The following is a 265,684-nucleotide window of genomic DNA, read 5'->3' as shown; positions in this document are numbered from 1 at the left end:
AGCGTGTGCTAACCTGAATATGAGCAGCATTGTCGTAACTCTCCTGCTCCCCGATGAGTCACCAAACCCTCTGAAACAAGGTAATTAGAAACAGGTTAAAATAATTGGCCCTATGGCCTTTCATGCCTCATCTGCGTGGGAATGCTTGCTTTTCAGCTCACAAAAATGGGAAGCGCACCGCAAATGAGTAAACACAGAAACAGTCGGAGAGCTGGCACTATTGTAGGGAAAGCTGACTCCTCTACTTTAGGAGATCTTAATGTTCCTTCAACACTTTCATTGCGTTCTGTGTCAAACATTTAATTGAGAGAAGCCCTTCCAAGTCTTTCTGAGGGCCAAGCTTCTGTTGCTGGTAATTGATGACCTTTCCCACACGCTCCACTGAAAACATCTCGACGCTCATTAAGATGCTTGAGCTCTGGATGTTGTTTCAAACTGCGACGGGCGTGAGTACCGTCTGGCGTGTGATAGACGGCGCTGACCACTGAATGTTGACCTTTGACCACAGATAAAGAGAAGTTGAACGAAGAGGTCAAAGGTTTAATAGGTCAGGGAGGTCTGACAAATCATGTCAACAAATTTCCATTGTCAAAGAAAGCCTGATTAGCCAGTTTCTGGGCTTGTTTCTTAAAAGGCAGCATTAATAAAAACATTCTTTGTTTAAAAATAAAAAATGCTCTTCGGCCTGGCATGCCTGTCTACCTGTGTGGTCCACATCACAGAGTTTGGATTTAGAGGTTGGTGTTTCTGTTTTTGTTAACACTTCAAAATGCAGGAATTTCAAAATAATTCATGGGGAGAAGAGAAAAAAGTTCATGAGTTTCCTGGATAAAAGGCAAAGAGAAAGAGCTGTTGTTTGCGCGTAGAGGGAAGCATCACGAATACAGCAGAAAACTGATTTCTAGATTTTTTTATTTATTTAGAACTGTATTTTCTGTCTGCTTCTAAATACTATTACAAAGTCTTTAATAATTGTATTGAATTAATAGTAGTTTGATTAAAGATGGAAAAATCTTCTGAAGTTGTAAAAAAGTATCAGTTTAAAAACTTTTAACCCTTTGCTGTTGTGTATTTTACTATTGAACAGAGCTAAGAGGAAAAACATGAAAATATATTCACACCTTTGACAAACTATCATAAATAAAATAAAAATGTCATTGCATTTCATAGTTGCAATTTTAGAAGGTATTGTGTTAGTGAGAAGTAAATACACACTCATTTAATTCATTTGGAATATTATTGAAATGTTAATTTATTTATTAGTTGCTAATGTTAATAGACAGTTGACTATAGCCTATGTGTAAGATTGTGACCCTTTTTGGATGGGAGAGCATAAAGAATAAATTCAAACTTGTGCATTTGGTTTTAAATTGTATGGTTATTATCCATTTGCCTTTATATAATATGATACAAGATTGATAGGTGGTAGGAAACAAATTATAAAGTTATTCAAAGTTTCCTGCTTCAGGAATTCCCTGCCAAAAGACAGCAGGATATAACAGACTTTAGCTTCAGGGTTGATGGTTGTATATCAGGTGGGACTCACAATTTTCCTGCCTTGGGGGTTTTATAGATATTTCCCACCTGAGATAACATAACGTCCCTCATTGCAGATGCTGCTCATAAGGAAGTTCAAGCTTCTTTCCACTTAAAAATTATGGTTTCCAAGCTTGTTGGATGGCAGTTACAAAGTAATGGAAATAATTGGCAATCACACATTCTAAATAAATAAATATTACTAAAGAAAGCTTTAAACAGAAACTTATATTTGTCATAACAGGAAAACAAATTACTCCCTTTGCTGATGTGTTCTGTAACTCTACTGTAGAGCAGATTAATCTTTTGCTCTTGGTTTCATCTGTCATCCTGTTAGTTGGATTTTTGTTTGATGTTTCCAAATGTTTTTGATGTTTCCATGTTTGCACTGCATACTCCAGATCCTGGTTCCCAAAAGAGGGTAATGGTTTCATGGTTCTGTTCCTTTGTTTTGATGTGGAGCTCTATGCTGCAATTACTTCACTCTGCTTCTCTTGTACATCCGGTTCTTGTAATAACAAGACCGTTTGTTGATTTCACTGCTCTTCATGGCTTTTTTATTTGTTCTGTGTCTGTGCTTTTCTCTGTCTTATCTGGATCTGCTTTTTGTTTTGTTAAATGTTCCTGACTTCCTGTTTGCTGTTGGGCGCTTACATGCTCTAAATGCAAATGCCAGAGAATGAAAAATTATGCTTTTTTAGTCATATCATCTTAAAGAACATAGCTCTTTATGCCCTGAAATGTAAGAAGTATGCAAATATCATTTGGATGGAATATTTTGACTTTTATATATTGCATTGATTAGTCTCACACATCTCTTGTGTCAACTTTTCTATGTTGACGCAAATTTCCAGTTTCCAGATCAACTTAGACTTTATTTAGTCAAAGGACATAAAAATTTAAAAATGTGCTTCAGGTTTTGACAGCAGATTTATTTTAAAAAAGTCACTGAGTTCTGGGTCAAGTTTCATTTAATGAACAGGAAGAAAATCTCATTCTCTCTAGGAACTGACATGCAAGCCACTGACCAGAGGTGATTAAGGGAAAATTTACACACGTTTTATTAATTTTTGTATGTCTAAATTAAATCTAGAACATTTTTATTTTCACTTCATAGGTAACATTAAATCACTCAGTAATATTTTTTGCTTGGTAATGTGCGCATCCCCAAAAACACAAACCGATGCATAAAATAAAGGTGACCACATTATCTTGGGTTCATGCTGCCTACAAGAAATTTACTCAGTATTCTACTCAGCCTTAACTTAACTTAAGATTTTCTTTATCTGCTGAAAATCTGTATCATGTAGAAAAACTTCAACATGCCTATCAGTTTTTACATGATATTTCTTAGGAATGGCAAAACTTACCAGTGTGCATTTATGTGTGTGGGCGTGCAGGGGTGGTTGTGCGCGCGCGTGTGTGTGTGTGTGTCTCCATATAACATGCTCCTGCTGTTAAACGCTGGCTGTGACTGTAGGGCAGAACTGATGCCTCTCTTGGGACTATGAGGTGCTACCTCTGTGCCAAACTGGGTCGGTTCTGTTCCACATAATAAGAGCACAACTTTTCACTGCAGCTATAAATTCTCTCAGCAACATATTTTAAAAATGAACGATTAGCTGGTGGAGGGCTTTGTGTCTGCAGCTGTAAATTTCACTTGTAGATGAACACAGTTTAATCTTTTTTAAAGCAAGCTGTGCCTTGGTAACACATTTTGTCACGTTACAACCACCTGCATATACTTTAAAATATTTTATGGTAAATGTAGTAGACCAGCACAAAGTAGAGCATGAATGTGAAGTGGGAAAAATAATACATGGTTACAAATGAAAAATGTATAAATATAAATAAAAGGTGTAGTGCAAATAACTGCCACCTTATTCTGATACCACTAAATAAAATCTAGTGTGACCAATTGTATTCAGAAGTCACCTAATTAGTAAATAGCAGTAAAATAAATGGACTGAACTTATATAGCACTTTTCCAGTCATTTTTGACAACTCAAAGCACTAGAGTCACATTCACCCAGTCGCACTCACAAACTGATACGCAGATCGGTAGGCAATTTGAGGTTAAGTGCCTTGCCCAGAGGCACATCGACATGTGGCAGGAGGAATCGAACCGGTCACAAGACGACTACTCTACCATAGAGCCACAGTCGCCTCCACTCTGAAAAGTGGACTCTGAAAGCAGAGCATTTAATCAGCATGAAGTTCAGCTGTGCTATAAAGACCTCAGATGTTTGTTACAGAAAATTTGTGAACAAACATAATGAAGAGGTTTTCAACATCTCAAACAGTTCAATCTCGCCTCCAAATATTGATGTCATCTACCTTGACAAGCCAAGTAAAAATACAATCTAAGAGGCTCATGGTAACTCTGGAGGAGCAAGAGAGATCCACAGTTTGTCACTTATTTCACACTTCACATTTATTCCAGGCTTCTAATGGATACGGGAAAAGAGAAATTGTCGAGAGAAAGACATTGAAAGTCCCATTCAAACTTTTCCAGAATACCTTCTTCCTGACCGTGAGGTGCTCTGGTTGGACAAGATTGAAGGTTATCTTTTTGGTGAAAAACTATATGAATGGCATAAAACAAACATAATAGAACATGACAGAGGCAGCATTATGCTGAGGGGACACGTTTCTTTGCACTGACTTCTACTCACAAAGTACGTAGAGAGAGACAAAAAATATGGTGAGGCAAAGACGTCAGCAACACTTAAATTACTGAGAACCCAACCAATAAATGTTGGTTTTATGGCTTATTGGTCGTTTTGTAATCAACCTTATGAAGGCCAAAAGAACTAAAAAAAACTGTTTCAAAACAATATTGTGTAATGACCCTGGTAAAAGTATTCATCATGAACACAGAAAGTGGTCAGTTAAAAAGATGGCAATCCTTGAAGTAAAGCTATTACAGACTGAGAAAGACTGGAGATGGACCAAAGGTTCAACATACAGCAGGGTTACCACTCTAAACACACAGCCAGGAGTACAACAGACTAACTGGAATCAATTATTTTTGTTAGAATGGTCCAGTCACAGTCTGAACTTGAATCAATTTTAGAATGTGTGGCAGTATTTAAAAAGAGAAAAAGAGCAGTAATGGCACTCTCTCACTCTGCAAAGCTGGTTCAGACTTGCAACATCAATTGGTTCTGCAAAGTTTACACTCATGGGGGTAAATAGACTAGCATGCCATACTTTCAGTTTTCTTTTGGATAATTACATGGCAGATTTTCAATGGTTTATTAGTAGAGTATCACACAAGTACTTTTTTCATCTACTTGCCACCTCTACATCTTTCAAACAAACTAAAACTCTGAATTTGCTCCCTCTGTCCCTGCATAATAGACTTCTCTTACTATTTTAAATCTCCTCATCAGTCATTCCTCCTTTCTCTCCCCCATCTCTCTCTTCCAAACTGTATCAAAACACAAGAACAATCTAGTTGTAGGACTCAGGCAGACACGTCTGCAGAAAATCCAGTCTTAACAGTGTTATCAGTGTCTGCAGATGGCTGGCACACCGACACAGGAAACCAGTGTGTGTCCAGAATGGGAAACCTGGGATGTAAATTCAGAATATGTATTTTAAAATCTTTTTTGATCTTTAAAAGAAAAAATAGTTTCTACTTGTTTCTCTTTTAGTTTTTAGATAATTACTTTGAATATATTGCTTCACTGTGAAAGTCTCGTGTAAATCCTAAATGAAGTAAATTCAAGTGTGTGTTATCTTTTTCCATCTGTATTTTGCATGATGGTTTTGTTGTTTGCTGCACTGTTGCTGTTTTGTCAGGACCTGCTGTCTTTGTCACTTCCCAGCAGAGACAACAATGACCTGACTGTCAATGACCTGACCTGATGTGGCTTCGGAGCATGAGTCTCCCGCTGTCAGTAGTCATGGTTCTCAAACTGTGGTACATGTAACACTAGTGCTACTCAGGCCCTTTAGTGGTATTTATAAGTTAAAAACTCACCTTACATGTTTCTATTAGATTGGATTATATTATAGATTGGCTCTAGAGATGTGACAAATTTCCAATCTCTCTTTTTGTACAGGTCTTACCTTCTGATTTTGATTTTGGCCAATTCCAATATCTTTAAGAAATATCAATATCATCAAAGTATTTTTGGCAAATATTTTTTCATAGTATATATATTAAATCTGTAAACATATAAAGTTTTTTGTTTCTTCCATATACTTCAGTAAGCTGTGACTAAAGAAATGCAAAAGTCTTTGTGAACAGCATTAGATTTGATCAACCTCTATGTTGACTTAATTTTTTTATTCTTCTTATATCTTTAGGGTTTGTGATCCTGAGTAGAGGAGGATTATATCAAGAGAAATTTGTAACTAAACCGGAAAGCGTAGAGAAGAATCACACTCAGCAAAACCTGTTTAGCCCCAAATTCAAAAGAAAAATTGATGACCATATGAGCCTCAAGCGAAGCAGCTGCTTTCATTTTAATTGAGATAAAAATTTGTTAGGGAAATGAGAAAACGGCTTTTTATCAGCCTTTCCTTTCCTTCAACAGCACACCCTTTCTCTGACAGCGCAAATTTACTTTCTCCTCTATCAGGGGCCACATTGCACCACACACATACGTTTAAACCAGGATAGGCAGGCCATGATAAAGGCCTGGTAGATGACAGTTGAACAGTCTGCTGTTCCTTTTCCTGGAATATGGAGAGCTGTGAACACAGCAGCGTGAGGCCAGATCATGTATCTGCACAGGGCATCGCAGCAGCTCCTGTCACCATGCTGTGAGTTATTACTCCGAGGTTTTCCTCTCGACGTAGTCACAGACATACTGGCTGTCAATCAGATGAGATCACAAAGTTACATATGCTAATTATGAGCCCAAATGCCATGTTAATTTTGGGTTGATTTATACAAAGCGTTTCTTTTACCAGGGTGGAATGACAATACCACAAACAACTTCTAACATTTTTTTTTTTAAAGTTTGGATTTATTTTGCAAAGGGTTAGGCAAAATGGCCCAGCAATCAAATTTCCAATTGTTTCATCTTCATTTCTCCCTTTCTTTTCTTAGAATGAAAATACAGAATTATTTTTCAAAAACTTGCTTTTAATTCAGATGTCTCTTTCGGAAGTTGATCTGAATTCCAAATCCAAACAAACACAAGTTGTAAAACAAGATAGTGGGCCCTGAGCGAGCTGACATCACACTAAATTACAGAAGCCCAAATAATGCAACAGCAGAAAAAAATAATCCCCATTTTTCAGAAGTTAAATCCTCATAAACATAAAATTTGATTAATAGATATATTGAATTTATCCCCCAGCTTTGATTTCACATAGGCTCTAAATTATAAATGCCACCCGTCCTTTTTTTTCTTTTAAATCATTGCAACAATATGTCATATTTTAACTACTTTAAAATGCATACATAAAAGTCAAAACTCAACATGGCCTACATAGCGACTATTAGTGTACGAAAACATCCGACTGCAACTGTAACAACTGTAACATCAGAGTTACTTTAACTGTAATTTCTTATCGTGTGAAACCTCTCAGAGACGTACACCTGTCTTTACTCCTCAAGAAAAGGCATAAAACAGAACCAGACACCTGAGGAGGTGACGCCTCGCCATCAGGTGTGTCTAGTGACGTTTTCTGTGTCTGTGACTGGGCCCCACCACCATGCAGGTTTAGTCATAAGTATTCCAAGACAACATTGCTCACATCATATTGAAATAAACAATCAGTCACAAAAGAAATCAGCAGATGAATCCTCTGTCTACCATTCTCTTTTACATACACTGCGGTCTGTAATTATTCTGACTCATCCTTTCTCTCTAAAATGTAACACCTGCGACTTCAGTACGACATTACAAATCTGCATGTTCACACTCGTCGGCAAGCCTGTCTTGGTTTGTTTACTTGTCAACATATATGACGAGAAAATGCCCCTACCATGAAAATGCAATCAACAAAAATGCTAAATGTAAACAGATCAATGATAATTTTCAGAAAAACCTTCCTGTAAACACAGAATAAAGATATAAATTCAAAAGAAAAAAAAAATCTGATAAAAGACTATTTTTACTGGAAGTCGAGCCACGGGGCATCTGGCAAGTCACAGTCTGTTTATCATTTTTCTTAACCAAAATGCTGCTAGTAATCATTTCTTTAATTAATCTTGCAACACATTCAAGGTTTCTGTTATCACAGCGTGGTTGTGTACGTGACATGACTGCAGATGGGGTCCCGCTCACACAAAGACATACAGTTTAGACAAGTATAAGTAACCCAGCATGTGGAAATTCCCGAGAAAGAGTTCCTCACTAATTACTAAGGATGTGCTCAATATATCAAATACTAAACCTTTCACAGCAACTAAGCTACACTATTTCTCTCATTCAGTAACATTCTCTTATTTGAAAGTATGTTAATTTAAATTAGCTTAAACAAAGCTTATAGCTTTTTTAAGCTTTTCTTCTGAATTGTCAATATACCGGTATGTAGCCTAAAGACATAATATATTTGACAATTGCCATTTGTGTACTGTAACAGTTCAATGCTAACATGGAAGGTTTAATCTTCTCTAACTCCTTTTATGGTAGATTGAGTGTCTTGAATGTGACCCCTTGACTGACATGGCAACCCAAAATAATCCAAATAAAAGTGAAAATCAAAACCACAAGAGTGCTGACCATCCAGATTACAGGGTAGTTAACTCAGTAAAGTTTTGGTCATTTTGATTAAAACGTTTTAACACTTAAAAATCGATATAAATAAGTCAAAGCAGAGTCGCTCCAGACAGAGTGTCCTGTAGACAGATCTTTTGTTTAGGTACATAAGATATTACGTTTCCTTGCTGTCAGCAGTTTGTAACTTTAAATTCTCCACATCAGACCTTTCCTGTGCAAATGTCAAAGGTCAGCATGCCAAAGAGGTGTCAGGCTGTTCCTCAAAGACATGAAGGTCGACTTCAGCATGTATGAGCAGATGTTTCTTTGAATGTTCGCGGAATAAAATGAACAGTTCACTTTTATGGGTTGCTTTCTTCCCAGAAGGTCAGTTGAAATTTAAGAAGTTGATAAGTAGCTGCCGTACTAGAAAGCTACCACAAATTTTTATTATGTTTCTCTGTTAAACTGTGAAGCCTTCAGGATAGGATGTAAGTGTGAAGAGTGTGGTCGGTCTAATTAAGTAACTGCCTCTTGATGATTAACGTGAAACCGTAGGCTGGGAGGATACATGCAAGTTACACAGTCTGAACTCCCTCCTGACACTGTGACTCCCTTCCAGCTTATGATTACTCTTCTTCTCCTCCTAACTCCCATTCTGACGCCATGTTATTTATTGCTCCATGAAGGCACCTTTGCTGGAAAACCCCATTTAAGGAACAGGATTCCACATGCATCTGTAAAACACCGCTATCACTTTTTTTTGTTAATTGCACACCTCCCCTGCATGCATTTTTTTAAAATAGCCATAAAACTGATACCATATACACATTTTTAACAACCTATTTCAAGCCTCCTCTGAACCTTTATAGAAATCCGCCTTCCTATATGTGCAAATCATTACATTTCTACATGATGTTTGGTTGTTATCTCTCCCTGTAGATTCTTTCTTAGCAGCTATTTTTGTATGCACCTCATAAAACAGTCAAATACACTTGGAAATACTTAATCTCCCAAGTGGTTCTAAAACATCTATATCAAGTACCCACTAAGCAAATATAAATGTTTCAAAGCAGCACCATTTTAACATTTTAAAAACTGTAATACTGCTCGACTTTAACTTACAGCTTGTTGTGTTTTTTTCAAAAGCATGAAAAGGTGAGAAAAAAAATACAATTCTTATTCATTAACTCTGTGCATTAAGTGTTCCCATATAAGTCAAAAAGGGGCATGTTCCCAGGTGAAAATATAGCCAGGAAGTTTGCTAAAGTCAAATTTGCATCTAAGAAACTCAGAGAATTCTCCTTAACATGACCTTAAAATCCAATATGGCTGCCACATGTTTAAAATGTATTGCCGGCAGAGTTAGTGTGCATTTCATTCATTCTCAAACACACAGTGTGGTGGAACTTTTGTTAGTGAACATGTGTCAAATTTAGACTGCACAAAAGAAACATGACTCAATTTGAACCACATGTACATAATTCTTGGTTTTCAGAAAATGTGTTTTTTTAAGTTCCTTGAGCTTGTACAAAAATTTACTCCTTATTAAACAGGCTCCTTGTGTATGGAATGACTTCCAGAACAAACTTGTATTGACTTAATTACTGTAAGATATTAGCTTTAACCAGCAGTTTACTTAAAGTTTTTATTGAAGCTTTCTGTCTTGAGTACCATATTTGTTTTCGATTATGTCACTGTGTTTGTATTTTAGCTTCGTGTATTTGCGCATACAATTCTTTTTAACACTGATCTCAATGAGAACTCTCCAGTAGATATTGTGTCTTAATGGGACATTCATAGTTAAATAAAAAAAGGAAAGTAAGCAGGTTTGAGAACCTTAGATGACTCAGGACAATTTGTGATTAAATTTATCCAGAGAATGAAAGGAAACAGAAGATTTAGACTTTCTATGTGCGCACATAGAAAGTGTGTGGGTGACTATGCACATGTGTGGAGTTCAGTGGGTTCTGTCTGTGTGAGGTAAATCACTCTTAGGGGAGGAATCTTGCTGCCCCGCACCTACACACCACACCACAGTCTGGCTGACTAAAACTCAGACCGTGGCATGGGCCCGATGGTCTCCACACATCTTTGCTTCCTGTGTTTTCTTTCAGACTAAATCTCATTGTTCCTCCCAAACGTGAGCATTGGCTGTACCTTGCATCCCAGAATGGTGAACGCCCAGTCCTGAGAAAGGGAGTAAAGGAAGCACAGACCAGAAGAAGTCAGGGAATGCTCATAAAGAGTGGGAAAAAACGAGAGCTGAGTGAAAGAGCTGGCCTCTGATTCTGTGACTCGTTGCACTCGCCAACCCAAAACCCACAAGGAATGAGATCGGAGGCAAAAGGGAGGAAGGGATAGAGAGGAAGGGGTAGAGGGGCTTATGAAACAGGCTATGGATGCAGGGAGTCTTTAATAAGCAGAAAGCTTGGGTTTCTGTGGTGTCTGTTATGGCTCCAGTTGTCTAGGAGGAGAACTGAACAACACTTTGTTTACACAAAGGAACGGAGACGTAATGGCTTTGCAGCTTATAGCATCTGTAATGACAGCTTGGCTCAGTGGTCAGTTGAATCTTTGCTTTCACAGAGATGAGCTGACCTTCTGCTTCCAAAGGTCGCCATGCAGTGAATCTCAAAAGTATTCACAGCCTTTAATTTATTTTACTTATTGTCACAGTATAACCACTATGTATTCATGCATTTTGATAGAAATGTATGGGTTACATTAGGGGTCTGCAACTTGCACTTCTGGAGCCACAAGTGACATGTTAGACAGTGGCTCTTAATAATTTTGGCAAAACATGATGAAGAACAAACTAATATTTTTGAATATAACTATAGTAGCAAATGTAGTTTCTATGGAATAACTACATTGAATTTCTACAACAGAATGGCACTAACCAATACTTTATGTAGGTTTAGTTCTCTTGTCATTACATTATTAGCTATTTGCTTTTTTGCATAATTTTTCACAAATATCAATAGCACATAAGAGAATTATGTATTTTTCTTTATCCTAAAATCAAGAAATAGAAATAAAATAGTGGTTCTTTAAAAGTAAACAACAAATTTCCTACAGAAGATATTCATCAAAAGCTACCATTTTACCTAAAGTCATGTAAGATTTGTGACTGAACTTTTATGTATTTGGACTGAGGTCAAAAATGGCTGTTTGGATTGTAAATGTTGCAGAGTCCGACGTTACGTAGTGCCTCCTTATGAAGTGGAAGGAAAATGATATGTGGTTTTAAATTTCTTCACAACTAAATGTCTAAACTAAGCGTTGTGTGTATCAATAGAGAAGCTGAGTGTGATTTAAACTAAGAATGAAGACAGCTACTCTGTGGCTTTCAGGTTGTTTATTTTATTTTATTCTCTGCATCTGCAAATCTGGTAGTCATGCTGAGAGCAAGGTGGTTCCATAAAGTACTGACTCAGAGACACTGAATACATATATATCAAGACTTCAAATTTATATTTGTGAACAGTGCACTTTTTTGGTCTACTACATAAAACCCCACCAAAATAATATGATTATATGGCTAGAAGGTGTGAAAACAAAAAATATTTTAACAGGTTATTGTGAGTGTTGACAAACCTAAGACCTGTTGCAGACATTTTTTTTTAACATATTCAAGAAAAAAATTAAGATTTCAAATAACTCCTCAGATACATGGCTTTGAAGTATTACACAACTAAAGACAAAATTCTAGGGAAGTAACTGTCTCTACAGCAAGAATGCAGGAAGTGTTTTGTTTTTTCCAATAAAGAATTTATTAGCAGGTTGCATGATGTCACTTTAAGACTTGTCTGTCAACCAGCAGTTACCAACAGACGATAATTTGAGGTAGCAGAAATAAATTTTGATGAGAGTGCTGATAAGGTAAACCAGAGATCATGGTAGAAAATGTACAGCACCATTGCTCTGTGTTATGTCTGTGTATGAGACAGTCAAAGGTCATTCGTGAGTTGTGTGACTCCCTAAACATTCAGCCTTGAAAATGTGCTGATCCATGCAGGAAAGGAGAAGTAATTCTGAGGGAGTTAAAGCTGAATATAAAACTGTAGCATTTCAGAACAGCTTCTGCCTGGACCGCTGTACTTTAACACGGTCTCTGTTGTGTGTGCACAGTCTGAGAGACATCCGTGTTAAACATGTCGCAGCAGATGAAAAGTCTTGTGGCACTTTGACAGATGGTGGAATGGAAAAAGGAACGATCATAAAAAGCGTAGCAATCTTTGAGCTCCACTTTATGTTTACACAAAGCCTGATGCATCGAGTTCTTCATCAAAATGGATGGGTTTTGCTCTGAGCGAGCAGATGTGTGCTACATCAGCGTCGTTAAACACAAAAGCCACCCAGATGAATGTGTCATTAAAAAAAATCCCCTGATGCCAATTACCTTCTGCTCATTCTATGATGTGGAGAAACACCACTCCAGATTCGAGATCTATGCAGAATTTACGATTTGTAGTTGAGTTTACTGCACAGGGAGCAGTTAGCTGTAGAGATCAGAACCACAGAGACCATAACCACAGGAGAAAACAAGTGTTTAAGTATGCACAGATGATAAGAAGGACTTGTAAATCACACATTGGCTGATGCTGGAGAGGCATTCACTCTGGGACAAAAATATTTAATCAAACTTTCTGAAATTAGAGTTGTCGTATTTGTTTGCATTTATGTCTATATGCCAGAGTTTGCAAGAATGTTACTAACTTTTAAGCTGTTCTGAGAAGCCTTTATGTTTAACTGTTTAAGCATGTAAAGTACTGAAAATTGAAGAAGTGTTTTGCTCCAATGACTATGATTCCACAGTCCAACTGTGTGAATACTTACTAAAATAAAATAGTAAGATTATTTTAGACAATCAAATTACTATGGAAGGTCAAAAGGGCAAAAACCCAATAAATATAAATATTAAAAGCAATATTTGAATTAAATATTACTTATTATACATAGGTAAATGTTTACTTGTTAAAAACTTTTATGCATGTTAAATGAAAAAAAAAGTTATTTATTTGCCATAATCATATTTCGGATGGGGGATTGTCCACAGTTAAGTTGTGTGAGTTAATCATTCATATTTAAATGTTTAATACACCAAACTGACAGTTTTTTAATTAAATAACATTTGTAATATAGGAAATACATTTTAAAAAATGATTTCAATATTTAACAATTATGTATTTCACACATTTTTGAGACATTTCCAGAAATATTTATTTATTGTATTCATTTATAATTCTTCTATACATGATCAAATATGAATATTTATCTAATGTCTCATTTGATCTTTATCCTTTTGGAAGTTCAACAGGATCAAGAAGACACAATTTCCTATGAAGTTGTATGTTCTTAACAATAATGGTCTCCATTTTTCCAATAAAACTAGAAAATGAAGCACTTCTGCACAAATTAGTTACTTTAGCTTTTCAAACACTCTTTGTCAGGGGATTTCTTATTATAATCCTATATTATAGTATAGGATTATATATTATAGTATATGATTATTATGTGTCTGTTACACACCGGTTGTGAAACCTACTCAACACTGTAAAATCAAAGCCAGAGAGAAGAAAGTGATAATGAACAATCCAAGAAATTCTGTAGCAATGATTCATGGTAGTTTTTTAATCCTGTAATGTCAAATGTATCATTTCGGGTGCAATTATTTCTAAGGTATTAATTGCATTAAGTTCTTTCTCTCATTATAAAATGTCAAAAACTGGGGGTTGCTTTTGATTATACACACCTACAAAGTGAATATGTGTAAGTTGTTAGCATTTTTTGAAAGGTTGTTCTTTTCCACTTTCCTCAGCAGTGCAAAAATGTTTCCATGCATGCAGTCTCTAGACAGGCTTAGGAGTAAATGTTATGACTTCCTCAGTATGTTGGACTGAAGACTCGCCCAGGATATGGTTTCGAGTTTAACAGTCAGATCATAAATTAGTTGAAAAAGTCCTGCTCCATTCAAATTGCCAAGTCATAATCTCTTCCTACGCCTTCAACACCTGAGCCCATTATTTGTTATGTAGAAGTATTTTTCAAGTTAAACAAGTGAGATGGTTGGCATAACAAGACAATATGTTGAAGTGTCAGTCACTGGTAAACTATAGGAGCCAAGCTCTTTGTGTGCATAAATAAGCTTTCTGATAAGACCAACCAGCTTTCACCCACACAGTTGTGGCTTTATCTATCATCACTGCCAGTAAAACACTTGATGTGTCCTTTGATGTCACTGAATGCATCTGTTGGTTTGACATGATCTTGGGCAATTATTTTCTGTTTCAGTGTCATTTGCACTGTACATCAGTGCAATTAATGTAAATCTGGTGTAAATTACATCAGTAACAGAACAAATGTTAGTTGAATAAAAAGAAAATTACAGTTGAAACGAAGTCTTCATCTGCAGTTTGGCACGAGCCACACAGCAAACATGTAAAAGAAGATGCTCTGGTAGATGAGACCAAGATTAAGCTGTTCAGCATACATGAAAGTCGATATATGTAGTGAACTAATACTGCACAAGTCTTTGGACACACCATCCACACTGTGAGAGGTCAGTTAACCATACAGTCAGGATCTTGGATTGTAGGAGAAAGCAGGAGTACCTGGAGAGAACTCATGCATGCACTGGGAGAACATGCAAACTCCATTCTAAAGACCCTTGACTGGGATGTGAATCCAGGACCAATTGCTGCAAGGCAACAGTCCTAGCTGGTCCAACATACAGAACAATCCTAGTAGAAAAACCACAGGAGGCTGCAAGTTTTGAGACTGGGACTGAGGATCATGCATATGAATAACATAAACATGATAGATACAACATTCCAACTCCAGACCTAAATCTAATTTAAAAAGCTGAAGTGCTTTGCATACAGTCTAATTGAGCTTGAGATATTTTGCAAAGAAAATAGTGAAAAGTCTCTACATGTAGAAAGCTGTCAGACATACCCCCGAATGTTTGCAACAATGATTATGACAAAATATGGTTCTAAAAATGATTGGCTTTGGTGGGATGAATACAGATACATACAACACTGACAAAATAGCAAAAAGTTGTAAAGGACTCAAAGTTTTCAAAGGGACTCCATGTAATGTTTTCTAAATGCCTTGATTTTGATTATAAGTTAAGCAAATCAGAAATAAAATAAACTAGAAGCTTCAGAGCAGCTTTTAGGATCTCTTCTTTGCAATCAAGTAATTGCCTTATGAAGAAAAACATTCAGACAGATGCTGACATGAGAAACTAAACACGTGAATGAGCATCTTCATCCTGGCCGGGGCAGCTGGAAGCAAGAAAACTTGAGTCATGAGAAAAGACGTTTTGAAAGCTTGATCCTACATGAATAACCTAAAGACAGCAGCGACGGCAGCAAGTTTCCCTTGAGAGCGCAGCTGTCTGGCTCGGAAAGCAGTTACTGGCAGCACCATCTGAGACAATAATTTATGTTATTAATCACAGGCCAGTTGCTATGAACAAGAAACAAGCAAACCTCGTTCAAGTGTCACAAACAAGGAAGCACAAAAATCCATTAAGTAATAAATCCTGGGGCGGGAATTTGCATTTGATTTTGTCTTAGTCACCCATAACCATTTGAATCATGTCACCACAAATATGAGTTAATCAGCAGCAGAGAACCCTTTTTTTCCCAGAATCAAAACATTATCCCTGCGGTGTTATCATTTGGATGCCTTGGAATGGACATGATCACTCAGGAGGATTTGGCAAAAACAGACATGCTCTGATTTAACGAGCGAGTGGGCTCATTTTGGATCTTTAAAATCACCAGGAACAATTATCATCATTTCTTGTGACAGAAACCTCACTATATCCCATCTGCTGCTTCCTCTGCTGTTGTTATGAGGCCTCTTTTTTTTTTTTTTTTGTCTTGGCGCTGTAAAAAAAAACCCCAAAAAAACATCTGGAGCCAGTCACATCACCAAGGGCTTGTGGGTCCAGATCCTAATGGAACATGTGAGTGTGTTTTAAAATCCGGCTCAAGCAGCTGCTGTTGGCTCAATTACATATTTGGCTAGAGAGCAGCATCACGCCGGCTTTCCACACATTCTAACTTAAATGAGTAAATTGATGTTAATGTGGCACTTAAGAGAACCAGAGAATGAATATGGAGATGTGAGGGTCAGATTGTGGGTGAGGCGCTGGTAGAAGAACGAGCTAAATGTAAAGAATGAAAATAAGCTCAGTTAGAAGGATATAAGGTGACTGAAACTGCTGCTGAACTTTGTTTCCTGACAATCGTTTTGCCGGCTCTATTTCTCCTCATTGCGCCAAGCAGGGAGTTACTTGAGCATTCCCATCCTTTTCAGGTTCCTGTAGAAACTTGCACGGTCACTTGTTGTGTAGTGCATATTTTTAAAGATGCATGGTAAAAATTTTGCATCTGTGGCATGGTAGCTCTTGAGCAAGAACTGAAACAAACAAGTATTCCCAGTTGGACCAATAAATAAACTGCCTTTCAATGCAGTCTTCTTTGCTGATCAGTCATCCGAGCCGTGACAAGACTAACAGTAACAGATAAGACTAAATGAAATAAAATCAACTGCATTCATGACTATTTTTTGCAAGTTTTTTTTTTTGTTTGTTTTTACCATTAGCAAAGTGCAAAAACATTTTTCGGAAATAGAATAATGTGATGCTGTGGGAGCGAGAACTTGGCATGAAATTGTCAGCTGTTCAGGAAGAAATGAGCCTTTGGCCAGTAGCCCTCAAGAGAGACTTTATCGGAGCTCTTTGTGCTGCTCTTATTCCAAAATACTATTAACACAGAAGACTTTATCAGAGGAAACAAATGCTGCAACAGCTGGGTAAATGTCCAACTGTGTGTTGTCTTGGTTTATTGTTTTATTAATGACCACTTATACAAAATATACTTTGACTAAATGCTTAAAATACAATTTTCTTCTGTTTTGGCATCCGACCAATGTAGAACAACACTGTGGTTAGAGTTCTTTTACAAGATCAAATATGCAGAAAAATTCCACATTTCTAATTAGATCACAGATTAATTAACTGAACCATATTTCAGAGACAAACATGTAAAATATATATTGTGTCAACAATTTGTATTATTTTTATAGACAAAGTTGTCTCCATCTATTCCATACGTCAATATCCAATGTCTTACTTATTTATGCAGGGTAGTAAAGGAGCCTGGATGAATTTTGAATTTCGGATCTTCTTGAACTGATTCCAACTGTGCCACCATGAGCCCAACTGCAATCCCTGTTCCTGGAAAAAAGCTGTAAATCTTTGCACCTCCTTTGTAACTATCAGTGTCTTGGCTGCTCCTTTAATCAATGTTCTTCTTGCTCACCCGGTCATTTCTTGGTAGGTGTATTGAGTTGTGCCATTCTCCTTCTAGTATCAGATGATTCACTGAACAGTGCAAAGTTCAGGATATTGTTTGATAATAAATAATAATAATACAGTTTATTTATAATGGACTTTACATTTACAAAATCCCAAAGTGCTACAATCAATAAAACAATTAATTCAAGTTTATTAACATGTTTAATGTTAGTTACTAACATTAAATATGTTTATTAACTAATCTTATTTCTTGTTATAACCTGAGCCAGAGTAGATATTGAATAGGAGGGGTCCCAGGTTTGAACCTTGGGGTGCCCCACATGTGACTTGTGTCCGCTATGGTGACCAATTGATACAAAGAAATCCCTGTTCTTTAGGTACGATTCAAAACAAATTAGTATTGAACCAGATAATGCTATACCCATCTCTCCAGTCGCTTCAATAATATGTCATGGGCAACAGTGTGAAATGCTGGGCTGAACAGAACCAACCCTGTGGTTCTTCCGCAGCCTATGTTTATGTTTCTGTCATTGAAAACTTTGACGAGGGCAGTGTCAGTAAAGTGGTTTGCACAGAAACCGACTGAAAGACGTCAAAGCAGCTGTATGTCTTAAGGAAAGTTGTGGGTAGGATATCCAGACAGCAGGAGGAGGAGCTTATAAGTTTTCATGGTTGAGTTGTTGAAATTCAGCCACTTCCTCTGCATTTGTTATGGATGGGCATAGCATTGTTACTGGATTTGGTAAGGGTGTGCAGATTAATCCTCTGATCTTTTGAATTTTCTTGGCAATTTCTTTGCGGGCCCTGCTAGAGTGGAGTTCAGATACTACAGTTGCAGGAGCGACAACAAGTCAACTGTGGTAAATAAACTCAAACATTGATAATGCTTTTGTTTTTGACATCCGCAAAGAATGTTTCCCTTGAGTGTGTTAGTGTTGAGTTATAGCTTCGCAGTCTTTTGTTTGTAGATTTCATAGCAAATGTGAGTTTTGCGCCTTTTATGTTCAACCCTTTGATTTAGGCTTATCCCACACCGAACTAGTGGAGCAGTTCTCCACAGAGACTTCTTCCTTCCAGACACGATCTTCACTTTCACAGGGGCAATGGAATCAATTATGTCTGAAATTTTAGAATAGAAATTATGTACCAGCTCATCTACTGAGTCACAGCAGAGAAGTACGACAAGACAAGCAGAGAAGTAAGAGTAGGTTTGATTAAAAGTTTCTTTTGTCTTGCCTGTAAAAAAACGTTTTGTAACAACATCTGTTTTGGTAAGTGAGTCAACAGAGATTGCACTTTCAAAGCTAACAGAGAAATGATCAGACAGGGCAACATCAAATACAGAGACCTGGGAAATAATTTCATGTGTACTGGTTAATATAAAACAGCAACAAACAACAACCATAAAATACAGCTTAGAGCAGGACACACTAGTTAAAAGGAAATCATTAAAAACAATGAGTAAAAAGAAAGGTGTTTAGGCCTCTTTAGAGGCATGTCACACTCCGTGGAGCCCTCAGGTGAAGAGGCAGGGTATTCCACAGCACAAGAAAAAGCACGGTCACCTATAGTGCAGGTGCGAATCCTGGGAATGCAAAGATGGTTTGTATTTGAGGAACGGAGAGCAAGTGACGGATATTGAAGAGTGAGGAGATTTGTGCAGACAGTGAAAAGTGAGCAGGGAGATTTTGGTATTTATCCCAGCAGAAACAGGTAACCAGTGAAGTGAACAAAGAACAGCTGTGGTGTGTTCACATTTAGTCAACGTCATCAGGATTCTGGCATCGTCATTCTGAACATCTTGTCTTTCACAGGAATTTTGACGAGGAGAGCATTGCAGTAATCAAGTTTGATAATAAAACTTCATCCCTGACCTTCCTTTTGGGTTTGAGACTGGAGAAGCCACAAGTGACCAGGTGAAAGATGCTGAGAGAGTAATTATTTCAAATATCTATGTTTCTTCTTACATCGAATAATCCAGTCCCTGCATCCTTTTGAAACCGCTGTGAGACCTTTGTTTTTCTTTTCAGTCTATTCATTGCCGAATTTACTTTATTTTGGTTCAGAAAAGTTTATGATAGTATGGAAAGTACAAAAACTGTCATTCTGTACATTTTCAAGAAGCAAACCTACATTCTTTAGGTCAGAAACGTTGAGATCACAGCAACAAATCTATTGTTTCCAGCCTGGGCTGGATTGGCCTGTTTTTTCATACCATCCTGTCAAGTATATTGATGATGTTTGTGCAAAAAGTACATCATGTTCTTTAGATTCTGTTTTATTCTTTGTTTCCCATTTAGGTTTAATTCCCTTCATTTCTCGATGTGCCTCACTTGTTTTACATGGTCAATTTATTCTAGCTTTGTTTTTTTCTTTGTTCTTGTCCTGAATTTGGTTCCTACTTGCTGTTTTATTCGTTGGAATCAGAAGGTTATTCTGCAGACTTTGTGGGAAGAACATTCTTGCCTTTAAAACACAGAGTTCTGGTGTTGATGCTGGCATGATCAATCGTGAGTGAGCTGAGTGAAGTGGTTTGTGCAAAAACAAAAAAATAAAAAATTTGCCAAAGGAAGAAAGGATAAGAGGGCAGGGTGGGGGTCACTGAGAAAACAGAGCAGAAGTGGGGAGGAACAGCAGAAAAGTAAACTATGGGCAAGTTGAAAACCTTTTGTTAGAGACTCCTCTGAACAGACTTTTTGAAGCAAATACAGAGCTAAAATATGATGATTCAACAAAGTTGTGTTAGTCCTGTAGACAATTACTGTGGACAAAACATAGAGAGGATGAAAGGGCACTTCATCCCTTCATCCCAAGGGTTTCAAATCTTCAACCACACTTTAATGTCAGGCAGCCAAAACTTGAAGAAGTGTAAAAAGCACTTCTAAAAAGTTGAGTTCATTTATGAATGGAAAGTTGCTTTGTTTACCAGTCTGGACCTTTGAGGCACCAGTTGCCATCAAGAGTTTGGGATAAATGTGTCTTTTACATCGCTGTGGAGAAATCTTAGAGCACTCTTATTTGCACTATTGTTTTAGTTCAGCCACATTGGAGGATCAAATTTCTTCAAGAATTTTAAGTCGAGACTTTGACCAGCCTTCATTTTGATTCTGTATGAGCCATGCAGATTTGGACTTGCTTGTGGGCTTTGGATCATGATCCTTTTGCATAACCCAGATAACAAGAGACTCTTCAACAATTTTTGATAACAGAATTTATGGTTCAATTCATTACCGCAAGGTATCAGATGACATTTTCTCCAATTGCTTGGAGATCCTTAAGATGTTTTTTGGCAAAAGTGAAGTGTGTTCTTTTTGATCAGCAATTTTCACCTTGGAAATCTTCCATGGATTTGATGTCTCTTACTTACTGTTGAAGTCACGAATACAGAGCTTTACTCATGCAAGTCAGGCTTGCAGTGAAGAAGTAGTTCAGGGTTCTTTAGTAAATAGACTGGTCACTGTCTCATGTTTCTACATTTCTGGATAATGACTCTTACTGTGTTTCATTGACATCCCAAAGCCTAATAATGACTCTGTAACAATTTCTAGACTGATAGATGTCAATGGCTTTGTTGCTCATTGAGGCATGATTTGTCGCTTTTTGAGATCTTTTGACCTGATTCAACAGACAAGGCAGTAATCAGACCTGGGAGTGACTGTGGAAATTGTACCAAGAAAAGAGGTCAATGATATTTTCACTGAGGGCGTTGGTTGGATAGAATTTGTCCCTTAATAAATCACAATCAGTAGAAAATGACATTTTCTATTCACTCATCTTTTAGTTATCTTTATCTGATATTTAGATTTACTTACTGTTGTCAAACAATTAAGTGTAAAGAACAGTGGCAGCTGGAGTTGAGATTGAGAATAACTGAGGTGGAGTGGCAGCAGGCAACAAGGCTTATTCATGATTCATCAATATGTATCAGACATGGTTTAATACAATTTAAGGTGGTTCATAGACTTCATTTGTCAAATAGTAAACTCGCAAAGTTGTTTCCAGGATTGAATGAAGCGTGCCCAAGATGTAAAAGCGAGAAAGGCACTCTTGGTCATATGTTTTGGGAATGCCAAAAACTGCAGACCTTCTGGAGAACTATCTTTAAGACCCTGTCGAAATCTTGGAATATTAATATTCCGCCGAATCCTCTTTCTGCAATATTTGGGGTTGTTCCTCGGACATGTTGTGTGTCCACCCGACAAGCTTCAGCTGTAGCCTTTTCCACATTGGTTGCTCGTCGACTCATACTTCTATCATGGAAAAAAGAGGCACCCCCCTCCTATAAACAATGGGTTAAGGACTTGCTTTCAAATCTCAAAGTTGAACAGCAGAGATATGCTGGGCAGGGCTCTGTGGACAAATTTTACAAAGTATGGCGACCATTCTTGTGTCACATTGAGGGACGTCCAGCCAATCAGTCAACCCAGCATGAAACTAACTAAGTCAACCTTCCCTTTTTTTTTTTTTTTTTTTTTAACGGATGTGTGGATGTGAATGTTTGGGTTGTTAATCTACTTTGTTGAAAACCAATAAAAATATTCAATTAAACAATTAAGTGTAACAAAGATACAGCAAAGAAGAAATCTGTACTCAGAGAAGTACTGTTTCTTGGCACCAGTACTCAAAGAATTTTTTTTTCTTACTTGGGATAAAATCTTGATGATTTATGAACAATGCTCTGCTCTCTTGTCTAAACAAACCAGAATGAAAGCTGCCAATGGGATTTTCCTGGATTTTAAAGACAGACTTTGCCCTGTTTTTGAATATTTCCAATTGTTCAAAGATTTGTTTAATTTAGCATCAGTCATTTTCAATTATGCTTTATTTTTCATTGAACTACTTCATCAGCTTTTGTTTACATATACTTCCCATTCAAATCCCCCAGCCCCCTGAAATGCTCCACTAATCCTACTTCTGGCCGAGGTCAGATGAAGGTTTCCACATGACAAGTCCCAGAGGGAATGTCAAAAGACACCCAGAAGGAAACTTATAAAATCCGTCTCCACTGGCTGGTTGTTTTTTTTGTGTGTGTGTGTGTGTGGGTGGGCGTGTGTGGGTGCGTGTGCGGGCGTGTGCTTAGGGGTGTGTGGGCGTGTGCTCGTGTGGGCGTGTGTGTGTCTGTGCCACATATCAAAAATACATCTGCATATAAAATTCCATTTATATACAAACTTTTAGCACAAGATGCCTCACAAAATACAGGCTATGCACAAAGTCTGCCGCGCTGCCCAGCAGTAAAAAGGTTTACAGGAGTGAGTGGAGACACCAGCTGCCCCTTTTGCGAGGACTAAACGGTTAGACGTAAGCTGGCCGTTGGGGAGTCCCTGGCGACTCATTCAGAGTCAGTGCGCTACCAAGTTGCTCGTATAATTGTGCTTCCGTAAACAGCGATCACTGGGAAAACTAAAATACCCTCTCTCCTGAAAATCACTCAAACAAAACACCAAAATAAGATATGGAGCTGAAACGTCTGAGTGGTCCCCTGGCCTCTGCAGTCCCACGGTGCTGATTGGTATGGACACACAACTACATGGATGCTAATTTTGGGAAGTCCCCTTGTTTGGTTCCCAACATGTCCTTTCAAATACTCTACAGCAACCTTTGATTTGGTGAAACTGGTTTTCCTCAGTTGGATAAAATCACAAAAACATGCTCGAAATGCATGTCTCGGCATGCCACTTAAGATGCAACGCAGTGGTGATATTTGAAAATGTTTTATCTCGTTGGTCTTTTCTCTGTAATTTGGACTGATATATTTGATATTTCAGTGGAATAACACTGAAGCTTTGTACAGACCTGCCAACAATCCCGTGGGAACCAAGTGATGTCAGGATTACTTGTATCAAGTTAGCCTACGGAATACCACCTGAATTAAAAGCCCTTTGTTGATGTACAGTGCCTTAAGAAGTGTTCATACACACTCGCCTTTTCCACTTTATTGTCACAATGCACCTATAAAGCATAAGCTATGCATTTTATTGGGATTTTATGTGACTGGCTAAGTAGTGAACAATTGTAAAGTGAAAGGAAAAAGATACAAGCAAGGTAATACTATATGGAGTCACCTTTGGATCCAGTTGCAGCTGCAAGTCTCTTAGGCATGTCTATCAACTTTCCAGATATGAAACATAATTTATTATGGCTTTCTTTCAGCAATGCCCTTCTTCTTGCCACTTTTCCCTAAAGGTCACATTTGTGGACTGCATTTGTGGACTAAATAGCTGGTTCTGCTGCTAAGAGACTCTCACACCTGAGCTTCTGATCCTCCTTGCCTGGCCTGTCAGATCAGGTTGTCAGCTATAACTCACTATGGTTTGAAGTTGTGCCATCCTCTTTCCAATTTTTGAATGATCGGTTGAGCAATGCTCGATTAGATATTGATTTATAACCAAATCCTGTTTTGAAATTCTACACATCTTTTTCCCTCATGTGTCTATTGTGTTCTTTTTTCCTTATAACACTGATTGTTCACTAATGTTCAAACTTTTGAGGCCTTCACATTACAGCTGGTTTTATCCTGAGATTAAATAACTCTCAATTGGACACAGTTTGTCTGATTTCACTGAACATTAGAGTAAACGGGGCTGAATACAAATGGAAGTCACAATTTTCAAACTCTTATTTTTAAATTAAAAGATAGACACGTATCATGATCCATAACATAAACTCTAATAAAGTTTGTCTTTGTAACAACTCAAAATAGGAAATATGGGGCTGTGAATAGTTTTGCAGGGGAACATTTCAATGAAACTCTAGTTCAAACCCCCAACCTTTGGACTTCTCAAGAAATTAACCACACAGTAAATTTGTCCCATAAGTGGCCATCGGTTGAAATAAAATGAAATCTCTTTACTCAGAACTCAAGAATTTGGAGGATTCATTTAAGGGGGGAAAAATGAAGAAAACCACAAAAACAGAACAGTTAGACAGGGAGTTTTGTTACTTCAGAGACTTTTTCTGTATTTCTGTTTCTACCGAATCAAATTCTCCAATAGTTTTTCCAAAATGGGTGGAGTCAAGCATGGCTTCGGAGGAATTTACCCACTTCCCCCCTGGGCATTCAGATGTATGCACATGCCTTTGCGTGAACAATAAGTGCGCAGGCTGGGGTAATCATCCCACAGCTCCTATTGGCTCAAAGCAAAAAAGAAAACATCAAGATTCATCAAGAACCATTTCAAATCGATTAAAATTCCACTTGCTTTCTCTTTTTACCAATTCCCAAAGAGGCCAGCTGGTTTGTATCTGTGTACAGTCCACCAATAAACTCAGGATACCCACTTCACTAAAGCCTGGACTGAACTTACACTTCAGCACAATGAAACAGAATCCAGCTGCTGCCGTGCGTGAGACCTGACATCTAATTGCTAGCAATGGAACAAACAGCCTAAAGATATGGTTTCTCTGAAAGAGGGGGTGAAATAGAGTGACTGACACATACAATTGGATTCACTGTAACCAAGGAAGACATTAAGGTTTCTGCTCTTAAATTTCTCCAAACCGCACATAATTGTTTACAGAGGCTGAATGACATCAGAGAGCTGATTTTGCTAATGAGCTAGCTAAAGGAGAAACCAGACTACCAGAGATCATGCATGCAGCCTTTTACACCCAATTATTATGTTTCTGTTCTATTCTGCTTCGTTTTGTTTTATTATAATGGCTCCATCAGAAATGATCTCAGTCTGTGCCGGAGTTGTCTCTGCAGACCTCACTTTGCATGCAAGGCGTCCTCAGATGTCATCGACATTTAAAAAAAAAAAAAAGTGATCGCTTTGATACATTTAAACATCTCACAGTGAAACTGGACAAGACAGTTTCACTAGAAAATAAAGTAAAACAATCTATCTTTAATAATACTTTTCAGATGGCTGAATGTCAAATGTAGTTACACCAGATGTAGGACATATGTTTGACTTGCATTCTGATGCTTTGATTCTGGAAAACATATGAGCAGCAATGCATTGAAGTCACTTTGCCATGTACTTGTGTTCTTTACAAGCCTCCTTAAATAGAAACAGAGCTGTACATGAAGATCAATCTATTCAATAAATCCAGCATACTGGAGGATATCATGTCAAGAGATCCTATTTGTCGTTTTAAACAAAAATTATCACACCACAATGCAATAATTCAATGTTCCAAACGTGTGTCAGTTTGTTTTGTTTTAGAAAACCATCCCAGCTTGAGTTGGTTTGGGAAGTCATTTTTGGGAAATATTTTTGTTTCCCTATAAAGTTTCTCGACATTTTTTGCACTTATTTGTCAGAATGAGAATATTTTACTAAGTTCCTGTTTAAAGGTAGTTAAAAACTGTTATCATTGAGTTAAAGTTCCCAGACAATAATCAGAGTTTCCAGCTATATGAAGCCTTTCCACGTGTTGCTGCAAACTGCTTGGAGAAAGGAGTTTGCTACGTTTTTCCTGAACTTGTCTATCTGTAAATTATCTGGGTGCAAGGCCATGGTGCAGAGAATAAAGAAGCACCAGCAAAAAAGTTGCACTTTTTAAAACCACAGCTGAAAACACAAGCAACATATATGCTAAGAAACCAATAGCAGGTTTGCTACTTAAGCAGTCGGCCTGACTGATTAACATTATCCTCATTTTTCTCTATAAAAAGCAAAGGCATGGCTTGTTTGTTCTGTACAATGTGCACTTGAAAACGACAGCTAAATTTGCTCTTTATTTTTGCTTAAGTTGATTAAAAATTGTTGATGTGCTAATCAGCATGTTTTGCCTCCAGCACCAACCTAAGTCATTTAAGAATATGCAAAACTGAGGTCCTATTTGACACGTCATTACACTCATTAAAAACAATACCACACATTTGCCCTAAAACTTTGACTTTAAAGTGTAGCAAAATAACACCTTGCAATTTTTTATAACTCACTCAACCAATTATATTCCAGATGCTGAATCCATTCATGTATTTTCTCCCATTTCTTGATACTATCAAACATCTGGCCCTAAGAGGATTTTCTGAAGGTCTCCTTCAGTACATTGCTCCAACATGGGGCAATGGTAGCTTTAAGAAAGCTAACATGATGTTCTGACAAGCCTCCTGTAGTGATGACTCAAACCTATCATTTGTTAAAAAAAATGTTTGTTAAAAAAAAAAATTATCTGACTTGACACTAAAACTACAGTCTTGCATAAAATCCTGCTATTTATCTGTTAGCCAGTTAGCTTTAGCATCAGCCTGTTTCCGTTCTGTTTTGATATGAGTCATTCATAACTAACATTTTCTGCTTCTTGGACGGGACTTCCTTAAAAAAATACGTTTTTAATTTCAATTAAACTTTCCTGGTTCCTGTGTGGACTAGCTTTACAGAATATTTTCATTTGTTTAGAATGTGTTTGGAACGTCAAAACAGGAGTTTTCTAATCCTACAGTACTGTAAGCACTGTCTTCACTAGTCTATTTGTAAAAAGCGATTTTTGCTATCACACTATGTTTACGTATTTTATTTCCAACATTTTCAAATAGTTTAATCACTTTAAAGCAGTAGGAGAACCTTTGAGTTAAGCATAACTTAAAAGAAATAATTCAATATCGTTGTTTTTTGCTCAGGCGGGTACCTGGCATCGTCAGACTAATATTTTCACTGGGATCAGAGTACAGATGGGCACAGTTGTGCTCTGCTTTTGTGTCCTGTTATGATAGGGATTTGCTTCAGCATGTGCAAACCCTTGAGTTAGAATTTGAAAAGTTATCTGAAAAGCCATTTTTATGCCTTCTTAAGCTGTCTCAGATTTCATGTGCCTATGTAAAAGTTATTTTTATAAAGTGAGCTCACTGGCAACAGCACATCAATAACATGGCAAAAGTTTATTTTCTTATTGACTTTTGTTTGAAGAAAAGAGGAAGGAGAGATTTGTGGACTTCCTGATCTGTACAGCACTTTGGTGCAGTTTTATACTGCTTTTAAAGGTAATAATAGAGATAATCATTCAATCTTCACAGCTCAGATCTATAAGAAATCTGCCCATTTGTTCTCTCTTGGTGAAAACCTCCTGATCCAATTCCTTAAGACTAAATTTGGCATTGACATTGATAAAGGAAGAAAAGCTCTTTATTTATTGAATTTCTCACAAATGTCCAGATTGTTATTGCTATATAGTTGTTGCATATTTATAAGAAGTACTGCTGACTAGAATCCTGTCAGCTGACTGTCTCAGCCATCCCTCCGTCTCTTTATTCTGAGATGTGGAAGTTGAGTCTTGCACATTAGTTTGATGCAGTAAATATTAACCACATAATGAAGTTATAAATTTGCCACATAGCTGAGACTGACATATGCATGCATTAATACAAACAGTTATGTATTCACTAGGGACTCAAGTGTTATATTTGATGAAGGTAATTTTGATACTAACTGGCACAACTCCATGTCATCCTCTGACCTCAGATCTCACTGCAAGTTTCTGAATTTCTAAGCGCAGAGAGCAGAGTAAGTCCCAAAAATAACAAACAAATAGGGATCCTCGGGAACTTCTCTGTCTTAATGTCAAAGGGCGGGAAAACCTTTGATCTTAGGCATAAATCCCAAAACATAATTTGCTATAACTATAATGCAATTTGTAGCACTACTTAATGTAGTTAAGGGACTAGATGGCATATAACGCCACAAGACTAGGTTCATCTACTGGAGCTGTTGTCAGTAATCAATAAAACAATACAAAAGAATAACTGCTTTCAATATTATGCATTTTAAAGAAAAAAAAAATTAAATGAACACCACAAAACACAAACATACATGGAAACCAAAAAAATAAATAAATAAATACAATATATATACACAGTACTGCAGTAGGTCTTCTATATAGATGTGCACAAAGAGTCCCAACTTTCCCCACTGGTCAGCACATTGTCTGACTGACACACATTTAAAAGTCCATGTTTTAATTGTCCAGTTATTTGAGATGAAAAAATGTCCAAGAGCAATTTGTTTCCACCAGAGAAGGGATGAATAATGGATTGTGTGTCCAGGTAGTGAGATGGAGGGGGAAATGTTATGGACCATCAGACTCCTACCAGACCAGTATGGAGTAAATTTCAGGTTCTCCTGGCTCCAGCTAGTTGTCACAAGCTCGCCATCCTTTAACCCTACAAAGGGATCACCTGGCCTGTATTGAAATAAACAGGACCAGTAAATTACCAGCCTGCTAGTTAACTAGACTTGTTTCAGTTATTATATACAGAAATAAATGCAATTATATCCACAATCTAATCTTTCAGACAAATTAAAGATATCAGCATTCATCTCATTATCTTAAACACATATTGAATTTAAGAAGCTACAATTGATGATCAAACAATTAGCATTGGCTACCACCATCAACATGCCAACCAAACAAACATTTGTGTTCACTACTCACCAATTCCATATATAGTTCAGTGCATGACAACTTCATGGCTCCAAGCTCACTGGATGTTCACATCTACATAATTTTTTATATTGTGAGTTTTAAAAGTGCATAATAAACAAAGAGATAAACTAATTGTTTGGAAGAACAAACCTGTGGCTCCTTTGTTTCCAGCTCTCCCCCTCACACCACTCAAGATGCAGTGATTGGCTGAATGCACTGTGTGACTGACTGTCACTCTAACCAATGGAGCACCAAAGGCGGGATAAGGGCAGTTTTTACCCTGGGTTACAAATTCATGCACCCAGAATAAGGTCTCATCTGTAAAAACTGAACCCCACACAATGCTGCAGCATGTCTCCCTGGTGGTGCAACCGACTTAATTGCAAAAATAGATTGACAAGAGGCATTAGGAGTTGAGTTTAGTCAGTAACTCCAGTACTGATTGTTTAAAATCTTGCGGTTTGAAATGTTGGTTAGTCATATTTAACATAAAATAATAACAATAATAATAAAAAAACAATATTATAATGAAGACAATTAACCTGTTGCAGTATCTTAGTTGTAGCTGGCAGGACTGCTTGCAAAAACTGGAACAAGGTTTTAGATTATTAAATCACTATTATTGCCACATATTTGGTTTTAGATTATTAAATCACTATTATTGCCACATATTTCTCGCATAAACATTTATGGCAGTTTCTAATTTCAACTCTAATCTAAGAATGTCACAATCCAGGGTGTCAATAATTTAGTTTTTTCAGAGTCCCCTACGCCATCCCTACTTTATTTACTTGTCTCCTAAATTCCCTTTCTGTAAAATTGCACCAATGCAAATGTAGAAGAAAGGTTGCTGTTATTAACCTTAGGTGACAAGTGTTTTGGCACTGTTGCAATCCAAACAAGACTGTACAACCTCATTTTTCTGGCTCAGTTAAAGCGGAATCAACATTTTAGTCTTTCTCTGCAAAGGACAAAATACTTTTCACACAGTGTCTAACTCGGTCATCTGTTTTATCTGACATGGCATATCTGCTACAAATCTTAGCTTCATGAAACTGACAACAATAATTGGAAAATGTCATCCAACACTTGTTGCTCACATTCTCGTTTTGATTTGGTTTAGAAAGATTTGAAGGGCTTGTGTTAAATCTGACCTCTAACATTTCAAAACTGAGAGAATGTGGGAAAAACTCAAATTCTAGTGACACTAGGCTTTTTGTCTGCCTGACTGACTGAGTTAGTGCTACGCCCAGGTTTCGTATGATTGCTCTACAAACTTTTGATTGAATACAAAGAAATAGAGCATGTAAAACTGAAAATGACAAAGATACGTTGTCATGTCTGAGCTTGTTTTGGGCCTTTCTTGATGCTTATCAGTGGCTCTACATTTCAACAAATTATTCTGGGAAGCAGAGGGAGGGCATATCCTACAGATCTGACTTTAGCTTGTATTGTTACCTTTCTCAGTCTCTCCCTTCTCTTTCTTTCTCAGTTGTCAAAGTTAAATTTCATTAAAGGTGCAGGTGTAAAAAGAACTGAAATTATTGCAGCATAAACAACACGGTGAACATTTCACATGAAATTTAATGGCTTTATATTTGTGCTCGTAATGTCGTTGTTTGCCATCGGGGTTTTGCGGAAAATCCATGAGATCAGAGTTTATGTGCTTACATGTGATTAAAAGAATCTGTATGGACAAGTTTGTATTCAGTTTTATAACTCCTCTGCATTTAAGGTGTAACTTTGAAATCTGTTTGGAAAGTTTTGGTCAACTCAAAAGCAGATCGTCTTTAAATAATAGTAAACTCTAATAATGTGGCCTCAAAGTTACCAGTGATTTAATTGTTGACATGCTTTACTTTTTTTTTTTTTTTGCTAAACTACAACACGTTTTACTTTCTCCACTCTTTTCTTTTTAACATATTCAACTTTTTGATTCATTGATGTAGTAAAATGGAATCATTTCAGTTTTTTACCATAAAATAAAATGTGTAGATTCTAGTATCTCTTCCCAAATGTACAAAGAATTTAACAAGTCCTGGTTCCAGTTCCAGTGTTAGACCAGTTTAGATGCCAGAACTTTTATAACTCGTAAACATAAAAAAAACCTGCCAGTTTAGTTTTCTACATTCAGAGAGCCAACATGGAGCCATGTCAATGAGTCGATTAAAATTCCTCTTCCAGACTTTGTTATACATCTTGAATTTTTGTAAATAGTTCCACCTCAGAAAAACAATTTATCTGCCAAAGTCACAAAATATGTCTTGCTATGGACAAAATAGATAACATATCCCATAAAATCCCGAGTCAGATTTTCAAATGCTGTTTCAAACAACGGATTTTGTTTGGGAACGTTCTCTGCAAGGATAACCAGTATTTTTGTTTTCTGATCAAAGCTTAGATCATTTATGTTACACAACCATTTTGGCCTCAGCATTTGACAGTGCTTATAAAGATGGATGCAAACTCAGTTTTATAAATACATCTATTAGAATAGCTCTTAGTGCATTAACCTACATTCACAAGATCATGTAGAATAAAGTACGCTGCCAGAAGGTAAGTTTTAATCATGGCTCTCACAACAGTCTAGAGAGTTACTTTCCCACCTTTGTCTCCATGAACAGCAGTCCTCTGGGTGGTGTTTTTGCTGGAGCAAAGAGAAAGAACTGATGCTAAACAAGCACTGACCCAAGCTTAGCACTTGAACCACTTTGGTGGAAAAATAACAATACAAAAGAGATGGTTTGTTACTGACTCCAATTTGTTAAAATTGAAAATGCTGAGAAATTATCTTAGTATGACATCAATCAGTGTTAAATTTGCATTGCTATTGAATAAAGAACAAAACTACTGTTAGTTTTGTGTTGGCTTCTCTGTATTTCTGCTGAACTTGTTAAGCCTGGTGATCCACAGGGCTTCAGATGGAATTTGCTATGTAAGGGGCTCAGCTTTGATGGTTCTGTGGCAGAGGAATGATGGGAGTTCAAGACAAACAACCACAGTCAGGTAAGTTCTCATCAGCAGCTCTAATGTCTTTTCTTTACTTGCTCATATAATAGAAAACTAAAGAATTAATTTTCTCTGAACTGAATAATCTATTTTTAATAACCTAATTTGTTATAAAAACCAAATGTTCCAGTTGAAAAAATCCACCAGTACTTTAAGTTTGAGCTTTCTGTTCAGGTCAAACTTCCACTGGATGAATTAAATATTTAACTTTGGGTTTGGCAGTCTCATCAAAGTTGTTATTCTTTCTCCCAGAGATATGCAAGTGTGTGTATACGTGTGTGGGTGTGTGTATTCTTGTGTAAAAGTGTGAGAATATGCAAAGTCTAGCTGACAAAAGCTGTAACAGATGCACATTAGCCCTCGGCAGGCAGACCTCATTGGGTGTCAAGAGTTACTTCTGGCTCTGCAGGAATGAACACATCATCTGGATGGTTGTGTGATATGGTTACAGCCCCGTGGAGCCGAGAGGGGTGTCAGTGTCACACTTTAAACCCGGAATGTTCTCAAACCTGGATCTCATTAGGCCATGCCAATCCTGAACACATCCAGACGGCAGACACAGACCCCCTAATGGATCGGCACACACAGAGAAAAATATTCCATCAACGATCAAGTAAAACAGCCATGGAGTTGAAAATAGAAACCGCTGAATAAATGTTGGATATGGGCTCAAGTGTCTGCTTTCAGAGGAAAAAAAGAGATTCCAATGAAAACAGATATAAATGCTTGCATGTAGGTCTTAACACACACTGAAGTAATCTCTGACTTCTCTTTTCTCCAAGGAGCTATCTAGTCTTATCACTCTAATTGGAGAAATAGGTGGCCATTTCCTGGGCTTCATGACTCATTGCTCTCCTCTGCATCTTTGAGAACACATCCAGCTGTTTCACAAAGCAAGACCAGATCACGCGTAGCCACTTTCCAGAATCGACTCCGGCTCACTCTCTTCTTTGAACTCATTCCCAAACTCATCCATCCTTCTGAGGCCAATACAATCTTGAAGCAAAGAAAAGCAGCTCTTTATGAATTACCCTATCTTGACCACCAAACCACTGCACGTTGGCTGGAAAACCCAAATAAACAATACGCTGATGAGTGGGACTGTCTGTCTTAGGTCATGCAAAGAAACTGTCAAGTAATTGGAGGAAATATTCCGGTGTGTATGAGAAGGTCTGAAGAGAGACATTTAAAAGGCGCCACCAGAGTAGGAGGATTGAGAAGATTTTTTTTTTTAATGCTTATGGCAACCCGCTCCATACAACACTGAACTAATAAACTGCACTGTGACATCATCTTTAATCCATGTACTGATGTATAATTATCTTAATTATTCCAGACATCGTGGCTGCTGTTCATATGCTGATGTAAAACGTTTAAGTTTGAACAACTCATGTCCCAGCTACTCGATTTCGGTTTGTGTTCCTCACTTTTACATACATTGAACAGAAAGACATTGAATGCTGCATTTGTATTGGCTAACTTAAAGAAATAATTTTAGAATTAGTCACATGGGATTGCGCTCACTGGGTCATGTTTGAGGTTGTTTCTTGTGACCCAAATCTTATAGTCACATTTAAGCTGCAAAGTAATGTTGAAGCAGACCTATTGTAAAATTTAAAATCTAATGACGACTTCAGCCAGGGATTTCTCTGGAAGACGAGGGAATATGATTAGTGTGACTCAGGAGAGATTTCTGAGGATGTAAGATAGTTAGAGTATTATTTGTAATACATAGATTAATGGCACAAGGGGGTTGGGTCCTGAAATGGCTAAATCAGATGTTGAACAGCCAGGTGCCGAGGCGTTTAAGTCCCTAGTCTCTGTCAGGAGACAGTTCTGTCATAATCTCTCAAAGGCAAGCCGCTTTCCTGTGGTTCATTCATAAATCACTAGTAAAGCTGGTGATATCCTGCTCAAACACGAGCCTTCAGAAATCAAACTGGTTGACCCACCCTTGCCACCTCAGTACTTTCACTAAGCACAAAAGCACATTGAAGTGGTGTCTTGATCCTGCCTGGAAGTGTTGTGTTACTCCTTGGCTGGTTAAGAGATCTCCTGGTGATGTTTGTAGACGAGGGGATGCAGTCACAGGTAACAGTTAATTGATTTGCCATGTTTTTCCTTTGCACACAAGCTGATCTCCAGATTTGGGAGCCAGAGCAGATAGGAAGGAGAACACAGGTAAGCTGACTGCGCTGATATAAATGAATGTAGATCTCCAGGTCACTGTAGAAGTGGTCTGAACCAGGAAGAGGCTTAAGGATTTTGAATTTGAACGACATTTGAGTTTAGCTACAGGCACAGTAAGGAGCAAGGTATTGCTATACTTCTAAGTGTTCATCTAGGAGGAGTCTTCCTGTTCGTCATATACTCCGAAAGCAACAACAGGATTATTTACACGTAAGCATGAAGACCTGCAGAAACAGCCGCACCCACGGCTGTTTCTGGAGGAGATCATAGATTGCAAAAGTAAAAAAAACGTTCCAATCAGGAAACATGTCAACACATTACAAGCCCACAGGTCAGACAAGATAAGAGTGAAGCTGGTCCATTGTGTTCACTGTTCACACCATATGCAAAAGAAAAAAAGAAAATATCACAAACCACTGACAAAAGAACATGTACAAATGACAATAAGACAACAGTTAACAAGTACACCTGAAGAAGATGGGAATATTGTGAAAAGGTCTATTCTTTTCTTGTTCCTCATTGTAAAAAGTATAACTTGTACATTACATAGATCTATTACACATAGAGTGAAATCTTCCATGCCTTTTATTTCTTGAGATTTTGATGAAAATCTCAGAAAGTTTTCGTCAATATTAATTTGCTTACAGATGCTCATTAAAGCTTGTATATACTTCTATCTGGGTCCCCTGTGAGAGGAAGTACAGATAATTTTAGTGTTAACTACACTACTTGGCTCCAAAGTGTTACTTTCAGTCACATTTTTACTTCTTTCATTGAACCAATTACTTCCTTTAAAATCTAATGAGTTATTAGACTCTGCCGCTGTTTCTGTCTGGCAAGCTCTGTTCACACTGTGTGCAACAACCTCACAAAGATGGAGATGTGTACGACCAGCTGAAGTGGTGAGAAGTTGAACACACCCGCTTCCTGACAGGGCTAACACCACAATCTGTGTCAAAGTATGCTGTTCGTCAAGACAATGGTGGTGATTATAAGCTGAACTTTATTCTAACTTTTTTAGACACAGTTAAACCACTGCCATCCACTCACCAATAAACAGTTTTCACCACAGTCTCACAGGCGGTAACAATCTGCTGGCTTGTAAATTGTTTACAGCACTCAAAAGAGAACAAGAAGAAGTTAAGATTTGAGTGGGTTCTATTTATTTACCTAAAAAAATCAATGTAATCTAAACCTTGATGTCCCTGAGAGATAAATGATTGAATTAAGAAGAAAAATTGTTGGCCACACACTCTTTTGCTTTAAAACAGTGTTTGCAGATAAAAGTGGACAGGCATGGGAAGGCAGGTAGATCGATTTTGTGAGAGTGATCATGCATACAGGAGGATCTAAGGTGGATTTTGTAAGATTAGAGCTTCTGTAAATTAAAGTAGGTTTTCCAGGTTAGTCGTTTTAAAGTGGTGAAAACTAGAAAGTGATTTTATGAACCTACAGATTATCAAAAAGAAGCTCAAAGAGTTTTCGAGACATAGAACTGAGACAGTATGCATCTAAGAGGCTTGCTTACTGGATCCAAAAATGCAGCTGGGAGAGTTTCTGTTCCTCTTGTCCTCTAAAAGTAAATATGTGAAGAGATGATGATCTGCATCTTGAGCAACCTCTCCCGAGGAGGCAATCAGCTTCACAAGAATTATAGACACAAAACGTCAGATAGTCACACCATGATCATAGGGAATATCCATATCTTTTCTGATTATCTTTTAACCTACAGTTTCCTACACAGAATTAGTGTTCAGGATAGATCAACACATATTAGTTTTTACTTTTGACATCTTTGTTTAGGACTGTCCAGAAACATAGCTGTAAGCTACAGTCTCAAGAGTGCAGCCTGCAGCTGTTCAGCATTTATGCAAGTACAAAGAAGAGGATGAGATGCAATTAAAAGCTGAGAGGAATGTTTTCTTATCATCACAGACATGGTCTGGATGTTCTGATTTGAGGACCTTATCGGGGGAGTAAGTCTGAGGACTGACTGGTGATAGATTGCAGGGGGTCCACAGTGATCTGGTCTCAGAGAAAAGTTTGGAGAACTTGGCAAACAAAGACCCCTTAGATGATATTTCAAAGCTCTGTGTTTATGTATCTCCCTCTTAGGTGTTCAAATCTCTAATGAATGTCTGACAGGCTGAAGCTGTGACATCTGGAGTATTTTAAACTGTGACTGCGCTGAGGGGAAGTACTGGTCTGGTTCAAGAGAGAGCCAAAACAAATCCTTAAAAAGTAAAGACAACAAAATAATGCCAGAACGTATATGTTCTCTTTTTAATTAGGAAGTTTGATTGGGAAGTTTTCAGTAGTTTTATAATGGATGCCTACTTTTGAGAGACATGTCTAGACCAAGCAGATCTTAATAATTCATAGATTTTTGTAGGTTAAATAGGTCACATGTACAGCTGGAACAGTTTGGCAAGGAGTATCACTACCTTGTTAGAATCACACAAGAACAGGGATTTTGGACCCCAAAATAAACTTGGGGTCACATATAGTGTGTCACAAATAGCCCAACAAGGTCAGCATTACATCTGCGTCCAGGAGGAACCAGCTAAGCTGAAAGCAGATATAGTATTACAGCAGAGTGTGTGTGTGGCCATAAACATATTCTACTTGGAGACCTACGTTTTCCATCTTCAGGGTTGACCTACATCGACTTGCGAAAGTATTTACACTCAGAATTCTTTTACATTAGACCCATAAGCTGCAGCTTTACATTGAAACTTGCACATAAACTAACATGTCATCTTGAAAAAATGCTCTGCACAGAAATAACATGATGGTGGCAACATCATGCTGTATCATGCTTTTCTTCCTCAAGAGGGAAGCTGATTAGTTAAATTCAGAGGAATACTTACTCGAGACAGTAATGGAGTTCAGACTGGAGTCGAGGTTCACTTTCCAATACTAAAAATGCAGCCAAGGCTAAAACTTAATTGTTTATATCGAAGAATCTATTTCAGAATCTTTTACAAGACTTCGGAATAGCTAACACTCTTCAACCAATCTGACTTTGAACTATTTTTCATAGAAAAATGGACTGTCATGTGTAAATCAGAGACATACCCCAACTGCTTTTATTGCAGGGAAAGGTGGTTGGATAAACTGTTGATTTATAGTGTTTAAATACAAATACACACCACATTTTTTATTTCTAAAATGTTTTGAAAACCATTTTTCCTTTTAATCCACTTTACAACTAAGCCCAACTTCTCATAAAATCCAGGTAAAATATATTGAGGTTTGTGATTGTGATTCTAAGAAATGTGATAAAGGTCACGGCGCATAAACACTTTTGCAAGGACCATTACAAAGATGAGTCAGAAAGCTGAAAATAATCTGCAGTCTAAGAGGGGGGGAAACGGAAAGTTAGAAGAGGAAAAGAAGATTCCAACACAAAATTGGCCACAAATGATCAAAGATCAAAAAGGACATCATTTCAAACAGGAAGGTCATTTCATTCTTGAAATGACTTTCCTGTTCATGCTGCCTTAGTCTCCCTCAGAGAAGTCTGAGGGATTTCTCAGACTTCTGTTTCTTCACTTCAGACTCGGATGTGAGGCCACTGCTTTTGTCACAACAGGATATTAGTGTCTAATGACTATTTTTAAGAATCTCCTCCTACATGCACTGTTTCACATCCGGGAATGTACGTAGGTGGAAAACATACATAAATGGCGCAGGGGACGCCATGGACAAGTCGCCAGTTATGGTGGAAGTACGTTTAAAAAGTTTGTCTGTAATGGAAAAATAAGCATTCAGTATTGAAGAAGTTACGTTAGAAGTTACGGTTCCTCCCGAGCCGGCTCCGATCAGATTCATCTCCATTTCCCCCATTTAACTATTTTTTGGAACCATCTCAGGAGTGATACAAGCCAAACTTAACCAGGTATCACGCACGGCAATTTGATTGGCAGCAGGTTGCATTCACTGACTGGCCCATGGATTTGAATCAACAACAACATCTCAACTACTATTTTCAATCCGCGATGAGATCGCAGATTTGGTGAATTTCATGTTCAAACCTTGAATTCAGAACCTTTTTATCAGTTGAAGCACATTCAACATTAACTGGACAGGGAAATAAACAAATATACAGAAAAAAAAAAAAACGGGCTCTCCAAGGTTACAAAAGCAAAATAGCATAATCAGAGTGCCAACCAGCTCCTGAGTGCTCATGAAGTTCCTGCCTATCTTTGTGCCCATATAGTAAGGAACAAACTGTCAACGGAGAAACACGCAGCTTGGCAAGAACTGAACCAGGGATTAGTGAGACTTGACAATGGACAAGTGGCTTCTGACCTGTTCACAAGGGGTAGATAACTTTGAGAGAATGTGATTTAATCAAGGCACAATGTATGCTCAGAGCAGCAAAGAGAAAGTTGCTAAGCTATCAGCTGAATTTGTGTGGTGGGCTTCCAGAGTGTTTTAAATTTATGTTTTTTGAGTGTTGTGTGACTTTGTGGGTGTGTTCGGAACACTTTAAGAAGACTATCAAGTGCTTAAAGTACATGAGAATCTGATGTAGAGAGTTTATAGCAGCAAGCAATGAAGCTCAGGACTCAGAAAAACTGCTTCAACTATCGTTGTTAAAAGGTTGTCCATTTCCCCAGTCCATCACAGGGCAACACAGGCACAGAATGTGTTCTGCATATTTTTTAAATACTCGTCTGCATTAAGTTTTCTGCTGATGTATTTATGGACTGTAGTGTCAGTAACTGTCAAAGCTGTCCACATATTTTATCAGCCCAGAAAGCAGCCACTTGACTCTGTCATGATGCTGGCTGTGGTGAAAAGCATGGGAGATATTGAAATTCAGAGAAGGTGTGACCATAATACAAAACAATGAAAATCCTTTGTTTAGGTACAGTTCAGCCTCAAAGAAGACAGATGATCCCTCCATTGAAACTAGGTAAAATCCTAACAAACCAGTTCAGGAGAAGGAAACCACTGTTTTAATAAGGCATTGCTGCGGTGTAATGTGTCAGAAAAGCATCCGGATTTCAGAACAGGATTCCCATCTGAGAAAACACTCAGTGCAAGAAACGTTGTTTAAGTCACAGCTGTTTCACATTTATGTATTTATATACAGGATCATGTTGAATGATGAGGGCAGCATGTGTATCCTAAGGAATCTGAGTTTAGAAATCTGAAGCAAGTTACAAAAAAAAACGTTTTTGGCTTCTCCAGCATTACTGTCACCCCTCACCTGCTTTACTTTGTCCTGATGAATCTTGTTCAGAGCTGACAGGCAAAGTTTCACAGGTGAACCAAGGAGGCGTGTCAAAACATGCCAAAATCTTGCTGACGGGTTGTGGGAATTTGGATTTCAAAATGGCCATGTAATTGTTTCCAACAAAGTTATGTGTTTCTTATATAAGCTCGTATGCAATAAATGTAAAAAGGAGGAAGAAAATGTTGCTTTTAACGGAGAGGGTTGCTGAGTCGCCTTTGTTTTTAAACTTGTTCTTCCAGCTTTAATACAAATCTGTTCCTTTTAGAAAATACTGGAAAAAATACATACTTGATTATGTTTTATCCAAGTATAAACAGCTGTCAGTTTTATCTCTGATTTTAGATCTTCATTTGGACAGATCTTCATCTGTGCTATTTAATAAGCATGGTTTAGACAAAGACTATCAAAGGCTGTGTGGGACCCTAAAATGAATTTGATTCGTGGAAGCCTTCCCATTAACATCAAGCACCATTCGTCAACAAATATTCCATTGATATCAACCATGTTCAGACATTTATTGTAGATATTACGGAACCATTGATAAAGTTCACAAGGCAAAGCAATATGTATCATTCTCAGAGTTTAAAGTGCTTTAACTGAAGGAACAGAGATAAGGTGTATCACTTGTACACAAAAAAACATTTGAAAACCTGACTTGTGCAACAATTTCATTCTATAGGTTCTGGAGCCGCTCGGTTCTCTTTCAGCCTACTCTGGATTTAAAATGAGGGAAGCTTTCATTTCTTCTGCTAGGATGGGCTCTTATCTCGAGAGGAAGTCTCACTTGATATGAAGATGTCTGCAAGTCAGTGTTGCCCTTAATCCTCTGTTCCTGTTTGGCAGCAGGTGAGTAATATCTTTTCAGCTTTCACATCGTGTATATAGGTCACACACCTACAAGTTCTGCATTGAAAAGTCCAGAAAAATAAATGGCATCAAAATCTAAGGAAGCAAAAGCTGCTTGTGAAGTGCAGTATAGTGCAACACTGAGTGAGAGCTAGTTTGAGAGAACGTAAGGGGGAGAGACTGTTTGCGTTAAGACCAACCCCCAGAGCCGTTGCATGTTTCAACTGAGGACTTCACTCCCTCTGCCTTGTCAGTTTGACGGTGACTAACTTGCCGCACATGTTTGGATTCTCTTGAGTGAAATTATCAGATGAATGGTAGGATAACCTCAGCACGACATTGCTTCCCAGGTAATATTTACTGCAAAGCTTTTCAGTTGGATTAAATGTTAAAGACTTTATCATCAAAAACCTTTACTTTAGATATTCTTGTTAATGATGCATATTGTTTATAGAATGAGTAAAGTAGAAGGAAACTATGGCTATCCTGAGCATAAGTTTTGGTATGAGCATAAAGAAATGTATTGTAATACTTTTGCATGTGAAGGCAACATCTATTTCACTAGAGCAAGGTAATACCAAGGCAAAGTTGGGTCAATTAAAACATGAATACTACATTTTAGTTATACTATAACGCAAAAGGTCAAAAACCATCATTATATATTTTAAGTGCTATAAAGGATTTAGGGACACATTCACTTTTTATAATTATTTTAGGTACACAAACAAAATATTTAATGATTAAATGTTTAAATGTTAATCGATTGGTGGAAATCTAGTCTCTGTTTTCTTGGATTTTTTTACAATCAATGGCAATTTTACAGCATTTTTACAGCACACTGCATGCTAAAGTAGTCAGATTGAAAAATAGGATATGAACTTTTAATAAAAACCAAGAGAAATGCAACCATTGTTACAAATGACAATTAAACTCCTTTTAAATGAAGTTGAAATAGTTTTAGAAATCTTTTGATTCTCTTAAAAGCCTATTTTTGTGTCATACTTTTGTTACTCTGCAACACCAGAACCAGCTGCAAATGTTATAGATTACATGTTGAAGTGGTTGCTGTCTAACAATTTTACTGGGACACACAAACCTCAACCATAACTGAAATGATTATAGCAATAGTTGTACATCATCTTTTTATCTTTTAATATGAAAATATACCTTATTAATCCAAACAGAGTGCATATCTCATCTGCTTATGAATTAATATGCAATGTAATTTAATGTTTTGCTCAGGGTGACATATTTACATGTTCCTCTTTTTTTTCAAAATGCATGTATCTTTGACTCAGCTTTGTAAACTTTTATGAGTTAATGATTTAGTGCCGCTACATTGAATTTTTTTTTATGTTTCCATAGTAATTGGAGCCTACAGCCAACCAGAGCTCAAGAGCACCGTCTGCTGGCGATAAAGAAAACATCTGCATCATTTTCATCACACTTCTCCATTTACTGAAGGCTCTTCCTTAATTTGATGTTTCCTGCTCTTGCTGTCAGTTGCAAGTTAACGAAATGACTTCATAATCCCAGCTGCAGGAAGAGAAGGTAAAAAGCAGCATTCCGCATGGGTGCGTCATCTTCTGACCCTGCAGGGACTAACCCCTCCACAACCATGGCCTCCACCTCCTCACCTTCCTCTTCTGCCAGCTACTTTGAGTTCTTCTGGGATTACCACAATAAGTCTGTCATTTGTAAGCATTACAACTACACTGGCAAGCTCAAGAATCGTGAGGATCTGAAACCTGAGAGCATTGTATTCCTGGTGGTGTGTCTCCTCATCATCCTGGAGAATGCAGTGGTGCTCATTGCCATTTGGAAGAACAAGAAGTTCCACCTGCCCATGTATTACCTGCTGGGAAACTTGACTCTGTCAGACCTGCTGGCGGGTGTCACCTACATGGCCAACATCCTGATGTCAGGACACAATACTTTGAAACTGACACCATTGTTATGGTTCCTCAGAGAAGGAGGGGTCTTCATCACTCTGGCTGCGTCCATCATTAGCCTGCTGGCCATTGCAATTGAACGTCACGTCACTATGGTGACAATGCGTCCATACCACGGTGCAAAACGGGGTCGGATGATTGCACTGATTGGTGGAAGTTGGGCCCTGTCAGCATTTCTGGGGGTTCTCCCTATTTTGGGATGGAACTGCATAAACAGATTGGACCAATGTTCAACAGTGCTCCCACTTTATGCCAAAAGCTACATCCTTTTTAGTGTGTCTGTGTTCAGCACGGTGCTTTTGTCCATTGTGGTCCTCTATGCTCGGGTTTTCCGCATTGTCCGCACCAACACGAGGCGGCAGCGGCTGAGCCTGAAATCCAGCATGAGAAACAGCCTCGCCAGGGTGACGCAGAAGTACATCGCCCTCCTCAAGACTGTCACTATTGTGGTGGGGGTCTTCATTGCTTGTTGGCTGCCCCTCTTCATCCTCCTTCTCTTGGACTTTTTCTGCCCCACGGGCCAGTGCCCGATGCTCAAAAAGGCAGACTACTTCTTGGGAGTAGCCATCCTCAATTCGTTCCTCAACCCAATCATCTATACTTTGACCAGCAAGGACATGAGGAGAGCCATTCTGAGGCTACTCTGTCAGTCGTGTCTGATGACCAAAGATGGACAGGTCAAGAAAATTGGGATGCCATTTATAGAGTGCAGTTTCAGTAAAACTGAGGTACCTTCTCAAAAACTGGACCATGGACTGGATACAACCATTTCCTCGGGGAATGCAGTAACCTCTCCATCCACGATTAAATCTCTTTATCCTAAACTTTTTAAGTCATAAAGATTGAAACTTTTATATGCAGAGTCCAAAAGACTGTGAAAGAACCTTGCAGTGCACAAAAAAAATATTCCAATAATGGAAAGAGAGGTCTGTGGGATAAACCTGAAAACTGAATAGTTGGAATGAACTACAAATGGAGGCACAAAAAAAAAGACATTAAGACTTTACCCTCCAAGCAGAGTTTAGCTTAAAAGACTGAAAAGACATTTCCTTCTGTCTAAGCAATGTTAAAGTGTGGTTGAAGGTGGTTTGAGTAAATTAAATTAACTAACTTTATAAACCATGTTGAATATGTCCATGGATATAGTTCTTGGAGTTTTGCATCTCCTCTTTCACTAGTAAAAATGGGTTTGGTCAAATTGATAGCCTACACATACCAAAGATTATAAAACTGGTATTATTTTCTGTATTTGAATTCTTAAGGACTTTTTAAGACAGCACTTGCAGTCTATGATGCCTGCTTTTGCTGATGCTTGGGTTTCCGCTGGTTCGGAAACTCAAGGCGCTTCAATTTTGTTCAGATATGATTCTTTTGCAAACACTTGCCTGTCTGTAAAGAGTTAAGCGATGTCTGACAGATACCAGGAAAGAGGTATCTCACTTCTCAGTGACACAACCACAGAATGCAGTGGAGAACATTGTGGTCTTATTGAGGGAGGAGAGGTGCAAACCAAACCCCCCACACAACATTTTGAAATGACTGAGTGCTAAAGTTTGACAAGAAATAGTTGGTCTTTGGGTAGGTGTCCTATTCTTGTAAAATGTCACCCAGTCACCCGCAGTTCAACTGCTATACCGAAAGAAAAAGATAAATGAACATGACACAATGTCAATACATCTGTGCTTTGACTAATGTGCACTTGTAAAATTGTTATTGCTTTTTTCTGTTGCAACATGCTGACAGTTTAACGATGACTGAACCTGAATCAGCTGGCTGGTGAGTGAGCACATCATGATCTGTAAATGTTTTTTTTTTAATCGGGTGCGTCAGAACTTTATTTGACAATATGTGTGCTCGTTTAATTACTTAGGGTGTGGATGTATTCACTCTCAGATCCCTTATTTTACTGTTCACCTGGAACATTTCTGCTTCTAATGTGAGGTACGCATTTTTAGAATAAAACCAGGCTGAGAACCACTTTTGTAGCTTGAATGATTAATGTTGTTTTTTATACTGAGATCTGTGTGGTGGACTTTCTGGGTTTCAGAACACGTTTTTGTAACATCTGTACTATAAATTATACCTTTTTTTGTAACAGCCTAAATCCAACATAACCTTTCTTTTCATAAAAGAAATCATAATAAAAAAATACATTCTAAGTGATTCCAAAGAGTTTGTGATTTATTTTCATTTTCTGTAACAGATCTAAATGAGGCTGGGTGTATTTTGTCTCGAGCGACTGAAGTTGTAAGTACCACAGGAAGTCAGCCCCCCGACTCACATCTGTTAATGACATTGGGCAGCACACATCAAGGTCTGCTGGTCTCAGACTGGCTTGAACACAATTCAACACTCCTCTTATGAAACAATGAACACCACACCCTTTGTTATTCTGCTTTTTCTTGAAAAAAACATAGGTGAAATTTATTATCACCATACATTGATGTAAGTAATGTCCACATTACTGTGAAGAAGAAAACGCTCTAGTAGAAATTCCTTCAAGAATGGATCTCTAACAAACCGCTTAAGACCTTCACAGAACAGCACTTTTTATACAAAGGGGTGAGCTTTCTTTACAGATCCCTTTACAGATGATTTTTGAGGGCAGATGGTTGCAAGGATTTTATTTAGGGGTAAGAAATTGAAGATTTGTTGTAGATTTGCAAAATGTAGGTGATGAGTTCCTGTTGCAGTCTATATTACTATAGATGAAGAAGTCTCTAAGTGAAGACACAGTGTTGTTGTGTGATAAAGAGGATGCTCAGGGTTGTCTGTGATGATCTTCATTTTATGAAGACTCTTTCTTTGCACACTAATCTCCAGATGGTCCACAACATCCACTTTGTTTGCCAAAAAATTCACATTGCCTTTTGTGATCAGAGAGATGGTTTGAATGTCCTCCTACTCTTTATCCTCTAATGAATCCAAATGAATTCAACCCTTCCCCAGACTGTAAAACTACAAAAGTAGCTTTACTCTCACATCAAAATTATGCCCTACTTTTTGTTTGTTTACGACATTGAAGTTTGTGGATGTAACATGACATGGCATACTGCAGAAGCTATCATTTCATGTTCAATGTGAACAAAATGAAAGAAATGATTATACAAACAGGTAGATGGCAGTAAAGCTGCATTTCTTGTTTAAGTCTACCAAGGAGAGTGGAATTTCTGCTGTCCTCAGTAGAGTTTGCAGCAACAGAGCCAGTGAATTGAAAATATGAACAAGCTCATAATGAAGGCTGGTTCTGTTCTGGGGTCTGCACTGCAGCCTCGGGAGATGATTGTGCAAAAAAGGCTTCTTTATGAAATTACGATCATAATGGACAACCCCTAAAATCCTTTTCACAATACAGCTACAGGGTGTTTGCTGGAAGAGATGACTTGTTCATATTTCTAGAATATCCTTTCTGTTAAAAGAGTTAACTTATCACAATCTGTAACGACTCTGAAGAAACTTATTTAGTACATTAAATTTCCCTGTGCTTTTAAATCCAACTGAGCTCAACAGAATTAAGCTACATTAAGGCATACATAGATTTGCAAGACCCCGCAGTTTTTCCCTTGTGTTGTGACCTAAAGACACTGTTGTCTAGAAACTTGGCTCTGTTACAATAAACCACCATTTTTTATATATGATTTGCACCGGTGCAGATGTCCTCCCAGATGTTGACTGTATCCACTAGAAACGTATCTGCTGCTGATAGAGGTCACACAGTCAGGACTTCCTTCCTGCTGTTGAAATCATACAATAAATTGCGTTGGACGGTAAAAGCTGTAGGTCATTTGTCAGCGCTGACAAGGGACACATGCTTAGTTCACTGAGACATCTAACGTGACACAACTCATGTTAGAGCAGCTGCTCGTTGGACCTATAAACTCTAAATGTTAAGCTTTGGCGCCACCTATTGCTTGAGAAGGAAATGTTGCTCCACGACACCTTATTGACCTGAACTAGATAATATATATTTTGAAAGAGGGACAAACTGATGCGTCAGCACCAGCCTGGGGCAAGCTGATTTCACTGTGTGGGAGCTGTTCTTAAACATATTTACTGTGACGAAAAACACTTGAGAGGCACGTTTCTTACAATTCTTACATAACAGAAGCAGTGTGGGTTATGAGATTAGTTATTTATTTAAAATATTGTTTAGCTGGGTTACTGATGCAATTAATATCTTGTTAGAACTGCAGTGTTTGCTTTGCTATAAATTTGCTGTAAAAATTTGTTTTTCAATGATAGTTTTCTTGAATCAAGCAATAACTGTGTGTTTTCTGCGACTGGATGGGATTTCATCCACTCCCAAATCTCTGTACTGCGGAGTTTACTTTACATTGAACAGTAAAGTTGAATGGGCTGCATGTTTTGGCACTGAATATAGTTCTGGCTTGTTTTTCCGTCATTCTGAGAATTCCTTCACAATAAAAGCCCCCGGGGTCGCGACGCCCTCGCTCTCCTTTACACGTCAACGGAGGCAGTCCTCGCGCGCTGGGGGAAGCTTTTATTATGAAGGCCCACGGGAGGCTCGGCACAATGCTTAGTCACGGTGAGTTACAGCTTCCCCACCCCTCCTCCTTCCTATGTAGCCACAGATCGGTACCATGATGGAGGAATTGAGCCAGACTACGTGAGTTTCCTTTCTTTTTTTTTCCCAGAAATATATCGTCTCAGTGACAGTTAATACTTTCATGGACTGCTTTGATAAACGAGCAAGTGGTTCGTAGCAGAAATAGTTTGAGGCATGGTTTTGTTAGCATGTTTGTGCGGCTGTTGTCGCCTTACAACCTTCTATCATTAGGGTCCTGCTGTCAGCTCTATTTCCCATTTTCTTGAATTTATTGTCCGTGATGTCGCGTTTTATCGCGACACTGCTGTCCCTTATAAACTCCCAGACGACTGTGTCGCGCCTGTTTCGGGTTTTCCACGCCAGCTCCCTGTGATATTTGGATGAAAACAAGCCAGGAGATGGTGACCTTTTTCAGTGCCAGGAGCGAAGCGGGGGTGAACGGCGATTTGTGTGAAGGAGGGCAGGTAGATGGCGCGGAAATCTAATTCCGTTCGGGCTTATGTAAGGACTAGCCCCACTTCTGGGTCATGTTTTGGTACATCCAGTTCTACTGTTGGCTCGGGGAGAACTTCACGGTGAGTCACTGAGCGGGGACGCTCTTCTGTGGGTTATACAATGCTCAGTCGTGTGCGTTTGTTTCTCTTTCGACTCGTCACTATAAGCTAAAGAGAAACCCAGGTGATGGGTCGTTTCCTGCTGAAATGCAAACATTTGATTCAGCTCTGCAGGGGCAACGGGGTCAAAGTTGAAACTCATGATCATCACACATTTAGTTCTGGACTTTGACTCGGTCATTCCTACGGAACAAAATGCTTTAATCTAGTCTCCCAGAGTGTAACAGGGTTGTTTTGTGTTTAGTTTCATCCATCTTCCGATCAGCTCTGACCAACTTCCTGGTTCCTGCTGATGTAAATAAACCCCACAGCATGATGCTGCCAGCACCAGCGTGATTCAGCATTTCGCAGCTCAAACGCTGAAGTGCTTTTATGGCTAGTTCACAGCTCCTCTGGGTCACTGATGTTGCCTCCTGCTGTCAACTCTGTTTACATTGTGTTGGAGCAGAACTTTATTTATGCAGATTTGTTAAGCCTGTCACAATAACTAATTTTGCTAGACAAAAAATTGTCCCAGAAGTTATCTGGTCAAGTTAATGATATTGCTGCTTTGAGTCAAGTAACATAATAAAACAAATACTCACTCTTACAGATAATTTTTACACTGGAACTGGAAGACATTTTAAATATCTAAAGTAAATAAAGAAAACATCTGAAATTCTATATAAAGTGGATTCTGAAGCCTCTGTAAACAAAATTGGCCTTTAAAATAGTTGGGACCAGTTCACCAGGTTGAAGCATTTTGTTGTTCAGTCTCTCATAGGAAGAGACACACGAGAAAAACAATTGCTTATTGCGATAGGCTTAATAGTGATCCAAATTTCTTACGTGTTAAAGTTGGAGATTGATTTGTTCATAAAGCCTGTCTGGAACTGCAAATAGAGACTTTGCATATTAAACATCAAAGACTCTGCTTGCTTTGCTCTAATTGGGTTCTGATAAGACTAATTTTCTCTAATAAAACTGAGGCAAAATATTTGTAGTCCTTCCTCAAAGCTTGTACTTTTCCCTTGTGAAACTATTAGTAAAGTATGAGAGATTGTCAGCAGATCCAGGGTCGTGCACCAGAAGCCTATTTGTCATTCAGAAATTTTTGTGCCTTGCACAGAGGAAGACAGAGCGAGGCAGCAGGAGTTGAGCAATATGTTCTGCTCTGAAAATGTTTTACTCAGAACTTTGCAGGGGGAAAAGCACTGAGGTAAATCTGAATCACAACACGCTTCATATTACAGCGGTCTAAGTGGCTGACTAACTTATGACAGGCTCTGCGTTGACCTTGCGCACGTCATTAATTGTTGACAGCAGAAGCTGCTCAGAGAAAACAAGCTGATCTGTGATAAGTGCATAGGCATGCAGCTTATGGGTGCTTGTATGCAACATAGCCGTGTTGTATAACTGAACTCACTGCCTCATTGTTGCTTTGATTCTTCCTTTTCAGCGATCACCAGACTGTTACTGTTAGTTCACTGTTGCATGCAGGTCATGTCCTGAAAGGAAGAAGTTAGAATCACAGTGGTATGAGGCAATGATTCACAGCTCAAACCCTTACCTGTTAACTTCCACGAGTTTCATTTTTCATTCACTTTTAAAGCTGATTTCACCCAACATTTTGGAATCCAACCAATCAGCAGGGTTATGCAGTGTAAAACCACTACCATAGGTCATGGTTGAATTGTTATAATGTGTGAATTAAACTTTGTTGGGGTTGTTAAACGTGCTTTCAGACATCGTTGTGGTTGTGCTTTTGTGTGAAACGTTCCTTCTGTTCCAGCCCCAGACAGACAGGTCACAGGACAGAGTAAAAACCAAGTCATGCTGGCCGGCTGGACTCAAGCCAAGTTTATCCCGAGCAGGACTCCCCTCTTCCTCCTTATACTCTGTTTGCAGTCATGGCCCTGATTATCACAGCTAGATGGTTTTGTTTCCAATTAATGTTTTTCATTTTTTATTGTTGTGTTGGTGCTTGAGTCTGTGGGTGAATCCAGTTATTTAAAAACTTTGTGATTGTTTTAGAACAGACTTGTTAATTATAAATTAAGGTCCGTGTTTACACAAAGTTTGTCACAGAAATATCTTCCTAAACCTTTGATCTTTCCTGATCTTGTCATGTTTAGTTTACTGACATTTTATGTCATCGACACAAAGTAGGTAAAAATATGTCACGCACAGTCAGATTGAATAGTAAATTGCTATGAACATAAATTTTCAAGTCTTTTCATTCATTATAAAGTGAACTTAGGTCTACAGTTTTATAACTTAGCCATACGACAAAGCCCCTCAGAGAACAGCTGGATTTAAATTGATATTATCAATTAGTTGACCTCTAAAGGCAACTGTTTCTTTTCATTTTATTTGGGGGTGTCAAAGTTAACGAGGCTGGATATGAAAGCATGCCACACTTGTCCAATTTTTCCATATGAATGAATTAGAAAGCCTCCACTCATCAGTTTAAATCTCGTCTTCTTCTCTTCTCAGTTGAATTCCAGAGTTGGGCAACTCCAAGGAAAGCGCCTCAGGCAAAGCAGCTGTCCCCACTCGGGTCCAAGGGACACCAAGTGACGCGTGTAACACATTTGGCATCTGACCCATTTGTTGCTGTTCAGGGTCAACAACCTTCTAACTGCCTAATCTCACTATCTGCCTCGTCTTCTCTCAGCCAAATGTTAATATCTTGTTTTTTTAATTTTTCCCTTTGAAAGTGGGCCGCCACCTCCTTTTTTTTTGCCTTTAAGGAATGACTAAGAAGTTTATAATGAGTTCTGTGAAAAGTGGAATGAAAAGCATCAGTGCAGCCAAAACTAACAGTTAAGCTGAACAGGATCACTCTGAGTCATAGTACCAAGTTATCTGCAACGTCACCAGAAGAATTAATTTGAAAAACTTTTACCATGTCGGAGCTCTGTATAACTCCATATCTAGCACTGAAGAAAAACTTGGATCCAAATATCGTGATGCCTTAATGAACAATTGAAAGATTTTTCTCTGGAAAAAAGAAAATCAGGCAAATCTGGTCCCGTTTTCTGTCGTCACCGTCTCGCCCCCTGCCTTTAAATCCTTTCTTTATTTTACCCGTGTCTGCATGAGGTGCAGGGATGCCGCATCACGTCGACCGCAGTTCATGAGAGAGAGGTTTACGGTGGAGCAGAGTGGGAAGATAGGAAATGACAGAGTGCCTGACAGAATGCAAGGCGCTGGTGACTCCATCCACGCGCAACGGTCACCGCGTCTTCAGCTACACGTTGGAGAGCCACACCTCAGCCGCCTTCGCCATCATGAACGAGCTGCGCCTGGAGAAGCAGCTGTGCGACGTCACCCTGCGCGTGCGCTACAAGGACCTGGAGGCAGTGGACTTCGTGGCTCACAAGGTGGTGCTGGCCTCGTCGTCGCCCGTCTTCCGCGCCATGTTCACCAACGGCCTGAAGGAGTGCGGCATGGAGCTGGTTCCCATTGAAGGGATCCATCCCAGAGTAAGCCAGTTTAATAGCACTGCTCTCTGTTTTAGTATTAACCGGTCACATTTACAGGAACAACATAGAGGTTTTATGATAAATGCTGTGGTAAAAGCACATCAACTATCCCACTTATTTGGTTTGACTCTGAGGTTTTAACATGTGAATTGTCTCTCTTGATTGATTTACAGATAACATCAGATGGTAATACTGTGTGCCACATGGCTGTTATTCTATAGAAAGAATGTAGGTCTGATCAGATGTGGTAAACACAGAAGCTAAAAAGTCAGCTTTTGCTTCACCTAGAAGTATGCTTAGTTAGCATTGCATCAGTCTTATCTGAATGAGTCAGAAAACCACTTTAACTTTTCCTCATTTTGTCACATAAGGTCCACAAACCTCAGTGTACTTTGTCAGTGTTTCCCAACCCTGGTCCTCAAGGCACACTGCTCTTTATGTTTTAGGTATTTCCTTGCTTCAGTCCAGCTCATTTCAATTAATGACTGATTAACAGACGTTTGTTGAACTGCAATCAGTTGAATCAGGCACATTAAAGCAGGGATACCTTGAGGACCAGGGTTAGGAAACACTACTTTATGTGATAGACCAATACACAGTAGTAAATAGTTTTGAGCAAAATGATTTCATTGTTTTTGACAATTAAAAATGCAGAGTGCACTTGAATTCAGCCATCATACATCAATCCTTTGGAGAACCACCTTTCACTACAGTAGCAGGTTTTTGGGGTATGTCTGTGCCAGTTTTGCACCTCTGTAGATGGAAATATTTGCCTGTTCTTCTGTGGAAAACATCTGTTAACAGATCAGTGTTTGCTCTGTTACTTGGTCTTCACAAGGCTGTTTAAATCCAGAACAGCTGGATTTTTACTAAGACTAAATTACTCTATTTACCACCCAGAAGACTTCTAAAAGAAATAGGTTACTCTTGATTTTATTTACGGGTATCTGATTACTGTGGGTTGCTTTATGCACTTTTTAACACTTTTATTTGTAAAAATATAAAACTAGGGCTGATACTTTAACTTATTAATTTGGAAAATTACATACACAAGTTGTAATGCAATTAATGGCTTTTTTTATTTATTTATTTTTACATACAGAGGCTGCAGACAGAACTTTTGTATCCACGTTTCTAGTCGCCCTTAAATCTAACAAGCAGCGTCCGCAAACACAAAACTTATTTTCTGGGCCAAAAACAAATTCATTTTTGCTTCAAAAACAATCTAATAGGACACTGGAAAAGACTACTGTTGTGCTAAAATTAACTGGCCTACCACGGAAGCTATTCAAGCCTGAAATACAATCTCAATGCAAAACTTGTTGCAAGCACTGACGTCCCCAACGCTAATGTCAATTTCCGCATTTCAAAAGAAATATATCTTCAGAGAAATTGCTGGAAAGCTGCATGGTCATAACAGCATTTTTACCCATTAACCTAAACAACAGATTTAAAAGCAATAAATATCTTTGTTGTTGAACTTGTATATCTATTTATTCAATAAATAAAACTTTTTTTAATTGACAACATTGCTTATTTTGTTGAACACATAGGTTTCTATTAGAATGTTATTACAATTAATTATTTACAGACCCTGCAATTAACTCTGAACTTTTAATCAACTCCCACCACAAATAAAAACATGTATCAATTTTCTTCTAAATCACATTTCCACACTGCTTGTGTTGGGCTGTCACAAAAAGAATCCAAATAAAAATATTGGAAGTTTGTGTTTGCAGAGTTCAGCGGGTGAGAATAGTTTGTCGAGGCACTGTACTATGCTATGGTGGCTCACATACAAACAAGGGCACCGTGTGTGACTCATCAAAGCTAATCTCTGTTCCCCTTTGGCAGAAATGAAAGGATTTAAGCAGCTTTATTTTTCATTTTTTTCTTCTTTGACCCTAACCCTCCCCCACTCCCCGCTTAGGTTATGGACCGATTGATTGAGTTTGCCTACACTGCCAGCATCTCTGTGGGGGAGAAGTGCGTCATCCATGTGATGAACGGCGCCGTCATGTATCAGATAGACAGTGTGGTCAAGGCTTGCTGCGACTTCCTCGTCCAGCAGCTCGACCCCAGCAACGCCATCGGCATCGCCAGCTTTGCTGAGCAGATCGGTTGCACGGAGCTCCACCAGAAGGCCAGAGAATACATCTACATGAACTTCAGCCAGGTACGGCCAGAAGAGGAATATTTCAGAAACAAAACCAAGGAGATTCCCTTTCAGAACTGAAACATAGATGAAATGAAGAAGTGTTGAAGTTAACGTTGAATACCCCTACTTAGGATAAGTTTTGTACTGAAACGGTGGAAGTGCTGTGTGGTAAACAAGTTCATACAGCTTTAGTTTGTCAATAGTTTCTGTTTGAGTGCCTGCACACCTGCATGTTCTGAAAATGCAGCGAGTCATGATTTTTCCTAACAGGGTTTACTTGAGGTTGGAGCACTACTTACTGCAAAAGATGGGTTTATGCTTAAAAATAAAGGAAATAAGAGTGCAGTTTAGGGTGCGTTTACACCAGACCTGTTGACTCTGTTTTAATCGAATTCTAGTTAATTTTCCTAGAAAGTTCAATTTGTTTGTAGAGGTGTGAATGCACAATTGAACTGTGACGCAGACCTAAAAAAGCTAACTCTGGTCCACCTACAAACGAAAGCCTAAGTACAATTTAAGTGAACTCTGATTAGGTTCGAATGCTTATGTGGATTGAAGACCGCTCCAAAAGCAGAAAGCAAACTGTAGCGCACAGCATTTTAGGCAAATAGAACAAAAACGAGAGTTTTAAAACTAGAGGGTGAAATGACTCATGGTCTTTTACCAAAGAGAAATTCTACAACTGCTAAAATCTTCTAATACTCCTTTGTTGTTTACATTTTGTGAAGAAGGAAGTTGGGTCAGTTTCTTGTTCAGAAGTTTTTGTGTCGTTTTCTTCAGTGGTTCTTGGCGCAGCGCCACCACAGGCGAGGGTGTTTTGTTTCGGGTTCGTTAAACATGGGTCCCACTCGAAACAAGTCTATCAGACTATCAGGTGTGAAAACACTCTTGGTGTTTGTTCAGAGAGATGGAGCTCATGTTTCAGTGATATCTGCATTGCTTTGTGTCTGATTTGCCAAAGGCAATGGGAGTGTCATTAAAGAATACTTCATCAAGTCTTAATATGTCAGTACTTAAATTACAAAGGCATTCCTACAAGCACTGGTATGATGTATGACAAAAAAATGTATCTCCACTTCCTCTCCCAGGTTGCAACCCAGGAGGAGTTTTTCAACTTGTCCCAGTGCCAGCTGGTCAACCTCATCAGCCGCGATGAGCTCAACGTGCGCTGCGAGTCCGAGGTCTTCCAGGCGTGCGTAGCCTGGGTGCGCTACGACCATGAGAACCGCCGACCGTACGTCCAGGCCTTACTCCAGGCTGTCCGCTGCCATTCCCTCACTCCCAACTTCCTGCAGGCGCAGCTCCAGTCTTTGGACTGGGACCCTCAGTGTAAAGACTACTTGGCTCAAATCTTCCAGGACCTCACACTCCACAAACCTACCAAAGCCGTTCCTTGCCGAACTCCCAAGGTACCGCAGCTCATCTACACCGCAGGGGGATATTTCCGCCAGTCTCTCAGCTACCTGGAGGCCTACAACCCCTGTACAGGCGCCTGGCTGAGACTGGCTGACCTGCAGGTTCCCCGCAGTGGGCTGGCGTCCTGCGTCATCAGTGGACTCTTCTACGCCGTTGGCGGCAGAAACAATGCACCTGACGGGAACATGGACTCCAACACGTTGGACTGCTACAACCCTATGAACAACTGTTGGCACCCGTGTGCACCAATGAGCGTTTCAAGAAACCGAATTGGGGTCGGCGTCATCGATGGCATGATTTATGCGGTTGGCGGTTCACATGGGTGCATCCATCACAACAGCGTGGAAAGGTGAGTAACTGAGCTTGGCCGATTGAAGTTGATACCAACAGGTGCAATTTGTTTTACAAGTGTGTTTTGATGTGAAGCTTTTTGGCCCAATGGGATTTGTTGTCATTATGTTTGAGTTTCTGTGGTTTGCCTCTGCCCAGAAGCTGATATTTATAGCACGGACTTAAGTTTTTTTTATGTAGTCCGCATGCTAACCTTAAGTAAAAGAAACTTCCTGGAATTTATCTGGTGATGTTTCACTTCCTGTAATCTTTTTTTTTTTATTTGCTCAGGGCTATTTATATGTCTTACTTCTGCAACACCGAATAGTGTTGCTGTGGATTTTCTTTAATGCAGTATTTTGCAAGTTGACACATTATTTAAAAAGAAAAAGAAAAGAAAAAAGAGTAATGTTGTTTTTCTCGATTTCTTCGCTTGAGGCAAAACACCTGCACTGAGATTACCAGAGCCAGAAAAACCCAGCTACAATCCTGTTCTGCAGACATTACTCCAACCTTTTGATAAAAAAACCTTTCAAAATTACCCAACTGAACATTTTCACATTACAGATTACAGCTACACACTCATGTTTATTTATGGGAATTTTATATGACAGAACAGCATAAAGTATCATCTAATAAACAACAAAACAAAACGTACCTCGCTGCTTTCACTGGGGAACACTAAGTGTTGATTTCGTCATGCTACTCAGCTTGACAGTTCAAGTCGTTGATTGACATGAGATTCTACCAGCTTTTAAAGGGCCCGCCCTCATTAATTACGGCAGCCCAAGAGGTACAACAAAAAAAACCCCCAAAACATTACAAAATGCAAATACCATCAAACAAAACAAAACAACAAAAATACTAATCAAAACAGACAAACATCCATAAACAATCTGTGTCTTACTTAATTTAGAAAATTCTTAATTTACTTTAAATAGTCTATCCGTTACAATATATTTTCCATTAAATAATTCTAGCTGCTGGAAAGACATATTGTTGTGATATTTCTCAACAAGGATTTATTGAAAACATTGCTTTTTGGCTGTTCCCTTTGACACTGCAATAACTAAGTTGTTTCTTAATACATTTACCACCTCTTCACCTCTGGAAACTTTAAAGTTTCATTAAACAACAAGTACCACTGAATGTGTTACAGGAGTAGAGTTCCAGAACGTATGGTACTAAAACTATCCGATAACCATGATTGTAGTTTAGTCAGTTCTTCACAATATCAAATAATAAATTTACTAAAATATACGTCTAAGCAAGACAATGTAAACACAGAGCCAGAGCTGCAATGGAATAGTTTACATCAAAGTATATAGGTTTTGTCATTTACAAAAAGTGTTCATATATGTTTTGCTGGTCTGTCACATAAAATCCCAACAAAAAAAAAAATAGTCTGTGGTTGTAACTTGATTCAGTATGAAAAAATTCATGTGCATGACTAGATCTACAAGGCACTTTTGTTCCTAAATTTATTTCTGCTTCCTCTCATGAACAATAGTTCAGTTTGTGAATGGTACATTATGACCGAAACAGAAATCAAACATTTAACTTTGTCTCACTGTAGGTGTCTGTTGTACGTATTTTAGCTGGAATGTGACCCAAAAGCAGCCACGAACATGTGGTACAATCTTTAATTTCAAATATACGTAGCTGCGTTTAAGGATGAAATAGATCCAAACTCTGGCACTAATCCAGACATAATTCACAGAGAAAGCCAGTATCGCTTTGAAAGAGGAACATGCCCAGCCTGTTTTAATTGTTAGGTAGTGACATTTGTGGAACAAACATGTGACTTATTGCAGCAAACTGCTGATGTTGGGGGAAAGAAGTCTGTGCCAAAGAAGGTACACATTCTGATTCATCTTCATTCTTTAGATTAAATTGTTAGGAGGAAAGAATAATTATGTCTTAGAGTTTTGAGCTAATTTCTGAGAATGAGCAGAAAACTATATAAAAACAGCACTGGAATTTCAATAGTTTACTGAAATAAAGTATCTTCACTTTTTGTGACTTCTCACAAAAGTCTCAGTGCACAAACAGTCTCCTTGAATTACAACGGCAACATCAAACACAATCATGTGTCCCCAGGTATGATCCAGAGCGGGACCAGTGGCAGCTGGTAGCCCCAATGTTAACGCGGCGTATTGGTGTGGGTGTTGCTGTGATCAACCGACTGCTTTACGCTGTCGGGGGTTTCGACGGCGCCAACCGGCTCAGCTCCTGTGAGTGCTACTACCCAGAGAAGGACGAGTGGAGGACCATGGCCCCCATGAACACTGTCCGGTCTGGAGCTGGTAAGGAAGGGAGGAGGAGGGAAAAACTGCTTTGTAATGATAAACTCTGTGAACTGAGAGTGTGGAAAGTTATTCAACTGGTTGCGCAATTTTCCCCACTTTGTTTTTAAAGTCTAGAAACATCTGCCTGTCCAGCACCTTTGGTCTATGCTGACATGAACAGTGGGGTGTTTGATTCAGACCAGAATGAGGCTGGTGATGCAGGACATTAAACTTTTCTGTCAGACTAAGTTCCTTCTAAAAATGTATTTTTAGTCTTGAAGTCAGTCCAGTTCAGTGTCACCTCGGCTTTGTGCTCTGCTTAGAGCAGTGGAAACTGGCTGTGTCCATTCCTACAGGGTCGGGCATCACTTCTGAGTAACATGAAGAATTCACAAGTAATCTACTGAACTTATACACTTATCTTTAGAAAACAGATTTAACATGCAGTATGTTGAGATATTTACCTTTCACATAAAAGTGAAGTATAAACGATACTATTTGGCTGTTTCTATTTTTAGATAATCTAATTTAAACTGATAAGAAACTATCTTTGTCTTTTTTCTTTTAGGTGTGTGTGCGCTGGGTAATCAAATTTTTGTGATGGGTGGATACGACGGCACCAACCAGCTGAACACAGTGGAGCGCTACGACGTGGAAACGGATACGTGGAGCTCTGCCGCCTCCATGAGGCACAGGCGCAGTGCGCTGGGAGTCACTGCTTTACATGGCCGTATTTATGTGTTAGGTGAGTTGAGGCGTGACCAAAGATTAATATTAGCCTGGAGCATATTATAGAAATAACATTGTAGATAAGAAGCAATAATTATTATTATTTTTAAAGTTTTGTTTACGTGGACTGTGAGTCCTTAAAACGTGAGCAAAACTTTATCAGAATCATCAAAAAAGTTGTTGGATATTACAATATAGCCTTGAGAAAGTAGTGCATAACTGTGAAGTAGAAGCAAAAAAAATAAATACTCTTATAATCTGAAGAGAGGTGGGTATACTTGTATATTAATTTTACCGAACCAATCTTCCAAAATCAAGGACGCACCAGATTACAGTTAATATGGTTCGTCCTTAAATTTGGAGTAAAGGGGGAAGAATAAGGATGTATGCCACAGCTAAAGTCACAATAAAATAGATTAAACTTGTGGTTGTTAGGTGAAAACATTGGAGAAGGTAAAAAAAGACTATGTTTTGGTCTATAGTATTAAACACTAGAGTCTTAAATCAGTTTGTAATAAACTCAAACTAAAACACCAACATCATCTTTACAGGAGGCTACGATGGCAACACTTTCCTAGACAGTGTGGAGAGCTATGACCCAGAGACAGACAGCTGGTCGGAGGTCACCCACATGACATCAGGGCGGAGCGGCGTGGGTGTGGCCGTTACCATGGAGCCGTGCCAAAAGGGTCTGTCTCGGAGTCAGATGACTGAGAGCTTCGAAGGCTCGATCGTCCAGTCCGTCAGCTCCGATTTTAGCCAGTGTGGACCGTTTAGCTAAGGCACATGAATGTTTGAAGGCACATGCCCTCATACGTCGTTGAGCCGCCCTGATGTTTAGCTCTGCTCTGTATAAAGTAAGGGTAGACGTGTGCAGAACACCACATCCTGCCTCATTGACTTTAGGTGTTTAAAGATGAATCAACACAAGTCGTATCTTATTGCCCGTGCGCTGCTGATTCTCTTTTGTAAGGTGGAAATTAGCAGCACTGAGCACAAGACCCCTTAGTGCATCTGTTCTACAGCCAACAGGCCATGTTCAACCAGAAAAGGGCTGCAAGTTGAAATGTATTTTATCGGCTCAAACACTCATCAGGTCATTTTTAAATTGATTGAATCTGATGGTGAAACTACAATAGGACTAAAAGTAGCAGGCAGTAGTATTTAAAGTGCCATTACAGTGCCTGGGGGGGGCTTTATTATTACTATTGTCAGTATAACGTTTTCTTGGAGAGGAGCATACCTCTAACATGAAGTTCATGCATGACAATGGGCCTCATGCAAGAATGTTTTAAAGCTTTTCACAAAACATTTATGACTTTTTTTATTCCCAATATTTGATTAAGAAGTTGGCTTTTTCCAGGTTGAAATGCAAAATCTGCATCGAGTGTAGCGGAAACATTTGGATCAGATGATGTAACAAAGCAAACGGTAACTTCTAGTGGTTTTAGTCTGCTGTAAATGGTAGACAATTTTGTTTACTAGCTTCCCTGCTGGTAAAGATGTGTAAAATGTCTAAATAAATTCATGTTTTATTATAGCAGCACATTAAAGATGTTCTAAAAACACAAAATCTGCATAAAGTACAAAAAACACGTTAAGAATGTAATTTACACTGCAGAAAATCCCTGCAAAAATAAGTGTTGTTAAAGAATTTGTTTTAATCATTCTATTTTTAGGTTGATCTTAGTTTATAAAAACTTGTAATTATTAATCAATATCTTCCTATTTCTTTGAGCTGTAATAGGGGCCCAAGTGTTTTAGTCAATACCAGTATAAGAATCCCCATATGTTTTGCCACCATGCCCAGTGAGCAGAGTGGTAAAGAAAGTAAAAAAAACAAAAACAAAGCTCATTGTTGGAAAACTGCAGCAAAGAATTGCGTATTAGGATCAGCGTAAGATTCCAGAAGTGGTGACGACAACCCAAATGGTTGGTTTGCCAAGAAAAGGTTTTTTTCTGCCCTACCATCATAAACATAAATGTAGAGTTTTCCTAACTACTGGAGCTGTGTGTTTGGGTCAAAACCGTTCAGTAACAAACACTCCTAAAACAATGATGATTAAGTTCAATTTCTTCTAAAATCGTTCAGTCTTTAGATTATGCCATTGGAATAAAAGATGAATTTATTCAAAAGCTTTTCACACATTTCTAATATTGATACCCCCAAAGTTTCCCTGTCTTTGTCTGCACAGTGGGAGTGTGCTGTGAACACCAGCTGTTCCTTAGTCATTAAACTTGGTTAATAAAAACAAGAAACGGCGTCACCATAGGGACAGTTCAACATCACCAATATGATACTCAATTTTTCTTTGCTGTCAGTTCAAACAGGAATCAAACATCAGCGCCTTAATAAAAGTGGGACAGTTGGATTAGACTGTTTGTATTGTATCTGGGAATACATCAACAGGCTACTAAACACTGTAAGTTACACTTATCTTGTTGCAACAACGACCTTCAGGGGAAACCAGAATCCCGGCACTCACATGACTGTTACTTTGACACCTGCCTCCTGCTTGCGCACCTTTTACGGCCTAAATCACACATCAGCAGCACTTTTGCTTTTCCGCTCAAGGCCCTGCAACAACTGCTTTGAAATGATCATGAACTAAACTGATGCAATCCATGGATGCTGTTCCAGTCCTGGTTATGAGCCTCTCCACTGAGTGGGCATTTTCTGCGTGTGATGGCTAAAATGTGTAATGTAACCAGCTGGAGCTGTAATTGACACTATCCACAACCTAAAATGACTTTAATTCTATAATATTTTTCCATGGAGTTGGTAGATTGTATAGTTTGTCTTCCTTTTATGTAACTGTAAATTTTCAGCTAATATCAACCTGGTGAATCTCACTCAGGAGAAGTTCTTGCATGGAGCCCATTGTCTCAGTTTGATGCTGGTTCAGAAAAATCAGGGCTGTAAAGAAACTGTACAGCAGCAAATGAGGCCTTTTCTCTGTCGAGCCACTGGCAGGGTGATAAAATGTGAAATTTCAGAGAGGACTCGGGAATGATTGTTACGTAAACCGTGATTTGATTAAAAAGCAAGTCCTGACTTTGATTTGGAAAAACAGAAAGAAAAAAAAAAAACGTAGCATTTTGAAGCCTGGATTCAAACATTTTGCTGAATGTGTTTTTATATGTTGAAACCAGAAACACTAACCACTGACAGGACTGAAAATCCTCCTCTGCAGACATCAGAAACAGTAGCGCCTATGTTTGAGCACTGCTGTGGACCTGTTGTATACTAATGACAAGGACTTGCTCCAAGAAGCGTATTTGTAACAGCCATCTAAGCTACGGACATTTTTTTTAGAAATGTTTTGTACATTGAAAATCTGAATCGCTGTGTACAGAATTCCAGAGTTGATGTTTTTATTTATTTGTTCGGATCCTATTCTTTGATTTTTTGCTTGCTTTTCAACTGACATCAGCTTTGTATTAAATCAGACTCTTGCTGTAGTATTTTGAATAACTAGCATGTATTGTAACTCAGTGGCGATGTCTGTTAGTGCTAAGTTTGGGTGTTTAAAAAAAATCTTCACATTGAAAGGGACTGCTTTCTGTTGTCCACTCAGTGGTTTGAAATTAGAATATTCATCTGCTTTGTAAGTTTCTTTTTCTGCAAAAGCACCCATAAATATATTTCTTGTACTGCTGTGCTCTTTATTGGTCTTTTTTTCCTGGTGCTTGAGACCACTTATACCACATAATATAAAGCTAATTATTTAAGACGTTGACCAAAAATTACTCCAGAAACGTTTGTAATGTATATGCTCTTAAATTTTTTTGTTCACGTTTTACAATTCAGAACCAAAGAACACAATGTTTTGATCCAGTTCTTGTCAGATGTTTTTAGCTCCACTCTTCACAGCTGCATTTAGCTGATTAATTTCACTTTTAGTAATTTGATTGAGGCATTATTTTTCTAGGCTGGATTTTTTTTTTTTTTTTTTTAACTAGAAGTAGGTACAGATGTTTGAATTGTTATCTAATTCACACATGGTCCAAATTATACATACCAAGCCCACCACATCAATCACATGTTTTGTAGCTTTTAACAAGGTACTGATATACTATCTTATATAAATTCTGGATTTATATCTTGCTGGATCTGTACCAATCTTTTGCAGAACTAGCAAATTTGGTTCATTTTTTAGCATCCATTCATAATGGAAACTCTACTGTAAATAGGTGCTGATTCCAGGATTGTGACCTCAGAAAACCATATCTAAGAACAAGTTGTTCAGTTTTGACACCACACTGTAACAAATTGCTGTATAAAAACGGCCAAAATTGAACAGTATCATACTGTTTCTATTGAAAACGGTACTGCACCGTGAAAAACAATGCATTCTGGGCAATTATTACTGTTTTTAATAAAATACTGTAATATACTGTGAGTAGCATTGCATTTTGGGAATGATGTTAGATTCAACAGCAAGGAGGCTCTCTTTAAACAGAATGCTACCGTATTTCTCAAGAAGGCACGTCGTTGTGACATGTGGAAGCAACCTCTAGAATTTTCTTTACAAGGACTATCCATTTGAATCCTGCATTTTATGAGCCAATCCGGTAAGTTGGAGCATAATTTCTTTGTCAGATGATGTTGTCATACAGTTGTCATTTTTAAGCAGACTGTAGCTATTTGAAAGTTAGCTTAGTTAATCTGTCATGCTGTAATAAGGAAGCTAGCATAACATTATTTGATATATCTTGTAGATAAGAAGGTAAATAATTAAAGTAATCCGTTTTCATTGTTACTTAGTTATTTTTTGATGATTCATATTTACAAATATTGACATGTTTGGAAGCTCTTTTTCTTTCTTTTGTGCAATTTGACTTGAATTGCTATGATTAGCTGCTAAAGTGAAATTGGTGAATGGATATCAACTGGGAATTTGGAGTTTCACAAAGTTGACTTGGCAGAAAACTGTTTAAATGTTATGCTGGTGTCTCTTTATTGTATTTAACTCTTAACATTCAAAAGTTTGTCTTCACTTACATCCCCAAAGTGTACCTTTTGTGTGTATTTTGCAGAAAGTGTAGTCTGTTGAAGCAGCAGAAAATATTTCACAAACATTTTCAGTACCTTCCATAAAGTTGATGTTAAACCAGAACAACTGTAAAGTGTGTGACAGGCAAAGTGATTTTTGTCATTGTTGATAATCCTGTGTTTTAATTTGACAGCTATTTTTTATTACCTGTTTTTAATTTGATTTTACATTGTTGGATTTTATCTAAAAATGTTTCCATGCTACATCTGTGCCAATGATTGTGCCACTTTCGAGCGACTTTCTCTCAGGATGAAGACGCTGAGGTGGCACTTCATGTTGTCCAGCTACTGATGGCCCATTTCAAAGAGAGCACAGATGGCCTCATCCTTTCCACAGATGTTAGTTTTGTTAATTTATTTTCATAATATTTATTCTGATATATTTCACTGAATTGTTGACATCTGAATTCATCCTGAGGAACTAATGTTCTTACTGAAATTTCTTTGTTCTTTACAGTCATCGGCCACAGTGACTGATGTTGAGAAGACCTTCAACCTGCCTTTAACACCACGCCTGATACTACTCTGTGAGTACACTGTTAACTGACATGGACTGCAAAGTTTCAGTGACTATATTTATTTTTCAGTCCTTGAATTATAATAGAACCAGACATGACAGAAAATAGGTCACCATACCTCAAAGAATTTTCTGAAAAAATGTGTTCTGCAGCCCAAAGTGAGTATTTAGTGTAACCAGTGTACAATTGTCTACAAAACACACAAAAAAGCTTCTGGTTGATTATTTTGGGTTTTTTGGGGGGTCAAGCATCTATTACAATTCCATTCAAAAAGCCAAAGATCAAAGAATTTGACAGATGGAAAAATTACAATTTTGTTTAAAATTAATTTCATAGAAAAATAGAAAAAAAAAAATAATCAAGAGAAGTTGATCACAAAACAGCTGTCAAAGATAACCTACAAATTTGTATCTAGTTTTCCCAAGAGTTCACGATAAGCTGAGTGGCAACAGAGATCACTTACGGTTAGGTCAATATCAACTTTGCCTGTAGAAACTTCTTTTTTTTAAAGATTTAGCTCATATGTTCTTAGGTTGTCAGTAGAAATCTTAAGAAAGATGACCTAACTGGAGAATGAATAAAGATGGCCATAACTTTGCAAAGAAAAACAAAACTCATTGTGGCTTAAGATTTTCACGACAATACGATACAATAACATGCAGATGAGACAAGGTTTTGATTTATTTGTATTGCATGAAACACAATATCTTTAAATGAATGTTTTAGAAATAATGGTAAAGGTAATTTGTAGAAGTCACGATACTTGTTATAATTTTTTTAATTTTATTTTTCAGGTGGAAAAGACCATGTGACTGCTGGGCACTGGATGATCAGTCTTGAGAGCCATATTGTATGTGAGGGCATTCAACCAACCTTTGTGACAGGGCTTGCTGCACTGTTTTCAATGTACTACATCTTTAATCTACAATATCAAGAAGAGGCTGCATGTACACTTGAATTCATCCAGAGGTAAGGTTTGTGTCCGCCTGTCCGTCCCCCCCTTTTCCCACCTAGCACACCTTAAACCCTGACTCCTTAAGCATCATATACTAATCTGAAATTACTGCATTTTCAGGCGCTTTCTTGATATCAACCCTGAAAGAGGGACCAAGGCCAGCTGTGGCAAGATCGTCTCCAAGAGGACAGGAAAAACTGTTCAAAAGAAGTCGGTCACTGTCAACCCCCGTGTTTCAACTCTGCTAAAAAACCTCATGGACTTTGAGTGGAATTTCATATAGTGAGAAGGTTAGTGAGAACTTTCTAACCAGGCTATAGATATTGTTGCCCCTCTGCGCAAAAACAAACAAACAAACAAACAAAAAACTATACAGGCATGAAGGCAACTTATCCCTGAACAGGAGTGTTGTTGAGAGATTTTTTTTGGTTTAAAGGTCAGCATAATCTTAGACATCTCTTTTAATTTATAGCATAAATTTTGTTAAGGCTCCCACTTTCTGTTCTTCAGATGTAATTTGTAATTTTGACTGTACAGGCACAATGTTTAACTTATCTTGACAGTATGTTGTCAAATATTGTTTCATTGTTTTATCATTTGAAGTTGGAGCTCTGATTTTGCCCTAAAGGAAATTCAAGTATAAATGTTTCATTTAAATTTTTATGAAACTAAAATTTGCTACTTTTTTCTATGCTTTAGATTGAAAGTTAAATGTTTCATTTGTTTTATGTTGCATCATATTGTTCCTCACTTCCACTAAAAGTAGTATTTTGTATTAAAAAAGTAGTGTGCTGAGTTGTACAATGCATTATTTTATAATTTCTTTCATTCTTATTTTATTTCAGACTAATCAAAAGGCCACAACTCATGCTTTATTCAAAAACTCTTTAAATCAGTTATTAAGAAATTTATTTTACAAAATAGATGGTGATTTTCTTACTGTTTTTCCAGAATACGACTTACTTTGGACAGTTTACCCTCAACATTCTTGTAGAAAAGGTTTAGGTTTAAGGCACACATACGTTGTCGTTTCAAAACCTTCTTCTTTATTATGTGGCCCACTAAAGACTGTATATGAGTCAATGTTTGAGTTGGTTCTTTTTTTTTCCCAAATAAATGTTGGTTGACATGATGGAACTTACATTTTCTAAGTGTTTTTTTATGTTTCTATTTTGTATTGGAAATTTACAGTAGTAAGCTGTATGTGAATTCAACAGTAATGATACCATAGAAAAACTGTAATATACTGGCAACACAGCTGCCAGTAGTCTACTGTAAATCTGATAAAAACAGCAATGTGCTGTAATCAAAAGATTTCTTTTGTGACGGTAATATACTGTAAAGTTGATTACAGTAAGGGTACTGTATTTTTACAGTAAAATGCTGGCAACCCTGCTGCCAGCATTTTACTGTAAAAATACAGGGCAATTTGTTACAGTGCAGTTTGCCAAGGTCTCCTAGAATGGCTGAACTGTCATCCTCAGTGAAAAAGATAATTGGTTATTATGTTAAGAAATAACCAAGGTTTCACATCACCAAAATTAACACCTTCCACACATAGATAAACCAAGTCTCTTTTTAATTCAGTGAGACACAAAATTAGCTATTTCAACAAAAAGTATGTTTGGGGGTGTCAATTGTGTCTTTATAACACTGACCGAGTTGTCAAACAGGATGGTGGCAGCATTTTTCTTTGGGGTTTTGTTTCCAGATGTACTAGTGTTTTGCACAGAGGAGGCCTACCTCCAAATTCTTTAACGCCATCTCAAGTGGGAAGGTAGAAGGCTGAAATGATGACCGCTTTGGTTGGGCCAACAGGACACGGTGAAAAACTGACTTTGGAATCCATAAAACAGACTAGCATGTCCATTTGTCCATCCTGAACATTGGACAATGCGTAATAGCTTCTGGGGAAATCAATATATTGAAATGAACTAACTCTAACCAGTCTGACCATAAGGGAAATCTAGAATCCAACCACAAAAGTACCATTAACTTGTTGGTGGTTACAGAAATGTGGTGAAATAAATTTAACCAAATATTATGGGCCTTTGAGGCTTACAGAAAATCTGAACTGGATATTCTTTTATTTAACAAAAAAAATTCAGTGTTAAAAGTAACTTTCAAACACCGAACTGTTATGTATTTCACTTCTTTACAATCAGCACTACAAAACTAGATTGTATTATACCTCAAGGCATCCTTAAAGCCATAGAAACCTCTGGGACTGAGGCTTTGTGATTGTGTGCTCTTGAATAACAGACACAGTGGGAAGATATTTGGTGTGGGAAGTTTCTGCTTAATATGACAACGTTGACTGGATTATATGTGTAATGATCCAGGAAGTTTTCCAAGAAACTGTTAATGGTATAGTACAACAAACACTAAAGGGAAGGAAACTTTTTTTTTAACTTATTTATGTTGGATGGTTAAAATGCTTAAGTGAATTGATGTTTGCAATGCCAAATGTACATTTACGTCCAATGAAAACATCATCTAGAATGATGACTCCTAAACCCCTTTCTAACCTCAAAGTAGGACATGAGTTTGAAGCAGCAGGAGACACTAGAGGGGGCCAACGCTCTTTGAAACAGAGCCAAATATTTCATTTTTAAGAGCCACCAGTTTAAACGTAGTTACAGATATAGACTACTAATGTTGTAAAATAGGTGTTTTTCTTCTATTTAATGTGACTTAGTCAATGTTCACTGGAACACAGTGTACTGTAAAATCGACCACCCATAGAGAGCTAGAAAAAAAGCTTCCTGCCCAAATCTGGCAGGTGGAAACTGTAGACCATTATTACATAATCCAAAAGGAAGCATCCCACACTCTGTGCATTCACAAGAGTCTTAGGCTGTAATCTCACCAAATACAGGAGCCCGGAGCAATGCATCCCTGTAGAAGTAGCAACTCAAAGGAAATGTTGGTATGAATTATTTGCAAGGTAAATATATACAAATGACAGGCAATGAAGAGGAAGAGCTTGAAACAGAAGCAAGAGCTGTTCATGCTGTGTTCAGTGTAACAAGGATCTGGGAATTGTACTACCAACCAACCTTGATTCAAATTCAAACCGTAGAGGAATTTATTAAGTTCAAAGTGATTGTGTTACCTTGGCAATATGTGTATTTATTTTATTTTTTTACTTCACAACACTTTGGCTGCATATTGCTTACTGCAGCTATCATTATGTTTTATGAGAAAGGAAGCCCTTCACCATAAAAGGGCTGCCTTTAAAGTCAGGACTGATAAAAACGTCAGACTTTAGCTCTTGGAATCTGACTCATAATTCCATCATCAATGAAACAACAAACTGAAACAGTCCAAGCAAATATGTGGATATGATAGTACTGTGAACATTTTAAATTAACTGAGGTGTTACTGGTTATTAAAAGCTGAAGAAACTAGCATGCTTTACAGATCACAACGTGTATTTCAAAGAGTATTTGTTGTAGACAGAAATGTTCATGTGATGGGTACAGGAATGTCTGGAGAAAAAGATATTAAGACGAAGGTTGGAAGGTCAGGAATGAACCTGAACTAAGTCAGTGGATGTGGCAGAAAAATAAAGGTTTATGTTGCCTTGTCTACGCTCAAAAGTTTCAGCTGTGTTTTAAAGAATCTGTTCTGACTGTAGAGTAGTCCATGGGGTTGAACAGTTACAACTAAGCTATTGATATTTTCAGTCACACTTACACCAAAGAAAACTAAAAAAAACACATATAACCAATTTTAAAATGTGTTTAACAGTGTAGGAAGTGTGTAGCGATTCAAATTGAGATTAATCAACACGTTTTAGATTTTAATTAGAGCTGGTTCTGATCATTAAACACAGCAAAGTAAAACCTTACTGTTGACTGATTAGATACGAATTCAATCTCCGCATTGAATTGGATTTTAACATTAACTTTATTATATTTCGCTTTAAAAAAAATAAGACCATTTTTCCCATTATACAAATTTACGTCTTTTTAAACACAACACTAAAAAAGTGATGGGAAGGAAGAGTGGGCTTTCAGGAGACTGAAAACAGGGAATCACAAGCTGTAGCTAGTGAGAAGTCACGTGCATCAAGCAAAACTGGCCTGGAGGAAACAAAAAGTCTGTTTCCGGTCTAGATTTTATCTTTCAGGTGTGTTGATGTGGGAGTTTGAGCGAACTGGAGTTTACTTTGAAAGTCTGAACGGAAATCTCCTGTCACTTGTCCCTCACTTCACACCGGTGCGCTCCCTTGAGGTGATGAAAAAATAAAAAACCAAGTGCTCCAACTATCCCCGGACAAAAACAGATACTCTCCGGACGCAGGTAAGGCGGACTCACTTGGCTGAGTCACCGTTCGCTTTTACTTTACTTTGTGAGCCCATAACGCGAAACTAATGTGAAAACTTTAGAAACAACGCAGCTAAGGTTATGAGCGCCCGTTAATCTTTGCAAAACTTAGACCTTTAGGGTAAATTGCTCATCGAACGGGTTATTCAGCAGATCTCAGATTAATTGGATTGGATAAAATGTACTGTCATAGGTGCATTATCTTTATTTAAAATCACTGGGGACTTGTAAACACATTTAAACCAAATTCCTCATGACATGTTTAACTGTTTCCTGTGTGAGGGCTGTTTCTTCTTGTCTGACTAGCTTTTCCACTTTGTCAACATTCGTTCAGTCCTTATAAGTAAGGGGTGTGTTGTGGCGTGGAGGTAGGCAGGGCATTTATTGTCACCCCTATAAACGTTCAGATCCCAGCACTATGAGATAGGAGAATGCATGTTTCAATAGGTTGCAGCATTTATTTATGATCTGTCATTTTATGTCAACTAAATTGAGTGCTACTGTTAAATATTTATCACCCATTCCCAGCTCTGTGTGTGGCAATATTTACATCTACATACTGTATGTAAACAGCACTAGAAAAAAAAAAAAGAAATTCTGTTGTGTTTTTTTTGGTTTTGGTGTGCCAAGCCTAAGATTATCACTGGCCCCCTTTGAAAAACTTTCTAGCAGCACCCCTGGTCCCTACTTTATTTATTCAAAGGCGCAGACACTTAGCCTTTAGTTTTAACACAAATTTTTCTCTGCCATATCTCTTTGCAAAACTTTGAAACTGGCTTGGCAGATGGTGTCAATTTAAAGCCATGTTGACCTCCACTGTTCTTCCATCACCAGAGCGCAGCAGCATGATCCCAGTGGGTGAATTCAAAAGCCTCGGGATTGAGCAGAACTCCCAGTTCCGGGTGCTGAAACCATGGTGGGACGTTCTGTCAGAGTACCTGTGCATTGCAATGCTCATGATTGGTGTCTTTGGCTGCACCCTGCAGGTGAGGTATCTGCCAGCATGAAAGATATTTTACTGCATGTTACCTAATTTCTACAACTTAATATCTTGGGGAGGTTAATTATTAGCTTCTTTTGGCATGTTGTGGCACCCCGGAATGACGTATCAGAATGTTAAATTCCCCACACACCCTTCTCTCTGTCTCAGTGCAAAGCATAAAAGTATGTGCAGTTTCTCACCTCCAAGCCATTTGAAAACACACCAAGTATAATTTAGTAACTCTGCTCTAAGACAGACTATGTCACAGTACCACTAAAAACCTCAGAAAAATCCAGCCTTTACTTGTAGTGCATTTATTCAGTGGGAGGGAATAAAACAAAATCATGTTAAGACAAAATTGCTTGTGGCACAATTGCCACCCCAAACGAACCTTTCGAACAGTGCGGGGTTGCCAGGAAAAAAAATCTATCTTACCATTACACTCTTCTGGGATCTTAACTGGAACCATGTGCTTTGGTCAGATGATAGAAAGTATGGTGGAGGTTCTATGATGCCGTGGGCCTGTTACTCCTCTGAAGACCCTGGGAAGATTGCTAAAGAGACAATTTTTTTATACAGTGACTTAATTTATGTTACATATGTTTATTTAATTGCCCTAATTTTGTAGAAATCAGTTTTAATGTGGACATTATAAAGATTTTTTTGTAAAAAAAAAAAAAGAAAAAAAAGCCAGGATTGATCTTGATTGATTTTTAAAAGCAATAAAATTGTTAAAACATCCAGGGGTGGGGGTGATTGTTTTTTCTATGTACTATAGGTGTATGTTGATCAAAAGATAACAGGTAAAACTCCTACAGAAACAGGGCCTCATGAATATTTATACAGTATACAGATGTTTGCAGGTTTACTGCAGTTAAAAGAGAGGAAATGCAGAAAACCAGAATTCCAACACTTAAACTGTGAAAATGTGGTTTATTTCACATATTTAATAATTTGGGGATCTTATCAGAATGCATTGCCACACATTATTTATTTTAGTCTTTATGCTTTTGTTTCTAGCTAAGTTACAGAACATTTTCTATTTAATTTCCACAGCTAACCCAGGACAAGATCGCATGTCTGCCCAGCCATATCAAGAATGAGGCAGTAGACTGCAACTACATCATTGACTACAGCAGTAACAACAGTGACAGCCCCATCGTCACGGAGTTGTTCGGTCGCAAGAATAACCTGGACATTCACCAATACTTGTTTGTTAACCAATATTGCTATGAGAGGTTTGTGCACTGGTATGCAAAGTACTTCCCATACCTTGTGGTGATCCACTCTATGATCTTCATGGTAGCAAGCAGCTTCTGGTTCAAATTCCCTGGGACATCTTCTAAAATTGACCTTTTTGTCAACATTCTGAGGAAGTGCTTTGACTCACCCTGGACCACGAGGGCCCTGAGTGAAGTTTCAGAGGAAAGAGGAGAGGAGAAGCTGGTCAGTTTGAGGAAGAACACCGTGTCAAAGGATTTCAAAGACCACAGAGCAGATGAGGAGGAGAATATAGGACTTCTTCGCTCCACCTCGGTCATATCTAATTCAGAAAAAAAAGTCCAGGAACCCCAGCCTACTCCTTCTGTGTTGGACAAAAAGGAGGGAGAGCAGGCCAAAGCTCTCTTTGAAAAGGTGAAGAAGTTTCGAACCCATGTAGAGGAGGCAGACATCTTGTACCTTATGTATGTGCTACAAACATCTCTCAAAGTCTTCAAGTTCCTTATTATCATTGTTTACACTGCAGTGCTGGTACAAAATATTGAAGTAATTGTGCGCTGTGATGTCCCTCCTGATCTGACTGGTTTTCATATATATTGCTGTAACCACATCAAAGCCCATCTTTTCTCCAAGCTTGCTTACTGCTACATCTGCTTCATAGGAGTGTATGGACTTATGTGCATCTACACCTTATATTGGGTGTTCCACCGACCTTTGAAGGAGTACTCCTTTGAGCACGTCAGACTGGAAACAGGTGTCAATGACATACCGGATGTAAAGAACGACTTTGCTTTCTTGCTTCATCTAGTGGACCAGTATGATGCTCTGCATCCTAAAAGGTTTGCAGTCTTTCTTTCTGAGGTAAGCGAGAGCCACCTCCATCAACTCAACCTGAACCACGAGTGGACCAACAAAAAGCTGCGCGCCCACCTTTCTAAGAACTCAAAAGATAAGTTGGAAATCTGTCTTACAGGACTACCAGGCCTTCCAGACACTGTCTTTGAAATCACAGAAATTGAATCACTCAAACTGGAGCAAGTTAAAAATGTCACAATTCCAGCTGGCTTGGCAAAGCTGGATTCTTTGCAGGAGTTATCTTTGATCTACTGTCCAGCTAAGCTGCAACTGCTTGCCCTGAACCATCTTAAAGAACACTTAAAGGTTCTACGTCTTACTTTTGAAAGTTCAGAGGAGATCCCTATGTGGATGTATACCCTCCATTGTCTGGAGGAGTTATATCTGACTGGTCCTTTAACTAATGAGGTGTCGAAAACTGGCAACTTGGAATCTCTGCGAGATCTCAGCACTTTGAAACTCCTTAGTCTACGATCCAACCTACGAAAGATACCACCCAGTGTTGGTGACCTAGCGTCACAGTTGAAGGCATTGTGCATCCACAATGAAGGGGTCAAGCTCCAGGCATTTAGCACACTGAAGAAGTTAACCAACTTAGCTTCATTAGAGCTATCAGGCTGTGACCTGGAGCGCATCCCAAGCGCTGTTTTCAGCCTGAACAATCTACAGGAGCTAGACCTGAAGGAAAATAAGCTTTGCACTGTGGAAGAGATCCTGAGTCTGCAGCATTGTCGGCGTTTGGTGACGCTCCGTCTGTGGCACAATAAAATCACTTACATTCCTGATCACATCACTAAGCTGCACACACTGGAGACGTTGGACATAAGCTTTAACAAGCTGAAAAAGCTTCCGTCTCGGCTGTTCTACTGCACCCGGCTAAGGCACCTCGACATCTCCCACAATCAGATCACATCCATTCCTTCAGAAGTGAACATACTACCGGGTCTTCAGTTCTTTTCTGCTGCCTTCAACTCTCTAGAGTCTCTGCCAGAGGAGCTCTTCTCCTGTAAACGAATGAAAACTCTGGTTCTGAGTAACAACCGCCTTTCGTATCTTAGCCCCAAAGTGGGCAACCTGGCCCAGCTTGTGCGACTGGATATTAAGGGAAATCAGTTGGACTCTCTGCCTTTGGAGATAGGAGAGTGTCCTCTTCTGAGATGCACTGGACTGATAGTAGAGGACAGCCTGTTTGACTTGCTGCCATCAGACTTACAAAAGAAGCTGAGTCAAGGCTGAGACTGAAAGCTGAGGATAGTGGCAAACTAAGAAAATCATGGTGGCCAGTTGTGTTCTGGCTTGCATTGAGGAAAGTGTTTTAATTGTGGACAAACATATGTAATACATATGTGTTTTAGACAAACAAAGTGTCTTCTTTTATTAAAATATCTTTTTACAGAGCTTGTTTCTTGTTTGTTTTTTACTTTTTTTGGATGTTTGGGGGGTGGGGGTGGGGGGCTGGTCCGGCTCAAACTATAGTTCTCGAAAGGTTTCCCCTTAATGCTAGCACAAAATAAAGACTATGTTGTAGACAGACCTATGTTGTTTCTGACTGAGGAGGTTTGTGCTGTATCCTGTAGAACAGGTTTTTACTGCCCAGAGAGGAGTCCTTCACTGTGTTGAGTCATGTTGCCTCCGTTTAGGCGATATAGAGAAAAAGGGAGACCTTTGAGACAAACACCAATACACTTAAGTTTTAATTTAATTGAGTATTATTTATTTAATTGTAGGTAAGTATCGTTGCATTAGAAGTACAACTGAAAGACTATTCTGTTACTAATCTGAAGATCATAATATTAAAAGGTTAAATACAAAGATTTTTTATTGTATTCTTTCTCCATTTATTTATCCATGATTTTCCCTCTGAGTGTATTGAAGGTTTAAACTCAGCAACCCAAAAATTTTTTCTGTTTCTGCTTTGTACCTTCAAGTCTATTCATGTTCTGGCTTGCAGAGCATGACTGAAAAACAGGATCCTAGCAGTGAAATGAACAGAAATACCTCTTCTGTAAAATGTAACACTGACCCACCCTCATAGTATTATATTATAGATTGTTATTTGGGTGTAACTGAGGAGTTTGAACAACAGTAGCTGCACAGTATGTGCCAAATGCCACCATACCAAGTAAATCATTACCCTGTGTCTTTTCTCTTGTAGTTAAGGGGGTGATGAAGAGTGTCACCAGTATTAGACAGAAGGTTGTGTAAACATTTTAAGCAGTTTTAGATTAAAAAGCTATTTCCATGTCTCACAGGGAACTGTTCATTCCATAATTCACAAAATAAATATTCCATAACTGCAAACTTACAAACGCATGAGCAGTCACTTAAACTGATAGGTCTAGAAAGGTGATTTAAAGCTAGGAATACAGCACAATTTTCCCCCCCTGATTTTATCAACTGGTCAGATGAGACAACAACGCTTTAGTCTACATGCAAGACTGTCAGAAAACCAAAACTGCCCATCACCCTAAATACTCCGTTCCCACAGTAAAACATGACGGTGGCAGCATCATGCTGTGGGGATGCTGTTCTTCTGTGGCATTGACCAAACTGGTCAGATCTGAGGGGGGGGAATGGATGAAGCTAAAAACAGCAGAATGCTGGGAAAAAATGTGTTAGAGACTGAAGCACAGTTTTTAGATTCATTTTCCACAGAGGTCTCAGCATGAAGGTCTGATAAGTGGTTTTGATAGTCATGCTTATGACATGCAGATTCTTGTAACCCTTCTGATGATCTAGAAGCAGGATTTCTGTAATAATCTTAATTTCCTTTACAAAAAAATAAGAAAATGTACCTCTGGTGTTAATTGGTAAAACAACTTTATCAGACTCTTTTTGGGTTTAAAATAAACTGGACAGATTTTTTATCACACTCACTTGACATAAACTCCATGTAAATGTTCCTTTTGTCCCTATTTTGTAACTATCTTGTAAGTATAGATGTTAACTTTTCACCGTTACCTGCAGAACATGCCAACAACAACTTGACTGGAAGTATTTGCACACACAGCACACCCACATTCAACCCAATTGAGCAACTGAGCTCTACCTAGTGTCTGATTGAGTGTCTCAATCTGACTCTTATACTGATCAAGTTAAGTTTATTTGTATTACACATTTTAGTAGCAAAGCAGTTCAAAGGGCTTCACATGATAAAAACAAAAAGAAGAAATAGCAACCAATTAATAAACAAGCAATAAACATTGCATTTTGTCAAATGCCACCATCAAAGTCATTAAGAATAATCATCAAATATACAAACATATTGATCACTGTTCCAGTTATGAATCAAATGCAATTCTAAACAGCTGGAGTTTTAGATTTGATCTAAAGGAGCTCATTGTTTCAGCTGTTTTATGGCACATAAAAATTGAATGCTGCTTCTCAATGATTGGGTGCATTTCTACCACTCAGAAATATTACAATTTTAGCTGGTCCAGTTATAAACTTCAAATTAAAATATAATTCATACTTTAAAAAAATTGACAAGTACTAATCAGAAGTTGAAGAATTAGAAATGCCTTTATACCTCTTGAGTTTGATTTATTCTACCAGGCAAGCATTTTAATTTGGATTTTTAAGCAATAGACCAATACAAAATAGTACAAAACTGAGGTGATGCAAACCTGAAAATTGTGGTGTACATTTGGATTCCATTCTCTTGAGTCAATGCATTGTAGTTACCTTTCACTGCAGTTACAGCTGCAGGTCTGAATACTTTTGGAAGGCGCTGTAAGTGACCTGTGAATACGCACTTCAACACAAAGAACCAGCAGCACAGTAACTGAACTGTATCTGCTCTCTCTTCTGGTGAAGTTGGCTGGAGGAGGAGCACAGGCAAACAAAATAGCCATTGTGCTGCGAGAGCCCTGAGCACAAACAGGAGCAAACTGTGCCTCGGTTACCTACAGTCTGTAACAAAAACAGGACTCGCATTCAGTTTTAGCTTCAGAGCAGTTAGCTTTGTGACCTTTAACAGGGTTTTCTGGGTCTGTGCATTCCATTGTGGAATTTTCAGCTTTATCATTGATGGATTATCTTGAGGAAGTGTTAAAACACAAAAAAAATATTTAGAAAGAAAAACAATATGGATCAAAACCTCTGTTTATCAGCGTTTTAAAAATGAAAATCAAGTGAATACTACTCACATATGCTGGAAAGATGCTAAAAACTGGTCATCTGCGTTGTTTTTTTTTTTTAATTCCCTATTTAAAAATAAATTCATAGAAAAGTATTTTTACCAACAGGAGAGAGTTCAAAAAAGATTAAATTTAAAAAAAGACAATGAGAGACAATAAGACTTAAAGTTCATAACTTTATTTTGTGCTTTCTCAAAGTGAATAATCTCACTTTTGTCTTAAAAGTATTTATATAAATAACATTTCAACAAATCACATCAAATGTTGCTATTTACAAAGTCACAGGAATATTAATTCCTCTTCCAACAATAAATAAGAGTAAATTCAAAGTTCATCTAATTAAGAGAAACACAACTATGCAAAGCAATCAGGGTGCACCATTTCATTTTTGTAAATTAAAAAAAAACAAAAACATACATGTGTAGAAACTGTTACAATTCATACACACAATGGAAATAATGTAAAACAAATCACATAACACTGGAGGACAACTATCTACAAATGTGCACTCCCAATTAACAGGGAAAGAATGTAAATATAAGGTGCCTAAACTGCACTGTGCAAAAGGTGTCTACAGTATATAGCCACCAATTCACTGAAAAGAAACTCAAAAGACATCACCTCCCATCACATTTTAATGTTCATCTCCAAAACCTAATTCAGGTATTCAAGTAACCAGGAACAAAGCAAAAAAAAAAAAAAAGAAGTAAGTTTTTTTTTACCATTCTTACTAACTGTGAATGTGAGCAAAAAGTGAGTTCATCATATCCAGCTCACCCAGAGATCGGGCAACGTCTATTGCTGTTTGACCACTGACGTTGGCATGTTTCAGGTCGGATCGTGGAGCCAAGAACTCCACGATATCCCGGTGGCCTTCTCGTATGGCGATGTGGATGGGGAGGGCGCCGTTCTGGTCCTGGATGTTCACTGAAGCCCCGTGCTCCACCAGGACCTGCAGGGTCTCGAGGAACCCCGTCTGTGCTGCATCATGGACAGGCGCTATGCCGTGTTTGTCCTGGACGTTGGGCTCAGCTCCTTTTTCCAGCAACAACCTTGCTACTTTGGAGTTCCCCATCATCATCACCTGAAAGGGCATGTTAAATAAGATGAATGTAGAGCACATAATCCTTTTAAACACCTTTGTGTAAATTGGTATGTTATACAGTCAAAGACCTCTTATTTTCTCAGCTTTATGTCAGTAAGAACTCAACTCTATTTAGTGCATTTACTATAAGCATCAACATGTCTTTTTTCACAAAATGTTAAATTTGTAAGTACATTTTCTAAATGTTTGTTCTTAATGATTGTATCTTAAAAAGAAATTGTAGCATTATAAGCTTCTGTTAAACTAAGCCTTTATGTATAGCCGTTCCAATATTTAAAATCTCAAAATGTTCCCCAATAACAATAATAACAATAATAGATAACTCTGAACTAAAACTTTTATATTTGGAAATCCACATACCTTAGCTGAAATATTACTACTACTACTACTACTAACAATAAAGAAAAGCTGAAAGCTCCAAATAATTTCACTTCTATGTAAATTTGTAAACCCGATTGTACCGATGTGTTTCCATTTTGTCCCTTTTTAAATCCATCAATTTCAAAACTTCAAGCAATTAATTTAATAATAACGTATTTATACCTTTGCTCATTAGTATGTTTAAGTTGCACTTCTGAATTGTAATGAGTTGCAAAAGTAAACTGATAATTATGCTCAAATACAGGTGTCACATTATATTTTCTGAAAATCATTACATTGAAATCTACCTGGTCAAACCGAATTTACAGGTATGGCAAAAACTATTTCTTTTTGGGAGTCAAAAACATATTTTGTAATAGACTATGACTATGCCTTGTATGGATTTACCATGTCATGCCTTTGTAGTTTTCATTTGTAGTTACAGACTTTTTCAAGGTAGGAATTAAAGATGTTTGCACAGGATGTTTCAGAGCATGAGGAGTCCAGCATGTGCGGAAAATATGATTTTTTTCCTGGGGTATTTTGGACATAAATACAGCTTCCAGCAGTATGTGTGTACATGGGATGCTTTGAATTCTAAGTACGTCCCTGCTACGAAGAAAAATAAACTGACATGCCATCATTTAATTACACGGTATCCAACAACAGACGACGTCTTTTCGTAGCCGAAAAAAGTCGAATCCCAAGAACCAAAACTACAAATATACGAATTGATCAGCGGCAATAATTCTGTAAATTATTGTGGATTAAATAATAAATCCAAAAGGAAAACATGACATTGGTAATAAGCAGCCCACCCAAAATAAATGAAAAGATATAAAATGTGAAGTAGGGATTATGTAATTTCCGTTACCATAACAGGGCGGACATCGGAAACAACTCAAACACAGCGACCAAATGAATTTGTCATCGGCTCATATCAAGAAGGTAATAGTTCTGAAACTGATTCATGATGTGTGAACGTGAATAATAACGGCGCTTACCTGCAGCGCGGTCCGGCCGAACTCGTTGGGAGTATCGGGATGCACTCTGCATTCCTCCAGGATCCTCTGCACCTCATCGGCATTCCCTTTGGCTGCTGCCGCCGTCAAAGCTTTCCCCGCGTCCATTTGACTCAGGACCATTATACTCTGGGTTTTCTGCTACTGGATAAGACACGGAGCAGAGTCACATCAAAACTCAAACTGAAATATTTCATTAAGATAGAGAAATTGACAGGTTATTTCGAAAAGCCGGGATGATAATGTCGGCTACCCCTAGCTAACCTTACTACAGCATCCGGCTAACGTAACTTGTAGTTCTCCGCTGACGCCATATTACTGGGTTGTTGCGTACAGCTGCAACGCTGGGGTGTTTAAACAAAATATAAGGCTAAACCGCACTGGTGAAGGGAAATATTTGCCATCTCGACAGAGATAATTCATATAGACTGAATGTTAATAACAAGTAGCATCCGAGCTAACGGTTTATCAACCACAAAGGTTTCTGTGCCTACCTTATTCAGTCCGTTGAGATACCAAGCGTCGTCAAGTCTCCACAACTCGTTGCTTCTAGTGCCCAGTTATTTTTAAATACAATTCAAACGAGAAAAGTTTATCAACCTTTAAAAAATACATTTGCGCGCTGAGATCCAAACTGCGGCGTCTCCCTAGTCTAAAATTTACAAACATTGGAAAGAGAATACGCTGGCCAATCACAACTCTCCCAGTAGGCGTTGTTCGTCCATATATGGAAAAATAGGAGGAGCTATAACTCTGTTACTACGCTGTCGCAGTGGCAACATCAACATCTGACCAATCAGAGCTAGAAGCGAATAAAGCGGGCGATTTGTAAACGTTGGCGTCTTCAAAGGGCAGTTCATTCAGATTTCCATCCTTTGCTTGTACTTCTGCAGGTGGGAGTGACAGAAAAAAGGCGGGTGCGAGTTTGTAATTTTGGGCGGAATTTATCGACTGTGATTACACAATGCGTGCCTGCAGGTGTGATAGAAATATCACCAGTTAAACGGCGTTTGACACATGCAAAACGAAAAAAGAAATACACTAAAGGCCACTGATAACAAACTGCTTTAAAGAAATATGCTTTAAATAATTTTAATGTATGAATGCACATAAAATTCTGAGTAAACACATTTGATAAAAACTTCTTAAAACAAGAAAATTAACATTAAAGCAGGTGATATTTTAAAACATGTTTGTTTTTTTTTTCCTCCAGTGCTGTTAAAAGTGATCTTTTTGTTCCTCGGAAAGTCATGAAGAATATACAATGGAGCATCCCTCAGCCTTTACACGTTAGTCCTCAGCTGGTAATCTGAATACGAAGGGAACAAATGTAAAGGCCAAAACCATTTAAAAAATAATGACAAAGTGTATGACAATTTATTTATATAGGAAGGGAACTATTTCTAATATTAGAGAACACTATGAGGAGTGTTGCAACTCTACCTCCACTCTGTGTGATGTAGCGCACCCAGGGTAAAGCCTGGTACCCGCTTTTTTCAATAATCTTCATATACCGAACCTAGCAAAAAAGAGAGTGTTATAACATGCTGTGGCAAGACTGCAGTGCATCATAAAAGCAAATAAACTGAATTGAGTCACATCAGCTCCTACATGATCTAACTTGACTATTAAAGTCTACTGAACATGCCTAGAAGCAAAAGAAAGAGCTAATTGAGTAACAGAGCAGCAGAGTAATACGAAAAACACACTGCAAAAAAAGAACAAAAGAACAAACATTTTCTATCTCCCGATTAACTTGATGCCCATGTCCACATGCTAGATTACCTCATCATAAACAAAATAACCAGTGTTCAAACATACCTGAATGCCAGAGACTGTGAAATAGGGGATTTCAAATTTGACTGTAATAGGTGGTTTCCCTTCTGCTTCATCATTCTCTACACTGGGCAAACCAAAGTGAGCTCTCATAAGAAACTCCTTTCCTCCCTGTATCGACAGATGAACACAGAGACAAATTAAACAAAGAGACAGACAACACTGGCAGTGTTAATGTGAAGCACTCTGTAGTGAGCTCCTTACAGGGAATGACTTGATGGTCCACACCACCAGGTTCTTCTCAGGTACATATTTAGCACTGCCTGTGCTGGTTTTGAACTTGGGTGAATCAGCATCACTGGGGACCGGGACCCTCACCTCCACATTATTGGCCACAGACTGCTTTTTAAACTGTCCCTTTGCCTAAAAACATCAAATCATCATTTTGTCCAACGTGAAACTGTCTCTAGGCAAGGACAGGTTCAGCTCCAGGGTGTGTGAAGGTGCTACATCACAAGAACCCTGTTTACATGATTAATTTAATGAATTGTCATTTATTGTACATTTCCAACTTACAGGAAGCACACATGATGAAGAGAGAACAGAAGAAAATAGGCAGATATTGTTGGGACTATTTGCAAATATTATCACCAAAAGATTTTCTAATATGCAGATCTCATTCCTAGATCTTTTTGGATACAGGGTGTTGTCTAACCAACTGCGGCTTCACAGTAATTATATGGATTTTTTTCTAATTCTAAGAGTTTTCTATTAGCCTCAAGGCAAATGATTTCACAGAACTGAATTTAGGGGTATTAACATGAGGGAGCCTGAATAAATGCACATCACACATTTTGATTTAAAACCCTAAAACAAATATTTCCATTTGCATTTAGGAAAATCTTTGTGTGGATGTGTAGAAATCACATCCACATGTGTGTGGATCCTTTAAAGTTTGTGAATGAAATGTGACATAATGTAAAAAATAAAAATAAGTAGAAGCAGAAGACTTTCCAAAATACCTTAACCATGATCTCAACTCTGCTGTGAGAAAATTTCTCAATGACTGACTCAATCCATATCAGAGGTTTCACCTGTAAGACAAAAATAGCATTTGGTGAAACAAAGTTAGATTTTTCCTATAGCACATGTTTGCATATATAGCAAACTCGATACTGAAGTGTGTCATACATGCGTATTGATGCGATATGACATGAGTTCAGATTCTCCATCTGGAGGAATGAAGGAGATTGTCCGATCGCTTTCAAAACGGGAGAGACGGACACACTGATGAAATTTCACGTCCTCCATCACCACCGTCTTCCCCTTGTCACCTGAAAAACAAAAGCCAATGCATTTCCTCAGGATGTTCTGATTTAATAGCTATATGACACATATAGATATCGCAGGTGTCCAAACTGCATTCATACGTCCAGTGAGCGCAAAAAGAACGCGATCATTGAGGCCGAGGCGCAGTTCAGGCATTCCAGACAGCATGGTCTTCAGTTTAATGCTCCCCACAATGTCACTGCTCATTACGCTCCCATTGGCATTCACCTGTTAAAACAATACGGTGTGAATAAAACATTTTATTTTCATTTGATTTATTTTGGCAGTTGCACCAAATATTTAGTAAAGTTAACTAATTCATAATGCACTTTAGGGTGTAAACTGGCATGCAAATGTTTTTGGATCCTTAGGTGAAATACTATTTGCATATGAATGGCAAAGGCAGATTATCTGATTTAAAAAATTAACTGACGCTAAACTGGAAAGACTGCATCTTTATTTGAAGCCAATAGATTTATTTTAATCTTCCACTTAAAAAAAAGACCCCAAAAAACCTTAAAATATGTGGTAGTCCTGTGTAATTCTAGTGTGGAAAGTACTGGAAGTTTGCCTGTCTTTAGTTCATAGTAGTAGTAGTAAAATACAGAATCCCTCTCTCACATCTACACTAAAATCCTTTTCAAGACAGTTTTACAATATTTATTTTTCTGTTTTAATAGTTTAAGAATAACTAACTTAAATCAAAAGCTTCCCCAGGTCACTCCTCACTGACCTCTATAGCAGACCAGAGAAGACAGACCAACAAATATCTGAAAAGCTTTGTTTATCTAAGACCAGAGGAATTTGGATTCAGTTTGAAAGATTTTTTAAATTAATTTTTCAGTAAAGGATAACTGCATCCCATTCTTCATCTTACCAGTACATTGATGGACTCAATGACGTCAATGAAAACCTCGTTCTTTTTGTATTTGATGCCCTCCGACCGCCAGGAAACAGCGTTGGTGACAGTGGTGGGGACCTTGCTCTTCGCCACCTCCAGCTTTGCACCTTCCTGGGTTATGTATCTGTAAAACAAAATCAATAGACATTATGATACAAAATCCTTTTCTTCTAGTTAACTTATGTATGAGACCTTTGACTATGCATGAGAGTCTCACTCTTGCAGGATCTTGCTGTCGGTAGTCTGAGGGAACCCAAAGTCCATCAGCTCATCGAGCAGCTCATAAACAACAACAAAATTGTCCTGAATGCTCTCTTCTTCCAGCTCTTTGAAGTATTCTGTGAACACCTGTGGAAATCAGACAACACATAAATGCAATGTCTGGAAGAATGTGAAGAACCAAGTTTGGATATCACGTCTGAAAACTGTTTGTTCGCCAACTTTACCAACTTTCCAAAAGAAAACTGTATTTTTTTCAAACAACTTATTTGCGTTTTAATAAAACACTGCATATGTCCCACTTACCTCAACTATTTTGTAAAGAAATGAGTAAATGAGTGAGGCGTTTGAGTTCTTATTGGTGGTGGCCACAACTGTAAAAAGTGCAAGTCAAGGATTATGCTAAAATCGCACCGTTGCCTGTTGAAGTTGGGAATGTTCAAACCATTTGCTTCCATAATTGAGTAGAATTTGTACTGGTCTCCCAAAGTTAAAATGTATAATGTACCACATCAGCCAAGTATGCTTTAAATTATGTGTACTACAATCCGGGCAAGGATACGGTAAAGATTGCTGTGCTTGATCCACATGAAGTGAACATTGCCATGGGACAACACAGGACTGAGAAGTCCTTCCTCTTCATGCTGCATGAGTAAATTCATAAAGTGGTCAATCTCTGCCATGTCCACATCGCCTTTGTAGTTACGACAAATCAGCACCTGAGCAGAAAGAACAGAAAAACAAAGTTTGGACACAAGTGGGCTACTATTTTATAACAGAAATACTTAAGAGTTAACTCATCTGTGTTTTTTTTTTCAGATTTACAAAACTATTAAATTCCCAACAAGTTTGAAGTATCTTTCTGTTGAATTACTGAAACTGATTATATTATTGAATACATTGTAAGAAAGAATGCATTGATTTGTAATTCATGGAATAACATGAGGTAAATTGTAAAATAGAATGAAAAAAATACCAATTTTACAGAGTCCTATTTTTGACCAACTGTTTGATGTAAGATTTTTTCATACTAATTAATTTCTCAGTATCCAAGTTTTACCTCTGTTTTGTTGCACTGCATCTTGCTGCACTTTATGTTCGATTTATTTACTAATCCAAGTCTCTTTCGTTTATTGAAGCATGAAAAGTAACCGAGTTGGTCAAGATTAAAAGACCTGAGTATGTACTTAAAAACTGCAAAATGTCAAAAATAAATAAATAAATATATAAATAAATAAATAAATAAAACGAAGAAAGTAAGACCTACAATTCCATGAAATTAAACATGCTACCAATAAAAAAATGGCACTATTACTTTGAACAATGGCCCAACACGCTGCAGGGGACAGTTTCAAATATGTGCAAAGCTAATACTCATCATAAAACTGTCTCAGCTAAATTTATCAGATCAAATATTATATACATTATATTTTCAGCATACAAGAAAAAGAACATTTAGTCGTTCTGTTATTGAGAGGCGTGTGTCATGTTAACATGTCCCGTGTGACAGAGGACAGACGTCAAAACAATGAAAAAACCGTGACGCTAATGCACCTCCAGTTGCTGAGGGGTAACAGGTGCAGCACGTTAGGTTTTTAACTGAATCCGGAAGTAGCGAGAAACGGCCACTAAATAGGTATGTCGCAAGATTTTCATTAATTTTTAACGACGCCATTAATGTTTTACAGTAAAAGCAACAGCAAAACTGGAGTAATTTTAAGGTAAACTTTTTAAATTCATGCTGAAAACACGAACCTGCAGTAGAAACGACCATTAAATGTGACCAATTTTATCAGTCCCAACAGTTATCTTACCTTCCCTTTCAAATCCAACACAAATATTGCGGAGGCAGACATTCTGCTTGGTACACGACTTTACAGGTATCAACAAACTCAGAGTAAAGTTCAGTACGGCTCGTCAGACTTCAGTTTTACCATTAAAAAACACAGAGAAAAGCATCAGTCCAGTGGGATCACAGACTCCACGGTGGCTTTTTCCTGAAGCTAACGTGACGTGGTCTCGCGCAGGTGAAACATTAACCACCTCACCTGAGCGGAGGACAACTGGCAGAGGTGACTGTAATGCTCGTCAAAACCACTAGAGGGCGGCACCGGCACACATATTACACTGGAGGACAACGTTGCTGCTGACTTTATGATACCTGACCCAGGTAAATGTGTTTGTCTTGGAACATGGCGCTGCATTCACGAACTTAAAGATACAACAATGAAAAGCTTCAAAAACTTCTTAACCGGTTGTTTTTACGCTTTTGTTTTATTTTATGCTGCTATATTGTTTAATGCATGTTCATAAATATCCATTATATTACTTGAAAATGGCTGCAACGCACACTTTGGCGTATTTACTGTTCAGTGTCGTCAGGAGCTCGTAGTGTTTACATATACAGTGATTTGTGAAAGGTACTCATGCCCCTTGAACTTTTCTATATATGTTTTACATTACAACCACAAACTTGAATGTATGTTATTGGACCTTTGTGTGACAGACAAAGTACATGTGCATAGCATTGCATACTATATCCCCTACTGGATATAATTAAATAAAATCCATTGCAGCTAAATCCCATCACCCAGTTAACAAAGTCCATCCAAAATCCTGAAGCCCAAGAGAAACATTAGACAGGTATCTGATAAATACCTGTCTGTTCAAAGATCAAAGAAGAATCAGGTTCTAAAACAATATCACAAGAATAAATATGGAGCACTGTTGAATCCTTCAAAAATGGAAAGAGTATCACAAAACTTCAAACTGAAAGATATGAATTTACAATAATGCCCATGTTCACATACTTTTTCAAAAAATTTTTTAAAAATGTATGTGTGTTTATGGCAGAATTAGTGTAATATCTATTCAAGGTTGTTGTGCAAATTATGTTCCTACAGTAGCTTTTTCTGTGATATTAGCAATAAACCTCAAAATAATAAGAAATGTGAAAAAAAACATCTTTGTGTAACAGTTTTTCAAAACCAAAACAATTTCCTTTTTATGATTCTGATGTTCTTAAAAAGCACATTACACTCAGCCACAATAAGATATATTGCTGTATCGCTAGGTACAAACATCTGTAGCACAAAAACTGACTTCAAAGTTTATTTTATTGCATTGGTAGATACAGACAAAGTTATCTATCTGGCCCAATTTTAAATTTTATGAGAGCCTGACCTGTGGGCTTTGCCTTAAACCTAAAGAAATATTTTCTACCCATATGGCTGGGTTCTTCTTAGGCCATTAACCTCTATTATCCTTTCTGTGTTTATTATACCCAGATCCTGGCCGCTGCTTCTTATCACCGTTGTGTAGAAGAGCAATTACCATGAAATTACACATTCTGACAGGTTTACAATATGTGTGTCTCAAAAAAGACTGTATGGTCCAGATGGAGTGCAGAGTCTTCCTGTGTCCCACTCCTTTGGTCCATAAGAGTGAGGCTCCTCTTATCAGACCACTCTTTATCTAATGAGTCATACTTTTATCTGGGCTGTAATTGACACACTGTAATGTTGTTCTTGCACTGGGTACAACTGATAGTATATTAGTCTAAAAAAACTGCATGGCTTGATTATTGACTTCATCTCAAAGATGTAAATACTCACTAAATTCGCAGATAGGGTGTTTTTCTTCACTGAAAAGTCAGTTTGCAAATGTCATAGACAAGTTTAAACAAGCAAGATAATTTTCTTTGTTAGTGAGAAGTCCAATGACCTACACTCTGTAACTCATAGTACTTCTTGATCAAGTAAAAATCCTTGAAATGGACATTTGTGAGTATCTGTCTCTGATTAGATTAGGCTTTGAATGGTTCCTTAATACAAATGTTTCTAACAGTTACTTATTGGCACAAAGAGGCCCTTATCCATTAAGTAAGATTCGAACCAGTCAGGTGTTGTTCCAGAAAGTTCGTATTTCAGTCGCTCCAGTAACATACTATCGTCAACAATGTTGAATGCTGAATGTGGAGATTCTTCTCAGCATCTCTGCGAAGACTTTAACAGAATCCAGAGTAAACAGGAATCATTATAATGTTGCACAGGCACAAGTGTGAAAGGAAGAAATTATGTCCAAGGATTTCTGAGTGAGTGAAAAAGATTTCAGAGAAATTAAACTCTCTCCCATATGTCTATATTATATGTCTCTCCCAAAGCAAAAACAGATTGTTTTGGGAGTATTTCCCATGAAGGTTCTCACGAGCTTTGTGTCCTTCACAGATAAAATAGCCTCAACTTTTAGTTCACAGAGTATTAAATTGAGCAGTTTTTTTTTCTTTTGACAAAACCTATCAGTTGCACATGCTGTTCTCTTGCAGCAGTCACCCACCTGCTGAGGCCTCAGGGTGTCCTGATAAGACCAAACATGGGATCATTGTTACTTCTCATCAGGGCCTTTTGTTACACATTTGGATGCTTAACAATGGAGTATCGGTCCTCCATCATCCATCCTGTCTCCTCCTGCTGTTACTTTTTGAGGACACTCCCCTTTGCCTACGAATCAGTGGTGTGAGATGCGGCTCCTCCCTGCTTTCGCCACCTGACCAATGAGAAACCCAACAATCCTGTATGTAAATAATCAGGAGAGGATGCAGATTACAGCCTCCGGGAAACAGGTGTCATTTGTCACCTCAGACTCCCTGGTAGCTTTCTTAATCCTCCTGGGTGCTGCCATTGATGGGCAAGTCAGCTTCACATCTCCGATTCTACTTTAATCTTTAATGAAATACCTACTAACAAAACACAAGGTGAGTAAAACGGTGAATTATATTTAAACATAATCAGATGGGCGTGGAGTTTTTCATGCAGGAATGTTGAACCAGTTCTGGACAGACAGCATTCCATAGTTTTCTAGATGGCTCAACATGTCCCCAAATAAAGTCTGTCCTTGAAGACAAACCCAAGACGCAAGCACATTCTTCATCAATCTCTTTTGTTTAAACAATGCTGTCAACTTTGTAGGTGAAGAGCTTTTTTCATTTGAATGTCACAACCAGTAATGACTCATGTATTAAAGGCATCTTCAAGAAACCACTACTTCCATCTCTATCCTCCACATCAAATTTTCTTAAAGAAACCTAGAATTGTTATTTTTAGTGTGTTTTCATTGTTTAAGTAAAGATTTCACAAATTATAATAATAAAAAAAAAATTTTCACCAAATTCAGTCCAGCCAAGAATATATATTACACTGGTCTCATGCACTTTGTTCAGGGTATTAATCCTATTATTTTAGAGACTGAACTAGAGATGATTATATTTAGATTAATTTCAAATAGGAAGTGAGTTGGGCAACCAATTGAAATCTTTGGATCAGATGCCAGCTTCAGCGTCATTATTCAGTCAAGGTAAAGGCGTTATGTTCGTATTGGGCTGATACTGGGCATAACGCAGCAGCACGCCCACCTACGACAATTTCTGTCCATCCATCCGTCCGTCCGTCCGTCCGTCCGTCCGTCCGTCCGTCCATCCATCATCTTACACGCTTATCCCTAGACCCACAACGATTTGACATGCAAATATGTTTTACAAAATTTGCTTCAACTTACAGCTAGCATGACCCTTCTTTATCCCCAGAGTGCTGTCTGCTTTCCAGACTAGGCATTAAAGTTTTCTTTTTGATAAAGCTTACAGTTAAAAACAGAGGGAGTATACAGCCCAATCCAGGAGAGGAGGAATACAGTCCTTGACTCTGACTCTCTCAAGCCTCATTAGGTTATCTAGTTATGTTATTAGAAATAGCATAAATATCTCTGAAGATAGTTTTAGGCTACTGCCTTGAGGACAGGCTGACAACTTTTCATCACACTCATGCTTTCTTCTTCTTCTACTCTTCAATTTTCTGTTATTTCAGTTGTTAACTTAAAAAGTTTATGTCTAACTTAATGCACCATTTGACAACTAAGACCAATTGGAATGTATGTGTGACTGGATTGAAATATATATTTTTTGTAAAGTTACATAACATTAATTATGCAGGAGGTTTATTGAATTAGGGAGCAGGTTTCTCCTGAAGCCGGCACATTTATGACTTCTCTGACAAAACTGCTGCTTTATACTTAAATCCTTCAAGGTGGTGTATCTAAAAAGACAACAGACAACTTAAAAGTTGTCTAAAATCTTCTAGGTTTTAGGGATCAACAATTGACACACCAGAACATTTTAAATATTAATCAGATGAACTTTACCATGAACTATAATAGTTTGTCATTGTGATTCACAGAAAAACTATGCAAAAGATAACCATATTAACTTAGAAATTAATCACTAGACATAAAATTAACTTTGTAAAGTGATTGTGCAAACATTCCTTTCTCTGTGTGCTCCACCCTTGTGAAATGTTAGAGTAACCTTGTGTTACTGACAACAGATTATGGTATTTTTGTTATAAACAATCATTTTAATCACGGAATTTCCTTTTCCCCTAAATGGATGTACTTCGATAAAAGTTTTATTACATTTTTCAGTGTAAGACTTTACACTACTGACAGCAGCTGAAACTATTATATGACCTGATGGTATTTGTTTATTTTGGCCAGAGAAAATAAAAATCCCCTTCCTGTGATAGCAGTTAGTTGTTTGAAAATACAAGTGGAAAAAATTCAGATCTGAAAGTAAAACCAACCTACCAGTTCACGTTAAGGGGATTTTGTAAATGGGAACATAATGGCAACGATTCCAGGCAACCTAAGTTTAAGCTTTTTGTAGACTTCTGTTAAGCTTAATATTAAAATATTTAGCTTTGCCTGGGAAGGATGCCCCATTCCTGTCTGTTAACCAGCTAATCCTATTGACTAAAGTAATAGACTGATACTATTAAGACAAACTTAACATACTTCACAATCTGAATGCCAATGCAGATAGGAGAGACTCCCCGATCTGTAGTGAATTATCCTGTGTTGATCTCAGTCATTTACATGGTTCTAAATGAACTAGGAAAACAGACTGATAAACATTCAAGCTCTTTTATTTCAAACGAAAGTGAACAAGGTGATGAGAACAAACAAGCTATCAGCTGTGCATCCGCCTTACAAACTACAATATGTACATTCTGCACAGAAATAAAACATCATGTCATTTGAAAAATATTGTATGTATGCTGCATTTGAGGCTCCCTGGTTCCAGACTTAGGAAGTCGGAAGTCTGCAACCAGCTCCTAATTTGAGATTTCACGAGTGCTGTACATGTAAAATATACTAAAAGTTTCATAAATAACTTTTTGTAAGGATCTCCTTTAGTGTTTCAGTTCACAGAATGAGGTTAGTTAAAACAAATTAAATCAGTATATGCATCTGCTTGCCGACTTCAACGCAAGTCTGGTGTACTTATTCCCAGATCGGAGTAATGACAATTTCCAGGGGACTCGAATGCAGCATGAATCCCACGATACAATCAGGCCATCACAGTAACAGAACACAGGAAGCACAATAAATAATCTGAGTCATGAGAGAGAGACCATATGCAGGGGAAAGAGGAGCAGAAGGTCTCTTCATTCTTGCTACGACACCATAAATAGTTGCTCTCTAGTGCAAAGTAAAGCACTAACCCTGGTGCACTGCCTTGTATGCAAAACCAAACAACCATTCAAAGCTTTCACTGACATCAGTTAAATTATAGCTGCACAGTGTTCAGGTGAGACTTCACCATTTAGAGATATTCATTACAGCCAGCTGGGAACTATTTAAAACGAACCATAAATAAATAAAACTAATCACGTACTTCTTCGTTCTATTTACAAATGTGAGCAAGTGGACATCTTACAAAAATATTTACAACCATTTACAATGTTGCAAAAGGTAGTCATCTACAATTACTTATTAACAACAAAAAAAGAACATTTTCTTCACTTTGGTTGATGTCAAAATGACTCAGCAGCTTCTTCATTTCAAAATGTAAACCACCTGTGGCTCCAAACAGCCGCAGCGTATTTGGTGATCGGACAAAACAAAGACAGCAACAACGTAAAAATGTTGCAGATGAATATTACAGATTACAACAAAAGGCTGTTTGACATGGGAGCCAAATAAAATGCACAACCCTGGTTCCCGAGTGAGAAAAGGCCACGGTGTGGAAGGCAGAGGGATCAGTAAGGCTTCCGATACATTTCTTCCAACTACTGGAGTGTCATTACAAGGCACACATGAACTGGTAAAACTTTACAGTTAAGGACTTTAGAGTCAGCCATGCATTGCAGTGAAAACATTTGTTATGTAATAAATACAATAAATGCAAAATGTAAGTTTCAGTAGGCTTTGGGTCAATTTGCCCCTTCCCCAGTTCTTACAATTTCAAACCCATACATTCTCATTTTGTCTTGTTTTGTGCCCATAAACACACTACTTCTTACATATTCACCCAGGCATCAGTGTTTCTTGGTATTTTTCCAAATATTGCTTAATTTAGCTCTTAAGAGTAGTTGACTTCAATTAAATACCACAAATCAAACTGATCAAACCAATTTAAGAAAGAGCAACCGTAGTAACAGAAAATTATTATTAGAACGAAAGTTTTACATTAATGAAATTATTATGATCAATAAAAAGCATACCATGAAAAACGTTTTTTTATCAAATGCAAAATTTGAGTATGTACCGTAATAGTCATAATTGCAAAAGTATGAAATGGTGAAGGGGCAAGATGATGTAATTTTTTAAATTTTTGATGTGATTTTTGTTACTAAGTATGTTCAAGCAGTATCAAAAGAGTCAAAACTCCCAGATTAGCATCGTCTTCTGATACTGCGTGTTGCTCTTTTACTTAGAAAAAAAGTGTGCCTGCTTGTACCCATGCTTCCATTTGCCATACTAGAGTTAAGAGAATCTCTTTTGCAGGCTTGTAAGGCACAGTGCTGAGGTCGAAAACAAACGACAAAAGGAGGTCACCGGAAAAAGGGGAGGGCTTGTGAAGAAGCAGGTCTTGTTTCCTCAGAGGAAAAAATAAATCTTCAGCTAAAATTCTTCAGATCATGCAATCTCCATGTCGTCCATGCTCACAATTTGCCTCTGCAAAAAAACAAGAATGTAAAGAATTATTTAGATTTGCTTGTAAAGTTTCAAAGCCATGTGAAGGAAGCTGTTAACGGAGAACAATGCTGGGCTACCTCAGGATAGACGAAGCCGTCGGAGCCGTTCCTGCAGATGTGCACCTCGTCCTCGGTGGTTTTCTGGTACACGGGATTGGCGAAGTGGATGGTGTTGGTGTTCTTCCTGTGCCAGTTTCTCCAAAACAACACTGCTCCACACACCAGTGCTGCTATGATCCCTGCAGAAGAAAGGAGGGAAGTACATCCATGTCACATCACAAAAAAAGACTGCCAAGATCAAATGTTTAAGTTTAATGTGGAATGGATGAAAGGTGGAACGTACCGAGTGGTAGAAAAACGTAGAGAGCAACAGGATGAGATGCAGGAGCTTCCTTGGGCATCACGGCTTTTTGGAAGCCTAAGGAAGAAAACAAGAATACAGTTCTTTTTTTAATATATAGCTTTTTATGGCTGTTTTTTTCTTTTATTACAAATTTAAAACAGTATGTAATATGTCAAAAATAATTTAAAGAATGGTCAGTTTATTATTTCCATTGCTGTCAAAAAGAAAATAATTTCTTTCTGCCTTATAGAACACAGGTTTGGGGAAAAAAAAAAGGAAAAATCTAAGAATTTAACAAATGTGTGTTGACCAAGATAAACTAATTAAAAATCGTTTTTGCAAGTTTTGGTAACAAATCATGTATGTCTTGTTTATCCTCACACTTTCCTTTACCTTGAGGAGTGCCAGCAGGTTTCTCTGTGGTCTGTTTGGGCTGGACAGATGATAAACTAGTTGTGGGCATCTTAGCAGCTTTAGTGGTTCCACGTGTGGCTGGTTTACTGGTGGTTGTCTTGGACATGACAGGTGGGTCAGTCCTGGCAGGAGGTGCAGCTGAGCACATGTGAGACATTAAAGAATAAAAGTTACTCTCAGCACAGGAAGATGGATTTAAAGGTTTTTGAATATTTGTGCAGAGGAACCATACCTCCCACACATTTCTTCATATCAGCGGCCAGGACCATGTTGTCTGGACAGGCACAGGTGTATTTAGGAGCGCTCTTGTCAAGCAGAGGAGCAGGAAGGCACAGGTGCTCACAACCTCCATTTATGCTGTTACCCACTCTGCACCAGTTTATGCCTAAAAGAAAGCATTGTAATGACATCAATTTAGTATATTTCAGAGATGAACTTATCAGAGATTTGGAGCCGACTTCTCACTTCCTGTTTTTGAGATGATTTGAAACTACAAATCCAGATCTTCCATGAAGAATTATACTTAAAGGAGCAGCAAGGACATCACATTGTGTGTGTGAGCACTTGCACTAAAGCAAGATTCTACTATTTATTTTAAAATAAATGATGACATAGTTGACATGGTAAGCTTTCATTAATATTGTTTAACAATTAGCTCAATCAGGATTGCTGATATGCATTTCCTAGAAGTTGTTAATTCTAACCTTAATGCTTGTATTTAAATCCAGAATTTTTAATGGCAGACAGAGGTTGGAAGCTCAAAAGGATAAAGGATGACTTTTGGTGTAGAGTTCAACTTTATTAGCTCAGAATCAAACTACCTATTTGACAGTTCAACAAAACATCCCTGAGGGCTATGAATACATATGGGGCGAATGCTTCATTTTCCTAATAAAATGGGCAAGAAACAACCAAATCAAAAGTAAGAAAAGGCAAAGGGAGTAAATGACCTCCATCTGCCAAAGTCTCGGCCTTTGTTCTAACAGCCTTAATGAACTTCGCTCTGTTGAAAATAACTTAAGTTTAAATGGTTGTTGCAGCTCTTCCTGTTGTTGCGCTTTTTTGAACACCTTACTTAAAATAGCTACATTTTAGTTTCCCTTTCATAGTAACAAGAGGGTTTAGTGGTAGCAATTAGGTTTGGTATGGTTGGAAAATAAAAAAAATAGGATTTCTCTTTGTGGCTAATGTTTTATGTTTGCATGTAAATGTTGAGATGAATGCTTACTGATTGGCTGCTTCAGGTTGTGGTAAAGAACAAGGGCCTCTGGATTTTGCAGATCAGTCACCAACTCATTGATGTCATTTCCTGTCAGGCGGTTAGCACTGGAAACTGTGCCACGGAAGGACTCCGTCCAAAAAACTTTCTCCTGTTTTAGAAGAAATAAAACACTTCGTCATTTGTTATAAATGACAAACAATCCTGATTACTGTGAAACTGACTACATTCATCAATGTTCAGTGAGCTGTGTTTTAATTGAGGAAAACAGGTGTCTTCACTAACCTCAAAGACAGTCAGTGAGAAGGGATGATGGATGTTTTCTTCCCCAGATATGATCGTGTGTCTGGTCCCTCCATTAACATCAACACTGAAGATAGCATGCAGCTTGGCATCCACCCAGTACAGACGCTGGTTTACCATATCTGTTTACAGGGACAAAGGTGGCTCATTAGACAGGGAAATGACATGCTTTGTTTCAACTCCGATTTCCATAGAGCTCTGTTTACCAAGGGTGATGCCATTGGGCCATTCAATGTTATCTGTCACCAAGGCAACACGACCGACTCCGTTGAGTCCACACTTCTCAATCTTTGGCTCCTCTCCCCAGTCAGTCCAGTACATAAAGCTGAAGAGGACACAGAAAAAATGGAATTAGCAAAATGAGCTTGAATTTTTTAAAAGAACTAAATCATTCAAAGGACATTTTTCTCACTTATTTTCTGGGTCAATTGTGATGGCTCTGGGCCTCCCAAGTTTCTCATTGATGAGGGTCTTCCTTTTGTTGCCTTCTGTAGTTGCCACAGAAATGGTCTTCAAGGTGCTGTCAGTCCAGTAGATGTTGCCATGGATCCAATCCACCACAAGGGCTTCTGGGGCTTCAATCCCGTTTTCAATCACAACATTGTGATTAGCAGAGTTGCTGGCCGTGTCTATGTTTGAGCTGTGGGGAAGGAGACAACAGCATGGACTTAGAGAGAGATAATTAATTTAAAATGTGTGAGACAAACGCAAATAATTAACATCCGTCAGGCTTACCTAAAGATTTTCTTCTGAGAGAGGTCCGACCAGAAGATCTTCTTGTTCGGCATGTCCAGATCCAGAGCCACAGCATTTTTCAGCTCTGGGATCAGCCTGGTATACTCACTGCGGTCCACTGTGAGCTCCCTGACCTCGTGTTTAGTGGTGAAGAACAACGTGGCCACAGTCTCTGCAGAAAACACAAGAGAGTCGGATTTAGCTTTCAGACAGGGCTATTGAGAAGGAAAGTATTATTGAGGAGCACAATCTGGCTACCTGATTCAGCCTTGCACGTTTTGCTCACTGGATCAATTTGATAGCCGTCGTTGCAGTCACACTTGTAGCTTCCAGGCAGGTTGATGCATATCTGACTGCAGGTGTCTGGCACCTCACATTCATCAATGTCTGCAGATGGATGAACACAGGTTCCAGAGATTAGCATACTGAGGACAACTCATACACTAAAGAGGATCTCTGTCGTTTCTCAGTTTAATCTATGACTCCATCACAGTTTGGAGATTGGTGGCTTTTTACACACTGGGCCTTAAAAGCACACTTTTTGTACCTTCACAAGTTTGATTGTCACTCTTCAGTCTGTATCCAGCAGGGCAGGAGCAATTGTAGCCAATCTTCAGGTCATTGCATTGATGAGAACAACTGTTATTTCCTGTTGAACACTCGTTTTTGCCTGTGGACACAAATAAATATAAAACATGTCAGGTATTTCCTCATGCCAGCTGGGAGGTAACACTGCTGTATTAAATACAGCAGCATATTTAATACTATATTAAAACTATAGAGGATGTTTAGCCAGAAGGTAGCTTACCACACTCAAGAGGTTCATCAGACTGATCGTTGCAATCTCTGTTTGAGTCACATACTTTGTCCATGCTGATGCACTCCCCACTGCCACACTTGAAGTTGGTTGGACCTTGACACACATTATCTGTGGAAACAGAACAGGGACTTGAGAGACTGCAGAGAAAACACCTTAAGACATGAAAACCTTTACTTCTGTATGCAAACATGATGCCTCATAAAAGTACTCTTGAATGAGAGGCCCACCTGTTTGACAGCCCACTTCATCACTGTTGTCCCCACAGTCGTTCGCGGAGTTACACTTCAGGGCTTCACTGATACAGACACCATTGCCACACTGGAATTGACCATCATGACAACTAGGCTGACCTGAAAAATTGTGCAAACTGCTTAGAAAATTGGACAACAATGGTAAGAGGGATTAAGTCAAACTCCAAGAGGGCCGACTTACTGCAGTTGAATTCATCTGACTGGTCTGAGCAGTCGGGAGTTCCATCACACCTCCATGCCCTATGAATACATTCCCCGTTTGAGCACTCAAAATCATGGGCGCCACATTGCGACGGCTTCTTCAACGTCTGCTTCCCCTCGCAGTTCTCCGGCCACTCGTCAGACCCGTCCAGACAGTCCCTGTCGCCGTCACATTTCCACAGCAATGGCACGCAAATTGAATTGTTGCACTGGAAGGTCCGAGGGTGGCAGGTGGGCTTGGGACAGTCCACCTCGTCTGAGCCATCAGAACAGTCCTTGTCTTTGTCACAAACATAAGCCTTGGATATACACTGACCATTGGTGCACCTAAACTCATCGGTCTTGCACTCTTTTGCAGCTGTGTTGAAGAAAGGGGAAGGAGAATAAGTTAACGTGATGACATGCTCAGAATTTCAAACAGTTTATAGTTTGTGTTATAGGTAGACATTAGAATTACAGTGAATGTACAGTATGTACACATTTCTTTATGGTAAACCTACAGACAGTGCAACATTAGTTAATCTTTAAAAAATTACATTTTATTTCAAGTGAAAATAGAAATAATCATATATAGATTTAAGCATTGCTTAAGTGTTGCAATAGATACTCTCATAAACATAAAGTAAGGTACAGGTTGCAAAAAACTTCAGCTATACCACAGATCATTTATTAAAAATGTTTTTTTAACATTTACTTCATATTGCTGATAAAACACACTCAAATTAAAGGTCATATTTTTCTAATATGTATTGTAGGGTTATATTTCTATGGTAAGTTGAATATATTTTATGGCTTTTTGCACATCTTATAACTTAGGGCAGCCAGAGATTGTAGATTGGACTGTAGATGTTTCTAACAGCAATTCAGTTTATAGATATTGTGTTTGCTTTTTAAGGGTTTTGTGCCACTAGAGGACTTTGTTTATCAGTAGCTGGACAGGAAGAAGGGCAGAAACAGAAGAGGAAGACATGCAGCTACAATGAGGACTGTGGCCTCTGACATGTAATAAATATGTTTTAATGGATAACGTACTTCCCTCAATTTGAATTACATTTTTGTTTTGCTCCACTTCAAATAATCTCTCAGTCATTTAATTATTACCCTGCTATTGATTGAGCTGCTTTTTGTTGGGTGAATTTCCAGTAACCGACCAGATAAAAGAGTCTGTACTGGTGGGATACTTACTGCAGTTTCTCTCATCAGATCTGTTTTCACAGTCAGGTTTGCCATCACAATGCCAGCTCTTTGGTATACAGTGATTCAAAGGCGCCCCACAGTTGAACTGGGACTCCATGCATGATTTTGCCGCTGAGGAGGGAATCAAGAATAAAGGTTGAATTTTCTGTATGTAGACACAAATAATGCATCTTTTCTGTTCATTTAGATCAAATAAAAATACTCATGACAAGAAAAACTAGCATACAGCAGACAGCTGTTAGTTCATCACTTCCATCGCCACAATCGTCGTTTCCATCACAGATCCACCTGCGGGTGACGCATCTCCCGTTTCCACACTTAAACTGAGTGGAGCTGCATGTGAAGGCTGCATCTGCAGATGACAAGCGATGGTAATATCACACCAGGACAAACCAACACACCACATACAGACTCTGTGGATGTTATCAGCAATTCTAGCTCAGCTTGCATCTCCTGGATAAAAGGTTCTTGCAGCAGTGTAAGCTGCGTGTGTCAACACAACTCATATCCTCTTAGAGTTAATGTTTGACCCAAAATTGTACACAATTAGACCAGTTCCAATCGAAGGTTCCTGGAGTTCAGATAAGGGACAGTGTTAAAACCACACCTTTTATTCGTTGCTTAACCCAGAGGAGTTTACAAAATTACGTTAACATCTGACTCATGGTTAGGCAAGACGTGGAGTAACACTAACTCTTTGAAGAGACCAGCATCCAAGTATAAATTTTTTAAAATAATTGTACATTACGACTTTGTGAAATTTTACAAAAACAGCACGGAAAGAAGAAAACATTCTTTTCCATTTTCCCTCTGTTATTAACTAAAAGGACAACACATAATTATAAGGTTCTTTATACTCAGAAGTCTAAGTTTCCCAGTTTAAAGTTTGAAAAAATTAAGAGAACGGTCTCAAAGTCCCAATTCTGAGTTCTCACCAATCATCTTATGGACTGCTTTTCTCCACTCTCACAACTGGGCAGATATCAGGACACTTTTTATGAAAGGGACCGCCATGTTGGAGATCTTCTCTTGCCATAGATTCCTTGTGGATTTCTAATGAAGCAAGCATCATTTTGTTTTTTAAACTATTTATCTTATTGCCTTTGTGGCATTCAGAGAATATTACTTTAAATTTCTTCATATTTATATTGCTAGTGATTAATGAAAACATTTATTCTAGTCCACTATATACTTGTGCCAAGGTGTGAGAACAAACCCCTAACTTTATCACCAGTACGGAAGCAGAGTTATTTTTTAACAAGGATGTGGTAGCAGTAGACTGACTAAGCGGGTTAAACTTTAAAAGGTAATGCTGCCACACTGAAAGTGTTCTATTTCCAGCTCAAAGGCCTTATCAGCAGCTGGTTACAGCAGCAGCCAAAGCATCAGAAGAGCACAGGTGAAACAGACAGGGGCCTCTTTCATCATCCTCTATCACTGTTTGCACTGCCTTTTTTTGGCCTCAGTCACCTGGAGGCTGGGCCCATTGTCAGACTGTCCCTTTAAGACAATAGCATGGGAGGAGTTGAACCATCACACCACCAGTTGCTGATTGGCCCCAGGATGGCATTCCTCACAACAACATGCAACTCTACAGAGAGCAGGTAGCCTGTCCAGCCGCCAGCATCAGAGAGTGATGAAAGAAAACCATGAGACTGGTTAGACAGCTTCCTACAAGAAATGATTTCACAATGTCACCTTAACACTTCGAATGGGAGGAATCTGATGTAGTAACATTTACGAGAATGTTGAATTCCTTTGATTACTTATTTCAGGAACCAGTAAAACACACACACACTAATGTGCACACATGGCAGGGAAGCCAGGAAGACTGCATATTGAGAAAGTTTCTAACATAAACTCCTTCTGTTCAAAAAAGCTAAATGCCTTCCACTCTCTTTACCTTTTTAGGAATCAACTTTATAGTACCAGAAAAAACAGAACTACAAGTGGGTCACATTTGACATCACATCCCAGCTTCAGAATCCTGACCTCATCTCTGAGGTTAGGAGGAAATAGAAACCACTCCAGACCATGCTTCAGTTTTCCACTGTTAATCATCCCACCAACCATGGTTAACTCTTTCTAATTCAAAAGTTCTCAAAGAGAAGTTTAGTCATTAAATTGTAGTTAATTGCCACTTCTAACAGTGACATAATGAATGTGGATGTTTTCACTTCCAGATTTAAAGCATAGTAAAGTAGTAGTCAAACTGCCTGAAACAGTTATTTGCCTGAAACAAATAACAAATGCCTACTAACTGGCTGGCCCATTTGCACAATGGAAAAACTCCAATCAAAAGCTGGACTTGGAATCACAAACCACAGGTAGGATGCTGCAAAGAAAGTACTTGATTTTCTTCTGAAGAAAAACAAATGTAATCTGTGCTTAACTTTACAACTACCACACCTCACTACATGCCATGTAAGGAGGCATTTCCGCAAAAAGCCACTACAATCAACCTTGAGCTCAAAAAGCATGTAAGGTGAGACCTGTTTGACGGCAGAAACTGCCAGAGTGGTTTGACAAGTTGTTGGGACGTTGTAGCTCAACAATGCTGTGAGAGCATAAGGCAGTCCTGTTATTTAGTGGCAAATGCTTGGAATATGTGCACAATGAGAACCTACACAAAGAGGTTCTTTTATGTGGTCAAAAATGCACTCAGCAGTTAATAAATAACCAGCAGGTGCATACATCACGCTGGGTAAGTAATTAAGATGAGCTTTTATTGATGAGAGTTTACAGGAGTCACTGGGCGACGAGTTACTAATCCTGTTTGATGTGATGAAACCAAGCTGCTGACTAGTTCTGGATCAAATATGGATCCACCCAGGTCTGAGTTAACTTAGTGGATCGGGGCTGGGTTATGGGTTTCACTCATCTTAATTCTGGGTTTTCGAAAAAGAAGTTACAAGAATACAAGGTTGATACATGTTTAGACTGATGCATTAATTGAATAAAAAAATAATCAGATTTTCTCTGTGTATTCTTCCAGTCACCAGTCAGAGCCCATTAAGGGAAAATATTCAATTTTGGCTCCCTGGATCATTAAGTTGTACAAATCTAGCTTTTTGGGCACCTAACATTATGGTTAACAGAATAACAATTAACCTGGATTAACAATTCATCTGGTTCACATGTGGATAAAAGTAAAGTTACTTTGGCCTCAGCCTGGAAAGAGTGACTTATTTTAGAAGCACGATAAACAGTAAGTGACGCTACATTAAATAAACCAGAGCCAGATTTATTTCTCTCTACAAAACCCCCCACACACACAGAGAGAGAAAAAGAGAGAGACCAACTGGAAAATCTGATGACTGGAAATAAGGGCAGCAAAACAGAAATAAATAGATTTGGGAAAATTCTTTGAAGAGACCAGAGATTTGTGGGTGGATATCTGCATAAGCTGGTTAAATGACTCAAGTTAAGGACCGTTCTCTCCTTTCACATAGTTTACCTTTGATTTTAAAAAACCTTTAGCTAATCATAGGCAACATGCCCTTTCAGCATTATATAATGGATTCAGGATCCTGGAAGGTTGTTTTACTTTTTCCTTTGCATTTTTAGTGATTGACAAATCTTGGAAAGAAAACCCTGGAAAATGTTAGTAATGTAAATAGTTAAATGACCTAATCATCAACTGCATCTTATTTCTGTACATATAGTAACAATTTCTAGTCTCTCGCTATGTATATATAAATATATACAGTACAGACCAAAAGTTTGGACACACCTTCTAATTCAATGGGTTTTCTTTATTTTCATGACTATTTATAAGACAAGAAATCCCACTTATTAACCTGACAGGGCACACCTATGTTGTGAAAACTATTTCAGGTGACTACCTCTTGAAGCTCATCAAGAAAATGCAGAGTGTGTGCAAAGCAGTAATCACAGCAAAAGGTTGCTACTTTGAAGAAACTAGAATATAAGGGGTATTTTCAGTTGTTTTACACTTTTTTGTTTAGTGCATATTTCCACATGTGTTATTCATAGTTTTGATGCCTTCAGTGTGAATCTACAATGTCAATAGTCATGAAAATAAAGGAAACTCATTGAATTAAAAGGTGTGTCCAAACGTTTGGTCTGTACTATATATATATATATGCCCCTCCATATTTTTTGACAATCTGTAAACAATAATCTGTATTATGTATTTAAAACTATCTGTACTATTTCACATACAGTGTTATTCAGTGTAACAGAATAACACTGTTATTTTTGCAGTGTTATTCTGACAAAACATCCCCTCCTGAATTAAAAGAACATCACGCAGTAGAAGCTGCATGTTGTGAAAGCCGATGTCACATGAAATTGACGAAAAGGTTTGTGCAGCTAAAGCGAGGTGCACACTTTTCTAGCGACTTCCTTCCTTGACAACCGTCTAAAAGTTTGTCCCGCCCCCGAGGAAAGAAAACGTCTAAATCCGTGAACCTGATTGGATGCAACGTGCATTGGACGGCAGCAGCAGCCAATCACGGCGCTGTGCGTACGTTTCATTCAAACGCAAACCTCATCGAGGTTATTTTCGCATAACTTTATCAGTCAGGTTTTCTACAGGAAATCCGTCCCAGTAAGAGCTAAGATTTAAAGTAAATTTCAGTTAGCGATTTCAAGACGAGAAAAACAGTGTTAATTTAATTACATCCGTTTTCATTTGAAACAACCAGAATTATACCGCATTTTATTGGCATTATAATGGGGTTATTTAAACAGCATCAACATGACTCAGTATAACAACCCGCACTCATTTAGACAGTGATCTTCCTTCATTTTGGATAAAATGTCTTACCTGTTTGAGCCAGACAGTGAATCAGCATCAACAGACACCAACATGTAGACAGTCCCTTCCACACCCCTGTCATGTCCTGTCTTTATTTGTCCCTCAACAGAATGAAAAGTCGGCTTAGACAGCGCAGGTTGGAGATGGAGACGAGATCCGAGGTGGGTTCTGCCGGTTCAAGAGTCTGGGTCAAAGAGTGGACAGCTGTGGTTCTGGACCGGTAAAATCCTCTGTGGTCAGTGTCGCATCTCAGCATGTTTTAAGGAGCTGACAGGCGGGCGGGGCTTAGAACAGTGGTGTGATGTTAGAAATTAGGCGTGATGGGACAATGGGAGGAGCCACAATGTTGCTGCATCACCATCTCTTGTCATCATGTCTTTTATTTCTTCTCTAAAATCTGTTTAGTGTATTCAGCATGTGTGTGTGTGTCTTTACACTTAAATTAGTGCAGTTGTGCAATATATATTATAAGACATATTGGTTCAGTCAAAACGTTGAAAAAAAATATTAAAAATAAGATTAACAATAATTATAATGTACAGTACAAGCTTTTAAAATAAGAAATGCTGTGCAGTTGTTAGAATGGAAATGCATGTACATGTACATATTGTGGACGTGATGTGAGCATTAAAAAGACAACAAACTATTTCCAATACAGGATATCAGTGCACTACGGAAAATTGATGCATAATAACAGCATAAATTATGTAAATAAATGTGTAAAAACAGTGTGAAAGATTGGTATTAGTGATGGTTTTAGTATCTAATGATTGTTCTGGAGACTTCTCTAAGAATGAGATTTATAGATCCATTTAATTTCAAATCCTCCCTACAGCAGGAAGATGGCACAATAAATATGGCTCCTCTTCCAGCCTAGTTTGTCACAGATCCGACTGTAGATATGAGCACATTTAGCTGAATATATATTTTTTATTGCTATTTCCTGACTTATGAAGATAAACTCACAAAGACCTGGGTTTCATGTCGTTTTCTTGTTTTTTATTTTTATTTTGAAAAGCAACTAAGAGAATTCAGTCTGTGTTACATTTATGACTCAGAAAACAGGAAGTCATGGATTAGTGTCAATTAAAGCCAGGATATCTAAGTTAATGAACACAATTATCTTTAAAAAAAAAAATCTAATTGAAAATGAATTATTTTATTTTTTAATCAACACCAGGCATAAATGTTTAAATTGCATCATTATGCCCCTCTAGACAAAGTTTTTCCCATTTCATATACAGAACTTATTTGTGCCATTTATCTATGGAAAACTGCATCATGAAATCTGTAAATTTTATCAGTTTCATTCTGGTTTAATTTAAAAGCTGTAGGACAATCTGTATGTCCTCATCATGGTATATTAACACATTGATGAGGAAGGCCAATTAGTGGACTTTCTGTGAGTTTCTCTGGAGCTAGATTAGAATAAAGAGCAGAAATAGACTGTAACATATTGCACATGCTTCCCCAAATTATTCAACTTCCAGAAAAAGATAGGATATTATCTGAAGCTAAGGCATCTCCCTTCTGACCCAGATCAGGTCCAGTAACTTCACCTGTTTTTGTGCTGTGCTCTAACATGTATTTTGCATCAGTAGAAAAGGGAATATTTTGTTTTGCAAATGCTCTATTTGCTTTTTGGTTAGAGCATTGACACTGCACACAAATTAATCATGTTTTACATCAGCTAGGTCTAGTTCATGCAACAAATTAAAGCAGATCTCTGGGTTTTTTTTCTATTTCAGTTTGGTAAAATGACATTTAAACTGATTACTCTGTTTATTTAGGCACCTATTCATTTGAATATTTCTACTTAAATGAAAGTCAAAGCAAATAACCTGCAGCCTCCTTCCAGCTGAGTAGCTGGGAGGTTTCACTTATTTGAGTGTGAATCTGAGCCCAAGCTCAGCTCCCCGTGTAGAGTCCGCTCCCTTCTTTAATGTTGGTTGTCACAGCTTTTCTCACTGTGATTCAATATTTTAACTATGTTTCATGACTCATAATCCTTTGTGGTCTCACTAAGAGAACTGCTGTCATTATTAAGAATATAAGTTTTTAAAAAATCTGGTTTTTCTTTTTCTGACAGGCACCTTGGGGAGGGGCCCCTTTGATAATTCATCAAATGAGTCGTTGAAAAAAAAAAAGAGACATAGGTGTGTGGTGAGTGGACCTTATTCAAATGTTGCCCAAGAATGAGCATCTTGAGGTTTTCCATAAATGCCAGGACTGCTGCTGGGTTGCATTCCTTGCTCCACCCGCTGCACACTCAGACACAATGTAGCTACAGCATGAATGCTGCAGTTTCACAATGTCGGCGTGTAGGACTGCGTTAGACAAAGCAATTTGGAAGCTTTTTATACCAAGTACCACCTCTGCAAAAATTTCCATAATACATATTTTTTTATATGATTTTTGTACAGTTGAAAGACGGTGTTTAATTGTGTATTCAGTTCTTACTAAGAGATATCCAACTCACGAGATGGAATAACAGACACCTAGACAGTCGCCTGAAGCTGAATTACTAGATGCTAAAGTAAGACACACAATAACCATAGGCCACTTTATTAGGTACACCTAGTCAACTGCTTGCTACAGTACTGTAAGTCTAAACAAAAATGCCTATGCAGACAAAGCTAATGTTACCAAAAAATTATTTTTAAAATATGTTAGCTGTGTTGTATGGAACAGCCAGCAGCTGAAGTAAAACGTAATCTTTCTAAAGCTCAGTTATGTTCACTATTCATGGCTAATATCTGTTCAGCTCTATCTAATATCTCTGCTATCACTTTCTGCATGTGGTCACTGTCTGTGCTTTGACCAACAACAGCATTGATCAGCTGCCTGATAACCTCTGTTTGCATTCCACATTTCTCCCATTTTACTCAGACGTCCGACACCTTTCAAGAAATCACTGAAATAAATGCTGTTAAATGTGTTATTTTAAGAAAAACGAGAAGGATTTAGTGGTCGAAGATTTTTTTAAGACAGCTAAATACATTAATGTTCCTCTCAGGCTGAAATATTGCTTTGGTTTGTATGTGTGGTGGTTTTTACTGGAAGGAATTTACCACCAAAATGCAAACTTACAATTTGCATTTACAAATTTATTAAAACTTACTAAAAAAAACCATCAAGAAAGCAAAAAAAGATGGAAAAACAAAACTTCTTCAAATTGCATTAGGATTTGGATTTCAGTTTTGATGTTAATGTCTCATCAGTCATTAGATGAAAAGCTACGTTTTTGTTGCTAGTTTTTGTGTTTTTGCATAGCGAACAAATCCTGTCCGACGCTGTTTGAAGCCCTAAAACATTTTAAATTTGGGGAGGTCCACAGAAAATGTTTTAAATAATAATAAACATCAGAAGTTTGGTTTTGTATATTCCTACTAATTCACCTTGTGTACAAATAATTGTATATTTGTAAATTTTGTGGGACAGAAGTAGAGCTTCTTGCCCCAAACCATTAATTTGGAGACTTCAGTGACACTGTTTGCACTATGCAACAAAAGAAATGGATTAGTTCCCCGCTAATAGAATGTGATGCTTGTAAATCCACACTGCTTACATTAAAAAAGGAAGCTCAAATGGAAGTTTAACAGGAACAAGTTTTTTGTCAACGGCTCATCTGAGCGCATCTTTTGATAATGAGTAAAGACTCAGTGTTATGTACGGCATGTCCTCAGTCATCTGTAAATCTCGTCGCATCTCAGCTTAAAAAATCTGAACAGACACATTTAAAAACATCTAGGCCGTCAGGATAGTTTTGATGATAACGATACTAACATCGTTATCACATGAGTAACAACATATCAGAGCTATGCGCACACACAGGCACACATCTCAGTACTTCCATGGTGCTAGCTTTAAAATAATTGTTTGCTTTTTTTTTTAAAGATTTGCACATCATAATGCACTAAACAAGTAATAAAACTGTAAAATATATCTACTACCCTACAATAACTTCCTTTAAAAGATAATGTATTAAAGAAAAGCCTGTATTTATCAAACATAAAAGTGTAGAGCTAATAATGAAGCTGGCATGGGGAACTCAGCTCATTGTTCTCACAAGTCCCAAAGGTTATATCCTTCTTGTTATTGGTGTTTTTCTCACAAAGTAATTCGAACAGAGGCAGCCTGACTATTGTAAATGTCACATAGAGATAAAAATGTGAGCAAACACACAGACCAATAAATGATGGCGTGGACTTGCATCCCTTTTATAAAGCAGCTAAACAGGACAGATGATTCATTGAAGGACAATAAATAAAAAAACAAAAACAAATAATAAAAGAATTAAGGCGAATAAACTAAGTCAAAATACTTTTTACCGATATCCCTAAAAAGGAGGCAGCCAATTGCCTTCAAAAGTCTCCTGATTAGTGAATAGAGTCAGCTTCTGTGTGATTTAATATCAGAATAAATTCAGCTGTTGTGAAAGTCTCAACGATTTGTTAAAGAACCACGGTAAGGTTCTGAAACAATAAGCTTAATGAGGTTTTGAATGTCTTTTTCAGGACACATGTGAGGCATTCATTCCACAAATTTGAATGGCAAGAAGAAAGACATTATTTTAAAAAAAGATCATAAGTTGTGTTTGCTGTGTACAACAAACCATGTAAAGAACCTAACAAACATTGTAGAAGATTTTCTAGTCTGGTTACTTTTTGACTAGCATACAAACTCCACTGGAAAACTGTGAATCCTGGTAATGGCAGCATCATGCTGTGGTGATGCTTTTCTCCTGAGAACCAGGTCCGAGTTAATGGATAGCTGGATGGAGCTAATACAATAAAACAATAGTTGTGATCATGAATCTCTTTCACTTCTATTTTGTGGGTCAAATGCTGAAAAGTTTAGGAATGATAAAGTGGAGGGCCTTGTCAAAGTTTTTACTTTAAACTAATTGAGAACCTGGTGCAAGGATGGCAAACAGCTGTGCACACATGCTCCAACCAAACTGGCAAGTCAGTGCAAACCAGCAGCAAACTGTGGTTCTAGAACAGTATTGACTTAGTACAAACAGTATAGCACAAATTTTAAATTTTAATTGGTAAAAAAAAAAGAAAGAGGAAAACAATTCTTTCACTTTACATTTATGCAGCTTCTGTTGTGTCAAACAAAAGCCTAATAAAACACATCAAAGTTTGTGGTTTCAACTTTACAAAATGTTAACAAAGAGTCACAGGGCATCAATGCTTTTGCAAAGTGTTGGTCTTTGTAGTTCCAGTGAAAGAAAAAAAAATTGGAGAACTAGTCATCCTCACGATAATGTGAAGCGGAGAAGCTGGGAGTATAATTTCCTAGAAACCAGGAAACGGAGGTCTGTGGTTGTAATTAAACTGTTAGACCCCACCCTCATTCTGCTCATTCTGACTCAGCAGACCAACTGTATATCCACAAATATAAAAACTGTTGACTTTCACTTTATTAAAGTGAACTGTCGGAATTTATTTTGTGAAGTTTGACTGAGAAGTGAGACTAAGAAAAGATGGAAGTAGAGAAGGTTCTCTAAGGAAACTTAGTTTCTCCCTCCCTGTAGTATAAAATATTCAAAAAAAAAGAAGAAACCAAGATGCAGAGGGTTGAACTTAGCTGCTCTGTGTCTATGTAAGAACTCCTCCCAGTGGAGAAACAGGATCATTACATGTTATGGCTTACCTTTAGTGCTGTCTGTGCCTAAAACTAAACGTTGAGCTGAAAAATGGGCATTTTAACAGCACACTATCGCACAATGTCAATAGTTTATTGTTTTATATAAGTATGAGCAACAGCAATACAGCACAGCACAGACACATGTTAACTCAGTGGAGGAAACAGTGATGCTTTGGTTCACTCTGGTTACCTATGGGGATGAGGAAAAAGTTACAGTACATGAGTTGCAAGCTGTACATACGTGCACTGACATTATACTCTATAAATAGTCTTCACAGTATATCCAACACCATACAGCCTCGAATGAGGGAGTCTCAAGCAGAGAGGAGCCACTGTCCCCCTGGTCCTTTGTCTTGAAAAGAGAAAAAAAAAAGTGCAAACCCTTCCCCCAAACAGCTCTGAAGTCCTAAAATCACTACGCAACAACTGAAGAAGAGACAATTAAAGCTACAGTACTCATACAAACTAAAAATTATTCAAGTCTACCATTAATAGGTATCGGTGAAGCAGCAGCTGGATTGTTTTTTATGCTGTAACCTCAGCTCCATTAAGCCTCAGTCTAATAACCCTGGTGGGTTGTTGAACACATCGCACCCACAGCAGCTTCGCTCTCCAGCTCCGACGACAACAAACACCTGATTTACACCCGATCTGCTAATCCCGGTGGCTCCAGAGGGGCCAAACACGGCTACAACACATGGCTGAAGACTGATTCAAGGGTCAGGTTTGTTTATGTTCTCCAGGCTGGGTTGTTAAGATGCGCTCGTTTTATCTGCACTCATTTTCTGTTTACATTCATTGGTGTTGACTTGATTTTACTTCAATCCTCAAAAGGTTTAATTCCTCATGGAAGTGTGGAAGTCGTTCTTTTTTTTTTCTTCTTTTTTTTTTTTTAGAAATTCTGCAAAAAAAAAGAAAATTCTGAAAACCTTAAATATTGGCTTGAGGAAACATAAAAATCTAACACTTCAACAATCTTTAGTGATCTGGGTAAACAGAATTTTAACTAGACTTTTCAATTCTGCTTTAAAAGCATAACAAATCAATTAGGAACATTCCATAACACAGAATAACAATGCTGTATTTACCTCAATAAATAAAAAACAGACAGCAAGAATTTCAGTCTGCAGTGAGCAATAAAGAAAAAAATTTGTTTGTGAAAAAGCAGCAAAAACTCAATAACTATAGTTGAATTAACATTAGAAGTGTGCACAATCACATGATATCAATTACAAAGATTAGAAGTAAAATAAATGAGTGTTTCACAGTTTTTGTAAAATTTGAATTAAATATGATCCATATTTAAATATTCCTACAACTAAAGTCAGAAATACCTACAAGTAAAGGATGACAAGCATAAAACAAACCTACAAAAAACATCAAAACAATTAAGATCACATCCTGCTAACGTTATAAAGATAATACCAGATCACAATATCCTTAAAAGGATTTTTAAAAAACATGATGTCAGTATTTTTATAGCTTATAATAAATTTTAGCAGTTGCACATCGCTTCCTCTACCATAGCACTGCTGAGTGCAGTTGGCACCATGTGTGCTTTCACAATCATGTTTAACCGAACTCACTGGGCGTCACCTAATGAACCAGACTGGCGGCTGCATCCTTCTGCCGAGGGAAACAGTAGCTTCTAAGCTTCAAACGTTTTGCCAAAAATCCCCCGTTTAGACCTGGTTATCCTGCTTGATGATTGTGAAGCTCTTTAAAGAATCTGTCTAAAATATCAGCATTACATTAAGCCCTCCTGCATAATGTATTTAGCCTCACCCATGCAGACTGTGACTGATTTAAAGAAATGTAATCTAATATATAATATCTCTTATTGCAGTTGCAATTTTCTAACCCTAACCCTTTTCTACTTCTGAGTTGGGACCAATTTTCATTCCCTCCTCTAACGTCCGTCTCTTGGCAACATACACACGGGTCCTCATCTAGCCTTGTTGGTCACTACCGTTTTAAACTTTTTCGCTAGAACTCTGATTGCAGATATGGGAAGATTTGAGCTGAGTGCTTATTTTTTTTCTAGTCATTTTCATCACTTATGAAGAAACAGCGTGATTGCACAGCATGATTCTTAGTGTTTCCCTTTTTCAAGAGTCGCTGACGGAAAAATACCTCGGTTGTATGTTATATTTCAACACATTCTCACTCCCAACTCGTCATATATTGACGAGTTAGGACAATTTCTGACCATGCGTCACATATTGACGCGAAGGGTACCCCCTTCGCGTCAAAAGTTGACGACTTGGGCAGGGTCCTTCAGCGTCACATGTTGACGATTTGGGCAGGTCACATGTTTTACGTGGATTTTTCACGAGAAGGGTTCTCGTAACCGCTGCCGAACCTTCAAAACCCAACGATTTGGTTAGGTTAGGGCAAAAATTACGGTAAGGCATAGTGTAAAACACCTCGCGTCACATATTGACGCGAAAGGGGTACCCTGCGCGTCAACATGTGACGAGGATGGACCGTCCCATGCGTCAATATATGACGAGTTGGGAGTGAGAATGGGTTGTATATTTATACCCTGGGGACCTAAAAACAATTCTTTCTTAACACGAGACTCTCCCCCAATAAATGCTTTCAAATTAAAAGTTGTACTTTTCCTAATTTCTCACAATCAGATTCTGCAACTGTGATAAGAGATTCATTTATTTCCAGGCTTTTTCAGCTCAGAAATTATACTTAACTCATCTATTGCCCTTTCTTTCAGGTGTCGTTTGACTGAGGGTGGATGGAGCTGACTGTGGCTTGTTTATATGGTTATTTGTTTTTTGACTTGTTGGAAAATCCATTTGTGCCTCCTTCTCTTTAAGCCCCTGGTGTAGTTCAAGCCTCTTCATCAGTGCCGCTGGCTGAGCGCTCCTGGGAAACGGACAAGCAGGTCATTTTAGTCTGATTGATTCTCCAAACTAACTGTCGCATTAAAAGAGGAGCATGTTGTATGTGAAAAGTTACAAATTAAAAGTCATATCTACACTTCATCTTTCGTTTCTTCATAACTTCCCTTTTACTTTAAGTTCTCAGTTTTATGAATGTGTTTTAACTTCCCTTGTTGTGCTGCAGTGCATGGCCACACACAGCCTTAGTTACCTCCTCCTGTTCATCCTCGGAGTCGTCATCACTGACGACCGGTTTGGCCCGGGTGCGTCCTGTTCGCCTGCTGCGCCCCTTTCCTCGATCTCCACCTTTATCCTTTCGACTCAGGCGGATTTTCACTTTGACTGAGCGAGCTGTGTACAAACCACAGAGGTGGTGTTTGGAGTGGAAATAAATGAAGGAATGAGCAGAACATTCAGACAGAGCACAGGTTAAAAAAGTGTTCACATCCCCAGGACTCTATTCAGGAATTTAGTGAAGCTTTATTTACGGGTGTCAAAGTAACATTAGAATCAGATTCTAATTTGGAAAAGCAATAAAAAAACATATACTATAATAACTCCACTTCACAATTATGCACTACTTTAATACACTAAAGTGTGTGTCAAGTGCAGGGTTTGAAACAGTTCAGTGGGTATAAATACTTTTGCATGGCACTAGAATTCAAACAACGTCCATAAATAATTGAATACACTAAACCTAGATAGCAAATAGAATAAAACAAAGTGAAAGTTTTTGCTTTGTTTGCACAGAGGTGCTCACATTCTGACTCCGATCCGTCTTCCTGCTCTTCCTCCTCCTCATCGCTCTCCTCTCCCTCGCTTTCCTCCTCCTTCTCGATCTTCTGCCTCAAGCTGGTGAACACTGACTGCAGCACGATGGAGTCTTCGTATATCTATCAGAAAACAAAACATTGTTATCGTCACCGCATGAATGATGTCACATGTAAAGAAGCGTGCCGGGGTCTCACCAGGGAACCCTCCAGGTTGAAGGTCTGAGCGTTTTGGAAGAGCAGCATGACGTCTCTCTCCAGGTCACCCAGACTGCGGTAGCGGTGGCTTCGAATCCTCTCCTACAGGAAAGCCACATCATGTGAATCATGTTTGAGGGATTAATTATTGTTCTCTCATTTTTAGGAGGATCATCCTACCTTGATCTTCCTGAAGTCCACTGGCTTGCGGATCAGCTCGTAGTACTCGGGCAGTTCCTTTCGAGACGGCAGCTGGATGAAAACCTCGCTGAGCTGACGCCCACTGGTGCTGCAGGAGATTATACCAACAGGATGAAACAAACCAGCCTTTGTCCTCTATTAATTTTATTTGCATTACAAGAAAATTTAAGAGAAACAGCGGTTACATTTACAGAGGAGCATCCACTCTGTATGCATGACATCATTTCACACAGCTAATTCAGAAAACAGTTCATGTTTCCACATGTTTGGATGACGATTTGGATTTTTGTAGAAAATTGATGCAGCTTTGATGCAGAAGGAAACATTTTTGACTTTGCAACAATTTTACTCATAAGCAGGCCAACAATTACAAAAATGAACATGTTAAAAAGATATTGATGAGGAGATTCTACAAAAGAAGTAATATGTTGAAAAACCTAATCTCCCTGTTGAGCTCATTTCCCTCACCTGTCTTTATATTTGATGACAGCATCCACTATTTTCCTCATTTTCTTTGTGAGGCCCGGAGGGTTGGGAGAGAGTTTCTCAGCTGGCGGTCTTCCCCTCTTCCGTTGTCTCTTCCCATCATCATCTCTGTCGCCGCGTCCCCGGCTCCCAGAGGAAGATGAGGGTCCTGGGAGATCCAGATCACGGTCCCTCTTCCTCTTTCGGGTTGTCTTTTTGTGACGCACTTCTTCCTCCATCTCTTCAAGTGTGCCTTCCTCAATTGCCTGAATAGAAAAAAATTATTGCTGGTTTAACATATATGTTTTAACATCCCTAAAAAGGCATTGACTCATACATATTGTCTGTAAATTTTGTGGGAGTCTTCCAGAAAGTCACCTTGAGCCACTGTTTCTCTGTCAGTGAATCGCTGTAGTCCACCTCCTTGCGCTGTCGAGAACCTCGCCCAAACATTTTTTCCTCCTCCTCTTCGCAGGTCAGACGCTCAACTTCAGCATCGTCCTTCATGATCCAGGTGGGAAGCTCGTCCTCTTCCATCAGACGAGGTTTTCGCCGAGGATTACGAGCCTCCTCGCGACGCCTGTCCAGGTCCATGCGCTGGGGTAAGGAGAAAAGACTGTCCTAGTTAAAGATTTCCTGACTCAGTGTCAAAGTTCTGATTCTTACTCAGAGACTGACCATGAACTGCTCAAACTCCTCTTCGCTCCTGGCGATCATTTGGTTGACGGTCTCATCGTCCGGCACCTCGTCCTCCTCCTGAAAGCAGCAGACACACGTTGGCAAGCGCAGCAACAGGAGCTCAGGGTGTAAATGAGCCGGTGCAGGCACACACATTCACAAGCTCTTGACCCCAGACCTCGTCTTGCTCCTCGTGCTCCAGGATGGCCTGCAGGAAGGCCCGGCGCTCGTGGCTGGAGGATTTCTGATCGAACATGCCGGCCTGGATGACTTTCTGATCCACATTCAATTTATACTTGGCAGCTGCCAGAATTTTCTCTTCCACACTGTTGACGGTGCAGAGGCGCAGCACTCGCACCTCGTTCTGCTGGCCGATGCGATGGGCTCTGTCTTGAGCCTGTAAGTCCTGCAGAGAAACATCATATATTCCCTAATTTGTCATTTTCCTGCAAAAAAAATTGGAAAATAAGTGCTAAAAAAGTGATGGAAATATGATGTGATTTTGCCTTTGAAGTTTGATCATTGGTTATAGATTTACACACCTGATGGGGGTTCCAATCTGAGTCAAAAATAATCACAGTGTCTGCAGACTGCAGGTTGAGGCCGAGACCGCCGGCTCTTGTGCTCAGCAGAAAAATAAAGTACTCTGACCCCGGTTCATTAAATGTCTTCAGCAGCATTCCTCGGTCTTCAGCCTTTGTTGTGCCTTATATGCAGAGAAGAGGAGAAATATGCTGTAATTTCTGGACTGTTGAGCGCACCTGAATATAAGCTGCGCCTACTAACTTCAAAAAGAAAACAAAAATGTTCATATATAAGCCGCACTTATCTACAAGTCATGTAAGGTTTTTTTTCTCATGTCTTTCTGTGATGTTTGTAAGTTATTGTGGCAGTTGATTTAAATTTGGTGTTTAATTAAACACTGTCTCTTAAGAAATAACTCTATGTCTTTTTAGGAATGTTTGTTAAGGATACTTAAAGTAACATTGATGTGGACCCCAGGAAGAATAGTCTATTATGGTAGAGACTAATGCGGATCCTTAAATAAACAATCTCCAAATGTTTACACAGACAGATTTTTTTTTTTATTTACTTTTAATAAAATGCATACCTGTAACTTCCACAAATACGTGCTAGGTCAAATTTCTTCCACTGGGAGGCCGAAGAAAAATGCTACCTGTTTTTAAAATTATTTTTAGGAATGCAAATCTTCAAAGGTTGAACACAAATGCACCACAAAGTTTCAAGATTTTTATTTGCAAAAATATTAAAATTCTTTCCACTTTGCAATTATGCATTACTTTGCTATTTGATGACAGTCTTAGCTGAGCTAATAAGCAGCATCTTTTGTAGGATGCAGCACAGAAGAAATTTTAAGGGATTTCGCCTAAAAATTACTTCTCAGCTCATCAAATCAAAGAAGTAGAAGTGAATGGCAGAGTCCTTAGGCAGCCCTCCTTAAATTTGCAGTTTCATTCTCCACAATGAATACTTTGTTATGACAGAGAGATTTTTAAAGTTTTGTTGGAGGTGGAACATTAATATTTTAAATGTGTATGTAAAGTCATCTGAAAAGGCGCCCTACCGTCCAGACGCAGATACTTGAAGTTGCGGTAGGCGAAGTAATCCTCCATGATGGTCATGAGTGTGGTCATCTGGCAGAAGAGCAGCACTTTGTGGTTTGTGGCCCTCAGCTTTGGCAGGATGCGATCCAGCACCTCAAACTTTCCTGAAGCTCGATAAAGGTCAGGACTAACAAACAGGACAACGTAATTACAAAGGAAAGCGTTTGTGTTTTGCATAATAAGAAGCACTTTCTCACCCTTGGACTATTCCACCAGAGAATCCTAAATGCTCAGAGAAAGATTCCTTAAAAAAAAATGTATCATTTAAGTTGATGTTTGTCATATGATTGACAGATATGCAGGGTTAATTTATCTCAGTTTTACCTCAATTTGCTGGAACATATATGGATGATTACAGATTTTCCTCAGCTGCATGATGGTGTTCATCAGAGTTTTTGTGCCTCCTTTACCCTGAATTAGAGACATAACAGAGAGATAAACAACATTTAATGCATACACTGTGTGATCTTCGTTACGTCTCAAGACATGCAGAGATTCAAACTGTCCCTAGAAACACAAAGACACCAAATTATAGTAAAAAAGTATCTGTACCCCCATAACAAGACATAAAGGTAACTGAAACTATTAATGTTTATTGCTTTATGCCTTTACCTTCTTGTCTTTCTCGGATCCGTCAGTGAGCAGGACCCCTTTGGCCTGCATGTGCCGGTACAGGACCCTCTGAAGAGCCGACATGTCACACTTGATGACATATTCCACCTGAGGGGGCGAGGAAAAGGCTGTACACATCATATATTCCTCTTGTGTTTTCCAGGTAAATGAAAGCCAAAAACAATAAAAAAGATTTAGCAATCAGACAATGATGCACATTAAGAGTTTTGAGCAAGACGGCCATTGATTGTTTGGGGATTTACTCTGTGAATTTTATCAGTAGGTGGCTTTAGACTTTCGGTTTGGTTCAGTAAAACTGATGGAGTTGAAACACGGCAAGATTTACTTGACCTCACTAAATAAATCTCCTCCAAATAAAGCTTAGATATTTCAAAATTAGTCAGTGTGAGATCAATTTACTGCAATAAAAGACATCTATTTTACACATCTTGACCAGAAAAAGTAGTAATTGGCTAGATTGCTATAATGGTGAGACAGACTTCTCCTCATATATATCTGGAGTCGCTGTCTTGTACGTGCTGAGGGAAGAAGCTCTTGCCTTTTCTGGAAGCTGAGCCTCCACCTCTTTCTTTAACCTTCTCAACAGGAAGGGGCGGAGCACTTTGTGCAGGCGACGAATAATCAAGATTGTCTCCTCTTCATTAAGATCCACCTTAAAAAGGAGAAGATTTGATCAAAAATATAAACTAATAAATCTCTGCATATATCTGTCTAATTTAGAATACTTCTACATGAAGTGCACACCTTCTCTCCAGTCATTGCAAACGGGGCGTTGAACCACTGCTCGAATGTGCTGCAGCTCTTGAAAATGGTGGGCAGCAGGAAGTTGAGGAGCGCCCACAGTTCAGGTAGTTTGTTCTGCAATGGCGTCCCGGTCAGCAACACTCTCCTCGGAGCGAGGTAGTGGGTGTTTAGAACCTGGGTCAGCTTACAGTGGTGGTTCTTCATGCGGTGGCCTTCATCCACAATCATGTACTTCCATCGAATCTGGGGGGCAGGAGAGTGAGAACATAGGAGAGAGAACTGAGACGCAGCAGAGCAGGAGGTCAGATTGGACTCAACACCTTTCAGTGGGTTTGGGAAGTCAAAAGATTATTCAATTGAGCACAAACAGCTGCATAGAATGTCTTATCGAAGGTACGTGTAAATGGTGGGAGTTGCATTATGTCTGCTTGTGCTTGTTTGTGCACATCCTTGCGTCTGTGTTTGTCTTTCCAACGTCTCTTACCTTGGCCAGTACTTGTTTGTCCTTGATGATGTACTCGTAAGTGGTGAGTAAAACATTAAACTTGCCACTTCGCAGCTGGGGGACGAAAGCTCTTCTAGCAGCAGGAGACCCCTACAACACACACATAATCTCTACAAATGTGTGCAAAAGGTTACATACCAGCTGAATGTGGATGCAAGTAAAAACTCACTTTGTAGGACACTTTAACGACCGATGGTGCCCACTTGTCAAACTCATACACCCAGTTGGACAAAGTTCTGCCAAACAGATTCACATCAGATTTATTTTAGCAATATAAGGTTTTCGTTAAACTGCAGTTTATGTAAACGTCTCATCTTGCAAAGACGGATTAACTCACGAGAGGGGGACAATAATGAGGTAGGGTCCGTTGAGCCGCTTGTGCTCCATGAGGTAGGTGATAAGAGCAATCGTCTGGATGGTTTTTCCCAAACCCATCTCATCAGCCAGGATCCCATTCAGATTATTATTGTAAAGAGAAACTAACCATTCCAGACCTTTAATCTGAAAGACAAATATGGTAATACCTCTTCCAGCTGAAACATCACTCAATAAATTTGACAGTGTTCAAACAGCTAAGTTTTTTTTATGGGTCGTGACCGACAATAAAAACAGGGAAAGAACAAATTAATATCAGCATAGGATTTTGAAAGGTTTTTCAGAAAAAAGACATCAGGAGAGACATTTTATTAAAAGCTCTAGATGTGTGTGTGAGTCAGATATATCTTTAGAAACAGGGAGATATTCTGCAAAACTCTTGTTGGGATAATATATCCGTCACTGAGCAGAAAATGAGATATGGAAGGTCTTTGGTACCAAAGAAATGTAATGTGTTTTTCCTGCACCTTTAAGTCACTGAGTTTTTAAGCATACACTGGTAATTATTTTAATATAATAATGGAGTGGGAGTTTTGATCATCAAATACCTAACGTTAAATGACATATTTCAGCAAATAAATTCTGATCAGAACATCTCTTATATTTATTGTTAGACAGTAAGAGAAATATTTACCTCTGTTGTCTGGACACAGGTAAGTAACAATCAGAGCCATAATAATTTAAAATCAAGCACAGGAAATAGAATCGCAACTGGTAACTCTGATCCACTTTGCTGTGTGAGATGACTTAACATCCCATTAAATAACTAGCTTCAGCATAGCATTCACTGAAACTTGCATTTCTAGGTATTAGTGTTTACCTGATATTGTTTAAGCTGTCCGTTTATCAGTAAAGTAGACTGTTTGTCCACCTTCTCTGTGACGGCATGGGCCACAGAATAATACGACTGGAGCCCTCGAGCAAACGCTGCACCACTGTACTCGTCGTCCACATCCTGTTTAGCGTTTCTGTACATAACACATAGTTAGCTTTGCTTTAAAAATATCAACTGAAAACGTGTCTAACACACGATCAAAGCAAGTAAACTCACTCAATGATATGTCGGACATCCACTTCTGACACGTCTTCGCTGTCTGGGTCCGTAATCTTCTTCTTTTCTTCCACTGGAGCTGATGAAGGTTGAGGCTCCTCTTCTTCTTCCTACCACACAATTTTTCAGCTAGAAGTTACTTTGCGTCTCATTGGAACAGTTATGATGTACAGTAACTACAGCTACATTATCATAACAAGTATAGAGAAGCAACCCACCTCTTCTTCTTCCTCCTCCTCACTGTCTTCACTGTCTGAGCGGGGAGCGACCTCATAACTAAACACACACAGACAATTGCCAAAATTAAATCAACTGAAAAGGTTCTTTGCATTATCAGAAAACACAAAAGCTCACTAAACAAACAAGATTTTAGTTAAATTGTATGAAGTTATCATATTAGGTAATGTGAAATCATATCCCTTTGGGCATTTTTTACAGTGAAATTTAAATAAAATACAAATAAAGCAGGCAGCTATTATGATAATGCAGAAAATATATAATAAGAATGAGAAAAGTTAGTGAGCAGATTGCATCTTTTGCGCATGCAGCATGTTCTACGCTGCATTATTTCCTGATTTAGATTTGGTGGTGACTAAATGATCTTTCTCCGTGTATTTTTCCTCACCCAGGGTTCATCTCCAGCCATGTTTCCAACTGTCCAGCCTTCGGAGCATCCACGCCCGTCAAGATATTGCCGCTGTCCACATGGATGACCTTTACAGGCAGGTCACTCATCTGGCTCGTTTCATCCAGGGGCTGCAAGAGGACGTACGCTAGATCTGATTCTTCTCGCACAGGCAAGTTTTTTTTAAATGTCAGTATAAAGAGTAAAATATGGTACAGTAATACGCTCTCAAATCTGCTATCTATTATTATTTTTATTGAAAAGATGCACTGCTTTATTTTTATCCCTGCAGTGTTTATGTTGTAAAACTACAGAAGTCTGTGTCTCCCTTCGCCTCACCTCTCCATCCGGTCCAAGAGCAGGAGTTTGACCCTCTGCATTCTCCAACTGCAGCACAAGCAAACAAAATAAGTCATGAAACAATGACATGCAATGACATACAATGTTCCAAATACTCAGCAGCAGCTTCATACAGTAGAAGATCAAACTTTCTAGAAACATCTTTTTACCTTCTTCTTTTTCTTTTTCTTCTTTTTCTTCTCCTTGAGGGCCTGTGCAGCTTTGTGGGCTCGTACCAGCTCAGTGAGGTTAGCGACATACTCGTCAGTTTGCTGCAGCAAATAGGCCAGGCGCTTATCCTTCTTCTGGTCAATCAGTTTACGGTAGCCCTCTTCATCTTCAGCCTGAGAAAACAAAACAGGTGGAAATGGGAGGGTTTGTATACAGCTCATACATAGAGCTGTCTTGAGGGGCAGCATCTTGACGTAAAGTTTTACTAGATTCATGACAGTGTCGATAAAACATGAGAATAACTTTTTCTTTAGATGTTCAACAGTCGCTCACCAATGTAGCTTTCAGCAATAAGTAAGTTAATGTGCATTTTTTTTGCTAACATTATTGCATCATTGCACTGAGACTAGGTATAGATGACATAAAAAAGGCCTGGGGACTAAATCCAGCCCATCATAACTTTTTACATAGCCCTCTACACTCTAAAGAGACACATATAGATAGAGCTTTCAAGAAAACAGTTGTCAATGTCAATTTTATTCAAAAAGCACGTTAAAACAGCTATTAACTGCACCAAACTGCTGCACAGTAATCACCAGTAAAATAAACACATTGGAATAAAAGATATGGTAATAAAACACAATAAATTAATCAGATCGGACAGGTAAATTAAAATGCTGGGCATTATGTAAATGCCAAAGAATAAAACTGAGTTTTCAGGAGCGATTTGAAGTGTTCCAGACTATGAAGGATAAGTTGTTCCACAAATTAGGAGCAGTGACTGCAAATGCCCAGTCTCCTCTGCTTTTAAGTCTGGTTCTGGGAATATGTAGGAGCAGTTTATTATTTGATCGAAGTGTTCTGGAAATGGAATGGTCATAAAGAAAATCCTGGTGATAAGCCGGGGCCAAGTTATTTACAACTTTAAAAACAAATAAAATCCTTTTAAAATCAATCCGATAAGAAAACTGGCAGCCAATGCAGAGAAGCCAATACTGGGGTTATATGCTCACATTTCTGGGTTCCAAATAAGAGTTGAGCTGGAGACTATGAATTAGTTAGTCTAAATATTTTATCCATCACATTAAAGCTGTTTTTATCTGTATTCTGCCAATTTACATTAATGTGAAAAAAGTTCAATGTTATTTAACTTAAAAAAAACCTCATTGTACGTAAAAAAAAACACCTACCAATTCATATTTTAACACTTTAACGGGTCGTTTTATTGATATATTTTGCCACAACTGGCTCTTCGAGCACATTCATAATCTTAATGTGGCTCAAAATAGAAATGAGTTTGACACCCCTGCCTTCGGTCATTTGTACGTCTGTATAGTGTAGTGATATACAGTAGCTGTCACTTCTTACCATAAGCCTCCTCATCCGTTCTTTCTCAATGCGCTCATTCTCCTTCTTCTGCTCACGCTCAGTGTTGGCGTGGTAGGTGGACACGGCTTTGGTCAGCTTCTGCATCTTTCCCGTGACTGAGCGGTGATACTCCTTGAAGTCTTTGGCATGCTGGAGAATGCTGTTGAGGTACTCCTGGCGTAGACAAACAAAAACCCAAACCATTAAAGAAGTCATTAGAATAATTTTACATGTGGCTTTCTGTTTCTCTTTTACCTGATGTTTTTGTCTGCGTTTGCGCTCTTGCTCAATCTTTTGCTGTTTCTCCAGTTTCTCTGTGATGCGAGCCTCCCGGAGAGACTGGCGCTTGCTCCGCTTGTAGGCTTTGGCATCCAGAGCAGTCTCGAGAGCTGTGTCACGTCGCATGCACACCACTACTTCTTGACGCAGCTACGGACAGCAACAAACACTTAAGCATAAACTCACCTCAGATACAGAAAAAAAACACACAACCACTGTGATCCACAGTGAAGGACAATAATGTTATCTTTACACCTGAAGGTGAAGATGTTTTAGTTCCCACCTGTCTCTGGAAGTTCAGCAAACGAAGAGCTTTGAGCTCTATTGTAGCTTTGGTACGTAGATCACCAGCCAAAGAACCAGGCAGGTTCTCCAATTCAGCAATGCGATGAGCAATACGAGCCTGCAACCTGAAAAAGCAAATGACACACTGTCAGTTTCTTTGATATTCATCGTTGTGTTCATTAGGGTGTTCAGATTCGATCCTAGGTGTTATCATCGCAGTCACAAATTATACTCAACCCCTTCATGCCTGTTGTTGGTGTACTTTGTGTTTTTATTATAAATAATGCTCTATTTTTGTACATAACTAACATAACCATGTAATAACCTTAACAATTTGAGAGTATCTCATTGTTTACAGTGATATTTATAATAAAAATCTGCTTTGCTAAGACAAGCAGATTTGTCCATTTATGAGAGATCTGCACAGTAAGCAGCTCATATTCAATAGCAAAAGTTATAAAGTTATAACACCTAATTCTGTAAGTTTTGCCAGAAAACAAGTAAGTTGAACCACATTAATATAAAATCAGTTATCAATGAGTCATGTCAAAAGTAAAAATGCTAACATTAGTGCTTAAGAATGCTGTCCATGAGATATAAAAAATTTACTTGTGATAATAGAAGAAGGATCCCTAATGGAGCTTGATGTACCTGTACTCCCTCTCTTGCAGAATCTCTACAGGGTCGAGACCGCAGGGTTTCTGGATGGGGGTAATGCGGTTCTGCTTGGCGTGGTAAGGCATCATGGGAGGAGGCTGAGCAGGCTGACCAGGGGACTGGGTCTGTGGGGGCATTACAGGGGAAGCAGCCGGGGGAACTGATGGGGGAGCAGGAGAAGGCCTGCCTGTGGGCTGAGGAGGGATCAATTTTTGGGGTGCGTTGGAGGGGGCCGCTGCATTCACCATGGGGCCTGAAGGAAAGAGAAATGAGCAAAGGAAGAAAAACTTAAAGCCCCGCCTCTGTAATAACAGCAAACATAAAAAAGTAAAATCTTAACACTTTACTGCTGAGCACATGGGAAGCCTAGCAAAAACACTTTGTATGTCATATTATGTTAAATTTAACATTTCATGTTTAAAAGATGGCTGCACAGTGGCGCAGTTGGTAGCACTGTTGCCTTGCAGCAAGAAGGTCCTGGGTTCGATTCCCGGCCGGGAATGCATGGAGTTTGCATGTTCTCCCTGTGCATGCGTGGGTTCTCTCCGGGTTCTCCGGCTTCCTCCCACAGTCCAAAAACATGACTGTTAGGTTAATTGGTCTCTCTAAATTCTCCCTAGAGATAGGCACCAGAAACCCTCCTGACCCCATTAGGGACAAGGGTGAACAGAAAATGGATGGATGGATGTTTAAAAGATCTAATTTAGAACTGGCTGTTTGCTGAGTTTACTGTTTGCACTGGTTTATTTCTTAATTTAGAACCCTTTGGAGCGATTCATAGGTCAGTATTCAGAAGATTAAGAAAATTAAATTACTAAAGAGATAAAGTGGAAAGGAAAACTGTCAGAGGAATCACTGTTAAAGACAACTTCAATATTTTATACCGTTTATAAACAACTACAATGAGGAGGACTGTTGGGGGAAGTCTGATATTTTCCTACCAGTACTGTAAATAAGATAAACATTCAGTAACAGGGCTCCAAACAGCTAAGAAAGTTGCTGCATTTTGTAGCCTGACAGAACAACTGCTAACCTTCAGGCCATGACTTGGAGGGTCCGTTGGGATTCGGTCCTTGCATGCCAACTGGGGTCCCTGAAGGACCAGGGGGAGGCATGTTGGGACCCATCATGCCTGTGTTATGGAAAAACACAGACCATCTCTGGTTCAATAACTGCATTTTCATAAAATTATTTTGAATTAGGAGAAAAGATGTGCAAAAGCTTGGTAGTTTTTCGCACCTTTTCCAGAAATTCAGAAAGATACACAAATCTTGCCACAAAAAAATAAATAAATCAAAGAGTATTCTGTATAAGCAGACTCACCATGAGGCCGACTGTAGCTTGAGCCCATAGGTCCAGGCCCTGATCCGGGTCCTGTTGGACCACCTCCTGGTCCTGCACTAGTTCCAGAAACCAGACTGGACATGGGCTGCTGCTGCTGCATCCCTGGCATCGGCCTCTTTCCTTGAACAGCCATTTGGAGATGATCCGGCAGGGGCTGTCCGCGGGCGAGCATCTTATACGCCATGATCTGGGCTCTGAGTTGGTGAAGCTGGTTTTGGTTAAAGGGAGTCGGCCCACCAGGTCCTCCAGGGCCACTACCATCAAGGCCAGAACCGAGGCTGGGAACGCTGGAGCCAAGGCTAGGCCCAGGGCTAGGGCCAGGTCCAGAATTCCCCGGAGGTCCAGACCGGTTATTAGGCCCCAAGGAATGTTGATCTACATTGGGGCCATCAAGAGAGGCTGAAGCAGAACCAGAACCTGCAGAAGATGATGAGGAGGAAGTTGATGGCATAAGAGGACCGGATGGGGGGCCATTTGAAGCAACAGGGCTGGAGTGGTCCGAGCCACCAAGTGGAGAGTGGTAGCCTGGAAGGCCCAAATAAAAAGGCAAAAAGAAACAGATTACTCACTGAGTTTGCTAAAAGAAGTAGGTCAAAAACCCAAACAATGTGTTCACAAATCTTCAAACCAACTGCTGACTGGGATGGTACTAGTTTTCTTGCTGGAATTCTAGCACATCAGTGATGTACATATTCCTAAATGTCAAAACAATTTCCTGTTTCAAAACAATTAATCATTACCCAACCCTCATTAAATCCTGCCCAAATGTTATTTCAAAAGCTTTCTCAGACAGACTCCCTGAGTTAAACCCAAGACCAGCTGTCTAGTAGTAAACCTGGATGTCTTCATGATAGGAGGAATTATTACATAGCAACGATGTGATTAAACATGCTTTTATTGTTTTAGCTAGACTGAATTGTGAAATCATGATAATTTCTATTTAGTGGCAGACATAAAAAAAACAAAAACAGTTTGAGACAATGCCTCACACATGTTGTAACAAGCAATAAGCTGCACACCACTGGTCTTCTTACTCAACCCTAGATGGAAAGACATTGCTTCAGACAGCTTGTTGTTAATTTACCTTGTGAGTGTTGGTCCAGAGGGCTGGGTGGAGGGCCCATACCACTGTGCCCGCCCTGTCTCATCGAAAGTCCCTTCATCTGACTGAAGCGACTGTCATCACACAAGCTCTTCTCATGCATGCCCTCCATGGGCTGTGTGGAGAAATCAAAACAGAACAGTAAACAACGTAGAATACAATAACTACGATCTGAAATGGTGGTGGAAGCATTAAACTTTGTGGAAGATTCTGATCAGATTTGATGGGAAGATGGATGGAGCTACAAACAGGGCTACCCTAGAAGAAAACTTGCAAGAAATTGGGGGATGTTCATCTTTTCAAAAACACAGTGATCCTACAGCCAGAGCTAAAACTGTATGATTTACATATAAGCATAGTGATGTGCTAGAATTGCCTACTCAAAGTAAAGACTTAATTGGGAATCTGTGGTCAGCCTTGATGTTCCTCTGCATTGAGACTAAACTTGCAAAAAGAATGAGCAAAATTTTAGTCTCTTGACACACAAAGCTGGTGGAGACAGGCTTGGAGAGGTTACTGCACAATGGCTTCTCAAAAATAAAACAGAAAACTAATTTCTGCCCTGTTTTTCAGGACAGATGAAGAACGACACAAAGAAGCAAAAGTAATGTACAGGCAGCTCCACATTACTTGTAGTCAATAAAAAAAAATCATCTGACAAACACTTTAAAACAGGCAATTTCGGACAGCTGGCCTGGTAAAGGAGGTCATAAGATGAAACTATTTTAGATGACACAGGTGCATGAAAGACTTGCACATCTATAATGTTGTCTCTTAGTGAAGCTGCTCATCAGGAAGGCCAGATCTGTGCCAGGACTCCCCCTTGAGCCGGTGCAGGTCAAGAGGGCAGAAGGACTCTGGTTAAGATAGCATCGCTGTTAGACAATGTCTCCCGCTCTATCCATGAAACTGCTGCTGAACCGGAGAGCTTGCTGAGTGGCAGACTGCTGCATCCTGGGTGCACAAAGGATCGTAATAATAGATCCTTCCGTCCAGCAGATGCTCCCAACAAACTCAATCAATTTTGACATCCCTACTGGTATTTGCGATGTTTCATTTTAAATAACATTTCTGCATTATCTACACATTTCTGTCGTTGGCACAGTTGTATTGTCACTTATTATAAATAGATCATTGTTTTCATGCACAAATACACACATTTTATACGTTTTTTAAAATTATCCTGCTTCCAAACAATTGTTCTTGAAATAACAGTGTATCTACCATCTTCGGTGCTAAATTGTTTGAAGTGATGAAGGGTAGAATGGGAACCCCTGGGTGTATTTTGTCCTTACTTTGTGCAAAGGGTGCATATTTTCAGGGCCATATCCAGAGGGTACTGGCTGGGAGTGTCCAGAGGAAGGAGGACCGGGGCTGGGCCCCATCATGCTGTGAGAGGAGCCAGGGGAAGGACCCGGGCTGGGGCCCAGCATAGCATTGGGGGAGGGGCCAGGACCGGGTGATGGACCCGGACGGGGGGTACCCCCCATGGGAGGATCAGGTGTTGACATCGCCCTGGATCTCCTGGGAGAAAGGGATCAAAAATAGGAAGAAAACCTTTGCAAAAGTGGCCATTTAATATGCAAAAGTCATTAGGCCGATTTGATATTTCTTATAGATGCAGTGACACTGGAGCTGAATTGCCAAAACCAGATGCGCATCTCTGTTTAATAATATAATATTTTGAATAAGTAAATTGCAGAAAAGAGAGAAATTTTCCAAACGAATGTCAGATGTAGATTTTCTCCTGCTGCGCTGCACCAAACCGCCCGATGCCTGCATATGCAATTACAACTGCCGGCTCTAGCGCTGAACTTGATCCGAGCATGGGGAAATACAGTAAATTATGCACACGAGCCCCTGCTGCTGAGAATTTCCTCAATCAGCCCATGGAAGGGAGTCTAGTTAAACATAAAAAAGGGGGAATGGCGGACTGTGCTTGTGCTGACTGACCTACCGGCATCAACAGGACAGGCAGCCTGGGCCGAATCTCTGCGCTCCCGACCTGATATTTGTGGGAAAGAAAAGAAGAAGCCGCGGTTGTCGCAATTAGTCTCCTCAGCCTCTTTGTAATCCGCCTTCAAGCGTTGATTTGTTTTACCGACGTGGCTCGAGCGCCCCCCTCCACCGCTCCTATGACCGAATGTCTAGTCACGGCCGTGCAGCAGCGCGCATGCGTGCGCAGCGATAGCAGCGCATCAAGACAGAACAATACGGAATTGAATCTGCTTACAGTCAACTTAACCATCATGATAACTACGAGGGAAAGCAGTCTGAACTCCCAAACAAAACTACACCAACAGATACCTGCTCCTGCAAGAAGGCGTTCATAGCCTTTGGTGATTAAACGATTCTTCTCGCGGTGGGATTTCAAAAACAGTAGCAGCAAAAATATTAATACGCCTTGAACTTCTTCATATTTTGTCATCTTGCAACTACTGCCTTCTATTTTCTGGGATTTTATGTATCAGGCCAACACAAAATAGTGCACATTGTGGAACATAAGTTATACTAGGTTTTCAAATGTTTTTAAAAATAAAAATCTGAAACGTGTGGCTTGCTTTTTCATTAATCACTACTGGTTATGGCTTCATCTTTTTTGAGAAAATAAATGTCCCCCGTGTTTCTTTGCAAAGTAGCTTATCTGTAAGTATCACATTTCCAGTCTTTCTCAAATGCATTATGTTTGAACTTTCTAACAAACTGATTTGAAGAAAACTATTCATTTAAATCAGATTTATGTTTAGGATTTTTGTTTTGCTATCTGTGGCAATCCAAGGTTTTATCCCAGGATTGCAGTGTATCAACTCTGTCCAGTTTTTGTGTCCATGCTGAAGAAAAGCATCCTTAGCACATAATACTGCCACCTTCCTGTTTCCAAAAGGAACAATGTGACTCATTTTTTTATTTTTAACAAAGCTGCAATACACTAAAAAAAATCCACATTGTCACAATTATCTATTTGTGTGTAGAATTTAGAGGAAAGAGATTTATTTAGTACAATTTGGACTAAGGTACAACCACAACCCTCCCAGCTTCTGCTTCATGGAGCAGCCCACCCTGCTACTCCCCCAACTCAGCTCCTTCAGACTAGCCAACAGCAATCAGCAATAATCTGGTGAAACTGGCATCTGCTGTGCTCATTACACAAGCTAGTTCTCAGTGCAATGCTGGTAAAATTGTTGTTGAAGGGCTAATAGAAGAGGGATGTTGTGAAGACTTTCTTAAGGCAGAGTGTTGAAAGGAGCAGGATTTTCTAAAAGGGACAGCAGCCCAATTTCAAGGCATTCAATTATGAAGTCATCTGACATATACAGCATTTTATAACAACATTATGAAACAGTTATTGTGCTGTAAAGTGATTCTATGTGTCTGGAAAACATGTTATACCCCTTTAAATAAGATCGAGAAACAGTAAGGAAAAAAGAAATGAAGGAACAAAAGAATAGGAGACTTGGAAAAACAAAGGATACAAAAAGGGGAGAATGCAAGAATATGCTGAAATAAACTATCGAAATAAAACAAAAATTTGGGTATTGAGTACAAAAGACTCAATGCCCAAATTGAGGTGGCATTTTCTAGAAAGTAGGTAAAGATAAAACAGCACAGATCTTAAATTATATTTAAAAAAAGACACACAAGGAGGATAGTGTTCCAGTGTTTGTATTTAATCTGGACAGCAAACTAACAGTAGTAGTGCAATTTCCAGTAAGTGCTGTCATGTGAAAGAACAGGCCATGGGACCAAAAACTCAACTCAGCATGGTCATGTGACACATTAACACAATAAAACCTCAACTTTGTTGATTAAGCAGAGCTCCTTTGGGTTTTACTTTGAAAATGTATCCAGATTACGTTTTAAAAAATGTTTGATAGGCTTGGCTAATCAGTAAAGATAAATACCAATTTCTAGCAGCAAGAGAAATGTAACAGCAGATTTCTGGGAGAGTTTTATATTCCTGATGGCGAATAATTAGGAAAGGTTCTGGGCTGTGGCTTTCTCAGAGATACAAAAGTTTGACTGAAGATGTTCAATAAACGCTTGCAAGAGCCCAAAAACCTCTGGGAGGTACGACAGCACTGACATCTAAATATATCAGGACAATTAAAGACCAATAACTTACACAAACCTTGCACTCACTCACACACACACACACACACATTCATAAATCTTATAAATAAACTCGAAAGAGGATGAAACTTTTTTAAAAAGAAAAATGTGTACAGAAGGTGATATACAGTACAGACCAAAAGTTTGGACACACCTTCTCATTGAATTCAATGAGAAGGTGTGTCCAAACACAGGAATAATAATGCGAAGCTGCAACCTTGAGTATTGGAGTTTTAGATTTTTTTGACTTTATCAAGGGAAAAATAATCAGTCCTTTCCAATTAAGAAGTCAAGAGAGAGATCTGAAAATTATCTTCCTCCAATCAAGAAAGCAGATCAGTCAACTGATTCATATAGAAACGATAATATCTTTGAACCAAGGCTGACAAGGAGCTGTATCCACCGGAACCAAGTCAGGATAAGTCTTCTGCCACCAAGTGGTGGAATGTGGGAGGTCATGTTCCTCAGCGGCTCACAGGAAGACAAACTCCTCACTGCTTCTTCTGTTGTTACTCCTGCTCAGTGTGTCTGGAGGCAAGATGTGGGCTGAGGGTCCACTGTGGTTGCTGCTGTCACCCTCAAGTCCATAGTCCTGCCCCGGCCCCTCGACGAAGGTGAAGATGGGGTATTTCTCCTTGGATGAGGACAGAGCCTGGACAGATGACAACAGTGAAAATAAACTCCAAAAAGTCTACAAAATGCAACGTTAGAAAAGGACGTGCTCTGGAGAGCAGTTTGTAACATACAAAAAATATGCAGTCAAATTAAACGTTTGTTTACATCTGTAATGAGTGTGAAATTAATGTTTAATTTAGTATATTTGGCGCCGACATGTTCCTGTAAAATTTAAAATGTAAACAAAGTAGTGCATATGGGTGAAGTGGAAAGAAGTGCTAATTAAGTTTAAAACAATAAAAAAAAAATAACGTTAAACCCAAACCTCGGCCTAAAAATGTTTTGATATATCTGCACTAAAATACCAGACAAAACAAGCATAAATTAAAATGGTGTCTTTTTTTTTGTTTTATAAAAAGACGGAGATAAGTGGCCGGGTTAAGTAAGGGCTTTACTTCTTCCTACTCGTTTTCAAACAGAAAAGTCGTTGCAAGCTTTTTCCTATTCTAGTGATTACTTGTTTTGTTAAAAAAAAACAAAAAAACAGTGTGAAACAAATAAATAAAAAAACAAAAAGATTTTTCATGTGCATTATAAGACAAAAGTCAGAGGTTTTTACATTCTCCTTGCTGCAACTTGTCAATTCAAACCATTTGTTAATGAAGTATTTCATGGTACTTTATGCATCTGAATTAAAAAAGTTTTTTTTTTTAAAAAGAGTGTATGCATCTGGTTTTTGGTGCTAGTAAAAACTGAGCCCCTTAAATAGGCAGGCGTTTTAAAGTCTCACCATGCCAACAGCAGCACATAGAGACTCAAAGTCCTTCTTGTTCTTGGCATAGAAGCCGATGGTGCAGCTGGGATCCATGCGGCTGAAGGGCATCTTTTTAGGGGAGCTGCAGTGGAACGACTGCAGAGTGACACACGGAGACGCGTCACACAAGAAAAAGTCAACATGATTCTTGAATTCCACTATGATAGATAAATCTTGTGATATTGAGAGCGAGGTGCACTGACACGTGCAGACATGATAACAGACCTCCAGTGAGAAGTCTGCTTGAGCGACATCGACAACCGGCTGGCAGAAGTGTGGGTCCAGATAGAGAAGCTGCTCATCTGCATGACACAAAAGGAAAAAATAATCTGTCTTAAATTCTTAAGGTGAAGTTTATTTAGAGAAAAAAAACAACATTTGCTACATTTCAGCTTTGTAGGGTTTATTCTCTTTACTCTGATTATTCTAAACCAAACAAGATGAAGCAGGTGGTTTTCACCTTGGAAGCCAATGAAGTAGAGTGAGTGCTTTGGTTTCCCTCCAATTATTCCAATACAACAATCCAGCTTCAGGATATTCTGAAATTTAACAAAAGTGTTTTCAGTACTTTTGTACTGCTTTTTATTTTAGTAAAACACAATGGAACAAGGAGCTGGCTAATCAGAATATGCAGACCTTGACACACTCAATGTAAGACGGGTTAAGGGCCTCTCCTCCGAGCCGGACAGGGACCAGTATGATGACAGACTTCCAGGCTTGGTCGGAAGGATCAGCAGGGCTCTGACTTAGTGACAGATCGCAGAGATGCACCACATCCTCTTTGTATACTAGGATACAAAATCACATCATGGGATTAAAATAAGAGGAGAAATACATCACTGTGAGTAGAAAAAGAAAAATCGCTAACACTTAGCTCTAATTCTTACTTGTGCAATCCTGTGCAACATATACAGCTAGGCTTTGTGCCACAGGGGTTTTGGCTACTGCTTTCCTGCAAACAGAGGGAAAAGACTTAATCACTCAGCATCTCAAACCATCTAAACGACTTCAGAACAATTTGAAATAGCATTTATCCAAACGTAGAGCACTTACCGAAGAATATGCGCAACTATCGATGGGCCGTACCAGTCGCCAGCCTTCTTCCCTGAACTTTTGCCTATTTCCACCAGCTGGTGAACACCAAAAGGTGCTGGAGGCTGGTCTCCAAACCAGGTGATTAGCTTGGAGTGGATGGGCTCTGCCTGCCGGTCCCTGGCAGATTCAGGTCTCTTTCTCTGGCAGCATCTGGGCGCCTGACTGCCAGCTGGAGTTTTCTCTGGGCTGCTGGATCCTCGCAAAGAACCAAAGGACGGGATAGGAACCCCTCCAGCCCGAACTGGGGAACGAGGTCGGAATACCTCGAAGTCCACATCAGTTAGCTGCAGAGCATCTGGCCAAGTCCAATCTACAGATTACAAAAAAAGCTTAAGAATAGTAAAGTAGCAAAGTCTGGTTGATCAATAGGATATTGGTTTTTAATTCTAAAAGGTACAGAAGTATTGCTTAGAATAAATCGGTTGAAAATTTGTTGTTATAAATATGCTTTCTCAGGGCAGTAATTATATTACAAAGATATGAGCTTAACATGCAATCAACCCAAGAACTGAGCAGTTATGTTGTAAATACAAAGTTTAACTAGGGGTGATGTGTCAACAGGATACAATAAAGTCAACATTAACAACAAGAGCATTCAAAAGAAGATCCTGCATGATTGAAGCAGTGCCAGGCTAAAAATTCTTCAAAAATAGTTTCTTCTCTATCAACCTCACATTTGAAGCTTAATATAAAGAAAATCAGAAGACTAAGACAGATCTGGTAAAACTCCCAATGAAACTACTCTAATGTTGTAGTTTCTGCCACTTAAAGGAATACTGGAGATATATGTTCCTTTTTTTAATTTTTGCTGGTTGTGATTGGTTGTTTTTCAACCAAACAAGGACTTGCAATGAATACTGGATGAAAACAATATCTGTCTGTGACTGACTGGTGGTGTGGTTCATTTACATACACTTTGGTAAGCTGTAAATGCAGACGCGGGGCTGAGTGCAAGTGCAGAGCAGATGAAGCAAGTTTGTCAATAGATTGTCAAAAGTCAAGAGATAAACGCGTCACAAATGATTACTAAAGGTTAAGTGCACAAACCTCTGGGCATCAGGTGGACCACAAGCCCCTGTGCCAGCAGCATCTGTCCGCTGCGCAGCATGCAGCCCCAGCCACAGTCTGTTGTCCAGGTAGAGCCTTCCAGCAGGGGAAACTCCCTCCGGTAGGTCAGCCATATTCTGGACACAAAATCCCGACGGAACCGCTCCACCTCATCTGACAACGTAAGAGAAAAGTGAAAAAAAGGTGTAAAAATATCTAATAAATGTAGATTTTACAACCTTCGTGAAGGAACGGCATTTTCATTAGCTTTGTTAACACATTCCCACATCACAGAGGACCTGTTCTTCTTAAAGTTTCATTTTCCAGCGTTACAGTCTATTGAGTAAAGCTGACATTTTTCAGACAAAAAAAATAGCACATCTGAGTCAGAGGATACAGTTATCACAGAGGAAAGAAGGAACAAATACCTTCATTGTTGAGTAGATAAGAGTGCCCCAGGATTGTGACAGGAGATATTTTGTTGAAAGAGGTTTTAGTTTTAATAGTCCAACCTGAAAATAGCAGAGAAAACAGGTGAAGGGTGTTGGCTCAGAAAACTCATTCTCATGATTTCAACTTTGAAGCCTCTGCAAAGATGTAATTACACACCATATTTGACATTGTTCCATGCTGACATCAGTTTGGCCTTGACTTTGTCCATCTCATCAGGCTCTCTGGCTGTATCTCTGCTTGCATCTGAAGCTTGAGGCCCTCTGAATCCAAAGCTGCCCTGCCGCTCCAGGGACGGCGGCCTCCGGCTCTCCACCTGCTCATCCTGCATCACTACCCCCATGTACTGCGCTGCGCTGGGGGAAACCGAGTTCATGCCTCCGAGCCCTCAAAGACGGATGCTGGTGGTCCTCATTGCAACATTGAACTAAAGTTAAAGAAATAAGGGACACAATTAATATACTGTCCTCTCTTGTTATGGCTCTTTAATAATAAGTCTGTAGTTTTTTTAGAAGTTTAAAACTATTTCACTTCTTAAGCTGAATCGTTCCATGATTTTAAGCCTACTTTATAATCATTATCTCTAGGTAAAATGTTCAATTATTTCTAGTCTCAAATGGGCTTTTGCAACACACTTGATATTTGATCCTTCTTTTTAGTGTTTGATATAAATATGGTAATAATTCAATATGAACTTGTGTGGTTTACCAGTATTAAGCCAGATCATGACAAAAACTATATAACTATTTTGTAAACAGCAACATCTTTTTAATGTAATTCTTACAAATTAAATTGCTTTAATTGAGATTGCAGAGAGCATAAGGTATCAGAGCGTTGCCCCTTTTTAAACCACTTACAGAAACACTGCCAATGTTAAATAGGGATGTTGACGATAACCATGACTTACTGTTGACATTTTGGTCACACACATCTTCTGAAAGTCTCAATAACACACTTATAATTTGCCATTGGAAACTGTGATCTGGCAAAATATTTTTGACTCTTTCCTTGGGAAATTTATACAAGTAGTTAAATAACTTCTATAATTGAAATTGTACCTCATTTAATAACACTATTCTACAACAGCAACAAAAAAAAAAGCCAAATAGTGACCGTAAACTTGATCAAATTCAACTAACAATCATTCTAAAGCCTTAAAAACTGAAGGATTTTCTCACCCCGCCCTGAAACTGATGAATAGTACTGTAGTTTCAATAAGGAACACACTGTTGTGCAATTTTACAATGCTGGAAAATAAAAAGGAAGCACAGACGTCATGTGATTCCCATTTGACAACCGGTATGTCAGGCTTTTTTTCAGTGCCACAGAAAGTCATCTGATCACAGTCAGATGGATGTCATCCATCCGGTTAAGGTTTTTTTTTTTTTTTACAGTCTACACCAAAAATTATGAGTGTCAGAGCAGCAAGAACATGCTTTTGTGAATATGTCCAACAGCGTTAGAGTAATTACACTGTAGTAACGTCTTACGACATTGGGTCCAGCAATACGGACCTAACACCAAGCTTTATGCAGAGTTAAAGTTCCCTCAGGTGAGGGCCTACTTACCTGTCTCAGTTCTTGGTTAAGCATGCCGATGTCTGGTCGCACATTCACTCATTTCGTTGCCTTCTTCGGTCCCGTCACTAAAACTAGATGCCTAAATAAGCTAACTTTAGCGCTAGACCCGGCGTTAGCTCGGTAAAAATTATGAGCACACAACAACGAACGCCATTATATCCCAACACTCTACATCAGATCTCAGTGCAGAAGATGTTTCTCCTTAAGACACCCAGGTGAATTAGTTTAGTTTAAACCAGAGTAATACTGTCCGCCCCACTGTACAGCTCCGGCTTTAGGGTCTCCCTTTAGCTATCGCTGTACTTACTTCCTGTTCCCCGTTCCTGCTGCCACGCGATTGGTTGAACTAACCGTTGCGAGAACGCTGATTCGCCGTTTAGCTCGTATTTGTAAACGGCAAACCTTCATTGGGTGATATTAACTACGTATTACTTTGTGACCGGAACTAAAAATAAAAATATCTAACGAACACATTCCCTGCTTCAGTATATGCAATACAAAATATGCTCCATAAAAACGTAATTTCAATAAGTACTTAGTATATTTAAGATCAGGATATTACGACACAACTTTTAACGGTAATCTCAGAAATAACCCTCAATACAGTGCCTTTAGAAATTATTCACACCCTCTTGGATTTATCCACATTTGTCTGAGCCACACATTGGAATCTATTTTAGTGGTATTTTATGCAATATAAAAAAACATATAATTATATTATCTACAAACATAAAAATGTAATTATAATTGCACTTATATGTATAATTATATGTAATTATATGTAATTTAAATTATACCAGATGCTAACATTTTAATTATATGTAATAATCCATATAATTTTAATTATATGTAACATAATTAAAATTATATATGTACATATAATTATTATATATGTAAATTATATATATATATATGCTAATTATTAAATTATATATGTACATATAATTTTAATTATATGTAATTTATTTATTATAATATATGTAATTATATGTAATTATAATTATATTATGTATAAACAGTAGTACATAATTGTGAATTGAACTGAAAATTACACATTTATATATATATATACAAACGTAGAAGGACCATACTCTGTTTTAAATGATTGATTAAACAGCAACCCTTAAGATGTTTAAAGCCTCTCCTTGTAGGTCAGGCCAGTTGGCTGATCAATTAAGCACTGTGATGCTAGACTAGGCCATTTTGGCTTGATTAGACTTTGACTCACAATCCAATCTACCAAACTTTTTTCAACCACTTAGCTCTCCATTCATATGTTTTGATGAAGCATGCTGCACAAAGCAGCCTTTTTTCTTTTTTTTATAGCAATAATCAGTTGTTTCTTACTCTTCCTGTGGAATGTGTTACTAATTTGTCTTCTCAACCACTATCAAGTAAGAAGCTTTCCCCACCATGTAGACCCCAGGATGACACATAACATAATATAAAAAGTCATTTAAAAAATGTGTCTTATTTATATAGTATTCTGGGCAATTTAATTTTATTATCTGTAAGTCACAGTAATCTAAATGAACAGAAATACCAACTTTAAAAAATCTCAATGTGTGGGAAAAAAAATCTAAATAATTTATGATTTATCCTTTTACAAATCAATTGAAATGATACTATTTAAATGATTGAGATGTACCTGTAAATACAGGTCTTAGAAGGCCTGATTGGCAGCTGATGCTATAAACAGAAGTTAGCTAATCAGAAGATTGTTAAAGTATTGTCAATCTAAAACATAAATGAGAAAAGAGCAATCGACAAGAGAAGTTAGAGAACAAATTTCTTCACTTTATTCCACATACTGCACTTCAGGTGTCTGCATCTATTACAAACAAAAATACCCCAGTGGAACAACTAAATACACAGAGTGAACAGAGAGGAGTGGAATGTTTATAGTTGGATTACTGTGATCATTTTTACCATCTATCTTTGTTAGCATCTGGTAACTTTGAAGCAACGCCGAAAACAAAGATATTCTTCTCTCAAATAAAGTGCTTGGATGATGTTCTCTCAGTCAATCCAAAATACTAAAAAAAGGGTATTTTTTTGACTCAACTGCTCGGGCTAAGGCCTAAATATGAAAAAAAAAAAAAGATTATTTCTTTATCACATTAATTATTTATTACATTTTCATTGTTACATTAATATATAAGAAGTAGTCTTTCCTGTCAGAATTATGCATACATTATATTCAAAAATGGAATCCAGATATAAAATTAACAGTCACAAGTAGAACACCAGGGAAAATAATTTTTGTTCCAAGTGTTCAGGTAATAGTTCAGAAACATGAATGCATATTTATAACACTATGGTTTGTAACATCCCGCAATAAATCACCAATCTCAGGTTTGTTAGAATATTAAACACGTTAAACAGTCGTCACTAGGAACCAGTTGAGGGCAGTAGAGAACTACATGAATGTAAAAAATCCTTTAGACTCCATAGCATCTACTAGATAGGGTATATGCTTTCATGTGAACAATAGAGGTGATACCACTGCATGTAAGAGGAATCAGGTTTTCACTTTGCTGTAACTTTATGTAGACTTAATCTCAAATTAGACAGTACGATAGTCTAATTTGGTAAAAACAGTTTACAACCAAGTCCTAAAAAATTATAGTTCAAGTACAAATTCAAACATATATTTCAGCTTTTAAATGCTATCTTACTGACAAATTGATATGTTGCTCTTGGATAATTTTTGTTGCATTTTTGCATAAGTTAATCAAAAGAAATCAAAAACAAATTGCATACATTTACATACAATGTATAGGTATGTGCTTAAAATAGGTTAAGATGCTTACATTTAAGGAAAAACAGTGTGTTGCAATAGTAGTTATATCCTTTGAAGTTATGACATTTTGCAATGTTAGATTTATAAACTACATAATATTGGGATTTGACCATTGGGACAGACCAACACAAACTCATAAAGAATTGTGAGTTGGAAGGAAAATGATACATTCACACTTTTACCAGTAACAATCTAAAAAGTGTGCTGTGCATTCCTATTCTGGTGCAACAAACTGCTTTGAAGAGTCAAAGAGAGCATTAGAGAACAAACAGCTGTGTTGACGGGTTTGGTTTCCTACATCTCTACCTGTGCCTCTTTGGCCTGGGGGTTGTTGCAGGTTTGCCATGCACCACTGTCAGGTGGTACCTTGTCTGGTGTGTCTTCCAGCCCTTCTCTGCTCTTGGATGCTGAGTGTTGCAAGTATATTAATTTATTAGGATGGTCTAGCCAAAGTCCAGACATAAAACCCAACTGAAGTATGTTGCTGCACTGAAAAATGTAGTTTCAAATTATCTCCACCCAGTTTGTGCTATTATGAAAGTAAAAAGAAGCTAAAATACACAGTGTAGATGTGCAAAGCTAGGTGAGACATATCCCCAAAAGACATGCAGCTGTAACTGCAGCAACAAGCAGCTCTGCAAACTATTGTCTCATTGGAGATGGATATAAATAACATAATTTACTGCTTTAAGTTAAAAACCATGTAATTTCTTCTAATGTCTAAATATTTGTTAGTTTGTGTTGGTCTATCACATTCCATCCATTCAAAGAAAAAATACAATAAGGTTCTTATAACACAACAAAATGTGTTCAATGGATATGAATACGGTTGCCGTCACTGTGAGATAAATTTTGTGTCCTGTGAAATAATATCTGAGCTTTGACGTGGGTAACAGTCTTTATCAACGCGTTACATTAAATATTCCCTTTGATTTTAACACAGGACCATTTTTAAATTGATTCATGATATTTTTAGGTCTGTACGAGCTACCTCTATTTTAGCCACAGAGCTCTTCAGCAAATTATTTTAAGCTACATCAGTAACTGTCTGGCTGAAAACTCTTTAGTTTAGTATATATGTTCTTATGACATATATGTATTCTACTCTGTTTTATGCTTCTACGGTAAAATCAGCATGCACAGTGTGAGTGCGATAAGGCAATTAGAGCCTTATAATCCCACTGGTACCCCTGGATCCAAACTACAAATTTCCAGGCTGTTTTCTGTCATGTCACTTTAATGAACATAACACACATGTTATGTACACATGTTTGCACCTTTCCAAATCACTCTCCCAAGCACACTTACGTCCTGCTTCACAGACCACAAAAGGAGTATGGATTAAAAAGTATTGAAATCAGCTGCTGACAGAGCCGTCTCCTGTGGCAATGCAAATGTTTTGGGGTGTTTGTGCTCCTGCCCATTGCAGCACTGGGAGGCGGAGGGAGAAGAAAGGCCGGTGTGGCCTTCCTGCAAGGACGAGATAAGCACTGAGCCCAAGTTCAGTCGTTTCTTTTCTCCTCTGCAGCCTTCAAGAGTGATAGGAACCATAGGAGGAGGATAAACACACTCACAGACAATCCTCTGTGACAGACTGGGAGTTAGACAGGTCCTAATGTAACATCCACTGACAGAGAGGGTTGTTGTGGATTCGTCTAACCGCTCAGAGAAAGTAAACTGCTGCATGATGAATAAACATGCCTAATCATGTTGCTGCTTTTATAGAGAAGCCAAACCGATGCTGTGCTGCTTAATGCAAATATTACAACTTGACTTATTCACTCTTCTATTTTGAACAGCAGTAAAAAATTCTGAATGGTCTAGTTGAAAAAGAGTTACAGAATTTGGTATTCACAGTATTCAGCATGTTTTGATCAGTAAAGCACTTTTTGACCCTCTTGTACCTGTTATGCACATACAGTACATATATAGAATATAACATGCATTCACATTGACTCACACATATATATCTGATAAAGTGTTTCACTTTACATGACTATGTGTCTTAATAAATTATGCATCATAGAAAACCAACAGTTAATGCACCTTTACAGCTATTTTCTTACTGCTTTTACATTAGATTTATTCAAGGATTTAATCAATAAATAAGACTTTGTATACTATGAAACTGGAATGTACATCTTTAAGTGCCTCTCTTCTGTTTTTTGTCCCTCCAAACAACATTTTTTTTACTATTTTCTACTAAAGTTTGATGTAATGATCCAGGGGGTCACTTTTTTGGCAGGTTCCCAGGTGGTGCTGACTTTTCAAGCAAAGAACTGCCAGGACTTTGAGTCACCACTGCAGCGCCCAGAACCGTTCGCGCTCCTGCAGGAGTATCGGACCTCCCGGTGGCAGGTCCCAGCTTCTCCTCTGATGCCTTGCTCTGCTGCTCTTTATTCCTAGTCCCCTCCGTAGAGCCTAGTTTGATTGGTCCGAGGACGTTTTTGGCCACGGTGGTGAGCTGGCTGACGAAGCTAGTCTTATCTCCGGGGGAGACAGGCCGTGACTTACACAGCGAAGGTCCACAAAGGGAGGGGGTGACAGCTGTTGGAGAGGGGGAGGGAGAAGGGGAATGCTCCTCCACCACTTCCAGGCGACATTTGTCCTCCCAGTCAAGAGTTCCCCTGTAACAATTAACAGGGCCCAAGCCTTGTCGCACTTTGCCTAGCGAGAGCGGCTGCCCATGCGAGGGAACTACGGGAGCCAGGACCCGAGCTGCCAGTTTGGGGCTTTTGGAGCCGAGCTCAGCAGTTCTTGAATCATTGCCGTCAGACTTCCGTTGACCGTTCCCCATTCCTGATGATTTAAAAGTCTTATTTATGCTCGAAGAGGCTCCTGTCGCGACTGTATTGATTCCACTGGATTTATCCGGAGTAGATGAGCTCTTGTTGAAGGCAGCAGTTGGCAGACAGGACCGATTTTTGTTCTCCCCATCTTGCTTTGGCTCGGGTTTTCCTCCTTGTTGCTTGAGCTGGAGATCTTTGCTGTTTCTAATTTCTACCTGCGTTGGGGGTGTGCTTGCAGTTTTAATAGGAGAGGCAGGGGTTATGAGTCTACTAGTTTCTTCACTTTGTTTGGAGTTCATGTTAAAATCACTTGCATGAGATTTCCTTGCCAAAGATGACTGTGACGCTGGCAGACCTGCTTGGTTTACGTCTCTGTCTTTCTCCCTGTCCCTTCCTCTTTCTCGCTCTCTCTCTTCCCTCTCCCTTCCGGCCAGCAGAGTCTCCCTGCTGAGCGGCGACTCCTGTCTCCCGAGTCTCCTCACAGGCTTCAGCACACCAGTCTCTGGAGTGGTGGAGGACACGGGCAGCGGAGGAGCATTAGGAGGCAGATTTTCTCCTTCCGTCTCCAGCAGACTCTGGAGCCCCAGCTCACAGAGGAAGGCATCTTTGCGGTACTCAGAGTGCTGCACCTCCAGGCTATGCTTCCTCAACGGACCTCCAAGCCCTCCAGTAGAACTGGACTGGGTCAGAGGTGAGCCGAGCTTCTCTGCTGATTGCACCCGCTTGAGAAGAGGTGACCGCGGGGGCTCTGCGCTCTTTGGCCTGGGCCGGACCACCGGTGGCGAGGAGTGGAGCTTTGCAGGAAAGGACTGTGTTGTGTTGGAACTCCCTATTGTGTGGCCTGGCATCGCAGGAGGGGAAGACTGAGTCGGGGAGGGTGTGTGTGCCAGAGGGGACAGCGGGATGTTTCCAGCAGACTTGCAACGGGCAGAGCGATACTGGCGGTGAAGTTTTGGGGACAGGCCATGCAAGGAGCTGGGCCGCATGTGCTGAGAGGGAGAGGGTGAGTTTGGAGTGCTGGAGGCAGGAGAGCTGCTCTGGGAGGAAGCACCTAAAGAGTTCAGCGGACACATGGGGAGACGTAAGAAATCACCAGAGGAAGAGGTTCACAGCTACACAAAGAAAGGTGATCTCACGGATAATTGCTGGATAACTATCTAAACATGGCAACATACCGAGGTAGGAGGGCTCCGGGGTTGAGCGGTGGACCTGAGTTGGGGACCGGGCAGAGAGGCTGTGAGTTGGGGAGCCAGGAAGACTTTCACTGGAGGATAATGAGCGATTCAGAGAGGACAGACTGCGGCTGGTGTGGAGGAGATTGGACTGCTTTGTGATCTTACGGAACAAGGAGTTGCGCTTCTTACTGCAGGATTGACAGAGAATTGAAGTGTACAAAATGAACGTGTTGATCTTAAATTAACACATACTCATACTAACTGGCACAGAAATGACTCTTGATGTTTCAAACCAGATCGTTAGAGATTCTATAAAAGACCATTTCCTTACACAGTTAATATGAAGAGGAAAACTTAAACAAGATAAACCCTGGCTAACTAAATAAAGGAAGTAGGTAATCAACACCCATACACTAAAAATGTAGAAAAACTGAATTTGATCTACTTTTAACTCATGTGGCCAAGAGACAAGATTTAAAGAAGCAGGACTGTATATTACAAATGTTGTTAAGCATCTGGCAAGTTTTAGTTAAGGGAATTTAATGGTAAAACTGTCTAGCAAACTGCTGAAAATGTTGACTGTAAAGCTACCCAAAATTTTGAAGAAAGGCATGTATTGACAAAATACTCTATCAAAATATAACTGGAATATGACACCAAAACCTTCATGATGAAGCAGCTCACCATTCCTTCATTGGAATTCCTTTACTCTGTCCAGCAGTAAAGGAATTAGTAGCTTATTTAAAGTAATGAGTTTTAAATGTTAGCTTCATGACACCTGTAGATCCTACCTGTCCTGGCTTTCCTTCCCAGCTGTCCTCTTGTTTCGTCGAGCCATCTTACACTTGTAGCTGGCTTTGCGGGCAGGGCCCACTTTAATGGAGGTGTTCTCAAAAGGCGTGGTTGTCACCGTCACCTTATTCCCACTCTGCACAGAGCAATTAAATGAGTTCTGCCGTGAAAGCTTACAATGATTCAATGTTGACATGTTTGAAAGTAGTCATAAAGTTGCTGGCACAGCCTATAAATAAGATGAAATGTCACTGATGCCAACCTTGAGGATGAGCTCTACCACTTCAGTGTGGACCAAACCGTGGACCGGCTCACCGTTAACATGAGTTATTAGGTCACCTGCACAAAGACCGGCTTCCTGAGCGGGGCCTCCATCTTCAACATGCTGCCGAGGCACAAAAAAATATATAAGATTGCATTCAGAAAAACAAAGTACCTCTAGTCATGATTCAAATATATATATAAAAAAAATTGGAGCACCATTACATTTTTGGAACATTTAAAAATGATCCAGATGGTTTCTGTTGAGGTGATTTATATCCATGTCATTGTGGGAACACACTAACTGAAACCCCGGGGTACACAATTTTAACAGGGGTGCCAACAAACCTGCCTGATATATAAAGATGCAGGTCAAAAGATAGACTAGTTTTCCTCTGTGTTCAACTTTTATTTTATTTTTTCAGCTATTAATCTGTTATATGAGACCATTCATTTCCATTTGCACATTCAACAGTCAAAGTAATAAAGTAGTTTAAGCTAGTAAATGTTCAACTCCAGTAGAGTAAATGCCACAAAACTATGACTCATGTCATTTCCACATTTTTCTTACCCAAACCATGTGATGGACACTGTAGATGTCACTGTCTCCAATGTACACCCTGATAGCCCTTAGGGTAAAGCCGTATTTCTTTCCAGAGCGATGGATTGTGATCGGGGAGCGCAGAACACTGACTGCAGGAAAGAAGTCTCTGCTGGGTGAGGAGTCACGTGACGAGGGATTGGAGGAGAAAGAGTGAGGCGACATGGGGCTGGCCAGTGGAGAGAAGCCACCGTGTTGCTCCACTGCAGGCAAGGAGGAGGTAAGATCAGAGAAAATAGACTTCAGGCGTTTCAGAGAGTAGCAGTGCTTTAGGACCTTCAGTCTCTCACCTGATGGGATGATAACAGACAGAGCTGTGGCAGATGCTGACTTGATAACTTTGTTTCCTTGTCTGGAGTTCCGTTTTTCTCCATCGCCAGATAAATGGTGGTGGCGTGCCCGGCGGAGGACCAGGTCATTTGTGGCTCTGGGCCCCAGAGGGTCATACAGAGGAGTGATCACATCCCGACTGGGTGCGGCAGGACCGGGGGATAATGCCATGATGGCTGAACTTACACTGGCACTCTCTCCAAGTCTACTTGATTTGTCTGCAAGAAATCCAAATGGTTTGAACATTACAGGATAATTTCAGCTGAAATTAGAAATAGTCCCACTGGTTCGATTCTCTGCATCAAATCAGGCATTACAGACTTTGTGCTTTCTAAGTTTTGCCAACAAACCTGCTCCATTTATCTCCCTCACAATGGGCCTGTGTTCCAGGAGGCTTGGTGAAGGGACAGTGGTACCATCAAGTGAAGTTCCTCGGAACTTCATGAGGTTCTGACGGGTCAGGGAGTCGGACTCTCCTTCGAAGGGTGACGCAAAGCGATGGGTGTCCATCAAAGCTGAGAAGCGTCGCCTGGCACCAAGAGGAGGGCTAGCGTCTCCTTCCATGTACAGAGACTCAGAACAAGACAGCCGCTTCCTGAACAACCATAAGGGTGGTGAGGTAAAACAATAACTATAGTTTTAGCATAAAAACATTTGCTCATGTGCATTAAAGGAATTTTTAACGGTTTTTGTGGCACTACAGGTCTTTGTTCAACAGCAGGTGGACAGGAGGAAGAGTAGAGAGAAAAGAGAAGTGAGGACAGTGAAGCCCTGTTTAATTGTAGATCTGCGTAACACCAACTTCTCTTTCACACAGGGATTGACCTTCTTCTTCTTTTACTGTATTTATAGATTCCCAGTGATGCAGAAACAGATAGCTAGGTAATCTGTGGTGGTATCAGACAAAAATCTTTTCTTTTTTTTTACTTTGCCATGAACATTTTAATGTTAAAACAATTACATTTTGCATTTGTGAAGCGAGCAGAAAGTCTGCTCAAGCTATTAATGATTCTTAAAGGTAAATGGGAATTGGCTAAAATGGATATCTCCAGCTTTTCAGAAGTGAAAATCAGCAACAAAATCTTTGATGTATTAAGAGTAAATAGCAACGTGTTTTCTTGGAAGAATTAAGACATACAGTATTTACAATAAAAAAACCTCACAGAAAGCTGACAGCAACTCACATCTCAGGAGATCCAGTCCTCCAGCTTTTCTCCCTCATGCCGAAGCTTCCCAGGCTCTCTCTTTTTGCCACCTTGTCCTCTCGTGGGCTCCTGTGTTCTCGACGGGACACAGAGGTTGTAGCTTTCTGCTCCAGCTGGGAAAGGTGCTCCATGCTGCTGTACACCTGCGGAAAGACAAACAACTCGTAAATCCTTAAGTTGGATGTCTTAAACTAATAATCTAACTGCTGAGTTGTAACAAAGGTCCATACAGTGTTTCTGTGTGGTGATAATGTTAACTGTCAGGCTACATAAATTTTGCAGAGAAATACGGCTGCATGTTAAACATAACTGTCAGCACTTGTGTTGCATTATGAGTAATGATGGAAGGTTTTATTACAGAGGAAGAATATTCACTTTTCATCACAAAAAGTTCTCAATATAGGAGGATTTTTATCACATTTGTGTTTGACAATTCAAGATTTCTAAGAGAACTATTTTCCATCTTCATGACCTTTAACCTTAAATAAAGCAATAACAGTGCCTTGCAAAAATTTTCAGATCCCATGAACCGTATCCTATTTTGTCATTTTACAGCCACAAATGGTGATTTGTGGTTGTAAACACTTTGTGTTTGCCTTTGTATATAAAAGGCAAACACAAAGTGATGCGCAACTGAACAAATAAAAATGAATGTGTTCTGAGGCTTTATTCTGAGACCAAGAAAGAAATCCAGACAATCCTGATATAAAACCGTAAATAATCCACCCTGTTATCCATGACAGCTATTGCTTAAAGAAAACTATAACAAGCATTGTTTGCAGTTTGTTACAAGCCATGCAGCAGACAGTAAATATGTGAAAGAAGATGAGCAAGTCAATTGTTTTGTTTTAACTTTTTGGGTCATGCAGGCAGCTTTGTGTGGCAGAAAACTAACATTTTACATCATTCTGAAAGCAGATATGACTCTGCCAACACAAAGGTGTATGGACTTGCTTAGCAGTTAATGGAAGGCAGATTTACCTCCCATAGAGGTAAATCTGCCTCCCATAGATTTACCTCTATGGGAGGTAAATCTGGAAAGACAGCTGTAAGACCAGAAGACCTACAGCTGTAATTGCAGAGAAATGTTTTGACTTTTCATTCCATTTCATTTCCCCTCCACTCCAAAATTAGGCACTACTTTGTACTAGCCTATCAGTTATGGTCAATGAAAAAACATTGTAGTTTGTGGTTGCAATGTGACACAATCTATGTGGGAATAAATACTTTTGAGAGGCTGTAAACTGACAAGTCTTTTACAAGGACTTGTCTCTGTCTTCCTATTTGCTTTGCTTCCAATAATTGCTCCCTGCTTCCCAGTTGATTAGCTCTTCCTTATGTATTAAAGTAAATAATACATAATCTGTATATTTTCATTCTCATCAGTTAGTGAAATCAGTTCTGCATTGTGTTTTTTTCTTATGATATGAATAACTGCTTGTTCCTACCAGCCAAACTGCATCTTGATCCTTTAATAAACACAGTGACAGCTTTGCCCAGACTTTTGAGGTTGTTTACAAAACTTCAGTAAAAGACAGAATGTGACTCAAATATTTTAACCAAGTGATGAACAGACATACACTTTAGCTACAAGCAGCATAAAGCCAAATGCCTAAATTTCTGCCAAGAGTTTCACTGCCCCTGTCATCTGTTAGGCTAAGATTAGTAATTAGAGGTTTATGTGGAATACATCAAGCAGTGATTTTGTTTTCTTTCACACCAGGTTGTAAAGCTGATTACACTATGTAATTGTGGCAAATAATTAGAGTACTAATTTTAACTTGGGGTTTAATGTTGGTCACATTTTTTATTTGTCATAGCTTGTAAGGCTCTCATTATGTGCAGAGTAACAGTTTGTGGGGGAGGACAATGAGACGAGCTGCAGGAGTGCACCATGGAAACAAGCAATGGCTGAAGACCCAGCTGTCTTCTCAGAAGGAAAACAGCAATGTTAACAGTCACATACAGTACTTTATAAATACATTTGTTCCAGTTTTGTTGTGTTTTAACCACAAACCTCAATGTATTTTCTCTGGGCTTTATGTGACAGACTACCACAAAGTAGTGTATAGCTGTAAAGAAAGCAAAAGTATTCATGGTTTCTAATATTTTCTAACATTTTTTGCAATAAAAAAAGGTGAGTATTTGTAAATAAAATCCAGTGTAGCCGATTTCCTTCACAAGATGCTAAATAAGTAAATAGAACCCATCTGTGTGGAACGAAGGCCTCAGAAGTTTGTTAGGAAACATTCAGCCCATTGTCTGTAAATGACTGCAAACCTACCAAGTTTAAGTAGTTGATGTTTTGGTTTGTTTACAGTTGTGTTGCATTCTTTCCTGTTTAAGAGAATAAATTGAAAAGTTCATGGGATATTGAATTCTTCTGATCTAACTTTGCTTTAAATTTCTTCACCACTGTATCTGTCTATCCTTGGTCTTGACATAATCAAGACCAAGGACTTTGTGTTTGATTTGCATTGGGTTGGTCACTTACGGTGAACCAGCACAAGATTTACGAGTTCGTTTTTTTTTATGTGGTTTTGGGAACTGACGGTCTGACAGGACGACCTCTCACAGTTCCCCGCTGTCTGATCGTGACATTTGCTGCACTCCTCCTGAGCATTGCACTAAAATTACATGAGGGTTTACATTTATATATTGCTTTTTATTAGTTTATCACGAAAAACCATCTAAAATACACTACAGTTTGTGGGGTGTAACATGACAAAATGCAAAAAGGAGCATGAATACCTTGTAAATATATTGAAAAGGTACATAAACTTTTTGAACCTTCAGTAGAAATTGGAGACCGGTGAAAGCAGCATACATAGTGTGGCTGTTAGAAAATCGACACAGACCTCATTAACAGCAGGTATGAAACCAGGCTCAGCCTTGTAGAGCCTCTTGGTGCAGTCTGACCCACATTTTTCCCCTTCCTCATCAACCCTTGTCATGTAATCTCAAGTGCAAAGAAAGTATGGTGTGCTGACACAAAGAGGGGAAGATAAAAGCGTAGATAGAAACACAACCAAGGGTAAGAAAAAGGAAGAGGTGTACCTTACTGAAGCGAGGAGAACAAGAGGAGAACTGTCTGATCTCCACAGGTTCATCATCATTGGTGTCATCCTCATCGTACGTGTTGATGTGGTGGTAACGATCTGAACGGGCTGGAAAACAGGAAAATGGGAGACAGGAGAGCTGTGACTTTAATGGTGTCAGATTATAACCTAAACTTGTCTTAAATGCAGTTACTCCTATTTTTAGGCATGTTAATCCAGAGACACAAAGTGCACATACTATCAAAGTAGCTAGTGTCTTCCTCTGACTCCAGGTGGGGGACAAACTCTGCTTTCTGTCTCAACAAACTGTTCCAGTCCAGCGCAGAAAAAAAAGCGTGCTGCTTAACCTCAAATGCTCCACCTGGTGAGAGAAACAGAGGCAACAAATGTCTGTCTTCCAGTGATTTGAAGTAATGGACAAAAATATTTAGATTTGTTCATTTTTATTTTTAGTGCATCCTATACTATCTGGTTTACTGATAATTTAAAAACATAATAACAGTTAGAAGTTGTAAGGGATTCATTTAAAGTGATTGCCCATTGGCAATTACAGGGTTCTCAGGCAGTAATCCCAATTAAAATCAGTCTTAAATTTCTTTAAAATTTAAGACTGATTTTAATAGGAGTACTTGTTGCAACAACAGTGTTAGATTTAAAAAAAATAATCTAAACTAAAAGAAAGTTTGATTTATTGAAATTATACATTTGTGCAATACAAGCTGAGGACTGAGAGCATCTCAAAGGCAGCTGAAAGCATTGCCGTCGGCAATCTAAAAATAAACCAATGAATATTCAATTTTTCAAAAATTCTGATTGCTATCAGTATAAAGCATAAACTCTGTATATTTAAACATTTATTCATACAAAGTTTTTCTTTTAAACCTATCCAGGTATTGAAAATGCTTAAATGAAATTAAACATTTCCCATACTCTTTAAAAAATATTTTTTTTTTCTTGAAAAAGTGTACAACTATTGGCTGTGAATGCCAACTGCTTCACCTACAAACAGCTTTTCATTTGCTAAGTTTAAGTTACATTTGTCCAGACTAAGAGATTTAGGTTTTATGTGTTCTAAAAAAAAATAAAAGATGCATAATGCTCATAATTGTTATTCAACACAAAATCAGAAATAATGCAATGTAGAAAAAAAAAATAACAGAAAAAACTTGCCAAAATATTGATACTGGGTCAATAGTAATTCTATATAATTTGTAACTTTGCTCTAAGTACAGACACAATGTTACAGTAAATGCATGAAACCGTACCTGTGCCCAGCCTTAAAAGAGGGTTAGTCTGTAACAGAGCAGAGATGAGGGCCTGAGCGTCTGCAGGCAAAGCATCATCACCATCTGGCCAAACTATGTCATCTACAACAGATGGCAAACAGAGCAAAGGTTAAAAATGTTAGCCTGATAAATCACTTGAGGACCAAATTAATTTGGGTTTCTCACCAGTGATGACCTGTCCAAACAGCTCTTCAGGAGTGTCTCCAAAGAAAGGTACACATCCCACCAAGAACTCATAGAGGATGATGCCCATGGCCCACCAATCCACAGGTTTCCCATAACCTTGACGGAGAATCACCTCAGGAGCAATGTACTCAGGAGTCCCACAGACCTGGAAGTGATGGAGAGATGGTAAAGAGCAAGAATGTAATAGAAATTTTTTTAATAATGTAAGCTCTTATTGTGCATGTTATGAAATGCTCTAAAGCCCAGGCTAGATTATCTAAACTTCAAACAAGCTCAAGTGAAGCCTGTGTAGGTTTGCTGAAATCTCTGCCAGGGGGGAAACACTGAGCTTTGCAGTTAGAGAAGCTTTACAGACAACAGTGTGACATCAATTAACAGTTTCCAGGCTATAATATAACACAATGACACAGATAAATACTGAGAACCTACTGAAAAGAGGAATTCCTACAGGAAGGCTTAATGACATGCTGGGATATAATGTATTAATTTATTTATAGAAAAAGTGCCTGAGAAGTTGACACATCAGTCAATAAGCAAATGTTTAAACTGAATTAAACTCTGTCTAGCTCACTCTGTGAAAGTCATTTATGCAATAAACAACATTTTTTTGTGCAAGAGGGTTTGCTGGATCCAGAAAAAGTTTCTAAGTAATGATTTCTTTTATTAAGAGACAAAAGTGGGCCCAGTGGGAAATCTTTTGTTAAATCACGATTTTCAGCTGTGACTCCTGTCCTAACAATATTTTCGGGTGTTATTTTGGCAAGACAAGAAATCCCTTAAAAAAAAATCAGAATATCAGCTAAATGATCTAAAAAAACAACACATCATATCCAAAGCCAAGGCAATAAAGCAAGAGACGAGACACATATTTTTTGACATTGATCACTCTGGAAAGATTTACGTAGACATTTTTATGGTTTCTGGACCCAATGTAGCACATTGAGTCATTATCCAAACTGGAAAAGTGTTCAACCTTCTAAAAAATGGCCGGCCTACAAAAATTAGTTCAAGAGTGCTTTGAGAGCTCATCCAAAAGGTCATGAAAAGAACCCAGAACGTCTTAAACACTGAACATCAGTGTTTAACTATTACAAAGAGACTGGGAAAATTGGCTTTTTTCCCCCAGAGTCACTAGGACAAAACCCCTGCTTTGAAAAGAAACATATTGTGAAGACCCTTGACTGCTTCTGTTAGCTTGTGACCTTAACCACAAGTGCATTTGGGCAATGATTCAAAGGCAGTGATTCAAACCACACCAACAATTAAAAAATAAACAAAGTAAACAAATAAATGAAGGATTTGGAGTGAAAACTGATTGAGATACTGTGACATAAAATCAAGTAGGCTGATCATGATAAAAACTCTTCAGTGTGGCTGAATAAAGCAATGTTGGAAAGAAATGTGGGCCTAAATTCCTCCAAAGTGATATAAAAACTCATTACCAATTATCACAATCTCGTAATGGCAGCTTTTAGGTGTAGAGGAGAATTACTATTTTGGTTTGGACAGCTTTTTTTCTTTAATAAACAATATCATAATTTGAAAACAAACATAAAGCATAAAGAAAAAAGATTTAAGAAGGCAAACAAATTTTTTTATAACACTGTATTTTGTTGAAATGACCATAAACCTTAATGTCAAAAGAACTCAGATGTTCTCTCTTGTTGGAACTGTTAAAATGCCTTTATTCCCATGTCATTAACATCAATTAAACCTTTGAAATGTTTTCTTCGTCAAACAGGGGAGTCAAACAGATACAAATCAATCATTGTATTTCAAAAGAGATGTTCCACTCTCAGGAGTGCGAATTATTATTCTGAAACATGAATAATGGTAGCGCATCTAACCCATGAACACCTTGTTCCACAAATGGCATTAAAAACATCTCTTGTGGTCCACAATTTTAGCCGAAGCTGGAAAAATAATGCAACATTCAAATCAGACAATGGAGAGAAAAATGACAAAAAAAATACTAATTAATAACTAGAAAGTTTGAAGTTTGTCAAACTTACAAATAAAAATGTGTTCCTATTGTTTTCCTTTTTCTTCCTTTTTATAGGAATTTAATCAATTCCAGCAGCTTTTAATAAAGATGCATCTTTGTTCTGCAAACAAAAGCAGAATCTGTCATGGGAGAAAACTAATGTTACCTCTGGGAAAAGCAGTTTGTGCTCTTTCTTATTTTTCACTAAAAATACTTGTATTATCCATGTAAACTTAGCATGAAAACTAAGGAAATTTGTATTTAGTTGATTATTTCTTTTTTGTACCAATACTTCTGGGCAATAACATATCATTGGAAAGTCTGTTTATTTCCCTTTAAATGGTGCCACATTTGCAAGGAGAATGCATTGGTGCGTTTAGCGACTGAGTTGAGTGAGTGGGTTGTTCACAGGAAAAGCTTGGCAAAACCACTCTGCCAATGCCAAACAGCTCATTCTGCTATTGACTCTTGTGGGTTGTTGTTTATTGGATTTGATAATTGAAGTCTGAATAAACAAGACATACTAGCAATTTAACAATTTATTCATTTAGTAAACTCTGTGGAAAAACCATACATGACCACAACAGTGTCTGACTAGCCGAAAAAGGCTTGTCTACTGAAATATGTTGAGGATTTTTTTTTTGGACCTGATGACAATGTCATGAAAATAAGGAGATTTTATTGGATTAAAATGGTGCCATGGTGTCCTCTGATATTCAGTGAGTCACTTGTGATGTGTTTAAATGTTCATGGTTACACTCTGAAACCATACTTAGCATACGCTATTCATTAATGTGCAATTGTAGACTATCTGTTGCCGAGTAATAAATGCATGCTCTTGTGTGAGGGTGTAAGTGCTTCTACTTGTGCCCACCGTCTTATAAAGACAGGCATTGCTGACGACTGAATGAGGCATTTCCCTTCAATAAGGGACTCCATTAAAAACTTAAAAAGCAAATTAGTGGTCTGTGCTAGCCACAAATATGAGATGATTACTGGCAGACTAACAGGCGCCTGTAGAATCCATGCAGCCTGAATGACTGATTACAGTTTAATTTACAGACTAAATAAATTTGATTGCAAAATTGATTTGTGATGAAGCTGGAGAGCATAAATGATTCAGTAACAGCAACTCTACAGGAGGAATTGTGTAGCAGGTTTTAAGAGCTTATTCGTTTTAGGAGGATGATTTGGCAAGTTTGCATGAATGACTGGAAGGGATAAAATATGTTTTAAATTGCTAAGCAACATCTGGATGTCTCATCTTTTGCACAATCTAAATGATGCAGGATAAAAACAACGTAAACTGAACAGACAGACAACATACCGAGCTTCACATAATCTGAAGGCTACCAAGTTAAATGTTGTCTGGATAACTTTATACAGCTTTTTTAAAGGTACAGACACAAAAACGCACAAAATAGCAGAAATAATTTGAAGGTGCAGTGCATTAATGGTATTTAGTATAGCAGAAGCAACAAAACACTTTAAAAAATGTATTTCAGTTCCAATGACATAAAGATTATATTACATACAAAGTTTGGACTCCTTTAAACTGGGTTTCTCCTGCAAAACCTTTCCAAAGTAGACAGAGTGACTGTTTGCACGTGTAATTTCAGATACTGCTTATAAAAACCACTGAAGTATTGTAATACTAAATTGTGACAATGACCCATTAACTCCGGTCAGTTTAATTCAACACAGTTGGCTTGGATGTGGTGTTTGTTTTACGTCAACATGCTGAGTATTTCAAGAAATTACAACATAATATTTCAATATGTCACTTTTTGGGAATAATGTGCTTGTGGCACCAGATGTTCTCATTATTTTCCACCACATTCATCCACATTCAGCTCTTGTTGGGAGCTTATTTTTTTGTCTTGACTGTTGGCAAAAATGTTGCAATTGTATTGTACATTGTAATTAATCATACTTTGTTCTCATCTACAAAGAACCCTTTATTTTGTAAAAAACACTGCCATGGTTTTAAAAATGGTGTTCAGTATGAAGGATTTTTCTAAGGATTGGTATCAAGTTTGAAATTTTGACAACCTTATAAGGAACACACATTAACTTGACAGATAAGGCAGAGCTTGATGTTTCTCAAAATGCCCATAATTTCTTCATATTTAGACTCATGTGAAACGCATGTAGAAAATATATGTTGAAAGATAGGAAACAGTGTGAGAGAAGCTTTTAAATAAATGTTCAAATAAAGGCCTTTTTCTGACTGCACCTGTTTGTCGAGGAATTCCCGAGCGTCTTTCTCAATGTGTCCTTCATACAGGTTGGTGGTGAGACTCATTAGACCCATCTTTGACAAACCAAAGTCTGTCAGCTTTATGTGCCCCATGGAAGTGATCAATAGACTGCAAGGAAACAAGAAAAAGGCATTAACGCTGTTGAAAAATGGAAAATAAACTTTCTTGCTGTTGTGCCATTAATGTTTTATTTTTAAATTAATTTTATATATTAAAATGTTTGGGTATTGCCCTGTTCACTCCTTCAACTTTTCTTTTGGGTTTTAGCTACTGCTTTTCCATAAGTAACAAAAAAATAAAGGGTTGTCTTTAAAATTCTCAAACTGAGTTAAAAGAATATTGGATAATTTTTATCAGTCACAATGGTTACTTATATGTAAACATCGACATTGAACTTTAATTCATTTCTCAGCCGGTTATTAAAAGCCAGTGGGTAACTTTTAAAACATGAAGGGCATGAAAACACAAATTTAAAGAAAGTCATTACTGCAGCACAAAGAACTCACTTGTCAGGTTTCAGGTCTCTGTGAACAATACCATAATTATGCAGATACTCCAAGGCCAAAACGGTTTCAGCAAAGTACATTCTCGCTAGCTCTACAGGCAGAGCGCCGATGTTCTTCAGCAAAGTGGCACAGTCACCTCCTGAGAAAAAACAAGCAGCTTTTTTAAACAAGAGTAACTTCTATCATTTTGTTACAGAAAACAGTTTAGGCTCAATCCACAAATCCAATGGACTGAATCTATATAGCATTTTTAATAATAATAAGCATTTTATTTGTTAGCGCCTTACAAGACAGCTAAGAACATTTACAGGAGAAAAATACACAAGAAAAAGAAACAACAAACAAAAGAAAGAAAAAAACAAGAAACTAACAAGAGATTACAATGAAAAAGCCAACTTGAATAGATGTGCTTCGAGTTGTGATTTAAAAGTAAGAAGAGAGTATATTGAGAATATCTGGAAATAGAGAGTTCCAGACTTCCCATGGTGCTGAGGCAGTCAGAGGAAACAGTGGGGTGGATAGAAGAGGAAATGCAAAGGGAGCGTGAAAGAGTGGCGATGTGCAGGAGATCGGACAGATAAGGAGGGAAGATGTTATGGATGGCTTTGAAGGTGTTCAGCAGTATTTTAAATTGGATTCTGAACATGACCAGAAGCCAGTGAAGATGCTGTAAAACTAGGGTGATGTGAGAAAATGAGGAGGTTTTAGTAATGATACGGGCAGCTGATTCTGGACCGTTTGAAGTTTCCGGAGTGATTTGTGAGGGAGATCAATGATCTGTTCCAGTTGACGACATTTGGCTTTAATAAACAGGAGTTCAGAAGTTCAAAGGATCAACCAAGTTTTCAAAGCTTAGGAAGCTTTACAAACTTACTAAGATTTATAAAGATTAGTAAACTTGCAAAGCTTTGTAAGCTTTACAAACTGAACACACACCCTGTGTATCTGACATAAACCAGTTCTGATCCAGTTACCTTCCACGTACTCCATGACCATGCAGAGATGGCGGCGCGTTTCGAAGGAACAGAACATGGACACAACAAAGGGGTTCTCTGCGAAGGTGAGGATGTCCCTCTCCACAAATGCTTGCTGGATCTGGTTCCTTAGTATCAGATTCTGCTTGTTGATCTTCTTCATGGCAAATCGCTGACGTGTCTCCCTGTGCCGCACCAAGTAGACAGCACTGCAAAGAGGAGTGGAGAACAAGGGAAGAGGAGCGAGAAAAAAAAAATAGTTTTTAAATTTAGAATATACAACACAAGCAACTTTCCTGTTCAGAATATCTCTTGCTGGAGTAGAATATAGTAGCATATTGTCATGATTCTAGGGTGTTTTGCTTTTGTTTTGTGTTTTTAATCATTTGCTTGTTTATTTTTGTGCATTAGGTCTTCCCTTATTCAACAACAATAATGAACACAGGAATGTGTTCATTACTTAGTTTCTTAGATTATACTTTTGTTTTGTTCTTTGTGCATTTAAATTTATTCATCTTAGATTATTGACAGGCCTTTCCATTTTGGTTTATAGATCCTTTAGTTCAACTCACTTTATATTAATTAGTCTTCCTGCTCAGTTTTCCTACAGTTGTGCTGGTTAATCTGTCAGTTTGTATCCCTGCCTCAGTATTTAAGCTCCTGGTCTTTCATTGCTCGTTGCTTGATTCTTTTGTTCATTACAATCTTTGACCTGCTGTCTCTCCACTTTTTTTTCTGCAATTTCTATTTTTTTTATTAAAGTACTCTGTTTTACCAGCTATACTATATCTCTGCACTTGGATCCTTCCTACCTCAACCATGACACATACTGTACTGTATATGTCCTGTCTACTGCAGGCTTTGCAGAGACAGCACTGTTCTTGCTCCCTGCGCCACCTGAGGCAGCTTTTATCATGCAGCAGCTTGTGCAGGTCAAGATAAAAATGACACTACATGTTATTCATTATTTTAAATCCCTTTGGGTATATTATTTCCTGAATCTATTTAAAATTATGTAACATACTTTCAAATAAATGAAAAAGCCATTCCCTGAACAGATGTCTGACATGAACCCAATAAAATGTGTCCAATCTAAATCCCAGGGGTTTTGACTTCCTGCTCTTTTAAATATTGATAGAGCAAAGGAGGGCAAGATTTAAAAAAATTGCGATGCCAAAACTGTTTTGTCTCGCATATCACTCAGACACTGACAGACATAACTGAATTTAAAATATGTAAGTCCACAGACTTAGTGGTACTTTAGGTTTCATAAAGAAACTATTATTTCTATCTATAAAATATCATAGCGCCACACAGTTAGGAGCAGAAAGAGCTGGAATACTGAAAAAACTTTTATCTTAGGAGTTTCTGTTATTAGTTTGAGAAATATTGGCTTTGACATTCTAGCTGTTAAAATATATTAAATATTTAGCAATCTAAAAGTAGTTATCTTCATTTTGTCTAAACAGAATGTGAAGTATAACAAAGTCAGCAGGGCTGAGAAGCTTACAATATCTGGGTTTTGTTACCTAACAATAGAACCTAAGTGTTCTATTACCAATGATTGACCAAAATATTTTAAATTTTAATATTTTAAATATGGAACTGATTTATATGTGTCTTTTGCCTTTTTTCTAAAATCCTATTTTAAATAGTTTAAAAAAATGATGTAATGATAATATTCCCAATTTTGTTTAGCTTTAGAGGGGAACTAAAAAGTGAACACACCCATATTAAATCCTATAGTTTCTGCTGTAGTAAAGTGATAAATCATTTTCAACATTTATAGTGATATTTTATTCAACAGTTAATCTGAGAAAAAAAAAACATAGAGAAGTTTAATGAAAAAGAAACACTGCAATAAGCTGGTTGCATATGTGTGCATTAGATTGTTACTTTGTTAAAACACTTTTTGATTCAATTTAAACATTCAGCCATCAATTCAAATCAAATCCTTAAAAAAGTTAATCTGTAGGTTTTTTCTGACATTTGCTGATATGTAAACACCCCACTTTGTACAGAAGTTACAAATAAAAGGAAACCATTGTATGAACGCAGCAGAAGGGCACAAAAAAATCACTGCATAATGTATGTCAGGGAAGAAAAGATGAGCTAGAAAAAGGTCAGCAAAGACTGCCAAGAGACAAACACTAAAATAGTTGCATGAGTTCCTAACTAGCACTGGTTGTGTTCCACTAAAATCTTGCGGAACAATGTTTTATAATCTTCCAATAAGTCAAGCTACAACTTTTTTTCCACAATTTCAAAACGTATATTAGGTTTTAAAACAGCAATTTTACCTAAGCAAAACTATGCCCAGCCATTCATATCATCAAATGACTGGCTTCAATAGAAAAAAGTTCAACGCGAAACTAAACTAAATCCGACAGGAAATGCTTACAGTCACCTGAAGTAGCCTTATGGCAGCTCTTTCATTAACATTTTTATGTCACCCTCCAACAGTTTAATTACTTTGTTACTTTACTTTTAAATGATATACCACATTAGAGGTGGAAAAAAGATTATTAATGGTCTAATTTTTATACCTTTAAAAACCAGCTTTTTCCAGGAGTGTAAAACTTGTGTAAACTTTTTAAGTCGATTGTAAGTCCCCAAAAAACTCTCCAGATTTTATCCTCTAAAGACTTTATATACCTTAAGCAGATGTGATTTCCTTTCTGTGCGGACTCAGTGAGGTACAAATCCTTTACTTACCCGTAAGCTCCATTGCTTATCAGTTTGATGGTCTGAAAGTCTTCTTCACAGGGTGGCTTGATGGATTTGCCTTTTCCCTGGGAACATCCAACGACTTAAAATCACAACTCAAACATTAACGTAAGCAATTTCTTTTGCAACAGCTGACTGTCCAAGTTTTTATGCTAGTCTGTAGGGACATTCATGTGAAATGTGTGTGACTGCTGATATGAAACAGGAGCATTGGGTGGATGTTTGTTTGTTAGTTCCTCACCTCTGCTGAGTCATCCGTCTCTGGAGTGTGTGGACCCTCACTGTCATAGCTGTCAAGGCTCACAATTTCTGTAGAGAAACATGTTTGTTTCAAACAAAAGTGGTGTTATAAAGATAAAAAAAGCACATGCATCCCACTTTGTTTTGGCAACCAAAATGTCCTCCTTTTAAGTGGTGCTATTTTCTTCAGCTCTCCTTCCTCCCTGTTTTGTTCTCCCTCCTCTTCGGCAGCACTGCCAACCAACGGTTAACGTTCCTGCATTTTCTATGTGACAGCTGGTTAAATCCTCCGATTGTGCCACAGTTTTGACGTGGCAAAGAAATAATTGACTGAGAATTTAGTTTCCAAAGCCCCGACAACGCTTCGCTGTAGTTAATAAATTGATTGTAGATAAAAGTCACAGAGGAGAGAATCACATAATTAGTGAGTTTTCTGTTTCAGACTGAAAGACTTGTCATTCGTCGCTAAGAAACCAAGAAAAGAAACAATAGTGTGAAAGTAAGAACGTGCAAGCGGCTATGTGGGTGTGCATGCATGCCAGTGCATGACAATGTAAGTGCAAAAGGCTGTGCAGGATAAGATATCAAGTGGCACATTGTTAGCAGAGATTTATTAAAATAAAGTATTTCCACTCAGTCAGAAATAAAACCATATGGTTATTTCTTAGTGAGTTATTCTGTCACATTAAACCATTAAAGCTCCTAAAGGACTACAAAAGGAGCAGTTCACCAGAAATGGACAAAACTTTGAGTGAGAGGGCTCAAATTAACTCACCATAAATGTAAGAGAGCAACGTTTACACAATATTACCCAGCAAATGTTACTGTTAAAACAGACAGTCTTATTCAAAGCATCCTTATCCACACTGTCATTCCGAATTTTCTTTTTCAAGACAACCATTATGAGTAAATTTATTTAGTGGTGAAGAAATATAATTTTAGGTAATAACTGTTTTTTATCAAACTCAGTTATTTCCCATAACAACCTCTTTAAGTTAAATGAAGCATTTTGTTAATGTATAATTTACTTTTTAAGTTCATCAGAGTTGAAGCATCAGGAGGTTTCAAATGAATAATCTGGAAACTGGATTGTCAGTGGATCTTTCAGCAAAGTACTGATGCAAAACTTTTTGCAACATACAAAATTAAACTTATTAAATGATCATCTCAGTTCCCAGATGTAATTCATGAAGAAATCTGTGCATTAAACATTCAGATTGATGCAGGATAGAGCTGCTCCCTTCAGAAATCACTAAAACAGATAATCTGTCTTTTTCTCACCCCAAATGTACCACTTTTCTTATTTTGGTCTGTACACTCACTGATAACAAGTGAGCTTTTTATCCTCAGATGCTTTTACTGTGGGTTGAGCTTCATGGTGCATTTCCTTCATCTTTCCAACTATTTCAAGTGTTTACGGTGAATTATTTGTTCATCTCCAGGATAGGAAGCTCAGCACCTAAAAGAGTGGCAGTGATCCTTGGATTTAACTTCAGGAAATAAATTGAAACTATTAAAGCCTGTCTCCAAACTGAAAAAGAAATTCTGTGTGCATTGCTTCAGGCAGAACGTTGTGCGAAAAGATAAAAAGTATTCGCTCTTTCTTTAACCTTCTAAAGGATCTCGGGTCAGTCCCAGTTGACTGATGATATATCTGGGGATGTCAGCTTTCATTAATTGTCCCTCTTTGGCATGATCCTCTGCAGCCTCCAGTAGATGGTAAAACTCTTCTGGATTGAACTCCTGTCATTGGATGGATAAATGTTGAAGAGAAATCAATGTAAACAGTAAGCACAAAAATGTATTCATGACAGAAAGACAGAAACTAATTGGGCATTTATTTGAAGAACCAATCCTAAGAGCATCCCTATGTATTTTTAGGTTTTCCACAGTTTACAGTTGTTTACATTCATTTTTAAGTATAGGAAACTAAAGCTATAAATGTAAGGAAGAAATTTCGAGAAGAGGTTTAAAATATCATGGAAGCGCCAGTAGGAAGAATTGAAAGAACGAAAACGTACACAAGGATGAAGGATAGAAGAACATCATACAAGTAATATTTTGCTCATTTAAAAGAATGCACTAGAGTTGCAGAAGCATAACTGGTCCACTACATGACAAAACACAACCAGCATTAACACTCCTGTAGACTTTGAATTGCTCCCTTTTTCTTGTCAAAATCCTCCCTTTATCAACTGGAACACGTTTTTGTGGGACTCAGTTTCATTCTTGTAGCAGGGAAAACATTTTGATTGGAAAACCGAGGGCATGTTGGATCATTTCCGTCCATACTTTCTCATCTTTGCTCCTCTAGTCCAGAGGAGAAGGAATTAACCTGGCTTTCTGATCACTTCCTCTGCTGGGGGGATAATATTCCGGCAGCTAGCAGCGTACTGACTGTGTGACATTTTCAACAAATCAGACTTTGTAACTGACCTGAATGCCAAATGAACTCCACAGCCACGGACAACATTTTATCAGCGCAAGTATTCTCCTTTCCAACCTTAGAGCCATGAGGATCTAAAGTCCCCGCCACATCCTGACTGACCCTATCGACCTCTTCTGACGGTTGCCTTGACAACGGAAAGATGAGCCGGAGGGTTTAGGAGCCAGATGAACAGTGGAGGCCATCAATCAGCGAGCAGATATGCAGGTGTGGTTAGACCTTATATGTGCACAACAACTAGTATTATTCCTAGATAATTTCAGGTGAAATATGCATCAGCATGCCAAGGACACGGCTCCATCTACCAGGGCAGATTTGATTCTGAGAGAACAGCCAGGTACAGGAGGAAGGAATATTCCAATTTCCATATTGCAGATAAGTAAAAAAATATCCTGGAGGATTAAGTATATATGCTGCGGCAGCAGAGCATTTGCGATACACCGAATGACACAGTTTTAACAAGACCCTGACCTCTACTGCATAATACAACACATTTATATGTTTCCAACATATCATACGATAAAAATACTGCTATTTAATTAAAAGCAACAAATAAACACTGGAATCTATTTCTAAATGCAATGACACATGCAAAATAAATATCACAATTGAAGAATTGCTACAGATAACATGCAACAATGTTATGCTAATGAACTATTTAGTGCTTGTATGCAGGAAAAAGCTTATTATGCCTATTATAATTTATGTAATTCTAATAAGAAACCGATATGCAGAGTGAGTGTAAAGATGCTTAGGGAAATTGGTAGGTGACTGGAATTTGTCACAAAATCTAAAACGGTGATTTTACTGAGGGTTGACATTTCTTAGAGAGATGTAAGAAACTATTTCAAACTAAACAGTTTATTCTTTGCTTGAGAGGTTTATTGCGAGGAAATAAAAGAGCAGCACTTTCAGCAGATAACAGGAAGTATTGATTATTACTAAAGATTTTTATTTTTTCCTCTTAGCATTAATAAATCCCAGTAGATTTGTAACACTTTTTTTAACCAACTAACCAAACTGATAAAAGGAACATATATATGGTCAGAAGGAACTTGCCAAACACTCCAGCAGCCTGGCAGGACGAGATATGATGATGAAGAGCTTTTTCACAAGCTCAGTGACAAAGGTGAGCTCTGAACTCTCTGAGCGCTCATACGCCTGGCAAAGAAAGACAGGATGACGTTAGGTGAGATATGAAGTCAACAATTATCTCCATCTTTATGATTCATGCGTAACTCACATCATGCAACAGCTTCTCCAGATTCTCCTGCAGCTCTCGGAAGTAAACGCTTGTAATCAGCCCCTCATGTGATTTGGTCAGGCAGTCTCTGGACATCTCGGCAACCTGGTGGTGGATGAAACTGAGGACCCCGTCGGCCAGGGGCAGCACATTCTCTGGAGAGTAGTTCTGGATGAACTCTGCCAACCTCTCCTCCATCTGAGCTGTGGCCTTAGTGGGGACATGTGTGATGAGTTAGACTACAATGCAACAGAACCTTGACTGCACACTTCTGTAAAGTTTTAGAAGTAGAGGATTCTTCTATTAAAGTATATTCCATGACATTTGTTGCATGGCATGCGTTTGAATAAGCAAATCCTCACAACCCTATATGAAATACAGACATTTAAGTCAAAATTTTAGAGACAATTAAGAGTTAAAGTCAGGCAGGAAACCATGTTTGTGCTGAAAAATATGATTTTACAAGCAACTGAATAAGGATATATTATTACACTTTTAGACAAATACACATTGAGACCTCATTTCCTTTCAGTAATTATGACAGTGTTTAATATGTTTTACGTTTTTGTACAGATTCAGATTAAAATGTTCCTTCAGCATATGATCAAACAATGAGAAAAAGACTTTCTTTTTATCATGACCACTTTATATATAAATTATATTAATATTGCCTGTTCCTCTGTCAGTCTAGGTACTCTTGTGTTAGAAGTACAAACTGAAGTCAGGTCCAAGTCTCCAATGGAAACAGAAACCAGGACGCCTGTCTCGTGCTTGTCTGCTCCCTCAGCTGTGAAAAGCTTTTGAACAGTAACCAGCAGAGCTTGATTGACTGAACATCTTAGGATCCCCTTTTCACAAAAGTCCTCACGAAATATCAATACTTCTCTTTGTTCTTGCAGTGTGCTCTGCACTTTAGTGGAGGTCAGCTAAATGTAAGTATTCACAAGGGTTCTCTATAAATAAACAGGTATGAGAATGCAAGCATTTGACTGAGCTTTAAAGGAGACATTAATGTGAAATCTAGTGGCATTTACAGGACAAATAATATTCTGAGATGAAGTAGGCCAAACTCTTGATTGTATTTGGAACTCAATCTGAAGACCCAAACCTCAATAATGTCAAATTTAAGGTAAGCAATTACTATTGAAAGCAGTGTTTAGTGCTCAAAGCTTTCAACACTGCAGGTTTTAGACCTTCTTTGCCTCAACATTTCTGATTTACATAATTACCTGCAATATGTTCTACAGCTGACTAACTTAAGAAGCTTCTGGGGTGAGAAACAAAGAAGTGTGAAGAACTTTTATCTTAAACCCACTATGTAAACATGCATTGCATTATTCTGTCTCATCCAGCTGCTATAAAAATGGCAGCAATGTTTGAGACAGGATTCAGAAACTGCTTCTCATTTTTCCCGTCATTCCCTAGACGTGCATCCTGTCGTTCATGCTTCTACAACGTATGTCATTATGAATATCAAATTTATTTAAAAGTTTGAAGTAAATATATTTAAATGTATACATAAACTGAGCTCTTTTTATGCTTCATCTCCATCATTACTCAAATCTACTTAGATACCAAGAGAAATAAAATGATATTCAATAAAATGGACACCTAAAAAAAGAAAGGAAGAAAATTACTATCCATATCTACAAAGTGGGCATACAAATTTCCAAAGAATGCTGTTGTCCTTGATTAATTTGTTTTTATAAACAGAAAACGAGCAGTAGCAATAAAATAAAACAGGAAAAATAAGATGGGTTACACAGGGCTAATGGATTTGTTATTGATAGAGATAGAAAGCCTATTAGTATATTGTTTTGCACCTTTTATGCAAAACATACAATTTTTAAATTTGGCTGAGCAGTGTAAGACTGAGTGAACTTCATATTCTAATCAATAAATGTCAACTGAACTTGACACAAGTTGGTAAAATGTCACAAATGAAATACTAGTATAATAATTTGGTCTTGATGCTAAATACTATCTATTTCTAAAGAGTTTTGGTTTAACACAGGAAACCCACAACTGCTGACATTATATTTTACCAATATCATCCTCAGCTGTTGGAGGCAGGATTTTACAAATTGGCTTTTTTTTGGTTAGCTCTGTAACAAATAATCCCTTTATTGTGAGCTTTATAAAATAATCACTTGCACACTTTCTGCTGTTTGATAATGATGATAGAGAACTCACTGCAATGCCGACTTGTTGCTGAATGTTATAAATGACTCATGTGGGCAACATAAACAGCAGCAGCTGTGTGCAATAGCACTGGAAATAAATCAGCATAGCCTGTGAGATGATATTCTACTTTTCATCTTGAGGTCAAATTAGCTCATTCTCAACTAAAGTCAAACTTATAATGTAAACAAATTAACCGATCCTTTAACACCTGAAATGGATAAAAGGTGTTTATACTGAGCCACCTGTCAACCCCAAGACAAAAAAAAAAAAATCTTAAATGTGTTTTCTTGAAAGGTTTTTAAGATTGTATCTGTTGCTTGGAAGTTCTTGCTAAAATAATTGGTATCTGTGTTCTTGAAAGGTCTGATTCCTGTTAAAAAAGGAATGTTTTATCTGCAAGTAAGCCTTGACCATTGTGCTGTGTGTTAGAGGAATGTGTGTGTGTGTGTGTGTGTGTTTAGGTAAGGTTTGTGTGAGCCTGACCTTGGGGAAGCGTTCCTTGTAGACATGGTTCATCATCACAATTTCATTGTCATAGCAGGATGGAGAGCGCCCTGGGCTGAGGAGACAACAGACAGCAGGAGAGTAATATACACATACAGTGGTGTGAAAAAGTGTTTACCCCCTTCCTCATTTTCTTTATTTTTGCATGTTCGTCACACTTAAAGTGTTTTAGATCAAACCAATTTAAATATTAGTCATAGACGACACAAGTAAACACAAAATGCAGTTTTTAAATTAAGGCGTTTATTAATGGAGACAAAAAATCCTCAAAAAATGACTTAACTGTGATTTAACACACCTGAGTTTAGTGTATCTAGGCACAGAAAAGCCTGGTTACTGCCACACTGCTCAATTTAGACATCATTTAAATACGACCTGGATGACAAAGTGAAGTACACTAAAAGATCCACAAAAGCAACACAACATTAAGAAATCCAAAGAAATTAACACCTAAGTGTGACAAAACTGCATAAAAATATGAAATCAGGAAACACTTTGTCACACCACTGAATATTCTGGTGCAGCTCTTACTGAGGAAATCAGGCAAAAATACAGCAAAACAAAAGAAGTTAACAGATGCTATCTTATAATTTATACTTAAAGAGAGCTTTTTTTTGCTCTACTTAATTTTATGAATGTTGTTTTGGTCCATTATGTTAATAAAGTCATCAGAAATTCAGTGCACTCCGCTTCTGTAATGTTTTTATTACAATCCCCATTAACCGCCAGAAACAGATTTAATACAAAATCATCACCCAGCAATGAGAAGCAGGGGAACACTGTAGTTTAATACTACTAGATTTCTATATACACAATCTGAGCAACCAGCCAGTTGAAAACTCAAAATTCAATCTGATCAGAAAATCCACCACACCTATCTCGCACACTCTTTAGTGTGGAAGTTAATGCTGAAGGGAGAAGACTAATTACAATATCAATATAAGTCAAACAAAAGACCAAATGAGAAGAAGTAAACTTCTGTCTACACAGAAATGGCTGCTGTTCATTCAGACTGCTACAATAGAGATGGTCATTTAGCTCTGTAGCAGTTTTGGGTTCTATGCTTTTGTTTGTTACATACCTGACTTTTTCATGTACAAAACAGCAGGGCAAAGCTCAACTAGAAACCTGAAATCAACTACAAAGCTCTGACCAGTACATCTTAAACATACAGCCAATCAAAATGTTATTTGGATTAACACAACTGATGATGAAAAATATGTTAATTGAGGAAACATTTACTCTTTTTAGGAATTTGCAAGTGCAGTATTCACCCCTTTATTTCTAAGGTGTCCCTAAAAATCTCTCTTTTCAAGGGTTACAACAATGATTGATATGAACACAAATATTGCTCTCAGAAGAACCCTATCCTTTATAAAAATAAGCCTCTGTATCCCTGTAAAATTAATCAGCATTTTAAATGTAGTGTCATTTAAATGTGAGGATTATGCGATGAACCCAGGTTGTTGAGTGAGAATGATGATTTAATATCCATAGATCCAAAAAAACACAATAATCCAGGCAGCACAGATGAGCGGAAGGCTAATGCTCACAACTGGAACAAATGAATAACTGACGGCAGACGAAACGACAGACTTTACTCAAGAACTAGACAGATTAGACAAGGACCCAACAAGAAACAAGAAACACAGGTGGGATTAAATACACAGGGAGACAATCAGGAGAAACAAGGGACAGCTGGGGACAATCAAGGGGTGGACAGGACAACACGAAGACTAAATTTAACTGAAAACGACACAAAAACCTAAATTAACCCAGAGAAAAAACCAAAACCTTACATGTAGACTTGTTTTCTTGGTTTTCATCTGTTCTACCTCCACCATTTGGCATAAAATCTTTCCATTAGGATACAAGCAAGCAAGCACTTGAAAATGCTTTTCTACATCGTTCTTTTGACCTGAAGCTCTTGTACCTGAGGCTTCTGGAGCGAGGTCGCACATGAGGCGAACGCCGCCCCCCGTCATCGTCTGTGATGCTCTCTGTGCTGCCAAAGTGCTTGGACAGGAAGTGCAACTCATCCATGGTTGGTTGAAAGGGCAGCTGGTGCAGACGCTCCTGAGAGGAACTGGACGACTGGAGAGGGATCAGAGACAGAAAGAAGAAAGGAAAAAAGAGAGGGGTTAAAGTGACCTGCTCTTTCTTTGACTTTTTTTTAAGGCTTTGGAGGAAAAACATCAAACATTTAAAAATAGATACCCAGAGATAACAAAGACCACATCAAAAAGAAAAGAAAAGAAGAAAGCACAGCATGATGTGTGTGGGTAGAAAACTGATTGATAGAAACAGCTAAGTAAAAGAAAAACAACTACGAGAGGTGGAGAAAATACAGCACTGAAAGGGTTTGTGTAGGAGCATAGCCAACTTTAGTAGTCTAGAAAACATCAGAAAGACCTCAGCCCCTCAAAAAGGTAACTTAAAGTAGAAGTTGACTTGCTGCTTTAAGTGTTTGATACCACTGGGAGGTGAAGGTAACGCTGTTTGGGCTCAAACAAAAGACTTTTCTTCTGCACAGGAGTGGAAAGTGGCCTGGATCAATGTGAGGCTTAATGAACACATCTCCCTTTGGGAGTTCCAGGCTAGCTAGCTTTGGTCACAATCATTTCTGCTACAAAAATCCAGTTGATGCTCAGTTTAGAGAAGAGCTGACAGGACTAAATTAATTAGGAAGTTCTTGGACACAAAGATTATTTCATAGAAATTTTGTTTTATATAATGATCAATATAGAAGAGACATGTTTAGTATTGATCTCATATTTCAAAGAGTTTCTGTGAGGATATCTTTTCACTTCATCTACAACTGCTTTCTATATGAGGAGCACAGTTGGATCACCTAGCAGTCAATTTCAAGACTTTGTAGCATTTTGATGAGGTTTTATTGATTTTGGATACACACAGATTCACACTGACACAGTTTAAAGCAGTAAAAAGAGAAAAAAGTGCTGATCATGATGGCATGATGCAACTTTCTGCAGGAAAATCTTTGGATTTAGAGTTAATATAGATGCCTCTTTGTCACTGCACCCAGCTAAGCACTGATTTACCACAAAACGATTTCCGTTTCAACAGCCCTGCAGGATGGCAGCTGCTGCAGCCCAACAGGATAGTGCACTCTGCTTCACAGGAGTAATGCAATGCATTGCAAAAGTATTCATGCCCCATCGGGATTTTATACCGCAGTTAAATCTAAAAAGTTCACTGACCCCCAAGGTGGGAGAATCATGCTGTTTAGATACTTTTCTTCAGCAGAAACAGGAAAGACAGACAGAGCTAAATAAAAGGCAAAGCTGTAATAAAACTTGTTAGAAGCTCCAAAGTACTTGCAACTAGTGTGAAGATTCACCTTGTACCAGACAATAACTCCAAACACATCTTTATCCAAGCACTAGTTTGTGTTTGTGTGCCACATGAAGTCACAATAAAATACATAGAGGTTGTTTTGGTGATATCAAAGAACAAGGAAAAGCTCAACCAGATGCTTTTGCAAGGGACTGTATAAAGTAGAAAATGCTTAAGGTCAAAAACAAGCAAATATCTGCAAGATGCACTGAAGTTTGGGGCTGAAACGATTCCTCGAGTGATTCGAGTACTTCGATTATTAAAATTCCTCGAGGAAAATTTCACTGCCTCAAAGCTTCGTTAAGTTATGTTTCATTATTTAATGCACCGTGTTCCGGCCGGGTTATTACTTGCGTTGCGCAGCGCTCTCACTTCCACCTGAGTTGTTGACGAAAGCTAAGTGTTAGCAGCAGAAGGTCAAATTTTCAAGTTCGGCCTGGGAGGATTTTATTGATTGGTGATTATGTCCGGCGGGTCTTTGTCGTTTTTCGGGAGATCAATAAGCATCCTTAAAATGACTGGCACGACGCCTGGAGTACGGCAGCTTTTTCCATCCCGGAGCTGCTGCCTGGTGGCGGTTCAGAGCGAACAGTGGGGAAGAGCTGAAGGTGTATTTATACAGGTGAGCAGATAGACTGAACACTGCGGGCGGCTGCGCATTAGATGATTAACCTAAGTGTTGTCTTACGGACGAACCGGAAAATGTATTTAATATCATCCCGGTCTAAACAAATGGGTGGCGGAGCTCATCATGGCGGCACATAGCTGGTAGATGAGTTTCTGTGTGTGACGAAAGAAGGTGTCAAATCTCGTCGCTAACACAAACACAAAAGCTATAAATGTCTGGGCAAGGTGAGAGTTCATCTATTAAATTGACTGAAGATGAATGCATAAACTAAAAGCTGGAGTTTACAGACATTTTTATAAGCGTATTTGTGAGCCTGCCTCTTTATTATTAAATTGAATATAACTTCAGATTTTTGTGTAACTTTTCTTCTGGTTAACTTAGAAAGTGAGCTATTATTGTTACAAGTTCATTTTCTAACCTACATAAAAGTTATTTTTAGGGATGCTCAAATGTGAAAAATTGGACTGATGTTGATATGCGATAGTAACACTGCTGTTATGTTAGATTTACCAATGTTTTATCTTATCTTTTTTTTATCCGATTACTTGATTAATCGTAAGAATAATCGATAGATTATTCGATTACTAAAATATTTGTTTACAACAGCCCTGCTGAAGTGTACTGGACTCCAGCTCAGAGTCAATTCAGATCAATAGATCTGCCTGCGCCTGACTCCATAGATCATCCTGGGAAAACCTCTGACTGTTCACTGATCAATCAAAGCTTTAAAAAACTAAGTACATATACTACCAATTACTGCAACCCAACAGTCCTTAGAGATTGCGATTGTGATTTGATATGTTGCATGGGTTTACAGCAGCCCTTCTATTATATATAACGTTCTCAAAGAAAAACTCCTTTTTAAACACAAGAGTTCTCTGTCATTGTTTCTGGTTAGTATGCAAGTGTCCCACTGTAGCTAATCAAGCGAGTAATGGCGCATGTCAGAACCAGCAGAGCAGTAATGACTGGGTGGAAAGGCTGGAGAGGTGTGTTGGAGGTAAAAAGAATTTGGAGAGACAGAGCAGATATCTTCAGCTTCAATAAAAAGAGTCAGTAGAGTGAATTACTTTGTTGTTGCAGTGCAGAAATTAGGAGGAATAAGCAGAAAGGATGCAGAGGAGGTGAGTTTCTCCTGGATATAAATAAATGCACTGCAAGTGGACTGAGTTGACACATCCACCTGAGCTTCCCTCGCATTACAATCCATTTCCTAAATGGACAATTTAAAAAACATAAATGTGCCTTGGCAGTGTTCGTCTCTCACAGAAGCCTCTTATGTTTCGAACATCTTGCATTCAGACTGAGCCGATTGCTGTTTTAGTCTCTCCGTTTGCCTGAAATCATATTTCATCTCTAACTCCCTCTCTTTCATTTTGTCTCAGTTGGCTCCTTTTATCATCTTTCGCTGCCTCTCTGGAGATTTAGAGATGAAAAGAGAAACCACTTGCAAACACAACGATTGGTTACATTTCCTTTCAATTACCTCTGCTGCACGTTTTTTTTCCTGAAACTCTAAGATATGAGTTGCAGCTAAGCCAGGTCGATCATATCTTAGCAACTGATTAGATATTTTTAGCTCTGCTTTACATGCGTTGCATGTTCTTGCGAGTCAAAAGCTTTGAGAAGAAAATCACCCAAGACTCACTGAAGAGTACACAAAGTCAAAGAACGCTTGAGTGAACATGTTTGTGGATCCATGGCATTCAGCTGCAACTGCGGCATGTAATCATTTTAAAGCAAAACAAAACTATGTATCTTCAGAACATGGATTCATCCATGCTTAAATCTTTACAATATATGCAAATTAAGTCTTTGAATAGAATAAATATATGCATGAGAATGATGCAAAACTTTTCACTCAGAAATAAGAGAGCTTCTAAGATCAGGATTTTTGGAGTTAGGTAGAAAGATTAGTGTGGAAGAAACCCAGATCTCTCTCGCTTTCATGTTAGTTTTCTTCCTGAGCTTCTCTGGTACACATGGAGATGAAAGCATATGATCCCAGTGAGTTTCCATTTTCACACTGTGCAGAGGGAAGAGAAATCCTCTGTTGCTTTTTGATAGACAAGTTTCCTGTTACAAGGGCACACTTAGTCAGAAGGCTCCTCGATTTGAGAGGGGATAAAGAGAGGTTGCTGCTGCAATAATAAGACAACAAACTCAAGGGAAGTTAAGGCTGCTTTTGCTTTCTATTGAATGCTTTTTGTCAGATAACTTGGCTACACCTTATAGACAGGATAATGTGAACACAGGAGAGTCTGAGCCTCAGGTCAAAACTTGTTTGTTTGACATTTTTGCATCAAAAAGTCTAACATGGACATCAATAGTTCTAACGGATTAGAAACTCTTTAAAAGAACGTTTGTAATTTGCATATACTTTATTTGTAAAAACAACAAAAAAATGGCATTAGTAATTTTCCCAGATATACAGATAAAATTTCATCCTCATGAGCCAGCTGTACTGTACATGTTGTTGAAACTCTGCAATACATATAATTATATATGTGGCAAATTATGGGTGTGTTGATATAAAGCAGATCACAAGAGAAAGATTAATATAAAAAAGATTTTACCATTTATCCCTTTCATGCATAGCGGTCACTACAGTGGACAGCTATCTAAAAGCCATTTTCTTCTGCTTCCTGTGGATTTTTATGTTATAAATGCACACAGACTACTGAAGTGGACACTAATGCATCATAAAATATACCATGAACTACTGGCCATCAGCTGCAAATGCAAGAAATTATTTTTGTTAAATACAATATGGCCGAGAGACAAAAAAGCATGAGAACCGACCCGGTCCCTTCTTCTACTGTAGACGACTCTTGCAAGTAAAAAAAATATTGTGACATCAGATAACCCCTAAGGAACAATACTACTGATGTATTTTTCAAATAACAACTTTGTATTTGGACAAAATTACAATTGATCACATAAAAATAAAAAATAAAAATAAAATTATTTTTACAAAAAAATTTTCCTACCTTTTTTATGCCTTAAGAAAAGAATTTTAAAAAATGGGAAAAAAATTCTGACACAAAGGATCATAATTCATGCATCAGAGGGTTAAGTATAGTATTTCAAGACAAATAAAAATCATCTTTCTTGTAAGTTAAATAAAAAAACTGTATTAATTTCTTGTTGAGCCTACCGTTGAGCTGGGTGTATTGGTGCCATATCCTGAGGAAGGCAAAGATGCCAAAGACCATCTACGCCCATCAGCCCTGACAAAAGACAAAAAATTACAATCAGAAAAGAGGATTCTTGTTAGACACCGAGAGGGGGATGAGTTCTTTTGTAACCTTATGTTTCTATTTTATTTTCATGGCAAAACACAACTGGCAGTTAAACAAGAGCAAATCCGCCACCTTCACTTCCTCCCAATCCAATTACATGTAGGATTCTTTCGTTCTTCTCCTTCGAGGCTTTCTCCAATCATCACAGAGTCTGACGCCTCCTCTGAGTGAGTAATGAGGGGCACAGTCCTGGCTCTTCGCCTGATTCAAACTGTGTCAGCCTGCTGTCAAGACATTGTCACACAGGCGCAGAGGGAGCAGGCCAGGACAAAGACGTATAGATCTGCGATAGACGTTGTGTGTGCAAAAGTAATCCAAAGAACAATTTAACTGCAATGCCTTGTGTTTTTGTAAAGCACAGGTGTAGCTACAGATGGTGTGATAAAAGGCAAAGCCAACCTTCGAGATGAGGCAAACGAGAAGTGGGCAGGTCCGCTTGGTGAGAAGTTGCGAGGGCTGTCCAGTGGACTGCTTCCTGATGAAACGCAGGTGGAGAGAAGAATAAGCCGGCAATATAAAGCAGGACATTACACTTTTGTCTTTGAGACAACTATGATCTAGCTTGCCTTTTTTGCACTTGGACACCTACAGGAAATGTTTCTACGTTTAATCTGCTAAGGTAATAGTGATGGTGAAGCAGGGAAGCAGTTGTATGGAAATATGAATACAACACTAAACAAAGTTACCAAAGATACATGCACAATGTGTTTTTTTGGTTTTGCTTTTAACTGTTGTGATTCAGAGTCTTTTTTTCCAAGTCCAAGTCAAGCCTTAAGTCTCTAATGACGGACATAGACATTTTCATATCTAATCGTCAAAATCTAGGTCACTTCTAATCCTGAATCACAGTAGGTTAGGAATCCAAACCTGTACTGTTTGTCCTTATTACAAAACATTATTACAAAAACATTCTACAAAAGACTGAATGTTAATTATTAAGCATCTTTAAATCTTAATATTTATTAAGAATAACATTTTAATCTTTCAGCATTTTATTTAACATTGTGTCACAGTAGCATATCTTCATGTTGGAGCTTACACTAGCAGTGAATACTGTGTATGACTAAGGCAGATTCAAACTTCAACATCAGATAAAATGTAAGATTTATGTGTGCAGAAAATAATAGCTAATTCTTCACTTTGTGGAGAGCTTTTCAGCAAAACATCTACAAAAAATTATGGAGTAAAAAGAAATTGCTGCTTGTCTGTAAGGCTTTCTGTTATAATAAATAAAACCAAATTTCTTTATATTCCTTTCTGTTTTTCTTTCTCTTTGTCTACTGTATCACTCTTCCACCACCCAGTAGACAACTGTTTAGCAGATCTGACAGTAAGACCCCAAAAATCCCAGAATGCAATGCAAGGTGATGTCTGTGCTCAAACTCTATAATCGATTAGAATTATGATTTGGCACAAAAGCAAAAGATGCCAAAAGAATGAACCATTGAGCAGCAAAGAAGGTCAGGGGATTTTCAATTACTTAACAAAAATGATAAGTAATTGAATATTAAATATTTAAAGAAAAATGATTCTCTCTACATAATGCTTCATAAATTGATTCTAGGAATACAAAATAATTTAATTCTGAGTTGTAGATTAGAGATTAGTTCAAATGGTGCCTGTGCTTTAGATCAAAGACAATAAGGGGTGATTTTGACTACTTTTAAAAATTGGTCTCAAAGCCAGGCTCTGTAACAGCAGGGGTTTGTATCAGTGCCCCTGGCAAAGCTAATTTCCACTTCTATGACGGCAGCCTTAATGCCAGCAGGTACAGCAGAGGTTTTAGAGCAGCATATGCTGCCTTCAAGACGACATCTTTTCCACAGAAGTCCATGCATTTTTCAACAAGAATTTGCATAACCGCTTCCTGCATGCATATCAAAGACATGGAGAAGTTACTACAGGTGCTGTAATGGCCTATTTACAATACCGCCCCCAGTAGAAAAACTGTGGAGACTTTTGGAGTGTATGGCGCCAGTCTTGCAATGCAAATACAGAAACAATTAGACCAGATTAGATATAAAATATTGAGGAGTTTTTCAAGAAACTGCAAAGAGCTTTAAAGTGTAAACATACAGATTGTTTTGTATATCCAATTTTATCTATACTTTCTAAAATAGCAGGAGGAAAATTCTCACCAAACATTTTATAATAGAAATTAGGTTAATTTAAATATTTGTCTTTTTTTTAAGTTGTTAATAAATTACTTCAATACATTTTTTTAACTAATACAAATAATTAGGTTGGTTTAATATTTTGTGGATATATTCTGCACACAGGTTGAAAATTAAACATATAGGCTCAAATGTAGCTCTATATAACATACTCTGACTAATATATGGAAACATTTTTCTAAGAAAGCTACAGTAAAATTACATTCTTTGTGTTGCCATAATTTTTCTGGCATAATTTTACCTGTATATTCAACCAGTGTTTGTGCTTTAAATTAGTTGAATTCCTATCACTGATTCATACTTTAAAGATATTCAAACACACAAAAATGTAAATGAACAAACTCTAGCAAAATGAATATAACGAGTTTGGACAAAGCTAAGTATATAAAAAAAAAAATCACATTTTCCTTAATGTATGTTAGCCAGATGGTGAAAACGGTCCTTACTATATCTGGAAAATGAAATAGTGGTAAAAAAAATACCTGATCTCTTAGATGAATCGAGGCACATTGGAGGTAAGAATGTGCTGAGGGGTTTTTCCCCTGTATATGTTGACATTTAGAATACATGAGATTACCTTTATATATTGGCAGGCAGGTATATGTCTCACTGACCTATGTGTCCGGGTAATGGAGAGTGCGGCCTCGGCAGGGTGGGGGAAGTACTGGTCAGGATGAGGCTCTTCCGGTTACTGGTTCTGCAACTGGAAACAGAACAAAGAGCAAATAAGTATTTGTCTTTCCTCCATAAATCAGCTGCACCGATTACCCCAAGACATCCAGATCAATACCATCTGCTCTTAGATATGTCCTTACTTGTTGTTCTGATAGGACGTTTAGTAAAATCCTAGTAAACTACATGTAGGTGTAAGCATATTGCAACCTTAAGTGAAGTACGCCTTTGTTTCTGCATTTCACAGGACTTCAACATTTGCTTATTCAGTAAGCAGCGACAAAGCAAGAAAATATTTCACTTCCTTAAGGTTCACCCCCTTGACAGCTGCTGCCAAGAAATTTAATGGAAGGAGTGGTGAAGGAAAGAGAGGGAGGGGGAAAAAATCAGGGAAGACGGGAGTTCACCGTAATGAAAAACTGAAATTAATGAAGCGCTAGGGCTTCACATGTTGGTGCGGCAAGACTCGATGTGCCATTGGAGATTCTGACAGGAGGGCACACACACAGAAACACGGGAGTTATTGTTTCACACAACAGCTCATAAAGTGGGAAGTGAATGATACAGGTGTTACTGTCATGTACTGACTGGGATTTTTGCTTACTACTCTTTGTGGCTGTGTGTGCTTCAGCAATATCAGATGTTGCAAAGCAGAACCACTGAAAAGAAAGAAGAAGAAAAAAACAAGTTGGTTTCTCATTGCATCAGCCACCAAACCTTCTCACATCTGCATAGGAAGTACTGTAAATAGCAGAACACAAAGAGAAATCTGAACATATAGCCACAGAGAACAAGGCGATTATTTAATGCACTTTAAATAATGTGAGAAGCCTGGATCTATCATCTTGCATCGTTCCAAAACCCTGCCTGCCTGCCTTCCTGCCTGCCTTATCTCTCTCCCTACTGATGTCACTCTTCAGCTATTTTCTCTGGCATTCTGAGACATCAAACCAGTAGAAGGATTTTCCTGGTGGCAGTCTGCCTATGTGGGCGCCAGCTGACGGAGAGCTTGTACTCAGCCTTGCAGAACAGAAGAGGAATACATTGAAATATTTAAGGGAAATGCATTAGGCTTTGAACAGAGAGGGCTGGAGCAGACTTAACAGCATCCCTCACTCTAGATTTTTCAATAAGAAAAGACAAGTAAAGCAATGGGGAGGAGGGAAAGACAACAGACGCAGTGAAGAGGCACCAACTGCACATACTTATCTCATTTGTGTCGACCACTGATGTCCTGCTCCTACACCTGCCTGAAATCACCAGCTTATTTATTTCATCTCCAGTGTTGATAATCCACCTGCTCATCCTTATTCAGAAGCTGAGTCACTTAAGCAAACAAACATACTGCTCCATCTTGACACCAGATCATATTCCCGGCTTTTGATTCATGATTCATCATGTATTACAGCTGAACCAGGCTTCCTGATATTTACCACCGGTTTTTAATACATTTTAAGGTTAATCATCAACCTGCATCTTATCCAGATGGCACATCAATCTGTGGCTTGTCACTGTGAACTCTCAGTAAATCAATTTTAATTGCCATAAATAATCCTAACTTCTTCCGATGGCTGGTCGCTCTTTCTGTTCTCAGTCTGTTCTTTCACAGAGCGCCATATCCAACCTTGCTCTCATCCTGTTCAGAGCTCGTTGAATTATAAATTATTGAAATGTGTGAAGTCAAGAACATTGTTCCCCTGTAAGTCCCAAGTAAAGAGCTCAGAGCTGACAAGACTATTAAAGACAGAAACACAATGAAAGCTCCTGAGGGCAAAGCCATCTAATCTTCCCATAAAGAGAAAAGTCTTTTTGCTCTACAACATTGTTATCTTAAATGAGTTCTGGAAAAGGGCATCTTGCCCAAAGCATTTGTACTGTAACAAAGGCTAAACAGAAGGGCTGCTCTTTATTCTTGCTGCCAGTAAAGGTCAAACTACAACTTAATTTTGATTTGTTTTAAGAGAAGCATGTATGAGGAGAAAACATGTTTGGTCATATAGTTCTTGTGTAGACCAGAGTCTGTTTACAAAAGAAAAAATCTAATTGATTTTGTTTCTTTCAGTAAAAATGTACACAGATCACATCTTAGAAAGAGAGCTTCACAAATTGTCTCAAAATTCATGAAAATACTGAACATTAAAAAAAAAAGTGACACGGTGGTTTAGGTGAATCGGAACCTGGAGTCTTTAGAGAAGAGGTGTAAAAGAAAATCTTTTATCTGTCATTAGCAGAAGTAGTCTGCAAAGATTACAGTAGCTGTAGGAGGTTGTCAGCAAATTAAACTAAATTAAATGATAAACTTGAATGAGAAAGCGATGAGTAAATTCTGTTGGAGGTGTTTGTGTAAGTGTGTTGAGGTGTGTTTGTGTCTACATGGCTATAAATTACTCTCTCACAGATCTGTCCACAGCAGACTGCTCATTCTCTTTCAATCTGGCTAAGATGGCATGTGTGTTTGTGTCTGAGTGGGAAGTTAGAAAGCAGCACACTGTCGTCATTAAACCATAAATCTAAACATGCATGTGTCTCTGTGTCACACACAAAAAAGCCTTCGAGATACACATGCAGATCATTAAGTCAATCACTTATGCATTATTCATCTCAAATTGAAAAAATAACTGAAGGTTTAATAAAAAAAACTGCGACCCTCCACTAATAGAAATTTATAACCCTAATTGGGTTCATTCAGCACGACTCTCCTCCATCTAGAGCTGATGGACCAAAAAAGAAGAAAGATGAAGAGCAGCCAGAAGGGAAAACGCGTAAGGAGGAATGTACGGCGTTGCCATAGTAACACATGCGGAGTCACACTTATAAAAAGCAAACGGTGACAAATGCAACTGTTTTCACCAAAGCTAACAGTGAGAAGCAGACGTGTCAAACAAACGAAGTAATGAAGGAGGGCATGAGGCTGAATGAGCTCCGATCGACAGCCTGCAAAGCCAAACAGAATGACGTCACCCTGCAATGAAAGCAGGGATCTGGCATTCACTGGTTTTTGTGAATGCCAGATTTCTAATCCATTGTAATCCACTGTCTAATCCATAACGTAGACTCAATCTGTGATGCTGTCATTCAGGAGCGGGGTGATTCACTCGGTCTGGAAGTGTCAGGTGCATCGCGTGGGGGTCTGTTGATATAAGTGAACGTGTCAGTCTATCACAAGGTGCAAAGCAAGTAAGTGATTTTCTGTGTGTTTTGCAGGAATCAGAAGGTTTGTGCATCTAAGTTTTCTCATCTAAACATTACCAGAATCCTTGACAGGGCAAAGAGACACAAGACATGGAGTGGGCAGCACCGCAACACATTTATAGTGTATACATACAGAGCATCACTACAGTATTTTCACCCCTTGAATCTTGAACAGATAACAGTCCATCTGTTTGAATCAGACTGTATTCAAAAAAACAGATTTTTAACTTCCACCTGTTTGCATCCTATGGTGTTTTACAGCATGGACACACAAAGTCATTAAAGACAATCCTACCAGATGCCTCCGAAACTTGTACAATAACTTCACAGTGCAGAAATTTCAGGATTTATTTACATGACTTAGTAAAACTGTCAGACTGACACACATGTGACCTCTGCCTGTGTGTCACTAATGACAGACTGTAGTGCCACCGGTTGCTCCATTCGGCATGCTGCGAGATGCTGCGAGGTTAAAACCACAGTAATGACTCGAGCAGAAGCTTTGACGAACAATTATCCCCCGCAGGCCTACAACTGGCAATTGGGCCATCAACTGCTCTGTAAATTTACAATCCTGTTTTTTGGGAGTTGGAGAACCCTCCAAAATAGCTTCTGCTAGAGTCATTAAATTTAAATTTCTTCATTGTTTTCTCTAGGGAACTGGCATTTGACTGTCACCACTGTGGTTCACAGTTCTCCAGTTGAGATAGTAGAGGGATTAAGTATTTAGGTACCATCTCCGATAACAAGGTTCTCCTCTAACACTGAGGGAATCCTAAAGTGTCACTGGAGGATGCATCTTCTTGGATAAATAAACTCACCAAGATCTTGCTGACATTCTACTACTCATTCATCAAAAGTGTTTTATCTTTCTCTATTTCCTGTTGATAGCACTCCATTTATCTACAGAGTAGGAACTGTGAAGACGTGTTCTGAAATCACTGGTCTTCCAGCTTGCCATTTCAGCTTTGTACATGAGCAGTCAGTAGGCTAGCTCTCTGGCTCGTCGTACTCCTAATGATCCTGCCCACCGTTTAAGAATGGACAAAGACGGCTAATGTGATGCTTTTGTATTGGTTGTGGCCTAAGCTCTATTGAAATTGCATGGTGTATACTTAAAATCTGCTAGGAAACAAAACAATTTAAATCAGCCAAAATTAATCCAGAACCTTATTAATCAATATGATAGGAGTGGAGCTTTTCAGCAACTTGCTAAGAGACATTTCACATATTCAAGTGTATGTATATATTTGAGCCTGAATCTCTATAAAATGAAAATCCACAAAACATCTAACTTATGTGTCCAGCTCTTGACCTCTTACTTAAGTCGAAGTTATTGATGTTATTTGCTGTAAGCTTACTCCTCCCTGAAAACAAAAATCATTCAAAGAAAACATTAAGAGTCCAAAGTTATAGAGATTTGTCACAGTGAGTAGTGCATGTAAATAGAACAAGTGAAGAAAAAAATGTGAGTTTTCCTATCACTCTGTTTGGGTGAGAGATCACGACTCAACCTCCATCTGCCTGCACACGTTAGCTTGTGAATGATGTGATCTAGCGTCTGTGCATATTTAATAGGTTTTCCCCTGAAGGTTATTAACTCTCCGAGTGTGTATGTGTGTGTATGTTGTCTGTCAGTCAGTGGTGTCGTCTTCTGCACTGAGTGCTGACTCACAGGGGCAGACAGGACACATTAGGTTACATCAGGCCCTCTTAAAGGTGAGTGCATGTTTTGCATCGCGTGCAATGGGATAAAGCTGAATGGGATAAAAAGCTGTATCTTTAAAATGCTTCCCCGCTCAGTTAGGTTGGTTCCTGTTTGTGCATCCAATTACTCAACATCCACTGCATTACTGCCACAGTCCAAAACATCCTCTGGGACGAGGACTGATCCCAAATTTGGGACAGGGTCCAAATCAAGCCATGTGGCCAGATTTAACAGGCTTTAGGCATTTAAATGAAGATTGAGAGGATGACTGAGTGATGCTGACAGGCAGCAGACCTAAGAAAATGGGCCAAGCTGAGACAAAAATGATAGGAGAAGAGATAAATAAGATAAGATGAGATGAGGTGAAGAACAACATTGTCATGTTGATGTGAAAGGTTGTTGCAGGTGTTATTCACATGGTCCTCCTGCTGCTAAGCTCGTTGGCACAGAGGGACAAAAATAGAAGATCTGGTGTTTTTCTGTTAAAGAAAGAGAACAAAGATGACAGAGTAACACCCACTGCATCGCTTTTGTAACAATAGAAAGCCAAAGTCATACAAATAATACAAAGTAATTACACAGGAGGTTTTTTCAGAGCCACTGTTAAATTAGTGGCACATGACATAAAAGATGGCAGGAACTATTCATTACTGCAACACAAAATATGATAAATGTGAAGCCTTTGAACTGCAATCAGATAATTTTAATGTGCAACATCAATTACTATTTATTTACATGAACGATTGATGCTTTTTCTTAAATGTTTGTTTTCAACGTGTCCTTTTTATCTTACATTTATTTTTTTATATTTTATAAACATTTATTATCCTTAAGTTGGAGAAACACACATGAATTTCAATGTGCTTAATGATTCTGTGCAAATGATAATAAACTCTATTCTATTCTATTTTGAGTAAAGCTGATGGGCTTTATTTGCCTCTCAGTATAAAAATATATTTGTCCCAACAGCAAACAAAGACAAAAACAGAAGCACACCGTGGTACACTAAAGATGAGTAACTATTATGGAATAAAATAATTGCATGTCTAAATCAAAGGCTCATATTTACATGAAGGATATTAACACTTATACTGTGAAGTGTTATCTTCTCTACTGATTTGCCAAACAGGGAAGTAATGCTTAAATTACTTTTTTTTTTTTTTCTAAAGAAGGATTTAATTCTCCCCTACTTTCCGATTTTGTCAGAATTAAGGAAGTTAAAATAAATCAGATTTTTGCTCTGGGCAAAACCCTGGGCATTTCAATTAATGTTGTAGAAATGGTATTGAGTTTTTTTTTCTTAGTGTCAGTATCAACTTTGACATTTAAAATTGTGACAACCCTAATCTTCAGATGGAAAGTTTTTACACTGGTGAAGGGAAGAGTGGCGTCAACCTGCGCTAAATCACAGCAGAAAAAATACATTTAACTAGACCTCTGCAATTAAAAGAAACTTAGTAAGCCAGTGGGGTGACTAACACAATTTAGGACATAGAGGGGCCAAATGAATATTGTTTTCAATAACAATAAATCATTGAGAGCTAGTTCCAACTTTATTTCACACCTTTAAAACTGAGTTAAGCTTTACAGTCCCAGCATGAACTATTTCTCATCCATTTATCGATCATGCAGTCATGTATCAGTTAGCATATTATAACTCAGCAATTTCAACCTGGACTTTGTCAGCTCATACGCATCTCTGTAATTCGCTCCCATTCTCTTTTCTCACATAAACTGTATTTTATTAGGACAAAACTCTCAAAGAGCTGCTCTCATTAACATAATGTCCTGTTTTAGTTGGCAAACAGCAAAACTGCCACGAAATTACAACAGCACACAAGTTTGCTCATTAAAAGTATATTTTTTATAGTCAGGCCCCATTTAAACGGCAGAAAAGGAGTGTTTTAAATCCTGATCCTGTTTCTTCAGCTACCAAAAAGTCAGCCACATAAATTAACATGTGCGCTTTTAATTTGGCTGTATTTAACTCTACAAAAATAGTTAGATGTGATTTCCGATGTGTGTGCACCACAGCCCGAAATGTGAGTGGACACCCACAGAAACAGGAAGAAACAGCAGTCACCATCCTCTTCCTTTCACAAGTCAATTTTGTGAGTCTTTTCTGCATAAACAAGTCAAAGTTTATTTGAAAAGTTTCTCAATTAAAACCCTTTGTTCACTTTCAAACAGATGATGTGAGCTCAGTTCAACATTTTCTTGTAAAAAAAATAAAAAAGTAAAAAAAACATGGTACGTTCTCCAAATTAGTAAAACCACTCATTCATGTGTTTGTGGACAGTGATAAAATAAGAACTATTAACATGGTATTTAATGAGAAGCATCAGCACAACACAGTTTGGGCACAGATTTAACCCAGAAGGGAACAACAAACATCAAAATGTTGACTTTTTGCCTGTGACTTCTTGTCAAATGTCCTCTGAAATGCTAAAATCGTCCCCCATCGCATAGATGCAACAAGATCCTTCCTCCATATCAGCCTTTCCTCTGTCGATTTTCTGAGTATTTGCATGACACTGTCTGTCTTGTGTTTTATTTTGTTGTTTTCTGTGAGTGTGTGTGTTTCTGGCCGTGAAATTTCTCTACAATGACTGTATGTAAAGAGCCAGAAAGTGCACCTGAATCACTGCAATAATGACATTTCATTTTATCCAAAAAGTGTCCTCATTTGCAGGAAGTGATCCGTGGCAGTAACCTTACAGAGAAAATGAAAGCATCCCACAGTGAATAGACCTTATTTGCATCCAGCTTGACTCTTGCAGCATTTCTAAAAGAAAGCAAAATTTTGTGACTGTGGCTAAGGCTCCAAGGCTCTGAAAAAAAAAACCTAAAATAAAGACAACAGCAGGAGGGTGGGTATAAACGAATGTTCAGTGTGATGCTTATGGTTTCATGCAAACATTACAGCAGCCCATCAAAACCCTGCAAATTGTGCATCATCTTTACAGACAGCATGCTTTGTTTCTACGATTAACGGGATTTAAGTAATCTCAATACTCTCAACATAAGGACATCATTTGTGGCTATTATTTCTCATAACATTTGATAGTAACAAGAGTACACAGTTTTGTACCTGATGCCATCTAAAAAGGAGCATCTACTATGAAGGCAGTGGCTGTTTATTGTCCAGTGACAGTTTATGACATAGACAATATGGATTATTTCCCAAGGCACCACAAGAACTCAAGAAATGTTACAGTGGTGAATTGAAATTGAAAAACTAAGCAGAAGCAGGACAAACTCTTCCGGAATTTTCTGCAGATACACAAACTTACACAGAAACATAAGTTTAAAAATGTGCTTGATAGATTTCCATTATGATTAATTTCTCTTTCAACTTTGTGACTTTTATTGGATAGCGAAATATGTACAAGCGACAGCCTTTTTAGGAGTTTTATTGGCCTGTCAGAGCTTTCTGTCCTGTGTGCATGTTGTGCAGGTGAAGAGATGAGATTTTACTGACCTGTCAGTAGCGAAAAAAAAAAAACAACTATGTGTGCTGCTCATTTTAGACAGAAGGGTTATGTACCAAGCAATATGATCCCAGATGGGATGCAGAAGCCAGAACCACGTCAGATTAATGGCAGATAGCGGTACGCTGTGCAGTCGCTTCAGTGATTCCATCAGCAGCAACCAGGTAGAATACTGATGGATGAGACCAAGGGAGTGATAGTGACAGGACGGTGAGTTATACAGTTTGACAGAGATGGGAACTGTGTGCTGTAGCTCTTCGATTAGCTGGTCATTTCATAGTTCATCTTTCATTTTTGTCTTGATTTACCCTCCCCCGACCCTGATATCAGTTGTGGCTTTGCTTTATGTTTGACAAATATAAGTACCAACAGATCTTGGGGCATTTTGTGGTACAGTTTTGGGACATGGTTTATATTCCAGTACTGAAAAGCACCCTTTTGTTTATTCTAGTATCTTGAATGAAAGCAAAGTTTTCAGGAATGTGAACCTAAATAGCTGAAGATTAGTATTTTAGCTGCTACTAGGACAATGTCTTTTCCTGTCATTTTGACAGGGATGCTATGATATACCAGACTTAATGATTGCCATGAGTTCAATCAGCATCTCATATGGGATTAAATGCAGCATCTCATATGGGATATTTCCATCACCAAGAAGTACCAATTTAGAGCTGTAACTGAACTTTAGGAAGCCATTTTTCACTTCTACTATTGACACGATAAAGAACATTATAAAAAAATGCTCATTATTACAAAAACTGTCTGTGAAATATCTCCATTGCACTGCATCCAGGATATTAAGATATACAATTCAAAGTTTCATGCAGTCCCACTTTGCAAATTTGGCCAGTAAAGTGGACTTTAACTTCCCTTAATGCCCAGATCCAGTATTTTTTATTTTAAACATTGTAGTAAGATGGTGTCTTTAAAATCTCTCGTCCTGGAGCAAAACTCAATACATTATAATAGTTTAAAACAATTAAAATAATACTAAGATAATATATTATGACAAGTATAAGTATTCAAATAAATAATTATAAAAGTATCAATAAATTGAATTAAAATTCATTTTTATATATTTTCCAACTCAATTGAAATTTGTCCCAAGTTTTGGTCAACGCCGTCAGATATAAAAAGACAAATCATTTGACAGCAGCCTTTATAAATACATAACCAAGTCCCAATAAAAATTGCATTCAAGCAATATTATGAGTACAAAGAAAACAAAAGAGTGAATGCAATTTTGTTGCAGCCCCTGTACAGGTTGTCATATAAATACAGATTACATATGACAAACATAGTATCCCATAGCAATAAACTGCAGTCAGCATGCATTTTGGTTTAAGCCAACCATAACATCAGTCAGTAACAGATGGTCCTGTCACGGTACAAACAGGAACAAAAAACATGGAGAGTATTTCTATGTTTGGTGCTGAGAATTTACTCCACAACTCTTATACAGTAAAAACAAATGGATGAACATTTAACTCTATCTCAGTCTTCTGCAGCAGCAAGAAGGCAGGTAGCAATATTATTATTTTCAGCATCATGTATGAAAAAAATAAAATCAGAGCATATTTGTCTCAGAGCCGTATAAAAGCCATGAGTGTGTGCCTCATTGCAGCAATGCTGAAGTGCATGACTGGATCTCTCACTGTTGTATCAGAGCTACCATTATGATGATGGTTTTATGGAAGCTTATAATGTGCAAAATAGCCATCTGCAGAGACCACATCTATATCACAGTGTTTGAAAAGTAAAGTAAATCACATGTACCAAGAAACTGGCTGGTGACCAGAAGGTTTGTATGTGATCGGCCCTGACCAAATTCAGTTATCCAGATTCCAAATTTTCTGCAATCTGGATAAAAATTTTCTGATCAATGAACATGACTATGCTCACATATCTGAAATACTGGCAAACTGGTTGCTCCAGGCTGAACCTGCTGTGCAAGTCACCTAGTAACAGGTTGTTGCTAGGTAACCAAAGAGTGAGTGAGTTAGTTGATGCCAGCAACCTTTCTTAGCTGGCCATGAGATGTTGAGCAGGCCAGATAAAGCCTTTCCTCTGCCTCCATCCCCCAGAATGCTGTGCTGTTCTGGTTCAGAGTTTAATGAAATTATTGAATATTCTAATGTGCTATCTATTGATATTGATCATGTGCCTTTCGCGATATTGTTACTGACTTATTATCCAGCCCTATCACCTCTAGAAAGTGCTATATATTTAATGTAGCATATGCTAATTGTACAACACAACCCGGATGTGAGATATCTTCTGCTTTATCATAATCCTTTCTACTCTGCATCATGGATGAACATAAATGTAGATGTGCAAATCATTATTATTTGCATTGAGTATGAGTGAGATGACTTTTTTGGCAACTAGGCTACTTGTAGGAAAGTATTTAAGCTTTAGATGTTTTGTTTATCTCTTTCTTTCACAATCCAACAGAGACCCACAAGAAGTGGTAAAAACAAACAAGTAACAAGCAGGAATGGACTTAAGAATCTATCGTCAAGGGCTCTGTTAACCCCGGTGGGCTTCTCTTAAATGTAGGCTGAGGCACTACCTCAGGCTCTTCCTTTCATCCAACTCCACTCTCCTCTTCCTGCAGCTCTGCCACAGTCTCTGTCTACTGCTTAATGTTCCCTCTCTTACTCATATTTTCAGTGTCTTTAGCTCAGACTGTTTGGAGTGGATGAAAAGCATTATCCTCTTAATTGCTACAGCCAGCCAAAAATACACAGATGGACAGATGCAACACAAAGCAAGGGAGAAAGGACAGAAGGACAAAATGTGAGGTAATTAAAAAATGAACAAAGAGAAAGTAGGGATCAAAGATATTTTATTTATAACACAAACCAGGGATGGGCAGCCAAATGCTCCTCCAGTGCTTTATTATGGGCCCAATTGTTAAACAATCCTTGCATGTAAATTTAGATCTGGTTTTCAGCAGCTATTTATAAAACATAATCAGAAAACCTGGAAAATATTTGTGTTTAGAACAAGATTCTGGACCTTTCCAGACCTTTAAATCCATCTTCCACATAATCTTATAGTTAAAGTTGTGATTTCTAGTTAATGGAAGAAATAACTGCAAAGATTTAAAAATGATAAATTCCCGCAGATGTAATTTTTCTGTAAATTACAAATTAAATCAGCAATGATTGAGCTAATTTAAAACAGAACTGATTTACAATGACTGAAAATGCAAAAAGAAAAACAAAACTAAATATTTGCTGGTTTTAGCTTCGCATGTAGGATTTATTGTACACTACTCCTAATCTTTAAACAAGAAATTGTTTAAATTTCTTGTTTAAGAAATTTAAACAATTTCTTAAACTTGTTTTAAGAAATTGTTACTCAGGTGCACCTCTTACCTGAGTAAGAGGTGCACAGAGAAGTTGACTGTAGACTGGAATCGTCCAATTTTAAGCCTGATCAATCCTGATCTGTCATGTGCCAGTCAGAAAGTCAAGAATTGATCTTTTTCTCATCAGTGAACTCACCAAGATAAGCTCGAACAATTCATGGTAACAGCATCCCACAACTGGAGGAAGACTTTAGACTAGCTATTTCAAGTTTTATCAAGGAACCTCAAGGATGTAAAAGGAAATTATATGTTCTACATGTCCAGACATTTATTATGTAAGCTGTAACAGAGTTTCAGTTGATAAAAGAAATACTGAACCTAAAAGAGTACAGAAATATGTCTGTCTCAACCTCTGGCTATCATGCAAACTGCTGGATTTGGAAACGTTGGCAGCCTGTTAGAGGCAAAGATCAAGAGAGACTTCACACACATGCTGTTGTTTATATATAATAGTGCTCACCGTGCTAATCTCTTAATACTAGATGCTAATAATTTTAGTTAATTTGTTTAATTAGCTAATAGACATTTTACAAAGTCAAATCATTTCCTCTTTGTTTTAAAATATCAGTAAAACCCTGTTTTAGAGCAACTCCTCTCTGATAAGATGTGACACTGACTTTGTTCTAAATATAATTAACAAGCCCCCCCCCAAGAAGAAACCCCAAGAAAATACCATCAGTAGTGTTCTTAGAATATTTTCTTGTACTGTTGTTGCATTCATTTTTCAGGCACACAGTGACAAAAACAAAACTGTCTATTGTTGCTGATCAGACCACAAGATACGTACATGAATCAACTCCAGTCCAGCAATGACAACATGGATGTTGTTAATTAAAAAAAAATAATACCAAAGCATCCATTTGTTTAATGGGGAAGTGGCTGAGTGGGAAACATGCACATACTTCCTTGAAGCACAGTTGAGACTTTAAGTGTTGTGGTATTTTGGATTTTGAAAAACTTTGGCTCAGCTAAGAGTATCTTTCAGCTTAAGCTGCTGGCACATTCTGTCTTATTATTCTGTCTTCTGCCATGTTTGTGGGATGATTAAATAAGACAGGTTAGGGGAATCTAAAGAGGAGGAAATGAAGAGTGTTTTATATAATATCAGGTCCTGTCTTTGAAGTCTGTGTGTCACTTTTGAAACTGCCCCATTTTCCATGTGTGTATTTGGAATGAATACACACACAGAAAACGAGGTGCCACTAAATGATTTCATTGTTTTACTTAGCTCAGAATCAGTGTATAAACATTCAATTCCCTAAGAATTAAGTATCAACCAAATTAAGACAGAGTTGCAGTCAGTTGAAGCTGCTCCAACTATTCAGCATGCAGAGGTGAATAAATCTTCATCAGTGCAAACTGAGAATCTGCATAGTACAACATGAAATTATTGAGTTTTTTGCTATATTTCCAAGTCATTGAAACTGAAGGCAGATAGTCAATAGCATTACTACAACATTAGTACTTAAAAATTGCACACACAGTTATGTACAGCTCTGGAAAAAATTAAGAGACCACTTAAAATGATCAATTTCTTTGATTTTACTTTATATATATATATATACACGTATGTGTGTGTGGGGGTGTGTGTGTGTGTTTTGTTTTGTTGTTTTTACTGTCAAACCACAAACACTGAAAAAAGGGCCTAGATCCACAGCCTAATGGGATCAATCCTCCATTTGGTTAAATCTACTGCATCTACTAGAACAAAAGTCAGCTGTAATGTCTCACAAACACTTAAGCCAGAGCTAAGTGAGCTCTTCTCCCTTATGCATCTGGGCATCCTGTTGCTCAGTGCATGCATGATGGAAATAATAGTGAAGTCTAACACTAATCCCCCTGAGATTAGAAGGGGAGAAAGCTAGCAGCAGGGGGACTAAAGGCCCTGTGCAGATGGCCCATAAAGGAGAGGAGAGAACGACAGTAGAGAAAGGGATAATGTTAGGGGCACAAAATTCAGGCAACAGCGATGTACGTATGTGTGTGCGCGTGTGTTTTAGGAGGGATGAAGAGGAATGGAGGATAGGGGAATTGAGCCAGGAAGACAGCACTCACGCACTGCCCGCTGTTGGCTCTCTGCAAGCACTCTCTGGACACTGAAAATAATGCTTTCTCTCCATATTTCTATCTCTGACACACAGGCTACCACCAAGTACAAACACATTATGCATGCATAAAGAGAGACAAGTACACAAATCATAAACTGAAACAAAATGCTTCAGCATTATTACAATGTAGCTCAACATGAATATAAATTCATGTGTCACATGTTCATTGCATTTGCATATGAGAGCACACACGGAGAAAATACATAGCTTTTGAAACCAAATACTGTACTTCAATTACCCTGAAGGGCATGGCGTTGTATTTTGCACAATGCTGTGTGCAACAAGAATACAGCTGATAAACACATAAGGACAAAAAGACACACACATAAGCACATGGCATATTGCTGAAGCTAAATGGAGACAGGGGACAACTGTGAGACAGCATGAGAGCTGGCAGTGACCACGGAAACATCATGGAAAAAACACAACCTCAACAAACAGCTACAACAGAAGGGCACCACAACGGTCACAAAGAATGCACGTTGACAGAACGTCGCCGTTTACCTTTTTGTTCGTCGAAACATGTTTCTCGCAGCAGAATGATGTGTTGGCAGATAAACATGAGAGCAGCACAGCCACAATTGCTTTTTACAGAAATAAACACACACACACAGAAAGAGGCAGTCAAGAAGCAGCAATTACGCTCCACGCTGGCATGACATCTTCCCTTGGCCACTTACACACACAAACACAGCTTCAAACTGTCCCTTATTGCTCCCACAGACTCTGCACAAATGAGTATTTCTTCAGGGGTCCGTGAAAAAAGTGAAAAAAAAGACTTGGAGGTGTCATCTGTGTTACAGCTGCAAGCAGATTAGAATTTAAACAAGGAGAGCAGAGGCAGACAGAGAGAGCAGGCTGTCGAGCATCCCTCTCTAAAGGAGAGAGGACTGTGGGGATGATCTCAAGGGTATCGTGCCAAGCCAGGAAGTGTACAGTGACAAAGGGGGGAGTTAGGGAGTTAGGCACACAAAAAGAGAGGGAGTGAGAGAGCATGTGTTTGCTCTCATCATCATCAAAACAGAAGTATGTCAATAAACTATTGGAGAAATGTGTGAATTTGAAGGAAAACCAGTGGGAGAAGTAAAAAGGAAACTGACTAATATAGTATTAGTGGCATAAAAGACTGATGAGCGTATCAGCATAATTAATGCTGATGAACTCACGTGAACTTAACATTTTTCCTTTCTTCGGCAAAAATATTTCTAAAAATGTATTTAAAAGTGGTGGGATCTTCTTTGATGTTTATGCGGCTGACAGCTGACTGTCAACACAGCAAGACAACGACTCAAGAATATGTCAAGACTAAACCACTTACTGTGATATCAAGGCTCACAGTTACAGCTTAAACTGATATAGCGCTATCTCGTTGACGTAGTTTCAGTTTGAAATATTATGACTTTTTAATATGGGGACATCTTGTGTGATGAGATTTGTTACGCATTTATTTCTAAAATGAAAAAGAGAGTAAAAAATAAGGATGTTTATATTTCAGATTATTTTATAGATAGAATATCTTAATACCTCTGTTACACTGTTGTTTTGCATTGGCATAATAAGACAAAGCAATTAAGCTTTAGCATTGCCTTCCCACACAGTTGCACACTAATTTCACACTTTTACCCTCACTTTCTCAGTTGACCTTGAATATGAAAACAAGTCAAGAGACAATGATGCCTGGTACAGCAGGATCTAAATTTTACATCCCTTATCCCTGCAGACACACAAAATTCAGAAGAAAGTGCCTCAAAAGCCAGACAAATAATTCAGACATGACAGAAATTCATGTCCCTCTGAATGTGCAGAAGAAAACATATTTTTCAATATGCCAACAATGTATGAAACAATGTGACAGTAATTGAAGAAAATTGATTCTCAGTTTTGCTGACCTTTAGTTTACTGTGTCACCTACATCAACTTCTTCAGAGTACTATTGTTATACAACACTACATCTGTCATCAATATCCCACTAATGATAATATAGGATCAGTCTAACAATACTTCATGGTTAAACATAAATAAGCCATGGATAAATCTGAAGAAAATACTTTATAGACATATGGGATACAGGGAAAAAACAAAACTAATTTCAGTGGAATGGGATTATAATTTTTTTGCTACCAATAATTAACTGCTTTTTCATCATTGGCAGTCACAGTATTTAATCAGCAGTCTGTGGAGTGACACAAATGATGCAGTTCTTATTAAAAAGCAAAATGGAAGCAGATAACTGAAGCACAGAACATCTACAGACATTTTTTTTAAAAAGTACACAATTGAGTCACATACTGTAGTTTACTGAGTGGCATATTACTTGATTACTATAAACAGGGGGATGTTATTGTTCTGAGTCATTCCCTTGACTGATATTTATTGCTGCATAACCATGAAATCAGTTCATCTGCAGTTCAAAAATGTTACAAACATGCCAATTACTTCTATGTGACTAACATTTATAAAAAATGGGCTCATCTTCCATAAGTAATTCGTAGGTACCTCGAGATCTGTTCTGAGATATTTTCTGTAATGATCTGCTGTGCCGTGAAAAACTGATTGTCCCCTTACAGATTTTTGCCTTTTGCTTTTGGCTAAACGCAATATTTTCAAGTCAATAAACAAATTCTGAAATCTGATAATAGTGACCTTAAATGAGTAAACACAAATGGTAGTTCCCTTTTTATTTCAGCAAAGTTTGATTTGACCAGTCAAATCAACATGAAGTAGACTAAAACACACTACTATAAAAGTACTCAAAGATATCACAAAAGAACCACAAAGTATATAAAGCACCCAAGGTCTTGTGTGTCTTCCCTCATAATAAATTAAGTCATCAGTTGAAAACTACAGTTTGTATTTACTCAAGCCAACCCAACTTTATTTATAAAGCACATGAGACACACAGTACGGGACCAAAGTGCTCAATGGTTGAATAAGTTATGAACAAAACCTCATTATAACACACAATACACAAGTAAACAACCTCATAATAAAAAATAATTTTTAAAAAATCTACAGAAGAATCTCTTAAAAACATCTCTCATGGTGTCTAATCCCAGGGTAAACAATGGGTTTCCAGAAGAGATTTACAAGAAGACACCTGTCTAATTTCCAAGGGCAGATTACTCCTCAACTTGAGAGAAGCAAATCATGAACTCCTCTAAGTTTACTATCAGTCCTACAATAAGGAGCAGCTGGTAGAATATCAAGACAGCAATTTATAATCTTAGAAATTAAGATTAACATTAACATGTTAAAGCATGCTATTGATCTAAAAAGTTTAACGCGTTACCTAGATTACAGCAGGTAACGCGGTTTTGTATTGCCCTCAACAATGTAGAGGTGCGAAAAATAAGCAAGGACAGTCACACTGGTGTGCTCAGTTGCATAACACACTATGCAAAGTTAAGCATAGTGAATAACCAAGATTATTCACAGTGCTAGTGAGTAATCTGATTACACTTTTGAATCAATTGACAGCACTAAAAAAAGTGCACAGTTTCACACAAACATAGTTAAAATTTTTCTAAGAAGCAAGTTGCCACCCTGCATGAATCCAGGTATTGTCTGCAACACCGGAGCTGCTCTTCAGTGTCCGACCAAGAGATGTCACTCTGCTGTATGTGCGCACATATTCCCTCTGTCCCTCCCTTTGAAACCAATCCACCAAATGTTAAAGCTGACGCCGGGTGACAGTTGCACAGTAGTGCTGAAGGGAGTAATTCAATAATGGATGCTGTCTCTAATGTGGGAGTCTGGATGGATGAAATATACATGGGAGAGAAGAGGAGGGCAGAGGGAGGGAAGGGGGTGATATCACTGTAGCACAGTGGGAGGTCAGAGACGGTGATGAGGATCATGATATCATACAGAAGATGGGACTAGTGTTCCTGAGTGTCAGTGCTTTTCTGAAACATTAAATCTTTTATTTGTTATCCTGGCTGTCTTTTTCCATAACAGTTAAACTGACAGCACAAAACTTCACCCATAGCAGGACTTAATGAGAAAAATACAACAGCAGGAGCAGCACCACATAAAGGAGGGGGGAGCTGATTGTGAACTTCCGGCTCTATAGTCTCCCTCATGTCTGGCTGTGACATCTGCCACTCCACCACAAAGGTCACAGGTCACTGACAAAACGCACACACACTCCTGTCCACTGACTGCAATTAGGAGCACACACATGAGTTCCATGCACCAGCATGCACTCACATGAAGGCAACCAAACTGTGAGCGACAAATTCAGCATGTATCCGTACACACGTTTATTTTATTACACTGATGGAGCAGTTTTGCACAGTGATGCCCTTTGGCTCCCGTTTTTAAAGAGACAGCATCATTTTAATTTCCAGTTGTGCTTGTTTGTTCACCTCAAAGGAACTCAATGCTGTGCTTCAAAGAACAGTGAATTGCTAAAAGATGGTGGGAAGAAAAAAATTATTTTCAATTATCAACTATTAAAACAATAAAAATTATTTAAGCTAAACATCAACAAGAACATGTTACTGGAATTTGAATTGGAAAATTGTCCTTTCAACTCATTGTAGGGTTGTCAGCTGCCTATGCAAACTACCTTCTCACTCACTGGTTATTTCAATAATACGGGAGGATTTTGTGAGTAGAATTTGAAGTTTTTAAGCCTGTTACTCTTTGGCTAATGCATCTTGATATCCCTGATCAGTCACCAATTTAGACAGACTGTTGTCTGTAAATGTAAGCATGGGAAACAATCAATAAAACATTTTTTTCATAGTTACAGCTACATGCAGACAGAAAATGTATGTACTGAGATAGTCCTTGTACATAGATGTTTGGAAGTAAGCCAAGCAGAGACTCTATTTCCTGATTTTCTGTCAAGTAAAAAATACACACATTTGCACTGTATTTGTTCCAAACTATCGGTACATACATATACTCATATATATGTGTACATACATACACATATATTTGTGCATTTTGTTATTTTATGTCCTTTGAAGTTAATAATTTGAGTGTGTGTGTGAAACCGAGTCAGTCTTTGTTTGTGAGCCCAAACTTGGCCAGCAGAAGCAGAAGTAAAAACAAATTTGTGATTTAAATTAAGAAAAAGATTGCTGCTTTACAGTCTCACAATTAAATGAAATAGTGGGAGCAAAAGCAATTGAAGTCCTTGATCCTATTTCATAGATGCTTTTTAAAGAATAGACGGTATTTCAGCACCATGGACAGAGACTAAAAACTAGCTTGTTTTTCTTTTTAACAAATACTTCACAGTTTATCTGCTGAAGCTGTCTAATACAAATACTTTTACCCTTAAGTACTACATTTAAATTTATTTTTCAATGATAATTTAATCACACTCCTTTCTAAATTATACATACAAACAAATTGCAAAGCTTCAATATTAATCACTTAATGAATGCATGTGTTAATTGAAGCCAGATTTGTCTGTTTCTCTCGGACAAACATTGGACATATATTGTAAAGCTGCTACACAATGTCAATAACTGGATTTAATGTTGATGTTTGAAAGGAGAAGCTAGGACAAGAGGTTAAAATCACAACTAAGAGACTTCTCTCTCTTGAGTCAAGGAATAGCTCTAAACTAACACAACCTGTCTGTTATTCACTGACAGCTATTGATTAATGTGATATTTTTGAAACTAGGAAAATCTTTTTAAAAAATACACGTTCACCATGAACACTGCTGTATTCCCCTCTCTTCTTGAACCCTCTGACCCCCCCATCCAGAAAGGCCATTGGGGTGAAAGCACAGCTCTCCCGCGGCTGACTGTTCATCGCACAGTTCACTGGTGCAACAGATTGGGCGGCAGAGGAGCTCTCCAAGTGAAAGGCCTCACACAAAGCTGAAACATGCTGAAGTTGAAAGACAAGGCAGGCAGAGCACAATAACCCCACTTGACCATGACTTCCTATTACAAAGCAGGAGAGAGTCTGGATCTTTAAAAAAAAAGCTATTTGTCTTCATTTGTAGCTCAGCTTCTGTGCTTTCTACTCAATAAAAGCCAAATGTTTGAAAATGGGAAGCACATAGGAATCATCTGGAGATGCAGCAGTCAGGATCTAGCTGATACAGATCTACAATTTTCCTTGAGGGAATTTTTAAGGATTTTATAGTTAATTTCCATTAGATTAAGTTCTCAGAGCTTCATCTGATGAATTGTTGAACTCAAAACAGAACCAATAGGAAACATGCTATTGACTTAAGCATTTTCAGACTGAAAATTGGGAGAGTTGTTGCTTTTGATAGTTTTCCATGTTTTACTGGCCTATCATCAACCAAAAAAGATCAAAAAATAAATCGTTTTATCTTTTTTGTTGAATCTTTAGTGTAAACATGATTGTTTTTAGCAAGAGGATGATGGGGCACGCAATTTGTAATTTAAATGTTTAAATATGATGCATAGTTCACTATTCTGTGAATGAGTGCAACTGCACATGGTTAAATTATTACAGATTGCAATTTTTTTGGAAGAAAACTGGTCAAGTCTTTATGTAAATATAACAAAGAGACAAGATGCAGTAAATCCACGAAATATATATATATATTGCTATTTTCTCTGTTGGTTTCCATGAGAACATCAGTAAATATAAATGGAAGTGTTTTTAAAAACAGTATTTCTGTTTGTAGTCATAGTTACCTAAAAGTGACTGAAAAGAAGTTGTAAATAGATTTTTTTTTCATCTTCATGTTTTTACAATAAATATCACAAAATATTGTGATAAAATGTTACATTCATGTTGTCCAAGAACTATTACAGACTATTACAGGTAAAGTCATTCAGATGGAATGTGGAAGTTGATTTGATGCAAGAAAATTGTATCCAATTAAATTGAAATTTACTAGGAAATAGCAAGAGAAATTCAAAAATAGACTGCAATAGTTTCTTCTACAAGGATCACTTTATATTAGGTTTATGTTTGATAGATTTTCCAGTTCTAGCCAGATTATCTTGTTTAAATGACTCCTTATCAAGCCACCCAAAATATCCAAAGACACTTGCAGTCAGTGGAGACAGTTCTCTTCACAAGAGGCTAAAAACTGTCAACTAAAAATGGATCAATCCGACAAATGAAACTCACCTGATGTACACTGAATAAAGACACAATCTTATGAATATCAGAAAATCTGACTACAACAAAAACACTGAAATATTAATGCATGCAAGTAGATGCAGGCAAGAACAATTCATCAACCAAAAAAAGAAAGAAAGTCATGCACTTTACTTAGTCAAGTCCAAATTCTAAAGATTCTTACAAACTGTGTCATATTTTCTTTGCCACTACTGATCAACTCCTTTGGGACATTAAGCTTTTCAGCACAAGTCAGAAGAAAAGGGACCAGATTTTAGAAAACTCAAAACATCAGCTCAATTAATTCTGTCCTTTCTCTTTCATAAATAAATAGTGTGACATTGCATGCTGCAAGAAAAAGCAAACACAGCAGGAAATGTCCATTCTGCTGAGAAGATATGGCTCAAAATGAGCACATTCTGTCTTAATAACACCTCACACAACGCCTTCACATTTTGAAATTAGAGACATGCTGTAAGTAGTGAGAATATATTTATAGCAACAGCTAAAGCACAGTAATGTAATCTATTTTATGAATAGTTGTGTGACAATTTTCAGCCAAAAAAAAACAAAAAACAGTTTGAAGATGCCTTATGTATCCTATAAACTTTAAAAGCACCCATGTACTGTACTTTACGTAGCCTAACTCAAAGAAGAAGAAAGTTGATCTTACCTGCTACTTTTTCGGGGCAGAGGTAAATCCTTCTGGTGAGGAAGACAAATCAGGAGGGCGGAGGGAGAGAAAACAGATAATCCAGGTTAGATCAATTTCAGATAGGATGAAATAGATGGCGGTGCCCTCAGTTTACAGGAGGAATAAACTTCAAGCTTGCCATGCTTGAGGTCATGGCAAGGAAAAACAAAAACATGTTTGACTATGATCACTTTGCACCAGCTAAGGAAATTTTACATCTGTGTTACAGAGGGTACAATTTTTTAAATCTTGGCCATAGTTAGATGCAATAAGGAAAGCAGTTTGACTTTATACTGCACTTTCAAAAACGTTTTAAAGCTAATTAATTTTCTTCACCTAGCACATTATTTTTGACAATATTTTTGTTATAAACAAAAGGCCTCATTGCAGCTCAATCAGGTTTGAGTCCTAAGCACAGATGATGCAAAGAAGGCCTATTTCTATTTTTACTTTCCTGTTTCTCTTTGCAATAAAATGTGCCTAAAATATGACTCTATCCTTTCTCTTTATACATTTTGTTGTTCTCTTAACAAAATGCGAGAAAGAACAATACTTTAAACAGCTAATAACAGAGCAAGGAATTCAATAACAATACTCATACAAGACAATATTCAAAAGACCTAAATCCACCGACCTACTGTAGGTATGTCCCCTGGCATGTCTTCCATAAAACCAAGTGACAGTAATTGACCAGCTTTAGCCAAATAAATCAACAATAAAGTCTTTAAACAATTATACAAATTAACATCTGAGATCAAAGAAGTAACGCATTATTGTAAATACTTGAAATCACTGGATGCAATTTAGTGTTTAGATTAATTTGAGTTTAACTCCATTCTGATGTTGTTTTGAAACGTCTCCATTCATGTCTGGAGTGGGTGAAAGGCCGTCTGGAAACCGATCCATCCTAAGTGCTCTGAGACTTCAAAGCTTCAGGAACCAGCAGGTTGAGTGGAGCAAAAGTCAATAGAAAAATTGTTGCTGCTATATTTATGACATTGGGAAACAACAGCAACGACCCTGATGTGATTAGGTTCTGCTGCAATGAATCTGTACACTGCTTGCTGTCCATCTGTTTGTAATTTAAAACCATTGAACATTCAGTTTATATAAGATCAGATGACTCAATTTCTATTGCCAGCCTGCCATACTTTACTTATCAAGACATTTTATACTGCTTGATGGCTTTACAAAAAAAGAAGAAGTTAATGTTTGTGGATTTTGCTTTCACTCAAATGACGCAGAAAGACACAAAGGCATGACTGTGATACAAAATAAAAGCAAATGACAAAGCATAAAAAGGCCACAAAAATAAAAATAAAAACAGGTGAAAATGATGATCACAACAGATGAAGCATATTTTCATTTTAGATTGGCTCAGTCAAAGTCCAGCACTAAAACAAGCTGGAAATCTGTGGCAAGACTTGAAATTGCTGTTTTCACCTTATCTGACTGAGGTCGTGCTATTTTGCATGGAAAAATGGGGAAAATGTATCTGTAGATGTGCTCAGCTGGTAGAGACAGTTGCAACTGCAACACATGGTGGTTTTACAAAGTATTGACTCAGGAGACCTGAAAAAGGATGCTAAACGTTTTCTATTTTTATTTCTTAAAAAAAACTATAACCATGAATCACTTTACTTTCACTTCATAATTTTGTTCTGGTTTTTGTTAGTCTAAAATTTTACTAGATTACACTAAAGTTTGTAGTTGTGACAAAAAGTGGTAAAGTTTAATGAGTTTGACTACTTTAGCTACTTTAATTTAATAAACATACTATGTTCTGTCTTTACCATCCTGTCAAGATCAATACATGAGTTTTTTTGGTAACACTTTATTTGACGGGGTGTTCATAAGAGACATGATGCTGTCATAAACATGACATAACACCTGTCATGAACATGAAGGAGTCTTTATGAATGTTTATGACCGTTGTCATTAAGTGTCATTCGGTAAATAATGACACTTTTAATGCAAAGTTGCTTTAAAAGTTGCATTGAAAGCACATTAAAAGTGCCAACTATGCATTAAAGTGTCATTATTTACAAAATAATGCAAAGTTGGGACTTTTAATGGACTTTCAATGCATCTTTTAAAGCAACTTTGCCTTAAAAGTGCCATTATTTACTGAATGACACTTCATGACAACAGTCATAGACATTCATAAAGACTCCTTCATGTTCATGACAGGTGTTATGTCATGTTTATGACAGCATCATGTCAGTCTTATGCACACCCCGTCAAATAAAGTGTTACCGATTTTTTTATTATTATTATTTCAAAACTAAAATAAAAATTTTAGGAAAATGTGCAGTCTCCTCTGTTTGACATTCAGTTAATTAAATTTAAAACGTTAGAGATTAAAAACCACTTAGAGTTGCATCCTAACATTTTTAGAAGAGCACATCAACCTTTTTTTCAATGAGAGTGAGATCATCTGTTATGGTGAGCTCTTTCTGAGATGCTAATACACTACATCATCAAGAGGAAGTAAGCTTGGCCAGGGTGACTCAGAGAGAGCCCCATAGGAGTCTTGTCCGTGTGTGTGTGCGTGGGGGTGCGCATGTGTGTGTGCATTGGGGTGTGTGTGTGCGTGTGCCGGCGTGTGCGCGTGTGCATGGGTGTGTGTTTGTGTGTTTGGATATGGGGTGATATGCCTGGCTAATGGATAAAGCCGCCAACACCTGCTCCCTCTCAAAGTCTGTCCAATCCACAGACATTGTGTGCGCTGTTGCCATGGTACTGGTCATCCCATCATTTCTATCTGTCAGAATTCAAGTAATAACAATAATGCATTAAAGTTTTGAGCATTATTCCTTTACCCATACTCCAGATCCATGAATCCAGAAAGTATTTATTCTAGAAGAGTGAAAGAAAATGATCAGTTACAACTAGAAGGTTACATCTAGACCTCCAAACGGTTCATAATAAAATCTACTATTAGTATTCATGACTCTGGACACAATGACAGATGTGACAGATTCTCTTGTATAACTATATAAACAATTTTGTGCCAGAGATGAAGGTCAACACATTCCTACTCCCTACTTGTCAATTATTAGTGGGTTTTCAAGACCCCCCGGCACTGGTTTTTGCAGCACTTTGAATGAAGACAAAGATTTCTACAACAGCATTTTGTTGCAAATCCTGTTATAATTAGGGCATGGAAAAGGGACATCAGACATTACTCTGTGTGCCTACATTTATCAGACCACAACTTCTTCATAATGAGGCTAAAAAAAAGGTTTACAAATGATGATTTTATTTATTAAGGGGAAAGCTATTCAAGAGTTATTGCTCTGTAAACTTAATAACTGGATGCACCATCTTTGGGAGCAACAACTACAATCAAGTGTTGACAATAACTAGTAATGACTCACTCTTCTTCCAGATTTAACTTAATTTATTCACAATTTAGAGTAACCAGATAACCTCTTTAAAGTGATGCCACAGCATCTGAATCTTATTTAAGTCCAACTTTTAACTAGGTTACTTCAAATCACCTGGATTTATTTATTTTAAGCAATTCTAAGAAGGTGGACTTGTCCTGCTTTGCGGATAAGCTTAATGTCACAAACTTTTGGTCAAATGTTCGTAAGCAGCATTGAAGTAGAGTAATTATGGCAAGTTGTCCAGTTCCTGGAGGGGCAAAGCCCATCACAAACTTGCATGTAAACCAAAATAATCAAGAGACAACTAATAACTAATGAACAAGTAGCAAACTGGATCATCAACATGCACAATACAACAGTAATTTTCCAACAAAATGAATGAAAAGGTAAACACTGAAAATGTTGCAATAGCTCATCTAAGGTCCAGACCTCGATCTGATGGAAATGCAGTAGTGGGACCTTATGACTGTATAAAAAAGATTACTTCAATTTATTGATTATTTATTAACTGGGGCGTATTTGTTTGTGTGTGAGTGTCTTACTTTGTTCCGTGTATCAACTAATCACAGTTCCTAGAAGAAAAAGCTAAGATAGGAACTTTCTGAGAGGAATCTGAGAGTCTTTAAGAGTAGCTGCATTTCCAGTGACCATAATTACGCAATTTGACATTTTGAAAATAAACGTCAAATGCCAATTAAAATAAAAGCTCTAGATTTTCAAGAAAAGGTTTTGGCGCTAGGATGAGTTTGCATCAAAATCGGTTTGTACAGCAATAGAAACATTGCATTATGAGTCACATGATCAACAACCAGATGTCGCCACTGGCACAAATCACAAAGAAGAAGACAGGAAGTAGCTGGAGGATCATGGCGCAGCATGTTTTTTAATTACTTATTGCAAGAACAAACTTATTCACGTGTGATTTTAATTGTGTTTCTTAATTAAAGGAAACACCCCAATTACAAAATTGTGGGTTTTTTTTTTTTCATTTTCCACACATTTGTAATGGACACGCAGCTAATGAGGGTTCTGATCATTTCTAACGTATCCTGATGTATAAGACCTTGCAACTGAAAGCAGGTGTTCTGTTTTTGTCATTTAACTATAGAGGGGAAGCAAAGGACAGACAGCAAGCAAAGGCATAAAAATGTTACTATGCGGGGCAAATGTTCTGGATAAATTACAAGGCGTCTGCTCTGTTTTTACTGCCAAACTAACAGCAGGCTGCAAAGCACAGTATACTCCTTGGTTTAATGATCTTAGTTGGGTTTTTTTAACAAACCCTTTAGAATTGTGTTGTTATGTATGTTATATATTTGTTTCACATGGATCTTAAAACTGCAATACTGGGATCTTTCTATTTTTATCTATTTTAGTGATTAGGTTGTGAATAACTTATTTTGTTTTCTCAAGCCAAGAAGTAATAAGTTTTAATTTATTCACAAAACACAACCTGGATCTAATATGTTTATTGTTTTTTACCAGCTTAGCTCTCTAAGTTCAAAGCCAAACTTTTTCTGATTAACACTGACATCAGAAGGACATGTTGAGACAAAACAAAGCAGTGAGTGACAGGACTTGGCACAGAGAACTGGGTCCTCGCAGTGATCACACTCTTATCCCCTGTGCTTAGCATATTGGAAATGGGCACACTGCCCAGAACAAAATATTGGACAAATTATGCTTCCAAGTGTGTGTAAATAGAGCACTATATACTCCTACGTCACAGAGGGATGAGACATGCTTTTCTTTGTCAGCGTGAGTAAAAGAGCATATGGGTTAAGCATAAGTGCACTCCACAAACACCTACAACTGCACAAAGATGTTTTGCTTGAGATGAAATCAACTTGCCTCACTCAGACACAGTCATACAGTTACAGTCAAATAAAATGCACCAATTGATGCTGCAGATCACAGCACTGATCATCTTTTAAGCTGAACTACTTTCTATTTTTACAGGCTTCATTACAAACTAAATTATTACCCTGAGGCCATATCTCACACCCAACCAGGTTGGTTGCAGATCAGATTACTTTGTGATAAAAGGAGAGTTGGGCAGCACACTTGTTTTTATTAAAAAATTCTCACATTCATGATCAAGATAAAGATGAAAAAAGTGTTATCTTTATCTTGTGTGCTGAAATCTCTGAGCTATTTCTCAAAGATACAAAAAATCACTTTTGTTTTTTAAGCTACATCACGTTGCAATACAATGTTATTTAAGCTGTAACAAATTAACAGTTTAACTCAAATGTATATTATATATTAAGTTTTTTTGTTTTGTTTTTTTTTCACTAAATAGGCAGCACCGTAACATCCGAACGACCAGAAGTCGTCCAGATCTGGTTTGAGAACATTTGGAAACTGTTTTGTTTTTTTCTTTCTAAAACAAAAACTCAATAAGTTGCTACATGTTACTGTTAGAAGTGATCCTGGTAAGTTAGATTTTTTTGGTTGTGTAGAAAAAATATAATCTGTAGATAAAATTAACAACAATACCTGAGAGACAGCTATACTTTTACCAAAGGCCAAGGATAGAAGCTGGCTGTGGCCCATCCATTCATCACCATTTCCTCTAATTTATTTTTTTTTTTTCATTTTGTAACTAAAATTACACTTTAATTCCTCCCCTTTTATGGTTACAATGTCTGCAGGAAAGGTTGAGGTGAAAATCTTGGGACAAAGTACTTTAAATATTAATTGAATGAAGGAGTCAGAGATAAACAGCAGAAAGTGGCCATGCTTCATCTGTTTAGTATCCTCCTAAAGAAAGTGCATTGGTATGATTTTCATGTGTCTAGCCTGCACCATGCAAATGTAAAGGAGTAAGTTATATTTCCTCCTCCAGACTCAGACATCCCAGCCCTTTAAACAGCTTCTCTCATTGCACACAGCTGCTGCCTTCTTCCAGTCTATGCTGCCCCCTCCCATCCCACTACCCCTCAAGCCTTTCAGCTTGTCCTGCTGCTGGTGGTTGCTCTTCCTCCCTGAGGGCACACAAGGCTCTTAGGCCACCATTATGTCTTGCTAATGGGCCTGACAACAGCACCACATCCTCAACATTTAGACCTTCTCTGTGTGAGATATGGATATTGATCACTTCAGTGAAAATGGAGAGCACAGACTTGGGGTGGGAGTCAATTTCATATGTACACAGAGGCACGGATATTGTCCATTCACACTGGAGACTCTGGATTCTGGTAATGGCTAAGGTACAAATGCACAACCTGGTAACTCAGGTAATGTATCCAGAATAACACTTCAACACCGTGGATGTCATGTTCCGTGTTTTTCTGTGTGTTTATTTTGAGTTTCCTGTGTCTCTGAGTCTCCGTGTTGTCATGTCTCCCTTTGATTACTCCCAGGTGTTTCTCGTTCCCTAATTACCTCCTGTGTATTTAGTCTCACCTGTGTCTCTGTGTTTTGTCGGGTCCTCGTCGCGTCATTTCTGTCTGCCTGTTTGTTTGCCAAGGATAATTTCTGTTGCTACTGGTGTGAGCCCTGGCTTCTGCTCAGCCATGCCGCCAGAACTTTGTGGACTGTTTGGAGCATGATTTATTATTAAAATTACCATCTTTCACTTCAACCTGGGTCTACAGCATCTGCCTCACCACCTTCACCACCGCACCTCATGACAGAGGATTTATATGCATACATATGAAAGTTTCTTATATATAGACACCTATCCCAGTATGAATGTTTTTCTAACTTGCTATTGAATCACTTCTACAGTGTTTTCTGCCAAATGTGCCTGAATTATTAGTGACCAAAGTACTGTAGGTGTTTAAAAAGAAGCTAAATTAGGTTGAACAAATTAAATCCATAACGAAATGTCTGACATTTAAACAAGATCTCAATAAAAAATTTTGTATTACTCTCAAATCAGGAGTTACCATAGTTCTTTATTTAAGCAAAGGCATATATTGTGAGTTTAAGCTAAAAATGTGTGATTCATATTTTGCCTATAAAATATGAAATGTTTTTGCTTTGTGCAGACACAATGATGACAACCACAGTCTTCCTAGCCTAATTCAGATCCATCCTCACAGACTCTGTGCTATGACTGCAGCCAAAGGTGCATCTGCTAAATCTTGACTTCAATGGGGTGAACATTAAAGCAGCCACTTATTTTACATTAAATATTTTCATTCAATTGTCATTGTTTTGTAGAAATCAGTTTTCCTTTAGACATTAAAGTCTTTTTGTTAAAAAATGCCAAACAAGCCACGTTTTGCTGATCATGATTCATTTGTGAAACCAATAAAAGTGGCTGAATACTTTTTAAAGGCACTTTTAAAAGCCTTTTGGTTGAGACGTTAAACATATTCAAGAAACAAAGGAAGTCCAGTTGCCTTCTACTTAGGCATTTGGATTCAATATACATTTTTTCTGCAGCAAGACTAATTGTCATTTTTGTTTCTAAATCTAAGTACTTAGATAATGTTCCCACTTTTGGTTTATATATTTGGGGAAAAACAGTAATACAGTCAAAACAGTATATTCACTAAAGGTTATCATGGCAATCTCTTTCCTGCCTGTAAAGATTCATGTTATTCCAATGTCAACCCTATGCTTTATTTTGTTTCCACATCAGCATGTTGTTCCTGCCAAGTCTCTCTCTAATCAGCCTTATTCAACTCACCTGAGCCATGCTTAATTGTCTCCCAGTATCACCTGTATGCACTATTTAACCTCTCCTCAGTCTCTGCCTTCCTGCCAGATTATCTACAGCTTTGTGCCAGTAGAAATCCAATGGTCCTTTCCTCCCTCTTGTGCCATTCCAAGTTTCCCACCAATTTCACTTTTATTCCTGCCTTGCCTTACCAGATCTCTACAGCCTTTCTGACATCTGAACTCGAACCTCTTGCTCTTATTCCTGACCACAGATTCTCGCCTAATTTTGTCATTAATTATACCAACATGAGCTTTCCTGTGTATGACCCCTGCATATATATTGACCATGATTTTCAATATTTGTTTTCAGGCTTTCACTGTGGAGTTTTATTTGGTCTTATATGATTGATGATCTACAAAACTTGGGTTAAAGCATTGGTTCCCAAAGTGTGGGGCATGCCCCCTAGGGGGGGCACAGTGCCATTGCAGGGGAAGGGAGGAGGGTGTGGAAAGCAGTATGCATTAATAAAAATAAACAGCTGCACAAAAGTGTTTCACTGTAAAGGTGGTTTGTAGTTTGTTTTGTTGCAACCTGAAGTGTGAAATAAACTTCAGTGGAGTTTGAAAACAAAATATGTGTGTAGGTTTATGTCTGGTTGAACGATGTGTGTGCCCAGTTGATTTTTTTTTTTTTTTCATTTTTGGGGGGGACTTTATAGTAATCCATAGGGGGGCCCAGAAGAAAATCTTTGGGAACCACTGGGTTAAAGCATTATGTGGACTGACAAAGCAGAAACTTTTTGGAAGCTGTCCATGCCTTCACTTCAGGCATACTAGTAGCATCTTAGAAAACGAATGTCATAGGTTAAACACTGAGATAGAATGATGGCTTTGGGCTGTTTTATTTACTTTCTGTGATTTATGGAACCATGACTTTTGCTCTCCACCAGAAAGTCCTGGAGGAGAATGCCAAGCTATCAAATAGTTGAACTCACTTGGGAATAGCAGAAGGACAATGATCCAAAGCACACCAGCAAGTTCATCTGTAAATGCTCAAAATGTCTAGGAGAGGCCTAGTTGATGTCTGAACTTAAATCTGATTTAAATGCTTCAGTGTGATCTTAAAAAATCCACTCATGCTTGAAAATCCTCCAGTCTGTCTGGATTATAACAAAACTACAAAGAAAAATCCTGTTACTACTCCACACAGTGACGTAAAAGACTCATTTCCAGCAATGGCAAACACCTAATAAAGGTTGATGCCACTTGTTTACGGCTTCCTAAAGATTTTAATAATTATTTATACGTTAGCCTTTTTCACCTGATATTCTCAATTAGTCAGCAAAGAAAGGGCTTAATAAAATAGAGCTGTTTCCAACTAGACGCATTACTCAACAGTGTTTCTACAACATACCAAACGTCCTGTGGCTGCATTTCACACCTGAGACAATTGGGTAAAGAAGTATTCTTCATCAACAATTGTTTTCTTTCATTAGTTTAAGTTTTAAAGTGACTACAAAATATCACACCTGGTGGGTTCAGTGGTGTTTAGTCAGGGGAGGCAAGTGAGGCAATCACTGACAATGATAAGAGAAAATCAATTTGTTTTCTGCACGATTTCGACATTTTTAAGGTCAAAATTGTTGAATTTACACAAAGCCAAAGACATAGAAGAGTGAGGTGAGGTAGTGGTGATCTGTGTGTTACAGACTGACTGATAAAAAATATTATATTGAATAGCCTTTTGTTTGTCTTAGTATTGTTTAACAATATGAAACTAATGAAAGCATCTTTGAAAGCTTTTAAAAACAATTAAACGTTACAATTAAATTCACATTTTAATGGGCGTCTATTTTGAGTTTTGCAATATAAATCTAACTCCAGAAGAGTTGGTGCTTCCCCAGTCAAGAACCTCCCCATATGGTGTTATGGGGATGGTGTTAGGAACAATTATATGTTCCTTACACCAACTTTGGAATCTATCACAGTATGAGTATTATACAGCTTCCATTTTCCCCCAAAATAACCACGTTAGCCTTTTTCTCAGACAATAAGAAACATCATTAGTTCATTAGCGAGGGAAGAAGTCGGTGTTTGTGTATCATTCTAAAAGAATAAAATAATATACATGAAATACAATAAGACCTGACAATCATGCTAATAAACCTATAATTTCTGACAAATTACTAAAGAGTTAAAAAAATTAATTAATTAAAATTTTTAAAAAACTGCTCACCTGCAATCTTCGTCTTCTGATGATACCAGAATCATCCATGGCGCGTGCCCGGGTTACACCTGTGGCGGGTCTCCTTGTCTTGAGTTCTTAATATTGGACGTAGAGTTCCAAGTCTCGCGTTGCTTCCAGCCGACCAGCACGGTTCACGATATACCATCACAGCTGCACACTTCGCTGAGGGCCCACACCAATTTTCGGGTGAAAACAAAAATATACTAAAGCTGTAACATCATGTTTGTTGTTATAAACAGAAACGCAGAGGAGGGGTTGGTTTACAGTCAAAAAGACAACCATCTATGAACAAGGTTCATGATACAGTGTGGCCCCTGTGTTCCACACGAGCAGACAATCCATGCTGTCAGACAAGAACCACTGTCAGGGCTGCTCTTTGGTGGGGAGGCTGCATAGAGGGATCAGAGGGATGAACTGAAGTCCAGCTGAGTGATAGAGATGAGTCTCTGCTAGGAACCCAGACGGTCAGACCGAAGGTTATTACACCACAGATTAGATAGAACAAACAAGTTTGCAGAGGTCCTCACTTCCAGGCAACGATCCAAGACAAAAACAATTCCTTCGCATCTGTTTGTTGGACATTGAATTCTGCTTCTGTCATCTGTCAGCATGGGGTGGGGGGGGGGGGGGGGGGGGAATCTTGTATCTCACCTACAAAACACCTGACACCCGAAGTCCTCTTAAAGCGTCGAACCACGTCCAGATTCGTATATTCGCTCGTCGCATTTATTTAGAGTTCACGCTTGCCGCACATTTAACTAGGAGCCTTGATAGTATGACACATCCACACAGTGTTAGAGCATCTAAGCACTAACAACGGCACGGTCAAACACAATCTGCAGCCAGTGTGCAGCGTCCATACGGCAGGATTCAAACAGCAGCGGTGGTAACAGGACGATCGCTTCTCGTTTTACTTCCTCGGGACGCGGATTTTCTTGTCATCTGGTGAGCGGTGCGTTCAGTCCGGGTTGCTCTCCTCCGATGTACCGCCGGTTCAAAGGGATCTCATGTTGCCACACAGACATCGCTCCATCCTCGTCTCCAATACCACCCACTTCCTACAATCACACGACTTTTAACCCCTCAGCAACCAGGCCGTGGCAGGCTGAGGAGGTACAGATCGCTGGCTCTCATTCTGCTTGTGATGATGAGGCGGTCCACCCGGGGTATGATGAGTTTACAACAGAGGAGCACCTATGATTCAGACAGAGATGCTTTAACAGCATAATTTATTTCCATATGTACCAAATTCATATTGAAATGCAGGTCGTATTAATAAATAGCAATGCCGTACAACGATTTTAGTAATTTTGCTAAAGGAGCCCTGTGCTAAGTATTGATCCAGACACAACAGGACTGAAGTATGGATTTGATCCTGCATTATTAGGTAAGCAGGCTGAGATTCTAACCAAGGACATAGGCACTAGTGTGTCCCATTTCCATACTAGTAATACGTTTTTATTATTGGAAATAATTGTAACAAAAACAAAAAAACACATGGGAAAAACAGTTTTATTTGTATAGTACCTTGTCACTATCAGTGTTTGCAAAATACTTTGCAGAGAAAAATAAAGACACAAATAAAAAAACAACAATAGCCCTAATAAAGTTCTATTGTAATAAAGTGTAATCAGCAAATGTAAACCGATAAGTGCTGTACAGATCCAATAAATGCAACCACAATTAAAATATAATCCAATTAATGGAAACAATAAAAAATTTGTCTTAGGAGTCTTTTTTGCTCTAGAAGAGCATTACAGCATCTGTAGCCAAAAGCGGACATCTTTCCTCCTAATTTGATACTTAGTTATCACCAAAAGATTACCGCCAGCTTAGATGGAACAAAAATGGATTGCAAGGCAATAGGACATTTAAAAACAAGTAATAAAATCTTAAAATCAATTTTAAAAGCTACAGGAAGTCAGTGGAGGGACTTGAGTGATGCAGTAATGTGCTTTCTCTTTTTTGTGCAGATGAGGCAGCAGCATTCTGAACTCACTGCAGGTTCACAATTGATTTCTTTGGTAGAACATCGAGGAGGGAATTGCAGCAAAAGGTAGAGAAAATAATGAAGGTAATGAGCAGGTGATAACAGACTACATTGTGCACAAGCTTGATTAGAGTACAGGTAATCCAAGGGTTAATGTTAAAACTATCCTTGAAGGAAAGAGACTCTGAATGTGTATCCTTTCATGAATCTTAATTCCAATAATGGGAATCTCAGTTTGACTTTTTTTAAAATTGACACACTTATGTGTTTATATTATTTGTTCATTCACTCAACTGATCTGAGAACTTCTAGAGAGAGACAATCATATTTATGATAAATACTGAGATAAATGTAACTAGGTATCATTCTAGTTTTTTTTTATCATTATTACTTTCAAAGTATCCTCTTTTGACAGTAAACTGAAACTCTGTGGTGGGCCTGGCTGCCTTACAGCAAATTTCACCAACAAAAGAGCAGGTGACGTAATTTAGCAGGTGCTAAATTAATTTCATTAAATTGCAGGAATGTACTGCATCTGGTTCAGAAGACAAAGGGGACAGACAGATGTGTTGAGAAGTGAGAAAAAGATAAATGGTAGAACCGGGACACAAAATATATATGCAATATATAAACTATTATCTATCTAGATTGTTTTTATGATATTTGCTTGAAATATGACTGTTGGATATAAGAAGATGGGGACTAGATTGCACAAACTACTTAACAGCTAAAAGACTAATTTTATCTTAAGTGAGGAAACACATTCTCTAGTGTGAACAACAATCAATAACTCAACATTCTCACATGTTACACTGTAATAATTTTGTAATCTTAGAATTTCCTGTGTCATCCTGTGGAAAAGAAACAGAGAAGTGTGTCGGGAAGTTCAACATGACAGTTTGTGACAGACACTGAGGCTCTTTCTGAACTCTTCTCTTTATTGAAATTAAACTTGAACCTCCCCCAGCAGTTTTCCTCGATGGCCCCTGCTGACTGTATGAAGTTATTTTTAAGCTTAGGAGTTGAATCAACCATAAGCATAACCTGGTGCATGCAGTGGCACCCAGCGTTATGCATTTTTTAACATGCACACCTGCCACCCGACATATGAGATTCACTGACACGAAGCATTTTCAGGCTTCTCACACTTTTTTTTGCCAGTCCAACATGTCTCAGCATGTCTGCTTGATTAGGAAAGCTTCACCAGAAGGAAAACTCTCAGCTTACAGGTTACAGATACCGATATTTTCATATCTCCAGACCTGTATGACCCTGCCATATTGTCTGCAATATTGATCGGCAAATTGGACGGCAAAGCAGAATCGACAGTTTGCATGTCACGGGAACAACACTCAAGCATCTGCATGAGTAAAGTCCATCCCAATGAACAGAGTGACAGACTGAAGAATTTACACACTTAAGCATTTTCAAATGAAATAAGAGAAATGAAAATGCAAAGTGTTGGTCAAAGGGGACCTTTTTAAAGGATGGTGAGGATATAACACTCCACCTACAGTATCAGACAGCTACTCTGACTCCAGTAGGGTGAGAAAAGAAGGCTACATTGAGGCTTTTAACACAATGGCCTTAATGGTCACAGTCTCACTGGGAACATGAAGCTGGAAGCTTCAGTCGCTCTCAGTGTGGGAATTACCTCAAGTCTCACCAACAGCAGCACTTCTGTGTCAGACATAAAGAAAGGCATTCCCTTTATTCTGACCGATGTCCTCTTATCTTCTGTGTCACTGTTTACTAAAGAAATAGAACACAGTGCACAGCATGGACATACATCTCTGATCATTTTAAGTGGTTTCTTAATTTTTTTCCAGTTTCTCTGTTTTTATTTTTTGTAGGTATATGTTTGAATAAAATGAATATTGTTCTTTTATTCTATGAAGTACTGACAGCCCATCTCTGAAATTAAAAGCAAAAATTTTGTTTTTATTTGCTGAAATTGAAGAAGTTGTCAAAGTAATGAAAAAAGATGCAGAGCTTTCAGACCTCAAATAATTAAAAGAAAACAAGTTTATTTTTACTAAGAACCAACAGTACTAATGTTTTAACTCAGGAAGAGTTCAGGAATCAATATCTGGTGGAATAATCAAGAGGTTTTGAATGGGGTTCAGTGCAGTAGACTCTTAATTTTTTCACAGAGTTGTATCTTTCAGCAGGCTGACATTTAAAATCCACTGGTCTTATGCAATATTGCAATTAACTAAGAAATAGAACATTGAGTTTCCATTGACTGTGTGTCATATTCCTCAAAATTAAAAGACATAAATGCTTAAAAAAATGAATGATGAATCTAGTTTAACTTTTTAATGAAAATGAATTTTCAATCATTTTCTGATTTGTACTTTTATGTCTTCCAGTGAACAACAGACAAAAATAATGCTCCAAGAACAAAACTGATTAACAACATGTCCGCATTTGATCATTAATATTTTGAAAGACAGCCTAGTTAGCAGCCTGCCTCGCTCCTCTACCACATTAAGCTGTGCTTCTTTTTTTTCCCTTTTCAGTGTAAATAATGAATGAGAGCGTATGAATTTTACATATTTTTGTTCATTATGTGCTGAGAGATTTGGGGAGAGATGAAGGGGGGAGGTGGTGGCAGCGCAGTGCGTGCACACGCCAGAGTTTTGGTGGGCAGAAAACCTTCTCTTACACTGCTCAAGAGCTCTCAAAAATGATGTCACCCCTTTTTCAAAGAATGCCCTGTGGGAGGTAACAAGGTCAGCTCTCTGCAGCCTGATGCTCGGTATGGCATGGCTGCCTTTTTAAATCCGCCCGTTGCTTGTACGATCCCATTTCCCGTCTTCGTGAGCCTGCCTCACAAGAGCTTCGTCAGCTCAAATCTCCTCACAGACAGCGAGAGCCTCTTTCTGCATTCAGATATGCTTGGTCTATCCGTCCACGCGCAAATGCAATCTGTGATGCACATACATAAGTCAAGAGAGAAGAGTCTCTTACCCACATTAACCACGGTTAATGCAAGTTCATATGGATTTGCAATCATAACAACCCAACATCCTATTACTTCAGAGGAAACCTAAGTGCTGCATTTGTGCATGCCGTCCAGAAAACCTTTCATTTATTTGTCAGCATAGGAGGGAGTTTGAGAAGTTACAGTTTGAAGTCTGCAGTTTATCAAAGATCTTGTTTCATTACATGAAATATTTAAAACACAAAGCGAAGGTTATTTTGTGAAATAAGTTAAATGATTTAATACTTGTTGTGAACTGCATGACTAGATTATTCATTATTAATGACTTAGCTATTTTTTACTGATTCTGCTATGATTTTCAGATTCCTTTTCAACCGACTTTGGTGGTAATAAAATTATCATCCCTCACTTTAGAGTCTCTGAACTAATTGATTAAACAATTCACCTGTGTGCCATGAAACGTGTTCGTCATGTAAGCAGCTTATCCTAATAATTAGGATACACTGAGTGCCTTTAAATCTAGACTAAAAACCCACCAGTTTAGAGGTGCTTTTGAGACATAATCAATGAAACAATCAACAATCTGATGTGTAACAACGGCAAAATGTAATGCTTCAATTGTTCACTGTGTGTTTTATGACTTTGTAGTTTTGTGTTTTTATGATGTAAAGCACTTTGAGAATCTCTGTTGCTGAAAGGTGCTATACAAATAAAATTAGATTTGATTAGCCAGGCTAGGGACAAAACAATGAGGTATTAGCATGTTTTCCCACTGAAGTGCTTAACATTTCTCCAGAAATACAAATCAGTGGGACTCAGATCAATGAGCCTTCAAAATTATGTGAAAGGAGAGCATCACAACGGCAGCTTTCATTTGGTTAGGTAGTTAGGCACTTATGTCTGAAATCAAAAGAAGCTCTTTCTGATTAAATCATGCTGTGTTTGTAATCACCACCATGGTGTGTGTGGTGTGGGGGGCTGCAGGCATGGGAACCAGTTGGTTAACCATTTTGCATGTTTACTGGACAGACGGGATCTCATGTTGATGTTCTTACTATGATAAAAAATAAATAAAATTAACATTGGCTATGCAGGCACATTTTTTAAAAGACATATTATTATTAAAGGGCAAATATCATAATACCTAAATATCATAACTTGCCTTTGTAACAGTTTTAAAGGGGATGAGTCATTTTCAAAGAAGGAATGAGTTGTTTTTTTCACTCACAAAGAGTCTCTGGAGCCATGGCTCTCTAAAATTGAAAGTGGATGCCAAATATTGATGACAGTGCAGTGCGGGAATGCTTGTCAATGTAAACAGAAAACTGATTGTTTTTAGTAACAAAAACACATGTTTAACTGGAATACATCAAACTGTTGTATGTCTGCTTATTGGTAATCAATTCCTTTTTGAAATGAGTATGACTATTCTGAGCATAAGAGCATTTTCCAAAAATTGTGGAGGAGTTTGTTTTTTTTTAAAAAAGGGTGAACTCCTTCTCACTCACCAAAAATAGTCATTTTTGACTATTTTGACTGTCCTGCTTGAAGTTACAAAATAACAGGATGTCTTGTCTTCTGGGGAAAGAACAACTGAAAGTAGAGGTGAGGAGAAACAGAAGGTTTACACCATGGATAGCTGGATAGCTCTTGGTGGAGTCAGCAGTCAGACCATCAAGGTGACTACAAATATTATTTACAAGTATAAATGTTTTCAGGTGAAAAAAATACAGTGGTTTTCATTACATAAAAAAATAACTGCTCTTTCCAAACTTTAATCTTGCCGTGTTTTCTTCACATATTTAGATCAGTGACTTTTCCCAGTGTTTGAGCTCTGTGAGTTCAGCATTTTGACTTCCCATTCAACCACCACATGTGCACTGGCATGTAGCATTGGCTTGAAGTGACTTTTGTTCGACCTCCAAGCTACTGATCTGTCTCCAGACTTTCACATTCTCAGTTGTCTGAAGCTCCATTTTTCTCTTGCGTTTTTATGCATTTCTTCACATATGAAAATTAATCTATCATGATCAACAAGCCTGAACAGAACATAGTGAAAAGGAAAAAGTGAATTACATGCCCTTTCATATTTTCTGCCTGCTTTGTTGCTAATGAGATAGCAGTAACTGTTGCTAGTTAGCATAAACATATTTCCTGCTGCACTTACATTAACAACTCATCTCTGTGTAGACAACTTTTGTGAAGCAAATTTGGTTACGGCATATGTATAATCTAATCAAAATTATTAAAGTCTATTCAAGTCCTGCTGCTAGATTTTTGCTGTTTTCAAACATAAACATGATCAGATGTGTTGCTCTACAGAAATGTTCACATTAAAATTGTAATTTAAGTTTTAACACAGAGTGGAATCTGCCAACAGTTACATGCTGTATATTGAAGTAACAGATGGCGCTACAACTAATTAGCAGGTACAAAGCCACGCATGAACCATCAGATGACAACCATCAGTTCACACATTTGGAGATATGCTGAGCACAACAGCCTCTTTACCAACGTGGACCACAGTTTGTCCATTGTATTAAATTACATTATTATTATTATAACATGATCACCGTGCATTATAATTTACAAATGGAATACAAGACATTCTATAAGTGAAGTATGACGATAAAAGAAACACACTGGATAGTGTTTGAAACATATAAAGCAAACAGCCAAAAATATAAAACACAAATGGAAGGGTTACAGGTAAGACCTTTAACAACCTTGGCTGGTAAGAGTTTTCACATTCATGCCATATTAATCTTCTGTTGATGTCAGTTTGCACTTAGCATGTAATCTGAATATGAGGTGAAGCACAGGTGAAATAGTACATTTCTAATACTTGTCTCATCCACCTAGTGCACAAACCATTGTTTGAAATCCAGTACTGTGGTGCCCAACACACATATTTGAAGAAGGATTGCGCTTTCTACTGTCTGTCATTTTTTCTTCTTTCCTGTTTATCTAGATAGCAGTAGTTTTTCTTGCCTCCTTAACATTTGCTTTTTGTGCAGATCTACTCCCGTGAGGCGGCTCTGTAAGCTTCCCCCTTCTCATTTCCAACCCTGTCTGTCTGGAAGTAGGTCACAGACTACAGCTGTGTTAAAAGCTTTTCTAAATAAAACACCATAAGCTCAGCAGTGTTGAGCATTAGTCATCCCAATACTTGAGGAAGTTAAAGAGAACTGCATATATGGTTGCACAGTGTCTGCTTGTTTTTCTTCATATGGAAATTAGAACAGGACAATGTGTTACCCGTCAAAGCATCTTTCGAAAACGTTTCCAGCCCAGTGATGGGCTTTGGTTCTGGCGATATTTGCTTTTTATAGCATATTTCTATGAAATAATGAAGAAAAATAAAAAATACATTCTATGTCTTAAAGGTATTTAATATATACACTTAATTAAATTTAAATGAAGTAAAATTATATTTTATGTCTCAATGATGCAGACATTGAATTTGAATACTTGGCATGCCCTGAATCAGTTTAGTTTTCCTCTGGCGCCATCTTGAGGCGGCAGTCTTTCGATGGTTTAATAGCAGTAAAATTCACATTGAATGAATCCCATGTTGATAACCTTACTATTGTTTCATTTATAAAAATAAAGTAGCAAGTGCTGTTTTGAACTGTTCAATCTACATATTCAAGCTAATCTAAACTGCATATAGGCACAAAATATTTAGTTGTATTAAAGTGTATTCACACCTTTGCAAACTCTGTTGCAAATGTGGAGCTTAGAGTTATTTCCAAAAGTGTTCAAGCCCCTGGAGCTATTTTGGAAAGAACAAGCATAAATAAAATGTTCCTATCATTTGATGATCATGCACTTCTTCCATGAAATCCTGTAAACATACAGCAAAGTTTGTTTTTTAATGTAATAAATTATGGGAAAATTCCATAGGTATGAATACTTTTGCACAATCTAAAGTGATACAGATGACACAGAAGTAACACAAACAGCAATGAAGAAAAGGAAAACTATGGGTGGCCTCAGATGTGGTTGTTTGAAAGATTTAATAAGCATTTTGAATGCAGCCACATTTCAAGGAGCCTTAATGTTTGAGTAGCCTGAATATTCTTTGCCACAAATATTCTTCCTGAACCAGTGTACAGGTTATCTTTAATGGTATCCAATGCTTTTATAGTGCAGTAATTCAGTGGTGACTGCAGCAAAGTTTCTTCTTTCTGTCAGAACTGGTCTCTCATTGGCCTCAAGAGCAGTGGGCAATTTTCCGAATCATACCATTTCCTTACTATGAACAGAGTCATTATAGCATTTGAAAAGCAATTAATGGTTTACAAGCTTTCATGGATGCTACTGCATGTGACACTCGGCAAACCCTTCATCACTGTGTAATGAATATTAATTAAAACTGAAGCGGTGAGTTATGTGCTGAATTGTCATTAAATCTTTAAACTGGGTGAGGCCAATATAAATGCCAAGAGGCCCGCTCCGCACTTTAATGAAGAATCCTCAAAGGTCACTCATGCAGACAATGGCATTTATAAAACAATTTGCGTCCAATGCTTTTATTAAGATGGCAAAGGCTGTTTTATCAAACTATTTTGGAAATACGCTGCTGTTTTCTGCTGAACTAGGTGCAATTTTTCATCTCTTTTCTGATATTTTAAAAAACAGTATAAAACCTATTTGTCCTTAATGTTTGTGTTATGAATCAAAGTTCTTCAATATTTAATTTGCAAGGCTACTTTTTTAAAGGTGTGTGTATTAACACACCTACAATAGAGTTGATAGTATTCTGTTGATGCACCGTACTTCTCTGAGTGCAATGTCTGTGGATGTATCTGTGTGTATGTATATTTATCTACGCACTTTTCTGGATATTACTTCTAAAACAAAATAATTTGAGCTTTTTTCATCATTTTAAATACAACCTGCTAATCATCATGATTGTTTATGCAAATGGGTTTTTTGTTGTTGTTGTTTAAAAAAAAACCCGTATTGGTCTGGAGCAACCGCTTTGATTCCGGATTTCATTCATTGATTAAAAGCCTGTGTGTCCGAGTTGGAAAAGAACAAGTTTAATCCCATTAGCCCCATCGTACGGGAGTCTTAAAAAGAAACTGGAACTATCTGTAACAGCTTACTGGATTAGAACCCTTCCTGAACTCATGTAACCTGGGTGACTCTGGGGCTCCAATTATGTTACACCTAGTCAAAAAAAACTTGTGCTTTTAGTTGAACTGAACTTTATTTATGATATAGATGAAAGCTTTTTCCTAGCTGGTAACTCAGTAACTTTTAACAAGTGCTCAGATGTCAAACCACATCAGTTATTCCCTATAAATAGTAAAGCTTAGATGTCTGTGACAAGTGGATCCATGTAACTAATTCAGGAATGAGTAGCTTGTTGGTACTTTTCCACATTCAGTGTTTGAAATCTCAGTGGGAGCACAAAGTGCCAAAATCACCCTGTCAATGTGAAATATTTAAAGTTTTCATGTTATTTGACAACATTTAAAAACAAAACATATTCATCCTCAGTACAGCCTTCACCTATTTTAGAAAATATTTTCATGGCACCCAGGGCCGAGAATCAACTCAGTGACCACTGTTTGGAGAGATGTAACCTCTCGATATAGTGCACCTGCTCTACAAACGAGTCATATGTTGCACCTGGAATTGACTTTTTACAAAGAAGTTTGTAGAGCATCAATAACATTGGACCTTTTTCATATTTAATTGTGTTACAACCCCAAACTTTATGTAGTTTAACAGTGTAGACTGAATACACAAAATAGTGGATGGTCACGATGTCCTGGCTGGTAGTTTAAAATGACACATTTATCACAGTTGCATCTCTTAACAGATTAGCATTAAGTTATTATTATCATTATAAGCAAAATTGTTGAAAATGTTTCAAAATCCTATTTTGTTTTGACAAATACATGTGAAAGAACAGAAACATGATATCCTTTGCTGCTATTTTTTGAGCTATTTTAACTTTACTTTCAGTGCTATCTTAATATCAAAGAATGCTCCAGCTAGTGAGATTTATTTACCTGTAATAAATAGGTCTGGTTCAGGGAGTCTTTGGTAAAAATTGTTCATTGATATTTAAAGTGGAAAGTTTTCTAATGTCAATGTTCAGAAAAAGTCCAGTTGCTTTGGAACAATGGCAGGATGATATAATAGTATTACATTACTCACTCGTAAGCTGAGATAGATAACCAGCTTAGCCCATTGTAGGCTATTGGGCTAACTATTTCTGATCCCATTGACGTTGCAGGAAGCCAGGCTTAAAATAATAAGAGGAGCAGCCTCACAAGGTTATAAAAGGATGCACAAAAAGGGTTTGAGGTAGATGCCAGATTACACGTGTCCTATTCAGACCTGAAACAGGCGGGTGAGTACACAGAGATCCAGAAACTTCCTGGTGAGGCCGCAGCACGCCCTGAGCTCCTCACCTCAACTTCAGCTTTCTTCCACCCAGCCACAATCTGTAAACATGGATCCTGCAGCTCAGACCCTGAACGCCAGCGCAGCCTTCAACAGAGAGGCCTTCCCCAGGAGAGCCATGCGAGCGGCACCCAGAGGAGTCTCATCTCACTTTGTGGGGACTTCAATTGTGATCCTGTCTTCGTTTGCTGTCTCTGCCTTAGCTATGAACTGTGGGAAGAGGATCCAGGAGTCGAGACAAAAACCTCATGGAAGCTAAAACACCTGGACTGATGAATATGCCTTCAATAGCTACCACGAGTTAAGAGTTCTTACAATTACGATTTTCTTTTTCTTTTTTTGCAAAGCCATATTATCTGGCTCTTGTGGTCAGCTTTCTCGTGTCCTTGTACCATAAAGTGTGGTTGTATGTTTAGCATGAGGCATCTTAATGAATAGTCTGAGGAACCAGAACAATGTGAGACCTCTAGTGGATGAGTTTGAGACTCCTCTGGCTTCCACCAATGTATGTCTTGTTGAACTGGTGCTGATTTCAGAAAGGTGGAAAAAAATATGCAGTAATATCAAGAAGCCTCTTCCAAATGTTACCTCAGATTTGTTGTCATAGTGATAAAAGCAACATTAAAAACTAGAAAAAAAGATGGCTCTGCTCAGAGTGTGCAGAAAGGTGAAAGGTGCAAATGTTAGAATGCGTGGTCTACAGAAAGATAGCATGTAATACATCTTTAGGGTCTGTTTGGATCTGAATAATCTTATACACCTCCAGGTGCACTTTATATATTTTATTAACAGAAAATCCTCTAGAGGCCACATTTAACATTGGACTTTAATCGTTTTGTAGAATCACATTCAACATAATCACTTTAACTTTGTATTTCAGCTGTCTTTTCCCTACGAAGAAAAATATTAGAGGTATTGTGTATTAGAAGCTGTTGTCTCTGGCTTGATGAATGAAAAGTAAAATATTTTTTCCCTATTGAAACTAGGCATGGATTGGTTTCTAATACCAAGGTGAAATTTTAAAGTCACAATATCATCCCTACAGAACAAAGTACTTTTAACGATATACCAGAGAAAGTGTCAAAATGACAGAAGTATTCTTTGGGTGTATGGGGCACAAAGTAATGCAACAACGACACTTCCTCACCTGCTGCTGCGCTCTGATGGTCAGCTCTTCAAGGCTTCTCAAATTTTCTTTTAGATTCCAGATAGACATATTTTGCAGCTGGAAATAACTCAAGTTAAGAAAAACAAGGAGAGTCACTCTTATCCACGCTGTTCTCAAACTACAGAACAGCAAATTTTAAACACACAAAGCAAGGCACAGAGCTCACCTAATGGTGGCTGGTTATATTTGTGTTACTCCTTAATAAAACTACATGGTAGCAGAAAAACATTTCAATGCGATACTTTTGTACAAAATTTCATTTGCAATAATATTATTAAACCAGAAGTGTTCAAAATGCGACCCACGGGTCATTTGGGCTCTCAACTGATTCAAGAATAATACAAATATGGTCACCCATAATATGCAGATGTTTTTTTTTTTTCTTAGAGCAAAGTTTTTGACATATTAAAATCTTAAAAGGGAACATGTTGGGAAAAACAAATGGTATTTATCTTTTATTTATCATACTTTTTTTTCTTTTTAATTGATCCATTGATTAAATGGATGGATGAACCTGGATATTTGGGGCCCTACTTTACCACACGTAGACAGTTAAAGATATTCAATATCGAATTCTATATCTTATGCATAACATTTGACCTCTACAATCATGATAGATTCCTGAGCACACACTAAACATACTGAATGAATGAATATGTGTGGATGGGTAAATGGGAGCACAGATGAGACAGTGATGCAAAACACTTTGAGTGACCTGATTGGCTAAAAAAAGAGCTATAGAATTACAGTCCTTTTATCTTTTGTTGGTGTATATAGTGTTTTGTTTGAAACTTAACCACTACAGCGCTCCAAACCTGAGTCTTTACATAAAATATACTGTGACCAGGTGCTCAGTGAACTTTTTTGAACAAGAATCTGGAGAAACCATGTTTAACGAATTATTTTATTTATTAAAATAATATCAAAGATTGCAGTATAGATCACGAATAAATCAGCCAATGATGATTTTTCACACTCTGTGAACATCTTAGTCGTTTGTGCTGCTGGAGAATATTCTCCAAATCAGCCTCTAATGTCCAGGATATGAGTCACATGTTCTGATGCCCTTTCAGAGTGACTTTAAACTCTTCAGCCTCCTCTCCGAGAAGAAACGGTGTGTCTGCTGAGCTCTGTCGCCTTCTGCTGATGCGCTAAAGTAAGACAACATGGAACGGTTGTTCTGCCGCTGAGCCGCCTTCTCCCCATCCTCTTCATCATCATCCCTAAGTACACAGATTAAAGAGGTTTTTGTTGATAAAGTGGTTAGAGCTCGTCTCCTGATGTCAAAGGATTTTCACACACCTAAAGTGTGATTTACAGATCAGAGGTTTCCACTAAGTTTCATTTTTATCTTCCAACAATTTTCTTTATGCCTGGAAAAAGTCCTCAGGCTCCTCACCAGTGTACAGGCGCTGCCTTGCTGTCCATGAGAGTCTGAGCCGTGCTCCAGCTGAATCTGACAAACTGAGGATAACCAAACACAGGGTCCAGGTACTTCAGCAGCCACTCTTTAGTTTTGGGGTCTAGCAACAGAAAACAGAAAGTTTTGACATCATTTTCCCACTTTGGCCTTTGTTTAGAGACAAATCTCTAAATCTATGCAGCACACTGAGAATATGAAAATATGTTGCACTTTGACATGTCAAATGTTGTTACCATTGGGATACCCTGAGCCATAATCTGTATCTATCTCCCCCAGGTCTTCTGCAAAGTTCCAGCCTTTCACAACGCGATCTCTGGCAACCTGAAAACCACAACCAGAACTTTCACTGTGAAAATAAAGCAAGAAAACATAACTATAAAAGTACAGCTCATAACCGTAGAGAGACCAATAACTGTTGTCTCTCATTTCAGAAAGTGAAACTTGTGGATTCATTAGTCAGGGAATTTTATTCACATTTGCACCACCAGGTCTTTGCTACATGACTGGAATGGGTGACAGAAACCTGCCGTATGTCATCAGTAGTGCAGTTTTTCCTGTTTCTTACCACACAACAAGAACATTGATGCTGGTGAACATGGAGTATCTTCATGTACAAACAGACATAAAAACAGAAGAATGCCAGCAGCAACAAAAAAAAGCAGCTGCCGGACAAGAAGGAAAACAGGAAAATAGCAAAAGCTAAACCTTTAAAAGGAGGTCAATGTGAGGCAACAATAAAAACATCCCTATGATGAAGCAGCAAAGGAAATTACATGTCTTAAAATTGATCAGGAAAGGTTTTATCATTTAGACAACACTTGTATTATACAAATATAAAATGACATTTCTATCCAGAAGAGATTTAGATTTCCAAGGAAGTATAATGATTTTTGCATTATCTTTAGAAATGTTCTGAATGTAAATCAGGTCAAACAAACGCTAGAAACAGGACGAGACATGATCAACAAGAGAAAAAAAAAAGGACAGCAATGCATATTGGCTGACTGACCTTTGCACAGATGCTGGCCGCGCTGACAACAGGAAAGAGGGAGTCGGCTTTAGGCCTCACAGTCACCTGGATACCAGGGAAAAGCTGGGACAGCTTCTTCTCATACTTCTCTGCTGGTCCGACTGTGTCCACGTACACCTGAAAAGCATCGGAGATACAGGACAGGACAGGACAGAGAGGAGGTGATATGGAGTAAAAAGGGAAAAATAGAAAAGGGAAAATGGCACATAATGAAGCATCAAGATGCAGGTGCTCTGCGGATATTCAGAACTACATTGAAGAAATTAAACTGTTTGGTGTAATGTTTACAAACCTCTTTAAGCTGTACTCCACTGTCCAAGGCATACTGAATCAGACAAATGGCTGTATCATGTGACAGGGCATTCAGGTTGTATTTTGTCCTTAAACCAAAATTAAAAACAATATTATTGTGTGTGCAAGTACCATCTCAGGCTGGCACATATATGAGCTCAATGTGCCCTACCTTTGCAACATGCTGGTGGAGATCATGTTGGGCGAAAGAATCTGCAAAGCCCAGCCTACGTAGCTTTGTGCTTCATCCAGTTTTTGGAACAGATTCTCTCTTTCAGCCTCATTTAGCGTCTTTGAATCTAACCAAAGACAAAGAAACGTCTTATTAAGAGATTAAATGCTTCAGATTGAGGCTTCTTAAAGAACGATGTGTGTGTGGGGGTGTGCATGCGTGTGTTTGTCTGAGGAAATTAGCAAATAAACTCAGTTTAAACAAGGACTATTCTTCCGAGAGGAAAAAGGAGGATTACCTGCTACTTTCAGATCCTTCAGCTCCTCCTTTTTTGAAACGGGACAAAAACAAATCCCATACACCATCGGTCCTGAATCAGAAAAAGAACATTGTAAGTATTCCAAGAAATTATATATATAATTAGGATCAGGGTGACGTATTTGACGCTGAATTTCAAAAGGGTGTCTAGACCTTTAAACCATAATATCCAGATGTTATTATGTCCATTTCTCCAAAATATGTTCAGACTGGCTTTATTCATTTTTTGTAAGCCATGAACCTTGTCATCAGAGACAAAAAACAGTAATTTCACTATGTCTTGGTGCAGGTTTCCATATGTTTGCTGATAATACACTTTTACATGTAGTTGGTAAGGATGCTATTTCACAAGAAAATGTTTTTAACTAAATTATGCATTTATTGTTTCCCCCAGAAACTTAACACCCTGGTGCATTAAGTAATATACAGAAAAGCTACGAGGTACAGGGGATGTCACGATTCAATGGTACTCGGTTTCATATTTCTATTTTTAACCCATTAATAATATTCTACATGCTTGTTAACCCAAAAGTCCAACTGGGGACAGTCACTGTAAACTGGCTCTAGCTTTGAATGCTTTTATGTTAGGTATTTGCTAATACTTAACAGTTGTCCCAATACAAATAAGCAGATAAATGATGAAATGATAACGCACCGAGTACAGGACCTCTGCCTGCCTCATCCACTCCCAGGCAGCAGTCCTCCGTCATGCACACATCAGGAATCCGAGAGGCCAGCCTGCAGCTGCCAGAGTTCTCCGCTTCAAACTGTTTCAGGTCCATTGCTGCTGACTGAACGGACCCAATCGTTAAATGGAAAAGTTTACAACGGCGTTCAAATCGGCGTCCCGATGAAAGCCATACTGCAGTTTCCAATATTACCACGAGGGGATTACTCTAAGGTTAGCTCGGTGCTACATGCTGCTACAGCACAGATAAAAACAAGGTTTTCCAAGAGGACTGTGGATAAACTATCAGTTCCCTCGTTTCTAAATAAGTCAACAATAACACAAGTAACGCTGACCTGCTCAGACAGTGGCTGTGCTGCTCTCCTCTTCACTTCCACCGCAGCTTTGCCGCGCCTATTTTGAATTTTCAGGCAAATTACTGCCACCACCTGGACTGGAGGTGGACTCGCACGCATCCTTGGTTGAAAACATCGTTCTTCGAACATGAAGCGAGCCGTGGGTATAGTAACTGGTTACATTTACTCTGTAACTTGAGAAAAGTTGTCAAAATTGTAAATTTTTTCAGGTTAAAGTAATTCGTGTTTTTACTTGGAAGGCTTGGGAGGTTCTGTTTTTTGTTTGTTTGTTTTTTTCAAATTGACCACCTTTATTTAGATTTTTCTTTTCTAAAGCTCCCTGTCTCTTCTCTTTTAATTTGGAAAATTACACAATGTAGAGTTTCTTTTTACTCAATTTTGAATTTTCTCTTTTCACTTAAACTGACAAGGAGAGCATTAAGAGTTGAAGGGACCGGGGTGGCGTTGTGACTGGAAGAACTGCAGAAAGCCACAGCTCGGGTGGGAACCTGTCAACACAACAAAATACAATACAATAAAAAAGAAAAACAGAAAAAGCTTAAAAAACAAAAACAGGAAAAGAAAATGAAAACAAATCAGTGCAGGGCAATCCTGGAAGAAAATCTTAGTCTGCAAATGATGAGACTGTCCTGAAGATTTATCTTTCTTGGATCGTGACAAGCCTGAACATACATACATAATATGCTAGAATGGTCCAAACATAAATACAATTAAAAATCTGTCTCTAAAACAAATGCACTCCATTCAATGTGCCTGAGCTCTTTTTCAAATATGATAAGACGGGAATGTTAGCTTAAACATGCTAAGCTATATTTTCCAAAAAGTTGTAGCTATAACTGCAACAAAAGCAGTTTCTACAAAAAGTTGGGAACTGAAATCAAAACAATGTAACTCTTTTCACATTTTCTTTGAAAACCATCTCTCAGTATCCTTTCACATTTTTTTTGCACTATGCTGTTTTGCACCACAAATTGTAGAAAAGTTTAAGTACTATTATTATTTTAGAACTCCAACTCTGTACTCTACATCCAAAACTTTTTAAGTATAGAACCGTGCTTACTAGGATTGTGTTCTGAAACATAGACCCAGCAGTGAACTTGACATTTGAATTTTGGATGCCCTCCTAATGAGTTTAAACTGCAGCTGAACGTGGAAGCAGGGAGGGAGCCTCAGGTGGTGAGGACGGGGTAGCGTGAGAGGAAAAGCCATGCACAAAAGTCCAAGTGTGCACTGGTTCCTGGGCTGAAATTGGCTTTGCCTCTTGCTCCTTGCACACTCCCTCCTTCTCTCTCTCTCCGCATCCCTCTTGGCGACTGAAAGGCTCCCTTTGTGCCCCTCAGTAACACGCAGTCCCCAGCCGATTAAACGTGGGGAATTAGTAGTCAATTTTAGCCTCACACCACACACACAAACACAGTAAACAGCTTAGGTTGGTGGGGCTCTGATTGTGTTGTTGTTACAGTTAACGCGTCAGCACCATGTTATTTATTTACTTTTTCACCCTTCACATACTTATTGCACAGAATAAGTCTCACACACAGTTCTTTTTTTTTTATAAATAAATTGATTTAATAGATGACAATAATATTTCAACATTGCTTTTTTGTAAGGAAGCAAAAATACTCGAGTGAGTGTATACCAAACACTTTACAAAACTAACCAGAATTATACAAAATGGAAGAAGCAAAGATGTGACACACAATGCATTATTACTCACATAAAAAAAGACAACTACATGTCAAAAGGGTCAGTATAAAACATTTGAGTCAAGTAATAAAGGCAAACTTGTGGTAATGACCGTTATTCAGGTTGATAAAGTGGGAGAGGGCTGCAAAGGTGTAAACTGAAGGTGAAGGCACAATTTTGGCTGACATGTAGAGCCTTGTCCATGTGATTCTAATCCTAAAGTAATACCCAGAGCTGGCCTGTTACCCCGAAAGATTTGGTTAAGACCTCTAGATCTTAACACAGGTGGTGGATAAATCATCAAAGTGTTTGTCATTTAAAACTCAACAAAATGCTTTACTTTTGTTTTTTGTTTTTTTTCAGGAATTCAGGTGATCGCCACAAAGCAAACAGAACTGAGGTAAATCTCCAAGGAGTCACACATTAAAATACTACATCTTTAAGAGCTCTCTTTCCCTGTCTTTTTCCTATTTTTTCCCCACTATACACGCTTATTTAGTTCAGCAAAAATAGATCCAAAGGAAGAAATATAGAGTGAGCTATCTACAGAATAAAAACAACAACAACAAAAGTTTCAGCTGTCCATTTTTGGCCATGAAAAACAATCTTACATCTGAAATGAAACAGAACGTGCTTCTTCTTTTTTTCTCCATAGCAGTGGTGCCGATCAGTGAAGATGGTTACACCATGATGAAAATAAATGCACTACTTGCATGAACACAAAAACACCAAATAATCGTTTAGTTTGGTTAATAAAATTAGATTATGTCAGTCTAAAAACCTGTCACCTCCTGGTGTAATCAGAGTCAATCTTTAATCCAACACTAGTCCAATCCCAGCTCTCGCTCTACCGTTTGTAACGTATATACAAGTGCTGTACATGACAAAGTAAAAAATAAAATAGGATGGCACACGTTTGTTAACATTGACGTGTTTTTGATTGGCTGTGGGCCCATGATTCGCATTTCATTCTGCACGAGTCTCTGTTTCGTGTTAGCTCTTGTGGACACTTTTTATCATGTTGGCTAAAAAAATTTAAAAAAAAAAAAAGAAAAAAACATGGTAAAAACCACTAATATGGCACAGATACACACATACAATTCATACACCCACATGTTTGCACACACATACAAGAGATTCACGCACACACTTCCCATATTTCCCACTGCTCAGCTGCTCTGCCTCAAGGTCTTGTGAGCGTGGTGTAAACAGGCTGCTCCCAGTGTGTGGGGCTGTGAGAGGGCGCCACGCTGGAGGGGTCTCCTATGGTAGTGTACAGAGGCCTCTGTGTAGGGCCCATGTAGGAGAATGCTGAATACAGCCCTGGGGCCTGGCTGGAGTGGGTGTAGTATGCCCCGGGGGCTTGGTGGTCTCCGTACTCAAACTGAGCCCTGGAGGCCAGCGAAGGGAAAGCGGAGCCATAGTGGGGGAGGCTGAGCGGGGTGTAGGTGACGTGGGTACCTGAGGAGGGGGAGGATGAAGCCTCTGCATAGTGGCTAGCGGACGCAGACTCACTTTTGATGGGGGCCTTCGAAGGATCCGAGGACGAAGGAGAGGCCTGAGGCTGCTGCTGCTGCTGTTTCGAGAGCCAAGCCGAGTGCCCGCTGGCTGCAGCCAGGGCGTAAGCGTAGGACGAGGCGGAGGAGCCGGCCGGGGGGGCCCCAGCGCCACTCTGTGGGTGACCATTTGGAGGAAGGTACTGGTCGAACTCGTTGACATCAAACGGCTCAATATTGGACATCACCTCATGACTGATCTCGCCAATATCCATGGTGCCGAAGTCAATGTGGGGTTTGGTGCTTGACGATGAAGGACCACCAGATGCCCCCTCAGCTCCAACTCCAAGGGCGCTCCTGGAACCCCCAGATCCTCCGCCCGCTCCTGTTCCACCCTCCCTTTTGGCATCTGACAGTTTCCCAGACTGAAGCTCTGTCTTTGGGGTGGTGGGGGGTGTGGGTGGGCTGTGACCCTGACCTAGATACAGAGAAGAGAGGCCAGCATTGTCAGGTGAACTTTGGCTTTGTTGTTGTTTTCATGTATTTTTGCAATGTACGTTTTTTAAGCAATAGCTTGTATAGGTGCGTGACATTGGAAAGAATTGAGAGTTAATTTGGTTGAGGCGACTTCCATCTAAGCAAAGTGAAAATGTATCTGAAAATGAAGTGTAAAGAGAAGTCTACATAAAGACATCAAACAAGCCTTGTGTCAGGGTTAAGGGTGTATGGTTAGGGTTTAAGTTGAGACTAAATTAGAACATGATATATGTGCTATAAAGTTTAATTATATATTTTACTTGGCTCTACATTGCTATCAAAGACATGTCCATCAATGTCCATAATTTGGGAGGTTTAGCTTTAAAATATATCTCTTTAAATGTTGATTACATATCTTGGCTTTGTGCACCAGGATACAGGATCTACACACCTGTGGGATGATGGTGATGGTGGTGGTGGTGGTGGTGCAGGTCACCCAGGGGAGACCCAGCCCCACCATTGTGATCCAGGTGTAGGGTCTTGTAATGGGACTGGGAGTGGCTGGCCTCCCCTTCCCCCTGGCTGTCGGACTCACTGGCTGGGGTCAGTTTGCCATTTTTGCGTCTCCGGGGCTGGTACTTGTAGTCTGGGTAGTCCTTTTTGTGCTGTTTTCTCAGCCTCTCTGCCTCCTCGATGAATGGCCTCTTGTCGCTCTCGTTTAGCAGTCTGGGGGTGAGAAAAACAAGGACAGATTAAATCCTATACGTTCCTTGAGACCGAATAAGTACAGCTTCTACAAATGTAAAATGAAGCAACTCAAAATGTGAATGTCTATTTATGATTTGTGACTCAAAAGAAATACAGCTCGCATGCAGCGTTTCAAATTTAAGCACATCATCATCCCTTTGCTTTACATCCTGAAAGACATGAATGATAGCAGGGCTTGTCTGCTCCTCCGCTCATACGAACCTCCACAGCTTGCCCAGGGTCTTGCTGAGCTCCGCGTTGTGTAGGTGGGGGTACTGATCTGCCAGCTTCCTCCTCGCGGCTTGCGCCCACACCATGAACGCGTTCATGGGCCTCTTCACGTGGGGCTTCGCCTTGTTCCCGTTGTTCACGCGCACCGGCATTGGCACGAGCGTCCAGTCGTATCCGTCCAGCACCTGACTGACCGCCTCCCTGATCCCGATGGGGAAGCGATCGTCCTCCTCCTCCGACTTGGCCCTCACTATGCCTCCGTCCTCGCTGCCCGCATCCGCCACGCAGAGCGCGGTGAGCTGCTGAGGCGGGCCGCTCAGGGGGGAGTCCGGGCCGTGAGGCGCTCCGGACTGACTCGGTGACAGCGAGTGGCCGTCATCTGACCCCACGGGACTCAGCTCTGACTCTGACAGGCTGTGCTCCTCTCCCGACATAGTTTCTATATTTCCTCTTATACTATTATTATTTGTCTGTTTATTACACTGACAAAACACCTTTAATGCAGTAGTAGGTTTTAAATATAAAAAAAAAACAATCTCTTTTATTAGATATTGATTTGTTAAAAAGTTTATAGTGTCACCAATTAATGATTAGTTCTGACTCTTCTTGGGAAAAGTCATAATTGTGAGCACAAATATCCTTTCTTGCTGTCGGGTCCTTTTTTTAAAATTTAATTTAATTTTTTAAATAGCAGCTAAAATGAAACAAAAAAGAGAAGAAAGTTTAACTCGATTAAAAATCTGAAAATAAATGTTATAAAAGCTCAAATTTATATGAACCAAAAACTTGCTGTTTATTTCAGTTCATTACAACAGGTGAAATTTAACATCTCCAAAGAAAATCCAAAAATTCTAATACAATTTTATGCTAAATACAAATTAATGCCAAATCTGTGTCAGTGTAAAGGACTATTGTACGTTACACATAAATATCGATATCATTTATGTCCGAAATGTTGCATTATAAAATTACATAACCTACCAATTTAGATGTCCAGTGGTGGTGTGTGTGGCTGACTGCGGAGCCGATGAATGGCTGCTCTGTGTGGCAACAGCGGAGCTTAAAGAGCGCCTTGTGAGAAGGACTGGGAGGGAAAAAAAAGTGATTGAAACTGGAAAACATTCCCAAAGAGACAGCATTCCAGTACAGGGCTAATCCCCGCCCCTCGGGGCACAGTGCTGCGCTCGGATTGGCTCTTTAGTGACGCAGATGTTGACTAAGTGGACCGAAACGCGTATCAGAGCTCAGTGCCCATCAATGTTGGATTTGCAGCAGAGGAGAGGTGAGATTTTTTACCTTGGAGTAGTTTTAGATGAGTGTACAGTGCGCCCATTTAGAGGCAGGAGAAGGCCATCTTTGTTGGACGTGTTAACATGGTTCAAACAAATAAGCAATCGCGGGGAGAGTTATTGCTCGGTCATTTCCAGAAAAAAAAAAAAGGTAAAAAATCAATCGTGAAATGTAGTGGGCCAACCGAAGTATGTAGTACTTGGTACAATGAGCGTAGCTCCCAAATGTGCCACATCGATTAGGAAATGCTGAAGAAGTCCACACGGTTGTAAACATTTTGAGCCGACCTTCACTCTTTCCCTTAAATCCAGTGAAACACCTTTTGATACCGTGAAATTAGTTCCCAAACTTTCCGCATGCATCTGGAAAACTCAAAGGACACAGTTTCCGTTTTCCGTTAGTAAATAGAAATCATAAAAGTTTGATGTGGATTTGCATTTAGCCCAGTCAGTGATACCTCTGAATAAAATGTCCCCAAATCTGACACATTGACTTGGAAAACCCAACAAAGTCTACATAGTTTTCAATTTAGCTTTACAAATAAACATTTAAAAAGTGTGACCTGCATTTATATCTACATCCCTTTATTTGATAACCCTAAAATAAAAACAAGTTAAACACATTTTGATGAAATGAGTGGAAAACCCAACTTTGCTTCCTTTCTTTTTTTTTTGTTTGTTTTGTGCATGTAGTATGGCGTTCATTTGTACAAAACCTTGTTTAATTCAATACCTATGAATAAAATCTAGAGAAGCATGTAGAAGCAGAGCGGCGCCCAAAACTTTATTTTATTTAAATGAACAAATTATAAATAAAGTTCATTATAAGCCTCTCACACGCCATTAAATATATAGAAATATAAGTCTACCAAGTTACTCTGATGCCCCTAAATAAAATAGTTAATTGTGCACTTTGCTCTGCAAAACTAGTTTAAATTTCAGGTGAACTTTAAGTCAGTAAACAGCTCATTACTGAAACTTGAAAACAACATCAAAAGTTGCATTACATCTTCTATACAGTCAGTATGAATTTTACAGCACCTTGCCAAATTATCACCTTTTTCACACTGCGTCACATTCCAACAGTAAACGATGAGTTTATTGGAAAGCAGTGAATTAAATTGAAAGTGGTGAATTGCAAAGAGAAGAGAGAACTTTATTATTTGTATTTTTTTGGTGTTTTTCTGCAAACAATAATCCAGAAAAGTGTCCAGTGGATTTCCATTTGGGCTCCTCTTTACTCTGATACCCCTAAATAACATATAGAACCTATTTTGATACAGTGATCATAATACCTAAATTTGACGCTATTTGTACATTAAGTATATTAAGCCGATCAAAAACTGTTATTGGATATTCTGTTATGTTGTTGATTTTTAAACGTTCATCTGCAATTTTTATAATACAAAGAAGAAAAAACGTTCCCTCCTCTGCTACATGTTGACCAATCTCCGTTTTGGATGAAGATGTGGAAGCAGCTACAAGAAAAGTAAAAAAAAAAAAAAAAAAAGAACAAATCTGATTATTGACCCTACCCATATTGGATAGTATGTTCCGTAATGTTTTCTTTTTAAAACTCCTTGTAAGTTCAGTAATTGCACTGTTCTCTTCGTTGCTGCGTGTCCGCACATGATGGCCCATTTGCCACGCTGTTTCAGGCCGTGATATAAACCGTTAAAGTGTGGCCTGATGGGAAGCACCGTCTGATGAGCGTATAAAAGACACACACACACACACACACACACCCACACACCCCTACACACGCACACACACAGTCACCAAACGACAGCAACAATGACCCCTGTGTGTCCGATTGCCTCTTATGTGTAGCCCGGCTCTCAGTTTTCTCCCTCTCTCTCCCTGCTCCTTCTCTTTGCTCTCTTTGTCTCCATCTCAGGTGAATTGTAGCCATGTGATCAAACGCCCAAGCCTCTATCCATTAACCCTCGTAAATGAAAAAAATGGGGGGAACAAAAAGCAGTTTTGTGCTGCAAACATGGAAAAAAAATGATAACAGAGAGCGATGTGTGCGTCTTCCTCCCCTTATGTCCAAGACACAAGTGGCGCACACAGAGAAAATAGTCGGCGGCAGACGGGGACGCAAGGACCTCTCTGTTTCTCCCGCTGCGACACTATCCCCGCTCCTAATGTGCACCCATCTGGATTTGGGCCTCGGAGGTGCTGATGGTGGTGCTTGGGCTTGAGGAAGATGCTGGTGGAGGGGAGGTGTGGGAGTGTGTGGGGGGAGAAACACCTTGCTTACTTGCTGCACCCGGCCGGCTAAATTGCAGCGGCACAGAGATTCTGCGTGAGGCCTCTCAGGCTTGTGGAGTGAGTTGTGCTTTTAGTTTTGCTTATTTTCGTTCAGGTTGTTTCTGCAGGAAAGGGTTAGTATGTATTCGTTTTGTTGTTGTTGTTGTTGTTTTCTTTTCTGTGTGTTTGCAGATTGTTGAGGGCTGCGGTTTCATGGGGGCTGTTTGGTTCTTGCGCCATTCGTCTCCAGGGACTCTGTCAGTTTGAACCAGTTTCATTTGAGAGAATGTCCTGAATGAATAATCTCGTTAACAAAGCTCATAATTTAGAATTTTAAAAAAATCGATTTAAATGCATTTAAATACTGCTTCTGCAGTTATCAATACATTCATATTTTTTTTAATGACTGTTGAGTTGATTAATTGCGTAAGAATTTTAGTAGATATTTTATTAACTGAAATTTGAAATTTCCACTTCTGAATTTCCCTTGAGTAGTTTTTTTTAATTAATCAAAGTGTTTTCGTTGTGCCGAAAATAATGACAACGATAAAAAAATGTCCGATTTTTTTTAATGCGTAATAACGAAATGCGTTGCGCTTCGTGGATAAAGCTGAAATAAAATCTCAGCTTTAATTTCAGATTTCAGATTGATTTTGCAATATAATATTTTGAATTCTTTAAGAATAAACAATCCAAATCAAAAAAAATTGATCAAGGAGGACAGCATAAACAGCTTTACAGCTAAATCATGTTTGCAATTGACAACATAATTATTGATTGATATGTGATAGTCAATGCTCAGAAAGCGGAGTGCCTTGAAACGCCTTTATAGCTTGACGCATGATTTGTAATCTGCTCACTTTCAGATGTTATAAATGTATATATATATTTATATTTCATTTATTTATATAAATAAAATATTTATATATATAAATATTATATAGAAATATTTATAGTTAAAATCATTTTTCATATGAGAAGCGTATTTCTGGATTTTTAAATTCATATAACAATGTTTGTTGTTTTTAGCAATTACACATTTCTCAAAACTACCTTGACATAAACAGATATTTTATGTCTTAAATTTTCCAATATTTCCAATATTTCAAAACTCAAATAATTCCGTGTAAAGTGACCATATTACATTAATTTATGCCTTATTTGTTTTAAAATTAAATGCCTTCTGTACATTTAGCAGAAGCAGATAGTTTATTTTAAACAAATTTATGCTTTTTTATACTTTTGTACTTGATGCGTATCACTCAGACATTTTTACCCCTCTGACAGGTGTTTTAATGAGGCGATCAATTTGTCTCGTAAGTAAGTACGTGGATGACGTAATACAAACGTAGCGCGAGTTCACGTATTCCTCTCAAAGCTATAGGCTAAAACACAAAAGGGACATGTTAAAAAATATTGTGCAGCACAATAGTGTTTTTCCTACAACTTCCTCAGCATTTTATATGTCAGGAAGCCAAGCTGGAAGCAGGGCGGTCCGACAGTCGCTGACTTTTCAAGTTAGAGATCCGACTTCAGCGAGCGTTTCATTTTGTGGACTTGGGAAATCTGACTTCCGAGGAGAACATAAGCACAGCATCTGCAAGTCAGCAAACCTGTCATTTACTAATTGAAATTCATCTAAGTCATGTTCACTAAGTTTGGATATTACCTAAAACTTAATTTACTCAGTAACTCGATTCACAAAGAAAACATATAGACGATCTACAGTCCGTGTTGTCGGTTAATTATGGTGATTCCTGGCTTGTAGCTGGAAACATGACATTTAAGATTAGAATACTACATCCGACCAAGAACGCTTTTAATCCATAAATCCATAAATTAAAAACATACTTAGAGGTTGTTCTTATCAAAACATTTTGATAAGACATACAAGCCCAATCAGAACATATATTTGAATTTTTGGAATATGAACCTGACTTGAAAACTGTTAAATTTCCAAGTCATAACTCCAAATTGGGAACTTGGGAAACACCTTAGAGGCAAATAGAATTCCTCCTTTGTATTTTGGAAAACCAATAAGATGTGCAATTTGCATTTTTGTATTTCTTCCCATTTTAAGGGTTCAAACACAAGAGGAAGATGTTTATAATTAGAAGTTATACAGCTCTTTTCCTGCTGCTGGCTTATTGTGGTACACACTGTCAGAGCTGTGTGTAAAAGGCTTATACCTGCAAATTTCCCAGTTTTATGTGTGCAGCCATGTTGATTGTTGAACTTGGGCCTGCTTGGAGCAATCTGACTTTATGAAGTCTGAGTTGCAGCTTCAGGAAACGGTCTTGTTGCATTTCAGAGTGGTAATTTGTAAAAACCCAACTTCGGGCATAGAAATAGAATGCATCTGTATATACACAATGCTCTGCTATGATAGAGTCAAAAAGTTTCAAGTTATGATTCTTTTACCTGCGACTGACATGTTGTCCAAATGTTTACTCTGCTTGTGCACAGGCAACATTTTCCTGTCTCTAGTTAAACTATCATGAACCTCGGGGCAGCTGTTGCTTGTTAGAAAATAGAGCTCACATGGTTGCATCAGTAACTGCGCTAACCTGCCATGTGACTACACTAATGGGCCTCTCCATGGCTCCGCAGACTGCCGTGTCACAAGAGCCTGCTTCCTGGCTCCTGGGGGAGCGTGGGGAGACGATGGGAAGACAGGGTCTCATGATCAGGATGGGAGGTCACAGATCCTAGTAGGTCAAAAAGTCAGCCTCAGGTGCACACTCTGTCATGAGATAGAAATACTGGTTCATTTCGAGTTATTCTACGATTGGTCAATTCATTTCACCAGAACATTTTGATAGAGGTGTGTTTTTTTTCTGATCAGGTGCTGGAGGTACAGAGGCAAATGGAAAAGTGAGAACATCCTTTAGCGTTGACCTCAATAGTTGCACAGATCTCTGGGGGAAATTCCTGAAATCTGATGAGAGACAAGAGGGAAAAACAGGCTGATACAAAGAGAGAGAGAGAGAGAGAAAGTTGGAGAGAGATGCAGATAAGCATGCACAGCGGTCAAATATTCTGGGTCACATTCTGCATTAAACTGATGCATAATCGCTGGAAAGTATTCACTCCCATGTCAATAGGCACTTTTGGCTTGAACTGAAAGGCAGCATTTGTTCGAAGAGATGACGAACTCATTAAAAAAGACTTTGAATTTGTGACATAAATTGGTCTACTTGGCCCAGCTGCCTTAAAAAAGAAGAATTAATCAGTAAACGCCACAACAGTTCTTGTGCTTCGGGTTGGCTGTGTATATTCTTGACTTCTGGAAAACACTGTAATTCATAAATGTCATTTCCTCTGAGGGTCTGGGTGAAGACAACACTTGAGGTCAGCGCTTCTTGCTTGGGAAATTCCAGCTCCTAGGCTATTGCTGCCAATAAAAATGCATCTCATGTGACTCTGCCGCCATTTTCTGGGACCTGTGTGGTGAGCTCTGGAGACATCGGCTCTCCCATAAAACGTTTATGGTGTCAGATTCAGTGAAGCCATGCTGTGTTTTGTAGTATTCATGCCTATTGAAACTTCAACCAAATTTTTTAGACATTTTATTGGGGTTTTATTTGATAGACTAACACAAATTGGTATACGAAAGAAGGTCTAAAAATCTTAAAAAAAATTTTTAAAAAATTCATGCATGTGCTTTTTTTTAGTGGTAACTTGAAAAATCAGAGCTACCGGAGTTTAAATCATCCCCTTTTACTTTTGCTCTTAGTTCAGCATTGAAATTCTTGGTCTACATGTGAAACCTTGAACATATCATCACCTTCAAACATGATGGAGGGAGAATTATAGTGTAGTGCAGCACTGGAACAAAACCTAGTGGAAGCTGCATATCACTTGAGACTAGAGTTGAGGTTCACCTTCCATCAGTTCAGTGACCCTAAACATACAACCACAGCTTTGAAGTGGTTCAGATCAAAGCGTAATCATGTGTTAGAATGGCCTAGTCAAAGTTCTGCTCTAACTCTGATCAATACTTTGTGGCAAGACTTCAAAATCAAAGTTCATGTTCTGCATAGGACAACAGGCGAAACATTTACCCTCTGTAGCGGCAAGGATAGCAAAGCCAGCAGCTAAAGGGCTCTACAAAGTGTTGATTCATGGGTGGTGCGTAGAGATTTTCAGATTTTTATTTACAAAACATTGAAAATAGATGCATAGTTTTTATTCCATGTCACATTTGTCCACTAAATTATTTTGCTCCGTCACTCTGATGTCCAAAGTTTTTGCCATTGAGGCCACATTTTCTATTACACCTTTTTAAAATTGGGATTAGAAGCTCTTTTTTTTCATTTTGCTTACTCAACAATAAAGTAAACATGCAGTTGTTTACTGAGTAAAGTAAAGCAGCCAGTATGTAGAGAAAAGATATGTAAATTATTGTAGATCCAAAACATAAAGCTGGTCATGCAGATTTACCCGCTTAAAAAAAAAGATAATATAGAGTGCATTGGGTGTGTATGAGTCACGTGTTAGTGTATTTTCATCAACAAGAACAGGATATGACACATTTTTACTTTATTTAGCCAAGTTTACTAAATTGATTTACCAAAATCTGTTTGTGGTTCTGTTTACTCTCAAATTAAATTAGCAAAAAAAAAAAAAAAACATGGGCTACATTTTGAATACTTTGTGTTGAACCTCATATTTTACATCTTGAGATGATTTTTATTTGACTGGATCTTTTTTGGTACATACTAACATTTTAAAAAAAAAATGTGCATCTGCATTAACCACGTCTGTTGGGAAATCTATTTTAGTTTGTCCTTCTACTGCTGCAGAAGTCGCACAAAATCATTCGAAACGCCACAAATGGCCCCCGGGCCACACTTTGGGCATTGCTGGACTATCACATGAAATCCCAATGAATTACATCCAAGTCTGTGGTTGTAATGTGACAAATTCTGAAACAGTTCGAGCATTATATATGCTTTGACAAGGCGCAGCATTGACTGATTGAGAATATATAGAGGCTCAAAATCTTTATAGTCTGAGGACAGGGCTGAAGTCTTTGAGTGCAGGTGCATTTTCGGCTTATCTCTTGATTTATGCAGCATGTAGACTTTTTAAGTTGTAGTGATGCAGTGACACGCCATCCATGGGGATGGATTAAAAAAAGAGAGATTCTGCTATCTGACCTCTGTCACTCCCTTTTTTGCCCATTTTCACCAAGTGAATTAGTGCAGCTGCACCACACTTAAATGGGTGCCCCTCTTTTTTCTTTCCTCCAAGAGTGTATGTGACCAAGCATGAATCCTCCCTTTGTGCTCCATCTGCAGAGCCCTCCTCCGCCCCCAGTGGTTTCTTGCCTTCTTCATCTTTTCTGTTTGGGGAAAGAAGGGGGCTTTCGGTTGCGATAGCGGCAGCACTTGGTGAGGTGGTGGCGGTGGTAGCGATGGTGGTGGCGGGGGACGAGAGGGGTTGAGGGAGGAGGGGAGGGGGGAACTTGTTGGACTGCATTCTTGTGCAGCTGTGGAGGCTGGTGCAGGGCGAGGAGGTGGAGGGCAGAGCAGGATCATCATTGCATTGCAGGGCACCATGAATGGTCTATTGTTCGGCCTTTTGCTGTGTCTACGTCTCTTTGCCACGACTTCTGCTATGCTGGAAGCGACAGAAGAAAAGCATGTGAACATAAAGAGAGAAATCTACAACCTGCATATGAACGCGATAAGACCTCCTCTCTTCCCCCAAAACCAAAGTTTGAGTCAAGGTCCGAGAGAGAAGGATGACGGTGTCTCAGGTGGAGAGGGAAGCTAAATCTCAGTGTCATGATGATGCTGATGATGATGATGGTGGGGATGATGGGTTTGGAGACAATGATGGCATTCAGGCTGCAACTTTATGACTGGTTTGCCCTTCAGTCATACATGCCAGCGTGCTGTTTAGTCATGCATTTATGTTGACTCCTGTCCACCCTGAAATTCCTCCGTGAAGTTCAGCACAGGCAGAATCAGCAAGTGCTTTCTTGTTTGGTTACAAAAAAACATGTTATTTCTCAAATTATCTTTTTTTTCTTGATTGTACAAACACTTCAGACAGAGTCGTTTCTGAAAGTTTTTGCATGTCTTTCAAGACTTGTATCCCTCCGTTTGGGGTTTTTATTTTTATTTTTCAGTCATTCGAATAAGTGAGTCAAACTTGTTAAGTTAAACAGAGAAGGTCAGCATCAGGTGGACCCAGGTGACCTGTCAGCTCAGATTTAATCTTTCTCTTCAATCAGAACAGAGCAAATAACCGAGAGCTTATTGTCCTGGATATGAAAGGCTGTAGACAACTTCATTAAAAGCTCATGAGACAAACATTTGTATTTTTTGTTTAATTTTGAGACAGCATTATTTTTAGACTTAGTGTTTGTCTTTAATAAAATAGTAACTGAATAATGTTTGCAAGTCTTTTTATGAAGCCTAATGCTTTATCCTATTTAACCAGGAATGCTCCAGATTAAAAAAAAAAACTCTTTGGTCAGTGAGTCCTCATAAATATTTATTTTTTTTCCATGAAAACATAGACTGTGAAAACGCAGAGCTACAGATAAACACAAAGTTGTCTTTAACACAGATCAAATGCACAGGTAAGCCCACTTTTATCCATACCCGTTTTGGAGTTTAAAGTGTTGGGTTTTTTTTTCATTTTACCAACATATTTCTTCTGACTGAAAGTAATGTTAACATTTTTATGATGTCCGGTCCTGACTTGGTTCTGATAGAGGATCTGTGGAGAGAGATAAAGATTAGGGAGATGGACAGGAGGCCTTCCATCCTCAAATAGTTCATCTTTAACATAAATAATCAAATACCAGTGGAAAGATGCAAAAATCTCTACTTAAAGGAGGATTTGATTGTTGTAATGATACTGATAATTTTTCCATTGATTATTGACATTGTACTATTGATTTTTTTGAAAGATACTTGTCTCATTTCCTGCAGATTTTACCAATTTAGAAAGACAACTTAAACTGAAAATGTTTATATAAGTGTAATTATATAAACATTTTATAATACAATAGTTAGTATGTAGTAGTATAGTAATACATTAGTATGTAATGTAGTTATATACTGTACTAATACTGTTATAAAAGAACATTGAGTTTGTTCCTGCAGAAGAACATTGAGATTCTTGTTCTAAGTTTATCTTGATGGAATCTGCTTTATCAGACCGATCACCTAGTCATCAGAAAATAACACAAAATAACTCTTTGTGTTATTTTCCAAAGAGTTATGAATCCTGGAAAAGCAAAGGAATGTGGAATCTTTAATACTGCTACACAAAACACAGCCAGATGCGAAATCCAATTGCTATTAATCCGAAGCAACTCTAAACAGGTGGGTTTTTAGTCTTGATGTAATTGAATTCAGTGTTTTGGCTGGAAGTTTGTTCCAGATTAGTGGAACATAAAAGCTGAATGCTACTTCTTCATGTTTTATTTCTGACCTTCTTGTAGACTAGAACCAGAAGATCTTTCTGTAAGGTTGATACATACAGTATATCTTTAGTTCTAAGCCATTCAGTAATTTATAAACTAACAAAAGTATTTTAAAATCTACTCTCTGAGCTGCGGTTGGAGGATTGTATCCCAATGATATAAATACTTTTGGTGTCAGTTGTTGTAAATGGCTAAAAACACCCAATCCTGGATTTGTTTGTGAAGCTGTTAGCTTTTCACCTTGTTAGCAGACTCGCAATGACATGGCATCTGTCTGCCACATGAAAGGGAACTATTATGAATTACTATAGATCTGGGATGTTCAATCTAAAAAAAAAAAAAAAAACCTTTGTGATAACAAAGATTATGACTAACCCCATTTCTCTTTTCAATTTTCCCCTCACATTTTGTGTGAGCTTTCCCCTCTCGGGCATACAAAATATGTACAAGGCAAGCATGAAGGGAAGCCAGTGCCCATTCAACTGGCCAGATATTGCCATGCAGAGTGTACAGTAAATGCACACTCTGAGTAAGTACATGGCCCCTGAGTCATGACATCCAACCAAATATTGCATTCAAGTAGTTCTTAGGAATTGTGATTTTACAAACTGAACTTATATTTACTTGTGTAAATTGTGCTTTACATCAATGTTGTATGGAGTTATCCAACTTCTGACACACATGGACAGATGTTCCAATGCAGGACAGTTGAACTACATTTCATTGTTTTGCCTCAGTGGCAGCATGTTTGGTGTCACCTTACTAAGATTTCTACTGGATAGAAGTTTGGGGATTGGGCTGGGTGCTACACAACTTCAATGTTGGTCCTGAAACAAGATACAACTCAGTTTTTAGTGCGGTTGGAGTTGTTGTTTTGTTCAAACACCCATTCAAGCACATTTCCTCTTCAACATGAGGGAATGTTAACTGATGAATGATGAATGATGAATGAAATGAAATGAGGAATTCAAATTGATCAATAATTTTGGCTATGCCATAAGATATCCCAGACCCCGAGGAATGAGAAACATTCCTATACAATGAAGCATAAGCCACCATCCTTTACTGTGACTTGAATTTAGTGATAAACTGTCTCATATGCCTGAAAAGAACAATTTTGCTTTCATCAGTCCATAAAATGTTACTCTATTCCTCTTTATGCCAGTCAATGTTTTGCTTGGCATGTCAGTTTTCAGCAGTGCTTTGCGGGAGCTTCTTCTCAATAACATGGCTTCACACCACATCATCCAATTGTTCCAGTTTTCATGGGCTTTCATCCAAAATCATCTCTGGCTTACTTTTTGCCATTTTGGTTTTTGTTTGATACATTTAAATGGTAGTTTTTCATTTAATTCCACTATTTTGGTTTTGATTTAATAGCATTTGAGATCATTCTGCCTAAGCAGCTCATCTTTGAAAGGTCTCCCTCTCCAATCAACATTTTATTGTCAAAGTAATTATTGTCAAAGGTATTATGTCAAAGTTATAATGTGGGTTTTCCAAATGGACATTTTCCAAATGTCTTTGGAAAACCCACATTACTCAATTTCTAAGAAGAGTGTACTGTTATCAGATTGTAACATTCACTGCCATTGTTGCTAAATAAGTGCCACCTGTCTGACACTTGTTGTTTTACCAGAAAGGATGACTTCACTCTTTGACTTCCTCTGACTATTAATCAATGATTGTCTTACACAGGATCGAATGTGAGTTTGCAGATTTTCTATTACTTCACTAATCACTAGTCCATCATTTGTCAAGTTTTGTCAAAAACATAAATCATCTATTTAGTGATTCCTTTTTTTTTAACACAATTTTATGTAATCTTTTTAGAAAAATACAAATCTTACCTTGGCTGAAGAATTTTGGAGAAAATTGTGACATGTACATGTAAAGTGAAGTATAAATTTCTACTTGTAGAAATTCCAAATAGCTAAACTTCATACAATGAATCATAGCTGCTTCTTGACCTAGAACAAGTTTATTTCTATAAAGAAAGAGAAATAACGAGTGTGAAGTTCTTCCATAGAAATGCTGTATGTCTTTAAACTGATTGCTATAATACAAATGACTTTTCTTTTATTGTTTGTAGCTTGCATAAATTCCATGTCCTGTCTTTTTATGTTCTTTTATATTATCAAACACTTTGTGCCTTTTGGTGTTTTTATGAACAAGTAAAACAAAACCACAGATTTCAAATTATTGGTAATTTTCATTGTTTTATTAGAATCAGGAGTCTGTTACCCATTGGTTTTGCCTCCTCCTCTGAGGTCACGTCTTTTTCTAAAACTGGAGATTGTGCTCAATGGATTTAAATGTGAGCTGAGTTAAAACTGCAATCATTAAAGTGACACTTTTTGGAAAACAGATGTGATATGTGTGTTTCTTATTCCAAACATAACTTTTAAACGCTGTTTGGGGTCAATATCTACACATTTTTCTTTGAGAAAGAAGTAGTAGGGGGAAAACAGAAAGTGGATTTGACTTTCCCCATCATGAGTTCTTCTCAGAACATTTAATTAGTCCGTGTGAACGAAGGAGAAAGAGGGCGAGGGCCCGAGGCTCTGAGGAAAAGATGACTACATGAAAGAGGCTGTTGTTGTCAGCGCAGACAGAGAGATTAAAGGCAATGAGACAGAAAGATAGATGGAATATTTTGGAGAGAAGAGTAAGAAATTTGATGATTTATTGTTGACTCCTTGTCTTTGCTGTGCTGAATGTGAGCTAGCCTAATGTCCTAATAAATTTTAACAACTATACTGCGTATTATAGTGTTCTACAACAGCTGCTTCGAGCAAAGATATATCAAAGTTTTTAACATTTAATGACACACTAAGAAATTGATAAACTGGATAAAGACGCCATGTCATTGATTGGCCATAAAAAATTAAAGACCTCTGGGGAGTTTAGCTATCTCAAGTGTCAAGAAATCTATTTCTAAAGTCCCAACACCACCAGAAAAATAGAAAACTGGTGCAGATAAACATATTGATGTTCTGGTATTCATAGTTGTTTTTATTTATAGATGCTATGTACTTTAAATACAAACTGTAAATGCAATGGTGGCAAAAAAAGAAACTAGAGAAATGTGTACAGCTTTGACTGCAGGATCCTAATCTCTCACAGAAATTGTTCTAAACAATCCACCATTATTTCAAGTACATTTATTCAGTTGGGGAAAAATCTTAAGAAATATTTAATTATTATTAATAACTATTTTTAAACTAGCCAAAAATGTCACTGAATCTTTTTTGGGTCATAAAATACCTAATTGATTTTTTGCTTCCCAGAGGCATAAATATGACACATCCTGCTGGATTAGGACGCGTGATTTGTCTTATCACCCTCCATAATTAGCAGGAGGGTGATGAAAATAAAAATAAAAATTAAAAATGAATGTTAGAAAGCAGCAGCAAACAGAGGTAAAAAGTGTCATCTTGGCATCACCAAGTCTTTAAAACAATTAATAAATGTTTGGAAACTATGTCAGAAAAGAAAATCCAGATTTTTTTTTTCTACCTCAATAAATGTAAACATATCACAATTATAAATAATTTCTGACAGCTTTTCTTCACTTATAACTAGTTCTTTTTCAACAGTATTATGAAATTAGTGTCTTAAAACAAGTTATTATTTCTTGTGAGTTATTTTTTCTTATTCCAAGTATTCTAAGATATTTGCCCTAGAAACAAAAATACTTAAGATTTTGTGTTTTTACATTCTAATTCAGCTCATATTTATTTGATGTTGTGGATAATTGGCTGATTGGTAGTGAAATGAATTGCAGAATAATTTTCAAGCAAAGTGCTGTGAAGCTAAAAGGGACTAATGGAAATAAGCAGTGTGCAAAAGAACCAGCTTAAATCAGTTTTAAGAGTCACCAATCCTGTGATAGAGGTAAAATAAAAACCGTATATCTTTGACAATTTTCTTGAGAAATCCTTGGGAATTCTTTTCCTTATTGGAAATACAGTACATGCAAAGCTATATTTGATGGAGAGACAGGACAAACAGGAGACAGAGAGGAGCAACCACAGGATGTTTACCCCGTGGTGTTTCCCAGGATGGCTCAGCAGGCCTCCTCTGCTGAGCTGAGCAACGCTGAGCTGCAGACAATGCTCCTCTGTCCACCCAGTGGGCCGCTCCGCAGCTCCACAGCAGACAACAGCTTATTATGAAATCAAAGATCCCCCAGCCTCAGCCCTCTGTGCCTAAATACTGTCCCCTGCTGTGCACGCACGCCCTGTCACCAGCCCGAGGCCGCAAACAGCCAGTAAGGCCGGAGAGGCCAAGCAGATATCCAGGGGTGTCACACACATGAAAGCACGCAAACACACTCACACACTTAACCTACACCAGAACGAACGCACAGCAGCTTATTAGGCAGGATGCTGGTCGGCCATTAGGAGTCTTATGAAAGGTCGCGAGGTCACACAGCTGCTCCCCTCACGGACGCTGACGACAGAGGGACGTGATGGTACGGATAATTAACCAACTTCTGAAAACAGATGCAAAGCAGGATGGAAAGACAACAGGGAGAGAAGGGAAATATCTTCTTAGAAAAGACAAAGCACAACATTTAACCTCTCTTCTGCCTGTGACACATTTTAAAGAGATGGAGGGAAGAATTAAATTTGGGGAAAAACAAAACACTGATGATCAGTTTTCTGAAATACATGGAGTGGGACAAAATCAACTCTGACATCAATTTGAATACTTCCTACATGAACATTTGTGACCTTTCCAGAAACCTCTTTGAAACCGCAAAGGTTTGTTCGAATATATAAGGCATATTTTAAAAATAAAAAACTAAAGAAAACAATTACTAGCAACATGTTTGACTGAAGGTATGAATTAATTAAAAAAAACAAAAAAAAATTGTATTATTTGCAAATTAAGGAATTAAACTTTTAAGATTCTCTGAACTATTAATTTATTTTTGTGAAGAAAACAATCTTATTGGACTATTTGAATGCTGCATCAGATGTCCTACAAGCATAAAAATGTCAGATAAAACATCTTACTAGTTTGTAAGTCATCCGTTGGAAATCATATTTCCGCCATAATTTTGAGAATTTTTTGTATAATATGCGTTGGCTTTGGCAGTGAGTCTGTAGTGGCACTACTCGACCACATGGTGGCGCCGGTGTCCCAGCAAGTGGCACTACCTGCCTTTTCGTTGCAGCTAAACAGACTTTAGTAAGATAACTATCCATTTTGTTTGCTCTTATTTTACATGTCCATGTACTTCATTTGAGCATAAAGTTTCTGCTGATTTGTATTTTCCTCTTTTTTAATCTATTTGGCCAAAGGAGTGAAAGTCAATTTTTTGTGAAATACATATTGTACCTAATGGAAGACATTTAGTTGCTCTATTTGGAACCTGGAAAGTGTAGCTCCTCTTGCGTCTCAGACATTATAGTCACAAATATGACAGGATTAATGAATAACAACTGGATTTCATCGTCCACACCCATATTCTCAATTTAATCTGCTTTACCAGGCGTGTGAGGTTGTAGTGTGATCAGAGTTGGTTGAGACAAAACATACTGATGTTAGAATCTGAGCCAGCTGCTGTCTAACTCTGAATGGCACATACACACATGTGTGTTGCATAACCTTTTTTCTGTAGATTGTTACTTTAAATCATGCTCAGAGCTCCATGTTTCCACAGCAGTGCTTTGAGCACGTTGCTAAACAATAACAACATTTAAGGACAAGACAGTTTATGATTTGATACAGTTTAATAATTTGAAGGATAATTAAACAATTAATTTTGATTATTGTTTTCCATTAGACCTACAGTATATTTTAAAGATTTTTCAGAGATGCAGATGTTTTTGTGTTGGTAAAGAACTTCACCTTACATGCTGTTAAAGATTGGTATAGGTGAATGTTGAGGCACTGGCTTTAATTAAAGTTTCTGGCTTATTACTCTTTATAAGTATTAAAGGTCCCATGAATAGTACCACAATGAAAAAGCTTATATGTGTAAGAAACAGATAAATTACAGCAGCAATGGCCACACAAGAGCACTGTCATCCAGATCATGTCATATTTTGTCTGACATGAGGGCGGAAGATCCCCACCTACTACAACCCAACGATCCGCCAGTCCGTATGAGAAAGGTTCAACTTGGATGCTGCTTGTGTATTTATCCAGTTTCTCCAATAACAATATTAAATTCCTAGAATTCAGAAATTATAATAATTGTCATTAACAATAATAAAAAAGTGGTCATACAATTATTCAGGATGTTTTACATAAGTCTGTCTAATTAGCTAAATATGTCAGAGTGAGCCAAGACTATGAGAAGACATCAGACAACAAAGAAATGTTCTTTCACAACCAATTAAAAATGTTAATAACTTTAGTTTTTCTCCAGTAAAAATATTAGTTGGCCACATATTTAAAGTCTTCAGTACTAATCTTGTCTGGTACTAATCTTCCAGGCAATTTAAATATGTTTTTTATTGGTTTGCTGTAATATTCTAATTTTTAATGTTGTGTTTTCATGAGCAGAAAGCTAGGAATCATCATAATTAGGAAGAATAAAGGCTTGAAAGCATGAATCTGTGTGTGATTAATAAGTGAATTGAGTTCATGAGTTAGTAAGATAATTTATTATCAGTGACTGTATAATACAGGACTTCAATCTATGCAGATTACAAATTTATTTAACTCATTTTATCCTTCAATATTGTTTTCTATGCAATGCTTAGAACTGCAAGAAGTTTGTAGAAACTAGTTCTTGCAATATCCACATTTGTGGTTTGCCTGGTTGCTTTTACTTCATGGGTGCAACTCCAGTCCTTAAGAATCTGTGTCCTACATGTTGTCCTACAGCTGGGTTGAATTAGATTCCCAGCATGTCATCAAGCTGCGCATACACCTGTTTGTGACCTATTTCTTTTATTCAGGTCTTATGAAGCAGAAAAAAAATGTCTAAAACATATTGGACACTGCTATTTTAATGGTCTCAATGAATAACCACATTTATTTACCTTAAATGTGTTTAAATGTAACTTGTTCACTGATACCTAATTTTGTGATGATAACTTGAAAGAAGACAAGAGTTACACAACATATCAAGTAAAATGTTCAATTCTGTGAAAGGAAAACACTAGTAATAATATTATTGAAACACACATTATATTGCCCTACATATTAACTAGCATTAAATTAATTGGTTGCACAACTCTCCAAATCATTGATCTCAGGTGTTCTAATCTCTTCCATGATGACAGCTGTATATCATCCAGCACCTAAGTGTGCAGACTGGTTCTACCTACACAATCATAAGTAAAGGAATGGGTCAGTGGTGAAATGTTAGGATGCCACTTGTTCATTTTCTCAGTCAGCTTTTGATGAAATATAACAAAGTGGTGTGAGAGGAATGATGGCAACTCAGGCACAATAAGGTAGGCCATGTAAAATCACAGAATAAGGTAAGTGGGTTCTGAGACACATGGTGTGATGAGCTCACCAACAGTATCAAAATTTGGTACTGTTGAGATTTTGGTGGAAGTTGGGTCTGGCTCCTTAGTTTCAATGAAAGAAACGCATAGTTCTTCAGATCACTAAGACATTTCGAATAATTTTATTCCCCAATTTTGAGGGGGTAGTTTGAGGATGCCCCTTTCTTCCTTCAACATGACTGCATACCACTGTACAAAGCAAGATTCATAAAGCTAATAAGTGACTTAGTTGTCTTAGAACTTGCCTGCATGCACTGTCCTTACTTGAACCTAACAAAAAGCATTTGAAATAAAGTAGACTGGACCAGCTTGTCCAACATCAGCATTTGATCTCACAAATGCATTTCTGAAAAAATGGTCAGAAAATTCCATAAATACACTGCTTTCAGGAAAACACTTTCCTCAAGAGTTGAAGCTGTTACAGCTGCAAAGGGTGACATCATATTAAACCCTTTGAGTTAAGAATTGAATGTTACTTCAAGTTCATATGCGTGTGACTCAGATGAGCAGATATATTCAGTTGATAAGTAAACAAAAGGTTAATGAAGTTATCTTAGGAGGAACAAACCCTAGATGAACTTGTATGGAGGGCCATTGCTCAAGAGCATAGAAACAAAGCACAGACAATTTAAGTTTTAACAGTATAAACTGCTGTTTAATAGTTCTTTGATCATACAAAATGAAGAGACAGTTGTGAAGTGTTTGTTTCTATTGATAATATTATAATAAAGTGCTTGTTCATTTGCACAGGTCTTACTTTAATCTCATGTTTCTGCACTATGTACCTCTTTTGTGCTGGGTAATTTAGGAACATAGTGCGTTGGACTTTCAAGAAACAAATGAATTAAATACAAATAGTTAAAGAAACTCATTCAAGAAGACACAATTTCAAAATACAGATAACCAAGAAAATTATTTTTGTGCTTTCTTGCCTTTATATATTAAATAATAAATAAACATTCTGTCCTAAGACCTGAACAGATCCAAAAGAAAGTTAATAAAAGCATATATTTACAAAAAAAAGACTGGAAATTAACAACAAAAAGCTTCAGGTAGTTATAGACCAAACACAAATAATACTGAATAAATTAGGAAAACATTTACATTTTCAAGATGCCTTGTGAAATAAAAGTATTACTCTGTCACCACATTTAAAATTAGAAGACCTCTGAGGTTTTTACACATGCTGTCTTTTTTTTTTTGTCTGAAACTGTATTTTACACAAAAACAAAATTTATTCCAGTTCTAAGAAAACAAACCTCTCTCACTCCACATGCAAAGCTCACACTGCATCTTTCATATTTTATATTTATCTCAGTTCAGTACTTTGGTTGAATCAAACAATGTCAGACAACAAACAAAATGGCAGGAATTATCATTAATCAAACTCCTGATTCTCTGCTGATGTATAAAGGTAGGGTTGGCTGTAGTCTATCAAGGCTGATCTGATTCTCTGTGTCCAGAACACACAGCATCTCCACTGTCTGCTCTTTCACAAATGCCCCTTTGTAATCCAAGTGAATGTCATCCCTTATTTTTATCTCCCTTTTACTTCCTGTTTTGAGACCGTCCATTTCCTTATCTGCCTCCTCATCATCTGCATCGTCTCCGCAGCACAAAGCTACTTCATTCTCATAGCAGAAAGCACTGGGGGAGTGAGATCCCTGCAAACGTCTTGCTGCTCTTGGAGCAAACAGTGATGGAGATCGGGAGAAGCTTGAACTTGAAGAGGACAATTGCCCACTGTGACCCTTTTTCTGGCTCAGTTCCCTGGCACTGCATTGAGGTGTAGATGGCACTTCGTAAGTCTTATGGAAGCGGGAATAATCCACATGGTAGCGGTCACCCTTCTCAAACACCACCGGCTCAAAGCGGTGACCCCAAAGGATCTCTCTGGCCAAGTAAGAGCTACGGGCCTGTGTAGTCATGGCTGTGGCCTCCACCATCCCCTCCAAGATGACCACTATCTCAAAGTCCTCCTTCTGTAGGTCACTGTGGCTCAGGTTGAAAAGAGGACTGTTTTTGTTGATCTCGTGGACAACCACCAGCGGTGACACCAAAAACAGTCTATCCAGTCCGTCGTCATAGCCAACATCAATGTCTGTTTGTTCTAAGGGAAGGTACTCACCCTCAGCTGTCACATGCGGTTTGATGAGTTGCGCACGCACATGTGCCTCAACAATGTGGCTCTTACGCATGTTCCCTAGGCGCCACATGAGGCACAGCTTACCATCTCTCAGGGCAATGACTGCATTATGCGAGAACAACAAGGTCTGCGCTCTCTTTTTGGGGCGAACCATCTTTGCCATGATGGTGCCGATCATGAAAGAGTCAATTATACACCCCACAATGGATTGCACTACCACTGTCACAACAGCAATCGGACATTCCTCAGTGACACACCGGAAGCCATATCCAATAGTGGTCTGGGTCTCTATTGAGAAGAGGAAAGCCCCAATGAAACCCTGGATGTGGAGAATGCATGGCCGCTTTTTATCTTTTGCCTCCTCCGAGATACTTCTAGGATTCTCATCCGCCACAGGAAGGTCCAGTTCAAAGTCCCCATGAGCTAGTGCAACTCCCCAGAAGATAAAACCAAAGAGCAGCCAGGATAGAAGGAAGGTAGCGGTAAAGATGAGCAGCAAGTAACGCCAACGTATGTCTACACAAGTGGTAAAAATGTCAGCCAGGTATCGTCGTGGTTTATCCTCCATGTTATTGAAAACCACATTGCACTGGCCGTTCTTCTTCACGAAACGGCTGCGCAGCCGTCCAGTGCTAAGATCCAGGTCCAGACGACACAGAGGAGAGGAACGACAGCTGCTGTGGATGATTGGCTCTTTCGTCATCCTCAAGGGCAAAGCCCCTAGAACTTCATCACCTCCTGGATACTCTCCTCCTCCACCTCCTTCCTCACCCCGCATGCATGCCCCTGATAGTGTTTGCTGTGTCAGAGGACTGTGGCCATTGTGGAGGCCCAAACTTGAGATTTTCAGAGCATCTTCATCAGTGGAAACGATGCTGTATCTAGAGGAAAAAAGGAGAAGAAGGTACAAAAGGTAACTAACCTGATCCCAATTTTACAAAGCCATGCGTTTCTCTTTTCATTTTGAAAGACTGTATGAAGTGCTGTTCGAAGTTACTGATGGTGTTAGCTCCAACAGAAATTCCAACAAAACTGCTGACATTAGCTAGACACGACCAGAGTCAACAAAGCAGATATAAGATATAAGATAATGGACAACTTCCTAATATTTATTGAAAGACTGCAAAGCACTCTTTTAATAGTGTGCTTGGGTGCAAGCTGCCTGGCACCCAACTTTTCTGCCAATAGCCCCTTTTACAAGTCATTTCAAGATTTCATAAAGATGCCTTTTTTCGTCTCCATGTGTTTTGTGAAAGGAGCGATGCATTGAGTTGGTAGAACTCATCGCACCTGTATTACGCACCAGTCTCACTAAACAAGGTAGTCACAGCCCTGCATCAGCTGACTGATGTTATACTGTTCATACACAAAGAACTTGAAAAACGATCCAATGCATAATGGTGACGTCAATGTCCCATTACTCCTCCTGAAATCCCATGCCTACTTCAGTTTGGAAAACTCTCAGCTGTGCAGGATATTGCTGTATCCATTTGTGATTTATGAACAGGCAGAGGGAGCTCAGTGACGGTTTGTTTTTGTGTGTTTGTGACGTAATGCTTTGTGAAAAAGGCTATTGATTGCAAACAATATTTCCCTCACATCTACCTCAACTACAACACCAACACCACCACACACATTTAAGCTTTCACATTCACTTCCATGACTCTAAATATAGATTGGTGGGTATCTTTTGTGGTTTGTGGTGAACAGTACTTTTCTTTTGATGTCATTGTACACTGTGTGAACAGAAAATCGGCTTGCTTCTAAACTGTAATTACTGACATGGTTTTAACTTCTATCCAACATACCTGTTGACCCTCACCGCTCCCATGGCACCGGTGATCATCAGGCTGTGTCTGCGAGGGCAGTAATGGAGGTTGGGGCGGGCAGTTCCAACCATTAACGTATTCTTGCTGGACAAGGAGGATATATGAGCTCAGGTCTGTCATGCATTTGTGATCGGACTTCCTTTCTCATGATACATTTCCTGTAGATAAATAGAATGAAGACAGAATTAAGTAATTAGAAACATGAACGTTATCTTATTCTAAACCAGAATCAATGCAAATAGTCTGTTTTTGTTTGCTTGCTTGTTTGTTGCTAAAGTACATTTCTACTCTGATAACTGAGTATGAAACTGAGACATATTATTCTGTGTGAGTGTGAGTCTACTATCTTGTGGCAGGTGAGAAAGACAAGTACAAGATAACAAAAATGACAAAAATAAAATGGTAAAGCAATGATATGGCCAACATCCATTCAATTCTTGCAAATGTTTAACTTGTACAAAAATATCAGATCATCACAGAGAAACTTGTATTGTGTATTTTTTGCTTAAGTACCCACTAGTTGCTGATGAAAACACACCTAGTCTATCTTGCTTTAAGACTGTCAGTGTCTCTGTAACCCTGATGTAGTGACAGAGAGCAATTTAAGCTCTACTACCGTTGAGAAAGTGTATCTATGGTGGGTCAGATTATATTGTATATGACAATTCAACTGCAAAGAACTGCTAATGAGTTGTCCTCAAGTCTTTTTCTATACAGTAGTGCTCTCATACCAGCTGACAAATGATCCACCAATATTTTCTATGCAAGATGTTTTTTTCCAGAAATGTATGTCAAGAATAAAATACTCTTCTCCATCTCTGTACAGAATGCGGGGGGGGGAACCTTGTTATGTAGGCTACTAATGACTTCCGGGCACAGGATGTTACAGTAGCAAAAGTTGTCAGCCGGCACTTTCTTTTCCAGATGTATTCTATCTGTGTAACAGGCAGAAGTTATCAGCTCTCCAAGATGGTCTGGGACCAGACAGAGAAATAGACAGCAAAGCTGGATCTGTGGTTGAACCCTTTGGGGAGACACTGGATCATTTCCACTCTCCCCTTTGGTAAGCAGCAATACGCTTCAGGGGATCATGTTTAGAGCAACGGTAGTGTTGTCCTAAGTAGCATACTGGCCAATGTACTCGTTACCCTGTACACACAAACAGTTACATCAAAAAACACTTTCTGAACAATAGAAACAATTCTTGTTATGCATACAAGGTTCTTGGGCCGAGGGCACCTTTGCTAACATGTTGCCTAAGTTATGTGTGTTTAGAGAGATGCAGCACTCTGGTTTTGAAAGCAAGAGAACTTCTTCACTGTTGGTTTATAAGATACATTTGTAAGAGCTATGTCTGGGTGAATCTAATATTATTTGCCCTCTGGTTTAATTTATTTTGAATATTTGCGCTATTGTCTTGATACATGGCTTCTAGAGTCAGGTTACCAAGTGAAAGCAAAAATAGGAACAGGAACATTTCCTCTGAGAATGTTTGTACAAACAGTATATAGCTGCGTTTGTCAGGATACTGTTTTCTCTGACAAAAAAAAATCCAGGAGAATATGAAACCATCAGTTTGTAGCCAGCATAATAACGTAAAGTACATTAGCAATTCCACCAGCATTTGTTTATCCATTCATTGTCTATACAGACTTATCATCACAGGGTTGAGGAATGCTCACTGGGTGAGAGGTAGGCCAGTCCATCGCAGGACAACATGCAACAACAACCATGCATCCATCTTACACTCACAGCTGTTCATGCTTTATACCTTTCAGTGTAGCAGATTAAAAACAATTCTGCAAAGACTGGACAACAATTCATTCACAGCAGCATAAAAGACTCATTAGGGTGATGATTGATGGTGATTGTTGCGATCAAGGATTACCCATCCAGTTTAGGGGGCAGGTTAGTTTGGATGACCTTTCCCCCTTCAGTTCATTACTTTAAAACCTGTACTACAATACAAGTTTTCAAATAACTTGTATTGTCATTTTGTTAGTTTTTAAGACTTCCTCTAATGATCTGAAACATTTATGACAAAAAAGCTAAAACACAAGAAATCTGTTAGAGGACAAAACCTATTTTTTACAAAACTGTTCCATTTATAATAGTATTGGAAAAGTTTAAAAGACCCCATACAAACAACAATTATCAGGAGTCAGAATTATAAAAACCTCTTGAAAACAAGAAACAAAATCCAGTTGTCTTCTATTTAAGCGCTAAGGATTGATTGATTGATCGTTATCTAAATCAAGTGTGACTCCTGACAGAAGGTTTGTTTGACCAGGAGTCAGATGTTTTTTTGCATCCCTGCTGGATTTCCAGATCTTGCTTTAGACCGCACAACACATCCTTTCTTGGAACTGATTGAGTGATACTGGAAAAAGGATCCAACATCAACATTTTTGGGTCCGGGCCACCAGACTCCACCTACACAGATTTTTCTCACCATCATATTTGCCTCTGGATAACACATGAGCTGTATCTACAAAGTGACTGTATTTGAATCTATCCTGAAGTATGGAATAAAACATGCAGTGCAAAATAACTCATGTTTTGTACTAATACAAAACATGACAATTTTCAGTGCCTACAGATTTCATGAGACTGACCAGACACAAAGTAGTTCATAACTACGAAGAGAAAAAAACGAGACATGGTTTTCAAGTAAATAAGAGTTGAAAACTATGCTTTTGTTTCTACTCTTGCTGAATCAGTACTTTGCAGAGTTACTTTTTGATGTGTTTATAACTACAAGCCAGCTTTTCACATCTAGAGACTGTAAAATTCACCCATTTTTTTTGTAAAAATACACAAGCTCTGTCAGACTGGATGTCTTGCCACAGATTCTCAACTGGGTTTAGGTCTTGGATTTGACTGGGCCAATCCAATGCATAAATGCGATTTAGTCCCATTCAGCATGTATAAGAGAATTTTCATGCTGTACTGCAAAACTCAGTTCAAGTGTTTTGCAGCTTCTAACATCTTTTTTTCCAGGTCTGGTCTGTATTTAGCTCCACCCACTTTCCCAGCAACTCTGTCTAGAGTCCCTGTCCTTACTGAAGAAAAGTGTCACTCAAGAATGATTCTGCCAAGTTTCACAGCGGGGATAAAGTATTCAGGCTGATGAGAGGTTTTAGTTTTTATCCAATATGTTTTTTGCATGTAGACCGCAGCTTTACATTTTGGTTTCTTCTAACCAGAGCACCTTTTGCAGCAGGTTTGTTGTGTCTTTTATGACTTGCGTCAAGCAGACCTGTAATGTAAACAATGGTTTTCTTCTTGCCACTAATCTATGAAGGTAGATGAGGAATGTGTGGTTTCTGAGAAAATTCTCCCTCAAAAGCTACAGATTTCTGCAGCTCCTCAGGAGTCACAACGTTTTGCTGTTTTACCAACTAATGCTCCCTCTGTCCTTTTTTTTTCACATTTCATGTGGACAACGCATGTTATTAGGTTAGCAGTTGTAACATTCCTTCCATTTTTTGATGATGAATTGCTAAAACATAGAGATTTTTTTTCTCTCTATGAACCCAACTTTAAACTTTCTTCACAACTTTATTCTTATTCTTTGTTCCTTGTTCTTCATTATGCAGTTTGCTCAATAATGTTCTCCACAAACCTCTGAGGGCTGGAGTTATAAAAAGAGTAAATGACTATATTCAGCAACCAGGTGACTTTTGATGGCTGCACTGGATTTTATTTAGGAGCTATGGGGCCTGAATACATGTGCATGGCACACTTTCTAGATTTGAATTTGTGAGTGTTAAAAATCCTCACAATTCATGCATCATCTTCCTTCCACTTCACAGTTGTGCTCCAGTTTTTGTTGGTTGCAGTGCTAAAATTGTCACAAAACATGCAATAACTTGTATGTTTTACACTTTCTCAGCATTTGCTATGAATACCTTTGCAAGGTACTGAACGTCAGTGTTGTATAAAGTACTGAAATCTCAGAGTCAAGTAAAAGTACAAGTACCTCTCCAAAATATGACTTTGGTAAAAGTCCAAGTCACTGACTGAAATGTTACTTGAGTAAAAGTCTTAAAGTATTTGAAACTTCTTGTACTTAAGTATGGAAATTACTGTAAAAATGGATGTACTCAAGTAATGTAATGAAAAGTACAAGTAAAAAGTAAAACAAAGCAAATGCAGTTTGAATGACATTTTTTATATTTTGGTAAACTTGTCAAATACACTTAAAATAATGTACACAACCAAGTGCAGGCAAAATTAAACCTGCTAATAGATATACCTGCAGGCATCATTTAGTTAAGAAAATTAGGTGCTTTACCTATAGCACAAGGTTAACTTAACCGGCTTTACAACTGAACCAGCTTCTTAGTATACCCTCCAGGACAGAAAATACAAAGTTTTTGTAAGCCTTAAGTTTTCCCTTCAAGTAAGGTCAGTGCTGAAAATGAGAAAAATAAATAGTACAGAAAATGCGGCCAACATGAAGAAAAAGAGCTGTTACGATTACTCTACTTCACAAATCAGTGAATCAGTCAATCCTACAGTCAGTAGGTGGTGCACACAACTGGTCATTATGCAAAAGAAAAAAAGAACTGGGAGGAAAATGCAGCTTATTGGCATCTGTAAACCTGGTTTTGAACTTGCTTGCCTTTCCTATATTCGTTAAATTTAGTCTAAATTGCTATCGCTATGGCTTCTGTCCCCCCTTGAACAGAGGAGTCTAGGTAGCCTGCTACAGTCAACATTAGGCCTAAGCTAAATACACCACGTGTGGAACTGAAACAATGCCAAACAAAGTTCATTTATGGTCAAGATTTCACAATACAGTAGTGCCTAGTGACCAAGCTATAGTTACTGAAACACGAGGATTATAACCATTTCATAAGAAGTTACCTCGATGTGTTTCTTCAAGTTGGACGGGGAGTTTTTGTAAGATAGAATTTCCATGTGACTGCTACTGATTGCGAGACTTGCTTTGTGTTTAATGGGAGAAGCGAAACAGGTGTATCCTAATTAAAAGTAAAGAAATCAAGAAATGGCAAAAAATGTGGAATGAAGATAAGAAAGGAAGAAGATTATATGAAGTACAAAAGTCAGTTTGAATTCGAAGCATTAATGAACGAAACAGAAGAGAAGAAATAATAATTAGTAGATTAAGAGTAGGTCATACCTACTTAAATGACATGCTTTATAAAATAGGGAGGAAAAATAATGATAAATGTGAGAGATGTGGAGAGAAAGAAAATGTAGAACACATATTGATGAACTGTAAGTCAAATGAACTCAAAAGGGAAGAATTAAAGAGAATAGTTAGAAATATGGGGCATGAATGGAATCTTAAAGGTATATTAGGAAATGAAGGAAACATAACAGATATTCACAAATTAAGGAAAGCAATGTTTATTTATCTTAAGAATACAAAATTAAAAAGTAGAATTTAATAGATATGAAGTAATGCTTCTACACATTCATGTACAGTAGGTGGCGGTATGCACCTTAAAGTTGCTTGTGATCCGCCATAATAGAAAAGAAGAAGAAGAAGAAGTATCCTATTGGTGGTGATGAACAAGCCCAGGCACTTTGTTCGGTAGCCTACTTGCTACTTGCTAATCAGTAGGTGGGGTCAAAACACTTGCGTTTCTCTCTCTCGCTTTTTTGTAACGAGTAACTAAACCACACATTGAAAATGTATCGGAGTAAAAGTACGCAATTAAGTTCGGAAATATAGTGAAGTAAAAGTGAAAGTCATCAAAAATTTTCATACTCCAGGAAAGTATGAAGTACTCCAAAATATACTTAAGTAAAGTAGTGAAGTATTTTTACTTCGTTACTATACAACACTGCTGAACGTACACCTGAAAATAAATAGGACAAAGACTTCATGTTTGCAAATGAATTGTAAACCTGTTCTTCTGGGGGGAAAAAGTATTTTATATTGTGTCTAAAAAGCGAACAGCATCAGATGACACATTCATAAAGGTTACACGGGAACAAGTTGCAATTAAACAGATTAGTATATGATATTGAATTTTCAGCTGATGGTTGAAGCAACACACATGAACAACAAGTGGAAATACATTTCTGCTCTTGCTCTCCCAGTCTTGTTTTTCCGTATGTTGTCCGTGTCCTCTTTTTTTGTGAAGTGATGTTATCAGTTGTGAAATTGTTTTTCAGCCATGTGTGAAAGTGGCCGCATGGCGCAAGAATGTGTGAAACAGGCTAGTTGCGTGCATCTCATGTTCAATGTGCGAGAGTTGTCAGCTCTGCCTAATGCATGGAGCAGACGAGACAGATTTGTGTAATGAAAGCCTATTGATTGCATTCTTACCCAGTGATTAGCCCTAGGCCCGTTCAGAGCTACCACGGGTGGAAAACCAGACAGGCAGGGGAAGGGACAAAGGTTTAAAAAAGAGATGAATCAGTGGTAATCTGCTGTTAGAGGAACAATTGATCCGCTTTTTGGCCCGATTTCAAGGTTATGTCAGCAAGAGGAACCAAAAAGCATCGGGTTGCATAAGCAATAGAAGCCCAGCTGGATGCGGTGCGAAAGGTCATTGGTGGTTTGTGGTTCCTTGTGCGTGCATCATTATTGTTGCTGTACAATAACCGACAGGCATGCATTAATCAAAAATAGCGATGGATGCTTTCGGGAAAATTTTTGAGAGCCGCTTAAAAGCCTCAGTTCAATAGTGATATTTCAAGTAATAGACACAAAAACATCTACACACATTTACACACATGATAATACAAAACTTGATGGGATTTTCTTTCACTCCATGTTTGATTTGTGCAAATACTTTGATATATGATGCTCCCAGACTTGTGTAAGGGAGGATGTTACAAACTGGCTACCATCAGTATTTTTTTTTTTTTGATAATCTAAAACAGTTAAGAGTAACAAAAATCAAAACAGAAGAGATCTGTAGAGGAGAGGGTTGCTTTCTGACACCTACTGTGGGTGTTGGCTTTGTAAATATGTGGTTCTTCTGCTTAGATTTTTTTATTTGGTTATGATGTTTTTTTGATTTTACGCTTCTTTCTTTGTTCATCTTTTAAAATACCAGAATTTTTTACTCTAACTAAAATATTATTGTTTTATTTGAGTCCTTTTTCACTATAAAATGTACTGTAGTATTTCTACTCTTACTTGACTACAGTCTTGGATATACCACCCTTCTCATTAGGTCCCATTTAGTTCACTCCATTGGATCCCTCAGTACCCATTTATCTCGACGGTGACCAAAAGGTGTTTCTGCAAAACTCTTTCTTTCTAAATTTAAGTTGAAGCATGGACATTTGCAAAAGTTCTAAGCTGACGCCATCAGGTTCACTAGATGTTTTGATATGACTTGTTGATAGTTTGACTCATTTCAGTGCAGTCAAACCAAATTATGTGGGAACAAAACTAAAAGAGATCTGATCGCTTGCTTCATAAACCAAGGGCTTTGCCTTGAACATCATAAAATGTAATGAATAGTATTTCAGCTGATTTCTTTTCCACTCTCCTCTACACAGAGCAGGTCAAACAGGCAGGAAGGTGAAGCAGGGAATAGGTAAACAACGTTGTACAAAGTGAAAGTCCAGTCATAGGATAAATAAAATTATGTTTAGCAGTTTTCTGTTCAATAAGGGAAACTGAAGCAGAGCTTTTCCTCACAAGAAAAAGTTTGACATCATATTGATTCTAGTCCTTGGTTGAGATCTGAGATTAGAATATTAAACAAGAAAACACACTTTGTGGCATGCCCTGTGGTGTGAATGACCAACATGGCAACATAATATTAATGTTTCATGTAACAAAACAACCATAATTCTATTTCAATCAAATGACAAATTACCCAACTTAATGTAGTAAATTCTGATTTAATCTAAAAATAGTTCAATGAAATAATGTGAGCTCAGATCTAAATAAAAGGAAAATAACATTCTGTTATAATCAGGAAAATATAAAACTAAAACATCTTGATATCTTTATTAAAGTTATGGTTAATAATTACCCAGTCAATCAGCCAGTCATCAAAATCAATTAATTTTAGCTTCATCTGCTCTGACTATTGGAAGCTTATATAAGTAGTAATACTGAAAATCTCTTTTTTTCCCCATTAAAAGCATCAACACTGAAAACTTGCTCTCTTTAAGTTTGCAAATGTCACCAAGAAGCAGAATTTTATTTTTAGCTTAGCATAATAAAATAAAAATTAGGGACATATGCTTTGATGCACTAACAAAAAATGATATTTTCTGATTTGATCTAAACTTACTACATCTATCAATGAACCTGCAACATGCCATTTGCCCTTACGATAAATGTTTAACACATTTCATTGTTGAATTAAATAAACGTGTTTTGTAGGTGTTGTAGTCCTTAGAAAGAAATTTTTAAAAACCGGATTGGTTTCCCTCAAATAAAAACCTTGAAAGACGTTTTTGACACCTGTGTTGTCTCGTTCTCTCTACTGCCCCAGAGTTGTGTATGAAATATCTCTTGTATTTGAGTTTGAAGTCTGTTTCTGAAAACATTTCCAGATATTCTCGTTGTAATATTTAAAGAGCAATAATGAGATTTAGGGAAGATTAAACTCAGATGACAGAGTCGGAACGACGGATCCAAACGACTGAAAATACACAACCAATCAGAAATGCTTAGAAAGTCCCTTTGGAAGACTTTTGCCACAGATTCAGAGTAGCCATGGGACAGATACTTGTATAAATGTATATCAAAGTTTTAAACTGTTTCAAAAATATAAAACAGCCCAGCACTTACTTTTCCTGTAATTGAGCACTGTCAGACAACTGGCTGAAAGTAGGCTGCTTAGAGGACTTATAAATTTGATTGTAACAAATATTTCTGGTTGTGACAGTGGCAGTGTTACGATTATACAAGCACCATCCTTCACTTTTTTCTCACGTTAGGGTAAAACAGTTTTAAAACTACAGTTGGCAGAAGATTTAAAGTAGACAGCCCAACTAATTATGCAGCCAATAGATCATCATTCTACTGTCTAAATGTAAAAATAGAAAAAAATTAATAAATATTACAGCTAATCTTAAGATTGTTTTTTGTTCAAAGCAAAAGCAGATCAAACTATGATACGTTTACACATATTTTACAAAGTGAAAATATGTCCCCATGCCTAGTTCAGGGTCTTTTCAATTTTCTAAGGTTATTTTTTCTCCTGAAACTGCTTTTTGGCACATTGTTCTGCCCTCAAAATAAAAGTAGCAGTGAAAGACAAAGCAACCAGAAAATGTTGCTTTTTACGGGCACTAAGTGCAGCACAGATACTATTATTTATTATGCTCATTAGCTGTATAAATAAGTGATCAAACTGTCTTCAAAATATGGATTCTTCAGTTGTAATAAGTAAAAAGAAAACACCATATAACTTTGAGATGATAGGAAAACTCCTTTGGACTGATCCACACTTGTCGTGCAGTTTCTTCCTACTCATAAGATCATTCGTGTAACTAAATACATCTCTCTGTCTTGCTTGCTTTCTTTTGTTTTTGGTAGTAGATTCCCACCAAGCCATCATAACTGTAGTAAACTTGAATGGCTTTTCTTTCAATGTGAGCACAGTCATTTCCCAAGCTGACATAAGTCCCGAGAGGGAGCTGCAGTGAGTAATAATGATCTGAATTGCTGTAAATCTCCATGAGAACATGTCTGCTCCACCTTTGTGGCTGGCTTGTTGTTTTCATTGTGAAAGATTAATGCTTTATTGTGTGAAACAGATGACATAATCTTATATGTGAAAATTAGCAAAATTTCATTATAGCATATTAAAATAGACACCAAAAAAAAGATCTTTGAGGGTACAGTCAGGTTCATAGTAATTATTAAAGCAACCCAGTTAAAAGACCCAAATGATATATTTTCCAGTGTAATAGAGAGTATTTTGGAAGCTCTTGCTGTGGGATGAGGGTTTGCTTATCTCCAGTAGGTATTGGACGAGGCCAGGGTTGTCCAACTACAGGCATCAAGGGCAACAAGGCTGCAACTTTTAGGTGAACCCTTCTGCGTCACCTGTGAATCAAATGACTCAGTCATTCAGCTCTGTGGAGGCCTGGTAATGAGCCATTAATCTGACTCAAGTGTGTTGAAGGAAGGACACATTTAAAAATTTGAGCCTTTGAGGATCTTAGCTTTTGAGGACTGAAGTTGGGCACCTCCACCTTGGACATTTTACAGGTCATGTCGAATTTATTATGTGCTAAAATCATAAAATCATAGTCTTTTTTTTATGCATAAGTCAGTAAATAAATAGTGCATGACTGCATTATTTGAAAACACATTTCTCTTAAAGAATAGGCTGGCATATAAGATCAAACTAATAAGAATAATAATACAAGATGGTTTTGCAAAATAAAATGTGAATGACTAATTTGTTCAATCAATAATCAAAGCATGTATTAAAAAACTGTCCAACATATTTAAATAATAATTAATAAATTGTTCAAATACAGAAAATTCTAAACACATTTCTTCCTTAATAGGTTTACATGCACTCATGAAGATAAAATCAATGCCTAATTTAATGGATTATGTTTAGGATTTGGCCCTAGTTATTTGACTTGGGCATGTGAGTCTGAAAGACAGAATTAAAAGAATAAATTTCAGTATGTGAGGGATTTTCTTTTTCAGATCTACAGCCATCAACATTATAAACTAACAAATCAACACAAAAAACAATTCGAAAAAGTGTTTCTTATATGAGACAAGAATTTGTTCAAATCTGTAACAGTTGGTACAAGATGTTCCTAAGCGAGAGCGGCCTGCGTATTGCTGAAGAGTGTTATCTTGGCTTCCTGCTGGGCCCTATCCCTGAAGAAAACCAAAACTAGAGCTCTCACCAGGGCTGTTCTCTTTTTAAATAGGAGAACACACATATAACCAAGTACAATCATTCATCTACAATAGACTTATATTCTATATTTAATGAAAAACCTACACAAACTCTTTATTTCATGTGTTTCTTAAAACCCATCCTTTGAAAATTAGCTGCCAAACAAATTTACCTACTGGTACATTTAGAGTAAACATGAACGTTGAATCAAAGGTATGTAATGTTAATTTTTATGTTATGTTTCTTTCTCTCTGTGTGTTCCACCATTAGAAAATTAAATTCCAAATTAAGAATTTTGCACATCTTATAACCAGTGTCTATATTTTAACTCATTACAGCATGGCAAATTTGCAAATGATGCAATTTTCACACCCACATCAAAACTTAATTAGCTGTTACAGTGTTGCAGTTCCTTTAAAACAAAACTCTAAAGTATTATCTTTACACCCTGCAGGAGAAACTCCTAAATCCGGGTCGATGAGTTCTCACAGCGCAAGCTAAAGTTATGACGAGGCTGTTTGCAAACTGAGCTGCAGCTGTGACGTCTTTAGCTTCATTCAGGCCAGGGGAACTGTCCAGTTCTGAAAATCAATTTCCCCCCTCCAGGAATAATTGACAGCAGGGAGGATGATAGAAGAGCTACAGCTAAGTGCTGCCCTGACAAAAACAAAGCATACCGGCTATTCAAATAGTTTCTTTCACCTTCTTGTACGTTCATTTAATGGTGACTTTTAACTTCTAAAAAGTAATTTATCAGAGCAGAGGGCAAAGTGTCAACTTAAGGCAGTATACAACTTTCTGATTTACTTTGTTTCATGGAAGTAAAGCATGTTTGAAAGATGTGAAAAGCCTTTCCACCTCTACATCATCAGCGTATGGCATCACATAAATGCATTTCAAATATAATTTTAAAAAAACTGCCCACACTCACCTTTTGCAGTGCTGAAATCAAAATCATATGGAGACCAACTGTGGTTTCATCCTCATGGACAGACATGTAAGCAGGTTTTTTGTCGCCGCTTCCCTCCTTCTTCTCCTCCTTGTTCTCTTTAGTACTCAAACATCTTTGTCAGGAAAGTTCACCCCGATGGCTCGAGTGCAAACTTAGTGATGCCTTCATCCAGAGCTTTCTCCTGTTGCTCCATTGTCTACAAACCGAGTCGCTCTTTCTTTCCTGCCTGAGAGTTGTGTATCTGTCCTGATGCCTGACAGAGTCGGTGACTGTGCGTGTGTAGGGGTGTGTTTGTGAGTGTGGGAGAGAGAAAAAGAGAGAGCTCTGATTATGTGCCTATTTATAAGTGCTATTGTTTTCCCCAGGGAGTGGAAATGTGGAGTATATATTTAAGACTTTAGCCAACTCAGGCAGATCCTTAAAACACACAGTAGAGATTTATGAGTGACATTTACAAGCCCAGTTTGAGAGAAGTTAATCGGTTCTTTAAACGTAACAAATTTAAACCTGTTTGTTGCATTTTAAACTTTAACAGACATATTTACTTCGCTTACAGGCATTATCTTTGATTCAGTGTTTGTTAGCTAATTTCATGCATTCCTTAAAGCCACAAATGTGGTAGCAATTTAGCATTATTGATGATTTATTTGACCTATATTTGAAGGTGAGCTTACGTTACAACTTGCATTAGCTTGAACTGATAGTGAATTGTCTCTACCTCCCACTCAGTCAAAATTATACACATGAGCTTATAAACATACAACCCCATTAATATCTTTACTGCATAATTTGATTATCCATCAACAAGTTTCTGGCATAATTCTGGCTGGATATAGGATTTCTTTTCTAAACAGAAATGGTAGTTTGTTTCATTTTGGTAGGATTAGCACTGTCAATAAATTTCAATAGAGCTCAGGTCAGACACCATGGTAGTTTGCAGTATGTGCCATCAAAATAGATTAAAAGTGCACACATTTAGAGCTTTTCTCAGAGCTCCCTATTGCAGCTTTAAAAAAGCTACATTCACACAGTAGGCAAATGAGACTCATCTGAATTTTTCATGGGAGTTTGATTTACACAATTCCGATCTTTTCACCCGAAAAAAATCTGATTTGTGCCACTTCCATATGTGGTACTAAATCAATACATCTGCAGTCAGCACGGTCATGTTGCATTTTATTTGACTTTTGTGTTGTTCACGTAAGACATGCATCATAATCTTGTAGCAGAAGAAGCCAGACATGGTAAATCTGGATGTAAATAATGGCTGAGCAGTGCCGACACTTTGGTTGGAGCTAATTAGTGGAACGTTTCCTTCGTCTTTTATAGTCTTGTGAGACACTATAAAAAGTGTCTCACTTTGCTAATTTAAAATAGATCCGTATGCGGCTCCATTAATTATTACTTACATAAACAGTGTGCTGCTGTGTGACATTAACAGTCTTCTTCTACACATGTGGGTTGTTTTGAAATTGAAAACTATTAACATAAAGTCTGATTGCAGTCACATTTAATAAGCATGACCGACCACACACACAAAAAATCTGATTCCAGCAAAATATCAGAACTGATCATTAAGACCTGCTGTGTGAACGTAGCCTGAGAGCCAATTGTGTGACAGTTTTTGTTTTTTGGGGGGAGGGTTTTCCAAAGGATGAATGACCTCTCTGAGTGGAGTCCACATTACATTTATTTTGGGCGCACCCCTTTCAATCTAGGATTCAGTGACAGAATCAGCAGCATTCATGTCATAGCTGTTGGGTCTGTAAGTTTTGTATTACTCTACTATACCTTCTATTAAATTATTAGGTCATCCATTCTTGAGAACAAATCTGCATATTAGGCATGCACCAATCCACTTCTTTTCACTTCCGATATTGATACCAATATCTCAGGTTTAGTATGAGAAGATACTGACCCAATCCAGACAAACAGTGCTGAATTGACTTCAAATCTTTTGTTTTTTAAACATAGATGTAAATGTACTGAATTTTCAATTTTATTTGATAACCCTGCCCCAGAATAGCACACTTAAATACACCAGTTGCTTCACAAGCTTAGTTAAACTAATAAAAACAACACAACTTTAACTCAAGTCAGTGCAATAATGAGTATAACAGCCAATATAAAATAAATAATAAAGAAACTGAAACTGACAAAAACAAACACATAAAAGTGAACTGTAACAAACCTTCTTTCAAATCACTAAAAAAGTACAATTAAATTCCAAATATAATCTAAAATAAAATAAATAATAAAACATGACATACCTCAGAGCAGAGAGCACAGAATTAAACTGAATAGATCTGCCCTTATGGATCGAGCACATCGTCACAGATACCCAATCTAAAATATCTTTTCAATATCAGGACCGAAACAGATATTACTGATAATATCTCAACTGAATATATACAGTATATACTGTATACAGTATATATATACGGTATGTTGATTGAACATCTCAGATGTGGGTTTCATTGTGGCTATGTCAGACCAGTCTTATTTGTACAAATACCTCTTTGAAGCATTTTTTTTACCAATTAGACAGAACTCTTTAGTTTCCATGGAAACTTTATTTTCCTCTCTCACACACACAAATCTGCTCTGTCTCTCCATGAAGATTATTTTTAAAACCCCTTTCTATCTAGCAGCATGAAACAACAGGTGGGTGTTGCGTTGCGTTGGTGGGGTGTTGGACAGCAGCCATATTGGACCGAGAAGTGTGGGCATAGATCAGAGGTCAGGGGATTAATGAAGTCGGCACAAAGCCTGAACAAGAAGGCTGGCCAAACACTGCTTGCTTTATTTGCTAAGTCTGAAGAAAACAAAAGTCGTTGCTTCTGTGTTTGCTACTTTGGCCGTTTGATGATTAACGTGAACAAAGTTTTACAATCAAACTCAGGGTCATTCTGACGCTTGGGAAACAGTTTTTGGATATAAAAGAGCTAATAAATAAAAGCATTAAAACAGCAGGTGCTTCAAATGTCTCAATCTGCAATATGTTAGAAAATCCTCAAATCAGCAGCATCAAGATTGGAGGCTAAGTGGGGTTAGTGGAAGTTGATTCTCCCTGCCAATGTAACCATCTGTGTATGGAAATAGCTCTGATCAAAGTGGCAGTGAGGCAATCTTAGCAGCATATTTTTCTCCTCATTCTGCTTTTCTGTTTTTCCAAGATCCAAACACACCTTTTCTCATAATACTCGCAGAAGCACTGTCACATATTTCCACAAAAAACTTCACCGAGTGGGTCAATGATGGAAAATCGGCCCCAAAATCCCTCAACAGCGTTATAATAACTCTTCCCTTTAGTCCTCTTTAAATTTGATGTGCAGCTGATGGGAGCTATTTTTTGTGGTGTTGGCCTTCCTCGTGGGCCCGTGTGATGACTCCCTTCAAATGCCATGAGAGCCAATTTACTTGGAAGCAGGCGGCTGGCTCATTTCTCACTTTCAGAGCTCATCCAGGTCAACACGTTTTTAGAAAAACAGGGCCATGGAGATAGGAGGGGGCAAAATAACAGAAGCTCCTCTCAGGAGATTGCAGTGCAGTTCCAAATGTTTCTGATTCTGGTGTGCTGTTATCTAAAACTCCTCGTATCTGCTGTAAAAACAGCAACAAAGTATGATGCTATTAGGAGATGGTTTGACATAATGACAGTCTAGTTAAGAAGATAATGAGCTTTGCTGTTATGTCTGGCCTTAGCACATCTAATGCTGTGTGAAAGGATATATAATTTTATAAGTTGGCCTTTTTTTCAGCAAATTTAAATGTTTCAAATTATCAACGAAAAAGTTAATATCAAACAAAAAATATTGTCATGCAATTTGAAATGACTACTTAAATTATTAGGATTTATGAGCAAGAAAATGACCAGATGTGAATGTAGCTGGAGTGTTATTGCATGCTGCACCTGTAGGTTATCAGTGGAAACTGGTTCTTCCTCCGACCTAAAAACTCCATGTTGAATTAGCACCTGAGTGTATTTCTGAAATGGCCCAGCCCATCTGTAACTGTAACCCTGAGCAGGGAAATTAAACCGGTACAGAAAAATTTGAAACTAATAGCTGACTCACTGAATGTTATACATTTCATCTGTTTCCTGTAGCTGCCTCATCCACATTGAGGATAACCAGCCCAGCAGATCTGGCAGGAGCAGCAAAGAGTTATTGGGTTCAGAGAGCTGTAAACAGGAGTGCTGAACATGATCAATATTTCCTTTGGGCTGCATCAGGGCGCACAGAGCATAAGCATTTACTTTCTTCTTTACTGAAGTGATTGTCTCTTGAGCTTTACTTAATCTTTAAAAGTGATAAAACATGTGTTGTTCTTTTTTTCCTTTTGGATGTCCTTTCTGGACAGTTTTGTCCCAGTAAGCAAAGTGATGGCCAGAGGAACAATCGATTACACGTGAAAGTATTTGTAACTGTGACGTAAAACCCTCCATTCTCATAGCTGTGGACTTTAGAGGGCCCTTGGGTTAACTGTGAATGTAAGATCTTCCATCTGTTCTGATTAACCAAAAAATAACTGGTATTTTTGCAAATCTTGCACAAAAATGTTAAAAAGCTATAAACCTTTCTGAAAAGATATCAGCTCATGAAAATGACACGCAAACAATGTTTACAGTTTTAAAAAACTTTTGAATGTTATTTTCTAAAAATGCACATCCCAAAGAATTACTTTTTCTTTTTTGAGAATCACACATGCTGAATAGTCTTGATTAAATGTTACAAATTGAGTTAATGAACTGAACAGAGTGTCAAATAGATTTGTAATTCAGTACATTTATGACTGAGTTTAAAACAATAAAATGAGCGGCAACAACTTTACTATTTAGTTTAACCAACTTTCTAAATGGCTGGTTTAGAAAGTTACTGCATATGATCTTAATGAATATGGAATGTTAACAGGGATTAAAAAACAGTAACAAGGTTGCGCAGGTGGGAGTGAAAACATCCTCC

General features: G+C 38.2%; 12 protein-coding genes and 2 long non-coding RNA genes across 24 annotated transcripts; 4 read left to right on the top strand and 10 right to left on the bottom strand.

The window, feature by feature from the left end:
* The first annotated feature begins 40,428 nt into the window (after positions 1–40,428).
* On the top strand, positions 40,429–44,322 carry s1pr5b (sphingosine-1-phosphate receptor 5b). The gene is made up of 2 exons (XM_032563973.1): positions 40,429–40,557; positions 41,573–44,322. The coding sequence occupies exon 2, from the start codon at positions 41,778–41,780 to the stop codon at positions 42,996–42,998; it is 1,221 nt and encodes a 406-aa protein (XP_032419864.1). The 5' UTR covers positions 40,429–40,557; positions 41,573–41,777; the 3' UTR covers positions 42,999–44,322.
* A 2,359-nt stretch (positions 44,323–46,681) lies between these two features.
* On the top strand, positions 46,682–61,382 carry keap1b (kelch-like ECH-associated protein 1b). Of its 2 annotated transcripts, none has more exons than XM_032562436.1 (7): positions 46,682–46,786; positions 49,816–50,807; positions 52,738–52,983; positions 54,054–54,730; positions 56,812–57,017; positions 57,568–57,744; positions 58,280–61,382. In XM_032562436.1, the coding sequence occupies exons 2-7, from the start codon at positions 50,502–50,504 to the stop codon at positions 58,507–58,509; spliced, it is 1,842 nt and encodes a 613-aa protein (XP_032418327.1). In that variant the 5' UTR covers positions 46,682–46,786; positions 49,816–50,501; the 3' UTR covers positions 58,510–61,382. The 2 variants fall into 2 exon arrangements, with proteins under 2 accessions (XP_032418327.1, XP_032418328.1); XM_032562437.1 differs by lacking the exon at positions 46,682–46,786 and adding an exon at positions 46,806–47,301.
* A 7,065-nt stretch (positions 61,383–68,447) lies between these two features.
* On the top strand, positions 68,448–73,044 carry LOC116720305 (volume-regulated anion channel subunit LRRC8C). 2 transcript variants are annotated; one of them, XM_032563478.1, is made up of 3 exons: positions 68,448–68,565; positions 69,424–69,575; positions 70,628–73,044. In XM_032563478.1, exons 2-3 carry the CDS (start codon positions 69,435–69,437, stop codon positions 72,881–72,883), a joined length of 2,397 nt encoding a protein of 798 aa, XP_032419369.1. In that variant the 5' UTR covers positions 68,448–68,565; positions 69,424–69,434; the 3' UTR covers positions 72,884–73,044. The 2 variants fall into 2 exon arrangements, with proteins under 2 accessions (XP_032419369.1, XP_032419370.1); XM_032563479.1 differs by having other exon boundaries at positions 69,424–69,580.
* Positions 73,045–75,948: 2,904 nt separating this feature from the next.
* Positions 75,949–79,239, bottom strand: cdkn2d (cyclin-dependent kinase inhibitor 2D (p19, inhibits CDK4)). Of its 3 annotated transcripts, none has more exons than XM_032563482.1 (3): positions 78,538–79,239; positions 78,256–78,417; positions 75,949–76,870 (listed from the first exon to the last, which is right to left on the bottom strand). In XM_032563482.1, exons 2-3 carry the CDS (start codon positions 78,394–78,396, stop codon positions 76,517–76,519), a joined length of 495 nt encoding a protein of 164 aa, XP_032419373.1. In that variant the 5' UTR covers positions 78,397–78,417; positions 78,538–79,239; the 3' UTR covers positions 75,949–76,516. The 3 variants fall into 3 exon arrangements, with proteins under 3 accessions (XP_032419373.1, XP_032419372.1, XP_032419374.1); XM_032563481.1 differs by having other exon boundaries at positions 78,768–79,239; XM_032563483.1 differs by having other exon boundaries at positions 78,256–78,414; positions 78,768–79,239.
* Positions 79,240–79,349: 110 nt separating this feature from the next.
* Positions 79,350–84,544, bottom strand: ap1m2 (adaptor related protein complex 1 subunit mu 2). Its single transcript, XM_032563480.1, has 12 exons — positions 84,313–84,544; positions 83,061–83,217; positions 82,805–82,872; positions 82,497–82,627; positions 82,256–82,403; positions 81,480–81,606; positions 81,241–81,383; positions 81,072–81,143; positions 80,314–80,472; positions 80,095–80,220; positions 79,717–79,792; positions 79,350–79,582 (listed from the first exon to the last, which is right to left on the bottom strand). Exons 1-12 carry the CDS (start codon positions 84,352–84,354, stop codon positions 79,557–79,559), a joined length of 1,275 nt encoding a protein of 424 aa, XP_032419371.1. The 5' UTR covers positions 84,355–84,544; the 3' UTR covers positions 79,350–79,556.
* Positions 84,545–89,451: 4,907 nt separating this feature from the next.
* Positions 89,452–102,051, bottom strand: ldlrb (low density lipoprotein receptor b). The gene is made up of 18 exons (XM_032563269.1): positions 101,800–102,051; positions 97,234–97,359; positions 96,996–97,118; positions 95,791–96,168; positions 95,586–95,708; positions 95,347–95,466; positions 95,086–95,208; positions 94,797–94,925; positions 94,539–94,710; positions 94,216–94,443; positions 94,010–94,128; positions 93,786–93,925; positions 93,510–93,651; positions 92,514–92,666; positions 92,261–92,419; positions 91,868–91,942; positions 91,603–91,763; positions 89,452–91,504 (listed from the first exon to the last, which is right to left on the bottom strand). Exons 1-18 carry the CDS (start codon positions 101,870–101,872, stop codon positions 91,466–91,468), a joined length of 2,583 nt encoding a protein of 860 aa, XP_032419160.1. The 5' UTR covers positions 101,873–102,051; the 3' UTR covers positions 89,452–91,465.
* Positions 102,052–109,983: 7,932 nt separating this feature from the next.
* On the bottom strand, positions 109,984–125,920 carry smarca4b (SWI/SNF related BAF chromatin remodeling complex subunit ATPase 4b). 2 transcript variants are annotated; one of them, XM_032563495.1, is made up of 34 exons: positions 125,718–125,920; positions 125,056–125,284; positions 123,743–123,875; positions 122,638–123,183; positions 122,348–122,446; positions 121,309–121,567; positions 120,656–120,782; positions 120,349–120,522; positions 120,094–120,267; positions 118,725–118,898; positions 118,555–118,602; positions 118,216–118,346; positions 117,809–117,866; positions 117,591–117,700; positions 117,360–117,507; positions 116,502–116,665; positions 116,334–116,400; positions 116,144–116,254; positions 115,660–115,902; positions 115,454–115,567; positions 114,895–115,002; positions 114,607–114,693; positions 114,480–114,526; positions 114,243–114,409; positions 113,200–113,363; positions 112,812–113,063; positions 112,658–112,735; positions 112,358–112,576; positions 111,983–112,245; positions 111,494–111,602; positions 111,314–111,415; positions 111,106–111,238; positions 110,557–110,696; positions 109,984–110,328 (listed from the first exon to the last, which is right to left on the bottom strand). In XM_032563495.1, the coding sequence occupies exons 2-34, from the start codon at positions 125,269–125,271 to the stop codon at positions 110,293–110,295; spliced, it is 5,001 nt and encodes a 1,666-aa protein (XP_032419386.1). In that variant the 5' UTR covers positions 125,272–125,284; positions 125,718–125,920; the 3' UTR covers positions 109,984–110,292. The 2 variants fall into 2 exon arrangements, with proteins under 2 accessions (XP_032419386.1, XP_032419387.1); XM_032563496.1 differs by having other exon boundaries at positions 112,836–113,063.
* A 1,487-nt stretch (positions 125,921–127,407) lies between these two features.
* On the bottom strand, positions 127,408–133,795 carry atg4da (autophagy related 4D, cysteine peptidase a). 2 transcript variants are annotated; one of them, XM_032563971.1, is made up of 11 exons: positions 133,460–133,795; positions 132,051–132,318; positions 131,870–131,953; positions 131,442–131,615; positions 130,353–130,704; positions 130,187–130,251; positions 129,936–130,087; positions 129,760–129,838; positions 129,525–129,601; positions 129,276–129,395; positions 127,408–128,522 (listed from the first exon to the last, which is right to left on the bottom strand). In XM_032563971.1, exons 2-11 carry the CDS (start codon positions 132,265–132,267, stop codon positions 128,343–128,345), a joined length of 1,500 nt encoding a protein of 499 aa, XP_032419862.1. In that variant the 5' UTR covers positions 132,268–132,318; positions 133,460–133,795; the 3' UTR covers positions 127,408–128,342. The 2 variants fall into 2 exon arrangements, with proteins under 2 accessions (XP_032419862.1, XP_032419863.1); XM_032563972.1 differs by lacking the exon at positions 129,760–129,838.
* Positions 133,796–135,244: 1,449 nt separating this feature from the next.
* On the bottom strand, positions 135,245–206,256 carry mast1a (microtubule associated serine/threonine kinase 1a). Of its 4 annotated transcripts, none has more exons than XM_032562707.1 (27): positions 205,043–206,256; positions 194,780–194,811; positions 173,103–173,191; positions 170,714–170,789; positions 170,170–170,242; positions 164,961–165,121; positions 163,007–163,082; positions 160,340–160,549; positions 160,156–160,257; positions 158,261–158,393; positions 156,652–156,719; positions 156,399–156,475; positions 153,684–153,892; positions 152,710–152,848; positions 152,179–152,311; positions 147,938–148,103; positions 147,752–147,853; positions 146,725–146,847; positions 146,485–146,594; positions 143,407–143,570; positions 142,573–142,817; positions 142,183–142,440; positions 141,863–142,095; positions 141,293–141,415; positions 141,030–141,166; positions 140,239–140,426; positions 135,245–140,114 (listed from the first exon to the last, which is right to left on the bottom strand). In XM_032562707.1, the coding sequence occupies exons 1-27, from the start codon at positions 205,079–205,081 to the stop codon at positions 138,505–138,507; spliced, it is 5,076 nt and encodes a 1,691-aa protein (XP_032418598.1). In that variant the 5' UTR covers positions 205,082–206,256; the 3' UTR covers positions 135,245–138,504. The 4 variants fall into 4 exon arrangements, with proteins under 4 accessions (XP_032418598.1, XP_032418599.1, XP_032418601.1 ...); XM_032562708.1 differs by having other exon boundaries at positions 194,780–194,808; XM_032562710.1 differs by lacking the exons at positions 194,780–194,811; positions 205,043–206,256 and adding exons at positions 187,540–187,619; positions 187,716–187,957.
* Positions 177,554–186,445, bottom strand: LOC116719904 (uncharacterized). Its single transcript, XR_004339285.1, has 3 exons — positions 184,935–186,445; positions 183,494–184,865; positions 177,554–177,564 (listed from the first exon to the last, which is right to left on the bottom strand). It is a non-coding gene; the product is annotated as an uncharacterized LOC116719904 (long non-coding RNA).
* An 8,019-nt stretch (positions 206,257–214,275) lies between the features above and the next one.
* LOC116720837 (uncharacterized) lies at positions 214,276–217,394 on the top strand. Its single transcript, XR_004339466.1, has 2 exons — positions 214,276–216,364; positions 216,452–217,394. It is a non-coding gene; the product is annotated as an uncharacterized LOC116720837 (long non-coding RNA).
* A 1,081-nt stretch (positions 217,395–218,475) lies between these two features.
* Positions 218,476–221,967, bottom strand: rnaseh2a (ribonuclease H2, subunit A). The gene is made up of 9 exons (XM_032564292.1): positions 221,843–221,967; positions 221,475–221,610; positions 220,800–220,871; positions 220,502–220,628; positions 220,331–220,418; positions 220,018–220,155; positions 219,242–219,329; positions 218,985–219,108; positions 218,476–218,808 (listed from the first exon to the last, which is right to left on the bottom strand). Exons 1-9 carry the CDS (start codon positions 221,960–221,962, stop codon positions 218,655–218,657), a joined length of 1,047 nt encoding a protein of 348 aa, XP_032420183.1. The 5' UTR covers positions 221,963–221,967; the 3' UTR covers positions 218,476–218,654.
* A 1,884-nt stretch (positions 221,968–223,851) lies between these two features.
* Positions 223,852–227,611, bottom strand: LOC116720575 (transcription factor Sox-10-like). 2 transcript variants are annotated; one of them, XM_032563923.1, is made up of 4 exons: positions 227,482–227,611; positions 226,492–227,194; positions 225,974–226,248; positions 224,733–225,523 (listed from the first exon to the last, which is right to left on the bottom strand). In XM_032563923.1, exons 2-4 carry the CDS (start codon positions 226,932–226,934, stop codon positions 224,733–224,735), a joined length of 1,509 nt encoding a protein of 502 aa, XP_032419814.1. In that variant the 5' UTR covers positions 226,935–227,194; positions 227,482–227,611. The 2 variants fall into 2 exon arrangements, with proteins under 2 accessions (XP_032419815.1, XP_032419814.1); XM_032563924.1 differs by lacking the exon at positions 227,482–227,611 and having other exon boundaries at positions 223,852–225,523; positions 226,492–226,934.
* Positions 227,612–245,594: 17,983 nt separating this feature from the next.
* On the bottom strand, positions 245,595–261,022 carry LOC116719379 (ATP-sensitive inward rectifier potassium channel 12-like). The gene is made up of 3 exons (XM_032561877.1): positions 260,700–261,022; positions 248,922–249,100; positions 245,595–247,994 (listed from the first exon to the last, which is right to left on the bottom strand). The coding sequence occupies exons 2-3, from the start codon at positions 249,011–249,013 to the stop codon at positions 246,350–246,352; spliced, it is 1,737 nt and encodes a 578-aa protein (XP_032417768.1). The 5' UTR covers positions 249,014–249,100; positions 260,700–261,022; the 3' UTR covers positions 245,595–246,349.
* Positions 261,023–265,684: the final 4,662 nt, after the last annotated feature.

Source organism: Xiphophorus hellerii, chromosome 5, assembly GCF_003331165.1.
Source record: "Xiphophorus hellerii strain 12219 chromosome 5, Xiphophorus_hellerii-4.1, whole genome shotgun sequence".
Classification (NCBI taxonomy): Eukaryota; Metazoa; Chordata; class Actinopteri; order Cyprinodontiformes; family Poeciliidae; genus Xiphophorus; species Xiphophorus hellerii.
This window is presented reverse-complemented; position numbering and strand designations above follow the sequence as displayed.

Coding starts and splice junctions, on each gene's coding strand:
- LOC116720305 (XM_032563478.1), top strand. CDS start 69,435: ATGATCCCAGTGGGTGAATTCAAAAGCCTCGGGATTGAGCAGAACTCC. Junction 69,576..70,627: donor TCTTTGGCTGCACCCTGCAG/GTGAGGTATCTG, acceptor TAATTTCCACAG/CTAACCCAGGACAAGATCGC.
- LOC116719379 (XM_032561877.1), bottom strand. CDS start 249,013: ATGGTTGGAACTGCCCGCCCCAACCTCCATTACTGCCCTCGCAGACAC. Junction 247,995..248,921: donor GGAGCGGTGAGGGTCAACAG/GTATGTTGGATA, acceptor TTTTTCCTCTAG/ATACAGCATCGTTTCCACTG.
- mast1a (XM_032562707.1), bottom strand. CDS start 205,081: ATGGATGATTCTGGTATCATCAGAAGACGAAGATTGCAG. Junction 170,790..173,102: donor TCCATTACCCGGACACATAG/GTCAGTGAGACA, acceptor GCGTTTCATCAG/GAAGCAGTCCACTGGACAGC. Junction 146,595..146,724: donor AGACACTAGCTACTTTGATA/GTATGTGCACTT, acceptor CCTGTTTTCCAG/CCCGTTCAGATCGTTACCAC.
- keap1b (XM_032562436.1), top strand. CDS start 50,502: ATGACAGAGTGCCTGACAGAATGCAAGGCGCTGGTGACTCCATCCACG. Junction 50,808..52,737: donor TTGAAGGGATCCATCCCAGA/GTAAGCCAGTTT, acceptor CTCCCCGCTTAG/GTTATGGACCGATTGATTGA. Junction 54,731..56,811: donor CATCACAACAGCGTGGAAAG/GTGAGTAACTGA, acceptor ATGTGTCCCCAG/GTATGATCCAGAGCGGGACC.
- cdkn2d (XM_032563482.1), bottom strand. CDS start 78,396: ATGGTCCTGAGTCAAATGGACGCGGGGAAAGCTTTGACGGCGGCAGCA. Junction 76,871..78,255: donor TCGGCCGGACCGCGCTGCAG/GTAAGCGCCGTT, acceptor ATGCCCTTTCAG/GTGATGATGATGGGGAACTC.
- ap1m2 (XM_032563480.1), bottom strand. CDS start 84,354: ATGTCTGCCTCCGCAATATTTGTGTTGGATTTGAAAGGGAAG. Junction 82,628..82,804: donor TTCTTTACAAAATAGTTGAG/GTAAGTGGGACA, acceptor TGATTTCCACAG/GTGTTCACAGAATACTTCAA. Junction 79,793..80,094: donor TCACAGTCTCTGGCATTCAG/GTATGTTTGAAC, acceptor CTTTTTTGCTAG/GTTCGGTATATGAAGATTAT.
- atg4da (XM_032563971.1), bottom strand. CDS start 132,267: ATGAACTCGGTTTCCCCCAGCGCAGCGCAGTACATGGGGGTAGTGATG. Junction 130,705..131,441: donor GGTCCACCTGATGCCCAGAG/GTTTGTGCACTT, acceptor TGTAATCTGTAG/ATTGGACTTGGCCAGATGCT. Junction 129,839..129,935: donor CTTACATTGAGTGTGTCAAG/GTCTGCATATTC, acceptor GTTAAATTTCAG/AATATCCTGAAGCTGGATTG.
- ldlrb (XM_032563269.1), bottom strand. CDS start 101,872: ATGACAGGGGTGTGGAAGGGACTGTCTACATGTTGGTGTCTGTTGATG. Junction 94,926..95,085: donor TGACAATCAAACTTGTGAAG/GTACAAAAAGTG, acceptor ATCCATCTGCAG/ACATTGATGAATGTGAGGTG. Junction 92,667..93,509: donor CAACCTGAAGCAGCCAATCA/GTAAGCATTCAT, acceptor GCTTTCTTTTAG/GCATAAACTGGTGCAGAGTG.
- rnaseh2a (XM_032564292.1), bottom strand. CDS start 221,962: ATGCGTGCGAGTCCACCTCCAGTCCAGGTGGTGGCAGTAATTTGCCTG. Junction 220,872..221,474: donor AGGCAGAGGTCCTGTACTCG/GTGCGTTATCAT, acceptor TTTCTGATTCAG/GACCGATGGTGTATGGGATT. Junction 220,419..220,501: donor TCCACCAGCATGTTGCAAAG/GTAGGGCACATT, acceptor TTTTGGTTTAAG/GACAAAATACAACCTGAATG.
- smarca4b (XM_032563495.1), bottom strand. CDS start 125,271: ATGTCAACACCTGATCCTCCCATGGGGGGTACCCCCCGTCCGGGTCCA. Junction 123,876..125,055: donor ATATGCACCCTTTGCACAAA/GTAAGGACAAAA, acceptor TTCTCCACACAG/CCCATGGAGGGCATGCATGA. Junction 118,899..120,093: donor AACGGATGAGGAGGCTTATG/GTAAGAAGTGAC, acceptor TTGTTTTCTCAG/GCTGAAGATGAAGAGGGCTA.
- LOC116720575 (XM_032563923.1), bottom strand. CDS start 226,934: ATGTCGGGAGAGGAGCACAGCCTGTCAGAGTCAGAGCTGAGTCCCGTG. Junction 226,249..226,491: donor ACCCTGGGCAAGCTGTGGAG/GTTCGTATGAGC, acceptor TCTCACCCCCAG/ACTGCTAAACGAGAGCGACA. Junction 225,524..225,973: donor CCATCACCATCATCCCACAG/GTGTGTAGATCC, acceptor CTCTGTATCTAG/GTCAGGGTCACAGCCCACCC.
- s1pr5b (XM_032563973.1), top strand. CDS start 41,778: ATGGGTGCGTCATCTTCTGACCCTGCAGGGACTAACCCCTCCACAACC.